At 41.8% G+C, this 288,358-nt stretch overlaps 5 protein-coding genes and 1 pseudogene across 18 annotated transcripts in view; 3 read left to right on the top strand and 3 right to left on the bottom strand.

Annotated features, from left to right (window-relative positions):
- Positions 1–59,354: 59,354 nt before the first annotated feature.
- LOC139546926 (growth factor receptor-bound protein 14-like) lies at positions 59,355–113,601 on the bottom strand. 8 transcript variants are annotated; one of them, XM_071355886.1, is made up of 16 exons: positions 113,462–113,601; positions 113,254–113,307; positions 105,144–105,358; positions 103,663–103,795; positions 82,073–82,229; positions 71,513–71,634; positions 71,289–71,363; positions 70,933–71,070; positions 69,366–69,476; positions 69,107–69,202; positions 68,741–68,803; positions 64,344–64,460; positions 64,044–64,113; positions 62,703–62,790; positions 61,405–61,498; positions 59,355–61,322 (listed from the first exon to the last, which is right to left on the bottom strand). In XM_071355886.1, the coding sequence occupies exons 3-16, from the start codon at positions 105,329–105,331 to the stop codon at positions 61,176–61,178; spliced, it is 1,599 nt and encodes a 532-aa protein (XP_071211987.1). In that variant the 5' UTR covers positions 105,332–105,358; positions 113,254–113,307; positions 113,462–113,601; the 3' UTR covers positions 59,355–61,175. The 8 variants fall into 8 exon arrangements, with proteins under 8 accessions (XP_071211987.1, XP_071211988.1, XP_071211992.1 ...); XM_071355887.1 differs by lacking the exons at positions 113,254–113,307; positions 113,462–113,601 and adding an exon at positions 105,799–106,171; XM_071355891.1 differs by lacking the exons at positions 103,663–103,795; positions 105,144–105,358.
- Positions 113,602–113,946: 345 nt separating this feature from the next.
- Positions 113,947–155,254, bottom strand: LOC139546925 (cordon-bleu protein-like 1). Of its 4 annotated transcripts, XM_071355881.1 has the most exons (14): positions 154,917–155,254; positions 154,600–154,686; positions 129,462–129,659; positions 126,573–126,780; positions 123,552–123,777; positions 123,257–123,322; positions 123,012–123,106; positions 122,556–122,798; positions 122,291–122,405; positions 118,134–118,407; positions 117,714–117,796; positions 115,623–117,061; positions 114,641–114,822; positions 113,947–114,491 (listed from the first exon to the last, which is right to left on the bottom strand). In XM_071355881.1, exons 1-13 carry the CDS (start codon positions 154,955–154,957, stop codon positions 114,670–114,672), a joined length of 3,228 nt encoding a protein of 1,075 aa, XP_071211982.1. In that variant the 5' UTR covers positions 154,958–155,254; the 3' UTR covers positions 113,947–114,491; positions 114,641–114,669. The 4 variants fall into 4 exon arrangements, with proteins under 4 accessions (XP_071211982.1, XP_071211983.1, XP_071211986.1 ...); XM_071355882.1 differs by lacking the exon at positions 123,257–123,322; XM_071355885.1 differs by lacking the exon at positions 154,600–154,686 and having other exon boundaries at positions 154,917–155,253.
- Positions 155,255–155,403: 149 nt separating this feature from the next.
- LOC139546901 (putative sodium-coupled neutral amino acid transporter 11) lies at positions 155,404–161,030 on the bottom strand. The gene is made up of 12 exons (XM_071355828.1): positions 160,219–161,030; positions 159,980–160,103; positions 158,304–158,378; positions 158,066–158,200; positions 157,851–157,916; positions 157,553–157,659; positions 157,380–157,459; positions 157,116–157,186; positions 156,743–156,904; positions 156,517–156,629; positions 156,256–156,387; positions 155,404–156,164 (listed from the first exon to the last, which is right to left on the bottom strand). Exons 1-12 carry the CDS (start codon positions 160,261–160,263, stop codon positions 155,886–155,888), a joined length of 1,389 nt encoding a protein of 462 aa, XP_071211929.1. The 5' UTR covers positions 160,264–161,030; the 3' UTR covers positions 155,404–155,885.
- A 1,312-nt stretch (positions 161,031–162,342) lies between these two features.
- On the top strand, positions 162,343–219,451 carry LOC139546899 (sodium channel protein type 1 subunit alpha-like). Of its 4 annotated transcripts, XM_071355827.1 has the most exons (27): positions 162,343–162,793; positions 176,962–177,275; positions 177,826–177,944; positions 179,528–179,617; positions 179,710–179,838; positions 181,057–181,148; positions 183,445–183,693; positions 184,205–184,268; positions 184,484–184,625; positions 185,282–185,476; positions 186,346–186,624; positions 187,193–187,564; positions 188,083–188,215; positions 188,333–188,571; positions 188,682–188,855; positions 188,981–189,337; positions 189,439–189,936; positions 193,880–194,012; positions 194,212–194,366; positions 194,665–194,838; positions 201,880–202,002; positions 214,426–214,695; positions 214,881–214,934; positions 215,073–215,210; positions 215,363–215,467; positions 215,579–215,849; positions 215,944–219,451. In XM_071355827.1, exons 2-27 carry the CDS (start codon positions 177,012–177,014, stop codon positions 217,143–217,145), a joined length of 6,021 nt encoding a protein of 2,006 aa, XP_071211928.1. In that variant the 5' UTR covers positions 162,343–162,793; positions 176,962–177,011; the 3' UTR covers positions 217,146–219,451. The 4 variants fall into 4 exon arrangements, with proteins under 4 accessions (XP_071211928.1, XP_071211925.1, XP_071211926.1 ...); XM_071355824.1 differs by lacking the exons at positions 162,343–162,793; positions 176,962–177,275; positions 177,826–177,944 and having other exon boundaries at positions 179,533–179,617; XM_071355825.1 differs by lacking the exons at positions 162,343–162,793; positions 176,962–177,275; positions 177,826–177,944; positions 181,057–181,148 and adding an exon at positions 180,851–180,942 and having other exon boundaries at positions 179,533–179,617.
- A 40,455-nt stretch (positions 219,452–259,906) lies between these two features.
- Positions 259,907–268,651, top strand: LOC139547121 (tetratricopeptide repeat protein 21B-like; annotated as a pseudogene).
- A 7,310-nt stretch (positions 268,652–275,961) lies between these two features.
- LOC139546897 (polypeptide N-acetylgalactosaminyltransferase 3-like) overlaps positions 275,962–288,358 on the top strand; it is a 19,578-nt gene continuing 7,181 nt past the window's right edge. Inside the window, exons 1-8 of the mRNA XM_071355820.1 lie at positions 275,962–278,748; positions 279,477–279,751; positions 280,102–280,677; positions 281,405–281,577; positions 283,800–283,949; positions 284,385–284,619; positions 284,774–284,891; positions 285,089–285,289. Coding sequence (XP_071211921.1) covers positions 280,178–280,677; positions 281,405–281,577; positions 283,800–283,949; positions 284,385–284,619; positions 284,774–284,891; positions 285,089–285,289 — 1,377 coding nt within the window. The 5' untranslated portion in view covers positions 275,962–278,748; positions 279,477–279,751; positions 280,102–280,177. The remainder of the gene's footprint in view (positions 278,749–279,476; positions 279,752–280,101; positions 280,678–281,404; positions 281,578–283,799; positions 283,950–284,384; positions 284,620–284,773; positions 284,892–285,088; positions 285,290–288,358) is intronic.

Raw genomic sequence — 288,358 nt, 5'->3', positions numbered from 1 at the left:
TTGCGAGGGCTAAGACGTTTAAATGTTTTACTCACGTTGGCTGCACTGAAAACTGTTGTTCTGATTAAAGAAGCAATAAAACTGAAGAGGCGACTCTGGGATGCTGGCCTTCTAGGCAGAGTTCTTCTGTCCAGAGTGTGTTCTTTTGCCCATCTTAATCTTTTATTTTTATTGGCCAGTCTGAGATATGGCTTTTTCTTTGCATCTCTGCCTAGAAGGCCAGCATCCCTGAGTCGCCTCTTCACTGTTGACGTTGTGACTCGTGTTTTGCGGGTACTATTTAATGAAGCTGCCAGTTTAGGACTTGAGAAACAGGCGTCTGTTTCTCAAACTAGACACTCTAATGGAATAGCCTTCATTTCTCAGAACAAGAATAGACTGACAAGTTTCAGAAGAAAGTTATTTGTTTCTGGCCATTTTGAGCCTGTAATCGAACCCACAAATGCTGATGCTCCAGATACTCAACTAGTCTAAAGAAGGCCAGTTTTATTGCTTCTTTAATGAGAACAACAGTTTTCAGCTGTGCTAACATACTTGCAAAAGGGGTTTCTAATGATCAATTAGCCTTTTAAAATGATAAACTTGGATTAGCTAACACAATGTGCCATTGGAACACAGGAGTGATGGTTGCTGATAATGGTCCTCTGTACGCCTATGTAGATATTCTATAAAAAATCTGCCGTTTCCAGCTACAATAGTCATTTACAACATTAACAATGTTTACCCTCTATTTCTGATCAATTTTATGTTATTTTAATGGACCAACAATGTGCTTTTTTTTTTAAAACAAGGACATTTCTAAGTGTCCCCAAACTTTTGAACAGTAGTGTAAATGGAAAATAAAATCCACAAAAGCTACACTGTATCAAAGTGTGGCAATAATCAGAGGAGAAAGAGGACTTAATGTGAAACAGTGGAGTTAGCTTCTCATTTTGCGAGGCGGCATTGCTTCTCCAAACAATCTCCAGGACTTCCTGATCAGGCCCTAATCCCCAGCTTTCACACACAACTCATTGAGAGCGATGGAGTCCTCTCTGTTTACTCACTCCAAACCAAATGATCTTTCACAAGCAGACCACTTCAGATGTGAAATGTAATTTGCCAGGGTGTTCTATCCTGAGTCTCTTTCTCTGTACGCTTTACCAATTCTCAAATAGAGTTCAGTCGTTCACAGATAATGTCTGTGTGGATTGAGCTGGACTCCTCGGCCATGTGGTGAAGACCCATGGGAGAGGTATTTGAGGGAACTAAAGAAGTGCTGTGAAGCACACACAATGCTCAATTTCATTTTGTTATATTTGCCAAAATGCATTTGTTCATTGGACAGTTGAAGAATGTGTATATCAGGGTTTGAATGACTGAACAATAAAATGGAGTCTGTGTACATTGAATCAATAATTGAGTCCCAAACTAACACCAGCACCCCTATAAATATACAATAAAATAGTTCAACAGAAACACACATAACACACGTAACCATTGTAGGATGAAAAGCCAGGCTCCATATGAAGACTCTGTAGTAGGATGATGCTCATTCACTAGTATGACAAACCCAAAGACAAATGTATTCACAGATCTACTTGATTGTATTGTCTCTCAGTAATATTCCTGTTAGACTGGAAAGATTTGGAACACTGCTGATGGCCTCATCTTAGAAAAAGATTATAGTATTGCTGCTTTGGGATGTAGTGATGATAAATTGTTGTTTTAGGGTGTCTGCATTTACTTTGTAGAGTCATTATGAGATTATTATGGAGCAGACAAACAGCCATTAATATTCATTATAATTGTGAAACACTGAGATGAATGCAGATTGAGTGTCTGTGGTGCCAGCAGAGAGTTGATATTGTTTTTAATGTATTTCTCTCTGCACCTCCAGAACAGCTGTGCTGCTACACGTGAAAGTCTTCAAGGAGGTGACTATTAACATTTTGACAGATTTCGTCTTCAATTTAACCCTCTACAAACTGGCAAGTAGGCCTACTGTACTGATCAATCAATGAGCACATGATGACTTGTGGATATTTTCCTTGATTTCACCCACATGACAAATGCTTTACAATGCAAACGTTCAATTATCAGCTTGGAATGCATACTTCATAATGCTTTACCGTATATATGACATGTTATGTTATTTAGTCCAGACGCTGAGCAATAATCTACTAAGAATTCAAACACCATTTCAACTCATGAGGGTGAGCTAGCTAGCCCCATCTTTGTTTTGTGGCTGGTAATTGGAGGGATGTTGAAGTGAGGAACATTGATATGTTCCCTGGTCTATCTGTGCATGTGGCTGACTGTGGAAAGGAGAAGGTCAAGGCCTGAATTGGCCCCTCTCTCTAGGGCCTTCAGCTGTAGGGACTGGAGAACACCACAAACAATTAAACATGTTGCTTTTCTGGGTAAAGCAGCCAGACTCCTGTTGGTTAAAGGAGTTTTACCTCAGCGGGATGCTGTTGGTCACTCTCCTCAGCAATAATCTGCAGGTTTGGACAATCAATACAGACCCGACAGCTGCAGCTTCTATTACTGCCCGCATCTCTGGAGTGCCTGTGCATGAGGAGGAGAGCACAGAGCAGGAATCAACCCTCTTTCACCCCACCACCACTCTCCTGCCGCGCCTCGGCACTGTCCCTCAGTCACAGACATAAAGATGTTTGTCCATAAAGCAGAGGTTAGAACCAAAATTATTTTCCAATTGTTTAGTTCTGAACAGAACCATTGTTTTTTTCATTCCGTTGGACTGTTCAGACTAGCAAAATGAAGTGCTGAACCGGTTCGAACCCCCCAAGAATACTGGTTTATATGTTCCTTTGTGTACCTTTTTAAACCTCTGAAATATACAGTATCAGCCAAAAGTTTGGACACACCTACTCATTCAAAGGTTTTCTTTATGTTTACTTGTTTCTACATTGTAGAATAAGAGCGAAGACATTAAAACTATGAAATAACACATATGGAATCATGTAGTAACCAAAAAAACGAATCTAAATATATTTAGTATTTTAGATTCTTGACAGCTTTGCACACTCTTGGCATTCTCTCAACAAGCTTCATAAGGAATGCTTTTCCAACAGTCTTGAAGGAGTTCCCACATATGCTGGGCACTTGTTGGCTCCTTTTCCTTCACTCTGCGGTCCAACTCATCCCAAACCATCTCAATTGTGTCGGTTGATTGTGGAGGCCAGATCATCTGATGCAGCACTCCATCACTCTCCTTCTTGGTCAAATAGCCCTTACACAGTCTGAAGGTGTGTTGGGTAATTGTCCTGTTGAAAACAAAATGTAGCCATGCTGGTTAAGTGTGCCTTGATTTCTAAATAAATCACTGACAGTCTCACCAGCAAAACACCTCCACACCATCACACCTCCTCCTCCATGCTTCACGGTGGGAACCACACATGCAGAGATCATCCGTTCACCTACTCTGCGTCTCACAAAACACAGCGGTTGGAACCAAAAATCTAAATTTTGGACTCATCAGATCAAAGGACAGATTTCCACTAGTCTAATGTCTATTGCTCGTGTTTCTTGGCCCAATCAAATCTCTTATTATTATTGGTGTCCTTTAGTAGTCGTTTCTTGGCAGCAATTTGACCATAAAGGCCTGATTCACACTGTCTCCTCTGAACAGTTGATGTTGAGATATGTCTGTTACCTGACCTCTGTGAAGCATTTTTTTGGGCTGCAATCTGAGGTGCAGTTAACTCTGCAGCAGAGGTAACTCTTGGTCTTCCTTTCCTGTGGCGGTCCTCATGAGAGCCAGTTTCATCATAGCGCTTGATGGTTTTTACGACTGCACTTAAAGAAACTTTCCAAGTTCTTGTCATTTGACTGACCTTCATGTCTTAAAGTAATGATAGACTGTCGTTTCTTTGAGCTGTTATTGCCATAATATGGACTTGGTATTTTACGAAATAGGGCTACCTTCTGTATACCACTCCTACCTTGTCACAACACAACTGACTGGCTCAAACGCATTAAGGAAAGAAATTCCACAAATTAACTTTTAACAAGGCACCCCTGTAATTTGAAATGCAGCTGGCTGAGAGAATGACAAGTGTGCAAAGCTGTCATCAAGGCAAAGAGTGGCTACTTTGAAGAATCTAGTGTTAGACCAGGGCAAGCGTTAGCTAGCTGGCTCGCTAAGAAGCTTGTGTGTGCAGAGCAGCACAAGAATTAAAAAACACATCTTACCTTTTTATATTTAGTAAATACAATGTGAAATGTGATAACAATAGTATAACAATAGTATCCTTAACTTGTATTGAAAAAGTAAATCCATTCTTCTTTAGTTAAACATCTCTCTCTAATTTCTGAATTATGCTTGTAACGTTGTCAGTAGGCTAAAGTAACCTATGCTTCAGAGTGAGGAGCAGCTAGCCTGCACACAAGCACACCCACTGGCAAAGATTTCCAGCTGGCAGGCAGACACTGGAATAAGTTTCTGAGTGACGGAGTGAGGGCTTTGCATAAGCGCTTTGTTGTGGTTTTTGTGGGACTGGAAAACAATGCCCCGAATGTAAAATAACATTATTTACTGGTTCCCATGCTTTTAAAATAACGGTTCTGTTCCGGAACAGTATAGATTACTTTTGTTTTCGGTTCAGGTTCTGTTCCTCAAATAATTTTGTTATTCTCTGGTTTTCGGTTCTGTTCCCTGTACCGGTTCCAACCCTTGCCATAAAGTCAAGCTGGCTGAGGTATTATCAACACAGACAAGTCAAACAAGTCCTCAAATTCCTCTTGCTGATGATGAAAAGGACAGCATAAAACCTTTGTCTGTGCAATCATAGGTTGCTGCTAAGAAAAGACCAATACGACCTATAGCTATCTAGTGAGTACAAATAGCTACTGTGAAATTGTGTCACCTTCTCTAAAAGCCTATGCCCATCAAATCCAGCATTAATAAAGTAGAGGACAGGAGACAACGTATCCATTAGTAATAGATGAAAATAAACACTTCTTTCATGTAGGGAATTTAGAATGTATCTAAGCGAATGTATCTTACAAATTCATCCCACGTAGCATATTTTTGTGTAAACACTCATCCTCTTTCATTTCCAGGGCCAGCCCTAGGCATAGGCAACATAAGCGACCACTTGGGACGCCGCTGCCCTTTTTTTTAAGGAACTCAGTCGGGGTCTCAACTTACTGTTGAGAGTTAGAATAGTAGAAAACACAAGGTGCAATTTTGAAATTTGTCTGTGCATCAAATCAAATCAAATTGTACTTGTCACATGCGCCGAATGCAACAGGTGTAGACCTTACAATGAAATGCTTTCTTAGAGGCCCTTAATCAACAATGCAGTTTTAAGAAACCCCCCCCCCCCCAAAAAGTAGGAGATGAGAATAACAAATAATTAAAGAGCAGCAGTAAATAACAATAGTGGGGTGATATACAAGGGGTACCGGTACAGAGTCAATGTGTCAAAGTACAGGGGGCACCGGTGTCGAGGTAATTGAGGTAATTATGTACATGTAGGTATTGTAGGTATGATTGAGTTATTAAAGTGGCTATGCATAGATAATAACAGAGAGTAGCAGCAGCAGTGAGGCGGGGAGGGGGGCAATGCAAATAGTCTGGGGAGCCATTTGATTAGCTGTTCAGGAGTCTTATGGCTTGGGGGTAGAAGCTGTTTAGAAGCATGTTGGACCTAGACTTGGCGCTCCAGTACCGCTTGCCATGTCATAGCAGAGAGAACAGTCTATGACTAGGGTGGCTGGAGTCTTTCACAATTTTTAGAGCCTTCCTCTGACACCGCCTGGTATAGAGGTCCTGGATGGCAGGAAGCTTGGCCCCGGTGATGTACTGGGCCGTACGCACTACCCTCTGTAGTGCCTTGCGGTCGGAGGCCGAGCAGTTGCCATACCAGACAGTGATGCAACCCGTCAGGATGCTCTCGATGGTGCAGCTGTGAACCTTTTGAGAATCTGAGGACCATGCCAAATCTTTTCAGTCTCCTGAGGGGGAATAGGTTTTGTCGTGCCCTCTTCACAACTGTCTTGGTGTGCTTGGACCATGTTCGTTTGTTGGTGATGTGGACGCCAAGGAACTTGAAGCTCTCAACCTGCTCCACTACAGCCCAGGCGATGAGAATGGGGGCGTGCTCGGTCCTCCTTTTCCTGTAGTCCACAATCATCTCCTTTGTCTTGATCACGTTGAGCGAGAGGTTGTTGTCCTTGCACCACATGGTCAGGTCTCTGACCTCCTCCCTATAGGCTGTCTCAGCGCTGTCGGTGATCAGGCCGACCACTGTTGTGTCATCGGCAAACTTAATGATGGTTTTGGCATCGTGCCTGGCCGTGCAGTCTTGAGTGTACAGGGAGTACACTAGGGGACTGAGCACGCACCCCTGACGGGCCCCCTTGTTGAGGATCAGCGTGGCGGATGTTTTGTTACCTACCTTTACCACATGGGGGGCGGCCCCCCAGGAAGTCCAGGATCCAGTTGCAGTTTTACTCTTGTTATGTCAGTCACTGACAGTCACTCATTTAGTCCATGTCAGCAATTTTTGGGGGGATTGGTAAGTTAGTCTAGCCAGCTATCTAAACTTTTAGTAATCATGGTCCTGCCACTGACTGGGCACACAGAGCCAACTACATTTTACGTAGGGCCCCAGAAAGGCTGATGCCGGTCCTGTGTATTTCTCTGATGGAAACACAGGATGTACATTTTTGTGCTTTAGAAATGTAAAGATCATGACAGAATCAAACAAATATCACTGTGGGAAATTTGCCAGTACTCTTTGGTCTGCATGGCAGCCATCTTTGTTATTGAATAGTTAATAACGATGTAGTTCTTATGGTCCTCCAGACATCTCTGAGGGTACAAACGTAATAGACTGAACACGTAAAGCAGAATTGGCACGGATCCAGCAAGTCACACCCCCAGGGAAGGCAGTTCTAAAGTAGTTTCACAATTAAACAAACAAAGAAATATTCAGCTTAATGCTTCCTGGAGGAAAATCATAACATATCCAGAGGGTTTGATTTTTTATTTATTTTTTTCAACTCGCAAAACTAATTGGTTCCCTTGCCTATTGTTTGTCGTCCACAATACTGTGAAAATGCCTTTGACTCTCCGACTGCTCCTCATGAAGAAGAAGGGTGTCTGAACACAAGCAGGTCACATGGATTCTATATAGACTGTCACCTTGCAATAGGTGAAGACTGATGCCATTCGGCTTGACTAACACACCTGTTCTTGTATTTTAACTGTTATTTATTGAAGGCATGACTCTATGGAGTTGCTCCTGGCTCTGAGTTAATGTGCATTGAAACATAGAATCAAATGATCTGATGAGCTTTGATTAGTACATTTAAGGTCAAGGCCACCCGAGCCACAGCCTGTTCACCCTGCTACCATCTAGAAGGCGGAGACAGTACAGGTGCATCAAAGCTGGGACTGAGAAACCAGGGCATCAGACTGTTAAATAGTCACCACTAGCCAACCCCCACCAAGTACCCAGCCCTGAACTTTAGTCACTGTTACTAGCCGGCTACCACCCGGTCCTCTACCCTTCACCCTAGAGACTGCTGCCCAATGTACATAGTCATTGAACACTGGTGACTTTAATAATGTTTATGTACTGTTTTACCCACTTGTATATGCTGTACTCTAGTCAAGGCTCATCCTATATTACTGCTGCTGTACACATCTTTTCTATGCATATACTGTCCATAATGTCTACACACACCATCATATACAGTGGGGAGAACAAGTATTTGATACACTGCCGATTTTGCAGGTTTTCCTACTTACAAAGCATGTAGAGGTCTGTCATTTTTATCATAGGTACACTTCAACTGTGAGAGACGGAATCTAAAACAAAAATCCAGAAAATCACATTGTATGATTTTTAAATAATTAATTTGCATTTTATTGCATGACATAAGTATTTGATCACCTACCAACCAGTAAGAATTCCGGCTCTCACAGACCTGTTAGTTTTTCTTTAAGAAGCCCTCCTGTTCTCCACTCATTACCTGTATTAACTGCACCTGTTTGAACTCGTTACCTGTATAAAAGACACCTGTCCACACACAATCAAACAGATTCCAACCTCTCCACAATGGCCAAGACCAGAGAGCTGTGTAAGGACATCAGGGATAAAATTGTAGACCTGCACAAGGCTGGGATGGGCTACAGGACAATAGGCAAGCAGCTTGGTGAGAAGGAAACAACTGTTGGCGCAATTATTAGAAAATGGAAGAAGTTCAAGATGACGGTCAATCACCCTCGGTCTGGGGCTCCATGCAAGATTTCACCTCGTGGGGCATCAATGATCATGAGGAAGGTGAGGGATCAGCCCAGAACTACACGGCAGGACCTGGTCAATGACCTGAAGAGAGCTGGGACCACAGTCTCAAAGAAAACCATTAGTAACACACTACGCCGTCATGGATTAAATTCCTGCAGCGCACGCAAGGTCCCCCTACTTAAGCCAGTGCATGTCCAGGCCTGTCTGAAGTTTGCCAATGACCATCTGGATGATCCAGAGGAGGAATGGGAGAAGGTCATGTGGTCTGATGAGACAAAAATAGAGCTTTTTGGTCTAACTCCACTCGCCGTATTTGGAGGAAGAAGAAGTATGAGTACAACCCCAAGAACACCATCCCAACCGTGAAGCATGGAGGTGGAAACATCATTCTTTGGGGATGCTTTTCTGCAAAGGGGACAGGACGACTGCACCGTATTGAGGGGAGGATGGATGGGGCCATGTATCGCGAGATCTTGGCCAACAACCTCCTTCCCTCAGTAAGAGCATTGAAGATGGGTCGTGGCTGGGTCTTCCAGCATGACAACGACACGAAGCACACAGCCATGGCAACTAAGGAGTGGCTCCGTAAGAAGCATCTCAAGGTCCTGGAGTGGCCTAGCCAGTCTCCAGACCTGAACCCAATAGAAAATCTTTGGAGGGAGCTGAAAGTCCGTATTGCCCAGCGACAGCCCCGAAACCTGAAGGATCTGGAGAAGATCTGTAGGGAGGAGTGGGCCAAAATCCCTGCTGCAGTGTGTGCAAACCTAGTCAAGAACTACAGGAAACGTATGATCTCTGTAATTGCAAACAAAGGTTTCTGTACCAAATATTAAGTTCTGCTTTTCTGATGTATCAAATACTTATGTCATGCAATAAAATGCAAATTAATTACTTAAAAATCATACAATGTGATTTTCTGGATTTTTGTTTTAGATTCCGTCTCTCATAGTTGAAGTGTACCTATGATAATAATTACAGACCTCTACATGCTTTGTAAGTAGGAAAACCTGCAAAATCGGCAGTGTATCAAATACTTGTTCTCCCCACTGTATATTTATATTCCGGACTCTGACATTGCTCGTTCTAATATTTATATGTTTCTTAATTCCTTTATTTTTATTTTGGGGATTTGCGTGTATTGTTTTGTATTACTGCACGTTTCGCTATACCCGCAATAACATCTGCAAAATATGTGTAAGCAACTAATAACATTTGATTTCATTTGTTTGTGATTTAATTAAGGGCTATAGCACTGAGATGATAAACCACACACTGTGCATGATACTGTACACAACATAGCTGGTCAAATATTGATCGTAAATGTATGACATTTTTTTGAAAGAAAGGAAGCAGAAAAGGGAGAGGGGGGGGGGGGCTAGTTGGGGCTAGTTGGAGTGGGACTTAACACACACAATCAGCTACTACTGTCTCCCATCTCCTGTTTATTGAGATCTTGTGAAAAGTAACATCAGACGGGTGCACAACTCTCATGTAAATAATGCATTTGTAAATGGGAAATGTGGAAGTTTCAGCAATGTCAACATTTGGGATTGACCTTAGAGGGAGGAGGAGGAGCCAAGTGATGTGTCTGATGGATGAATGGAGAGAACAGAGGAGACTTGACTTGATGGATTCTAGCATTACATAATCAATGGCTTGAATAGTTGATTTTCTCTAACTTGAACAGGCTTTTACTGAATTGAGATGCTCCGTCGAGTATGAGTAAGGGCTTGGAGTGTATGGCTCTTGAAAAGCAGGACTTGATGTTGGAAGTATAATTGGCAATAATGGAAAAGAGGCACTTCCCTTGTGTTTTTCTGTAAGTGTGGTGAGTGTGAGCATGTATGTTTAGTATTGGTGGATGAGATGTGGAAATGTCACAATGCGAGATAGAAAGAATTCCTCAACGTGAAGATTGTATGAGCCACTGTTTCTTCTTTTCCCATATGTCATTCTACTTCTCAACAGCATTATGGAGAGCTGGTACAATGTACACAAAACATTGAAGGTTGTTCTTACTGTCACGACTTCCACCGAAGGTGGCTCCTCTCCCTGTTCGGGCGGCGCTCGGCGGTCGTTGTCGCCGGTCTACTAGCTGCCACTGATCCCTTTTTTTCCCGTTTGGTTTTGTCCGTCTTGTTGTTCAACTGTGTCTAGTTTAGGTTAATTGTGGGGTATTTAATCTCGCCCTACCCTCTAGGTTTTGTGCGGGATTGTTTGTGTATCTGTCATTTGTTTGGGTTGCGTTTGGTTTGTCCTGTTGAACAGGTGTTTTTTGTGGACTGCGTTCTTGCTTTTTTTGTGGCTGCTGTTGTGGTCCTGTGCCTGTTCTTGATGGACTTGTAAATAAACACCCTTCTTGCAATTCTTACTCTCCTGCGCCTGACTCCACACCCACCTCTTATAGGGAGAACCTGACACTTACAAATCCTGGTTAGAGAACAAATCCATAGAAATGGAGACATTTCCTTGTTTAAAGTTCTTATCAGTCTTTCATTTTGGATACACAGCTATGTGCCTCTCTCATCGCACTGACAATAAGAACGTTGAATGCCCGTGTGGGGAGGTGAATGCTCTTCTTGATATTCACCACAAAAGTGAAAATGTTTTTTAACATGAATTAATAAAACATTCTGCTTAACGTTTAATCTCAACCCGAAACACTTCATAACATCCATTGTACATGCGAGAGCTGCTTTCGTGGCCTCCGCAGAGACTCGTGTTCAGCAGTCTCTGTTGGACTAATGAAGCATACTTGTCCTTCCTCGTCATTCCGAACAAAAATCAGCTTACCCCAAAAGCCAATACTATCTCTGAGGGATAAACAAGTATTATTTTGTAAGCCAGAGAATAGTGTAATCTTCAGGAAAGTATAACTGATTTAAGCTTTAGCTGGAAGCTTCTCCCTCCCTGATAGTGTATTTTCTTTTTCTCCGTTTGTAAGATATGACTTTTAGCCTTCTTTTATGTTCATGGGGCAGTTTTATGTTGTTGTTGCTGTGTTTATCTGCAAATTGTCTAAGAGTCACACATAGGTGTCGTCACAGCCAATTGGGGAGTTCAATCTGACTTAATTGTTTGGTGTCCTGGGTTACATTCAGTACGACAGAACGGTGTGCAACGTTGAATTCAACGGAAACGGTACTGTACTGAACTACCAGTTGAAAACCGTTGTGATTATGGTGACCCAGAGGGCATTTACCACATGGTGTGGTGCACAAGTTTAGCGGTTTCAGATGGTCACACCCATATTGATCTGGGCAGACCTGGTCATACCCACCAAATGGGAGGAAAAGTACCTCAATAGCTGCTGAAGAACGGTGCGTAGCGTTTTGTGGAAACGGGTTGTTCAGTACAAAGCATCACTCAACGTCACAAATGTTGAAGTGAACTGAATGTAACCCAGGACATATACCCACACCAATTAGTTGATGGGTTTTTCTATGGACTGGGTGAGTGTTATAGGGCTGCAATCAACACAATTCCTTTGAGGCTTTGGAGAACAGGGGCTGATGAGCTATTTAATAACACTTGCTTTTGATTAATTACAATATAATATTTCAATGGCTTTTGATGAAAGACAGCTTTTGCGTTTGAAAATGTACAACTTTTCAAAACGTAACAAATTGTGTTTTTTGAGAATTAAACAATGGTGATGAGTATTCGGTTTCTGATTAAAAAAAATAAAATACACGCTTGCACAGAGATTGCAATGGGTTGGTTGTCATTTCTCCTGCTTGTGACCAACTTGTAATGCAAAAAGACGTGAAAAAATTTATCATATAAACATTACTAGCATTAGTGTGTTAAGACAGTTTTTTAGCAGTCAGTTTAGAGTCTAACATCACACCCAGGTACTTATATCCGGACACAATATAGATTATTTCTGCCTTAATGAACTTCTCTGGGATATGTGGGACGGTAGCGTCCCACCTAACCAACAGCCAGTGAAATTGCAGGGCGCCAAATTCAAAACAACAGAAATCTCATAATTAAAATTCCTCAAACATACAAGTATTATACACCATTTTATTAAAGATAAACTTCTCGTTAATCCAGCCAAAGTGTCTGATTTCAAAAAAAGATTTACGGCGAAAGCACACATTGGATTATGTTAGCTCAGTACATAGCCACAGAAAAACACAGCCATTTTTCCAGTCAAAGAGAGGAGTAACAAAAAGCAGAAATAGAGTTAAAATTAATCACTAACCTTTGATGATCTTCATCAGATGACACTCATAGGACTTCATGTTACACAATACATGTATGTTTTGTTCGATAAAGTTCATATTTATGTCCAAAAATCTGAGTTTAGGCATTAAGATACCAAATTAAAGCTACACTGGTTGTGAATCTAGCCAACATGCCAGAATTCAAATAGGCTTTTCGGTGAAAGCAAACGATGCTATTATCTGAGATAGCACCATTGTAAACAAAGAGAGATAAGCATATTTCAACCCTGCAGGCGCGACACTAAACGCAGAAATAAAAATATAATTCATGCCTTACCTTTGACGAGCTTCTGTTGTTGGCACTCCAATATGTCCCATAAACATCACAAATGGTCCTTTTGTTCGATTAATTCCGTCGATATATATCCAAAATGTCCATTTATTTGGCGCGTTTGATCCAGAAAAGCACCGGTTCCAACTTGTGAAACATGACTACAAAATATCTCAAAAGTTACCTGTAAACTTTGCCAAAACATTTCAAACTACTTTTGTAATACAAAAGGTATTTTTTAACAGAAATAATCGATAAAATTGAAGACGGGATGATCTGTGTTCAATACAGGATTAAAACAATCTGTAGCATGCTTTCTGGTCATGCGCCTCTATCTAACAGTTCACTTCAAGTGACCCTGATTCAAAATGGCCGTACTTCTTCATTACACAAAGGAAAAACCCTCAACTAATTTCTAAAGACTGTTGACATCCAGTGGAAGCGGTAGGAACTGCAAGAAGGTCAATTAGAAATCTGTATTCCCAATGAAAAGCCATTGAAAAGAGAGTGACCTCAAAAAAAAGAAAATCTGAATGGTTTGTCCTCGGGATTTCGCCTGCTAAATACGTTCTGTTATACTCACAGACATGATTCAAACAGTTTTAGAAACTTCAGTGTTTTCTATCCAAATCTACTAACAATATGCATATCATATCTTCTGGTGATGAGTAGCTGGCAGTTGAATTTGGGTATGCTTTTCATCCAAACGTGAAAATGCTGCCCCCTATCCTAGAGATGTTATTAACGACTAAAAAGTTACTTTTTCCTTATGGAGAAATGCATGTCAACAGTTTTGTTCAGATTTAAACTAAGACATGGCTGCTCAAGCCACTGTGATACATGTGTTTGTTTGGTGTTTGCAATAAGAGTGGACCAGCTTAATTCAAAATCTATTGATAACAGATTGCAGATTTCCTTGTGCGGTACTGTCCCCCAGTACTAGATCAGTCACACTATGAGGACATCAGGCTTAGTGGAGAGAGGAAAGTCTACAGTACAGACCATGATGTGGTGTTTGTCAGCCAGTGAAAGAGTCATTGTAGTGTTACCATGGAAAAGCCAAAGTGCCACATTACTTCAGTGAGGGTGTATGTGCTTGCTTGGTCCTTCACACTGTAATGTAACTCTGCCAACTTGAGCATGTGATTGGACTTCTGGCACAGGTTACCACATGAATAAATCGAATACAATTGTATTGGTCACATGCGCCGAATACAACGGGTTTAGACTTTACTTTGAAATTCTTGCTTACGACCCCTTCCCAATGATGCAAAGTAAAAAAATATCAATACAAATAAAAATAGTAACACAAAGGAATAAAATACACAACAATGGATCTATATACAGTACCAGCAACAGATCAATGTGCAGAAAAAGGTATTTGAAGTAGATATGCACATGAAGGCAGGGTAAAGTGACTAGGCAACAGGATACATTATAGGTACTTAGTTTAATTAGTTGTATTAGTAGTTGTAATAGTATTTTTGTATGCTGTTGATGTATGTTTTTTTATTTGTATTATAATTATTTTATTGTTATTATTAGACAGAAGTTACTATTATTATTGTTACTAAGTATTGTTTGTTTGTTTGTTTTTCGATTTTTTTTAAATTTAATCCTAAATTTCGACCAAAAAAGTAATAATTAGAGTAAAATAGATAACAGAGTAGCAGCAGTATGATGCGTGTAGAAGTTTGTGTGTGTCTGTGTGTGAATGTGTATTTGTATTGTATCTGTATGTGTGTGTGTGTGTGAGTGTGTGTTATGTGAATGTGTGTGAGAGTGACAGAGTAGTGTGTGTGAGTGTGTGTACATACAGTATAGTCTTGTGAGTGTGCATAGGGTCAGTGCAGACAGTCCGGGTAACCATTTCATTAACTATTTAGCAGTCGAATGGCTAATTAGCAGTCTCATGGCTTGGGGGTAGAAGCTGTCTCAGAGCCTGTTGGTCCAACAGCCGGTGCTTAGATACCATTTGCCGGATGGTAGCAGAGTGAACAGTCTATGGCTAGGGTGGCCAGGAGTCTTTGGCAATTTTTCAGGCCCCCTGACACCGCCTGAAATAAAGGTCCTGGATGGCAGGGAGCTCAAATCAAGTTACATGCTTCGTAAACAACAAATGTAGACTAACAGCTTACTTACGGGCCCGTCTCAACAATAAGAACAAATAACACGAGGAATAAATAGAAAAATAAATAATACACAATGAGTAACGATAACTTGGCTATATAGACGGGGTACCATTACTGACTAGATGTGCAGGGGAACGAGGTAGTTGAGGTAGATATGTACATATAGATAGGGATAAAGTGACTATGTAACGGGATAGATAATAAACAGTAAAATCAGCGTATGTGATGGGTCAAAAGAGATTAGTGCAAAAAGGATCAATGCAGATACTGTAGCTCCGGGTAATTATGTACTTAACAGACTATTTAGCAGTCTTATAACTTGGGGGTAGAAGCTGTTCAGGGTCCTGTTGGTTCCAGACTTGGAACATTCGCACCTCTGGCCTTGCAGTGGCAGAGAAAACAGTCTATGACTAGGGTGGCTGGAGTCTTTGACAATTTTTAGGGCCTTCCTCTGACACTGCCTGGTATAGAGGTCCTGGATGGCAGGGAGCTCGGCCCCAGTGATGTACTGGGCCATACGCACTACCCTCTATAGCGCATTACGGTTGAATGCCAAACAGTTGCCATACCAAGTGGTGATGCAGCCAAAAAATGTGATGCCCGTTTTGGGCTCTAAAAATTGTTTATTATGATCAAGTTCTATTCCCGTGGTGAATTCTTAAAAAATGTGCTACAAATCGAGGTATTTAATTAAATAGTGATCCATTCTGATTATTACATTTTTCGTCACACAGGACCACGTGCTGACACAGACCAATCACGTGCTGACAGGCTATGCACGCTCTTTGCACAGGTTGACTCTCTCAGGCAGGATGAAAACGGCTACATCGACCATGTCTATGGATGTCTTGGGCTGACCGCACCACCCTCTGTAGTGCTTTGCGATCGAGGGCAGTTCATTTGCCATATTAAAAGCTGTTGCAGCCAGTCAAGATGCTCTCAATGGTGCATCTGTAGAATCTTTTGATGATTTGAGGGCCCATGCCAAATCTTTTCAGCCTCCTGAGGGGGAAGAGGTGCTGTCGTACCCTCTTCACGACTGTGTGTGTGGACCGTGTTATGTCCTTAGTGATGTGGATGCCAAGGAACTTTAAGCACTTAGCCCACTCCACTACAGCTCTGTCCAATGTGGATGGGGGCATGTTCTCCCATCTTAGTCCATGATCAGCCCCTTACTGACATCTTACTGATGTTAAGGGAGAGGTTGTTGTCCTGGCACCACACTGATAAGTCTCTGCCGTTCTCTCTGTAAGCTGTCTCACTGCCGTCTGTGATCAGGCCTACCACTGTCGTGTCATCAGCAAACTTGATGATTGTGTTGGAGTTGTCTATGGCCACGCAGTCATTGGTGAACAGGGATTACAGGAGGGGACAAAGCAAACACCCCTGAAGGATCCCCGTGTTGAGGGTCAGTATGGCGAAGGTGTTGTTGCCTACCCTCCCCACCTGGGGCCGCCCCGTCAGGAAGTCAAGGATCTAGTTCCAGAGGGTGGTGTTCAGTCCCAGGTTCCCCAGCTTGGTGATGAGCTTGGAGGGGACTATGGTGTTGAAGGCTGAGCTGTAGTCTATGAACAGCATACTCACATAGTTATTTCTCCTCTTGTCCAGGTGGGAGAGAGCAGTGTGAAGTGGAAGGAGAGATTGAAAATGTTTGAAAAAACGTGACAGCTGTACTGCGCATGCTTTGAGAACATGCCCTGGTATTCCGTCTGGCTCGGCGGCCTTGCGAGTGTTAACCTGATTAAAATGTGTATTTATATCATCCACGGAGAGTGAAATCACACAGTCATCCTGAACAACAGGGGCTTTCACGCAATGTTTCATGTTGTGTTCCTCAAGGTGAGCATAAAAGGCATGTTATGCATCACATGGCTGGGTTTCCCTTTATAACATGTTATCGTCTGTAAGCTTTGCCACATGCAACAAGCGTTGGAGCCGGTGATATAGGGTTTCACCTTCTTCCTATATTGTCCTTTTGCATGTTTGATGTATCGTTGGAGATCATAGCGGGCTTTCTTGTGTCAGTCCATGTTCTTGTCCCATTCCTTGTAAGCGGTAGCTCTAGCCTGTAGCCCAGCGCGGATATTTCCTGTAATCCATGGTTTTTGACCCCATACAGTTTGTTGAGTGCTAAAGTGGTGGTAGCTTGTGGAGGGATGTAGACAACCGTGATGATTATGGCTGAGAACTGTCTTGGTAGATAAAAGTGTCTGCAGCTTTCCATGAGTTGTTCTATATCAGGTGAGCAAAAGCTCGAGATTTCCTTCACACTGGAAGCAGCGCACCAGTTGTTGCACACCCCTCCCCCTTGGACTTGCCCGAGGACGAATATGGATCGAGTAGAAGGACAAAACCATTGGCTGAACACTGGCATTTTGTTACCCATTTAAGCAATGCAACATTGCCTATGATTTCCACTTGGACGACTCAGAATGGTTAGATACAGTAGGACCAAATTCATGTTGATCATGTCAACATTACACGATGTGATCAACAACGACACACCCACTGTTCCGGCACCTGAGTTGTAATATTCCTTTAAGACTGCAATTATCCAAAGATTAGCAAGTTCAAGCTGCTACGAGAGGATGCTGTGAGAATGGATTTCAGTTCCAAGATTTCTTGGCCCCTTGCCATCTCTGAAGGTGACAGAAATCTTGCCGATCTTGCATGACGGGAAAGTGGGATGGACACAACACAGGGAGAAGGAGCCAGTGGATCTGAAAGTCAACGCTGTTAGGGCTTCCACCACCCTGCCCTTACTGCCCCAGTCTAATAGATCAGCTTTACTCAGCACATTCCTCTAGCCCCCAGTGGGGACGTACAGGAGGATTGGAGAGGAGAGGAGAAAAGAGAAAAGGAGAGGAGGAGGAAGAGGCGGAGAATTAAACCGCTCCCTAACACGGCTCTGTCAAAGCCCCACTGTCCTGACGCTAATTATTGATCGGATGATTAAGGCAGATGAAGAGATTTTTTGAAAGTGAAGGCTCTGATTGTGCATCCCCGATGTGGCTAGAGAGAGCCGACGGAGAGATCAATACTCTCAATCACACTGGAGAGCAGCTCTGTCAGTCACGCTGAGTGAGGTGATTAGAATTGAGTCTTAAGACAATGAATAACTTCACAGGGCTTCCTCCCGGCGCTCGCAACCTCCTCGCGAGAAGCCTAATGAACTCACATCCACTAAGTGGGCAGCCCAACCTTCCAACACACTGGCAGAGAGAGCGGCCCTGCAGAGAATATTACCTACCTCTCACCTGCAAACAGACACACATAAACACACACATAGACACCAGACACCAGCAGAGCTGTAACCTTTTATTATACAACACAGAGAGATTAAAAACCAACAACAGGGATTCCCATCGGAAACTCACAGCAAGCCCTTTCATACATTATCTTTATTGTGAGGAATTTGGAGAGGGAAGCTAGAGGCAGGTCGGATGGGCAGAAGCAGCAGGAGAAGATGGACTGAAAGGTGTTCTCTCCTTCACTTCATACATTTTGGGATTGAATTAAAGGCAATAAACCTTTTAATTACTTTGACCATCTGTAAAAATGCTCCTAGATGTTTTCAAACTCAAGTTATGGCAGTTATGGCAAGGTTGTGTTGTGTGCTTTTGAGATAGAAATATAGTAGAAATATATATTTATTTTTTATTGTGCTAACGCCCAAAGATATCTTAAATGCTAATTGAGATGTTGAGTTTATGAAAATTCCCACTGATAATGTTTGTGGATGTGAGATTGACAGAAAGATCAGAGAGCCCTCTGCGACTGTCTCTTTGTGTAGTGCCTGCCTGTCAGCGAGAGAGGGTGAGGAAAATGTCTGTGCTCCCTCTTCCACCACTTCTGTGTGTCCTTGTCAGCCACTCCTTGCCAAAACTCCCATTGTGAGCAGGTCATTTTTAAGGCAGACACCACAAATATAAGGAAATAAAGAGTGAAATATCCCTTCTAAGCGCTAGCATTGAGTCCACTGAGCGATTGTGCAGGATAAAGCTCTCCCAGCAGTGTAGAAAAGGGATCTAAGGACGGCTTTGTCTTTAACAGGCAGCATGCATCAATGTCCCTCCTTCTCTGGCTGACATCAGGCTTTCAGGGAGCCAGTGACTTGTTAGTACTCTAAGCAACAACAGGAACAGATGTGTCCCTGACAGTGGATGGATGGTCAGGGTCCATCTGGTCAGTGCAGCCCTGGACAGGAATGATGAATACAGCTTCATCAGTGAATGGCTGTCATCAATCCCGCTCCGTGGCTATGGCCGGTGACAGCCACATGCCAGCCCCAGGCCCCAGGTGTGGCCAGGCGGAGGGGGCTGAATCCAGAATGCAGGTCAATCAGCCAAGCCTAAGCCAATATTATCTCCAAATGTATATATAAGTGTATGTATTACAACTGCAGAAGAAGTCCATGTTCTAGCAGCTGGACTGGGGGAGAATTTGAATTTTGATTTGGACACAGACTTGGGCGTACATTTATTTGAGCTCTGGTCGTTCGTTACTGAGCTTTTCTCTAAGGACGAGTGTCAGGTGTCCAGACAAGTCATGGCTCTACATTGGATTCTTCGGCAGTCCCAAATGAAATGTGTTGCATCCTTGCCTGCCTCATGGTACATAGATGTGGAGAGGGATTTGAACACTGACCTTGCTGTGGATCATTTTGAATATGTTATGGGTCTATGTTCCCTTGAACTGTCACAACTTAAAATTGAGCAATTCTAATGCTTTCGTACACAGCGTGAGGATGACAAATACTGTGGCTATATTTCTGCATCACGAGATGACATGTCACCTTATTTTGAATGTGACTTTGAAGACAACGGACTAAAAACGGCGTATCTTTTAAAAACGGTCTCTAAATCTCAAACATTTCTCTAAGTTTCCAATGTACTTGTTGGAGCACTGTCTGCTTGTCCTAACGACCAGGAAAGCCTGGAGAGGGTGTGTTTTAGGACCTTGATGTCGATGAAATGAAGACACCAGTTTGTAAGGGGGCGGTTCAATAACACACGAAAAACAGGTACATTTCTACAATTCTACACATTTTGCCATGGGCAAAGAGAAACAATTGCAGTTGTATAGCTAATCTCAAGCTATTTTACACATTTTTGCCATGAAGCTGAGAAATAATGATGCTCTTTTAAAGCGATTTCATGCAATTCTACACATATTGCCATGGGGCAGAGATAAAAATGTGCAGTTTTATAGCTAATCGTGTGCTATTTTCCACATTCTGCAATGAGGCTGAGATACATTTAAAAAAATGGGGGGGGGGGGTGGTACACCAGTAATTGGTAAGAGGAAATGACAAGCTGGGACTCTGAACTAAACATACCTCGCATCTCAAGATGAAAAAAAACCCGAATCAAAAGCATCCAGCATTTTTTACTTGTGCTAATATACTTACCTAATTTGATCCATTTATTTTTAACATGTCTGTGCATATTTACATATGTTGTGTATCCATTTAAATGAAATAATGTGATTTTTTTAAACATTTCCATCGTCTAAAGGTGTGTGGAAATCCTCTAAGTTACAACAGAACGGATGTTATATCAATTACAGATAAATCCCCATCTTTACACAGCTGGTGCTGATGCCACGTTGGCTTCAGTGTCAGAACTGTCATGTGTAGTAAGTTGTCAAGGAGAGGGCCTAAAAACAAGTGCACATTTGACCTATTAGAGAGCTGGATTTTATAGTCTAATAAATATTTATTGGCACGGCTCACCTCCAGTCTTGCTGACAGCAAACCTGAGCTTCAAATGGCAATCTCAAGTTCACCAGAATGTTAAGCCTGCTCAAGGTTTATGGTAACTAATAACAGCAAATATTCATATGTTTCTGTATGTTAAAGGTGTGAGTTGCCTTTACATGATAATCACTTGCATTTTTTTTTTTCATGATGATGCCCAAGTGCTGTACTTACCATTAACTTGTCTCCCTAATAGGCTATTTTCTACTAACACAGCACAAACACACACAAACACACACACACGCACGTGCGCACGCATGCACATATTGCAGTCTTTCACATTCTTTTGATCTGTTGTAAATCATTCAGCTGCTCTTGTCCACTAGATGTTCATTATAACCGTGTTTTGTTTTTCAGAATTAGAAGATAATGAAGCCCAGTAAACACTACCATGGTTATGTTAAAACAAGCACTGTGATCTTAGCCTCAGTCATGAATGTGGTTTGGCTTTGGTCCAGTATAGAAAACATTTCTCTCCTCATGCTAATTGCAACAACAGCAAAAATAACATATTTGTTGTTGGTATCATTAACCAGACTGGGTGCTCCCTAAAGAATATAAATTCATCTCAATAAATTGTTCAAAGTCGAAATAAACATGCATTAAACCTATTGTAATGACATAGATCTAAAGATAAACATTTGGCAATATTGGAGGATAAGAAACACCCGGACCCATAGACTAAGGTTAATTTAATGCACAATCATGTTTTTCCATGTTATGTGACTCAAAATGATGGCGTGGGAGTCCAAATGGCTCTTCAAATGTCACTTTCCACTAGCTCACACATTTTCTATCTGAGAAGAGAAAGGTAGTGTGAGCCAGGAGAGAGCTGGTTTTGTACATTTTTTTGCTGCCCTGTCGTTTTCTCAGTGGGGTGTCTCTTGGGAAATTCAAGGTGAGGGGGAAGCAATAGGGGGAGGATCTGGCAGAAAATACACACACAGCCATCAAATCTACAAAACACCTCGAGATGCTGGGTCTCTAATGCTGCGCACATGTGATTAAGAGCTAGATTCTTAGAGAGGCTGTGTGACTAAAGATGTACGGTCTTAATTGAAGCCAGTTTGCTACAGCAGGAAAATAATCCTGCAGCAACAGGAAATGTGGATTATAATTCATGGAATTTCTTTTAGGGATTGATGCATTTTTCATGAGGGAAAATCAAGTCTGACATTTCTAAGTGGAAATTACAAACTCAGAAGCCTTTTTAAACAGAAAATACACTACAAGTTTTAAATGTCCTGCATTGCAGGAAAGTCCTCATGCAACAGGGTGTTCACATTCAGATCCTACATTTGTATATGTGACTGTGTTTCATGACCCTGGTGCTGCGTGTGTCCCTGATGTCCCTGAGCCTGTGTAGTGGCAGCACGCTGGGCTCCTCAAATGCTGCGGACGGTGGAGTGCCTTGAGAAGAAACAGCAGCCATGTTCAGAGCTCCGCTCCGCTTTGTGAAGCCTCCCTGAAACTGACAGTAATCCGCTTTTTCTTCACCAGACTGACAAGAGCAAGGAATGGAGGTGTCACACTGCAGACAGTGGAGGGGGCAGCAAGCCTCTGATGCCCTGCTAAAGCATTGCTGCTGCTTGCTACAGTCAGAGCACTGCAAATTGGAAATCCAGAGGAGATCATCTGTGAAGAACAAGTCCACTGGGTGTGAGGGAAACACAGAACGGGGGAGAGGGGGGAGTGAAAAAATCAAGCAAACAGGCTTGTAGAAAATCTAAAAAGTAACAGTTCATAAACAATACTTCACAGGAGCCTTACTCCAAACTGTTTTCCATTGAGACACACTTAAGCCAGCGAATGTAAAGTATGAGTTGAGAGGAAGGTAATGCATTGCGTCGTGTTAAATATGTGTAACATCCAGCCTCTTGTCTAAGGCGTGTGGTTCCCATCCAGGGAGCCTTCAAACAGAAACCTTCAATCCCACTGACATCTGCTTAGATGTTGAGTTTGACCAGAATCCCCCTGTATTTATTCGAACATATGGTGCAAATTGCATGACCTCAAGGAATTTGACCAGGCCACTTTGGCCAGGGTACAAAGATAAACAACTAGTATTAAGTTCAAAAACAGGCCTACCTCGCCTCTTCCCCTCCTTTGTATTTCTATTTAACCCTAAACCCTTGAAAACAAATAATCTTTTGATAACTTATCTACAACAATCTGCCTGATGTTTCCATTAAATGCCTTCAGAAGGTATTCGTACTCCTTGACTTATTCCACATTTTGTTGTGTTGCACCCTACATTACAAATGTATTACATTTTTTCTTCTCACCCATCTACACACAATACCCCATAATATCAAAGTGAAAACATGTTTTTACAAATATTAGATTTTCTTTTGGGAGGGGGTGAAATACAGAAATATCTCATTTACATAAGTATTCACACCCCTGAGTCAATAGATGATCTTTGGCAGCGATTACAGCTGTGAGTCTTTCTGGGTAAGTCTCTAAGAGCTTTACACACCTGGTTTGTAGAATATTTGCCAATTATTCTTCAAGCTCTGTTAAATTGGTTGTTTACAAATTCCTTAAAAAGGGAAAGCAGAAATGTCTTGAGTCAATAAGTATTCAACTCCTTTCTTATGACAAGCCTAAATTAGTTTAGGAGTAGAATTTTCAAGTCTTGCCATAGATTTTGAAGCAGATTTAAGTCAAAACTCTAACTTGGCTACTCAGGAAAATTCACCGTCTTCTTAGTAAGCAACTCCAGTTCAACTCCAGACTTGTGTTTTAGGTTATTGTCCTGCAGAGAGGTGATTTCATCTGCCAGTGTCTGGTGGAAAGCAGACTGAATCAGGTTTTCCTCTAGGATTTTACTTGTGCTTAGCTCCATTCCGTTTCTTTTTTATCCTGAAAAACTCCACAGTCCTTAACGATTACAAGCATACACATAACATGACGCAGCAGCAACTATGCTTGAAAATATAGAGAGTGATAGTCAGTAATGTGTTGTATTGGATTTGACCCAAGCATAACACTTTTCAGGACAAAACTTGAATTTGCTGTTGACACATTTTTTTTTCAGTATTACTTTAGTGCCTTGTCGCAAACAGGAAGCATGCTTTGGAATAGTTTTATTCTGTACAAGCTTCCATCTTTTCACTCTGTCAATTGGGTTAGTATTGTGGAGTAACTACAATGTTGTTGATCCATCCTCCATTTTATATTATCACAGCCATTCTACTCTGTAACTGTTTTAGAGTCACCAATGGCCTCATCGTAAAATCCCTGAGCAGTTTCCTTCCTCTCTGGCAACTGAGTTTGGAAGGATCCTGTATCTTTGTAGTGACTGGGTGTATTGATAGACCATCCAAAGTCTTATTAATAATTTCTCCATGCTCAAAGGGATATTCAATATCTTTTTTACACATATACCAATAGGTGCCCTTCTTTAAGAGGCATTATAAAACCTCCCTGGTCTTTTTGGTTGAATCTGTGTTTGAAATTCACTCCTCGACTGAGGGACCTTACAGATCATTGTATGTGCGGGGTACAGAGATTCTAAAATCATGTTAAACACTTTTATTCCATGTAACTTATTATGTTACTTGTCAAGCAAATTCTACTCCTAAACTAATTTAGGCTTGTCATAAGAAAGGAGTTGAATACTTATTGACTCAAGACATTTCTGCTTTCCCTTTTTAAGGAATTTGTAAACATTTCGAAAAACATAATTCCACTTTGACATTATAGGGTATTTTGTGTCGGCAATTGACAAAAATCTCAATTTAATCCATTTTAAATTCAGGTTATAACACAACAACATGTGGAAAAAGTAAAGGGGTGTGAATACTTTCTGAAGGCACTGTGTGTGTTTACAAACAAGTGTATGTGTACAAATCAATTGGCATGATGTGATAGTAGGCCCATCTTTCATTATAGGATATTCTGCTGTTTAAGGGTTTCTAACATTTCACAGGAACCTTCCTTGGATTGCATCATGTGTGGCATGAGAAATAGCTGTGTTTCTGTAACAAGTGGCTTGGTAAGTAGCCAGTGACAACAACAATCTCTGCTCTAGGTACAAATCTCTCCATTTCATTTGAATGTCTTGCTTATCTAATAGTGTGGTGACAGGAGAAGACTTAGAATTACATTTTAGTAATTTAGCAGACACTCTTTTCCAGAGTGACTTACAGTAGTGAATGTGTACGTTTTCATACAGGTCCCCAGTGGGAATTAAACCCACAACCCTGGCATTGCAAGTGCCATGCTCTACCAACTGAGCCACATGGGACATCACCCTGTGTTAAAGTACATGTAAGCCTGAGAGGTTGAGCGGCCTGGGAGAGAAGCACAAACTAACAATGGCAGCTCCAGTTTTTTAGGTTCGATCTGCAAAAAGGTTCGATCTGCAAAAAGATGATTCTGAGATAATTGGCTTTAAAGTTACGAACCCTCATTGACTTGAATGATGTCAGCAGTTTTTATCTTGTATTCTTTTGAACCTTACTGTATAGGTAGAGGACATTGAACAGAGCAAGGCTATGGTCAGCCACTGCAGTCTCTGTGCTCCCTCCGTCACCCTGTGGCTGCTCTGGTCCCTCCGTCACCCTGTGGCTGCTCTGGTCCCTCCGACACCCTGTGGCTGCTCTGGTCCCTCCGACACCCTGTGGCTGCTCTGGTCCCTCCGACACCCTGTGGCTGCTCTGGTCCCTCCGTCACCCTGTGGCTGCTCTGGTCCCTCCGACACCCTGTGGCTGCTCTGGTCCCTCCGACACCCTGTGGCTGCTCTGGTCCCTCCGACACCCTGTGGCTGCTCTGGTCCCTCCGTCACCCTGTGGCTGCTCTGGTCCCTCCGTCACCCTGTGGCTGCTCTGGTCCCTCCGTCACCCTGTGGCTGCTCTGGTCCCTCCGACACCCTGTGGCTGCTCTGGTCCCTCCGACACCCTGTGGCTGCTCTGGTCCCTCCGACACCCTGTGGCTGCTCTGGTCCCTCCGACACCCTGTGGCTGCTCTGGTCCCTCCGACACCCTGTGGCTGCTCTGGTCCTCCGTGTGAAAGAGAGGCACGGGGGAGGGGGCCAGCTGCCGACTGGGATTAGGTACCTGAATCCAATCTTGAGGAGCTGTGAGCTCCAGTGGCGTTAAAGTGTTTTCTGGAGAATTTCTCATGTTCCCCGCTAGCTGATTACTTCCAGATTTTAGTTCTGCCTCAGCGGAGATGAGCTGCACACAGTTTTGTCAGTCGTGGTTGAGATGTAGTTTGACACACTGGTTGCCCTGCGATGAGGTGTGTAATCACATTGGGAGAGCAAAAAGCCATTCGCAAATCATCTATCTAACATTGGACATGCATGTATTTATCACAATTTGCATGGATTTGATATGAATTAAGACAAAGGCCTCTTCAGATAAATGTTTTAATTTGTATTGTCTTCACAGCTATTTTGATTATGGTCTCAGAAAATATATACACTGAGTTTACAAAATATTAGGAATACCTTCCTAATATTGAGTTGTACCCCCTTTTGGCCTCAAAACAGCCTCAATTCGTCAGGGCATGTACTACACGGTGTTGAAAGCATCCCACAGGGATGCTGGCCCATGTTGACTCCAACGCTTCCTATAGTTGTGTCAAGCTGACTGGATTTCCGTTGGGTGGTGGACCATTCTTCAGACACACGGGAAACCGTTGAGCATGAAAAACCCAGCAGCATTGCAGTTCTTCACACACTCAAACCGGTGTGCCCGGCACCTACCACCATACCCCATTTAAAGGCACTTAATATTTTGTCTTGCCCATTCACCCTCTGATTGGCAAACATACACAATCCACGTCTTAATTACCTCAACTCTTAAAAATCTTCATTAACCTATCTCCTCCCCTGGATTTAGGCAGTGGTGTAAAGTTCTTAAGTAAAAATACTTGAAAGTACGACTTAAGTAGGTTTTTGGGGTATCTGCACTTTACTATTGATATTTTTGACAACTTTTACTTTTACTTCACTACTTTCCTAAAGAAAATGATGTACATTTTTTCCCTGACACCCAAAAGTTCTCGTTACATTTTAAATGCTTAGCAGGACAGGAAAATGGTCCAATTCACCGACTTATTAAGAGAACATCCCTGGTCATCCTTATTACCTGATCTGGCGGATTCACTAAACACAAATGCTTTGTTAGTAAATTAAGTCTGAGTGTTGGAGTGTTCCCCTGGCTATCTGTAAATGATGTCTGAGTGTTGGAGTGTTCCCCTGGCTATCTGTAAATGATGTCTGAGTGTTGGAGTGTTCCCCTGGCTATCTGTAAATTACGTCTGAGTGTTGGAGTGTTCCCCTGGCTATCTGTAAATGATGTCTGAGTGTTGGAGTGTTCCCCTGGCTATCTGTAAATGATGTCTGAGTGTTGGAGTGTTCCCCTGGCTATCTGTAAATGATGTCTGAGTGTTGGACTGTTCCCCTGGCTATCTGTAAATGATGTCTGAGTGTTGGAGTGTTCCCCTGGCTATCTGTAAATGATGTCTGAGTGTTGGAGTGTTCCCCTGGCTATCTGTAAATTAAGTCTGAGTGTTGGAGTGTTCCCCTGGCTATCTGTAAATGATGTCTGAGTGTTGGAGTGTTCCCCTGGCTATCTGTAAATGATGTCTGAGTGTTGGAGTGTTCCCCTGGCTATCTGTAAATGATGTCTGAGTGTTGGAGTGTTCCCCTGGCTATCTGTAAATGATGTCTGGGTGTTGGAGTGTTCCCCTGGCTATCTGTAAATGATGTCTGAGTGTTGGAGTGTTCCCCTGGCTATCTGTAAATTATGTCTGAGTGTTGGAGTGCACCCCTGGCTATCCATCAATAAAAAAAACAAGAGAATTGTGCTGTCTGGTTTGCTAGATATAAGGAATATGAAATGATTTATATACTTTTACTTTTATTTTTGATACTCAAGTACATTTGAGCAATTACATTTACTTTTGATACTTAAGTATTTTTAAAACCAAATACTATTTTTTTTACTCAAGTAGTATTTTACTGGTTGACCTCACTTTTACTTGAGTCATTTTCTATTAAGGTATCTTTATTTTTACTCAAGTATGACACTTGAGTACTTTTTACACTACTGGATTTAGGTGATATCAGTAAGGGATCATAGCTTTCCCCTGTATTCACCTGGTCAGTCTATGTCATGGAAAGAGCAGATGTTCCTAATGTTTTTTCTACACTCAGTGTATGGTATGTACACATATACTGTAAATAGTTAATACATTTGGAATACAAATCTTTTTTCGAAAGATGTCAAAGGACATATACTGTAAACCATTATATTCTAGAAATACACAATTTGAATGGATATTTGGGCGATTTGGCTAAGTAAGGAGACATCAATACAAGACAATCTCTGTTTCAGCTGTATAAAACCAAAGCCAGACCCTTTTCACCCCTCTTGTGTTGGTTTTTTTCACCAATGTCAGCACTGCTCTTTCTACTTTTGCTCATTAACCTTGCTTGTTCTTTCACTTCATAGCTCTACTAATACACCCCATCTAACTCTTAGAAGCGTCCAAATCCCCATGAGTGACTAAAGAGAATGAGGCAGATATAGCCACACCCAAGCTCTGCATGGTAGATGAAAGTGCGGTGTGTCTTGCCAAAGGGTTGGTTGAGCCACCCCTTGTTTCTAGGAAACCATATACAAAATCAATCATGTGATGAAATATTTAGGAAGAGGTCATCATTTCATGGAGTCTGTGAAGGAAGAAACCACATTGAAAAAGTGGTAAGCAAGTTAGATCCAAAAAACAGATTTTCACAAACTCAAATTAGTGTACAGAGTTTTAAGACTTTCTACATCAGTTGGGGTCTCTATAAGCAACAATATGAACCTATCATGAAAGTGTATCCTTGTATCTTTTGGGCTAATATAGTCAAAATTGTTGCTTTGGGGTAAATTGTGCTATTTATCCAGGGGCATGTTGAGCCATTGGCTCAACATACCCCATACAAATGATGATTACATTTGTCAGTTTTATGCATAATATGCATAGTAGTTTTGCTATTTGTCATGCATATGAACTCAATATAGTGCCATTTTATTGTCACAGAGCAGACATCATCATGCCTTGTGTATACAGACGTAAAACAAGCAGGGGTCTAGCCCCCCTTGAGGTTCGTGAAAGAGCAGCCAGGGAAGTAGGAGAAGGGAAGAAGTCTATTTGAGCAGCAGCAAGGGATGAAAAAATAGACCAACGGACACTGAAGAGTTACATTGACAAAAAAACGAATCAGTGTGAAAAAGAGGCTATTATAGAGTACCAGAGGCACACGTAGAGTCTGTGCTTGCTAAACATATCAAGAATCTCATGGACCAGTTTCATGGGCTTAGTAGCGTCAAATTCAGAAAACTTGACTGCGAATAAGGCGGCTCAACTTACCCTAAGTTGTGTGAAGAGACAAGCTAGGTTTTCAAAACTGTTACGTTTACATAATCCCCCCCCCCCCCCCCCCCCCCCACGGATACACAACATCCTGCAATATATGTAGATATATTTGTTAGAAGCAATAGTAAAGTATTCCCTTGACGTAGTGACGCTGAATGTAAAAAATGGTTCAACATGCACCACTGTCCCCTACTCCAGTCCACATTTCTTTCCAGAGGTAATGTTTGTTTATGCATAAGGCCAATACATTTTTTTCTAGGATCACATTTGTCACATAAATTATAGTTTAATAATCAGAGAAAGATGCCGTGGATAGTAGCCGTCTTCCGGGCTCCTGACCAATTCTGCTATTTTGTGTGTTTTTTTTTTACGTTGATCGTAACTTTTTTTGTACATAATGTCTCCGCCATCATTTCCTCCTCCTGACTGAAAACAGCCTCTGGACATCAGAACAGCGATCACTGACCTTGATTAGGAAACATTTGTATTTCAACAAGTCGGCAGCTCTGGATGTTCTGCTTACTCCGGACCAGGCCCTAATCCCTGGGACTCATTTTAGATTTGAGTCATTTAGCAAACGCTCTTATCCAGAGTGACTTACAGGAGCAATTAGGGTTCGGTATCGTGCTCAAGGGTATATCGACAGATTTTTCACTTAGTCGGCTCGGGTATTGGAATCAGTAACTTTTCAGTTACTGGTCCAATGCTCTTAACCGCTAGGCTACCTGCTGCCTCAAAGGAGGAAGCCACGGCGAAAGCGAGGCAGCCTCCTGATGAGACTACGTCGATGAACAAATAGACACCATTGCCCTCTGTTCTGTTGGCGAAACGTGCAGTCACTGGAGAACAAACTGGATGAGCTCTGTTTGAGACTATCCTATCAACGGGACCTGAAAAACTGTAATATCCTATGTTTCTCAGAGTCGTGGCTGAACGAGGACATAAAAATACATCTGCCTGGTTTTCTATGCATCGTCAAAACCAGAGGCAGACTCGGGTAAGACGAAGGGAGGGGGGTCTCTTTGTAAACAACAGCTGGTTGAAGATCTCTATTGTTAAGGAAGTCTCAAGTCTTTGATTGTCTGAGTTAGAATACCTCATGATAAGCTGCAGAAAATACTATTTACCAAGAAAGTTTTCATCTATATTTTTTGTAACTTTCTATTTACCATCACAAACCGATGCTGGCACCAAGACCGCACTCAATGAGCTGCATAGGGCCATAAGCAAATAAGTGATTTTAATGCAAGGAAACTGAAATCCGTTTTGCCTCATTTTTACCAGCATATCAACTGTGCAACTGGGGGTGACAAAACTATCGATCACCTTTACACCACACACAGAAACACATACAGGGCCCTCGCCCTACCTTTGGCACATCAGACTATACCTCTATCCTCCTGCTTCCTGCTTACAAGCAAAAACTCAAACAGGAAGTATCAGTGACAAGCTCAATACGGAAGTGGTTCAGTGAAGCGGTTGCTAAGCTACAGGACTGTTTGCTAGCACCGACTGGAAAATGTTCCGGGATTCATCCGATAACATTGAGGAGTTTACCACCTAAGTCACCGGCTTCATTAATGCAGTGCAATCAGAAAGTATTCACAGGTAGAATAAACCTCTTTAAAATGGCATGGCTGCCAAAGTTTTTGTATATATTTTCAGAAATACCAGTTACCCCACCGAAGAGATTCTATAAAAAAGTATAGTCAGTCATAACAGATTTTACATGGGCAAATAAAATTCAGAGAATAAAAAGGAATGCTTTACATGTGGTGGTAGTACATGTGGTGGTAACCTTCTAGACTTGGAACTGCATCAACTAACTACTCAAGGCTTTTATTTCCGATATACAGTGCGTTTGGAAAGTATTCAGACCCCTTGACTTTTTCCACATTTTGTTACGTTACAGCCTTATTCTAAAATAGATTAAATCGTTTTTCCCCCCTCATCAATCTACACACAATACCCCACAATGACAGAGCAAAAACAGGTTTTTAGAAATGTTTGCAAGTGAACTTAAAATAAAAAACAGAAATCACATTTACATACAGTTGAAGTCGGAAGATCACATACAACTTAGCCAAATACATTTAAATTCAGTTTTTCACAATTCCTGACATTTAATCCGAATAAAAATTCCCTGTCTTAGGTCAGTTAGGATCACCACTTTATTTTAAGAATGTGAAATGTCAGAATAATAGTAGAGAGAATTATTTATTTAAGCTTTTATTTCTTTCATCACATTCCCAGTGGGTCAGAAGCTTACATACACTCAGTTAGTATTTGGCAGCATTGCCTTTAAATTGTTTAACTTGGGTCAAACGTTTCCGGTAGCCTTCCACAAGCTTCCCACAATAAATTGGGTGAATTTTGGCCCATTCCTCCTGACAGAGCTGGTGTAACTGAGTCAGGTTTGTAGGCCTCCTTGCTCGCACATGCTTTTTCAGTTCTGCGCACAAATTGTCTATAGGATTGAGGTCAGGGCTTTGTGATGGCCACTCCAATACCTTGACTTTGTTGTCCTTAAGCCATTTTTTCCACAACTTTGGGTTGGGATGGTACAGAGACTGAACTCTTCTCTCTGTACTGCAACTGGATGCTGGACCTCCTGGCGAGCACGCCTCCATCCACATTGATGGGGCTGTGGTGGAGCGGGTCGAAAGCTTCAAGTTCCCTGGTGTCCACGCACACCCACACAGTTGTGAAGAAGGCACGACAGCACCTCATCCCCCTCAGGAGGCTGAAAAGATTTAGCATGGGCCTTGAGATCTTCCCAAAGAATTACAGCTGCACCATTGAGAGTATCTTGACTGGCTGCATCACCGCTTGGTATGGCAACTGAGAGGTACCCAACCGCAAGGTGCTACAGGTAGCCTAGTGGTTAGAGCATTGGGCCAGTAATTGAAAGGTTGCTGGATCGAATCCTCGAGCTGACAAGGTAAAAAAAATCTGTTGTTCTGCCCCTGAACAAGGCAGTTAACCCACTGTTCCCCGGTAGGCTGTCATTGTAAATGAGAATTTGTTCTTAACTGACTTGCTTAGTTAAATATACAACATTTACAGAGAGTGGTGAGTACAACCCAGTACATCACTGGGGCTGAGTTCCCTGCCAGCTAGGACCTCTATAACAAAACAAATTGTCAAAGACTCCAGCTACCTAAGCCATGGACTGTTCTCTCTGCTACTGCACAGCATACAGTACCAGTGTACCACATTTGGAACCAACAGGACCCTGAACAGCTTCTAACCCATGTCAAAAGACTGCTATATAACTAATCAAATGACTACCTGCATTGACCCTTTATGGCAGTCTCGCTTGCACTGACTCTATGGACACATACTGGACTCTACCCACACATTCAGACATACATACACCCCAACACACACATACACACACACACACACACACACACACTACATACGCCCACACACACAGAACATGCGCACACATGTGACACCACATACACATTCACACTCACACTCACACACTTTCACACTCACCACACACTCTGCTGCTACTGTCTATTATCTATCATGTTGCCTAGTCACTATAACCTACCTATATGGCCATAGCTATCTCAGTTATCTCGTACTCCTGCACATGGGCTCAGTACTTGTCACGCCCTGACCTTAGAGATCCTTTTTATGTCTCTATTTTGGTTTGGTCAGGGCGTGAGTTGGGGTGGGCAGTCTATGTTTTGTGTTCTATGTTTTCTATTTCTGTGTGTTTGGCCGAGTGTGGTTCTCAATCAGAGGCAGCTGTCTATCGTTGTCTCTGATTGAGAACCATACTTAGGTAGCCTTTTCCCACCTGTGTTTTGTGGGTAGTTGTTTTCTGTCTTTGTGTCTGTACCAGACAGAACTGTTTCGTGTTGTTCGATTTGCGTTTATCTCTTTGTTATTTTTGTCATAGTGTTCACTTTTCTAACAAAGGCATGAACACTTACCACGCTGCGTTTTGGTCTCCTCCCTTAGACGATTGTTACAGTACTGGTACTCCTTAGCCGTGTTATTTTTACTCATTATTGTTATTAACTATTCACTGTGTGAATAGTGTCCCTTGTCACTATTTGGGGGAAAAATAAGTTTTATCTTTAACTCTGAAATGTTGGAAAAGGACCCATAAGTAAGCATTTCACTGTTAATCTACACTTATTGTTTACGAAGCATGTTACAAATAAATGTTGACCTTTAAACGTGAATGACAAGATTCTGGACAAAAGCAACTTTTTTATTTATCATCACCAGTCACCTACCCCTCTCACATGTTGACAAATTAGAACTATTTGATACCCAATCATCTTTTTGAACACATGGTTTTGCTGTTGGTGGACAGAACATAAAGACGTTCTATATGAGGATTTCCAGCATTGAAAAAAAAACAGTTTTTTTTAGTAGCTACACGTCTGGATGTCTTTCTGTCAATGATTAACTCATCAGTCCGTTACTATAGTAACTCTATAGCTACACTTGGGTGCTGTCATTATAATTAACCTCTATCAGATTGTCTTTTCTCATTTAACCTAGCTTTTTTCTACTATCAGGGAGAGAAAGAAACTCCTGCGGCTCTGTGATTTTTTTTTTTAGATCAATTAATTCGCTTGATTAATGGATTCACTTGTCCTGAGTTGATAAGAGATCGGATACTTGCGATAACACATTTATGACGGAACTCCTACAGTGTAGAAGACATAGACCAGAGAAACGATTAAAGCCTTGTACTGAGGAGGGCATGTTGGTGTTCTGTTGAGGAATTAGTCTCCTAGAGGAAACAGACAGGGTAATGACAGTATCATGCTCCTTGCTAAAGCTTTGAAATGATATTGTACACTGTACATTATGTTGTAAAATGAGGTGTTGTCTGAATGCATTTGCCGTAAGTAATTGTTTTGACTGCTAAATGTGTCATAATTGGACATGTTTACTCATTTTCCAAGAGCTGTTGGACAATTATAAACTTAACTTTTATGATCTGGTAAGAACATGTCATGTCGGGTCTAATTGAAAATAATGAATTCAACTGACACCAGAATATCCAAGGTTATACAGGGTGTTCATATACAATATACATTATAATGCTCAAAATCAGTTTGACACACTACAGAGAAATGCAATCAAAGCATTGTGTTGTTTTTTCACGGTGTATTTCGGACTAAGCAGGTGCATTTGTGTTGTGTCTGCAGGTGCGTTTCTGTTGTGTCTAGTCACTGGGTATGTCAGACAACATACTGTAGACTCCCTCTGTCTAGCCAACATAGGACTACTCAGTCCAAATCAACTCAACTGGACAGGTATACCGCCCACACCATTTATAGTTTACTCTGTAAAATCCACCAATAAAGTTTGAAACAAAGCTAATGTATAACAATAGGTTAAATCAAACTACTGAAAGATAGTGGGTAATGATGCAAGAATCGAATTAATAAGTACAGATTTGAGTTACAGCGTAAAAAAAGACATTTTACAAAGACGTAGTCTTCTTTCTCAGAGATTAGTATCCGGGGGATCAAGACCATGAGCCTTTGCAGTGCTAAAGCCAGAGGAGAATCAGAGCTCTTTGATGTCACAGTTGAATGTAAAATGATGGCACTTTCACAATGTGGTGAAACCTCAATGTACTTGCTAATGATGACAGAGAAGGCCAATATGGCACCGAGATCCGAGGGAATTTGACAAAATGCTCATTAAAAGGTCTAATAATTAAAATATTGATTCATTAGTCTAACATTGATTTAGAGTCACACTTTATCAAGTCGAGAGGCTCTAATTACTGTGTCATTATGCCACAGGCCGACCTGCTCATTTTTGTCACTTGTAATGAAAAAGGACATTCCTTTAACTGCCTTTTAAATTTCTGACCTGTAAAATTTTAATAGGGAGTACAGTGGGTGTCGGATGTGGATTGGTAGTAAAGTCATGGGTGGCTAATGTCCCTGAGTCTGGTTAAGTGGCTGTACACACAAAGAGCTGCCTGGACCGCCTCTCTGGAGGGATTGGTCAGGGCTGCATTGTTTTAACGACAGGCTCAAACGCTTCCAACAAAGCAAAGCTAAATAGCCAAGCTCTACTAAAGCTGAACTTAGCCAATTGTATAATTGCAACATGTTTTATTACATTCATCAAAATATGCAAAAACATACCTGACAATTCCAAAAATGTAATTGAGATGTAGGGGAATATACAATTATCACTCTTCTTTGATACCATCCCTTTTTTGTGGATAACATTTAGCAGTTAGTTCATGAAAAGGCGTTGAACAGGAAGTGAATCCTATTTTCCACTCCATAGATTCAGAAAATGGTGCTTCAGACACTTGTGAGTGCGGTCAGGAATCCCAATTTGCCTGCCGAAATTGGAAATGTGCAGACATTGAGGTGTGATGCCAATAAAGTCAGTCAGTTTCATATAAGGGACTGGTGGATGGCCTGGTGGCTAGTCCAGTTCACAGACCAGCTAAGATGGGCCATGACACAATAGGCTCCTGTCCATGACCAACATACACTTCCACCAAGTGGAAATTGGACATTTGTGGGCATTCCTTTTCCTCCATGAAATGTCAGTTACATTATTGAGAAGTAGAAGTGTCCATTGCCGTAAAGTACTTTCTTTGTGCTTCATGTGCTTCATTTTTATATTTTCTACATATTGTGTCATCATTTTTTCTTGTATTCTCTTATACGGTCAGATTTTGTATTGTTTTTTCAAACAAAGAAAATGTAAACTGTATCTTGTCTGGTAGAAGTAGTTGTAAAAATCACCACACAATGGCGCTTGATTTACTGTATGCATGAATGACAGAAATAGGCTGAGCTAATGTCAATCCTCAAAGCCAAATTAAAAACAAATTGCAATGAATCCATTAATGAAGGGCTGAGGGAACTGCTGTCTTTCCCATTTTAATGAGCTATGAAGAGTATCACACCCCTGTGATTCTGCTGCATCAGAACTACATCCACCACACCTTTGTTTGCACTTCAAGGAGAGCCCATGGGAACATGCCTTGCATATTTACACCTGATTAGCAACTTTAAATGAACATGTCAAAATCCGCAAAATGTTCATCGGTGACAGTGATAAGACCACACTGATTCAACACTGAGCTTGACGAGAATAAAACTACAAAACAAAGGGGGGTTAATCTAACATGGCATGGACTACACCCCGAGTTTAGTTCATCCAAATGGATTTCATTGAAAAGGGAATATATGATTTTTCAAATGACGTTGACTAAATGGATAAAGACATAACATATGAATGTATGCGTTCAATAACATTACGGTTAACAGAAAGACTTGCTACTGTATGGGGATCTACATTGAGCTGTTTTAATAGGGAAACATGAAGAATGACTGTTCAAGGTTAAACATTAAACAATACTTGCAGAGGAGAGTGACTAGCATGAGGTAAAATATATATATATATTATCCTGCATATCTGAAATGGTGTGTTTGGTGTGCCATCCCAGATGAGCTCCTCACGTACTGTAGAACATTTATTTTCAATAGATGGGTTGGTTGTTTAGCAACAAACATCGATGCGTGCCCAACTACGGGGCAAAACAGACGGGTTTGGCTAAGAATGTTGACAGCATGTAAACAATATTTTTTGAAAATAGAAATACATTTGCAAAATGAGCACTTGTTGTCTTTCAAATGCATCTTTACAGTTGTTGGTTAGCTAGCTAGCAATTATTTTTGCCATGTTAGCATTGACATGAAATCAGGCAAAACACCTCAAAACAAGAAATGTTTTGAGAACAAGATGAAACTAGCTGAAGCGATTCACTTAGGATTCCCCACATGGCAGTTTCTTGTCATTGTTGCTAGCCGTCTGGCCATCCAGAACCAAAAGAACTCACAGACTTCTGCCCCATTGAAGCATGCCCATTGTTTCCGTGACGTTGTCAGCTAACCCATCTATATAGATATATCTTCTTTTTTTTGTAGTGCATTCCTTCACAAAGATGAGATCATTCAAATTTCATGACTATCCCTTAGTGTTCACATTATTATGTATTTTTTTTCACAATCTGTCCAAATTAAAGAATGAAAAGGAGAAGGAGGGAAGGGTCCTCCTAGCCTACCACAGCGTTAACGAACCCAGTATTCCAGCATGCACAGGAGAGGAAAACAGAAAAGTTCAAAATGTTAAGGTAAAGCTTGGGCATGCTAAGAAAAAAATTGACTCTCCATAATTTTCGATGCAAACTTTGTTCCGTTGAGCTCTGTGTAAGGTATGAAATATGAACTAACTATGTGATTATTAATTGGGCCCATTTTAATTTGAGGATTCTGGGCTGCATATTGTTGGCAGCTCTCCACGGGGTCTGTCTGCGCAGGAGCGTGTCGAGGGGGTACCAGGCTGGATGCCTCAGCTATTTAGAGAGCAGCTTGCCACTCGCACATTGGAATACCAATGAGTGAGGTTAAAAAGGCACGGCTCCTCTTGGAGACGGCTCTCCTTCTCCTGCTCGGCTCCAGAGGGTCTCCACGGACTAATTTCCAAAACCACCTCTTAATGTGGGCTTGTGTCAATCACCCGAACAGACAGCTTCATCCCCTGATATAGAATAGTCCTACATTATAACCAAGCACACCAACTGCTCTACAATAGCCACAGAGCATTCACATTCGGAAAAGGATCAGAGGGTCTTTAATGACATTTAGCTCTGAAAAAAATACTTTATAAATTTTTTTGTGCACATTTAAATTACAATCTTAAGGAATATGATCCAAAAGTGTTCTGGAGTCATAGCGATAAAGTGAAGGCAAAATACAGATTTATTTTGAAAACAAAAGAAAGTGTATAGAACAAGAAGTGAAAATCTCAGAGACCAAGACATTTATTTTTATTTTTATGAGTGACCAGTCTGTAAACTTTCATCTTTTCAGGCTGCACATTTACTTTTAAACTCCAACTTATGGCCATGGTGCTGTGAATATAAACTTCAAAAGAATCTCCGGCAGATGAAAATAATACTGAGGGACTTCATTTTACCCTGAAAGCTGTCTGTTGTAATCATTTCATTCCAGACTTTATCATCCACTTTTTCAAAGCCTGGGGGCTTAAGAAAGAACTAGACTGGAGGGACAGCCAAAGTCCTATTTAAGAAGTGCATAATGTTATGTCTTGTAACTTTCCGGCCATATTAGTAATAACAATATTGAGTTGTTACCTTTTTGTGAACGTCATCCATAAATTAACGAATTCTTGGGAAAATGCATAATAGGAACGTCTCGTATCTGTCAGTTAGAGATCTCATTATTTTCCCTCTGACATGGTCTCTCGATACCAAATAATATTTGGTCGGGGAAAGGGGAAAACATTTAAAAGGATCTTGAGCGGGGTGAAAGATGAACGCTCATCAGCATACTTATATGAAAACACAAGGATAGACGTGGAGGTCTCCATTGAAACACACTTGAACATTATGAAATGGACGCTCCAAGGACATGGATTATTTTTGGTGTGTAGAAATAAGAGTTTCGTATTCACCTCAGTTAATGAAAATATTGTTTATTTACTGAGTTGATAAAAACACACTGTGTATGTGATGGAAGTGACAGTATTGTATACACAGATCTAATGTATTAACAGACACTACAACGATCAACATTCCCAGTTCTTGAGTTATCTTACTGAACTCACGTGACCATATATTCTCATTCAGTCACAGCCATAAAATTCTGTTGGTTCATTTAAAAAATGACTGACAAAATGTTGTGACATGTTTTCTCCTGCAAATGGAATGGGATTCTTCCTGAAGTTGAAAGTGTAATCACGGCGATGTTTATTTGGATACGGAAGCAGTAAGGAAACGACCTGTTTGAACGTTTCAGTGCCGTGTGTGATGTGACAGGGGTGAATAGGTTGCAGTAGTTGCGTGGAATTTGACTGTTGAACTGTAGAACTCTTTGGAGTGTCAGCACTAAACGTAACTATTGATTACAATACGATAGTGCTGAGTGGGTTGGAGTCCCCACAGTCCAATCTGACCATCAGCAGATTCTCAACGAAAAAACAGGACACAACAAATGTGTACACTCGCTGGTACACTGCAAACCTAATGACATTGTACCGCGAACGACATGTCCATCTGAATATCAGCCTTCTGATGAGGATTTTACAATGTCTCAAGTTTTATTGTCACATGCACAGGATACAGCAGGTGTGAAACAGTGCAGTGAAATGCTTAACTTGCAAGCTCTTTCCCAATAATACACAACAGGGGTAGTAATATAGATAATTAGTAAAAACAAGTGACGTGCGAGAGAAGGAAATAATCAAATCAAATAAAGACGAGAATGTGGATATCTACAGGTACGATATGTAGGTCACTGTAGAGGTTAGTGCAGTACCAGTGCCGTTATGCCAATGTGCAGGGGTACCGGGGTGATTGAGGAAGGAATGTACATGTAAACCGGGCAAAGGTGTCTGGTAGCGGGATAAATACTAATGGTAGTAATGATCGTTATAAACAATATAGCAGCAACGAATGGCCATATTAATCACTATAATCAATCAATCAATTATGGCAGCAGCGTATGTGATGCATGCATGGTAATAAGTGAGTGTATGTGAGGTGTCAGTAGTGAGTGTGTGAGCATGAGTGTGTGCGTGAGTATGTGTGAATATGAAGTATCAGTGCAGGTGTGTGTGGCTGAGTGGTAGAGACCTGAGGACAGGCATATAGTCTGTGTAGGTAGTCAGTGTGGATAGTCTGTGGGAGTGAGGGAGGGCACAGGTAGTTAACTATTCAACAGTTTTATGCTATTCAACATTCTTATAGCCTGGGGAAAGAAGTTATTTCGTAGCCTATTGGTCCCAGATCCGATGCCGCGGTACTGCCTGCCAGACGGGAGCTTAGAGAACAGTTTATGGCTTGGCTGGATGGAGTCCTTGGACGTTTTTGGGGGTTTTCATTTGATTGGGGAACAGATAGTACATCAGTAGCTCCATAAACACATCGCTTAACTCCTTCAGTGAAACACAACCATTCTTCTACTGAATCAAAATCCCTTTCCTGCTCTAGCTTTTCCCTAACATTAAACTGCACAGAAACCATCCCACATACTGAGTTTTGCTTTTTGTGTCACAATCCGAGATGGCATATGACACGTAAAACGATGAGAAAACTGTGGAGGCTTCCAGTAGATTGATTCTCCCAACGCCTCATTCTTTTCTAGTTAGTATTTTATTGACTACAAAGGGAGAGAGTGAGTGAAGGAATGAGTGAGTGAGTGAGTGACACCTATATAAATGCATTGTGAGTGAGTGAGTGAGTGAGTGAGTGAGTGAGTGAGTGAGTGAGTGAGTGAGTGAGTGAGTGAGTGAGTGAGTGAGTGAGTGAGTGAGTGAGTGAGTGAGTGAGTGAGTGAGTGAGTGAGTGAGGGTCACCTATGTAAATGCATGTGCTTGTATTTACTGAAATGTTGTACCATTTGGCAATATCTACAAATTGCATTTCATGCCAATAAAGCAATCTGAATGTGAGTGAGTGAGTGAGTGAGTGAGTGAGTGAGTGAGTGAGTGAGTGAGTGAGTGAGTGAGTGAGTGAGTGAGTGAGTGAGTGAGTGAGTGAGTGAGTGAGACAGAGAGACAGAGAGAGACAGAGAGAGACAGAGAGAGACAGAGAGAGACAGAGAGAGACAAAGAGAGATTGACTGCCCTGTTTAATCCTTGGGGCATCGGTGTAATGTGATCACTTCTTAAGAACGCTAAGGCCTACAAGGAAATCAGAGCAGCATTTGAGACTCTAAGCTGAGTTGAACAAGATATGGCCCAGGTTGAGCTCCAGTTCTTCAGGGGGAATAAGACCACTCTGTAGAATAACGTTTGGAGGCTTTAGAGGCATACCAGTTCTTGTGGTCACACAAGGAGCAGTTAGTCTGAACGGTAACCCAGTGTCCTACATGGACAAGTAAATAATCCTTGGGGTTCTTTTAGAGAAATATCTTGTATCATTTCAATTCACACGTTTCATCAGTTATAAACAGAGTGGAGAATGGACGCTTTTTTTTCTCCTTCATGCAGAACATTGTAATTGTTTGATAGCAGTGATTAACCTTTTGTGTATGTCAACTTTCTTTTCAAATATCTTCTGCTGGTTGTATCACACACCTCCGATTACTGTACATCAATGTAGCCTGATAGAAAGGGAAGAGATCCTATCAACTCTGGCTATGTAACTAATGCTCTATTCCTCTTCCAGGCAGATGAAGTCGATATTTATTCAACACCAAGAAGAAATGTGTTTCCAATTGTAATGCTCTCATCAACCCAGACCTTAAGAACTAAACCCAGCACATGAAGATGTACCTATCTTCCATCTGTCAACAAAATAAGCAGAAAAGGAAATAGGTTCAGGTTATTTGCCAGTCTTTTGCTGGATATCAAAATACAATGTTCAGCTTTAAAGGGATTACCATTTGACTATATCAACACATCATAATCCCCTGTGTTGTGTGTGTCGACACACTTGATAATCAATATGTGAACTATCAACTTCTTTTCTCTATATCAGGGGTCTGCAGTGGGTTTCTGTACGCCATTCTTTAAAAGAGTTTACATTTAAATTCAGAGTATTTCAACTGCGCAGACATAAACTTTGTGATAAAAGAAATTGTTCACCTAGCTATGCATACACCACTGAAACGGTAAAGCATTCCGATTTACTCTACTCCTACACATAGATAACTGATATGATAGTAGATTGAATAGATAGCATATCACATTTCCTATTCCATTGTGATGGTATTAGAAGAATGTCACCCACGTAGGCGCAATATAAGAAAGAAAAAGGAAACTCAACCTTCCTTTGAAAGGTATGCAATTACAAGTTCACAATTCCAATGGATGTGGCAAGGCTAAAGTTGAAGCACATGAGACCGAAGAAACTTGTGCTATGGTTATGCATTTCCACAGTCCAAGAGACTGACTGTAAAATTAATGAAGGGGGAACTCTGACTTTTAGTCAATGTAAAAATGTCATTAATGTTATTATTCAGTCATCTGAATGGTGTTGAATTTATATCATGGATGCTTCATGCTTAGAATTTTGATGTCTAGTATTTCAATTCTCTCATGATCAAGTATCTGGCCAGGTGTACACCAGGGACCATGCATTGTGAGATGGGTACAGTACGAAGGACATCTGAAAGGAAGAGAGATCTTTCTATGGCCACACTATTGAGTAATGTGGATAATTCAATGTTTTCATTTTAAGGGACTTGTTTTCTGAACTGTAAAACATGCCCGTAAAAAGGGATTGTTTTTATTTAGGAAGATAATGCACCAACAGGCGCGCGCACACGCACACGCACACGCACACACACACACACACACACACACACACACACACACACACACACACACACACACACACACACACACACACACACACACACACACACACACACACACACACACACACACACACACACACACACACACGCACATACAGAGTACTCTCTGGAGACCTTAGAGCCTCTGTATCTCTATAGTGTCTGCATTAGGTTTGAGTTTCCGCTATCACTGGGTTTTCCCCCTCAATTTCTCTTGGAGTGCCGGGACTTGATGAAGATTCTTTAAACAAATCAACAAAGCAAAAAGCCAGTGAAGAGCCATGAATCAATTCTCCATAGAGTTTAGGATGCTGGTGAGGGATGAAGTATGTGCGTGCAATTGGGGAGTAAATGGTTTTCCGTCAATTGTGCTGGAATGCTATCCTTGTCTCGAGTACTGCTTCACATCTCCGAGGAGTGTCCTTTTCGGGTGGGAACGATATCAATGTTTTGTAATTCCATTTCTAATAACAAGGCTCTTCAGTCCTTTTGGAAAACAGGGTGCTCTTGGTAAAGTGTTCCGTACTTACAGGAAGGGGATAAGAGTTAATGCAGCCCATATCTGTTCAAAATTCTGCAACAAGGTCCTTGATCGACCACACAGATTGGTTGTGGAAAATAGAGGCATGGAGTCATTTGGCTAAAGATCTGATTAAAGCTAGCGCTCACTCACACAGTTGGACCATGAAATGTAATGGTATTCAGACGTTGTCTCCTCTACTCTTGGTTTTACGGTAAACTCTGAGACAGAGACATGATACAAACATGCGTGCATGCTTTTGGAAATGATACAAACATGTGCATTCTCTCTCTCTCTCTCTCTCTCTCTCTCTCTCTCTCTCTCTCTCTCTCTCTCTCTCTCTCTCTCTCTCTCTCTCTCTCTCTCTCTCTCTCGCTCTCTTTAATTATGAATACATAAAAGTCCATTCATTCCTATCGTCTTGTCCTTCAAGCAACCGTGCATACGAGGTAGTTTGAGGTACTGTAGTTCTCTTTCATTCCCTGGCCACAGTAAGTCTATTGACCCTCAGGGTTCTCCATTGTAGCGCTAAAGCAGTGTCGTCTTTAATCTTCTGGATCAAAGATTGGTCAATAAAAATCATCTTAGCATTTGGCGTGAAGGGGAAAAGCACATTCTGGTTCAGCACTAATTGGGACACAACATATCTATCCCATGGACTAAACCCATTTAAATCCTAATCAGCTTTCATGAAAAAAATCGGATTAAATTAATTTATTGATAAATGTTAGTTTTATAAACTTTCACGTCAGTTAATATATAAATGTGTGTTTTGTAGAATATCCAAGGAAGCTGGTTTAAATCAAGGAAATCAAGAGTGTAGGGTTTTTATGCAATTTGATAGTGCTCCAAGAATATACCTCTGATAAATGGTGGCCAGAGCAATGCAAAACAAAACAGTTATGTAAAAACATTAACTGACCTCTCACTACACTGGGATCAATATGGTAGAGTGCATTCCTTAATCCCACCATCTCTCATATGTCTGAAATGTTCAAGAATAAAGCACATAGTCTACAGCCCTCTTACAATTCATGCTCGACGGATGAATTATCTCCGGACTGAATGATTCCACTTCAAGCCAAAGGTTGCCTGTGTGAAAATAGCCCATGCACCATAATGTTCATGAAAGTACATTTTGATGAAGTCAAACCCAATGTGAGGCCATTTGACAAAAGTCCTTATCTGCACCACTGTGTGTTGTACGAAGTAGCAGCATAACCTTTTGGCTATGTGGCTATAGATCATTCACAGTGCTTAATTCATGTCAGCGGGCTGCAGCTTTGGAACAGAGTTTATCCATAAACAAAAATGACTATAAAGAAAGCAATCGTACTGATGAATATCGTTTTAAGGGTCATATTTCTGGCAGTATTAGAATTGAGGTTAAACCTCACCTTGATTTTATGATCATATTCTACTATATAAGGGAACTTCAAATTACTATTGGTTATTGGGAATCGAGGTGAAACAAAACTATTTGAAAAAAGGATTCCAAAAGAGTTCTGAGGCTGTCCACATCGAAGAACCCTTTTTGGTTGCAGGTAGAACTGTTTGGGGTTCCATGTAGAACCCTCTGGGGAAAGGGTTCTACATGGAACCCAATAGGGTTCTACCTGGAACCAAATATGATTCTTCAAAGGTTTCTCTTTTGGGGACAGCTGAAGAACCCTTTTAGGTTTTAGATAGCACCTTTTCTTTCTAAGAGTGAATGGTATAAGTCTTGAGATATACTTTGAAGACATTTCATGGCTGGGTATGTAAGCAATTCTGATCCGCTGAAAGTCTCGTTGACAGTAGATGTTTAATACAAGTTGTTTCATGATAAGCATTCAGGGTCTCCCACAATAATGGCTTGGGTACCTCCATGTCCAAAAAAGATACCATGATTTACAAATGCCTTTGCAGAGGACTGTATTACATTGTCCTATTCTCATCTTTAGTGATCAGGAATGTGACAATTACTGTCATGTTGTGAAATTCTCACCCCTGCAAGACACTGCAAACAAATCTGTTGTGACCTCTGTTTAGCACTCTGCTATGGGCCAAGACACATCTCTTTCCTCCTAAAATGCAGTGGATTCTGAGGTCATGGTCATTTTGCCCGTGTCCCCATTAGTAGATAATGTGTGTGTCTGTACCCTACTGTGCTAACACTGTACATGGAGACTGAGGCCTCTCTCTCAGTTATATCAATAGATTGCTATATGTGGGTCAAAGTGGAAGCTTTTGAATGGAGGATGATAGGAATACTTCCCAGTGTGATCAAAATGAAAGGTATTTAAACAAAGCCAAATAAACCCATCTCTCAGATGTCTGACCAGAGAAAACTGATCTTCAATGGAAATAAGTGTTAACACAGCTACACCTGTTCCAGCACTTTTGTGCCTCCTTACAGAGGAGCATCTGGAGGGATGTATTGGACTCAGATTCAATTAACTTGTCAGATAATAAGGGGCAAATTGAGGGAGTTAGCTATACAAGTCTGAGGTCCAAAGGTATGATTGACGTTAGTCTCGATTCAACCCAGCATGAAAGGATGAGCTAAGTAAACAAATAGAATGATCTCTAAATATTCCCTGTCCAAGTAATGGCACCAAGTCCAATACATTTACTTGTGGAATCAATCCCCATATTTTCTGGTATTGTGAAATAATGTGCAAAGGCAACAATTATGAAGTAGTGTCCGAAGGATCAGCCCTGAGATGGGCATATATTGTAGCCGGCTGATTAATTTAATAATTCAGTAAATCTCCTGGATAAAGGACAAACCTGAGCTTGCAAGCCTGTTGGAGGAGAAATGTGTTTGTAGAGAAAGGCTGAAGGGGTGTTGTCAATCAAATACAGCATACTATTTTGGGCTTTGTTTAAGTCAGTGCCTTTTTACGTGATTTTTGGAATAAACATAAAGATTATCTTTGAAGATATTTGGCATACTCTCTATAGTAGCACATTTGTTAGTGGTACGCAAAGAAGTTGCAGGGGGTTTGGTGACGAATTGGTTTTTATCTGTGTGTTGCTGAATGACACAGTGTCAGATGCTGTCTGAAACCTTTCATGTTTCCCTTCAGTGCACATTTCACAATCCTTCCCCTTCCCTAGGCAGCGACAGAATACATTACTGTGGACTTGTTGTTCTGCCACTTGTCGTGTTTTGAAGACGTAGATGTACTGTAAAATGTAGAATGATAACAATAACCAAAATGGAAAAACATATATTTAAAGTTGAGGGTAAGGTTTTTCCGTTATTGTTCTACATTTCATGGTATATAACATCATTCATGTTACATAGAGGACATTGTTTAACCATTTGGTCCATTATATAAAACATGCCTTTATTGCCCACCACTTTAGCCAATCACAGTAACAAAACACCTCTCCACGAGCGCACAATCAACACAGAAAAGCAGCAACAAGCAAAAACACCCTTAACAGCCAGTCAATGGATCAGCCAGTAGATGGCCGTTGTCCAAGACCATGTCATTGGGAAGAAAATAACATCTAATCAATTGGCCAGTGTAATGTATGTGTGTGTATTGCTTTCATCCTCCCATTTTCCTCCAGCACTTGTGGGACCGTATCCACCCCGGTGGACATTGATCATTATTGGGGGTGATCAGTCAGCCCTCAGTCATGCTCTGTAGGAGATGAGCTCTCCTGGCTGGAACTATACTGAGGCTGGATGGCCCAACAGTGGAGGAATGTAGTGCTGCCTCTATACTTAGTTAACACCAGTTTCCTATGTCTAATTGAGCAAACTAACTCACTATAATTTCCTAAATGTATTTTTGATTCAACTAATTGTATGACATTGGGACATTTTTATATGTCCTACCAATTTCCATGAAGCCCTTTGAATGAGATACAGATTAGGAAAAATGGCCAAATCCTCCAATGTTTGATTTTCAAACTCATAGGAAGCATATTTAAAAAAATCTAACCCATTAATTACACATTTCACTTCACACTTCCACAGCAGGTATTTACATGCATTCTCCCTGTGTTGGAGTAATGGTATAGGTACTACTATCACACTTTTATTGGGGTGATTGGTAATGTGTTCTGTATACAGCTGTTTGTTCACATGTAGGATCAGTTGACAACAACCTGTGAAGCAAAAGTCTCTCCATCCCCTTAAGAACAATTAAACGTTGTGAGCCCGTGATCTTGACATCTGTTCCTCCCTAGCAATCTGTTCCAGGGAAAAACCTGTTGAAATAGGCTGCAACCGCCAAGCAGCATGGCAAGATGGGGTCACAAAGTCGTTTATCATATAAAGGGTCAATTGTTTTCGGATCTTTTCCAAAGGAATATTAAACAGTAGGTTTTTGTTTCTTAAACAAGACAAAATGTACAGATGTAGGAGCTTAATTTGAGCCAATTTTCTACAGCAGGAGAATAGTCTTGCAGCGACAGGAAATGTGAATTTATTATGTGGATTACAATTAATGGCCATTTTTGTGGGGTTGATACATTTTTTATATATTTGTATTTTTAGGGTGTAGATCAGCTTTAATATTGCAGATAGATTGTAGCTTTCATCAATGTAATTGTCTGAATCACTTCCAATCCCCCATATATTTTTGGCCAATATATGTATATATATATATACCTCTGTATATATATATATATATATATATATATATATATATATGTGTACACACATATACATACACATACATACTTACATACCTACATACATACACACATAAATACATATACACATACATATAAATACATATACATACATACATACATATATACACACAGATTTTTTTAAATATATTTTCCTTTATTACTTTCTAACCCTACCACCCCTCCCTTAATAGGAGTAAACTAGCGAACAACAACGCTTAGGCTTCTACTTCCAGCTCATACATACTATATATATTTTACAGGAACAGTCTATTTTACAATAGTTATGTTTTGTTTGTTTTTACTCCCGTCCTTCCTCGAACCTCAACCATCGATTTATTTGGCAAAAGTTCTCAACCTATATACATTTTACGGACACAGTATGTTTTACATTAGTTATCTTGTTATTAGTTGTTATTATTCCCAACCTTCAGTTCCATTCAACCTCCCATCTATCTCTTAACACCATCCGTATTGGATTTATATTTGTCATACATTTTTCAACTGTGCTGTGATGTTTCACAAAAGTTCTGAACCTTTCTATTCTCATAATTTCTACAGGTTGTAAATTAAAAATATATTTTTTGTTGCTGAAAGTATTATTATATTATTGATCGATTGACTATGATTTATCAGATCACCCAGTTTTTGGTGGAAATGACAAACTACATGTTTTGGTTTCCTCATTGCAAAGAACGTTCTCCTGCAACAATGTAATGTATTAAATCACTTTCAGTTTCATTACATAGTTCTAAATAGGATTTGAACATTATAGACAAAAAGGGAAAGTATAATATACCATGTATGATATAGTGTAGTGGTATAATATAGTTCAGGGTACAATACAATCTGTAATTACTTGATTTTGTGTTTAGTAATAAAAAGTGTAAGGAGTTGGAGATTGTTCTGATGTGACTGCTTGTTGGGCACTTCCTGCCCTCTAGTGGTGCTCCAACCTTGTGAGGCAGAGACAGGGAGACAGAGAGACAGACAGACAGACGGACGGGCAGACAGACGGACAGATGAGCAGGAGAGTCTTTGTTGTTGAGCTGTTAAACTGTACAGTATGTTCACCAGGATTGATTTGCGGGACAAACGTTCCTAAATGATTTCACAAAATAATAGATTGGCTCTTATCCAAAGGTGAAGACAGGCAGAAAAGAGCAGAAAAGTTCATGGTTAAGCATGTTGTGTCTGCAACCTAATGTCAGATATGAAAACTTCACTAACAAACCTTTAGATACTCCCCAAAGACATAATAATCATTTATCATTATGTGTCAATAAAACATATCTATTTTTATATAGTCTTAAATGTAAGTACAATACTGTATGTAACAACTGTAATTGAGATATTAATATTAAACTCAATATTAAAACACAATAAACCTGGATTCCGGATTCAGTTCAAGTCATTTAGAAAATGATGATGAGATGTCTTGCGAAAGTCATGAATACATGTTTTGTTCTTGACAAAATTCTAGCTAACTGAAACACCAGAAAGAGTATGTGAATATGATTAGGAGAGAATCAGTGTAAATGGTGCTATGATTTCCTCTGCCTCAGAAGCAGGGGAGATGGGGAGAGTGAGCAAGCGGCAAATGCCCAGTGAAAGGTCAGCTCTGTATCGATTTTTTTTAAATATCTCTTAAAATACCTCCTGGCGTTGCAAATATTTTTGACTACCACCTGGTACTTTGTGGAAGGATGACCCCCCCCCTTTCCCCTCCCCCACAAATGCAGAGCACTGTTCTAACCAATCCGTCCAGAAAAACACTGCTTTGGGTTATTCATCGATTGACTATTCAAATCCCAACATATGCTGCTCTGCTTCCACTCCTCAGCGCTCTGAGAAATGGTTCATTTCCTAGCTCTTCCACCAAGCTTCCTGTCTAGCTCAGGAGTCACTCGCACATCATGTAAATGAGAGAAAAAAGTAGGTAGAATTGCAAATAGATTCAATGTGGTGTGTTGGCCGTGTTGCTGTCTATAAACCCCAAGATTGTGTGTGTGTGTGTGTGTGTGTGTGTGTGTGTGTGTGTGTGTGTGTGTGTGTGTGTGTGTGTGTGTGTGTGTGTGTGTGTGTGTGTGTGTGTGTGTGTGTGTGTGTGTGTGTGTGTGTGTGTGTGTGTGTGTGTGTGTGTGTGTGTGTGTGTGTGTGTGTGTGTGTGTGTGTGTGTGTGTGTGTGTGTGTGTGTGTGCACGCGCACTACGTACAATATGCCCTGTTTTCAGTGATACTACAACGATGCTTTGGTTAGAGTGCATGCTGCTTCTTGAAGTATTTCAAAGTAATTATTTTGAAAGTACATGTTGCATAATGTCATATGTGAACTCTTTTTGTTCTTCACACTGAAACATTCCAAATTTGAGCTAGCGGAATATTTCAAGTGTATTATGGATCAAATGTGATTGCTGTACCTGTATAATGTCATGATGCATTAATTTCAGGGCATGTCTCATTTATGATTTTGAATACCAACCAACTGAAAATGTGCAGTTGAATACGAACTATGTGATGTCAATCAGTAGGCCTATGCTGCTGAACAAAATCTCAACTTTGCTTTCAAGTTTTACACTCTTTTACGATTGTAAAAATCCAAATGTTTTCTCTGCAAGACCCCTTCCTGTTTTTCCCCCTGTCATTTTCCATTTCTTGTCCATCCTTTTGATCACCTAAAACATCAGTCCATCTCCTCTATAAGCTGTCAGTTAAATCTCCCTGCTGTCTGTCCACAGCTCTCTCTCTGCCCACCTCCCTGCTTGCCAAACTCACGTGTTACTGTGAGGAGTGAGCAGGTTTTACATGCAGTACTGCCTTAATGTTGCTCAGTCGGTGGTCAGCCAGTCAGCCAGCCAGCCACTGAGCCACACAGCGAGCTCCTGCACTTCTGAAACACTGTTGGTCAACACAGGCCCAAGCTGCTGGAGATGCTGAAGCCTCGCTCAATTTTTTTTTCTCTCTCTCTCTCTCTTTCTGTCTCTATCTCTCTCCATCTCTGTCTCTCTGTCTCTCTCCATCTCTGTCTCTCTCCATCTCTGTCTCTCTCTCTCCCTGTCTCTCTCCATCTCTGTCTCTCTCCATCTATGTCTCTCTCTCTGTCTCTCTCCATCTCTGTTTCTGTCTCTCTCTCTCTCTCTCTCTCTGTCTAACCATCTCTGTCTATGTCTCTCTCTATCTCTCAGTGCACCTATCCAGCTCAGAAAACAGGTAGGGGTTCGAGGATAGCCAATAACTCTCGAAAATATCCGTTCTGATATTATCGATTCATTGTGGGATCTTACTAAGAACCTTATACATATTTACAATATTCCCTTCTTTACTGTATACACACAGGCATTATTTACACATGTCAGTTTTTATCACACAAACACTTGGCTTGCTGTGATTTCTCTATCTCCTTTGAGCAATATAAAGGTATGCCTTTCAACCGGGGATTAGGGAAGGGGGGGGGGGAGCTGCCTCTTGCCAGGCTCCCTCATAGCAGAGCACTCTTTCTAAGGTCAGAAATCCCACTGTAATGTTGTTGCTTTGAAGGTGTTTCTGAGAAGACAATAACAACTGTCCTGCTGGTGGAGAAACCAACACCATGGATTGTTATGAGAACGATCCTGCCACTGGTCTGGGAAAGCTATACTGAGCTTAACATCTAATGACATCAGCCTGGACCTAAAGCTCATTTTATTATGAATATTATTTCTAATTTATTGCCTATAACAATACATTTGATGTACAATAATATTAACCAAGAGTGTTTAACTTCTTACTTTATATTAGTCTTTAGCAATTGCTACCTACATGGAGACAGTATTTAACCAGGGGATGTGTCACTGCCTTGTACTGTCGTGTTCAATTTGAACAGTCCAGGTCTAATTGAGCTACTTTACATTGTAATAAGGGAAGGAAATGCATAGAATTGAAGTAGACGAGAACCTGTTCCCTTATGTATTTAAAAAAAGGGCTTTAGAAAAAGCTACATTACCTATGTCTTCCCTTTTGAGATTTAATGACTCACTTGTGACTCCACAGAGAATTACTCCCAGTAATTGATTATTAAAACTTGAAATTGCAAACCATATCCATTATTTGACGAGTGAATGTGTTATCCTTGTAATTAACAAAGCTGGATACTTAGCGTTCTCCAGCACCAAGACCTCTGGAAAAATATATGTGGGGTTAGCAGGCAAACTAGGAAGCCAACATTGAAAATGTGTAATTAGCTGCGACACGATATATCAGAAAATGACGAGGTGAAAACCACCTTTAGAAAAAGTCTAGTGAAATTAGATCATTTAAACATAAAACACATGCAAATATAGCTGTCCATTATTAATGTTAGAATTACCACCAAACTAGCCTTTCAAACACATGAAGAAATTGATCTTAATTCAGTTGTTCTTCTTACTTTGGAAGTGCAATCTATTATCTAAAAAAGGTAGACACAAACACAAAATCCAACCTTTGCCTCAGTACTGTGTTTGCTCTGGTTGACTCAAGCCGTTTCAGAAATACCACATATTCCCATCATCAATGTGTTTTAACGTTGCATCCTGCAAGCCACTGCCTTTTTAGATATTTCTTTGTCGAGCTAATGCTATTTGTGTGCTACACCTGTTGTTCAACTCAATGTATAATAGCGATTAAATCTCTAAATAAATTGACAGATATGATTGGCCTTCGACAGAAGAAATCAGATGCTCAATCAGGATGCTCATTAATAATGTATCTCTCATTATCCATGTCACTCTGTATCCATGTGTATATCACAGGGTGGATGGAAACACTCTGCCAAAAGGTGTTGCACTGAGGAAATGGGCAGGTTTAGTGGGTAGAGGCATTTGAGAAAGAGTAACAGAATTATAAGTACATGTTTTGAGGTATGATTAATAATGAATTCAATTACCCAAACAATATATAGGCATACACCTTACCTCTATCTAGTTTATTTTGAATTAAATATTCTTTCTTACACACGTATATATTATAAAAACACATTTGATGTTTAGAAAGTAAAAAGACAAAAAGCAAAACAGAGTGAAAAAAAAGAGGACAGTGATCTTTAGATGTTAGGGGCGGCAGGTAGCCTAGTGGTTAGAGTGTAGGGGCGGCAGGTAGCCTAGTGGTTAGAGTGTAGGGGCGGCAGGTAGCCTAGTGGTTAGAGTGTAGAGGCGGCAGGTAGCCTAGTGGTTAGAGTGTAGAGGCGGCAGGTAGCCTAGTGGTTAGAGTGTAGAGGCGGCAGGTAGCCTAGTGGTTAGAGTGTAGAGGCGGCAGGTAGCCTAGTGGTTAGAGTGTAGAGGCGGCAGGTAGCCTAGTGGTTAGAGTGTAGAGGCGGCAGGTAGCCTAGTGGTTAGAGTGTAGAGGCGGCAGGTAGCCTAGTGGTTAGAGTGTAGAGGCGGCAGGTAGCCTAGTGGTTAGAGTGTAGAGGCGGCAGGTAGCCTAGTGGTTAGAGTGTAGAGGCGGCAGGTAGCCTAGTGGTTAGAGTGTAGGGGCGGCAGGTAGCCTAGTGGTTAGAGTGTTGCACTTGTGACCGAAAGGTTGCAAGATCGAATCCCCAAGGTAAAAATGTGTTGTTCTGCCCCTGAACAAGGCAGTTAACACACTGTTCCTAGGCTGTCATTGAAAATAAGAATTTTATCTTAACTGACTTGCCTAGTTAAATAAAGGTTTATTTTTTTTGTTGCCTTTTTCCCTTAGTGACAGTGCTGTTCCTTTGGAGATACAGTTGCATTGGCAGTAGAGCTGCCCTGGCCTCTAGGAACAGCCTGGTGTCATAGACTAAACATAGTAAATGTAAATCCACGACACTCAAATTAGTATAACATTTAAAATTTGGTATGGTTACATAAGACAGATGGTTACTTAAGGCAAAAACAATAGTAGGGTGGGTGGTCTGGGTGGGTGTATAATGCGAACGTCTAGCAACCTCAATGCGGAAGACACATTTCAGTTGAAGGCATTCAGTTGTACAACTGACTAGGTATCCCACTTTCCCTTTCCAAAGGTTGTGAGTTTGAATCTCATCACGGACAACTTTAGAATTTTAGTTAATTAGCAACTTTTCAACTACGTACTACTTCTTAGCTAACCCTAGCCCTAACCTTAACCCTTTTAGCTAACATTAACCCTTTAACATATCTCCTAAACGTAACCCTAACCCCTAGCCTAGCTAACGTTAGCCACCTAGCTAGAATTCTTAACATGTCATACATTTTGACAATTTGTAACATATAGTACGGATTGTAGTTCATAACATATCATAAGAAATGGGTGATGGACATGCACAAATTAATACATACAAAACGTAACATATTATACTAAATGGAGTATCACAGATTTACGTACAGAATAAAACTAAATGCTCTGAGACCAGGCTGCTGGGAGTGGCCTGACTTGCTTGGGGAGCCAGCCTCCTGCTGACACACTCTCGGGTCATGTACAGTACATCTAACGCACAGAACATCTACTCTGTCCCTGTCTATACCTACCCTCACAGACCATCAGTACCTTCTGCTCCTTCTGGTCGGGTAAAGTAGAGAAGAGGAGTTGTTCTTGTTCTCATGTGGGCCCAGATAGCGAGCCCCAGTCTGCCTGGGAGGAGAAGTTATCCATAGGCTGTTTGGGCTGTTGTCTAGCTGGATGAATTCATTAAGGGAAGCAGAGTCTCTCCCAGCTGCCATCTCTCCCTTATCCCTGGCCCTGCAGCCAGACATGGATCAATGGCAGGAATGAATCCAAGAGGAGCATTTAGCTGCAGACCTCAGAAGCAGGGCTGCGTTTAAGACTTCAGTGTGCACATCTCCCCTGGATTTGAGCACAGTTTCAAAGTGAGACATTGAAATAGCCGTGGCCATGAAGTGATGGGGTGATTCGTTTATCTCACTACAGAGACTGTGTTGTTTTACTCGTGTTATGTGCAAGAAACGCCTCAAGTCAAAACGCTCAGCCGTCTGACTGCAATGTACAGAACACTAATCCATTTATCAAGGTTATTCATAATCTATTCACACATACAACAGTCTGATAAAGGTTCAGGTAACACTGAAAGAGCGGATGTTAAATGAAAACAAGTTTGGCTGGGGCATATTCATTCATTGCTTTCTGTAAAATTGATTTTCAATTCAATAGAGAAATATGGATTGTATTTCTCACTGTTGACAAACATGTACTAACTCCAATGTGAACTGCAAGCATATGGTAAAAGAGACCGCTATGACTCTTTACAAACCAAATCAAATTAGGGTATCATTTTTTTAAATCAAATAAAATCTTACTAGATAAATAGTATTAAGATTGATCTATTAGGGATATACTGTACTGTATGCTCGTCATCACCTCATCTCCCCATTCTAAAGTTACTATCTATGTTTAGTAATGACAGACCAGTGGATTATTAGTAGGTCTAGTAGGTCCAGTAAAATGTTGTGAAAGTAAATGACTGATTGCTCTATTCAAACCATTGCAATTATTGGTCTACGCAACAGATGCTGAGAGATCCATTGATTTATATGGAGATTTCATCACTCCCTCCAGAATAGTACAAGAAGCCATCTACTGCCATCTAGTGGCTACTATATGTACAACCGTAGTGGCTCCAGTGTCTATGCCAGGAAGGGCATCTTAAATTTGACCAAGGACGACAATGAGCGAATGATGGACACAAACAAAGCTTTACAGAATACGAAGTACATGTACAGTTGTAGGATCTTAATTTGAACACCCTGTTGCAGGATAACCTTTTGCAGGAAATGTAAAACGTGTAGTGTATTCGAGTTTCAAAAAGGCTTCTGAAGTTTGTCATTTCCACTTTGAAATATCAGACTTGATTTTCCCTTACGAAAAATGTATCAACCCCCAAACATTTTTGATTCATTATAATCCACATAATAATTCAAATGTTCCTGTAGGATTATTTTACCTGCTCTTGCAAACTGGCTCAAATTAAGATCCTACATCTGTTGTACATGGTCATTTCAGATACACTAAGGCTATTTAGGTCAGTATGAAATGGAAGCAGAGCTTGTTATGACCTGGTAAACTACATTTAAGTCATTTAGCAGACGCTCTTATCCAGAGCGACTTACAATTTGGAAAGTTCATACATATTCATCCTGGTCCCCCCGTGGGGAATGAACCCACAACCCTGGCGTTGCAAGCGCCATGCTCTACCAACTGAGCCACACGGGACCACATGCACTAACTAAATGCATGCACTAACAACTTCTCATTAATAACATACCTTAAAGGGATACTTCGGGATTGTGGCAATGAAGTCCTTTATCTACTTCCCCAGAGTCAGATGAACTCATGGATACCCTTTTTATGTCTGCATCCAGTATGAAGGAAGTTATAGGTAGTTTCGCGAGCCAATGCTAACTAGCGTTAGCGCAATGACTGGAAGTCTATGGTACCTACTAGCATGTTAGCTGTAACCATAGACTTCGAGCATGGGCGTCTGGCCATCTGGCAATATATTTCTATGTACATATTCTTATTCCATCCCTTTACATTTGTGTGTATTAGGTAGTTGTTGTGGAATTGTTAGATTACTTGTTAGATGTTACTGCACTGTCGGAACTAGAAGCACAAGCATTTCGCTACACTCGCAATAACATCTGCTAACCATGTGTATGTGACCAATAACATTTGATTTGATTTGAGGGTGGGCTGGTTGAAATTGACAACAAAAACAACAACAACAACAACAACAAATATATATAAAATAATGGACACGGCCGGCGGCCCATGAGCCAGATGTTTTTTTAATAACGTTTGCGCGCTATGTGTCTGTCGTCATAATCGTCTACATTGATCATTTGGCTGACCAGTAGGCAACAGTATTCTGATTGGCTGAGCTGAGGAGCGCATATTCACATTCAAGTCAAACGTGCATCATCATAGTGAGACCCGCTCTGGCGGGTCTCTGGCGGGTCTCAAAAGTTTGGACACACCTACTCATTCAAGGATTTTTCCTTACTTTTACTATTTTCAACATTGTAGAATAATACTGAAGGCATCAAAACTATGAAATAACACATATGGAATCATGTAGTAACCAAAGAAGTGTTAAACAAATCAAAATATATTTAATATTTGAGATTCTTAAAAGTAGCCACCCTTTGCCTTGATGACAGCTTTGCACACACTCTTTACACATTCTCTCAACCAGCTTCATGAGGAATGCTTAGTCTTAAAGGAGTTCCCACATATGCTGAGCACTTGTTGGCTGCTTTTTCTTTACTCTGTGGTCCAACTCATCCCAAACCATCTCAATTGGGTTGAGGTCGGATGATTGAGGAGGCCAGGTCATCTGATGCAGCACTCCATCACTCTCCTTCTTGGTCAAATAGACCTTACACAGCCTGGAGGCGTGTTTTGGATCATTGTCCTGTTGAAAAACAAATGATAGTCCCACTAAGCGCAAACCAGATGAGATGGCGTATCGCTGCAGAATGCTGTGGTAGCCATGCTGGTTAAGTGTGCCTTGAATACTAAATGAATCACTGACAGTGTCACCAGCAAAGTATCCCCACACCATCACACCTCCTCCTCCGTGCTTCATGGTGGGAACCACACACGCGGAGATCATCCGTTCACCTACTCTGCGTCTCACAAAGACACGGTGGTTGGAACCAAAAATCTCAAATTTGGACTCATCAGACCAAGGACAGATTTCCACCATTTTAATGTCCATTGCTCGTGTTTCTTTGCCCAAGCAAGTCTCTCTTCTTATTGGTTTCCTTTAGTAGTGGTTTCTTTGCCGCAATTTGACCATGCAGTTGCTGTTGAGAAGTATGTTACTTGAACTCTGTGAAGCATTTATTTGCGCTGCAATTTCTGAGGTGCAGTTAACTCGAATGAACTTATCCTCTGTAGCAGAGGTAACTCTGGATCTTCCTTTCCTGTGGTGGTCCTCATGAGAGCCATTTTCATCATAGCACTTGATGGTTTTTGCGACTGCACTTGAAGAAACTTTCAAAGTACTTGACATTTTCGAGATTGACTGACTTTCGTGTCTTAAAGTAATGATGGACTGTCGTTTCTCTTTGCTTATTTTAGCTGTTCTTGCCATAAAATGGACTTGGTCTTTTACCAAATAGGGCTATCTTCTGTATACCACCCCTACCTTGTCACAACACAACTGACGCAAACGAATTAAGGAAAGAATTTCCACAAATTAACTTTTAACAAGGTACACCTGTTAAATGAAATGCATTCCAGGTGACTACGTCATGAAGCTGGTTGAGATGTGTTATGTGTTTTGATTTCTTCACTATTATTCTACAATGTAGAAAATAGTACAAATATAGAAAAACCCTGAAATGAGTAGGTGTGTCCAAACTTTTGACTGGTACTGTATGTCAGTCACTCAGTCAAAACAGAAAAAAAACGGAAGGGTGGTGACGAAGGAGTTAGAGACCAAAAAGGGCTCTTGAGGTCGACGCTGCTAAATGTTTGAAATTAACCGATTTCTTTGCTAAAACGTCTGGTTCTGCTGGTCTGAGTGCTCTGTCTGTGTCTGTAAGAAATGACAGATCATCATCTGCATTGGTGCAGTCTAGGTAGGAATAAAACAGAGAAAAACACTCACACACACTGACACAGATCATGTAGCCAGTTAGGCCTAATATGTTCCTGTCTATTTCATACCCTACTATAGTAGGCTAATTAGGGGAGGGGGATTCGGGGGACCATTTAAACACTAGGCTACTAGCAATATAGCCTAACAAGTCAGATTGGCTTTTATAACACATAGGTAAGGCAATAGTCCTCTACTAGACCTTTACACAATGTTCTTTACTAAACACAAGTCACCATGTATATCAATAAAGGTCCATTTGGGGACTGTCTGGGTATTTTCATTGTTTTAACAATGTTTATTAACTTCTGAATCGCAGTCTCTTCAGCTCAGCAAGTGAGTTTATAAGGTGCTGTTAAGTCCTGTCTATCTCTCGCTTATTTCATTCGATGGATGGCTATCACTTGTTGGCAGAAAGATATGCATACGCGCGCGGAACTGTCAAACGAAGCACAACGCTGGAAATCTATCCGCATCTTTGACAAACACAGAAGGTTGTATATTGAATTCAACAGAAGAAAACAAAGGGAGAGAGAGAATATGCCAGTTCCTTAATCTAGCCATGGGCTACAGCCAAAACATTAAGGAACTTGCAGTCTTTCTCTTTCTGTTTTCTTCTGATGAATTATACACCCATATGCTCTTTTGCCTCCAGAACAGCCTGGATTATTCGGGGCGTGGAAACATTGCTCAATTGGTATCACGGGACCTAACGTGTACCAGGAAAACATTCCCCACACCATTACACCACCAGCCTGTACTGTTGACAGCCAGCAGGATTGGGCCATTAACTCATGTTGCTTACGACAAATCCTGACTCTGCCATCAGCATGACGCACCAGGAATCGGGATTCGTCGGACCAGGTAATGTTTTTCCACTCCTCAATTGTCCAGTGATGGTGATCACGTGCCCACTGGATGAGATGCCGTTCTGCACACCACTGTTGTACTGCGCTGTTATTTGCCTGTTTGAGGCCCGCCTGTTAGCTGGAACGATCTCTCATCAACAAGCGGATTTCGCCCACAAGACTGCCGCTGACTGGATGTTTTAATACCACGCTCAAAGTCTCTTTAGGTCACTATTATCAGAAATTAGTGTTACCAGTGTTTCAACTACAGTGCAACTAGCATGTCATCTACAACAATATAAATGCAATATTTTCATGAATGTATATACATTTGTGTTTATCTTGTGGCTAATTCTCAATACGTAACAATTATACAACTGAAATCAGACATTTGTTTGCTTCCTTTATTTAGCTTCCTTTATAAAACATGACAGTTCATGACATGCATTACTATTTAAATGCACTGTTCTCCCTCTATGTTAAAAGAAACATTGTATGAAATGCATTGTTAACATGTCTTGGTTATTTAACTTGTTTCAAAGCACAGTACATCTTGTTTCATTATATCGTACTGGTGAAACCGGTCTGTACAAATTGCTGCATGATTACAGTACCATTTCCAAAACGAAGCAACAAACAGTACATGATGTATGTCATAGTTTTGTTGTTTACATCAATATTCAACCATTCCAGGTGCTGCACATGGTTTACCTGAATCTTAAAAAAGACTATAAAACATTACATGTCAATGTACAACAATTCAGATTTTGATCAATAAAATCACAATATTATACTGTATTTCTATCTTACACTTTGTGGTCTAAATCTAAAATTAGGTCTGGATTCAATCCGTAGTGCCGAAGTTCAGCGCTGCAGTGTGCTTGAAATGTAAAGGTAATTTCCGATTGAGCCGGCATATGCAGCGTTTGCCGTGAATGAAGTCTCCACTAAAACGGGAACATTCCCTTTAAATGTCAATCGGGCAACAAAGTGGAACTTCGGCAATAAGCATTGAATCCGGCCCTTAGTCAAATATATCTTCTGTGGCTCTTGCTACAACAACAGAGAGCAGTTTTACATGTATTGATTCAAATGCAATCAATACAATTCAAAGTAATGTACAGTGCAGGCTAGTGAAGCACGTTGTTGTGCATGCTCTCTCCTTACAGCGGTCACAGTCCAGCTTAAACAACATGCAACCACTTTGCATTCTCCTCTGCTACTCATACCTCTAAAATATATATTTTTTAAATCATAATTTGTTTTAGAAAAATACCTGAATTCCTTGAGATGTGAAAAAAACAACGAGCAACAGCTTAGTTTACCCAGGAGATGACCAAGGCCAGAGGACCACTGTAGCCTACATACTACATTTCCCATCATGCCTTGCCTACAACCTGATAGTAGTGATCCCCTCCTACTGACAAATGACCAGGTTCAGCTTAACTGTGCCAATAATGCACAAATATTATGGCTATACCACACTGGTCATTCTATTCACATGGTGTGAACTGAGTCAAATAGCCACTCTTGCTCTACGGATCCAACAGTTGGCTACGGTAGAAGATGTTCATTCCCATAGAAAGTTGTAATGAGCAAGTAAGCCGATACACATTGCAAACATGATCAGCTCCACATTATATACAGTACATTAACTGAAGTTTGGACTCCACACGAGTCACTGCGGTGTTTGTGATTCGTACCCACACCCGGGCTAACATACAGGGTGAACCAATGGGCTCGCAGTAGAGCCCTCCGGTCACATCAAGTCTACAGTAGATGCACTTTATCCAACACCAGATTTCACTTTTTGCAAATCCAATCAGTATTCCACAATGATTCAACGTCATCTCACAGATTTTTGTTGTTGTTGAAATGACATGGAAACCATGTTGATTCAAACTAGTCTGCCCAGTGGGTTGTGACACAGAATCTTCATCTATTTCACATCCTAACACCTCTAATTCATATTTTATTGAAAAACAAAGTCATTACAAAGACCGATTACCACGTTTGTCTCCAAGAGGATGGGTTCTAGTGGGTGATTATAACAGTGGTTTCAGCTGGCTTATGTCTGGCGGTGTTCTCTGTGTCTCCTGTCCAAGGCACGGTAGGGAGGGAGGGATGCATGGGTGGTTGGTTCTCCGGAGAGGCCCTGGCTGTGATTAAGGTGCCTCTGTATGTATTGGGCCCTGGGAGACCCCTGGCCCCTTAAAGGGTGATCCTGGCACAGTGGTGTTTGAGTTTGCAGGGCAGCACGCCCCGGTTGAGCTGGTAGAACTCCACTAGCTGGATCAGATCAGTGAAGCGTGTGTGACCGTCGTCCAGACTGTAGAACAGATCGCCCTCGTCATCCACCTAACACACACACACACAAGCTTGAGCATGTCATCTAAAAGATAAGAGAAGTGCACATACCAAAACAAGGGGTTATACTCACCGGTAAGATCTGAAAGTGTTTGATTCTCTGTGTGTGGCACAGTGACAGTACAAATGTCTTGGGGTTGCTTTGGCTGTCCCTTAGAAGAAATACTCTGAAAACAAAAGAAAAAATCTCAGTTTCTTCAGGAACACCTTGGGACAATTTTGTAAATGGTATTTCTGTCCGTTTGAAGAAAAAAAAGTGTAGGGAGGAAAATACAAAAGCTACACTGAACAAAAATATAAAACGAAACATGTAAAGTGTTGGTCCCCTGTCTCATGAGCTGAAATATAAAGATCTCCGAAATGTTCCATATGCACAAAAATGTTACGCACACATTTTTGACATTCCAGTTAGTGAGCATTTCTCCTTTGCCAAGACAAGCCATCCGCCTGACAGGTGTGGCATATCGAGAAGCTGATTAAACAGCATGCTCATTACACAGGTGCACCTTGTGCTGGGAACAACAAAAGACCACTCTAAAATGCGCAGTTTTGTCACACAACACAATGCCACAGATGTATCATGTTTTGAGGGAGCGTGCAATTGGCATGCTGACTTCAGGAATGTCCACCAGAGCGCTTGCCAGAAAATGTAATGTACATTTCTCTACCATAAGCAATCCTCAACGTAATTTTAGAGAATTTGGCAGTACGTCCAACTGGCCTCATAACCGCAGACCACATGTATAGTGTTGTGTGGGCAAATGGTTTGCTGATGTCAACGTTGTGACCAGAGATGCGGTGGTGGTTGGGTTAAGGTATGGGCAAGCATAAACTACGGACAACGAACACAATTACATTTTATCGATGGCAATTTGAATGCACAGAGATACCGTGACGAGATCATGAGGCCCATTGTCGTACACAATTCCTGGAAGCTGAAAATGTCCCAATTCATCCATGACCTGCATACTCACCAGACATGTCACCCATTGAGCATGTTTGGAATGCTCTGGATCGACGCGTACGACAGCGTGTTCCAGTTACAGCCAATACCCAGCAACTTCGCACAGCCACTGAAGAGGACTGGGACAACATTCCACAGGCCACAATCAACAGCCTGATCAATACTATGCGAAGGAGATGAGGCAAATGGTGGTCACATCAGATTCAGATTGTTTTTCTGATCAACGCTGCTCCATTTTTTTAAAAAAGGTGTCTGTGGCCAACATGTGAAATCCATAGATTAGGGCCTAATTCATTTAAATTGACTGATTTCCTTTGAAATCGTTGCATGTTGCGTTGATATTTTTGTTCAGTATATTTAGAGTTCTTTGCGACAAAACACACAGAAAAGTGCCTGATGCTGCTCACCCATCAATCAGACCTTGTTGAGTGATCAAGCGGTGTGCCTCATCTCTGGACAGTTTGCTGTGGAACCAGGGCTGGGCCATATGGAGGGCTGCAAAACACACAGGGCGACCATGGTGAATTTCATTAGGCACCAAATGGAGGAAAACATACACACTCTTAGAAAAAAAAGGTGCTATCTAAAACCTAAAAGGGTTCTTCAGCTTTCCCCATAAGAGAAACCTTTGAAGACCCCTTTTTAGTTCCAGGTAGAACCCTTTACACAAACGATTCTACATGGAATCAAACACGGTTCTCCAATGGGGACAGCCGAAGAAACCCTTTTGGAACCTTTTTTTCTAAGTGTGCAGAAACTGGGAGGGGCTGTCCTGAAATTGTCCAATAAGAAATTATTGTTTTCAGTTGTAAAATGGATGAATACCACCCATGAATATGACCCCACCCCATTCTGCACGGTTGGTTAATGACTTGTAAGTAAGCATTTCACGGTATGTTGTATTCGGCGCATGTGACAGATAAAATTTGATTTGACGCCGGAAGGGAGTAGACACTGGTGGCGGAGTCATTAAATTAGCTACTTGTATAATCTTTGCATTGTAATTTCAGAAAATGTCCATAATATATCTGCAGTTATAGTGGAATGATAGTGATTCACAATATTTTTTCACCCCAAAATTATTTTGGCCCAATTCAAAATCGTATTCTAAAATACAGACTTTCTATTTGACAACAAAAGCCAGACCGGCTTCTGGGAAAACTGCACCCTCCCTCTCATCGGCGTCACTAAGAGGCATGGTCATCTCCTCCTCGATCACGGTCATCTCCTCCTCGATCACATTGAACAAAAGCAGACTTGGGAAAGCGGGCAATGTAGAAGTCGCGCTATTATTTCGTGGTTGCTAAAATTCTACACTCGTCGCTGAAGTTCAGTTTATGTGAGAAAACAATCCCTGAATGGTGTAGGGAATCATTGTACCATCTAAATGGCTGTGAAATATCTTTTCAATAACAAAATAATATTGTTTTTACGGCTGTTTGGTCCATGCTATCCGTAACCCCATTGAAATTGACACTTTAAATCATTAGGGTTAAGGTTAGGGTTTAGGATAGGGACATCCCAAGGATTCTGGACTGCACTAACCTCTTCACCATGTTAACAGGAAAATGGGATGCGGGGGAGGGGGGTTGTTTGGAATACAGCATAGGTGTTGTTACAATTCACCTAGATTCCACATGGTTGATACATTCTACATGTAGCACCTTTAAGTGTATTTGGTCAGGAGGGATGTGACTGCATTCCTGGGAGTTGCTGCCTGCATGGTAAAAAAATGGCCTTCTACTAACCTATGTTTGACATGGGACTCTGGGAGGTGGATGGGCTTCCATGGGAGCTCAGACGGTGGCAGCTTTTCCTCTGAAGGGAAGGAGAGGAGGAGTTCCAGTATCACACGCTTGGACTATTTTCACATGGGTGCATCATCATTTCACACCTTATACACATTTTGGGCATTGACAAAGCATCTGTTGTCAGGTATTCAGTCATGGTAAAATAATCCTTTAAGCACTATTGCAGGACCAGTGTGTCACTAGTGTGTCATGCTGAGTAGAGAGACATGATGTCAGAGAGAGAACCAAATGGCCTACCCTCCATGAGAGCCCCTCCTCCACGGCTACGGACAGCGCCTCCGATGGGTTCTCGATCACCCGGCTCTTGTGTCCTGAGAAGTCCATGGCCACCAAGGAGTTCTCGGAGATACTTCTCTGGAAATGTACATCATGTTTGAGGTAGTATATATTATTACGAGTATACAGGGTAACAGTGTTTGAAATGTAGAAAATATGTGTACAGATGGTGAGTGAAAGGTTATAGGAGAAGCACATTCATGCTTTCTGTGTGTGGTATTGTGCTGCCATCTAGTGTCTGAGAAGTGTGACTTGAGTATAATTTCTAGATGATTCCGAGCAGAATGTGCTCAAGTGACTGGTGATTAGAGCGGTTTGGAATAGAATGACACATAGCATTGACGGTAGTCCCTTAAACTCTCACAGCCACTGGTTCAAAATAATCACACACAAAATAAAATATTTCTTATCAGGATTAGGATTGTTATATTGTTGCTGCCTTGCTATGTTGTTGTCTTAGGTCTATCTTTATGTAGTGTTGTCTCTCTTGTTGTGAAGTGTGTTTTGTCCTATATTTATATTGTATTTATTTATTTATTTTTAATCCCAGGCCCCCGTCCCCGCAGGAGGCCTTTTGCCTTTTGGTAGGCCGTCATTGTAAATAAGAATTTGTTCTTAACTGACTTACCTAGTTAAATAAAAAAATGAAAACCTAACCTCAGGAAAGGGGGATACCTAGTCAGTTGTACAACTGAATGCATTCAACTGAAATGTATCTGAATCAGAGAGGTGCGGGGGGGGGGGCTGCCATAATCGACATCCACATTTTCGGCACCCGGAGAACAGTGGGTTAGTTGTAACAAAGTGACTAGTGTTGACTTTAAGGTAGAAACATGTGAATCCTTCTTAGACTCTTCTCCGGTCCATTCAGATGATGTAAATATAATTCTGGCGTTCCCAGACATCAGTGTGCAAACAAACTGATTGCTCCTTTCCTTGACATGTCTCAATTTTCAGTTTGGTTTCGTTAAGATCTAATTCTTTGTCCGGCGGTCTAGTCTAGCGGCGTGCTGTGCTCTAGGCCAGGGGTACTCAACTACTATAATATACAGTCATTATTGCTCATCAATCATTTTGGACCAGTCTATATGTCAGTGCTGGGGGTTGGTCTAGCGCAGGGGTACTCAACTACTATAATATACAGTCATTATTGCTCATCAATCATTTTGGACCAGTCTATATGTCAGTGCTGGGGGTTGGTCTAGCGCAGGGGTACTCAACTACTATTTGAGAAGGTTCCTAGGTGGCAAAGGTCAGGATGGATATCGTCCTTTATCAGCGTTGTGGTACAGCCGCAGTAACAAACATAGTCGTCTACGACTTAGGAAACATGTTGTTATATAAAATGTACATTAAACATGTGCAACATTGCTGAAGAACAAAAGTGGTTGCATAATTGTCTATGCAAAAAGTGCACTGTGAACCATTGTACATGGGCGTTGAATCAAACAAATAAAGTGCATGTTTTCTGGAGAACAAAGGAGAGTTGAACAAAAACAATAATCTGAAAGCACATAATGTCTCTGTGGGCCGTGCAATATTCATGGAGAAGTCACTCTGGGCCTTGCATCAATGAGAGAAATGACACTTTCTGTCTCCTGACAATGTTTTGAACTTTGGCACAAATGGTGTGAGAGCAACTTGAGACACTGGTGCCGTTGTTCATTGCTGAACATAGAGCGGTATTTGTTTTAATAAAGTTCATTGTGGAGAAAGCTGATTCACAGCTGTATGTGGAGCCAAACATGGTCAAGATGTATAGTGCCAGTTTCTTGAGAACAGGGACATCAGCTGCAGGCACCATCTTTCCCCAGAAAGTAACAGGGTCACAGTCACCAGTCTGCTCCTTCAAAGACACATTTTCTTGCAGCTCAATCAACTCCATTTGCAGTGAGGCAACATCTACCCATCTGAAGATCTGTTTTGCTTCTTCTGACAACTTTGTCACATTTGTGACCGAGAAGGGGTTCTGGATGAGCAGCAGCAGTTCTCTTCCAACCGTGCAGTCATCAAAGCGAGCCTTGAAGTTTTCCATCAGCTTCTGGATGAAATCAACATGGTTTGGGAACATCTTTGTCTCCCTGCATTTGCACCAGAAGATTGGGGAAGTGGACAAGTTCTCCCTGGAGATCATTCTTGAAAAGCTCCAATTTCTTCTGGAAAGCCCGGACTGCTGTTATCATATCACACACTGTGTTGTGCCATCCCTGCAGCTTAACATTCAGTTGATTAAGGTGTGATGTAATGTCTGTCAAAAATGCAACTGTTCCCATCTTCTCCTCATCTTCCAAAAACTCCAAAAACTAAGTTGCCTTGTCACTCTTTTGCTATGATAAGAAAGCTTTGATTTCTTCCCGAATGGCCCAAAAGCGTTCCCAAACTCGGCCTTTGCTGAGTCATCTGACATTGTTGTGCAGTAGTAAGTGAGCAGAATTGGCGTTGGCCTCTGTCAGAATGCTTCGTAGAAGGCGGTGTTGTAAGGATGATGTGGCTCTCAAAAAATGGATAAGTTTCATCATCGTTGCCATGACCTCAGAATACTCTTTTCCCAGACTGGCACACAGAACAGATTGATGGATGATGCAGTGGTATGACGTCAGGTCAGGGTGGTCCTCTTTTAAACGTGCAACCAGTCCCCTCCCTCTTCCTAACATGGCTGGAGCGCCATCTGTGAAGGAGACCACAGACTTCAGATCTATCCTGCTTTTTGTCAGCATCCCTTTGATGGCCTCATGGGATATCCTCTCCCCGTGTGTGTGCTTCTAGATTTGTTAAGCCCAACAGCTCCCCACAGAATTATAAAATCTGACAAACACCAGAAGCTGGGCATTATCAGTGTCATCTGTTGATTCATCCACAGCTAATGGAATGCGTGGTGCATTCTGAATGGCCTCATCAAGTTGTGAAGTCAAATCTTCAGCTAATATTTCAGTTCCCCTCATTGCTGTGGAATCTGACAGTGGGATCGGTTTGATCTTTTCTCTGAGCTCATCTTTTTGTTGACCTTCAAGCAAGGTGTCAGCGACTTCACACATGCATTATTTTACCATCTCAGCGTCTGAAAAGGTTTTGGTTGTGTTTTCCCAAAACCCAGGCTATCCTCAGTGAACACTCCATTGTACGTTGTTGGGCTGTCAGGGAATCGACAAGGACTTCTGGTGGACCTCTCATATTGGAATTTTAGTTGGTTCATCTGGTTTGTTCTCACCTCCGTGTTCAGAGGATACGTTTGATCTAAATTACTATGCCTGGTGTCATAATGGCGCTTAACATGGGCACTTTTCACGAGGGCTACGGACTCACTGCATATCAACCACATTGGTTTTGTGCAAGTTGCGGGTAGAATAAATACATACTGTTCCGTCCACTTGTCTTTGATTATTTGGTTTTCAGCGCCAGCTTTTCATTTTGTTTTAACAAGCCATATTAACAAAGATACTGGTAACTAAGCTCCCATCTGTGATATTAACAGTTGAACAGCGGTCAAATCTTTCTGCCTGCTTGTCCCAAGGTTCCGCAGAGGATATTTGGATTGATGTTATTGGGTAAGACGCGGCCTCTTGTATTTGCATATAACCACGCGATTGGATTAGACAGGGCACTAGTTGAGGTGGGCGTTGTTTTTGAGAGAAAGACAGGTTGCTGAGTTAGAGGCCGATGCGCCCGGTAGATTTTTTAAAAAGCTGTCAAAAATAATTGATTAACTTTATATAACAAAATGCGACGTTGTCCGGTCCGTATTGACCCTTCTCTGGGTCCGGACCCAGACTGCGATCCGCCAGTTGAGTTTGGCTGCTCTAGGCTGTAGCGGCTGTACGGCAGGGTAAAGGAGATTAAGCAGCGCCATGACCCCTCTACAGTATATCCTGTACCCTAACCTAATATACTCCCCAAGCATGTTCCCAGAAGCTGGGTTAGTCTAGGAGTGCATCCCAAATGGCACCCTTTCCCCAGTTATAGTACACTACTTTTGACCACAAGTGCACTACTGTACATAGAGAATCGGGTGCCATTTGAGATGCATCCTAGCCCTTCCCTTTGCAGCGCTGAGCTCAGGGTCCCAGACCCATGCCTGGACACTCTGTGCATTCCTCTGACAGCAAAGTAGAAGTGACGAGGTGTTAAGTCTGAGAGCAGCTGATCTCTGGTTATTTTTAGAGGAGCCAGGCTCCTCGAACATGTTCCAGTGCCCAAAATAGAACATGTGTTTACTCATAAAGAATACTGGAATTTGAGGGGGAAACGCTTTCATTTTAGACTATTCTAGAAGATCACTCCGGTATGACTACTAGACTGTGTGTTCTGGGTCATGTGCTTTAAACAGTGTACCGGCACATTGGTATTTACACACCACTTACCATAGGTGAAGCTTTCTGTTTCTGGTGTGGTTGAATGAAGTTTTGGTACAGCTGCAACCCATACTGCAACACAAAACAGTAGGTGATAACGTTGTTCAGTAGGCACCGATCAGACATGATGAGGCATGGATGGATGGCATACAGTAGTCAGTTGGGGGTCAGGAAAGACCACACTACTAGAGTTGTGCTGACTTTGGAGATCTGGAGACACTTGACAGAGGTCGCATCCCCAATGGCACCCTGTTCCCCACATAGTGCACCACTATGACCCCTGGTCAAAGGTGGTGCACTATATAGGGAATAGGGTGTACATTTGGGACGCACACAGACAGAGGATGTGATAAGGGGGCAGCATGGTGACTGTACCTTAAAGAGGCGCATGGCAGTGACCCAGCAGGTTCTGGTTTGCTCATCATCTGCACACAACAGCTTGAGGTCTCGGGGAGAGCCACGCTTAGTCGACTGGAGGATCATCATGAAGAGAAAGCATGAGTTTATCAAACAGAACACGGAAATGACTTTCCTTTCCTTAATTGTGCCTGATGGGATAAATACAGTTCCATTGAATAACTTAACATTGTAAAACACCAAAGTATAGGTTTATAGATAGAAAATGCAAAAGTACCTTGACACAGAAGCCATAGTCCGTCGGCGCTCCGTGTATCTTCTTCGCCGATAGTAACGTGTAGACGTCGCCGTCACTGAACTCGGCAATAAACTGGAGATGCCTTGGTTCCTGTGAATAGAGAACAAGAAACGTCTCAAATCTCCACATGCCTTTCAGTGTTCATTATTGTGTTTATGTCACATCACCCCCCAACACACGATGCTACATTGCAACCAGGGGTTCTTCTTGCATGCCACTGTGGAGTAGCCTCAAGTTCCATTACAAATCCAACTATGTGAGGGATCGGGGTAGAAATGTGAACAATGCAGGGGTGCCCAGTGTGAGGACAGATGCTAAGCAAGTGCCCTGGTCGATTGTGATCACAGACTAAAAGTGATCGTTGTTTTAGCTGCAGACTCCTTCGAGCTGAGAGGTGGGACAAGGTTGGCACACTTCAACATAGTCAAGCAAATAGTATTGCCCTATCCATTACACTGTAGGTGTGGCTAGTATGTATATTTAGTGTTAAAGATAGGACCAAATATGTGACAAAGTGATAGGAGCTTTATTAATACTATAAGCATACTGTCAGGGAGCCAAAGCAAAGGAGCACAAAGCAAACCATTGTTGAAACTATGTGACTGCGACACAACATTCTCACTTCCCTGTTGCACAGTGTCAAGCACAGGTACAGTCAGGTGCATAATTATTGGCACCCTTGATAAAGATTAGCAAAAAATACTGTATCAAATAAATACAAATCTATTTCTCTGAGCAATTGTATTATTATAAAAAAATATCATTTCAACCCAAAATGTTTTTGCATACAATTTAGCTCAGTATTTGAATTATTTATTTTATAGAGTATTTTTTGCCCATCTTTATCAAGGTTAGAATAATTATGGACTTGACTGTAGGTATAGTTGTCTGGGTATGTGTTGACTGACTGGCAATGTGTATGACACCAACCAAAATTGTAGCCAAAACCAATGTACTCATGAGCATAAATCACATCATATCAAACAAAAATAATTAAATCAAATCTAACTTCTGTTACTAATTGGATTGCCTATATTGGAGATTGCAAACCCGGGTCATTTTGTGCTCTAGTCTAAAGAACAGCTCTTCTGTAGTTGGGAGAGGGGGAAGTGGTTGGTTTGGCACAGTGCTGTGCAGGTCTAAGATTCACCTGTCATCCACGGGTGTTGAGGGCTCAGTCCTTGGCAGTGGCATGCCATCTGACCTGAGGGAAAGCTAGCTCAACCAGTTCCACAGAGCAGCCAGGGAACAATAGAGCTAGCTACTCCCCTACTGTACACCACACCACTCTGGCAAATTGACACAGGCTTCTCACATGAACCCATAAAGCAGCAGGTAAAACAAGTTCAGTTCTCTCCTTAAACCTACTTGCTTTTTTGCAAAAACACTACTTTTTAACACTTTTTTTGAAGGAAATCTTTGTAATTCATATTGTAATCCATTAAAGGCCATGTTTCATTGAAATCTGGAAAAACGTGACAACAGTTACTTTAATATTGAAACATTTATAGACTACACACTTATATAACACATGCTATTGACTGACCTTTGATGTCCCCTTGTTTGAGAAGTAGAGACCTGACCTCCTCAAGACAAAGTAGAACTTCTTCCAAGACTTCCTGCCTTGTTCTTTGGCATGGAGGTGCCCATGGATCTCTGGACAAGTGCTTGAGTTGAGAAATGTCTGTCGGACAGAAAAATAGTCCTTAAATACTGTAGCAGCAACACTGAGGGGCGGTTTCCCGGACACAGATTAAGCCTGGTCTTGGAGAACAGAGAATCTGGATCGAGTCTCTTCGAAAGTGCTTTTTTTTACCCTTTGCTTAATCTGTGTCCAGGAAACTGGCCCTAACTCTGTAACTTTAAAGTGAAGCAACATGTAGAATGTTGCTTAATAGATACCTGTATTAGCTGAGAATGGTCCATAATCCCATTGGTTTCACTTGATAAGGACACCATGTCATCTGGGAAAAAATCCTATCAATATGAAAAACAACATCAGTCATAACACACAGGCTCTTTACATCAGCTATCCATTACTGGTCCAGCTGAGTGCATTTAGAAAACAGGCGGTATAATGTACTAATTAGTTCACAATTGTTTTGCTAATCACACCCTGGTCTTACCAGCGGTTTATTGAAGAATTCATATTTGGCATAGTTCTTCCGGAAATATAGGCGACTCTCTGTGTCCATGCCCCACCCGGACAGCACCTCCATCACATATTCATGGTCTTCTATGGTTCTTTCTGGTCAAAACAAGAGAAAGAAATGTCAACGTAGAGACCACAAAAGACAAAAGAAAGAGAGGGAGAGGAAAGTGAGATGAATAAAGTTAGTAAAATCTACAGTATCCAACCATGTTCCTCATCACAATACCATATAGTCAAACATTAAAGGTTTAGAATAAAGTTCTCAGAAGTTCAAACACATAATCAGGATCATACAGTACACATTACAGTGGTTATAACTGTTCAGAATCATAACAGTAATATAAACTGGTTTAGTGCCCACGGCCCACATACAGTACAATAAGGCCTGTGTCAGAGCAGGGCATGTGCTTTGCTACCTCTAAAACCGTGCAGATTGATTATTAACCCTTTAAGTAGAGATAGATGAATACATAGCTTAAGGTGGGAGTTACAGTACGAGTCCTGGCTCTGTGGGTATTATTATTTAGATGTATTACCGAACATTACTCAAATGAATATTAACTGTTACAATGGAAAGTAGTCATTTGGAGGCAGTCGTCTGGACACTGGAACACTGCACAGCCGTTTGAGGCCAAGTCATTCCCATAGTATGACCAAAGTCGAGGCAAGGTGGTGGTTATGCTGGTCAGGATGGTTTGTGCTGTTTGTACTGTTTCCAAACTTTGCATCTGCACTGTTCAAGTAAATGTGATTTTGTCAAATAAATGGAGGAAATGGTTAAAAGTCGTCCTTGTGCATAGAGTTGTATGGTTTAACTTTGCAATCATTGTTTTTTGTTTGGCACAATATACGTCTCAGCAGCATTGTTACCGTGGAATTGCCCTGCAATGTCTCTCTAGTATCTTTAGTGGCCTATTTTTACAAATGTATTCATTAGGAATCCCATTTCATGTCTGAAAAGCAGCTTTTCATCTCAACACGAGCACCGCATTAAGTGCTGAGAGGCTTTACGCAAAATATTACATCTACAGTACCAGTCAAAAGTTTGGACACACCTTTTTTTTAAACAATTTTCTACATTGTAGAATAATAGTGAAGACATCAAAACTATGAAATAACACATATGGAATCATGTAGTAATCAAAAAAAAGTGTTAAATCAAAATATATTTTATATTTGTGATTCATCAAAGTAGGTGTGTCCAAACGTTTGACTGATGTTGTAATTTGAGCAGCACTTCATTACAAACTCAGTGAAAGCAGATGCACTTCAACTAATTGTACAAGAAGAGCACAAGCTTAATTTGGCTTGACCAAGATTATGAGTGAATCAGGCCACATATCGTTATAGGAGGTTCTAAGGGCTCTAAAAGATTAAGAGGAACTGATGTGTGGGTGTCCCAAATGGCAACCTATTCCCTATATAGTACACTACCTTTAACCAGAGCCCTATGGGCCTTAGTCAAAAGTAGTGCACTATAAAGAGAATATGGTGCCATTTGGAACACAACCTGTATACGTCCTGTGTAGCTCAGCTGGTAGAGCATGACGCTTGCCAGGATTGTGGGTTCAATTCCACGGGGGAAAAGTACAGAGAAGGGGGGAAAAAAGTATGAAAATGTATTCAGTCACTGCTTACTGTAAATTGCTCTGGAATAGAGTCTGCTAAAGGACTAAAATGTATCTGCACAGAAGCACTGGAAAACAGTATTTTGTGTCAGTATGATAACATGACAAAACAGATGCTGAGGGTTGTAGAATACTACCTTTGGCAGCGATTACAGCCTCGAGTCTTCTTGGGTATGACGCTACAAGCTTGGCACACCTGTATTTTGGGAATTTCCCTGAATTTTTCTCAGCAGATCCTCTCAAGCTCGGTCAGGTTGGATGGGGAGCATCGCTGCACAGCTATTTTTAGGTCTCGCCAGAGATGTTCGACCGGTTTCAAGTCCGGGCTCTGGCTGGGCCACTCAAGAACATTCAGAGACGACCCGAAGCCAGGCCTGCGTTGTCTTGGCTGTGTGCTTAGGGTTGTTTTCCTGTTGGAAGGTGAACCTTCACCCCAGTCTGAGGTCCTGAGCGCTCTGGAGCAGGTTTTCATCAAGGACCTCTCCGTTAATCTTTCCCTCGATCCTGACTAGTCTCCCAGTCCCTGCTGCTGAAAAACATCCACACAGCATGATGCTGCCACCACCATGCTTCACCATAGGGATGGTGCCAGGTTTCATCAGACCAGATAATCTTGTTTATCATGGTCTGAGAGTCCTTTAGGTGACTTTTTGGCAAACTCCAAGCGGGCTGTCATGTGCCTTTTAGTGAGGAGTGACAACCGTCTGGCAACTCTACCATTAAGGCGTGATTGGTGGAGTGCTGCAGAGATGGTTGTCCTTCTGGAAGGTTCTCCCATCTCGACAGAGGAACTCTGGAGCTCGGTCAGAGTGACCATTGAATTCTTGGTCACCTCCCTGACCAAGGCCTTTCTCCCCTGATTGCTCAGTTTGGCTGGGCGGCCAGCTCTAGGAAAAGACTTAGTGGTTCCAAACTTCTTCAATTTAAGAATGATGGAGGCCACTGTATTCTTGGGGACCTTCAAATGCTGCAGAATTTTTTTGGTACCCTTCCCCAGATCTGTGCCTCAACAGAATCCTGTCTCGGAGTTCTATGGACAATTCCTTTGACCTCATGGCTTGGTTGTTGCTCTGACATGCAGTGTCTGTGGGACCTTATATACACAGGTGTGTGCCTTTTCAATTGAATTTACGACAGGTGGACTCCAGTTGTAGAAACATCTCAAGAATGATCCATGGAGACAGGGTGCACCTGAGCTCAGTTGAGTCTCATAGCAAAGGGTCTGAGTACCTATGTAAATAAGATTATTTTTTAATTTTATACATTTGCAAAAAATTCTAAACACCTGTTTTCGCTTTGTTATTATGGGGTATTGTGTGTAGATTGATGAGGATTTAAATGTAATCCATTTTAGAATAAGGCTGTAATGTAACAAAATGTATAAAAAGGGAAGGAGTCTGAATACTTTCTGAATGCAATGATTCATCATCAGGAAACAATTGACTCTACTAGAAGAGAAGCCACGTTTAGCTGACATTTTGACACATTTAATTTCTGGTTTTCATTCATCTAAAATTACCAAATGTTCCCGTAACAACATATACTGGGTGGTGAAATTATTAATTTCTCAATTATCATTCATCTCAAAAAAATAAATGTGTATTGAAAATTAAAAGCAGGAGACTCAGAGGAACACAGGAAACTTTGAGACACATTTTACTAAACTGGTTGAATGAGAACAGCACATTTCCAGCTAAATCAATGCTTAAAGACTCCGTTAAATAATGAACAGAACAGATGGGTAAGTTATGCAATCTAAGTGTGAAGAATGCTGCTGAGAAATGGTTAGAAGATAGAAGACAAGAGTCACTTTTGCTGCACAATTCAGTGTTTGCTGACCAACTTGTGGTACCAAAGAGCAGAATCACACTGGTGTGCCACAGAAAGAGTAACTGTTATTTTTTTTGTCAACAATCTACACATGTGTCTCTGCAATATCGAAGTGTTTAAAAAATAAAATAAATATTAGAAATTAAATAACTTAAAAATAGTCGTGGCATAAGTACTTAGCTCCATGAGTCAACAAATGTTAGAAACACATCGGACATCAATTACAGCTGTACGTCTTCTTGGTTAAATCTATAAAGATCTTTGCACACCTGGACTGTACAATATTTGCCAATTATTATTTTCTGAATTCTTCAAGCTCTGTCAAGATGTTGGGGATTATGGCTAGACAGCCATAGATTTTCCAGCAGATTTAAGTCAAAACTGGGTATCACTTTATTTTAAGGTATACATATTAGTCACTAATTAGTAGTTTATAAGTGTGTATATAAGCAGCTAAGAAGGTATTTATTCCGTGTTATTAGTCATGTATTAGGCCTTAAGTATTTTCTTATTCAAACATAAGTCATATTACTGGTCAATCATTGATAACTTCATTGTTAGCCATAATAAATACACATTAGTCGTTAATTAAGAGAAAGTTACACTTAAAATGAGTTCCCTGCTCTGAATTGTGGCCACATTTTTACTTGAAAAATCATCTTTACAGAAATGACCTCATTGGACAGAAAGGGGCACACAGAAAACATGCCACACAGAAAACATGCCAGTCAACATTTGATGTAAACACAACAAAACATCCATATACAGTATTTGAATGTTGGCTCTATGGCGTATATTATGTATTATGAAATGCAAAGGAGCACACCTCCCCACACCCATGAGCAACACCATATATTGTTTGCCTGAAACTGAGAATTTGTGTAGTTTCATTAGATAAGAGATTGATTCATATTAATGCCACACATTCAAGGTCGGGATTCAATCTGATCGCACAATGTTGACAATGCACCTTTTAAAGGGATAGTTAGAGATTTTGGCAATGAAACCCTTTATCTACTCCCCCAGTCAGATGAACACAGGGGTTGGAACCAAAATAGTTTTCCAATCATTTCGTTCTGAACAGAACCATTTTTTTTGTTCCGTTCCACTGTTTCGACCAGCAAAACAAAGTTCTGAACCGGTTCGAACTCCAAAAAAGTTAAGGTTTATATTGTTTCTTTTTTAACCTGTGAAATCAACTTTAAAATTGTTTTTACATTGAGCTCATTAAATGACTTCACCAATCAGTGCAGCTGGAGCAGGCAAGCTAGTTGTTTAAAAGCATAATGGGCAGACAAGTGTAGCCTATGGCACAAGATGCGACTGACATTTTGCTGGTGGGGAGAGAGCGAGAGAGGGTTGAGGAGAAGGCTTGAAGCGCTGGGCATCTTGCTATGACATGCATTATTTGAATTAGGTCCACATAATTACACCTAGGAGGAGTGGCTTCTACGGAGGAACTTTGAATTTCCTTTAAGCTAGCTAGCTAAAAAAAACTTGAGCTAGCTAGATAACAAGCTTGTGTGTGCAGAGCGGCACCAGAATTGAAAACACCTCTTACCTTTTTGTAGTTAATAAATCCAACGTGAAACTTGATAACTAGGACTATATTATCCTTAACTAGCTAATAGACCCAGTGTGCCTTGCAACGGGTGTACAGAGATGACCAGTTTACAGAGGAGTATAGAGTGCAGTGATGTGTCTATAAGGAACAGTGGTGGCAAATCTGATGGCTGAATGGTAAAGACCATCTAGCCGCTCGAGAGCACCCTTACCTGACAATCTATAAATTACATCTCCGTAGTCTTTATGTAGGCCGTAATTGTAAATAAGAATTTGTTCTTAACTGACTTGCCTAGTTAAATAAAGGTTAAATCAAATAAATAAAAGTCTAGCATGGGTAGGATGGTCATCTGAATCAGGGTTAGTTAGGCAGCTGGGGATGAAAAAGGAGCGATTATGATAGAGGAAACCAAGTCCAGATTTTACTTTAGCCTGCAGCTTTGGTAAGTGCTGAGAGAAGGACAGTGTACCATCTAGCCATACTCCCAAGTACCTGTAAGCTCTAAACCCTCAGATGTAGTAATCACACTGGTGGGGAGAGGGGCATTCTTCTTACCAAACCACATTACCTTTGTTTTGGAGGTGTTCAGAACAAGGTTAAGGGCAGAGAAAGTTTGTTGGACACTAAGAAAGCTTTGTTGTAGAGCGTTTAACACAAAATCCGGGGAGGGGCCAGCTGAGTATAAGACTATCATCTGCATATAAATGGATGAGAGAGCTTCCTACTGCTTGAGCTATGTTGTTGATGTAAATTGAGAAGAGCGTGGGGCCTAGGATCAAGCCTTGGGGTACTCCCTCGGTGACAGGCAATGGCTGAGACAGCAGATGTTCTGACTTTATACACTGCACTCTTTGAGAGAGGTAGTAAGCAACCAGGCCAAAGACCCCTCAGAGACACCAATACACCTTAGCCGGCCCACAAGAAAGGAATGGTCTACCGTATCAAAGGCTTTGGCCAAGTCAATAAAAATAGCAGCACAACATTGCTTAGAATCAAGGGCAATGGTGACATAATTTAGGACTTTTAAGGTTGCAGTGACACATCCATAACCTGAGCCAAAACCAGATTGCGTACCCAAGAGAATACTATAGACGTCAAGAAAGCCAGTCAGTTGATTATTGACAAGTTATTCCAACACATTTGATAAACAGGGCAAAATAGAAATTGGCCTATTAACAGTTAGGATCAGCTTGATCTCCCCCTTTAAATAAAGGACATACCGTGGCTGCCTTCCAAGCAATGGGAACCTCCCCAGAGAGGAGAGACATCCTATCATCTCTTCCCTCTGCTCAAACCTTCTCCAACCTATCTCCTGATTCTGCCTCCTCAACCCTCCTCTCCTCCCTTTCTGCATCCTTTGACTCTCTATGTCCCCTATCCTCCAGGCCGGCTCGGTCCTCCCCTCCTGCTCCGTGGCTCGACGACTCATTGCGAGCTCACAGAACAGGGCTCCGGGCAGCCGAGCGGAAATGAAGGAAAACTCGCCTCCCTGCGGACCTGGCATCCTTTCACTCCCTCCTCTCTACATTCTCCTCTTCTGTCTCTGCTGCTAAAGCCACTTTCTACCACTCTAAATTCCAAGCATCTGCCTCTAACCCTAGGAAGCTCTTTGCCACCTTCTCCTCCCTCCTGAATCCTCCTCCCCCCTCCTCCCTCTCTGCGGATGACTTCGTCAACCATTTTGAAAAGAAGGTCGACGACATCCGATCCTCGTTTGCTAAGTCAAACGACACCGCTGGTTCTGCTCACACTGCCCTACCCTGTGCTTTGACCTCTTTCTCCCCTCTCTCTCCAGATGAAATCTCGCGTCTTGTGACGGCCGGCCGCCCAACAACCTGCCCGCTTGACCCTATCCCCTCCTCTCTTCTCCAGACCATTTCCGGAGACCTTCTCCCTTACCTCACCTCGCTCATCAACTCATCCTTGACCGCTGGCTACGTCCCTTCCGTCTTCAAGAGAGCGAGAGTTGCACCCCTTCTGAAAAAACCTACACTCGATCCCTCCGATGTCAACAACTACAGACCAGTATCCCTTCTTTCTTTTCTCTCCAAAACTCTTGAACGTGCCGTCCTTTGCCAGCTCTCCTGCTATCTCTCTCAGAATGACCTTCTTGATCCAAATCAGTCAGGTTTCAAGACTAGTCATTCAACTGAGACTGCTCTTCTCTGTGTCACGGAGGCGCGCCGCACTGCTAAAGCTAACTCTCTCTCCTCTGCTCTCATCCTTCTAGACCTATCGGCTGCCTTTGATACTGTGAACCATCAGATCCTCCTCTCCACCCTCTCCGAGTTGGGCATCTCCGGCGCGGCCCACGCTTGGATTGCGTCCTACCTGACAGGTCGCTCCTACCAGGTGGCGTGGCGAGAATCTGTCTCCGCACCACGTGCTCTCACCACTGGTGTCCCCCAGGGCTCTGTTCTAGGCCCTCTCCTATTCTCGCTATACACCAAGTCACTTGGCTCTGTCATATCCTCACATGGTCTCTCCTATCATTGCTATGCAGACGACACACAATTAATCTTCCCCCTTCTGATAACCAGGTGGCGAATCGCATCTCTGCATGTCTGGCAGACATATCAGTGTGGATGACGGATCACCACCTCAAGCTGAACCTCGGCAAGACGGAGCTGCTCTTCCTCCCGGGGAAGGACTGCCCGTTCCATGATCTCGCCATCACGGTTGACAACTCCATTGTGTCCTCCTCCCAGAGTGCTAAGAACCTTGGCGTGATCCTGGACAACACCCTGTCGTTCTCAACTAACATCAAGGCGGTGACCCGTTCCTGTAGGTTCATGCTCTACAACATTCGCAGAGTACGACCCTGCCTCACACAGGAAGCGGCGCAGGTCCTAATCCAGGCACTTGTCATCTCCCGTCTGGATTACTGCAACTCGCTGTTGGGTGGGCTCCCTGCCTGTGCCATTAAACCCCTACAACTCATCCAGAACGCCGCAGCCCGTCTGGTGTTCAACCTTCCCAAGTTCTCTCACGTCACCCCGCTCCTCCGCTCTCTCCACTGGCTTCCAGTTGAAGCTCGCATCCGCTACAAGACCATGGTGCTTGCCTACGGAGCTGTGAGGGGAACGGCACCTCCGTACCTTCAGGCTCTGATCAGGCCCTACACCCAAACAAGGGCACTGCGTTCATCCACCTCTGGCCTGCTCGCCTCCCTACCTCTGAGGAAGTACAGTTCCCGCTCAGCCCAGTCAAAACTGTTCGCTGCTCTGGCACCCCAATGGTGGAACAAACTCCCTCACGACGCCAGGTCAGCGGAGTCAATCACCACCTTCCGGAGACACCTGAAACCCCACCTCTTTAAGGAATACCTAGGATAGGATAAAGTAATCCTTCTAACCCCCCCCCTTAAAAGAGTTAGATGCACTATTGTAAAGTGGTTGTTCCACTGGATATCATAAGGTGAATGCACCAATTTGTAAGTCGCTCTGGATAAGAGCGTCTGCTAAATGACTTAAATGTTAATGTAAAAAGGTCAGAGATAGGTCAGATGATAGGGGCAGCAACCTTAAAGAAGGGTCTAAACCATCTGACCCCTAAGCAGCCTCCACTGCCCTGTCCAGTATGAAGGAAGTTAGCTTTAGTAACTAGCATTAGCACAATGACTGGAAGTCTACAGGAACTGCTAGCATTAAATTACCTGTAAAAGTCAAGCATGCTGTAACACACGATCAGATTGAATCCCAGCACAAGTCAACATTTTACGTAAATAATTAGCCACCATTTTACGTAAATACTTGCCACGAGTGCTAATATTATGGTAAATCTGATTCAAAAGACACACTATGGAAGTTTAGATGCCAATTGTTTATGTGAAATGTTTCACTTGATTTGTTGGCTATATGACATCATTTATGTGGGGAGGTGTGCCTCTTCTGTCCAATGAGGTAATTTCTGTAAAAACAAAATATGCAACTAAAAATGTGGCCTCACTTCAGAATAGGGAACACATTGTAAGGTACTATGTCCTTATTAGTCCCATATTGAGACAGCTTACTAAGAGTATGTTTCTGGTGTAACGTGCAATTAACAACTAATATGTCTTTATTATGGCTAACAATTAAGTTATTAATGATTGACCAGTAATATATGACTTGCTTGAATAAGAAAATACTTAATTAAGGTATAATACATGAGTAATAACAATACCTTATTAGTTGCTTATATACACAATTATAAACTACTAGTGTCACATATGTGTAACTTAAAATAAAGTGTTACCTAAAATGGTAACTTGGCCTCTTAGGAACAGTCACTGTCTTCTTGGTAAGCAACTTCAGTGTTGATTTGGCCTTGTGTTGTAGATTATTGTCCTGCTGAAAGGGGAACTCCTCTTCCAGTCTCTGGTGTAAAGCAGACAAGCAGGTTTTCCTCTAAGATTTTGCATGTGCTTAGCTCCATCCTGTTTCTTTTTATCCTGAAAAACTCCCCAGTATTTGCTGATGTCAAGCATACCCATAGCATGATGCAGCCACAACCATGCTTGAAAATCAGGAGGCAGTTACTCAGTGATGTGTTGTGTTGGATTTGCCCCAAACATTCAGCTCTGCATTTAGGCAAAAAGTGTATTCCTTTGCTGTACTTTTCGTCTTCTTCAGTAAGAAGTGCCTTTTTAAGTGCCTTTTTGAATACAAGATGCATGTTCTGTATATTTGTATTCTTCTTTTCACTCTGTCATTTAGGTCACTACAATGTTGTTAATCCATCCTCAGTTATCTACCAGCACAGACATTGAACTCTGTAGCTGTTTTAAAATCACCAATGGCCTCATGGTAACATCCCTGAGCAGTTTCATTCCTGTCCTGCAGCTCAGTTCAGAAGGACGACTGTATCTGTGATGTGTCTGGGTGGTTTAATTTATAAAAATCGACAGCATAATTATTAACTTAACCATGCTTAAAGAGATATTCAATGTCTGATTTGTTCTTGTTAGCCATGTACCTATCACTGCCCTCCTTTATGAGGATTTCAAAAAGCTCCCTGGTCTTTGTAGTTGAATCTGTGCTTGCAATTCAATACTTGACGGAGGGACCTTACAGATGTTGTATAAATGGGGGACAGAGGAAGGGATGGTCATTAAAAAAAATCACGTCAACCCCTATTATTTCACACAGAGTGAGTCCATGTAATTTATGTGATTTTTTAAGGCCACATTTTCCTCCGGAACTAATGTAGGTTTGCCTAAATACTTATGCAATGACAATATTTTAGTCGTTGCACAAACAAACTTCCACCTTGACATTACAGAGTATTTTGTGTAGATTGTTGACAAAACATGACCATTACATCCATTTTAATCCCACTTTGTAACACAATAAAATGTCAGGAAATCCAAGGGGTCTGAATACTTTTGCAAGGCACTGCAATCACTGTAATCAGCTATTCTGTATTTTTATATGTGAAGGATTTTGTGTCGATTAGATAGTTGGAAAACCGACTTGACTTTCTTAATTGCCTCTGATGGGATAAATAAAGATGTATTGCATTGAAATTTTACCTATGCCTAGATGAGAGAGATGCTCAAACAGAGTCCAGCTGTGGTCGTCAATGCAATGATTCTTCATGACAAACAACTGGCAGATGTCCCGGGCTGTGATGTCAGTGGGAACCTCTACTGCTCGACTGGTATTGTCCTCATTATACACTTTGATTACCTGCAGTGGGAAAAAAACACATTGACATGAACTACATCTGTATGATATAAAATATATACATTAAATATATACATACATAACATTTACATATATCAAATGCACATCAAAACATTACAAATAACCAACAAGGCAAGAAATAGGGGTGGGGAGGCATAATTTCAAATGCATAGGATTTTCTAAATGTTCTCCAAGCCTTATAAGATATGAGGTAGGTCAAATCCCATCATTAACAAAGCCCATGATAATTCTACCCCATAATCATTCAACCCACACACAACAGCACCAAATTCTCCCAAAAGTTGGGGAATGTGTCCATAACAAAGTACTGTACTATTGCTCCAATTCTGTTTTTTTTCTCCCATTCACAACAGTTATGTTACAGTTCTGCATTACAAATAGCACAAAGAAACTCAACAAAACAGCAAATAAGTGACTAACAAATCCATCTAGCATCACAACTTACCCCTCTTTTGGGAGACAAGCAAACGTGTGAATTTGAGCCAACTCTGCAGCCTATGTAGGGCTGAGTGCACAGCATTGTAAACCAGGCTTTTAGTGAGGAACATGGAAACATGCACCAGACAGGCAGACAGCGCAGAGCTGAGCAGAACAAAAAAAGCAGAGCAGCGAGTCAGTGTCAGCTGGGAAGCGAAAAGCAGAGCCCCCCCTCTCTCTCTCTCTCTCTCTCTCTTTACTGCAGTGGAGCTGAACTGAGCTAATTACAAAGAGCTGCCTCTGATCACAGCGTTTTCCTGACTCCACAGATATATGTCACCGAGGCTCTGGCCCAATCACCTGCCACCTTTTCCTCAAGTAAAAAGAGACCAGGATCAGCCTGCTCTGCTCCACACACCCAGGAGGAGGAGGAGGAGGAAGAGGAGGAGAAAAGAGTCACAAGGCTCGCTCCCCCCTCCCTATTCACACAACCATGGCAAGTCGAGTTCTTAGCATAAAGCCCTGCATGAGCTCAAAAGCAATTACAAAAGGTGCTAGTTAAATGTAATGCTAGTTGGGTCAACTCTGTCTAAAGTTGACAGGGGTGGGCGGGGAGAGGGGGAGGGAGAGAGGCACAGTAAAGATCAGCTGGCTGCCTCTGTGTGCTTGGGTCTTGGTTTAAGGCGGATCGGTTGGGCAGGACGCTCCAGCCCTCTTTTGTGGAGAGAAAGGAGGTCACAGTGCTCCAGCAGGGCTGGGGTTAGTGCCCTTAAGGAGCCTGCAGCGAATCACAACCTTCAGCTATGACATCACCCCACAATGAAGTAGACGATCTAGTGATTAAATCAGTCAGTGCCAAGATTTACAACACAAAAAAAAAAAAAAAAAAAAAAGGATTTCCCTTTGTAGGTACCCAACAAAAGCAAAAGGGACTGCATTACTGGGATTACTTTAACAGCCAATGTCCCCTTGGTGGGTTGCCTGTACAGTACAGACAGACAAGCTAATGATAATGAGACACTGTAATCATCTTGTACATTGCAGCAACTCTTAGGTCACTCGCATAGAAAGCGGAGGACAGTAATAATCTAAAAGCCCAGTGCATTTACTGTACTGTATACACCATTACAATGCGTGTAATGCATTTCCAGTGGTAGAAATGACAACAGGAAAAATAGATGAAAAGAGTGTGAAGGAGCCTCTAAATCAGGCTGTGGAAATAGCATCTAGGCAGGATTCCAGTTGTGTCCCTCTGTGAAAGTCACTTCCTTAGAATTTGCCAAATCAAATCTCTAAAAAGATCATGTTTCATGAGTAACAGGGCAGGGTTTGTCAGGGTTTGTCAGGGGGTGGTGAAGCTTTAAGTGCATTACTCCTGAAGGTGACAGGTTGACGTTAGTTCGTCAACTAGGGCTGTGACGGTCATGCAATTTTGGATGGCGGTTATTGGTCAGCCAAATGCCCGCAGTCACCGTTATAAACATTAGAATATAAAAAAAAAATAATAACAACATAAATATCCTCTCCTCCACTCCTGACTGCATATGCTGCCATAGAAATAGCCTAGGCAACCAACGGCTCGTTTTCTACACCTTGCTCATTTCAGCGAAGAGCGACAAAGTTTCATCGCGTTGTTAAGAGTCCAGGTTACCGCAGAAACTGACTTAACCGCACAAATGCCGTTATGGAGGTTATTTTACTTTCATGACAGTCTTCATCCATAACTGTCGGTTACACGGTAATTGTGCCAGCCCTATCCTCAACACAAATACACTGGAATGAACGCTCTTACACACTAGGTTTAACATTTTGGTGCCAAGAGGATCATTTAATACATTGAAGCCCTTTATAGATTAACTGTGCTGACAGAACATTTTGTGTTCATCAATATCAATGTCTACCATCCTTTAGAGAGCGTTCGACAAATATTTGATGAGGTACTTAAAAATTCAACACTCCGCAACAAAATCTTCTGGTTCTGTCCTCATTTGGTGAACTACTCTCTTAATTGGAGATACAAGGTCACAGACAGCAAAAGTTCACAACTCGCTAACAGCAACAATAAAGTGCTTAGTTCAATCTAATGAATCCGTCAACAGTCTGAACCCACACTAGTCTAAGACTGCTCCTATCTGGGTTTGACCATCGCATGTTGGATGTTTCAACTAGGGTTGAAGTGACTGGCTACAGTATCCATGATAAATCACTTGTTCCAGGGAGTAAAATGAACGCCGAGGCCAGAAAAATGCTGCTGTGAACGGCTGCTTTCTGTGTCAACGAGCACAAAGAGGTGCATTCATCAGGTAGCCATGCTGCTCCATGTGCAGACCTACACTTGTTTTTATGTCGACAGACCACAACTCCAACTCCCAAACTCACTTCTCTAAAGTGTCATACTACTAATATACAGGTAGTTATTGCGATTGCTTTACCTTCCCTAGAACGATTGATAAAGTCCGCTATTTTCTACACCGACTTTATGACGACTTAAGTCCTTCATATGCTCTTCCTTATATCCAAAAGATAACACCTAAATGTTACAACAAAGAGGATTCGACTATATAAGGACTGCTTAATGCCTCAGTTTAAGTGGAAAATAGTGCCGAGTGCAATCACAGTGATTCTGGAACTGTGCAACTAAATACCAAAGTGCATTTCGGTCCAAAGTAAATGTGAAGTGTGCTCATGATTAACTTCAGATAATTACAGTCGTTCTGGAACCGAGGAAACTTAAAACAATGACATACCCTGTGCAGGGGCTGACAGGGAAAGGGCTGAGGGAAATAAGATAGGAGTTGGGCAACAGTGATAACGATAATGGTGATGACAGAGCTAAGCAGTGCTACGAGCTATGAAGTAGTACTATATGCAACCCAAATTCTACTCCCGTCCTTCCACCGTCGACGGCCGCGTTGTTGGACATCCAAAATGTACAGAACTCCGGGAAGAAAGGAACATGATGTGCTGAGTCTCAATGGTCTTCTATTGAGAGAGGAAAGACATTTGCGCAGGCCTAAATATAGTGTCGTTAAGCAAAGCATAGACAGTTCTATAAGTTCTCTTTATCTCAAGCACAAGATTGCAGACACCGGTTTACCAATTAGTGTGTACTGGTTTTACCTTGAACTCCACTCCCACAGCTCGATTCAGTGTGTATCCACTGCACATCCACAGTGCCCTTCACTATGGCAAAGCACTGGATGAGCTCAGTTAACCAGGTCAAGCTGCTACTCAAGGACCTCTTTGCCCTACTGCTCTTATTTTGAGGCATTTTAGTTCAACATTGTGCAGCTGTATGTTCCGTTTCTGCCACGTAATGTCAACCCTTTCATTTCATGGGTCTGATTAATGCTTAACTTATTTGAACAATAAATCCTCCGGTACTCGGGACACCAAACCAAGAATATGTTGAAAGACCATAAATAATGCTAGGGCAAACCTTTTACACATTTAACAGTGGTGCTTCTCAAGAGTGGTTCAACAGGCAACAGGCTCACATAGAACCTTGAAATGGCTCACTCTAGTGTCATTTTTGTCACACAGGTTTATAGACAATTATAGACACATATCTCAAGCTGTCAGATGTTTTGCATTCCAAATCACTTCTTGGTTCATTCATCGTTAGAGTGATATCATTAAATTTGTTAGTCTGAGTTCATTGTGTCTTTTGAAATACGTGGACACAATTGTGTTTTAATGTCAACCATTGTTTTGGAATAAGTGCTACTATAAACCCGCTAGATCTATGGAAGCTTCTGGTGCAAAATGTAGGCCAGCTAGTAACACACAAAACCCACAACAGAGGAGGCTACTGTAGCTAACCTCAGAAGACGCTTGGGCCCTCTAGTGACTGCCATATACTGTACTTCAGCAATAAAGGGGAATATGTACTGAAGACAAATACATGAATTGAATGTAAAGAAAATGTGATGACTGATAGGAAAGTGATATAAAAGACTGAAGCACATTCCAAAGGATCAAGCGAAACTACCGCATATCTGGATTTGAGGTACGTTTTTTTTCTCCAAGTCAAACTGGTTCAGCAATGTCGATGAATTAACAGATTTCCCACACACAGTTTTTCACTTCTATGTTTAGTTGAATCCAAATGTTACTATTTAACACTGACACAGTTAGGATAGTTCAAGAAAGCAGAAGTCATGCACACGGCAGCAAAGAGAGGAAGGTACAGGCTCATTTCCTACCCGCTTCTGAAGACAAAGTGGAGTAATGGCAGGCAAGGTGACTCTTCTCGTATTGAAATTCATGTTTCGTTCTTCAGTACACAACAACTAAGGTGAAATATATCCATATATCTTAATTGTAAATACTGGTATTCTATCAATTATTTTTGGAAAACCAAACAAAATCACAATGTTAATATCTAAATATTCAGAAGCCTATACTGAAAGTGATTCTACTGTATGCTATAGAATGCACTTTGCACAGTATATCTCTACAGTGAGATTGTGCACACTGAGTGTGTGAGACAGAGACAGAAGTAATCTCTGGACAATAAACTCCTCCTTTGTCCTTGGAAAACTAAAACGTTTTTTTTTTCCCCCTTCTCTCTCTCTCTTAAAGAAAGCCACTTTATCAAGCCACAAACAACTCTTGATAAAAATAGTTCCAAGGAGGACTATAGTCACAATGCAGAAGGTCAGAGAAAGCCAGACAGCAAAAAATACTTTATATCAAGATTAAAAATGGTACACAAAAGTTAATAGGTGTACTGTATTATCTGTAGCAATGTAGTCGCTCATTTCTAGCAGCTCAGGGAGTGCATTTCCATTGGTACAAATGCAACATGAGGTTTCTTTTTTTGTTGTTGCTGAAAATGAAAACGTTGAGGGTAATCAATGGCCAGTTCTTTAGTAGCATTGACACCTCTTCCTTCTTTACCGTAACAATATATAGATGATCATGTTGGTATGTTCAATGATATCATTGTACTACAAATGGTGTAGAAATGTTGTCAACTTTAGAATAATGTAATTTGCAAATACGTCCACAATATTACCCATCAAATCACATTTGAAACGCATTTCCATATTTCATTTCTCCGAATTTCGTATCGTAAAAAAATAGTAGGTTCAGTGCAAATATAGGGAATGGATAATAGCACATGGCTGATTTAATATCTATACAACACTACAGCAAGGAAAACATGTGCATGAAACAAATCTCAGCAGGCAAATAGAGAGGATTGGGGGAGAGGAGGTGGTTGGCAGGCTGTGAATTGGGGGTTCAAAATAGATCTGCACCAAGATGTTCCCACAGCCACAATTGCCACAATTCATTATCCACATCTGTTTTACTGTAAGGATGAACAAAGAAGTCTTTATGAAGTAGGAGCAGGCTGCTACAGTATGCATTAGAGTTAATGATGTAATAATTAAAGTCACTCTCAACGGTCTGATAAAGAGGAGTTACACAGTGTCAGTAATGCTGACAAAGTTTTATAAATGTTTCCACTTAATATTACATGACGCAATCCCAAATGTGATCAGCTGTATTTAAGAATGTAACTGTAATCCAAATTACACATTTTTAAAAGAAAAAGTAATCCAGATTGATTACAGTTACTTCATATTTGTAATCGGATTACGTAATCCCCGCTACATGTCATCCATTACTAACCAACCCTGGTTACACATTAAATAAATATATCTTCAATTAAATCTTCGAAGGAGAAAAGGGAATTTGGCCCTGACAAAATATCCATTTTAATTCCTACATTGCTAAACAATTATACGAGCTCCCTTAACTATTCTGCCAAATGCTAACTGCTGATAAACATTTTAAAAGTTTGAGGTAAAAGGGGAATTTGATAATGATGATAATAGTTATGGTTTTGCTGGAAAAGTTCAAGCGTTTCTTAAGTCTTATTAAAAGGACAGCAGAAACATGTCCTCGAACACAGGACACTAGAAACATCCAAGAGTGCTAAATCTCTTTTCATAAAACCCAGTAATGCATTTAGCTAGGACCTATAATGGGTCACAGCCGAAAAGTGCCCAGAAATGCATTGTTAGGTACGGACCACACATGCACAGGCCAGTTCGGCTCTGCTACATATTTCTGTCTGCAGGGCAAAGCTCAGCGTTCGAGCCAAAACTTCTCTATCAATCTTAAAATGTCAAGCAGAGAAGGCAACTTCAGTGAGAAGATAATACACTGACTATATTATGAGAAACAAAAGACTAGAAAAATAATGTTTGTATTATTTTAAAGGGCTGATCAATTATTTAATCAACCACATTCTATAGGCAAACGGAAATAATTTCACATTTTAGTCATTTAGCAGACACTCTTACAGTAGTTAGTGCACTTGTCCCCCGTAGGAATCGAACCCACAACCCTGTCATTGCTAGCGCCATGCTCTACCAACTGAGCCACACAGGGCCCCATTGGTATACATTTGAATAAATTCAACAATAAAAAAACTTTAAAAACTTGTGTTTAATTTTCAATACATTATCCGGCTTCATGTACTAATTGAAAGAGCGTGAAATGTACAACACAGTAAACAGGTCAGAATCAGACCATGCACCATAGTTTAGACTAAATCTGGACACATTGTAGAAGTGGGAGGATTCCTTGCACACTCCTTCCTTCCTCCCAGACCAGACAGGGGTGGGGTGTTGGCAGGCAGGCAGGCAGCACAGCAGTGAATTTCATACATTTCCTCTCATGAGAACGGACGAGGAGTCCTTCCCAAGCTCACAGGCTCACTGTTTATCTGGAACCGCAGCACATCGTCTTGAGAGCACAGACAAGCAGACGCTGCTAGTTATCCTAGAGTGCAAAAATGAATCTGAATTAATGGAGCCAGATAGATAACGGCGTCTCCGCAGCTCTCATAACAAAGCCGGCTCCAGACACCCTGTTCTTGACCAGGGCTTGATTCAAACAAGAACCCTCCACAGGCCCTCCCAGAGCTGAGCAGCAGGCCTGAGTCTTGCCAGTCTGCAGCGATCACACACACACACACACAGCAGGGCTGGATGTGAAGGAGGAACTGTATCTGACCCCACATGACTGCCTGCAAATAAAACCAACTCTCTAGAAAATGCAGGTCAATAATTACGCACAAATACCTTTATTGCGAGGTATCGCAACAGAGACACTGCTATCCTACTTTCTTTCTTTTCAACTGTACATTCAGTCAACTGTTCTTTCAAATTGATATTTTCATCCATATTACAGCATGATTTCTTATGTGCTCTTAATATTATTTTACAACACAAAAACAATGGTCATTCTTATATCGTCCTATCCTGTTTGACTTGACTGTGCCGGACCTGAAATCATAAGAGCATAAATCGTCCACCTAGACATGTGTACACAAGGTATAGGTTCCTTGTGATATGACACAGTGATAGCGCCAGACTGGTAGCAGACATTCTCATTGAGTCAGAAGGCAGAACTGAACACCAACACTGTCTGGAAGCAGAGGGGGGGGCATGTCTGCCTGTCTGTCTGTCTGGTGAGGGGCCAAGCAGAGTGTCTTTCCACTCTACCAGTTCTGCACACCTAAAAGTCTCTCACCAGAATACATGTGGACATATGCCCTTGTTGTATGACATCTATGACGCCTCTGAGAAGTACTGACATCAATATTATGCACCTTCTACTATGGATGTCTATGAAATGATGTGGATGTTATTAAAATCTTTATGCAATTATAATAATGAACAATTGGATTGCAATGTAACCACCAATACCGTACAAATAAAGGTGTTACAAATGACAAAATATGACAGGTACGCAAGTAGCTGTGTGGTGGAACAATTTGCTTTACGTAAAGAGTTTTATTTACCAATAGGACGCTCTTCACAACCACGTTCCCTACCACACAAACATAGGGTCTACCTTGCACACTTTGCCAAGCATGGTATGGATTGAAGGGCTTTGTGCTAGCCTTTTGAGGGCCCTTGGTGCTGCAAAGACATGGTAGGAGCCATGTCCCCCGGCATTGCCAATGGGATCTGACTTGAGGTCACGCTCCAAAGTGCATAAGTATTCTATTTCACAAGGTAGTCACAGAAGTGGCTGTGATATGGCTGAGGGAGCAGGAGTACTATAGGACCGATACTGATCAAACTTACTCCCCTTATCACCACATCTGGCCTCTTAAATCACTGGCTGCCGTTAGCCCATGTACCACTCTCTTTCTTTATAAGTGACAACATTTTGCACATTCCATGCACAGAGCGATTCAACATTAAATATTATATTCCGCGTTAGCCACTACACGGTGTGTAACATACCGAAACATCAAATAGTGTTGGAGATTGTAATGATCAGTGGTGAAAGTGTCTACACCACAATAACACAACTGGATGTAAAATTGCAATTATTTTTAAACAACTTCACATCCCCAAAGACATTCGGTATTTGAATAATATTCTATACAACATGAATGAATTTGCTTGAAGAGCATAGTTGAATAGTTTAACACTTAAACTGGTTCCGCCCATACAACATATGATCGAGAACTAAAAATGGACAAGGGCAAATGATAAACACAATAGAAACGGATAACAAATTAACTCAACCATGTGTTAGAGATGCACAACAGAGCATGGGGCTTTTCTTGGAGAGTGCTGGTTGAAGTGGATGTGAGAGTCGACTTGTCCATAGCAGTCACGACTTGCCGCTTGGTTATGCAAATGCACCATGACACTGCAAATGCACGGTGGACAGTAGCTCAGGCAAACTGCTTTCTCACGACTGGAATAGCTTTTAAAACCCATGTTAAAACAATGGCATGTCAAGCAAAGGGCCTCAGTACAATTCCGAATGGGCATTCAGTCCAATCACAGTAAACTAAAACCTGGTCAATCACGTACAAGCACACTGGGTACTCTGATTGTCACGGCAACTAGCACCATTGCACACACCACCGATACTAGTCCAATCCCTATATCTTTAATAATTTAACACACTACTGTCTCCTTTTTGTGGGACAATGTGTTTTAAAAAAAAAATAGGGAAGTAAAGCAATCCCATTTGTTATTCATGACTTTATCATTAATCTGCTGATATATAGACACTATAATTCACGACAAAGTGTAAATAGGATAATAAAACAGAGATTTGAGAGATAAAATTGTATATCACGGAATGAAGGGTAGCGTAACGTTTTCCTTGGGATAGGTTTATTTCAGCCCTCAGCTGGCAGCACCCAAGTAATCGTTCATTCGGAGAGCAGCTACACGCACCCCGATCGTAATTCCCATTCCATGGTCAATTGGTTTGACAATCGATATCTCTATGGGGCTAGATAGGGACAATCAGTTATTTACACAATGTACACGAGACATGTCAATAGTAGAGCCCGACCGATTTATCAGTGAACTTTCTACGGATTTTTTTTCTTCTTCCGGCGCCGAAAAGAGATGGCCGCCTCGCTTCGCGTTCCTTGGAAAATATGCAGTATTTTGTTTTTTTATGTGTTATTTCTTACATCCGTACCCCAGGTAATATTAGGTTTCATTACATACAGTCGGGAGGAACTACTGAATATACGATTAACGTCAACTCATCATCGTTCCTACCAGGAATATGACTTTCCCGAAACGGATCCAGTGTTTTGCCTTCCACCCAATACAATGGATCTGATCCCAGCCGGCGACCCTGTGCGACGCCGTAAAAGGGGCAAACGAGGCGGTCTCGTGGTCAGGCTTCGGAGACGGGCACATCGCGCTCCACTCCCTAGCATACTACTCGCCAATGTCCAGTCTCTTGACAATAAGGTTGATGAAATCCGAGCACGGGTAGCATTCCAGAGAGACATCAGGGATTGCAACGTGCTCTGCTTCACGGAAACATGGCTAACTCAAGAGACGCTAACGGAGTCGGTGCAGCCAGCTGGTTTCTTCATGCATCGCGCCGACAGAAACAAACATCTTTCCGGTAAGAAGAGGGGCGGGGGGGTATGCCTTATGATTAACGAGACGTGGTGTGATCATCATAACAACACACAGGAACTCAAGTCATTCTGTTCACCTGATCTAGAACTCCTCACAATCAAATGTCGACCGCATTATCTACCAAGGGAATTCTCTTCAATCATAATCACAGCCGTATATATTCCCCCCCAAGCAGACACATCGATGGCCCTGAACGAACTTTATCTGACTCTTTGTAAACTGGAAACCACACACCCTGAGGCTGCATTCATCGTAGCTGGGGATTTTAACAAGGCTAATCTAAAAACAAAACTCCCTAAATTCTATCAGCATATCGATTGTGCTACCAGGGCTGGAAAAACCCTAGATCATTGTTATACTAATTTCCGCGACGCATATAAGGCCCTCCCCCGCCCCCCTTTCGGAAAAGCTGACCACGACTCCATTTTGTTGATTCCAGCCTACAAACAGAAACTAAAACAACAAGCTCCCGCGCTCAGGTCTGTTCAACGCTGGTCCGACCAATCTGAATCCACGCTTCAAGACTGCTTCGATCACGCGGATTGGAATATGTTCCGCATTGCGTCCAACAACAATATTGACGAATATGCTGATTCGGTGAGCGAGTTCATTAGGAAGTGCATTGACGATGTCGTACCCACAGCAACGATTAAAACATTCCCAAACCAGAAACTGTGGATTGACGGCAGCATTCGCGTGAAACTGAAAGCGCGAACCACTGCTTTTAACCAGGGCAAGGTGACCGGAAGCATGACCGAATACAAACAGTGTAGTTATTCTCTCCGCAAGGCAATCAAACAGGCTAAGTCCCAGTACAGAGACAAAATCGAGTCGCAATTCAACAGCTCAGACACAAGAGGTATGTGGCAGGGTCTACAGTCAATCACGGATTACAAAAAGAAAACCAGCCCCGTCGCGGACCAGGATGTCTTGCTCCCAGACAGGCTAAACAACCTTTTTGCCCGCTTTGAGGACAATACAGTGCCACTGACACGGCCCCCTACCAAAACCTGCGGGCTCTCCTTCACTGCAGCCGAGGTGAGTAAAACATTTAAACGTGTTAACCCTCGCAAGGCTGCAGGCCCAGACGGCATTCCCAGCCGCGTCCTCAGAGCATGCGCAGACCAGCTGGCTGGTGTGTTTACGGACATATTCAATCAATCCTTATCCCAGTCTGCTGTTCCCACATGCTTCAAGAGGGCCACCATTGTTCCTGTTCCCAAGAAAGCTAAGGTAACTGAGCTAAACGACTACCGCCCCGTAGCACTCACTTCCGTCATCATGAAGTGCTTTGAGAGACTAGTCAAGGACCATATCACCTCCACCCTACCGGACACCCTAGACCCACTCCAATTTGCTTACCGACCCAATAGGTCCACAGACGACGCAATCGCAACCACACTGCACACTGCCCTAACCCATCTGGACAAGAGGAATACCCATGTGAGAATGCTGTTCATCGATTACAGCTCAGCATTTAACACCATAGTACCCTCCAAACTCGTCATCAAGCTCGAGACCCTGGGTCTCGACCCCGCCCTGTGCAACTGGGTCCTGGACTTCCTGACGGGCCGCCCCCAGGTGGTGAGGGTAGGTAACAACATCTCCACCCCGCTGATCCTCAACACTGGGGCCCCACAAGGGTGCGTTCTGGGCCCTCTCCTGTACTCCCTGTTCACCCACGACTGCGTGGCCATGCACGCCTCCAACTCAATCATCAAGTTTGCGGATGACACTACAGTGGTAGGCTTGATTACCAACAACGACGAGACGGCCTACAGGGAGGAGGTGAGGGCCCTCGGAGTGTGGTGTCAGGAAAATAACCTCACACTCAACGTCAACAAAACAAAGGAGATGATTGTGGACTTCAGGAAACAGCAGAGGGAGCACCCCCCTATCCACATCGACGGGTCAGTAGTGGAGAAGGTGGAAAGTTTTAAGTTCCTCGGTGTACACATCACGGACAAACTGAATTGGTCCACCCACACAGACAGCGTCGTGAAGAAGGCGCAGCAGCGCCTCTTCAACCTCAGGAGGCTGAAGAAATTCGGCTTGTCACCAAAAGCACTCACAAACTTCTACAGATGCACAATCGAGAGCATCCTGTCGGGCTGTATCACCGCCTGGTACGGCAACTGCTCCGCCCACAACCGTAAGGCTCTCCAGAGGGTAGTGAGGTCTGCAGAACGCATCACCGGGGGCAAACTACCTGCCCTCCAGGACACCTACACCACCCGATGTCACAGGAAGGCCATAAAGATCATCAAGGACAACAACCACCCAAGCCACTGCCTGTTCACCCCGCTATCATCCAGAAGGCGAGGTCAGTACAGGTGCATCAAAGCAGGGACCGAGAGACTGAAAAACAGCTTCTATCTCAAGGCCATCAGACTGTTAAACAGCCACCACTAACATTTAGCGGCCGCTGCCAACATACTGACTCAACTCCAGCCACTTTAAAAATGGGAATTGATGGAAATTATGTAAAAATGTACCACTAGCCACTTTAAACAATGCCACTTAATATAATGTTTACATACCCTACATTACCCATCTCATATGTATATACTGTACTCTATATCATCTACTGCATCTTGCCATCTTTATGTAATACATGTACCACTAGCCACTTTAAACTATGCCACTTTATGTTTACATACCCTACAGTACTCATCTCATATGTATATACCGTACTCTATACCATCTACTGCATCTTGCCATGCCGTTCTGTACCACCACTCATTCATATATCTTTATGTACATATTCTTTATCCCTTTACACTTGTGTGTGTGTATAAGGTAGTAGTTGTGGAATTGTTAGGTTAGATTACTTGTTGGTTATTACTGCATTGTCGGAACTAGAAGCACAAGCATTTCGCTACACTCGCATTAACATCTGCTAACCATGTGTATGTGACTAATAAAATTTGATTTGATTTGGATGTATTTGTATCAGCGTTTAATCCACCAAAAACGACCGATATACACTGCATTCGGGAAAGTATCCAGACCCCTGGACTTTTTCCACATTTTGTTACGTTACAGCCTTATTTTCCTCAATCTACACACAATACCCCATAACGACAAAGCAAAAACAGGTTTTCATAAATGTTAGCAAATGTATAAAAAAAATGATATTCACATAAGTATTCAGACCCTTTACTCAGTACTTTGTTGATGCACATTTGGCAGCGATTACAGCCTTGAGACTACTTGGGTATGACACTAAAAGCTAGGCACACCTGTATTTGGGGAGTTTCTCCCATTCTTCTCTGCATGTCCTCTCAAGCTCGGTCAGGTTGGATGGGGAGCGTCGTTGCACAGCTATTTTCAGGTCTCTCCAGAGATGTTTGATCGGGTTCTAGTCCGTGCTCTGGCTTGGCTACTCAAGGATAATGAGAGACTTGTCCCGAAGCCACTCCTGCATTGTCTTGGCTGTGTGCTTAGGGTCATTGTCCTGTTGGAAGGTGAACCTTTGTCCCAGTCTGAGGTCCTGAGCTCTCTGGAGAAGGTTTTCATAAAGGATCTCTGCACTTTGCTCCGTTCATCTTTCCCTAGATCTTGATTAGTCTCCTAGTCCCTGCCGCTGAAAAACATCCCCACAGCATGATGCTGCCACCACCATGCTTCACCATAGGGATGGTGCCTGGTTTCCTCCAGACGTGACACTTTGCATTCAGGCCAAAATGTTCAATCTAGGTTTCATCAGTTCAGAGAATCTTGTTTCTCATGGTCTGAGAGTCCTTCAGGTGCCTTTTTGACAAACTCCAAGCGGACTGTCATGTGCCTTTTACTGAGGAGAGGCTTCCGTCTGGCCACTCTACCATAAAGGCCTGATTGATGTAGAGATGGTTGGCCTTCTGGTAGGTTCTCCCATCTCCACAGAGGAACTCTGGAGCTCTGTCAGAGTGACCATCGAGTTCTTGGTCACCTCCCTGACAAAGGCCATTCTCCCCCGATTGCTCTTCTCCCCCGATTGGCCTTCTCCGCCGATTGCCCTTCTCCCCCGATTGCCCTTCTCCCCCGATTGCCCTTCTCCCCCATTGCCCTTCTCCCCCGATTGCTCAAGGATGACCAATAGAAACAGGATGCACTGGAGGTCAATTTCAAGTCTCATAGCAAAGGGTCTAAAAACTTATGTAAATAAGGTATTTCTGTTTTTTTTGTACCTGTTTTTCGCTTTGTCATTATGGGGTATCATTATGGGGTATTGTGTGTAGATGGATAAAAAAAAAATTGTCCTCATCAATTGTATCCAAAGGCAAACCAACTTTGGCCGCACACCGGCCAGCTGGCCGCACACCGGCCAGCTGAAGATAATTAGCGAAAGAAGTTGGCTAGCTTGCTAGCTAGTCTAGGCTACTTCCAGAGCCCTATACTACACTGCTGTTAGAAAGGTATTCATACTCCTTGACGTGTTACACATTTTGTTGTTACAGTCTGAATTCAAAATAGATTAAATATTTTCTCTCACCCATTTACATACAATACCCCATAATGACAAAGTGAAAACATGTTTTTAGAAATTGTAGCAAATGTACTGAAAATTACATACAGAAGTATGTAATTTACATAAGTATTCACACCCCTAAGTTAACATGTTAGAATCACCCTTGGCAGCAATTACAGCTGTGAGTCTTTCTTGGTAAATCTCTTAAAGAACTTTGTACAATATTTGCACATTATTATTTTTTTTATTCTTCAAGCTCTGACAAGATGGTTTTCAAGTCTTGCCATAGATTTTCAAGCCAATTTAAGTCAAAACTGTAACTTGGCCACTCAGGAACATTCAAGGTTGTTTTGGTATGCAACTCCTGTGTATATTTAGCCTTGTGTTTTAGGTTATTGTCCTGCTGAATATTGAATTAATCTCCCAGTGTCTGGTGGAAAGCAGACTGAACCAGGTTTTCCATTAGTATTTTGCCTGTGCTTAGCTCCATTCCGTTTCTTTTTTATCCTGAAAAACTCCCCAGTACTTAACGATTACAAGCACACCCGTAACATGATGCAGCCACATATATGCTTGCAAATATGGAGAGTGGACTCAATAATATGTTGTATTGCCACATTTTCTGCAGTATTACTTTAGTGCCTTGTTGCAAACATGATTCATGTTTTGGAATAGTTGTATTATCTACAGACCTCCTTTTCACCCTGTCATTTAGGTTAGTATTGTGGACTAACTACAATGTTGTGGATCCATCCTCAGTTTTCTCCTATCACAGCCATTAAACTCTAACAGTTGTAGTCACAATTGGCCTCATGTTGAAATCCCTGAGTGGTTTCCACCCTCCAGCAACTGAGTTAGGAAGGACGCCTATAACTTTGTAGTGACTAGGTGTAGTAATACGCCATCCAAAGTGTAATTAATAACTTCATCATGCTCAAAGGAATATTCAATGTCAGATTTTTTTTTTTAACCTTATCTACCAATAGGTGCCCTTCTTTGCAAGGCATTGGAAAACCTCCTTTGTCTTTGTGGTTGAATCTGTGTTTGAAATGCACTGCTCGACTAAAGGACCTTACAGATAATTGTATGTGTGAGGTACAGAGATGAGGTAGTCATTCAAAAATTATTTTAAACACTATTATTGCACACAGAGTGAATCCATGCAACTTATTATGTGATTTGTTAAGCAAATGTTTACTCCTGAACTTATTTAGGATAGCCATAACAAAGGGATTGAATACTTATTGACTCAAACTATTTCAGCTTTCATTTTTTATTAATTTCAATAAAATTCTAAAAAAATAATTCCACTTTCACATTATGGAATATTTAAATTCAGGCTGTAACAACAAAATTTGGAAAAAGTCAAAGGGGGTGTGAATACTTTCTGATGGTCAACTCAGTTCAACTCGGGATAACCAGTACTACGATAGCGGCTCAGCTTTTAGCTAGGAAAATCTATATTGCAAAGAACCCTTTAGTACTAATCTGTCCCGGGCAGGCTAACTCAGGGCAGGCTAACTCAGGGGTGAAGACCAATGAAATCAGGTACCTTCCCTCTCGCAAAGATTGAGTCATCATCCCTTTCATTTGAGTTAGAAGACTGATTACATATTTTATTAACCTTTTACTGCAGTGGGCTAAATCAGGGTGATACAGAGTGTTTCTTGGTAGTCAAACAAATCTATGAAACAAAAGTATACATGTCACACACATGGTTATTGTTTGTGTGTTAAAAAATTATAATGCTAAAATACCTATCACATGACACATTTAGTAATGACAGAATGCATTAGAAACTTCACGCACAGTAAAACTTGTATATGACTAAATACAACTATTTTATCGATAGGAGTGAGAAAAAAGTTGCTTGTGCATTGATAAGCACACCAAAGACGACATTAACGATAAGTAATAAATGAAAAACGACACTTCAACAAGCCTATTTCACACCATAGCCTGCTGAATTTGCAAGATAACTTTTCTGACATTTTGATTTCGGCACAAATGAAAATGTGGCACCGACTCGCCCATGGGTCATTCCACCTCATAAAGCACAAGAAACACCCACCATCTCAGATTGTTCTGAAATAGTTTCTGTTAGAAAACGATAGGATTAGCATTGATGCAACATTATTTTGTTGAAATATAATTTGATCTCTGAGAAATTAATCTAGCTGATTGTACCCTAATTGGCCATTTTAATTTATAGGATTAATATAATATTCAATAAATATAAACTCAGCAAAAAAAGAAACGTCCCTTTTTCAGGACCCTGTCTTTCAAAGATAATTCGTAAAAATCCAAATAACTTCACAGATCTTCATTGTAAAGGGTTTAAACACTGTCTCCCATGCTTGTTCAATGAACCATAAACAATTAATGAACATGCACCCGTGGAAAGGTAGTTAAGACACTAACAGGTTAAGGAGACGGTAGGCAATTAAGGTCACAGTTATGAAAACTTAGGACACTAAAGAGGCCTTTCTACTGACTGAAAAACACCAAAAGAAAGATGCCCAGGTTCCCTGCTCATCTGCGTGAACGTGCATTAGGCATGCTGCAAGGAGGCATGAGGACTGCAGATGTGGCCAGGGCAATAAATTGCAATGTCCGTACTGTGAGATGCCTAAGACAGCGCTACAGGGAGACAACGGACAGCTGATCGTCCTCGCAGTGGCAGACCACGTGTAACAACACCTGCACAGGATCGGTACATCTGAACTTCACATCTGCGGGACAGGTACAGGATGGCAACAACAACTGCCCAAGTTACGCCAGGAACGCAGAATCCTTCCATCAGTGCTCAGGCTGTCCGCAATAGGCTGAGAGAGGCTGGAATAAGGATTTGTAGGCCTATTGTAAGCCAGGTCCTCACCAGACATCACCGGCAACAACGTCGCCTATGGGCACAAACCCACCATCGCTGGACCAGACAGGACTAGCAAAAAGTGCTCTTCACTGATGAGTCGCGGTTTTGTCTCACCAGGGGTGATAGTGGGATTCACATTTATTGTCGAAGGAATGAACGTTACACCGAGAACCTGTACACTAGGGCGGGATCGATTGGGAGGTGGAGGGTCCGTCATGGTCTGGGGCGGTGTGTCACGGCATCATCGAACTGAGCTTGTTGTCATTGCAGGCAATCTCAATGCTGTGCATTACAGGGAAGACATCCTCCTCCCTCATGTGCTACCCTTCCTGCAGGCTCATCCTGACATGACCCTCCAGCATGACAATGCAACCAGCCATACTGCTCGTTCTGTGCGTGATTTCCTGCAAGACAGGAATGTCAGTGTTCTGCCATGGCCAACGAAGAGCCCGGATAACAATCCCATTGAGCACGTCTGGGACCTGTTGGATTGGAGAGTGAGGGCTAGGGCCATTCCCCCCAGAAATGTCCGGGAACTTGCAGGTGCCTTGGTGGAAGAGTGGGGTAACATCTCACAGCAAGAACTGGCAAATCTGCTGCAGTCCATGAGGAGGAGATGCACTGCAGTACTTAATGCAGCTGGTGGCCACACCAGATCCTGACTGTTACTTTTGATTTTGACCCCCTTTTGTTCAGGGACACATTATTCCATTTCTGTTAGTCACATGTCTGTGGAACTTGTTCAGTTTATGTCTATTGTTGAATCTTGTTATGTTCATACAAATCTTTACACGTTAAGTTTCCTGAAAATAAACTCAGTTGACAGTGAGAGGACGTTTCTTTTTTTGCTGAGTTTAGTACCTAACATCCGATTTGGACCACATTTGTTTCTAACAATGAGTTAGAGATGAAGAATGCAAATACATTTTCAAAATCCACCCACGGACCCCCCACACCCCACGTCAATCACACCCCAATAACTAATATAAGTCCTCTATGTCAGATGGTGGGTGGCATGGTTTGCTGAAATGACATCGAACGACCCCCATGGATTGATGTTTTCTCAATGAAGAGTTCGGCGTTCGACTAGCAACGTACGACATGCACGCGCAGTTACAAGCCCGTTGGAGTTGGCAGCAAGCGGATGAGCAATATCCACCATCGTAGTACGGATGAAGTCTGTCTGGAATGTGAAGCTAACTGAAGCTGGCTAGCTTTAGAAAACCCTGAATAGATCTAGCTTCAAATCATAGTATACCCCTCTGATTTGACTTTCAAGTTATCTAGAAGGTTGACTGTAACTATGTACTGTTTTGGCAGAGTGAGAGTACAAACGCTTCCCCCATTCAAACACACTCCAAAGCCTCCAAGACCCAGATCTCATTCTCAGTCACATTACCTAATGAGGAGAATTGAAACCAAGGCTAAATCAGGAAGTTCAGCCCCACTTTAAAATGTTGAGAGTAAATAATTTTGCCTAGAGACCGACTACCCTCAAAGACAGCCTGGGGGATTCAATAGACAGACTTGTCACACCCATTTATGGGGCTAGGGCAGTGATTTCACTGGTTTCTCAAGTGCTGCTGAGGATGGGTCGTGACCCTGCGACTGGGGGATTGTGACACATAAACAGCTGGTCAGTCTGACATATTCCCTTTGTCTCGACAATGGAACAGCTCAAAGGCTGAGTGAAAGCCTGTCAGCCTAATCAGGTGAGAATGCAGCTCTCATCATTGTGTTACATAAGGAGCACATTGAGACAGGCTAACAAGGAGCCACACTGTTCCAGCCCGAGGTCACCAAGGTGTCATTCTGCATACTTCTTCAATGCTGAGAAATCCAAGTATTTCACTCTTGACAATCAAAAGAGAAAGCCAAATCCATGCTAATCCTTTGGACTTTTTTTTAAACAATAGAGCGAGGGGATCATTAGAGAAATGCAACCACTCTAATTTTTCAATGTGAATCCTGGGTCAAGTGGAAAGGGGATCGGGTATAAAGGGCTCATTTGAGACTACTGTATCAAGTGAAGACTGACACTTTCGTTTCTTTGGGAAGATAATCGAGCTCTACAATCATCTTATCAGACTGTATACAGAAGAACAAACAACAATCTGATCACCTCCCTTGAGCAAATCACAAAGTATTCTAAATCGCATGGGCGCCGGAGACAACTGGAGAATGACAAATACATTCTGAAAGCAACTCATTATTAAAAGCTGAGGAGCGAGGTCTAATGCTGCTGATTTTCTTTGGTTAGCACTGAGCTCTGTAATTTCAGGCTTTACCATGACTCAGAGGCCTGAGTTGGGCTAACCCCCCTTGCCTCATCCCCTCCCCTCCCTCAGCCAGAGATACCCAGTGAGTGTAATTAACACCTGCAGGGAACCAATCGCCTCCAGGGAATGGGTGGTGTGGTCATCGAACGAGCCACAGCCAGCCTGACTTGACAGTCTTGGGGATAATATATAGCAGGCTTTCCGTTTTGACGTTCAGTCATTTCTTAAAGCATAACCATAATTGTTAGCTTGGAACATAATGAATGTGCTCCCAGTTTAGTAAATGGCACCGAGCATGGGTTCTGTAAAAGCACATACATCATACAGTACAGATTCAACATTGGCACAAATCGAATCAAATCCGTGCAGTATAAAAAAAAAAAACATTGCTCCTGACCTACAATGAGAAAATGCTAATGTTTTCACACAAATTAAAATTAGATTTTTTTTTTTTTTTTACTTCACTAATTACATAATTTAAAATGATTTTCTGTAGACCAGGAACAGCAAGAGCAGTTGTGTGACCATGTTGTATGGTTTTCCGTAGCGCAGGCTGAATCGAATCCCCTATCAAAAAAGTATAAAACATTTTTTAAATCTTACTTTAAGTTAAAGTAATGTACAATAACTAGTGTATACCATGCATCTGCTGTAAGGTGAATTAATAAACCTAACCCCCAAAACCTAAACGTTAATTCTCTCTTCTCCGTTCTAGGCGGGAGACAGCCGCGTGTACACAAATAACCTATACCGATAAACTCTCCCAGCGTAATTGCGTCGCAGTTTCTATATACGTAACTACAATGTTGTCACTACAGTTATTACATAGGTATAGGGACAAGTTAAGGTACTGAAGAGTTATCCATTTAAGCACAGGAATTCCATGTGATGAGATCAAGCAGAAACAAAACAGAGCCAGGGATCTAGTAAGGAGTGAACGCTGACCTAGTGCCAGGTCTCCTCTCCCCCCACATTCACCTCCTTCAGTCACCACTCTCTCCAACTTTCTATGGCTTCGTCCCAAATGTCACCCTAATCCGGATGTACTGCATTCATTTTGACATTAGCCATTAGACCAGGTGTGCTGTTCATTGTAACACTAGTGCTGATACAGAACCTAGGTAAAGACCGGATCTCACAATCACACGTAGTGTGGATTCCCTGTAGAGTGTGCTGACACGGCATTCTCAACCCCTCATTTTCATACTTGCACAACTGGTTCTGCGTCCTCACGCCCTGCAGTATCAGATGCTTAGCGCAAGCCAAACATGACCGAGCTATGGGTGAATTTAAATTGACACGTGTCTTGCGGCTAGTTTTTTGTTTTCTGTCAGTACCATGCTATTTAGAATCACATGTAATGCCTGAGGTTTTCAACTGGAAAACATAAGAGGGGGAGTTGGTGTTTTCTATAATATAATATACAGAGAACGCAGACTGGAATAAAATGTCTGCTCACTTGAGTTGCGCCGCTTTTGGTCCAGGGTAATAAACAATCAGAGACAAGGGATGAGACGGTTGAGGGAATAAGTTCTGGGAAAGGGTTTGGAAATGGGTCAGTCAGCACAGTCTCCTCTCCCTCTTCACTCTTCCTGGAGAAAGGGAAAGAAGAAGTATATTAAACAGAGGCAGCCATGGTAATGTCATTGGGACTGTATATCAGATTGCTGGAGGACTATCGGTCTGGAGCCTACAGAGAGTCATAGGGATCTCCTTAGCTTCTATCTGAGACATCAGATTTTACAGTCCATACCCAAACTAAAGCTTGCGTATGGCCAACTTGTGTTCTATACCTCCTCTCTATTGTCGGGGCCTTTGATGAGGACAATGTGTCTTCTGTACATTCGAAGGGATTCAGTATGACTGAACAGGTGATCCTCCCAGACAGACATGGCTGACGGCCAGTCACTGTGTCTGCGACTGTGTTGCCCCCCCCCCACACACTCTCAGCCAGTCAGACGACACACCCAGCAGAGGGACAAACCGATATTTGATAAAACAATAGATAACAATGTACCCTCCACCTCAGAGGCCGCTTAGAAATAGCACTTTGGAGCCTAGTTCTCTCCAAGTTAGCATTAATCCCATTAAATGCGACATTAATCAAGATAGAGTTTGGTGATACACCCTCTCTATACATTCTGTATAGGCTACAATCTGTATACCCATGTCGCCCCATTCATGCATAGTGAATCCACAACTGAAATACAGTGTATAATCCTTCTGTTTATCTGATATGGATTTCTGATAGTGTCATGTACGAGGGTGCGGCCTTGACGGCCGTTCTGTTGTTTACTTCTCAAAGCGTGTCCGTTTAATCCGTTCACATCTAAATCGATGTCCGTGTGGGAATGACCAGGCTGACAAAAGCGTCACCACATTCTCCGGTAGTAGCATGAGAAGATAGGAAACAGAGTTTACAAGTGAAGGCCTTGAATGGTAAAAAAGGTGGCTCACGTTGACATTTCCTTACTGCTCTGTAAACACACAGCAGTTACTAAGTTACTAATTACAAGCAGAAAAGTAACAGGTGCTTGATTCGAGTCCAGTTCTTTCAGTGTACTATTCAAATTGGCTAAAACTATCCTCTCGTTGACAGTTGTGTGTTCACCACAAGTGTTTACAGGTACAAAGTCTACAGCTATTTTTCAACTGAGACTTCTGTGCCCTACCGCTGCAAACACAAAGTGTGTACTATTCCTCTGTAGGAGAGCATATTGTATGAGCTCACTAATCACATATGTTAAAGATTAACTTCAAGTAGTGAGTTACAGTATAAAGTAAGATAGATATGCTGAGGCTCTTGGAGGAAATGCTGGGATTTATATTACTAACACATTTATGAGGTTTGTGTTTTAGACAGTTTTAAAAATAAGTTTAAAAAATACAGTAAATCACACTCATTCACAGCAGCCATTCCAAAGGAGAAATAAACCATACCTATTTCCTTTGCAGACAGCAGTCTTGGAGGGCTGGGCATTTGGTGGTTGTAAAGAAGCATGCAAAGGGATGAGGGACGGGCTGGAAGAGCCACTCACATTACCCTTCCCACTCCCAAAAATCTCTGCTTTCTCTCCGAGGCAGCCAGAGGTGTGTATGTCTTCCAGTGTGTTATTCATATCACTCATGGGGGCCGGCTATTTCCAAGGCATCATCTGGAGCAGAGAAAAGAGACGAGCTGTTGGATTGGCGTGTAGAGTGTGCAGGGCAGTAGCAGAGCAGAGCAAAGTGAGAGCGGGAGCGAGAGCTGGCTGGGCTCCTCTGTCTGATCACAGCACACAGCAGACACAAGCTTCTCCGCAAGGCTCATCTGCTGCCCATGAGGCTGGCCCAGTGGGGCAAAATGAACCCTCCTACCAAAACATGATCCACCACAATAAAGTTATTTTTAACGCAATGACTCCCAAATGAGCCCTCTTCGCTTTGACACAGTGACGTATTCAAATCCACAAATGTGTCTCTCTCCCTGTCTGGCTTTTCCCCCTGGTTTTAGTTGTTAATTTACCCTCTTTTTTTTCACTTCTTGTATTTCTTTAATTAAACGATTTATTTTTTTACTACCTGGTAAGCAGACCTGCACACAAAGCACACTTACACAAAGGGTTGTTCGTTGTTGGTATGCAACTTATCTCTGTAATGAGTCCTGGAGGTTTGCCAGACTGTAAGACCAACTGTTCCTTTGTCACAGACTTCACACTGAGGTCCCGACTCCACTTTAAACTGAGCCCTGTGCTGGACTAGATGCATGTGGAGAATATCCCAGACAGAGTGACTCAGCTGTGGTGTGGTGGGCTGTGGCGTGGTAGTCTATGTCATTCTGTGATAGCCAGCCAGGCATTATGTGTGGGGGGATGGTTGATGCGATAACATCTATCTGAAAGGTAATGTGTAACAGAGACTGGGCTGGGGTTGAGAGGCTACTGTAGATAATGACTGCCTGCATGTGATTAAGGTAACATCTGGTCGCAGTACCAGTTTACTTAGCTTGCTGAAATCTAGATGACTTCGGTCAATACAAAACGTAGCAAATGTTTTTAACTGGGTATTTCCATGTAAAAAGCCTCATTAGCACCAAAGTCAAGTCAAGTTTTGGGGAAATTAAAGCACATGTAAATTTTTCTACCATTTTACATCCTAAAAATTTGGAATAACCAAAGGCTTTGATTGCTGGTCAAACAAAACATTTATTAAAAAATGTATTATACAGTGCATTCAGAAAGTATTCAGACCCCTTGACTTTGTTCAAATTTTGTTACATTACAGCCTTATTGATGAAATAGTTTTTTCGCCCCCTCAATCTACACACAATAGCCAATAATGACAAAGCAAAAACTGCTTTGTATGTGCAAATTTATAAAAATAAAAACTCAGTACATTGTTGAAGAATCTTTGGCAGCGATTACAGCCTTCTTGGGTATGATGCTATAAGATTGGCACACCTGTATTTGGAGAGTTTCTCCCATTCTTCTCTGTAGATCCTCTCAAGCTCTGTAAGGTTGGATGGGGAGCATCGCTGCACAACTATTTTCAGGTCTCTCCAGAGATGTTCGATCGGGTTCAAGTCCGGGCTCTGGCTGGACCACTCAAGGACATTCAAAGACTTGTCCCGAAGACACTCCTGCATTGTCTTGGCCTTTGTGCTTAGGGTCGTTTTCCTGTTGGAAGGTGAACCTTCGCCCCAATCTGAGGTCCTGAGCGCTCTGGAGAAGGTTTTCATGAAGGATCTCTCTGCACTTTGCTCCGTTCAGCTTTCCCTCGATCTTGACTAGTCTCCCAGTCCCTGCTGCTGAAAAACATCACCACAGCCAGCATGATGCTGTCAACATCATGCTTCACCGGAGGGATGGTGCCAGGTTTCCTCCAGACGTGACACTTGGCATTCAGGCCAAAGAGTTCAATCTTGGTTTCATCAGACCAGAGAATCTTGTTTTTCAAGCCTGATTGGTAGAGTGCTGCATAGATGGTTGTCCATCTGTAAGGTTCTCTCATCTCCACAGAGGAACTCTGGAGCTCTGTCAGAGTGACCATCGGGTTTTTGGTCACCTCCCTGAACAAGGCCTTTCTCCCCTGATTGCTCAGTTTGGCCGGGCGGCCAGCTCTAGGAAGAGTCTTGGTGGTTCCAAACCTGTTCTATTGAAAAATGATGGAGGCCATTGTGTTCTAGGGGACCTTCAACGCTGCAGACATTGTTTTGTACCCTTCCCCAAATCTGTGCCTTGACACAATCCTGTCTCGGAGCTCTATTGACAATTCCTTTGATCTTATGGCTTGGTTTTTGCTCTGACATGCACTGTCAACTGTGGGACCTTATATAGACAGGTGTGTGACTTTCCAAATCATATCCAATCAATTGAATTTATCACAGGTGGACTCCATTCAAGTTGTAGAAACATCAAGGATGATCAATGGAAACAGGATGCACCTGAGCTCAATTTCTTGTCTCATAGCAAAGGGTCTGAATACTTATGTAAATAAGGTATCCTTAAAAAATAATAATACATTTGCAAAAAAAAAAAAAAACTTTGTTTCGCTTTGTCATTATGTGTGTAGATTGATGAGGGGGGAAAATTATTGAATCAATTTTAGAATAAGGTTGTAACGCAATAAAATGTGGAAAGGTCAAGGGGTCTGAATACCTTCCGAATGCACTGTAAATACTTCAAAACACAATAATGTTTAAGTAAAGACCCCTGCCAACTAATATCAACATTTAGTTTCACAGAAATGATTTTCCTTCTGTAAGTTTAAGAAATATTGCCTAGTGTCTTGTCATTCTGTTACCAAAACCCCACATATCTTTAAGATATTTTCAGATTTCTCTCCCTCATGAGGGAGGATAATGAAAGTTCAAAGTAACAAGTAAAGTTACACCTACCAATTAGTTTGTGTTTTTACTGATAACAATTGTGTATAATTTATTAAAACGCATCATTCTGTTACCAAATCGATAACAGAATGTCTGCAATAGAATTGAATTCATAGAAGTCATAAACCACAGTTGAGGGGGGGTAATCCAACCCCACCCCCCCCCCCCCGAAATTCAATGTGTAATATCATTCAATGTGTAATATCATAGCTTGATACCCCATTCTTTCTCCAGACATCCTTGAATCTTAATTCGGAGTAGGTATTTAACTTAATAAGGAATAAGTGGTCACATAAAAAACTGAGGGAGATTTTACTGTCATTCTGTTACCAAACTTTACATCTGCGCTGTTCTTCAAGTACATGTGTTTCTGTAAAAATGTATGTGGAAATTGTTCAAAGTAGTCCTTGTGCATAGATTGTATGGTTTAACTTTCCAATCAATGGTTTTTGTTTTGCATACTTCTAAAGAGTATCAGCATCATTCTGCTTCCGTGGAATTGCCCTACTCCAATGATGACTACTTCCACTTTATTAGTAAGTAGACATTCATTGAACATTAATTTGCTCTTGGCTGTTTGCGTGTGATAATTATTGTTATGTGCTTCAAATCTGAAAAGTGGCCAATATCTGTACAGGAGCAACTTTTCAAAGTGCTACTTAAATTGCAAAAACAAAATCTATGGCAAATGCCATTAAAAGTCCCACTCTACCTGAATATCACTTGTTCTGAGTAAAGTTCTTATTACTCAATTATTGGATTCTTAAGTCAACGCAAGAGCCATCAGATAAATCTCTGAAAAGAGTAAAAATGGTACAATCTATGTTTAGTCACATGTCCATCATCATTGTGTCTTTTCACGGTTTACAACAAAACAGGCTCTAAAGGGTTTACTTGACAAGGACACTGAGCATCTATTCCCAGAACAGTCTCACACTGAAGAGGCTTCTGTGTCTCTCAGAGTCCGTCCCAAACGGCACCCTATCCCCTACATAGTGCACTACTTTCGACCAGAGCCCTATGGCCCCTGGTCAAAAGTAGTGCACTATAAAAGAACTTGGGTGCCATTTGGGACGCACCCTCAGTTGTTTAAGCAGCAGCTAGCAATTAAATGGAAATCAGACAGATCTGTATGACTGGGAGCTGTGAGCCTCCAGTAATGCACTCCCAGTGTAAAGGAGCCTGAGCTAACAGCACTGTCACAATAACACAGCTCCACCTGGCTTAGGTTACCTTTTCACTTAGACACACCATCATATGAAAAGGCCCCCCTCTCTGGAGAGCACCACTGACAAAGCATGACACCAACAAAACAGGAAACCATCAAATAAAAAGGACAGAAGTGACATGCAACTGCTTAAGTCTTTGTAAAGGTGAATGTGAATAGTCCCATGCTTATTCAACAGATGCATTAAGCAGCGCAATAGTGATTTAGTGTAGTGCATGTGTGCGCCTGTGTGCGTGTGAGAGAGATGACACATACAGAGAGAAAAAGAAAGAGAACGACAGCGTAAGAGAGAGAGACTACTCAAACAATTGAACTGGGGGTCCTCCAGTGGCAAAGTCCGAGACAAGGACACTTAGGCCGAGCAGCATGAGCTGTCCAAAAATAACCCTGGACTGATACACATTCTTCCGCTATCAGTCAATGCAAATGCTTTCTAATTACATTAGTAGAAGATGTGAGCCAAAGCTATTTTAGTAGTCAGTGCCACCTCTCCCAGTCTTGCCACCATGACAGTCCCAAAATAAGACAATAGCCGGTGAAAGCTGAGGTAAATTCTCTCTGTGTGCATTATGGATGAGGAGTAATGGTTGAGTAAGAGATGTTGAGCACTTATGAGTTCATGTAAAGCGAACGGCCAATCATGCAGTAGCTTCGGCACCCGTTTTGCGTTCCTTAACTGTGACCTAGGTCGTTCCTCTCATTGCACATACATGCACTGAAACAAAGCCATATTAGTGCTCTTTCTCCGAGGTCATATTGCATTCTCATGCCTTCAGCAGCCCCACTGAAAGTGATCCCCTCTCAGTTCTCGATCCGACACGAAGACAGTCCACAGCACTAGACTGACCTTGTCGGAAAACAGTCTGCCTTGTCAAGCCTACATCCAGGGTAAGAAGTACAGTTACGTGTCATCAGTATGTATTTGGAGCTAAGGAGTTTAGAGTAGCTAGATCAACATTGCCATGTACTGTCGTCACAAACCTGTTGTATGCGCTTCTCGTTCCCCAGTTCATTGTTCTTACTGAATATCCTAGTCCCACTCACCTCACGTTCATGAGTGACGTGGGGAGTACAGGTGAGCTCCAACCAATGTTCCAGCAGGTTAGCTGCTCCTACAGAGAGGAGTTGGGCAGGTACAGTAACAGTGTTTACGGTGGCACAGCTGGATTCGTAAGGAAAAGAGAATTTATGACAGAAGCTCGTAAAGACAAAACAAAGCGTAGGTGTCTTTCGTCAAGGTTGTGTGGTTATCGTTGTAGCTGAAAAACCAGGAACAGGTGTGGGCTCGTACAGTGTGACTGACATCAATATATGATCTAGCCCCCTAGACTATGTTCTAGCTAGAATAGGAAGTAATTGAGCAAACACTATCCTCATCATCATCATAAATTATTTTGTCTTCGGAGCAGCATACTCCCCACATCTATTTCCAGCCACACATGCAAGGGGCACTGCACTTATGGAAAGTGCAGAAACAGTTATTCTTAGATGGTCACGTAGAAACATAATTGAGCATTACAAACACAGCACACATCACACACCAACTCACTCATTTGACCTTTACAGCACAACTTACAACATCAGCTGCTCTAATGGGGGACATCACAGAATGGAAATAGCAAACTGGCTTTCTTTTCTAATCCTTCATCCTCTGTTGACGCAGAAAAGAGGACAGCTATAACACCGCAATCTATCATTCCTTGGAGTCCCGGTTTGAACAAAATGCTCTGATTCACAAAAACCAAGACAATTTAGTTGATTGGAGAGAAATGTTGTATGAGCCATTACGTGCATGACTGAGCAGCCAAAACACCTCATGCTGCTGGATTAACAATAGACAAAACCCTGTGACAAAACAGTTTTATGTAACTTGGTTGTTTTGCCCCAACTCAAGATGTGCCGAAGCTAAACGCAGAAGAATCCAATGCTAGGTGCAACAGGCAGATTACAGTTAGGTCTAATTTAATGTGAAATATAATATTAATGTGATATAATGTTACCTACCTCCAAATCAGTCATGTCTAGGTAGGCTGCATTAAAGTAAAGTAACTACGGGGGTGGAAGGGTAGGATTGGGGACACAAAGAGAGAGGGGGGGGGGGGGGGTAGCGAGATCATTAGAATCTGTACACATTGTCTGCAATTTACATATCACATTACACCACTGTAGCACTTTGAGACTGTTTTTAAACGAAAGGCGCCTCACAAATCCAAATGTATTATTATTCATTACCAAGACTTTTGATGGATTTTCCACCGCTTGTGTCTACCTCAGTTGAATTCTGTCCCGAGTCATGTCAGATGAAGAATGGAAAAAAAATACATCTGGCACCAGACATTCAGTACCAATGATGTCATGAGTATTGTCATGCCTCTAAATACAGAACCACTGTGATCTGTTAGATCTCACTAATGATTTGGCAAGTTGACCATTACTACTGAACAAGTCAGTTATATGTTATAGTTTGCAGGAAGTTCTGAAAATATATCCCAATTAGTAGATGAAAGGCCTGAAAGTATTTTCTTAGTATATGATTATTATTACCTTGAAAAGTGAAACTTAAAAGTGAAGAATACACAATAATCACTGATAATGATGAATTCCTAAGTCTAGCAGCAATGTGTATAAGCAACTTAATTGCTGTACAAATCACTTCTAAAAGCAGGGAAAGGCTGCTAGCTTCAGTGATCCCAGATTTACTGACCTGCATGGATAACAGAATTGCCAAATGAGGCAAAAAAACAATGTAAACTATTCTTTCTTTAAATACTGTAGTAATCTTACTTTTCTAATCCATGTAGAATTTACTTGAATAGCAAAAAAAGTACAAATACTGTGTTTTAAAGGAATAATACCTAAACAGTATATTTAGCGATACAGTCGCTGTTAAATTAGCATTCTTTTATTTTACAAAATCTATCAGTTAGGCAAACTAGCATCTGTAAAGTTCTCAGTTAATACCAGGTTCACATGCCCTTGTATTAAACTGCATGAACTCGGGCGTACAAAAGATAGAGATATCGCATAATGTAACATTAACATGCACCCGTCGAGCAAACACACTTCGTAACTCTAGGAGAAAATACTTAAAACATGTAGACAAAAGGAGCTATATCTGTACAGCATAGCCTGCTACCAGAGTATGTACTAAAGCTCTAGGAATGAAGAGGTTTTAGCCTCTGACTGTAGTGCAGGAGATAAGTGGATATTTTAGAGGTCTCCTTATCAACTACAAAAAATACACACCCTTTCTTGCTGAATATTACATGAGGCAATAACCAGCAATGAATTTCTAACCTACCCTGGGTTTGGAAGTGGTTTTTTTCCTCTCCAAATGATTTCATTCCTACTGGCTATGCACCAAGTGTATCATGCTTCTTTCAAACATTCAAAATTGGCTATATTGTAAAAATGTATGAAAACAAATTGTAGATTTTGGGTTTAGGCATTAGGGTTAGCAATGTGGTTAAGGTTTAAAAAATAATAATAATAATATGACTGTCTTTGCCAGCTGGACCACTTTGCATAGCTGCCTCCAGAACAAGATTCACGACGAAAAACGCTGACCTGCTGTAGCTAATATGGATTTCAATGTCAAGCCACGACTCAGTCACTTCCTTCGACTGACGCCAGACGGCAGTAGCGTAAGTGTTGAAGTGACGTTTTTTTCTATGCATTTTACGGAACAGTAGACCTACTGACATTTTACAGAATTGTGAAATAAAGCGCTATAGTAGCCTATGTGTAATGTCCATAATGCCACAAAGTAAACAAAACAAAATTAGATGAAAAGGATTACAAAGGGAAATAGTTTGAATTATGAATGTATAATGGGGGGTTACAGCCCTACAGGCTTTAGTTATCATTTTGCATAACTTTCAAATTTGAAGATGCAACAGGGTAGGCTACATCACTTCAATGACATAGACAAGACATGTAGACTACACGTGTCTTACCTTTGCTGGCATATTGCACCGGAACATGCGCCACTGACCACAGATATTGACAGTCTGAAAATAAGATCCAGTCAACATAAGAAATCTCATGACTAAAAACGCAATGTATGTCGAGGACAAAAAAGTAATCATATAGACAGTAGGCTAGCTATCTGTCCAAATCCTACATCAGTGTTCCCTAAAAACGGTTTATTGTAACATAGCCTACCTGCTACTCGCTGAAATAACGTTACTGCATATTGATTCCTCACTCGTCTTCATCGCTGTCTTGGAGGTCGGTGTGGCGGGCTCATCTAGTCCACGCGATGTCCCTAGACAGGTGTTGATATTTACTCCCGCGTTGCGTCATGCACAACCCTCACGTTTTACCTGAAAGAGGACTCGCTGAGATCTTGCCTGAAAAAGTTTCAAGTACGCAGAGAAGTATCAAGTTACTTTTTTTTGTGTGTGTGCAACCTGGCCTGCAAGGCAATTCGTATAATCCGGGACGTTTCTTTGGTGTCACTATTTAATATATGTTACATTATGTTGTTTTGTCCTGTTTAATTGTGATGGGATTGTGAGTTGTATGCTATGAACTGCACTTCAATTACTGAAATGTTTTACTGCTAATAACATTGTCTTCTGTATCGGATTTCTTTGCAATTCAGTGTTTAACTTACATTCAAAAATGTTCAGTGGGAAACACTCATGGATTGTCAATATAATACTTTAATATACACGACAGTAACCTTTATTCATAACATAATTATATGTTCAGAGAAATACTCTACATACCAGTGTATGTCTGGGCACAGCTTTATCAAAATCAAATGAGTAACACAAAATACAAAATGGACTGAGGGATTTATAAGTACCACTTTCAGGTCCATCAAATTGACCTCTTCAAAATGAAAGACAGTATTAAAATAGGCTCCTGTATTTTCTCGATGATAATTACAACTGAGTATGGAAACTAATAATATACTTTTTTGGGACAAAATAACACACGTGAAAAGTAGAATATGCATCAAATTTGAAATAGAAATCGTGAATAATAATACAAACAATTATTTCATAACTATAATAATAATCTACTTAGTTATTTTTGTCATAACAGAACAGAAAAGTAGTCTTTTCTACAGTTTGTAGGTTGTTAAGACTAGCAACAGAGGTCGTAAAAAACGAATCAAACAACGTTTATATTCCTCTTTCCTCAGCTCATGTTCGAACAGACTCCAGGGCAGGACATCAGGCTCCTAAAAAGACAAAAGAGGGAACTTGAAACCTAACTCAACGTAATTATACATACATTATATAGGCACTCGGACTACATGAATGTAACACTGTCGCAGCCCCACTTGACATTGTGCTGTACCACCATGTTATTGTACAGTCTAGTGCTTACCGTAGATGTCTCCGTTGATCCATTACTTCTCAGCTCCTCTCCACACACACACCGAGCCACTGCTCAGGGTCACTCTGGCCTGCCATCTGAACAGTCATGTCACTGGCTGGGCCACCGCTCAGGTCCCCCCTTTCCTGGAGCTCCAAGCTTTTGTTCTCTTCCCCCTCTCCATTGTCACTTCTCTATGCTCAGCAGAGAAGACACAATGCACACCATCATTCAAGACTCAGGACTGAGAGTGCCAGTCAACTGAGGAAACTGGAAAGACACCTGTACAACACGAGTATAGGCCTAGTACAGAGAGTCCTTCAGGAATAAATATGGTAAAAGACGTGTGCTCAGACTATTAACAAGGAGATAAAAAGTGTTCCCCACTGGATCACAGGGACCAGCACATCAATGACACGCAGGCACACTGGCCCAGTCTCTTAGGGAGGCGACCGTGTCACAGGTCAATGTACAGTACTAAGAGGTAGGATACGCAGCTAGGATTGTTTACCAGGCCACAAACTCGGAACAAACGCTTATGGTAGACTGTTCCAATTTCATTGCGAGAAAATTGTATATACATTCTCAGAGAGGAGTACATCTCCCATTTCCTGTGTTATTCAACAGTCTCAAAGCTGACCCTAAAGGACATGGGAAAACAGCAGACTGGAGACTTCATCTGAGAGTAGTCTAATGGTTAAAGAGATAGCACTGACAATGAAACATCGATCACTTTTAATCGGCTAGAAACAGATTCTGCTGCAAATAATTTTTTTAAGTAGGCATATGCTTTGAACTTTACAACAAGTATCAAAGAAATTAACATTTAAGCCTAACCTTTTGTGGGAAAAGCAACTCTTTGGGTTTTATGTCATTTCAGAGTCTAGAGAACTGTGAATATAAATATCCAGATTCCTACTGTATGTTCTAATATTGAAAATACAGAGTCTCATATGGAGAAAGCACATAACACAAAACATCCGCAACAACTCACCATAGCCCTACATGGTCCTTTAGGATCATTGACTAAAAAGCGGCTTGTGATTGGGTAGAATGGTGGCAAGCGAGGAGAGGGTGAGGTGGAGTCAGTGGATAAGGACTGGGACCTTTTGACCGCCGAGGAGACAGCCTGGGCAAAACGGGACGGGGTCGTAGGAGAGTAGGGTTTGGGAGCAGCAAAACTCCTCAGCTTCTCCAGGCTCAGCCCTGGGGATGGGGGCACCCTGACAAAACTGGGCCGTGGAGATGGCACACTCGGCTCCATGTCAACTACATCAGCGCCCTCTGATGTCTCCTCGTCCCACTGCACCGGAGGAGGGAATCTGTCCTCCTCCACTAGCTGCAGGGCCTGGGCTGCTGCTGCTGCCACTAGACAGCCTGGAGCCTCCCTCTGGCCAGCGCCAGGACTGGCATTCAAACTTTTCACTGCCGCCGAGGTTACATAATACCCAGGTGTTCTTTTGTGCTGTGGCAAGCGGAAAGAGCCAGGCTTGGGTTTAGTTGCGGGTGGAATTTTCATCTCCGTGACCTCTGTTATTGAGCCTGCTTGGTCTCCCCCACTAGAGGGGGATGGAATCTTGTCATCTCCTGCAGGAAGTATTCTTGTTGGTGTTGAGGGGGAGTGAATAGGCTCAACCACATTGCTATTTACAGTGCTCTTACTACTACTAGTAGTAGTAGTAGTAGTGGTGCTGTTGACTTGCTGAGATTGGGAGTCTTCCCTAGGTACAATAGGCTGCAGCTCGGTCTGTTCTGCTGTGACCTGTAACTGCTCAGCCTGTATAGTGCGGTCTTTGAGTTCAAGTGAACCTACTTCCTTCTCGAGAGCCACGTTGGGGGATTCCAACATCGGCTCCAGCTCAAAGTTTCTCAGTTTCTCCAAAGTCTTGTGAGGCACGATAGTGTACGTAGTCATCCCCACCTTGGGGATGTAGTCCCTGGTCAGCTCATTGGATGGCTTCGGAGGGGCCGGGCCACTTTGAGTGGACGTTTGGTACTGAGGGGCTGCTGAGGCAGGAGATAAGGCAGGTGTGATGGGGTCAGCAGGGATCAGCAGCTCCTCTGTAGATGTGGCCATGTCCTTCTTCAGCCCCACCGTTCCAGAGGTAGAAGCTTTAGAAGGGGGAGGCACTTCCTGTTGTCGGGATGGTGACACAGGACATGGCGGTGTGAGATCGGTCTGGACCTGGGCATCCTCAGCAGGGGGACAGGGGGTGCTTGTGGCCACTGGCCGTTCACGATAGGAGGGGTCAGTGTCCAGCTGATCTGAGGCCTGTGTTCCTGTACTCTGTGTCATAGGCTGGGCTGCTGGTGGGCTGATAGTAAGAGAGCTCTCAGTACTACATTCACCTTTGACCCCATCTTGTGTTGTGTAATCTTTACATGGCAAGTCTGTCTGACCACCTATTTCCTCAACTTGGCAAGGAGGGCTTTCTGGAGAACATAAAAAACACGATTTAGTACAAAGTAGACAATGATCTTGCCAACATTTCTACTAAAGCTTTAGCATTTCATCCATAGTTAACACATTAATGTACATTGGAAAAAAATATAAACACAACATGTAAAGTGTTGGTCCCATGTTTCATGAGCTGAAATTCAAAAATCCCAGACATGTTCCATAATGCACAGAAAGCTTATTGCTCTCAAATGTTGTGCACAAATTTGTTTACATCCCGATTGGCGAGCATTTATCATTTTCAAGATAATCCATCCACATGACAGGTGTGGCATATCAAGAAGCTGATTAAACAGCATGATCATTACACAGGTGCACCTTGTGCTGGGGACAACAAAAGGCCACTCCAAAAATGTGCAGTTTGTCACACAACACAATGCCACAGATGCTTCAGGTTTTGAGGTAGCATGCAATTGGCATGCTGACTGCAGGAATGTCCACCAGAGCTGTTGCCAGAGAATTGAAAGTTCATTTCTACACCATAAGCTGCCTCCAATGTGGTTTTAGAGAATTTGGCAGTACGTCCAACCGGCCTCACAACCGCAGACCACGTGTAACCACGCCAGCCCAGGACCTCTTTATATTTTTGTTCAGTATATTTTAATTCATCGCTACTTGCAAACATACCATCTGCAGCTTCAGATGTGTCCATCTCAGCAATCAGCATGGGATCCGTGTGCTCAGTGTTGTTCACCATGCTGTGCACTAGTCTGTCAAAAACAGAAGTTATGAAAAGCAATGCAAAAACCCAAGTCAAAGAGAAACGACTTAATTCATACTGCACACTCTTAGAAAAAAAAGGTGCTATCTAGAACCTAAAAGGGTTCTTTGGCTGTCCCCATAGGATAACCCTTTGAAGAACCCTTTTTGGTTCCAGGTAGAATTCTACCTGGAACCCAAAAAGGTTCTATAGTACGTGGAACCCAAAAAGGTTCTGCAGTACCTGGAACCCAAAAAGGATTTTACCTGGAACCAAAAAGGGTTCTCCTATGAGGACAGCAGAAGAGCCCTTTTGGAAAGCGTAGGACTCTCTGCTAGAGTTCGTACTTGCCATCTGAGGACAGATCACAAGCCTGATCTTCCCCTGCTGGGCCCTCGCTCTCGGGTGGTGAAGAGGTCTCCATCTCAGCATATGGTGTGTCTGGGGCCTCCAGTGGTGGAGAGGGGGCCTCTGTTTTCTCAGCGTCCACGGAGATGTCTGCTGTTGACAGGTTGAGGCTTCTGTCGTCCTCCTGGACATCACTCATAGAGTCTAAGACCACGGAGGCAGTTGTCTCCTCCTGCTCCATGATCTCTTCCAGTGTATTAGGAAGTTGGCCACCTGCAGCACAACAGGATGGAGAAGATTGCAGAGGACATTTTCAATTATCAAGAAAAATTGAGATAAAATCTGCAATGTCTCATCTAAGTTGGGATGAAGAACTGCAGTGTGATGAGTAATGTGTGTTGTGATGGGGATGAGAATGTCAGACGTTCAATTTAAACGAGACTCATTTAGAGAATAAGTTAATTCGGCTAATAAGAAAATAAGTACTCCTTTACTTCAGAATGAAGCAGCATATTATAAAAACTGATAGAAAGATGATTTAGTATTACTAACATCACTTTCACAGTCACACAACTGCAGATATAACATTTTTTGTGTGTTAGGGAAATTTCAGACAAGTTAACTGGGCTTAATGAAGACATGTAGCATCTCATATTCCCCTCTAGTTCTTCACTCTGCATTTCAAGGCCGTCACAGAGGAATAGAGAGCAGAAGGAATATTCAGCAGTCTGGTTATACAAAACTGGGACTCCTCACTGTGCAGTCTGTGATGTCTAACTGAAGTGAACAGCCGTGGGACGTCAGGGAGGGACACAGAGAGAGACATCCAGGTCTGATCTTTCTCTGTGAAGTTGATTATGTGAAGCCAGCGAGGGAGGGAGGGCAGATAGAAAATGGAGCAATACAAGCATGGAGAAGTCAAATCTTTATGAGGACACTTTTATTCATACAATCTGGGATGAATGGCTAGTGTGGTATTCAAATACTGAACTTACAAATGACGTTTCTATGAAATACACTCACTTAGGCCGTCATTGTAAATAAAAATGTGTTCTTAACTGACTTGCCAGGTTAAATAAAATAAAATAAGTCTGACAACATGAAAGATATTACAAAAGAGAGGAACAGAACACAAACAAGTAGCAAAGAGGCAGAAAAAAAAGATGCCTAGATGGATAGATCCTACACTAAGTCTCTCTGGGCTGTGTGTATAGAACCTACACTACTGTTCAAATGTTTGGGGTCACCTAGAACTGTCCTTGTTTTTGAAAGAAAAGCACATTTTTTTGTCCATTAAAATAACATCAAATTGATCAGAAGTACAGTGTAGACATTCTTAATGTTGTAAATGACTATTGTAGCTGGAAACAGCTGATGTTTTATGGAATATCTACATAGGCGTACAGAGGCCCATTATCAGCAACCATCACTCCTGTGTTCCAATGGCACATTGTGTTAGCTAATCCAAGTTTATCATTTTAAAAAGGCTAATTATTCATTGGAAAACCCTTTTGCAATTATGTTAGCACAGCTGAAAACTGTTGTTCTAAAGAAGCACTGAAACTGGCCTTCTTTAGACTAGTTGAGTATCTGGAGCATCAGCATTTGTGGGTTCGATTACAGGCTCAAAATGGCCAGAAACAAAGCCCTTCCTTCTGAAACTCATCAGTCTATTCTTGTTCTGAGAAATGAATGCTATCGCCAAGAAACTGAAGATCTCGTACTACGCTGTGTACTACTCCCTTCACAGAACAACGCAAGCTGGCTCTAACCAGAATAGAAAGAGGAGTGGGTTGCCCCGGTGCACAACTGAGCAAGAGGACAAGTACATTAGAGTGTCTAGTTTGAGAAACAGACACCTCACAAGTCCTCAACTGGCAGCTTCATTAAATAGTACCCGCAAAACACCAGTCCCAACGTCATCAGTGAAGAGGCGATTCCAGGATGCTGGCCTTCTAGGCAGAGTTGCAAAGAAAAAGCCATATCTCAGACTGGCCAATAAAAATAAAAGATTAAGATGGGAAAAAGAACAGACACTGGACAGAGGAACTCTGCCTAGAAGGTTTTTGTTGCCTCTGATTAATGCACTCCTTGCCTGGTCCGTGAGTTTTGGTGGGCGGCCCGCTCTTGGCAGGTTTGTTGTGGTGCAATATTCTTTCCATTTATTTAAATAATGGATTTAATGGTACTCCCTGGATGTTTAAAGTTTTGGATATTTTTATTACCCAACCCTGATCTGTACTTCTCCACAACTTTGTCCCTGACCTGTTTGGAGAGCTCCTTGGTCTTCATAGTGGTGTTGCAGATTCTGGGGCCTTACAGAACAGGTGTGTGTATATATATATATACTGAGATCATGTGACAGATCATGTGACACTTAAATAAAGTCCACCTGTGTGCAATCTAACAAATTATGTGACTTCTGAAGGTAATTGGTTGCACCAGATCTTATTCATGGACTTCATAGCAAAGGGAGTGAATACATATGCACACACCACTTTTCCATTTTTATTTTGTGTAATTTTTTAAATTTCACTTCACCAATTTGGACTATTTGTGTATGTCCATTACATGAAATCCAAATAAAAATACATTTAAATTACAGGTTGTAATGCAACAAAATAGGAAAAACGCCAAGAGGATGAATACTTTTGCAAGGCACTGTACTACTGTAGGTGAACGACTGGGAGTGTATGTCTGTAGATTTAATTATCAGGTTAGATTAGAATGTACTTACTGTCATGATAGCTCATTAAAGATCACCCCTCTCTCACAGAAAACATACAATCCAATCTAAGCTAGTCAGTAACAAATATAACCAAAGGCCGGTATTCAATCAATAGCAGATAGTCTTTATTTGATTATATTGAAGTACACTGAAAGATAAGCCAATGAAAACTCATGTAGGAAGGTGTAAACATGCAGCAAGAAAAACAGAATAGAACATGTTAATCTAACAGACAGAAAACATGAGGAAAAGCAACAGGTCAGCGCAGAGAGAAGTGGACATGCTTGAGGAGGAGCTGAAAGAGCCAGCAGAGGGCAGAGCGGGTAGTGACAGGAGGAAGATGCAGCAGAGGGCAGAGCGGGTAGTGACAGGAGGAAGAGGCAGCAGCACAGACTCTGTCAGACACTCTCCTCTGGTGACCTGCAGGCTGCAAGTTTAGAGAGAGGAAGTACTTATAGAACATGGTCTTTACTCTTAATATGAAGAAACATAAGAATGCAATGACTATATCACAGTACATGTCCCATTGGATCACAACAGTGTTGACCTTATCCCTCAGACTTGTAGCTACCAAGCATACAATTAAACTTCAGAATAAGCAAACAAAGATATGGCACTAAAAACACAACTATGTTTACCATCATATTTATTATTAAGATCTATTAAAATTGTACTGTAGTCACAACTGTAGCTAGGTGTTCATTGTGAATGAAATTCAATCACGAGAACAGAAGCAGTAACTAACTCAATGTGTCTCGACCACTAGGAGGCATCAGAGCCAAATAAAATGAGTGCAACTTCCACTGACCAACCATTGGTCTTACTTACTACTATCAATGGTTGACTTTAGAGACCAAAGTACAATTGTCCAAATCTCTGCCAAATTGTCCAGAAATGCAATAATAGTAATGTCTCATGAACCAGGAGAAGAATGTGTACTAAATTACAGTTGAAAGAGCCTATAGACCAGGGTTCTCCATCTGGCCCCCCATGTTTTCTGAGCCAATAAAAACATAAAAATAAATGAATGGATTGTTGGATATAAAAGACTGTAAGAACACCAGCAAATGAGTTCCAAGTGATTTTAATTTCCAAAGTATTCCCATGCATAATAGATAGATGTATGTGATTGTATCCAAATGCAAGCAAGTTTTGAAATTATATGTCTTAGTCAAATATTATATCTGTTTGGGCTTCTTGCAGTCAATTTGCATTCCACAAATGATTTGTAATTATGTTCCGGGCCCCTGACCATCCACTCAAGATTTTTTCTTGAGAGGATGAATCTAGTTGATGATCCCTGCTATAGACTCAAGTGACCTCCTCATGTAACAAATTGTATCTGAAAACGTTGAAACCTATATACAGGAGGTTGAGCACAAGCCAATTCAATACTGCAGGATTAAATCCATTTAAAAACTTTCATACCTCCATCTAGAGAAGCTGCATCATGGACAACCACACTGGGAGATGCAGGGGGTAGAGGAGCCTTGCGCTTCGTCCTCTTCAGGGAAGACTCCGTGCTGCGACTCAGACCAGCCATCTCCACAACAGAAGGGACAAAATAATCATTCAAATTCATCAAGAGCTCTGGACATAAAGTCCTAATTTTGAGGAAATTCAGACTCAGTATTTTACAGACAGACCTGGCATTAACAAAGAACACAGATCTAGTCAGGTTAGACCCACTCACCTGGTCACTGTCCTTTTGGGCTTCGGGCTCTGAGTCGGAGATGGACCTCTGGCGATGGCTGAGGTTAGAGGGGCATCTCTGGGACAACAACATGGGGGGCAGGGGAGCCCGTCTCTTCTTTGGCATGTCAGAAGCCATGGAGTTGCAGTTGAATGTGGAGGAGTGGGCACTGAGCGAACTCATGCTAAGAGGTCGAGGCTTGCTGGGAAAGACTGGGGACGCCGGGGCACTGGCAGTCATTCCCTTTAAAGAGCAAACAAACATCCAATCAGATCCTGATCAGGGGCCTGTTCTCTGCAGTAAGCAAAGAGAAAACTAGCCAATCACATGACTGTGACAATATTCCCCCCTCCCCAACACATACCCTTTCAAATCCTCCTAATCAGCCAAAATTGACTTGCAAATGACTGAGCTGAGAAATGTTGGTGATTGCATGTGAACAGATAAAGAACACACCTGCTCAGGTTTCTTCTTACTCCTCCTGAATAAACTGAACAATCCCTTGTTTTCTTTCTCCTTCTGCATTTTATCTTTACTGGGTGGAATGGTATCTGTCAGGAATATATAGATCTTATTGAAGACATTTCTGAAATTCCTGACAAAGATTTGATGAACTTGACTTCAAATGCATAATGTCAGTAGTAAATTAAAATAAGGTTAAAAAAAACATGTAAAAACATAATACAATTGAGTTGCATTACCTAGATGACCTCGATGAGTTGGGGTAGTAGGGGTAGGAGAGGCAGGTACGTCCTCTGAGTACATAGCTATGAAAGAGAAGATGGAAATGATATGTGGTAGTAAATGCAGCATTTACATGAGTATACCTACGTAGTTGTAAAATGAATGAATGGTGAATAGTGTTCATACAGAATAAGTATCTTGTTGGCAGACAACAAGATTTGGTTCTGGGTGCCGAGATTAGTTCAGAATGATTGGTAATTATTCAGATTAATGAACGTTGAAGGCTGTTGTTTTTATCAGAGAAGCCCTTACCTTTTGTGTCCGTTGCATAAACCTCCCTTATTGCAAAATCATTGAGAGAACAGGTCAAATCCAAAGGATCCTTAGATTGGGCATCTCTCAATAAAAATGTGCTCTGTCGGTCAAATTCACATTTGTCACAAATAGATGGTAAGAGGTCTTCAAGGGGGACTCGAGGGCTGACTCTTAGTATAGTCTTCTGGGTAGTTTTATAGTTTATTACCAGACGGACGGTTGCCTGGAGAATCAAATAAATGTGATTATTAGACTGTTTGAAAAAGTCATATATATATATATATATATAGTACCAGTCAAAAGTTTGAACACACCTAAATATTTTCTACATTGCAGAATAATAGTGAAGACATCGAAACTATGAAATAACACATATGGAATCATGTAGTAACCAAAAAAGTGTTAAACAAATCAAAATATATTTTATATTTGAGATTCTTCAAAGTAGCCACCCTTTGCCTTGATGACAGCTTTGCACACTCTTGGCATTCTCTCAACCACCTTCATGGAGGTAGTCACCTGGAATGCATTTCAATTAACAGGTATGCCTTGTTAAAAGTTAAATAGTGGAATTTCAACCCTTCTTAATTCGTTTGAGCCAATCAGTTGTGTTGTGACAAGGTAGGGGTGGTATATAAAATATAACTCTATTTGGTAAAAGACCAAGTCCATATTATAGAAAGAACAGCTCAAATAAGCAAAGAGATGACAGTCCATCATTATTTTAAGACATGAAGGTCAGTCAATGCGGAAAATTTCATGAACTGCAGTCGCAGTTGCAAAAACCATCAAGCGATATGATGAAACTGGCTCTCATGAGGACCGCCACATGATAGGAAGACGCAGAGTTACCTCTGTTGCAGAGGACAAGTTCATTAGAGTTAACTGCACCTCTGAAATTGCAGCCCAAATAAATGCTTCACAGAGTTCAGGTAACAGACATCTCAACATCAACTGTTCAGAGGAGACTGTGTGAATCAGGCCTTTATGGTCGAATTGCTGCAAAGAAACCACTACTAAAAGGACACCAATAAGAAGAAGAGACTTGCTTGGGCCAGCATATGTGGGAACTCCTTCCAGACTGTTGGAAAAGCATTCCAGGTGAAGCTGGTTGAGAGAATACCAAGTGTGTGCAAAGCTGTCATCAAGGCAGTGGCTACTTTGAAGAATCTAAAATGTTAAACATATTTTGACTTGTTTAACACTTTTTTGGATACTACATGATTCCATGTGTTATTTCATAGTTTTGATGTCTCCACTATTATTCTACAATGTAGAAAATAGTAAAAATACATTTTTGAATGAGTAGGTGTCCAAATGACTGGTACTGTGTGTGTGTGTGTGTGTGTGTGTGTGTGTGTGTGTGTGTGTGTGTGTGTGTGTGTGTGTGTGTGTGTGTGTGTGTGTGTGTGTGTGTGTGTGTGTGTGTGTGTATATAAACTCAGCAAAAAAAGAAACGTCCCTTTTTCAGGACCCTGTCTTTCAAAGATAATTCTTAAAAATCCAAATAACTTCACAGATCTTCATTGTAAAGGGTTTAAACACTGTCTCCCATGCTTGTTCAATGAACTATAAACAATTAATGAACATACACCTCTGGAACGGTCGTTAAGACACTAACAGCTTACAGACGGTAGGCAATTAAGGTCACAGTTATAAAAACGTAGGACACTAAAGAGGCCTTTCTACTGACTGAAAAACACCAAAAGAAAGATGCCCAAGGTCCCTGCTCATCTGCGTGAACGTGCCTTAGGCATGCTGCAAGGAGGCATGAGACTGCAGATGAGGCCAGGGCAATAAATTGCAATGTCTATACTGTGAGACGCTTAAGACAGTGCTACAGGAAGACAACGGACAGCTGATTGTCCTCGCAGTGACAGACCACGTGTAACAACACCTGCACAGGATCGGTACATCCGAACATCACACCTGCGTGACAGGTACAGGATGGCAACAACAACTGCCCAAGTTACACCAGGAACGCACAACGCAGAATCCTTCCATCAGTGCTCAGGCTGTCCGCAATAGGCTGAGAGAGGCTGGACTGAGGGCTTGTAGGCCTGTTGTAAGGCAGGTCCTCACCAGACATCACCGGCAACGCCGCCTATGGGCACAAACCCACCATCGCTGGACCAGACAGGACAGGCAAAAAGTGCTCTTCACTGACGAGTTGCGGTTTTGTCTCACCAGGGGTGATGGTTAGATTCGCGTTTATTGTCAAAGGATTGAGCGTTACACGCCTGTACTCTGGAGCGGGATCAATTTGGAGGTCGAGGGTGCGTCATGGTCTGGGGCGGTGTGTCACAGCATCATCGGACTGAGCTTGTTGTCATTGCAGGCAATCTCAACGCTGTGCGTTACTGGGAAGAACTCCTCCTCCCTCATGTGCTACCCTTCCTGCAGGCTCATCCTGACATGACCCTCCAGCATGACAATGCCACCAGCCATACTGCTCGTTCTGTGCGTGATTTCCTGCAAGACAGGAATGTCAGTGTTCTGCCATGGCCAGCGAAGAGCCTTGATATCAATCCCATTGAGCACGTCTGGGACCTGTTGGATCGGAGGGTGAGGGCTTGCAGGTGCCTTGGTGGAAGAGTGGGGTAACATCTCACAGCAAGAACTGTCAAATCCACTGCAGTACTTAATGCAGCTGGTGGCCACACCAGATACTGACTGTTACTTTTGATTTTGACCCACCCGCCATTTGTTCCGGGACACATTATTCCATTTCTGTTAGTCACATGTCTGTGGAACTTGTTCAGTTTATGTCTGTTGTTGAATCTTGTTATGTTCATACAAATATTTACACGTACATTTTTCTGAAAATAAACGCAGTTGACAGTGAGAGGACGTTTCTTTTTTTGCTGAGTATATATATATGATCTATACTCACAGAAAAAAATATACTACAAGATACAGCCATTATTAATTACAGTAAATACCCAAGTTGAGGGAACAACTCTCAGATAAATCTTTTATAACTAGTACATTTCTACGACTGAGATTTCTCACGTGTACCTCTGGCATCTGAGGAATTGGCTTCTTAATCTTGTCCTCCATTCCTTTGGGCTTGAGCAGAACCTTCTCTGCCTCCAGGGCCCCGATCAGAGTGTTGGGTTTGAACTTGATTGGGTTTCTGTTGGTGGTGACGAGCTCTATAATATAGCCTGATGGATTCAGGTGGTACTTGGCACAAAGCATCACTAACAAATCCATCATGGGCTTGCTGAAAAACAGAGACACAAGTTAGAAGTAATAAATCAACCGAGCTAAGGATAAAAGGTTGTGTGTTTTATATCCACAGAGAACACACAGAACTGTTGGTGTGTGGAAATTGCAAATGCCAAGGAGAAACTACTATCACGAAAGTAGATGCCATCACAGAATACGTTTTACACTCTACATTATAGTAATGCATTATCACAACTTTTTCACAGTGATAAAATGTAGCATGAGGAGCCATCAGTTTTTGCTTCATACACAACTGTTGGTGGTCTGGAAAACTCTTTAGCAACAATATCTGCGCAAGGCTATCCAGCATTTTCCAAATTCTAGGCCTTGGGAGGGTTTCTGCAAATATAATGCCAAAAGTTAAATTATTATCATAATTAGTTCACTGTACTCTGTCAATGAAAAGAGGTTGAAGAATTAGATGCTTAATCCTTTTATATTAAAGTTGGTCTCGATTATAGCTTGAGAGGGCAGAGGGCAAAATATACCAACGGAGTGCGTTTGAGTCTTGCAAAACTAGAATAATAATATCTTGAGTAAACTTGATGGAGAGTGAACAGTGTGGGTCTGTAGTTTCATAGCAGGACACAAAGTCCTTGTTCTGAAAAACAACGAAGCCCTTTTGACCGTGAGATATTCATCTCATGTTTGTCTGATTAGGCGTTTTGGTCTCAGCTGAATTGGTGTGGATGAAAGCTCCACAGACCAGACTTCATAAGACTAACTTTCACGAGATGTATGTGCAGTGGGCTTGTATCAAAACGTAATCTAAGTTCTACCATAATAACTGTGCTGAAAACACAAATAACATTATTCTACCTTAGCAAGTGAAAAGGAACCAGCCACATTATGCAACTTTTTAGTGCATTTAATGGTGCAAGTATTGTTAACCAAAACCAAAGCTTTTACTGCACCAACTACAATATCTGACTCAAAGAAATGCTACATTCAATTAGAGCCTTGGAAAGATCACGTTATGGTAGAAGGATGTGTAATCGTATACCAAAAATTCATATGAATCAAATATTTGTTTTGGAATATATGACTCGCATAAGAATTGGTCAAAATGCATTTAGATCATGCTTCATCTTGGAATCATGGGATGTCCTGGAGGTCTTACCAAGGAGGGAACGTTGGGAGCAGTGTGTTGGTGTTTAGTCACCATGAGACACTTCCTTTATTTATTTACTGCACTTCTTTTGACCAAGGCCCATAGGCAAGTCATTCCACAAAATTAGTGACTTTTGAGATTTTAAGTAGAAATTGTGCACAAATATACAATTATAAAAGTCTTACACTAAATGAAGTGACCTTAAATTTAGACCACATGGAAAATTCAATAAATCCGATTTTTTATATGAATAAAGACTTGCTCAAGTGCCAAAATTCAGCAACATCCTCTGTGACTTCATTTAAAATGTTAACCCACTTAACCCCAACATGTCTCCAAGTTTTCCCCATCATTGTGAAGCCGTAGTTATTTTTGTTTCTTTGACAAAGTAATTTCTGAAGCTTGTTTTAAGATGGTGGAACTATTCCTTGTAAAATATTTGAATAGTCAAATCATAGTGTAAAAGCAGGTGAGCTGGTTCTACTCTTTTGGGCTATTTTCTGGGGTTTTGGGTTGGAAAACAGAAAACTGAGTGGTTCGAGCATAATATGTCAACCCTGTTACCGATAGACAAACAGGCTGGACATTTTTTTACAAAAATAACGTTGTGAAGCTTGCATTCAATTGCCCCTCCCTGTTTCACACAACAAGCTTCAATCCCCCTGTCACAAGGGGATTTCTAACAGATTTAAGATGATGTCAACCCTGTTACTTTATTTGGCACTTAGTGGGCAATTGAGATGGGAAAACTTGTTTTTATGAAGTTGAACATGTGACAGAATGTAAACATTAGGTGAAAACAAAACAGTTTTTTTTTCACCAAGTTACACTACTCAAAAGGCAACGAATTAGTCTGTCTAAACTACTGGCACACAGCTTGGACACCCATGCATACCCCACAAGATCCTAGATCTGTGTTAAGGAGCAGCTTCTAGCAGTAGTGGTTCTACTTGAACCAGCACAAACACTTATGGCCTATGCACTCCTCTGCTACTGACTCTCACTCTGCCAAGTGTGCTTGTTGTAAACTCAACCCAGGCCAATGTTTGTTGAAACTATATTTATTTCATTACAGATAGTCTTTAACTCCACAGACACGGTCCCCAAGTCCAGACACACAGTACTACATAGAGCCATGACTACATGAAACTCTATTCCACATCAAGTAACTGATGCAAGCCATAAAATTAGATTTAAAAAAAAGAACTGATTAAAAAAAATACCTTATGGAACAGAGGGGATTGTGAATCAACACAAACATAGGCACTGACACATGCATACACACATGATAACATACGCACTATACACACACATGGATTTAGTACTGTAGATATGTGGTAGTGGTGGAGTAGGGGCCTGAGGGCACACAGTGTGTTGTGAAATCTGTGAATGTATTGTAATGTTTTTTACATTTTATAAACTGCCTTAAATTTAGCTGGACCCCAGGAAGAGTAGCTGCTGCCTTGGCAACAGCTAATGGGGGATCCATAATAAATACAACATTGGTGGAATGACTCAGGCACTAAGTAGGGAATAGGGTGCCATTTGAGAAGACCTAGTCTCACCTGCCATGGACAGTGGCTGTCTTCTCCACTCCGCCTGGCAGAACCACAACCAGAGTCAGGTCCTGTTCAAGTAGGTTCTCCTTCTGGTCCATGGTCATCAGAGGAAATGCTGATACAGAGTGTCTCTGGGAGAGGCCTGCACAATCCAGTCCCTTCACTGATACTGGGGGAGACGGGGCCTTGCTTTTGGTTGACACTCTGCCGGTAGGAAAAGCAAAGGGACAAGATGAGCCTCACACAATCATTTCAACTCTTAATATTATATTACCAGCCTGTTGCGGTCAGAAACAATACGACGTAAAAACACGTTTCCCTGATGGCACCCATATGTAGGTAACATTTAACTGGTAGAAAAATATGGTGCAGGGGCTCTGGGTAATATTTGTCAGGATTTTTTTTTTAACCATCCACAATAGATCAAAAAATGAAATTCCATCGGACATGATTATGTTATGGCACTGCATGAAATAGCATGAACGGAACAATTCCTTCCCAACTTAAAGTAAGCAGCTATTAGATGAAAGAGCTTCGGTTCCATTTGCAAACAAGTCACAAGACACTCAAGTGTGATTGATTGATTATCCATTCGGCTTGAGGACAGTGCAACATAGGCAAGGATAACACATTTGAAACAGAAAATTAAAGGTGGAGCATTGTGAGCTAAGGCTGTCTTTACACAAAGAGCCGATCGGATTGGTCAAATGACCAATTAGTGGGAAAATAATCAGAATTGAGCTGCCTGTGTAAACGCTGCCCATGTCTCTGTTCGCTTTACTGTTGTCTTTTAAAACCAACATAATCTCCCCTCTAATCACTGAATGAGCTATTATTATTATTATTATTAGGATATGTGGCAGTGCAGACAAAAACTAGATTTTCCTGTGTTTTATATAAACGTCCCTTTTTCAGGACCCTGTCTTTCAAAGATAATTCTTAAAAATCCAAATAACTTCACAGATCTTCATTGTAAAGGCTTTAAACACCGTCTCCCATGCTTGTTCAATGAACCATAAACAATTAATGAACATGCACCTGTGGAACGGTCGATAACACACTAACAGCTTACAGACGGTAGGCAATTAATGTCAGTGTTCTGCCATGTCCAGCGAAGAGCCCGGATCTCAATCCCATTGAGTACGTCTGAGACCTGTTGGATCGGAGGGTGAGGCCTAGGGCCATTCCACCCAGAAATGTACGGGAACTTGCAGGTGCCTTGGTGGAAGAGTGGGGTATCATCTCATAGCAAGAACTGTCAAATCTTCTGCAGTCCATGAGGAGGAGATGCACTGCAGTACTTAATGCAGCTGGTGGCCACACCAGATACTGACTGTTACTTTTGATTTTGATACTTTTCCCTTTGTTCAGGGACACATTATTCAATTTCTGTTAGTCACATGTCTGTGGAACTTGTTCAGTTTATGTCTCAGTTGTTGAATCTTGTTATGTTCATACAAATATTTCCACATGTTAAGTTTGCTGAAAATAAACACAGTTGACAGTGAGAGGACGTTTCTTTTTTTGCTGAGTTTATACACACACACCACACTATGAGGTTGGAATAATACTGTAAAATTGTGTACGAGCTGTTTGAAGACAGCTTTTTTGGTGGGATGAAGTTTTGGCCTTCCATGGTGACATCACCGTGTAGTAAATTAGTTAAATCGACCAATAAGAAAGATAGTTCCAAACCTCTCTGCCAATAACAACTAATTTTCCGTTTTCCCCTCCCCACTCAGACCACTCTAGCAAAACTCAGACCAGTCCTAGCAAAATTCTTGCTTGAGAAATTGCCCTTTGCTAAGACCATTTTAATGAAAACAAATCACAGTAAGTTACTTAATTGTTACCCAGAAATTATTTGATACTAAGAAAAAAAAGGCTGCATTGGACCCTTAAGATTCTGTGGCGAGAAAAGTCTGACCATCTGTCCACAGAAATGTGTAGCCAATCCCAATCAATTTAATGATGATGTAATTTGGATACATTATTTATCCAAATTACATCATCATTAAACTGACTGGGTTCCCTGGGGAGAGTGTAAACCATTTTTGTCTAAACCATTTTTTCTTTAGGTTGGATTGGAAATGTGCATCACTGTACAGCCAGATTAATTCCAACCTGACCACAACTGCTAACACAGTCAGCCAAAGAACACATGCATGTATTTTAAAAGGAAGACATTTCTTGATAAAAGGTCACACACTTTGTCCTTCAAAGAGGGATACTTTACACTACAGTATGAGAAATGCAAATCATGCTTAACTAAAATAATCTATACATTTAACACATTTAGAGACATTAGGCTATGGCATCCTACTGGTGCATTGTCTCAGACAATAACGTAAGGAACATGCACGGACAACAAATGCCTTTTTTGATGGCATTTCCCTTGATGCTAATCAAGCAGCAGGATAATGAAAATATAATATTCCTTATTGTGTGTTGTCTGGTTATGTTTAGTTCTTACCTTCTTTGGGTAGACCATATGCAGACCCTCCTGCAGCTGTACAGTACCAGATGTTAGCAGAGGGAGATTCCACTCAACATCTGTTTTCATATTTCGCACTGTAGATGTATCTAAATAAATATCACTAGAAAACAGCTTAAGCAAACGCAAATGCAGCTACTGTTATTCTGGCTGCACTGTTTGACGTGACTGTAAGTTAGCCGTAGTTGGCTAGCTAGCAAGCAAGGGATAAGAACGTTGCCAGCCAGTATTGCAATGGAACATTTAGAACAAACGACAGAACAAATAGACTTAACGACTGGGTCGCGTCTCTTGCAACTGAACCGAAAGAACGACCAGCCGGCTTGGGTAGCAACCTTGGATCTGTGCCGGGACTATATCTTGTGGAAGGACGAAACGGTATGAATAAATGCATCAAAATAATGTTTCTGAAAATATGTCCACCATTATGTGAATATGTTGGTAACCCCTTGTATATAGTGATAATGTCCTCGAAGGTGGTGTTTGGAGGACATGGTTTGCCGGCCCGGGACAGACAACCGTGCTAATATATCCTCCAAACACCGGCTTCTTGGGCATTATCACTTAAATAGAACTCCCCCAAAGAAACTAATCAAGTCAGGGTTTAGTGGGCCTGGGCCCATCAAGTTAAGAAATTGCAAAAATTCCTATTTTCAGAGTAAGTGGTGCCCTCTGAAGAAATTCCATAGGCTACAGGTTAGGCAGCTTTGTCGACTGTGTTACTCCCCACTGAACATCCCCTTGAATGATTAAAGAGAAATAACTTAGCTCAACCGTCCCGCGGGGGATGAGGTTGTAAGTAACAAGAACATTTCCTAGGACATAGACATATCTGATATTGGTACAAAGCTTACATTCTTGTTAATCTAACTGCACTGTCCAATTTACAGTAGCTATTACAGTGAAATAATACCATGCTATTGTTTGAGGAGAGTGCACAGTTATGAACTTAAAGTTATTAATACACCAATTAGGCACATTTGGGCAGTCTTGATACAACATTTTGAACAGAAATGCAATAGTTCATTGGATCAGTCTATAACTGTGCACATACACTGCTGCCATCTAGGGGCCAAAATCTAAATTGCAGCCGGGCTGGAATAATACATGATGGCCTTTCTCTTGCATTTCAAAGATGGTACAAAAAAATACAAAAGAACGGAAGGTTTTTTTCTTTGTATTATCTTTTACCAGATCTATTGTGTTATATTTTCCTACATTCCTTTCACATTTCCACAAACTTCCAAGTGTTTCCTTTCAAATGGTACCAAGAATATGCATATCCTTGCTTCAGGGCCTGAGTTACAGGCAGTTAGATTTGGGTATGTCATTTTAGGCGAATAATTATTAAAAGGGTCCGATCCTGTTAACAGATGCCCCCAGCTAAAAGAGACACAGACACTACAGTGGTCCAACCCCAGGCTAGGCTACAAAGTCCAGATTTCATGTCTCAAAGTTTTATGGCAACGTGATTATGGGAATGAGACACAATCTCCTCACCAAAATGATGTCAAGATTTAGTTTCTTTCCACACAAAGGAAACAACATTTAAGAGACATTTTAACTACAAGTTAAAACAGTGTTACTGTTATAGGCTCTGAAAACAAAAAGCAGGTGCCAATATAGCATTAATTAATAGTCAAAAGTGCTTAAAGACAAACATAATATTGTTCAGTTTATGAAACAGTCCTGCTTTTCTCAGTAGCCATATTCAGACACTTCTGAGAACATGTGTATGTACAGTTGAAGTCGAAGTTTACATACACTTAGGTTGGAGTCATTAAAACTTCTTCTTCAACCACTCCACAAATTTCTTGTTAACAAACTATAGTTTTGGCAAGTCGGTTAGGACATCTATTTAGGACAAGTAATTTTTCCAACAACTGTTTACAGACAGATTATTTCACTATAATTCAATGCATCACAATTCCAGTGGCTCAAATGTTTACATACACTAAGTTGACTGTGCCTTTAAACAGCTTGGAAAATTCCAGAAAATTATGTCATGGATTTAGAAGCTTCTGATAGGCTAATTGACATCATTTGAGTCAATTGGAGGTGTACCTGTGGATGTATTTCAAGGCCTACCTTCAAACTCAGTGCCTCTTCGCTTGACATCATGGGAAAATCAAAAGAAATCCGCCAAGACCTCAGAAAGACAATTGTCGACCTCCACAAGTCTGGTTCATCCTTGGGAGCAATTTCCAAACGCCTGAAGGTACCACGTTCATCTGTACAAACAATAGTACGCAAGTATAAACACCATGGGACCACGCAGCCATCATACCGCTTAGGAAGAAGACACGATCTGTCTCCTAGAGATGAACGTACTTTGTGAAGATGCTGGAGGAAACCGGTACAAAAGTATCTATATCCACAGTAAAACAAGTCCTATATCGACAACCTGAAAGGCCGCTCAGCACGGAAGAAGCCACTGCTCCAAAACTGCCATAAAAAAGCCAGACTACGGTTTGCAACTGCACATGGGGACAAAGATCATACTTTTTGGAGAAATGTCCTCTGGTCTCAATCCCATAGAAAATTAGTGGACAGAACTGAAAAAGTGTGTGCAAGCAAGGATGCCTACAAACCTGACTCCGTTACACCAGCTCTGAGGAATGGGACAAAATTCCCCCAACTTATTCTGGGAAGCTTGTGGAAGGCTACCCAAAACGTTTGACCCAAGTTAAACAATTTAAAGGCAATGCTACCAATTACTAATTGAGTGTATGTAAACTTCTGACCCACTGGGAATGTGATGAAAGAAATAAAAGCTGAAATAAATCATTCTCTCTACTATTATTCTGACATTTCACATTCTTAATATAAAGTGGTGATACTAATTGACCTAAAACAGGGAATTTTTACTCGGATTAAATGTCAGGAATTGTGAAAAACTGAGTTTAAATGTATTTGGCTAAGGTGTATGTAAACTTCTGACTTCAACTCTATATAGAGTTATACAGCCAATACATTGATCCATTACCATTACGTTACCTTGGTAGATAAGTACTTTTACTATACTTAAGTACTTGCCAGTTGCCAGTGTATCAGATAACACACAGTAGTGGCATGAACTCACAGGGTACCGTTGCCAACCATCAGTTGCTGTCTGTCTGGGGCCAACAATTGATTTACAGTGTGAAATATGAAAACAGATGCTGAGTGGAATCTCCCTCTGCTAACACCTGGTACTGTACAGCTGCAGGAGGGTCTGCATACGGTCTACCCAAAGAAGGTAAGAACTAAACATAACCAGACAACACACAAGGCGGCATATTGTATTTCCATTATCCTGCTGCTTGATTAGCATCAAGGGAAATGCCATCAAAAAAAGCATTTGTTGCCCGTGCATGTTCCTTACATTATTGTCTGAGACAATGCACAAATAGAACGGCAGTTCAAAAGGCATAATATCCAGGTACTGCTACCGATTTTCAAATACCTGAGATGCCTTTGTGTGTGTGCGCATGTGAGAGTTAGAGAGAGAGAGAGAGACCACAGCCCATAGGAATTCAACAGTAATGACTATGTGACTCCAAATCATTCCACAGAAGTTGACGTTATAGTGTTGTACCGTTGATGATTAGGCTACTTCCTAGTCTTTGCTTGGGCATCATTTACAAAACAGAGGAGCCATTACTAACTGGCTGCTACTCACTCCTCTAAATGGATCCACTGAAGGGACTGGGCAGCAGCAGGCAACCAACTCGTGACTACTCACACAGTGAAGTACAGTATGATTACTGGCCTGTATTAAATACACTCTCCAGCGATTGTTATCATTTTGAAAACAAGTTATATCCTGATATGCCATTCTTATATTTGTTTTGAAGCAATAAAAGGCGGCACAATAACATCACCATAAGAGCTGTCTAAAATCTTTACATTCCAACATGCATTATTGTAGCTGGAACATAGGAATGTTCCCGTGAAATACCTTTTCAGCCTCTTTCATGAAATGTTTCCATAATCAATCGGAAACCCTGAGGGAAAAATAGTTAATACTTGATGGGGAAAACAACAGATTGTTTATGCTTGTGACCGACAAGAGTCAGTCTTGCCCAGCTGAAGTTACGGTCAGTAAATACACGGGATTCGTTAACTCAGGTTTGTTGCATGAAGATTAGCAAGCATTCCCGCTGTTGTAGTCAGTTAACGGTTGGTGTGTAGCCTAAAGGTCCCTTGGGAAAGGTGGATTGAAGTACAAAGCACAAAACAAAGTGGCTATGCAAAACAGGCTTCCCTGCCCTCTTCCGGACAACACCCTGTGTATTTTAAGAAACCACCAACAACATTCATTGTTGACTCTACTGTACGGGCTCACACATGCCACTGCAGGGTTAACAGAAACTCTACTGTACGCTCCCCACTTCAGCAAAACTATTGAATCAATGGCAAACTACAACCAGTAACTATCCACTCAAACCAATGTATCGTACAACATTCTTGTATGACAGTACAAATAACATGGGCCACATTGTGTCTTTGAAGAAATTATTACCTAGGCAGATGCACTTTCAAGAATCGTAGTAGTAATACCCTAAGACTGAAGGCACATCTACCCATTACGTTCCTCTTCAACAGTGTATTCGTTAATAAACAATGCAACAAAAGTAAGACAGGGTGCTATAAGAAGATCTAGACAGACCTAGAGTGCCTCAAGTGAACCTTGTACTCTCTTTTTCCAATGCTGGATACATGTTTGAACATGACACATTCATCCTAAAAACAGATCCTCTCCACCAATCATTATCGGAGTAACGCCTTCTTACCTCTTGGCCTCAGTGTTGAGTTATCCCCGCTTAAATACCTGCCATCTCCCCTGGGTTCAAAGACAGACTCTGCTACGATATGCCTGTTGGAGCCACTGAGGTATAATAAAAAACGGCTGGAGCAGAATAGACCGGGTCTACCTTAAAGCCACGCCCAGGCCATGATATTAGAAAATCTGTAGTCTCCTTTATTTTAAATCGCCTCACAGTGGGCCCCCTCCGTCTGTCAGCCGCAGAAAGCTCTTAAGCATGGTGTGTCGGTGGAGATTCAGTTCCGTTCAAACACACACAGAGAGAGAGAGAGAGAGAGAGAGAGAGAGAGAGAGAGAGAGAGAGAGAGAGAGAGAGAGAGAGAGAGAGAGAGAGAGAGAGAGAGAGAGAGAGAGAGAGAGAGAGAGAGAGAGAGAGAGAGAGAGAGAGAGAGAGAGAGAGAGAGAGAGAGAGAGAGAGAGAGAGAGAGAAGGAGAGAGAGAGGAGAGAGAGAGGAGAGAGAGCTCCCCCACAGCTAGTAATAAGCACAGGGCTAATCAGCTTTACTTGACCTCCCTGCGCACTGCGTTGCAGCCGTGAACCTGCGGGCATGGCGGTGAAACACAGCCCTGCCATCCATCACATTCACAGCATGTTGATCAACTTCCTCTCATATCCTCCAGTTCACACCACCGTGTCCGCTAGCTGTCTGTCCGCCTTATAGAGCCTGTCCAAAAGCATGCCTGGGATGCTTTCCAAATGCTTAATCAGGTGTTCATTTGTATGCATTTGCTTTTCATTATCCGAAAGACACAGACCACCATGCCCTGCTTCTTTGAAGTGACTCATTCTGAAGTCACATCAGCAAGTGCGTGTGGATTTAACTCCCATAAACCAGCCTGCCAACGAATGAGATCACATGCACACCTGCACAGATATGTTTCACCTAGGGTGCTGTAGTTGCTGAGACAAGAGTTTGGAATGGATTCCTTGTAGGCTAATCTTATAATGATGTCTAGATGATTGCTTTCTGATGACGTCTGATAAACATATCCTTAGATGACAAGACTTAAGCTTTAAGCCTCTGACTTGTACTCATTTGCATAGGGTTGTTGAGATGAGGCCGATTTAATTATGTAACTACTGTCATTACCTTAGCATTATTGATCTGATGGATCCACAAGTCTCAATTCTAATAAACTTTCTTTTGTTTTCGACATCTGATCCACATTTGTATTTAATCAAACCTTTGTCTGGTTTTGGTTAATCGGTCAAATGTGAAATAGTAAACAGTATTAGAAAACTCATTGGAAAAACAGAAATGATTAAGTACATGCAGTGTGCATGGGTAGGTTTTAATGATATGATCTAAGTGATGTTGTTAGTTACAGTAGTGGTTACTAGGTAGCTGAGCATTCCACCTGATTGGGTCTACTGTACAGCAGTGTTCATTTCATCAACAAAAATAGTGACTAAAATATCCGTCCAACACCTATTTTTCAGTGGCAATTGACGAGACTATAACTGACTAAATAGACCCAGAATAAACTATAACAAAAGGCTAATGTTTTATTTCAGTTCACTAAAACAAGACGAGATTAAATTCACTGTGACTAAAATCGGACTACTAATTAGACTGAACAATCGTTTTTGGAGAGATTGAGAGCTTTTCAGTGATAAGCACAATTCATATTAGCAGCACAGATGCACAGCGCAGACGTGTTCAGCAGTGGGAAGGACACGCCACACCCGGCACACACTTCCTACTTCAGCTGGTGAGCTGCGGGGGGGGGGCTTAACCCTCTCACTTTCCCCACTGCATTTCATAGCCAAGTTATGTTGCCAAAGTATCCAAGTCTCCCTCTTTTCCTCAGAGAAAACGACTTGAATCTAGCCCTTACTGTTCAAAAGATATGACCCATATTACCGCCACTACATTTTTACAAATTTCTATCGTGCATTGGTCATTCTAAAACCATTTGTTTATGCTACACCTTGTTCAGTCATGTTACCTCATCAGCTACAGTGCATTCAGAAATTATTCAGACCCCTTCCCTTTTTCCTCATTTTGTTATGGTACAGCCTTATTATAAAATGTATTAAATAAATGTTTTCCTCATCAATCTACACCCAATACCCGATAATGTCAAAGGAAATGTCCGTAGAGCTCCGAGACAGGACTGTGTCGGGGCACAGATCTGGGGAAGGGTACCAAAAAATGTCTGCAGCACTGAACAAGAACACAGTGGCCTCCATCATTCTTAAATGGAAGACGTTTGGAACCACCAAGACTCTTCTTAGAGCTGGCTGCCCGGCCAAACTAAGCAATCGGATGGTCACTCTGACAGAACTCTAGAGTTCCTCTGTGGAGATGGTAGAAACTTTCAGAAGGACAGCCATCTCTGCAGCACTCCACCAATCAGGCCTTTATGGTAGAGTGGCCAGATGGAAGCCACTCCTCAGTAAAAGACACATGAAATCCCGCATTGAGTTTGCCAAATGGCACCTAAAAACTCTCAGATTATGATAAATAAGATTCTCTGGTCTGATGAAACCAAGATTGAACTCTTTAGCCTTAATGCCAAGCTTCACGCCTGGAGGAAACCTGGCACCATCCCTACGGTGAAGCATGGTGGTGGCAGCATCATGCTGTGGGGATGTTTTTCAGTGACAGGGACTGAGAGACTAGTCAGGACCAAGGGAAAGATGAACTGAGCAAAGTACAGAGAGATCCTTGATGGAAACCTGCTCCAGAGAACTCAGGACCTCAGAATAGGGTAAAGGTGCACCTTCCAACAGGACCACAACCCTAAGCACACAGCCAAGACAACGCAGCAGGGGCTTCAAGACAAGTCTCTAAATGTCCTTGAGTGTCCCAGCCAGAGCCCGGACCCGATCGAACATCTCTGGAGAGATCCGAATATAGTTGTGCAACCTGACAGAGCTTGAAAGAATCTGCAGAGAACAATGGGAGAAACTCACCAAAAACAGATGTGCCAAGCTTGTAGCGTCATACCCAAGAAGACTCAAGGCTTTAATCACTGCCAAAGGTGATTCAACAAAGTACTGAGTAATACATAAGTAAATGTGATTTCAGTTTTGTATTTTTTTTATACATTTGCAAAAATGTCTAAATATCTGTTTTTGCTTTGTAATTGAGGTATTGTGTTTAGATTGATGAGGGGAAAAAAACAATTTAATTGATTTTAGAATAAGGCTGTAACGTAACAAAATGTGGAAAAGGTCAATGGGTCTGAATATTTTCCAAATGCACTGTAGTTCTAGCTAACAACCTGGGGCGCATTCAGCAGGACGCAACGTTTTGGAATGTTCAGATGTAGAACAAACATGCCTCTCTGACATGTTGAATAAGGAATAACGTTGGCTCCATTAATGGAATTTCTATCTGGAACGTTTGAGAAGATTTTGCATTTAGTGACACAGAAAGAAAGGAAAAGGGATAGCAAACAATTTATTGACTAAATTCATCTTGGCACTACACTATATCTGACTGGGTAAATAACTTTATTTTTGGTTAATGTGGACCCAGTTACTCAGACTTGAGCACTTGGACTAGGACTCGAGCACTGGGACTCGGACTTCAGCCATAAAGACTCGTGACTCGACTATTGGTGACTTGGACTCGAGCACAGGGGACTTGAGACTCAATTTTGAAGTGAGGTTTGGTGACCGACTACATTACTGCCTGGGAGAAACAGTCATTAGCTCCCGTTCAAAGTCATGAACCCCCGTTCTATTTTTGGACATCAATGTGGCTGCGGTGTCTGTGGAATTTTGATAACAATGGCAATACCGCGACCGAGTGATGGAGGTGCAACCCATACTATTTTGCCAATGCTTTGCAACAGCATCTGGTGATATTGTGCTAGTCTCTCCCTCTCTCTGCGCTTGTGTGAATCTTTGTTTTATATGTATAGTGCAATATCTATGTAGGCTTAAATAGGAATTTACATGGCCAGATAATTCTTAGATATTAGTATACATGTTTGTCATATTTCCGCTGTTGGGAAGAGAATAAGATGGTCTGCAGAAAAATATGTTTGTAGGACAAGGCTATGCATGTTTGTGCACGTGGAATTCAGTGATTTATGTTTAATACAGGATAAATGAGGCAATACAAGTGTGATGTGACAACAAAAAAAAGGGGCATTTAGTTGACTAAAATGACCCACTGTTTTCGTATAACTAGACTAATCATTATTCAAATGGAAAAAATGTGACTAAGATTTAATGACATTCTGGTCCAAACGACTAAGACCAGACAATATCTAAAAAAAGAGTGCCAAAATGAACACTGCTGCCCAGGCTGGTGATGTAACAATAAGTGTTAATTATGGAGCCTGTCAGCACTTATTACTCTCCCCAGCAGCTTGCATATGAGAAAATGTAATAATAATAATAGGCAAGCTAAACTCAGAACCATATATTCATATTTAAAGCACCAATATCTCAGTATGTTGGTGTCAGATTTCACAAACAGAGTGACATCTATATCAACTTTTTTTCAGTTCCCATAATACTTAATAATGCCAGGAATGGCATACAGGTTGAAACATGACCTGAAACGCATTGAAAAGCAGGGCACAGATGCTGCTTGTTACGGTCTATTACAGAGTACTTGAAGTGTCCAGTGCTGTATTTTGTTGTCTAAATTAGAAAAATATATGCAAGCGGTCCCCATCTGCCTATTAAATATATTTGTGACCAAAAGCAGGAAGCTACAGTTTGACCTTGGGTAGTAAGCGTACAATGGCTCATTTAAATGTCCTACATTTTACAATGAAAGCGCAAGATCAAAGCTCCTGTAAATTTCCTACGTCTTACAATGAGAGCGCCAGATCAAGAGAGATTTAACAACATCAGGTCTTTTCCTGCACCCTCTGCCCTACTTTGTACTGTACATGTCACTTTCACAGGTTCGTTCGCTTAAAATAACAGAACTAAGTGCTTGATACAGTACAATGATCAAGTGCCACTCAGTTCATGCTCCAAGTGTAAGGGCAACAAATAGGTTGTTGTCTACTCAAATAGATTGTTTGGTATACTTCCTCTGTAAATAGTATTTTGTCTTTTGAGTTTGTCCTTCATTTAACAGAAATGCCATATCAGATGATAAGGGGACAACTTGTGGTTGGAGGTAGTAGTGGGTGGGAATTCGCGTGACAGGATGGGGGTGGGGTTGCAGAGAATGGGGTAAATCCCTGTGGAAAGACAAAACACAGGGCCAGGGCTACAGCTGGTAATTTGGTAAGAGGTCACTCACAGTAAACACAAGCTGTTTAGAGAAGGTCTGGAAAGGCCAATACTCCAGGAGCTGTGTGGGACGGATGGAGAGAGATAAGAAAAAAGAGCAACTCTATGAAAACTCCCCACTTCCTGTGTGTATCCTTTATTGTTTTAGGCAAAACAAAACCATTTTCCCATAACATGTTCCTATGCAGGCTTCAAACTTGCTTGGCAAATTTCACACCCTTATTTAGACAACTGATAAGTATCTCGGGGGTATTAATAACTTCAGGTTGGCTAAGCGTTAATATACAGTATGTACTGTAATAACCCTCTCTTATGAATCACCTTATTTCACTTCAGTAACATTGGACCATCCCAAATGGCAACTTATTCCCTTTAGTACACCACTTTTGGCCATAGCCCTGGTCAAAAGTAGTGCACTATAAAGGGAATAGCTAGGTCCCATTTGAGACGCACACATAATTTTTTTATAGCACTTTCTTTCCTTCTTACTACCACTGAGACTCCAGCTGATAGTAAGTTAGTCAGCCAGTCAGTCAATCAATGTAATTTGAAAACATTCTGGGTGATCCTTGAATTCCATGTACTGTACATGAAAATCACCCAGCGCAGGTCACAGAAGAGATCAACCTAGTCTGACTGGTTCTCTCCCCACTTTTCCCCACACGCCGAATTTCAGAGGTCAAATTTGCTTCTGTAGAACATTCTCAGTACAGGCAAGATCCACAAAGTTCTACAGCTCACCATCGAGAACATTCTGACCGCTTGCATCGCCGCCTGGTATGGCAACTGCTCAGCATGCGACCGTACGGTGCTACAGAGGGTAGTGTATACGGCCCAGTACATCACTGAGGCCAAGCTTCCTGCCATCCAGGTCCTCTATACTAGGCGGTGTCAGAGGAAGGCCTCAAAAATGGTCAAAGACTCCAGCCACCCAAGTCATAGACTGTTCTCTCTACTACCGCACGGCAAGCGGTACCAGAGCGCCAAGTCTAGGTCCAAAGGGCTCCTGAACATCTTCTATCCCCAAGCCATAAGACTCCTAAACAATTAATCAAATGGCCACCTGGACTATTTGCACTTTTTACACTGCTGCTACTCACTGTTTATCATCTATGCATAGTCATTTTACTCCTTCCAACATGTACATATTACCTCCATTATTTAGACTAACCCGTACCCCCTGTATATCGCCTCGTTATTGTTATTTTATTGTGTTACTTTATTTAGTCAAATATTTTATTAAAACTGCATTGGTGGTTAAGGGCTTGTAAGTAAGCATTTCATGGTAAGATCTACACCTTGGCACAGTCAAGACAGGGTAAACATCTGCCAAGCATTACGATACGAGAACAACAAGTAATGTGTTCCAGTCCAAGTGTATGTTTAAATCCATTGCTTTTGGCTTGATAAGGAGGTGGAATTAGGAGCTTTTTAAGGGTATTTAAATCCATCAGATAGTCAGCTGATGCTTATGTTGTGTAGGTAATAATATGTGTACGGCACTGAGAGGAACAAGTTTGTCCTTTCTGTGAGGACATAAAAATCGAATCAAACTGTATTCGTCACAAGCTTCATAATCAACAGGTGTAGACCAATAGTGAAATGCTTACTTAGAGAAATAATAGAAAAGTAATAACACGAGGAATAAATATAAAATGAATAATGATAACTTGGCTATAGACACGGAGTACCAGTACCGAGTCGATGTGCAGGGGTACCAGGTAATTGAGGTAGATATGCAAATATAGATATGCATTCTATGACGGTGCCACATTGAAAGTCACGGAGGTCTTCAGTACGGGCCAATCTACTGCCAATGTTTGTCTATGGAGATTGCATGGCTGTGTGCTCGATTTTATACATCCGTCAGCAACGGGTGTGGCTGATATAGCCAAATCCACTAATTCGAAGGGTGTCCACATACTTTTGTATATATAGTGTATATGATGTAAGCTACTCCACATTATGCACAACAGAAAATGATAAAAGCCAATAGATGTTGCTAGCTATAAGAGACCTTAGGTAAATAAATTAATCAAGCTCCAGTAGGCTAATCTTTTGAGTGTGAACTGTATTACTGTACTGTATTATATTGACTGGAATTACTCACGTCGTTCAATTAAAAACAGCAGGGAGAGAACATGCGATTCAGGTACAGCACATGCGTATAGGCTAGTGAATTTGATTTTAATTTGAAAAAAGGGCCTATTTGAATAATTAGTAAGCTGACGCATATATTCACACCTTTCATATTTCCCCTAATATTAGCCTACCTCTTCTCTCTATTGTTGCATCATTCTTTCCTCGCTTTCAACAGTTACATAAAATACGTTTTGTTGTCCTTATCTTCATCATTCCAATGACATCCTTGAATAATATAGGACTATAATGAGATGCAGAAGGCTTTCACGTCTCTTCACGAAGATTGAATGGTTACGAGTCTAAATAAATAACTGCTATAGCCTACCGCCGTAGCGGGTTCGCTCTTCTTTCAAACTGCGCGTGAGCTCTATTGGCTGCTGTATTTAACATTCAGCAAACAAGAGCTTGTGTCCCTCTTCAAAGTCTATCGCTATAAGAAATACAAAAAAAATAATGTCCTGCAACCTATTCTAGCTTTTCCTGCATGGGACTCCAAGAGCTAAGGAGTGTTTAAGGAGAGAGGCTACCAGAGCACAGGTGTGTGCATATTGCGCAAGAGACAGCAGCTGTAAGTTAGAAGCTTATTATGCATAACCCATCATTAAATTAGCTAAATACAAAGGCTAATACTGCATTGAATGTATTACCTGAAAGAGGTAAGCTAGGACATCTATATATAGGCCTATATACAGTTGAAGTTGGAAGTTTACATACACCTTTGCCAAATACATTTAAACTCAGTTTTTCACAATTCCTGACATTTAATCCTAGTAAAAATTCCCTGTTTTAGGTCAGTTAGGATCACCACTTTATTTTAAGAATGTGAAATGTCAGAATAATAGTAGAGAGAATGATTTATTTCAGCTTTTATTTCTTTCATCACATTCCCAGTGGGTCAGTAAGTTTACATACACTCAATTAGTATTTGGTAGCATTTCCTTTAAAATTGCTTAACTTCCACCTGACCTGGGTAGCCTTCCACAAGCTTCCCACAATAAGTTGGGGGAATTTTGGCCCATTCCTCATGACAGAGCTGGTGTAACTGAGTCAGGTTTGTAGGCCTCCTTGCTCGCACATGCTTTTTCAGTTCTGCCCACAAATTTTCTATAGGATTGAGGTCAGGGCTTTGTGATGGCCACTCCAATACCTTGACTTTGTTGTCCTTAAGCCATTTTGCCACAACTTTGGAAGTATGCTTGGGGTCATTGTCCATTTGGAAGACCCATTTGCGACCAAGCTTTAACTTCCTGACTGATGTCTTGAAATGTTGCTTCAATATATCCACATAATTTTCCTGCCTCATGATGCCATCTATTTTGTGAAGGTCACCAGTCCCTCCTGCAGCAAACCACCCACACAACATGATGCTGCCGCCACCCCCGTGCGTCACGGTTTGGATGGTGTTCTTCGGCTAGAAGCCTCCCCCTTTTTCCTCCAAACATAACGATGGCCATTATGGCCAAACAGTTCTATTTTTGTTTCATCAGACCAGAGGACATTTCTCCAAAAAGTATGATCTTTGTCCCCATGTGCAAACCGTAGTCTGGCTTTTTTATGGCGGTTTTGGAGCAGTGGCTTCTTCCTTGCTGAGCGGCCTTTCAGGTTGTCGATATAGGACTCGTTTTACTGTGGATATAGATACTTTTGTACCTGTTTCCTCCAACATCTTCACAGGGTCCTTTGCTGCTGTTCTGGGATTGATTTGCACTTTTCGCACCAAAGTACGTTCATCTCTAGGAGACAGAACGCGTCTCCTTCCTCAGCGGCATGATGGCTGCATGGTCCCATGGTGTTTATACTCGCGTACTATTGTTTGTATAGAGGAACGTGGTACCTTCAGGCGTTTGAAAATTGCTCCCAAGGATGAACCAAACTTGTGGAGGTCTAACAATTTTTAACAAAAAAGGTCTTAGCTGATTTCTTTTGATTTTCCCATGATGTCAAGCAAAGAGGCACTGAGTTTGAAAGTAGGCCTTGAAATACATCCACAGGTACACCTCCAATTGACTCAAATGATGTCAATTAGCCTATCAGAAGCTTCTAAAGCCATGACATTTCCTGGAATTTCCCAGCTGTTTAAAGGCACAGTCAACTTAGTGTATGTAAACATCTGACCCACTGGAATTGTGATACAGTGAATTATAAGTGAAATAATCTGTCTGTAAACAATTGTTGGAAAAATTACTTGTGTCATGCACAAAGTAGATGTCCTAACTGACTTGCCAACCTAAGTGTATGTAAACTTCCAACTTCACCTGTATAAATCTAGAACAGGATTATCTATTTTGGATGTTGAGACAGTTGAGACAGAGAGAAAGACAGAGAGTGCTCGCGCATGCACTGATTTAAAGCAACCATATTCAAGTGATAGGCTGTTTGCGGCAATAAATACAAACATCTTTACAACTAAAAAAATAAGGTGACCCCCGAAAGCCAGATGGCGATGGGTAAATTAGACACGCATTCTGTCTTTATATTACTGTAGCATAGACTATGCTGTAGCAAATGTAGGTCTACCTGTCACAAGAAAAAAAATGACCATGATGAGATGAAAGGTCTACATTGCATTGTGAAGTGCGCTCCATACTGAGATGGGCTGTCTGTCCCCATCCTGAGGCGTTGATGATTCATCATCCAGAGGCCATAGACAAGCCAGATCGCATATCATTTAACACTTCCACTTCATGATATGCTGTTCATGTAAATAATTGATTGTAATTGCCAGTTTCACTCAGTTATTTATCTCGGGGGAAAAGGGAGTGGTAAATCCCGGTAAATCTCGGTAACCGGGTTCCCGCCATTCACCCCTAGTCCGGGATGAGCAGTGCTGGAGAAGAGAGTATTTCCCCTTGAGTCATACTTATATCTATCACACTGTACTCATTCTTTTGAGACAATGCTGCATTGTCTACACTGAAGTGTTTATCAAAGAAGCAGCAGACTGTTGCTCTGCGGTCCCCCCTGATGCTCATCACATGCACTGGTGCTTCCAAAAAGTCATCAAGGGACCAAGAGCTTCATACTTTATATGGAAACATAACTATGATCTTGTTTTGTGATTACAGTTTTCCAAGTAAAAGACACAGATGAAATATGAAAAAAATATGAAATTTGCCACAGTGCAATAAGATAATGTACGAATAGGCTATTCCTTATGAAGAATATATATTCTTACAAAAATGTTTGAACTATTAGGCTATCTGGCTGCTAAATGCATGCTGCTGTGACCTATTCAATATATGGCATGGAAAACAAGGAAATGATCTAGAGATTTGCTTCACATACTCTTTTTCAGACCTTCTTAACAGAAAAACGCTCTGTTATGGGGGTGGAAGGTAGGTGGCTTCCAACTGTTATGTGTCAGAAGAGTGCACAACAGAAAACAAAGCACGGGCCAAGACTTCATACACAGTCTTGACTATTTGCGATCTAGCAGTGTACATACATTCTAGAGACATTTATAATAACCCCATTTGCACAGAGCGTTATTGTGATGAGTGTCGATTTAGTGCTCTATCTGACAATAAAACTGAGCACATAAAATCCTATAATAGCCTACCAATTAATTTGGGGCAATTTGAGCATAATGTTGACTGGTTGTGTATACAACCCAGTACAACTCCAGTAATAAGAATTCAGTGGTATTTACGGTCAGTGCGTTGGCTTCAACCGCACAAAGACGACCCATTATTCCTCGCTCTCTGGATGACGGCCACTGTCTGTTTTAGGCCTCTGAGGCATAAAGCATACCGTCCACCAGACATAAAAAAACCTTTGTATTCCCAAGAACTGACGAGGTTAGTAAATACAAGCTTGTCTTAAGGTCTCAATTACATTTTTCCACCAAGTTTTCATACTGACCAAATTCAGTGATTCCACCTCTCCATTACGTTTAATGTGGTGGTTGCTAAGAGTGGTGTGTGTCCCCGTTGGAATACCACTGACCTCTTCACAGAAACTACAACAAGGCCTGAGAGATCGGTGACAAGTCACTCAACACTGTGCGATATCTTTATCTGCTGTATTGAATCTATCAAACAGCATTGTCGGTAATGCGACATTGCACAAACGTATAATCATCATTGCACAAACGTACTGTATAATCATTGCACAAACATATCATTAAATACTGAAAAGGTGTGCATTGAAAATGTATTAAGAAATGTGTTCATTTTCATATTAGTTTGTCACATTTGTGAGTGAATGATATAAATGTCATCCTCTATTGGCTTTCAGAGTTTAGTGAAGCGTTTGGTGGTAAAGGTGTAAGCTAGTTCCTGGTCCAATTGGGAAGTCTATTCCTGGCTGTACAGAGAGCCTTTTATCCCTCAGGAAAGTTTCAAGGGGAAAGAATACTAGAACTCTGCGGGTTCTCTCTCTGCTGAATCATCATCTTACCTTACATAAGTAGCTTTTTCCCCCTTTAACTGCACCCAGTGAGGAAATCACAAGCCTAGACCCTGACAAATGAGAACACTCTGTCACACATTGTAGAGGCCCAACTATTTCCATAATAGTTCTTCTGTTCGGAGTTGAAACTTTGCAGGAGGATTAGGTCTCCGATAATATTTTTACAATTAATTAACGTCACAGTAGTTGAAATGGCAAACTTGGATTTTAAATTGTGGTATTAGTTTCACAAGGTCCTCTCCACAAGGAACAAGTTTGCCTCAAAGAACTATAACTTTTACCATGGAAAAACATGGGTGTTCAGTAGATCATATTAGAGTTGTACGGCTGCCAGTATGCTACATTTTGGCACTATAACACATAAAATAAGGTTATAGGGCAGTGTTTTGACTTGGACCCCAATGATTTCAACTTGCAGCTATATTTTCCTCATATCTATCGGTTGTAGAATTTGGCCCATCCCTCTCACCATAGCTTTCATCATTAAATTCAAAAGTGCAGCTGTGCCCTTGGACTGCCAAAATGTCTGGAAACAGCTGTCGCGAGTCACAATACCTTAACCAATTCCATACTCGGCTCCACCCCAAGAGAAGCCTGCCATGTGAGATCATGGTTAAAGGTGTGTCCCATTATCAGCGCAGGCTTTACATAGCTGTGAGCATAGATCAACTCGGTCCTCGGGACCCCAAGGGGTGTACGTTCTGCCCTAACACTACATAGCGGATTCAAATAATCAGCACGATTTGATCATTTGAATCAGCTGTGTAGTGTTAAGTCAGAAACCAAAACGTTCACCCCTTGGGGTCTTGAGAACCAAGTTTGAGAAATGCTCATTTGGAGCGAGGAATGTCACCTATAAAATACAAAACTGTCAGAAAATCTAGACATCCTCCTCCTACATTCCTTTACTGTATACTGTAGGCCTGTATGTGCAGCTCTATTCATATAAATGCAAAGTTGCCAAGTGAAGAATTTCAAAATGAGACCAGATGTCATTTCAAACAGATGCTGCGGTGACAAAAATGATGTTCTTTTAGTAGATATTAAAAGGGAAACTTCACTGCTAGACACTATATAGACCAGCTGGACTAAGAGGGCAAATGGCAAACAAGTAAGTTGTTTTGCTGTCGGTAGCTAGCTAGTAATATCAGCTCTCTTTTTACACAAGGCAGTGTTGTTCAGTACAGTACAATTGTATGATCAAGTCGGCCATGACGGGGATTGCTAGTAGCACTACAAGACAAACTAGCCATGTTAAGCTATTTTTCTTTGTTTGCTATACCCAAAACGCACTGTAGCCTAACGTTATAGCTAGCTAGACGCAGTGTTTTTCACTAGGAGCAAAACTGGAGAAATGTTTTGATGATGAAGAGTAAAGGAATGACTTTGGCTTTATGACTCATATTAGTCTTTGAGTAACTACACCTGTGTGTTGTAGCTAGCTAGCGTGTGTCTGTGAAACATTCAATATTCTGCATTGTGCTGTTACATTAGAAAGACAGTAAACAACGATTACCCATGAAAGTCAAATAGTGCTTTTGTCATTCTCTTACAGACAAAACTGCTTGATGGTCTACAGATTATTTTTTGGAGTTTGTTCTACGTGGGATGAGAAGCTAGGCAGAGGACATCAAATCCCCTTGCCTGCTTGTGCTGTTGGGGCCATTCAAGCAATTTATCCCTCACACAATGAATACAAAGAAGTTGATGACTCAAGAAGAGATATGAAAGGTCCCATAACAACAATCTCCCCTTGTGTCAAAGTGAACTCACTGCTATCCCCCAAAACACCATATGCAAGTATTCCCTTTGTAGAACTGTAGTATTTCTTATAGGTGTTATGTTATATATGTCATACATTGCCATAACTGTTCCTGCATACAGCTGAGCTGTGTAAACTCACCTAGGTCTCCAGCGCAAATAAACGTTCTTGTGAATTCAAGCAATGTCTACTTATTTGCTACATTGACAGACTAATCTGTTTTATTGAAACATATTTACGTACCAACAAATGAAAGTTGAAATGATACACCAACTCCCTGCATCATTTGCTTTAGCAGTAAGAGTGTGGCAAGTTACTTCCAAATACGTTTCATGAATACCACAATGAATTGATCCATGGTTTCTGATGCAGCTGGAATGTTCCAGGCAAGATCCTGAATGTTCTTCAGCTGGTGAACCTTGTCTCGTGTTGAACTTCATGAGCTCCATGAAATTAGACTACACAATTTGGCTCTTGCCAGTCACATGCAGTCTTTTCCTCTTCTGAGTCAGATGACGTTGAGCTTGAGGTTGTTCTCGGCTGAAAGCTTTCATCCAATAGGTCTACAGCAGGGGTGTCAAACTCATTCCACGGAGGGCCTAGTGTCTGCAGGTTTTTGGTTTTTCCTTTCAATAAAGCCCTAGACAACCAGGTGTGGGGAGTTCCTAACTAATTAGTGATGTTAATTCATCAATCAAGTACAAGGGAGGAGCGAAAACCCGCAGACACTCGGCCCCCCGTGGAATGAGTTTGACACCTGTGGTCTACAGGATCTGTACTACTGAAGCTGGTGTCAGAGTAATCAGCAGCAGCAGTTGGACTAGTTTGTACGACACACACTAGTCAGTGACTTCCCAACATTTGACTACTTTGTCCCCATCAATACACACTCAAACAAGGTACAGTACTATATCCACCCATCCCCCTTGTGTCAATAGATAATGTATACTAACCTTCACACACACGTCAGTCATCCACACCATCCCCTCTTTACTAATAACTCAGCTTTTCTTAAATTTAGACTTCCAAGCTTTACATCAACAAATCAACTAGCCCTCCATAATACAGAGAAAACTACAGTAGAAGTTGAAACCTACTTATAAACACACCAACTATGACAAGAAGACACAGACCATGTTTATGCCTAGCTCCAGTATATTTAATTGCTTATGGAGTCAAGGTGACTTAAACTAGTTATTTGACAAGTCATATAGTGTTATTTGACGTGTATCTTTATTGACATGCTGTCACATTCTGACCATAATTCTTTTGTATTTTCTTTGTTTTAGTGTAGTCAGGGCGTGAGTTGGGTGGGTAATCTATGTTTTCTATATCTGTGTTGGTTTTCTGTGTTTGGCCTGATATGGTTCTCAATCAGAGGCAGCTGTCAATCATTGTCCCTGATTGGGCCCCACTGGACTGAGGGGCGCCTCTGGACTGAGCCCAGTACCACCAGTGCCAACACCACGCACCAGGCTTCCTGTGCGTCTCCAGAGCCCTGTACGCCCTGTTCCTCCTCCCCGCACTCGCCCTGAGGTGCGTGTCCCCAGCCCGGTACCACCAGTGCCGGTACCACGCACCAGGCATCCAGTGCGTCTCCAGGGTCCAGTACTCCCTGTTCCTGCTCCCCGCACTCGCCCAGAGGTGCGTGTCTCCAGCCCGGTACCACCAGTTCCGGCACCACGCACCAGGCCTACTGTGCGCCTCAGCAGGCCAGAGTCTGCCGTCTGTTCAGCACCGCCGGAGCCGCCCGTCTGTCCAGCGCCGCCTGAGCCGCCCGTCTGTCCAGCGCCGCCTGAGCCGCCCGCCTGTCCAGCGCCGCCTGAGCCGCCCGCCTGTCCGGAGCCGCCAGAGCCGCCCGCCAGTCGGGAGCCGCCAGAGCCGCCCGCCAGTCGGGAGCCGCCCGCCAGTCGGGAGCCGCCCGCCAGTCGGGAGCCGCCAGAGCCGTCCGCCAGTCGGGAGTTGCCAGAGCCGTCCCTCAGTCCGGAGCTGTCCCTCAGTCCGGAGCTGCCCCTCAGTCCGGAGCTGCCCCTCAGTCCTGCCCCTCAGTCCGGAGCTGCCCCTCAGTCCAGTGGGGCTCTTTAGTTGGGTTTCCAGGCCAAGGTCGGCGGCGAGGGTCGCCGTTCCTAGGAGGCCACTAAAGCGGACAAAGACTATGGTGGAGTGGGGTCCACGTCCAGCGCCAGAGCAGCCACCGCGGACAGATGCCCACCCAGACCCTCCCCTATAGGTTCAGGTTTTGCACCTTGGGGGGGGGGGGGGGACTGTCACGTTCTGACCATAGTTCTTTTGTATTTTCTTTGTTTTAGTGTGGTCAGGGCGTTAGTTGGGTGGGTAATCTATGTTTTCTATTTCTGTGTTGGTTTTCTGTGTTTGGCCTGATATGGTTCTCAGAGGCAGCTGTCAATCGTTGTCCCTGATTGGGAACCATATTTAGGTAGCCTGTTTTCTGTTGGGTTTTGTGGGTGGTTGTTTTCAGTCTTTGTGTGTCTGCACCAGATAGAACTGTTTCGGTTTTCACTTTGTTGTTTTTGTATTTTGAGTTGTTCACTTTCATTAAATAAGATGAACAATTGCGCATTGGTCCTCCGATCCTTCAAACTTCTCCTCCTCAGACGAGGAGGAAGACGACAGCCGTTACACATGCAAAGACCCAAACGGCGTTCCATATAAATCATGGTTGAGAAGGAAACGACTGAACAAATGAACAACAAAACAGCACAGCACAGCTGTTATGGCAGTAAAGGGGGGGTCCAACTCCATATTATTTCCCATGGTTTTGGACGAGGGCCTGTGTTTTGGCAGTGTCAGTAGTAGGATAACAAATGTAGCATGGCGTGGAGGGCCAAGTGATATCTCTACAAGTCATTGCACTTGAAAAGTGGGATGAATTTTCAGAAGCATTTGTCTAATGGCTTCAAGTATGAGAAGCCACAAATAACGCAACAGCTCATGGAGAGAGTGGTTTTAATTTACAAATTGTTTATATTATAAATGAAACTTATGACATGGATGCATGAATGTATTTCAGTCTCAATATGGGAAAGTCAGCAACTGGAGAAACGGAAACTTTACATTAATTGTTATCAAGCCTTCAAATTCTCCATATCACTTCTAATTAAAATCACATTAAGTCTGTATCCCTCCCTTGCATGCCAAAGGAGTGAGCAGTGACTCTAAAAGATCGCAAAGAACTTTGGAAACTCACTCCTCCCAGTTTAAGAGCCAACGCCTCCAACCAAATGGAATACTGTCAGCTGACATCATCTCCAAGCAACCGTTCCTGAACCAAATAAATGGGACATTAAAAGTGTTATGACTGTGACATATTGTAAAGAGATGATCTTTGACTCTTATTTGATATTCAATATTAGGAAAGACAAACATATTCTCATGGATCATTTTGTTTCACCACCAGTGGAATTTTTGGGATAGGTGATTATTACACACTACACACTACACACAGTGGTCTATCGGACCATCTACACTACATGATATATCTATGCAATCATCCATACAAACAATTATTTTGAACTGTATTGACAAAAATTAAATAGCCAGTCGTTGATTATAATGCACATGAGATGCACACTGGTTTGCCTCCAAAACACTTCCCATCACCTCAACATGTGGTCAAGGAAATTTCTCAGAACAACTCTGAATGCAGGAAATTAGTGGAGTTCAAAAATTACTTAAATGTCTGCAACAACTGTTACTTTAGTTACTACACGTACTCAGTATGAGGTGGAAGAATATAGGTTAGAGTTGATTGAAAAATGCACATCTCAAGAACCTCTGGTTGTGGGCTACTAAATTAGTCAAACCCTTTGCCTTAGACATGCAATTATGTCACTAAATTGCAATTTGCTTGCAACATGTGTCCAAAAATGTGTTGCAACAGTTAACTTTTTGGGGGTATAGAATGGTATAGATTAATGAATTTAACAAATCCCAGTTAAGTCGGGGAAAGGTTTGAACTGAAAAGGGTTTGGAATGACATAAGACTCCATGGGTTACAAAAGTCTCATATTTTCCAACTGATGTCATCTCAAGATGATCTCACATGTTTAAAAATTCCACAGTAATGATCTAATATACACGTTTTTTGTCACTTCCTCATCAATCTTTAGAAGCATTTCGGAACACCTCCAAATAATAGTGACTAATGTTACTTCTAAACGTGAAGTGAACAATAATGTCATGTAGACTAGAGTTGAGAAGAAAAGCTGTTGGCTGACAGCTGACAGAATGAATCCAAATACGTTCTCACACAGAAGCCTCTTAATTAGTAAATACACCCAGAATGAATCCACATACCTAGAGCCAGAGAGCCGTCGTCGTGGACTTCGTTGGGACACATTATCATCCATGTCTAGCTGCACAGGTTTAACAAAGTCCCTCGGACTACCGAAAGTGAAGCAAAGCACACAATTATTCATATTTCATAACTAAAATTGCACAGGTTTTCATCTAGAGCTGTCCCATCCGAATGCTTGCTGTGGATGGTCGAAACCCTATTGACAATCAGGACAGCGTTTCGGATGGTAACTTGCCCTTTGTTGCCCGGCATGCAAAGTGGGACACAGGACAATTATGATTTAATTAAGCTCATTATGTTACTCGTCATCTCTTACCATGAATGCCCCTGGCCCTCCGCGCTGCTGTCAACTTTCATCAGTATTTATTAGGAAGAAGAAAATAAATTATACCGTACAAAATATATCGTGGCGTTGATTCGTTCAGTGATACATTAGGCTACTGTGCGTTCAAAATGAATTCTAGAACTCCCACTTCTATCTTGATCCACACAACAGTCGCTCCTCTGTTCCAATACGCCACCAGCACAACCCAGTCTTTCCATCGTTTAGCCAGCAGTCTACATTTCAAAGTTGTGACACGATGCCTGCTACAAGCACTGATAAGTTCTCTGCCAAAAGCATACCAACTACAAAAAAAATCGACGTCAAAACGTATGAGTAGAGATTCAAATAACCACTCTTCTCCCGTTTTTACTCCCAGCGGTAATTTCACCTATCCATCCCAGAGGGAATACACATACTTTGCCTGATTTTTAAATGAATTCAACAGTGAAAATGTATGTAAAAAAATTGTGCTGCAGGAGACAATTCATATTACTTTTATTTTTAGTATTGTGAACAATTCGGGTTTACATTGATAATATTGAAAGACTAAATATTATAATCATGAAATTTCCCAAATAGTAAATGTATAACATATTCCCTCTAACCAGCAGTGGAAAATGCACTACCGTTGGACAAACTTCTATAACTACATTCATCTTCGAAGGGCGTGCAATCAAGGCAAGAGGGCAAAAGGTTACCTTCGAGAAACCTTTTTATAAAAGTTTTATATAGTCTGATTATGTTACAGCGACATCGTGTGGTAGGTTTCTCGAAGGTAACTACTCGCGAAATTCAGTGGAACTTTGTCCCAGTCTGATATACAAATTGATTAATGTATTGCATTATGGCACTTTCACAAATAGTAGCATAAATTATGACACACACATTCATTGCAGAGGTAATAGATACAATGGGCATACAAAGTCATATCACAAAACCCCAGTGTGTAACAACAACGTTTCATCTAGAATTCTGAGTTGAATTCTGAAAGAGTAGCTCAGTGGGTGGTGTCGGGGATATGGAGAGGTTGGAAGTTGCGCAGTAAAACATCTCGGCACCATGGGAGCAGTCTTGGGGGAACATAACCGCCATGATCAAACCAGTTGTCATGACAAAGACACCAGCTATGAGGATGAGACAGGGGATGCGGTTTTCACCTTGGAACCAGCGCTCTGTGGAAAGCTTGAGGTAGCAAGCTGATGGAATGATGAAAATTAAAGGTGTGGCACTTACAACACCCTGGAAGACAAAAAACATTTGTTAAAAAGATAACCATTGCAATTTTAGTAGAGAAATAAGTTACAACAATTCAAAAGGTCATCCGGCTTACATTTAACACCAGAACAATACCCAGACAGTCGTAGGCCAAGGATAATGCTGTGCACGCTGCAACTATGAGCAAGGTGACCGCCACATGGGCATGGTTGTTGAGAGACCCTTTAAAAAAAACATTGGATACTACCTGCAAACATAAAAGAGAGAACAAGGAATTGATTTTTACAGGGTGATGTGCACTAAAATCTATGAACACTGCGCCACAACATACTGTCCTGTGCCATATGAAGTGGCATGTGCATAAATAACGTCATACCTCTCGAGTCACAAAACACTCCAGAGGAAAAGTTGTTATTATACTGATGCCAAAACAGAAGCGACCAAAAGTAGCCAGGTCATCGTTCCCACAGTAGTTTTCAAAGATATCACCTGAAAATATAAAGAGGCGATCAGAAAAATGTACTCCTTAGGCAGTGTGTATATGGATGCACTTGGGTCTAACGCCACAAGATGGTTCTAGAATTCTATGTGCTGTGTTTTACCTTGCGTGTACCCAGTGAAGGTAGCATAGCCAGTCGCAGCAAACAGAATACTGACAATCATAGCCGAACCAACAGACATGTGGGTGACACGAGACCAGTTACTTAGGCTCTGTTCCGTCAGAGAGCCGTAGATCATAAAGCTGTTGTGATGGCAGATAAAGGCTATGGAACAAAGGGATATGGCAAAGTATTACAACCTATGAACAGTCCAAATTACATGTTTGTGTGGTCGTTTTGTGTGGAGTTCCTTGATTATGAAACTTGATAGCCAATACCATACAATATGAAGATGTACACATGTATGGGTCGTTTTGTCTCGAGCAAGTATTACTTGTACTTTACAAATATACAGTTGATGTAGACGAGAACTGACCAAAAGACATAACACCAACGGCCTGAATCGCATTCCACCTTGCAAACACCCACGCATTCTCTGTAGGGGGACTAAGGGCACAAAGTAATTGGATAAACATGTTGTTATCCATTTTAAGTTTTTCTAATTCCAGAGTAAGTGGTTTCAATAGTCGTTTAGTTGACTGAAATATAAAATAAAAACTGAATGTGTTTCAGATTGGATTAGAATATGATATAGCATGTGAGTGAATAGGTTATGACAGTGTTAAGTAATATAATGTACATATGTGGTCCCAGGGTAGCTGCTCTGATGATAACAGTGATGAGGATGAAAACAGTCAACACCATGGACAGTAAGGACACCTGGAATCACATAGATAGATGCTTTAGCTCACAAATGATAAAGTGAGTCAATGACTACTTAAATAAATGTGACAATATGTGATTAAGTCTTACCTTTCCCAGCTTTGATATATTCCGGAAAAGAGACAGGGGTAATGTGAATAGAATAGTGGATACTGCGATGACAAAATGTCTCTCTGTAAGTATGTGGCCCGGTCCAACTGCAAATAGCATGTATGAAAAATATGAATTTGCAACATGCAATTAACAAACGTGGCCTTGGTGTTTGCACTTAATTCAGAAAAACTGTGACCTATTTTTTACTGTCACAGTATTAGCATATCAATGCACACAAGTTGTGGCTTGAATTTGTTCAGATATATTACATTAAAGTACAACTGTACAACTGTACCTCCAGGTAGTCTCTGAAACACTTTGGTCAATGTGTCACCAGTTATGATGTTGTAGCTGATCATAGCTGGGGAAGACACACATTGTGGTTATGTTACAATCCAAGTCCCAACCAGTACCTGTATATCAGTTTGTATGAGACTGCTCAATCTCATAAAATCTTGGTTGTAAGTAGTTCTGATTTACTTTAAAATGGCACCTCCGTTCAAGACTTACCAATGAAAGGGTATAGAAACTGCAATAAAGACAGAACCAGAAATCCAGTGATACCAAAAGTGCTACGTACAAGTGACTGGTAACTATTTGTCCCTGAAAGATTCCCTCCTTTAATCAACAAGATGATAGAGTAGTCTGCAAGGAAGAAACAGGACAACGCCACAATGTTAGCTGTTGAGTTAAATACATTTTATCGTAAAAGGGAGTTCATCAAAGTTGTCACCATTACAGAACCTACCTGTAATAAATGCTACCAAAACCAGGAGAAAAAGGCCAAGGGGAAGGCCAGCCTGGTTTAAGGAGTATGGCAAACCTGAAAAACAAATTAAATAACAGATCATGTTATCACAACATATTCAAAAATATATATTTTTTAAGAGTTTATATTTTCATTGTACTGACAGAAAAAGTTGAGTCATACAATTTAGAAAGAATTTTGGAAGCACAAAGGAAGTATTATGATGTCAGTGGTCATATGATGCAGGGGCCAACCACCCAGGGGCTGATCAATGTGGCTGAGGTACACTACCGTTCAAAAGTTTGGGGTCATTTAGAAAGGTCCTTGTTTTTGAAAGAAAAGCAAAACATTTTGTCCATTAAAATAACATCAAATTGATCAGAAGTACAGTGTAGACATTGCTAATGTTGTAAATGACTATTGTAGCTGGAAATGGCAGATTTAAAAAAATATAATATCTACATAGGCATACAGAGGCCCATTATCAGCAACCATCACTCCTCTGTTTCAATGGCACATTGTGTTAGCTAATCCAAGTTTATCATTTTAAAAGGCTAATTGATCATTAGAAAACCCTTTTGAAATGATGTTGAAGAGTTCTCTGTCCAGTGTTCTTTTTCCCATCTTAATGTTTTATTTTTATTGGCCAGTCTGAGAAATGGCTTTTTCTTTGCAACTCTGCCTAGAAGGCCAGCATCCCGGAGTCGCCTCTTCACTGTTGACATTGAGACTGGTGTTTTGCGGGTACTATTTAATGAAGCTGCCAGTTGAGGACTTGTGAGGCGTCTGTTTCTCAAACTAGACACTCTAATGTACTTGTCCTCTTGCTCAGTTGTGCACCGGGGCCTCCCACTCCTCTTTCTATTCTGGTTAGAGCCAATTTGTGCTGTTCTGTGAAGGGAGTAGTACACAGCATTGTACGAGATCTTCAGTTTCTTGGCAATTTCTCACATGGAATAGCCTTAATTTCTCAGAACAAGAATAGACTGACGAGTTTCAGAAGAAAGTGCTTTGTTTCTGGCAATTTTGTGCCTGTAATCGAACCCACAAATGCTAATGCTCCAGATGCTCAACTAGTCTAAAGAAGGCCAGTTTTATTGCCTCTTTAATTAGAACAACAGTTTTCAGCTATGCTAACATAATTACAAAAAGGTTTTCTAATGATCAATTAGCCTTTTAAAATGATAAACTTGGATTAGCTAACACAACATGCCATTGGAACACAGGAGTGATGGTAGCTTATAATGGGCCTCTGTACACCTATGTAGATATTCCATTACAAATCTGCTGTTTCCATCTACAATAGTAATTTACAACATTAACAATGTCTACACTGTATTTTTGATAAATTTGATGTTATTTTAATGGACAAAAAAAAGCTCTCCTTTCAAAAACAAGGACATTTCTAAGTGACCCCAAACTTTTGAACGGTAGTGTAGGTCCTATGATGTTTTCTATTCCCAGGAAATCATGTGATCCTGCATGTTCAACATATATAACTTGCTTATCTTATTGGGTAACATGATTGATCAACTTATTAGACAGTAACTAGCAACAGGTGCTCCCCTCTCAAGAAGGGTGTCATTGCAGCTATTGCCACCAGTAGGTCTATTCTGCTGTGCTACTGAAATACAAACATGATGATCCCACAATTGAATGTATAAACACTAATTTACCTATTATTCCAGATCCTATTATCGAATTTATGAAATTAAAAGAGGCTGATATCATCGAACTTTTGACTTTTCCTCCAACCACCTTTTGTGAAGCAAGCAGCGGTTTGCCTTCGCCATTCTCAATCTAGGGTCAAATTAACACATTTGAACACAATTAACACATCATGTTGTAGAATGGTGGTAATCGTGAGGAACAATAAAAGTAAACCTATTCGTATCATAGTAAGTCGGCAGCCTACCTGTTGAGCTTCCCGGCCTCCACTTTCCTGTATTGATGTACTCATTTTTATGCCACCAGGTGTTTCTAACTGTTTCCGTCAATTTATAAACGTTCTATCCGCATCTCTGCCATGAAATTGATTAACTGGGCAGAATGTTCAAAACTTTCCTGATCGGAGTTGTTTAAGTTCGCCCATGAAAAACGATGGCAACAACGCCCCTAAATGGCTTAGTACAACACTGGGTGCGTTCCTGATAGGTCTAGACAATTTCTGCATTGGGTTGCGCTGATTACAACATCATTATAATACTCATGTGGTTCCTGAGACGTGAACTATAGACCTGCGCAGAATTGTGTATCTGGAAAGCGTCCAACCTGTAAGCTGCATTCGACACACATACCCAGTCGAGTGAAATGAGCTTTAAAAGATTAGTATCCAAAGTATTTATTTGTTCAACTGAAGGAGTGAATATGCAAAAACGAACAAATTCTACACCAAATGGATAATAAAAATAGGCATATACGTCCTTTGCAATTAGGGACAATGGAATAAATAATATGTTGGGTTCTATTCAACATTTGTGAGGGTTTCAAAGAGTTCATAGAGTTTTGGTCATGTGTTAATATCAATTGTTCCATTATGAAAGAATTGTAGCCTACTGTACATACCCCAGTGTGATCAAGTCAGCTGACATGAGAAGGCCTAAAAGGCTAGAGTCAATTTAGGTCAGACATGTTTTTCCTTTTCTCAGAAAGATAGTCACATGTAGAAAAACAAAGCAGAACACAAAATTAAACTCAACAAAAACGATTTGACTTCTGAAATAAAATCGTGTCTGTCTGTGGTATCAACAATACAAATGTGTTATGAATGAAGACTTTAAATAATATCAAAAGTAGTACAATGTGTTGTTAGGCTTCACTACTGTATGTGTGATGAGCTGTTCTTCAATTTATAAGAGTGTATAACATGACACCACCATCCAATGTTGGTATAGAAAAACATTAAAGTCTCAATCAGTTATTAAAGTATTTGGAACATTTAAAGCAGTTGAGATCACACTCATCACTGCACATTTCAAAGTTTCCCATCACACTCTTGCTTTCCCATAATGCATGCTGTCCTACCCAGGATTGCATTCGCTCAGTCCGGGCCACATCATCTGGCTGGCACTCAGACAAACGCTTGCTCTTTAGAGCACCACCCATCAGAGTCCCTGTCTCTGAGCATTGATGTCCTAGAAATGACTGAACGTGTCTGTGTAGTTGCTGATGATTCAGAGAAGTGGGTCATGGTGGAAACTCACACACTGGTCAACCGTGCTATAGCAACATGAACCCAGCAATGTCCCCTGAATGGAAAAAAAAGTATCCTGGGAAAAACATTTAACAGGGAAGTCTGTAAATGTCACAGAGCGGTTTGTTAGTCATACATCAGCGTGGGCCCCTTTGGCAACGAAAGGAACTTACCCAGAAACCAAAACCTTTAGAGATTCATGATGTAATTAATATAATTGCATATAATTAAAAAGTAGTGTTAGTGTAATTTACCCAAATTAGAGTTTAACCAACACATTTTACCCAATTGGCGACACAAATCTATATGTGCTTCCTTCATTAACTATTTCACTCACACTCACACATCTCCAGTCAGGATCAGACTTAACCGATCCTCTGATGTTGAATGGAAAACTATCAAGAAGTTCAATAACACTGTCTTCTCTGAAAATACAGAGTTGATGGTTGCTGCACGTCAGTAATTGGACGAATGACACAAAACAGCATTTCATTCCGTTTGATCCCTGAACAATGCTGCCTGCAGCCCCTTAGGTGCCCTCAGAAAACTTGAAGATCTTGGGTGTATTTCAGAGGTAGAATGACAGAGGGCAATATTCACACGTTTTAATACGTGCCTTCTTATTTATCAGTCTCTTATCAAACATCTAATAAAAGAGTAATAGATGCATCAAAGTGGGTATTTTATGTTTTCTTAGATTAGGCTATACAAAATCATGATAACAAGAGTAGGCTACTAAAGGGTAGAAAAACGAAATGGATTCACACACGGTAGTGACAACGCACACATGGTAGTGACAGTGTGTAGCGAAGCCTTTAGCTGTATCATAATGAGAAAAAACACCCCTACCTCACCCATCACTAGATGACGATCTGACACTTTTGTTATGTTTTTTACGGTGTTACAGGTACATGTAATCTCCAGTTCAGTGATACCAAACTGTAGGCTGGCTCTCTATTATCTCTTCCCGACATCCACGACCACAGCAGACATTATTTATGATCACGCACACAACCCTGCATCTCTGCAGTCATTTGTACCCGGCAACAACCGGAAGCGCAACAGAATGCTCTGAACAAGGCGACAGTGCTGCCAGCAATTTCATGACGCTCTCCTGTGAGATTTTATTGGGGGGTCCATCGCTGGGAAATACTACATTATAGAGAGGAAAACCTTTTGACTTAATCAAGTATCCACATGTGTCCTCGAATCACGTTTTTACTGGGGAGAAAGCAACATCAAGGCGTGCCTGGCGATTATTGGCGGATTCTTCCCCTTCTTGGATGACAAACTAATGGTGGGTGCAGGGGATGAGAATGGATGCGATGGGGCTGCCCAAAGGTGGGAAATTTAGTCTGCGTAATTTAGATAATTCCTAAAAAAGTATTTATTTCTACAGTAATTTAATTTCTCAGTAGAAAACGGAGAGGGAGCTGTCCCTTTTTTCCCAAAAGTGATGCGTCAAAGCTGATGGAAAAATAGGGGGAAAGAAGATGCCTGGAAGGCTCTTAAACAATAAAGATCAATTATTGGTAACTGAATGTTCCATGATGCGTAGGCCTAACCTATATATGTCCTATTCAAATAATTTTGATAGACCTTGGTATATCTACTGAAATAATTGAGTTTAGGGTAATCTTTATTATGGGCATCTTGTCATTTTGACAGGGTATTACCAGAGTTTACAGATCTTTTATTCATTTAAAAAGAACAACTGTGGCGTAGGTTTTAAAGGGAATTTGTCTTGTTGGGTAAAATAAGCTCTTTAGAAGATAATACTATGATCCTGCTAGTTATGACAGCTTTGTGATCAAACCTCATTCTTATGTCAATGGATCAAACACTGGATCAGGCGTGAAGTATAGCCTCTGACAACATTGTTCTTTCGGCATTTTTGATCTCCCAGAGAAAATATAGTTCACCACAAATTATACTTGTTCCCTACTGTAGCCTAATTTAACTTGTTAGAGCGGATATCAATCGAATGTTGTCGATCACTGTGATCATAATATTGTCCCTTCTAATGCTGTTTCTGTATCAGGTTTATTAAACAGATTGTTCCAGCTGACCCACCTAGAGAGGGTGTCACTTCCTGGTATTCCAACCTGTTAGATTCATATCAACAGTGGCAAAAAAGGCTACAGACGATGGAACAGCCAGACAACGATAACCTACTGTAGCCGACACTTCGGCCCCTGGGACTAGATAGGCCGTAATATGATTATTGCCGAAGAAAGACTATGAGAATTGAACACATATCAGTCAATACATCATTTCGACTTTATCCCACTGGGAAAATATGTTTTTATTTATTAATCTTGCGACATAGGCCTGTCATAACACATCAATATACATATATCTGTAGGCTATAAATCATAATCAGTCTGTTCGAACTCATCATAATGTATAGGCCTGCATTATTTATAGTGTCGCCGACGACCTAAATGTATCATGCGTCCCCAATCACTCGACAAAGTAGCCAATTTTTTCTTAAAAATTGAGGAGGGATGCAAGCAGTGTTTGCGGGCGCTTGGCTATAGTACTGCCGTGTATGTGAATGGGAAGGGTGGATTGAGGGTGTTGGCTCTGGGTAGGGCTGAGATTTTGCTATGAGCCCTCTCTAGGGAAATAACTAAAGCCTCAAGTATAGCGATAGCAGCTGCCCCCCCCCCCCCCCCCCCCCTTCGTATTGAAAATCTGCCATTGATAAAATAACCTGTTTGATTCCCTCATGTAACATCTCATGCGGTCATATAAACAAATCTGAGATTAGCCGAAATCTAGACATTCATTTTCGGGTGTGTACACGCACCCTTTTTCATTTTCTGTTGTTGTGTCCACTTATTTAGCCGATATTTACCTTCCCTCCGCAGCCTTCCAGGGAGCACCTTCTGGATGAGACATAGGCTATAGCCTACCATACAGAAGAAACAGTGTGTCAGGCTGCATGTCAACTTTGATTTAACAGTTTATGGTAACAGTCAATCAGATGTCATGAATGTGTTGCCATAGGCTGCTGATAATGGTTTGAATATGATAATGGTCCTTCATACATTCTCATCTGTTGTTTGACTGGTTGGCCAGATAGCATATCTTTAGGCTATGTATTTCACCTCTGTAATTTGCGTTTGCTTGCTGTTGACAGCTTAGAACGTTGATTTTGTACCATTTTGTTTGAAGCATAAGAAAAAATAGCAATTCCTAGTGCTATTGTTAATTGAAATTCCTATCTCAACTTTCCATAATCGTATAATGTGTTTGCATGCATGTGTAAACTAAATCAACACGCATATTTAGTCATGAAATGTAACATCATATACAAAAAGGGATGGACGAGTATGATTTTAATCGTTACATCATTCTAGACTTTTATGTGGGTAATGCCATAACTCTTTAATCTCTCCTACTTGGGCATATCTCTTGTGAAATAATGGATAATAAATCGTTGACATTCACCCAACCAGCAGCCACTGTAAAGGGGATATCAGGCATTTTTGCTAGACCTACCGGCATTTCTGCACTTAGCCTAGTGCGGTTAAACTTGCAGCACCATAGACAGCAGCAAATGCGCGAAAATAACCCGCTCAAATCCCTCAACCAACAGCTCCCATCCACGAGAGAAAGTAGCCTAGTAGTTGCTTTGTTGACAAAGTGATTTGTGTTTATTTTAATAATAGACTAAACAACTTACGTCCCACTGGGCAGACAGTGGTTCAACGTTTTTCCACATCATTTCAATACAATTACATTGAACCAACGTGGAATAGACGTTGCATTGACGTCTGTGTCCAGTAGGGTTGGACTTTCAATGTGGTTTATGGTCGGCTATAGTAGGCAATATGGCACTTAAATGCCAAAATGCTTTCGCACAAATAAGAAGCTGATAAAACGTCTGCTGATGCATGGCAATTACCGTGCATTTGGGAAAGTATTCAGCCCTTAACTTTTTCCACATTTTGTTACTTTACAGCCTTATTCTAAAATTGATAAAATATTTTTTTCCCCTCATCAATCTACACACAATACCCCATAATGACAAAGCAAAAACTGTTTTTTAGAAATGTTTGCAAATGTATTACAAATAAAAACTGAAATACCTTATTTACATAAGTATTCAGACCCTTTGCTATGAGACTCTGAAATTGAGCTCAGGTGCATCCTGTTTCCATTGATCATCCTTGAGATGTTTCTACAACTTGATTGGAGTCCACCTGTGGTAAATTCAATTGATTTTACATGATATGGAAAGGCACACATATGTCTATATAAGGTCCCACAGTTGACAATGCATGTCAGAGCAAAAACCAAGCCATGAGGTCGAAGGAATTGTACGTAGAGCTCCAAGACAGGATTGTGTCGAGGCACAGATCTGCAGCATTGAAGGTCCTCAAGAACACAGTGGCCTCCATCCTTCTTAAATGGAAGAAGTTTGGAACCAGTAAGACTCTTCCTAGAGCTGGCCGCCCTGCCAAACTGAGCAATCAGGGGAGAATGGCCTTGGTCAGGGACGTGACCAAGAACCCAATGGTCACTCTGACAGAGCTCAATAGTTCCTTGTGGAGAGGGGAGAACCTTCCAGAAGGACAACCATCTCTGCAGCACTCCACCAATCAGGCCTTTATGGTAGTGTGGCCAGACAGAAGCCACCCCTCAGTAAAAGGCACATGACAGCCCGCTAGGAGTTTGCCAAAAGGCACCTAAAGGACTCTCAGACCATGAGAAACAAGAATCTCTGGTCTGATGAAACCAAGATTGAACTCTTTGGCCTGAATGCCAAGCATCACGTCTGGAAGAAACCTTGCACCATCCCTACAGTGAAGCATGGTGGTGGCAGTATCATGCTGTGGGGATGTTTTTCAGCAGCAGGGACTAGGAGAATAGTCAGGATCGAGGGAAAGATGAACGGAGCAAAGTACAGATAGATCCTTGATGAAAACCTGCTCTAGAGTGCTCAGAATCTCAGACTGGGGCGAAGGTTCACCTTCCAACAGGACAACGACCCTAAGCACACAGCCAAGACAACGCAGGCGTGGCTATATGTCCTTGAGTGGCCCAGCCAGAGCCCGGACTTGAACCCGATCGTCTCTGAACATCTCTGGAGAGACCTGAAAATAGCTGTGCAGCGACGCTCCCCATCCAACCTGACAGAGCTTGAGAGGATCTGAAGAGAAGAACGGGATAAACTCCACAAATACAGGTGTGCCAAGCTTGTAGTGTCATACCCAAGAAGAATCAAGGCTGTAATCGCTACCAGAGGTGCTTCAACAAAGTACTGAATAAAGGGTCTGAATACTTATGTAAATGTCATATTTCAGTTTTTTATTTTTATACATTTGTTAAAATTTCTACAAATCTGTTTTTGCTGTGTCATTATGGGGTATTGTGTGTTGATGATTGATGAGGGAAATAAACAATTGTATATATATTTTTTTAAAAGGCTGTAACATAAGAAAATGTGGAAAGAGTCAAGGGGTCTGAATTCTTTCCGAATGCATTGCATATCAAGTCAATAGACGTAGCCTACTTTTCGCACAGACTTTTTCATTTTGCCTGAGAAGACTAAAAAGCTTCACTACATTGAGACTAATTTCTGTTTGAGACCACTCGACCCAACTTAATGTGGGTCCATGTGAAAGCGGGGAGCCTGTTAGAATTAGTGAAACATGGAAGGGGAAGGCTGGGGTTGTCAGCCACTGAGGTCAAGGCCCCTGGTCAGGTTTTGTTATGAACAGGACAGGGCTATGTATGGTGAAATACAGAGAAAACAAATGTGCTGTCATTTGGGGTCAGTAATGACAGAGGAGACAAATGACTCGGCCTGATGAGACCACATAGACTGGTCGTAATATAGTAAATGTAAATCCGGCACACTGAAATTAGTATGATATGTTATGTTTGGTATAGTTACATAAGAAAGAAGGTTACTTAAGGCAGAAACTAAAGTATACCGCATACGTCTTGTAACCCAAAGGTTGCGTGTTTGATTCTCATCATTGACAACGTTAGCATTTTAGCTAATTAGCAACTACTTAGCATGTTAACTAACCCTTCCATTAACCCCAACCTTAAACCTTTAACCCTAACCCCTAGCCTAGCTAATGTTATCCACCTTAATGTTATCATTAGCCACCTAGCTTACGTCTAGCAACCCGAAGGTTGAATGTTCGTATCTCACGATGGACAACTTTAGCATTTTAGCATGTTAGCAACTTTGCAACTACTTAATCCTTTTTAGCTACTTTGCAACTACTTAGCATGTTAGCTAATCCTTCCTAACCCTAACCTTAACCCTTTAACCTAACTCCTAACCTTAACCTTTACCACCTTTTACCCTAACACCCAGCCTGGCTAACCTTAGTCACCTATCTAACATTAGTGTTTGCCACCAAGCCACTTAGCTAACATCTAGCAACCTAAAGGTTGCATTTTTGATTCTCATCACAGACAACTTTAGCATTTTAGCTAATTAGCAACTTTGCAACTACTTACTGCTTTTTAGCTACTTTGCAACTACTTAGCATATTAGCTAACCCTTCCCCTAACCCTAACCTTAACCCGTTAGCCTAACTCCTAACCTTAAGTTAAACCCTAACCTTAACCCATAACTCTAATGTTAGTGTTAGCAACCTAGCTAACATTATCCACAACAAATATAAATTCGTAACATTTCATACATTTTGCAAATTCGTAACAATCTATAACTTACATATCATACTAATTGGAATGTCCCTATTTACTGTACCATTATATCTATGTTTTTGATTGTAGAGCAAGGTACCTACTGGGCACAAACTGGTTGAATCAAAATTGTCTCCATGTCATTTCAACAAAACAATTCAATGTGATGATTTTGAATCAATGTGGAAAACTGATTGGATTTGCAAAAAGTCATCAACGTAAAGGAATTTTTGGAATATTTTTATTTTTTCAACTTTTCACCTTTAAACTAAATACAATGGCATGGTTAACATTTTTGATGATCTGAAATCAAATCCAATTGTATTTGTCAAACACTTCGTAAACAGCAGATGTAGACTAAGTGAAATGCTTACTTATGGGCCCTTCCCAACAATGCAGAGAAAAAAAGAGAAATGAAAGAAAAATAATAACACTAGGAATACATGCACAATGAGTAACGATAACGTGGCTACTGTATATACAAGGGGTACCAGTACCGAGTTGATGTGCAGTTGTACAAGGTAATTGAGATAGATATGTACATATAGGTAGGGATGAATTTACTAGGCAACAGGATAAGATAATAAACAGTAGCAGATGTGTATGTGATGTCAAAAGAGTTAATGCAGATAGTTAAATAGTTAACCAATAGCTACCCGGACGAACTATTTAGCAGTCTTATGGCTTGGGGCTAGACACTTTTCAGGGTCCTGTTGGTTCCAAACTTGGTGCATCCGTACCGCTTACTGTGCGGTAGCAGAGAGAACAGTCTATGACTTGAGTGGCAATTTTTAGGGGCTTCCTCTGACATCCCCTGGTATAGAGGTCCTGGATGGCAGGGAGCTCAGCCCCAGTGTTGTACTGGGCCTTATGCACTACCCTCTGTAGTGTCTTGTTGAAACGGAGTTTGGTACTCTCTAATGTGTGGATAGGCCACTGGGAGTAAACAGATACCGGACTGCACTCTGGTCAAAGAGTGATGACAGACACAGAAGCCCAGTCTAGGAGTAATGATGAAACAGAGTATTCATGTGGTCTGTGTACAGAGGGAAACAGGATTAAAGAAAGAGAAAATTACTACAATGTAAATCCAATAAACATTAATGTCAGCAATCTCCATACACAATTTACATTAAGAGAAAAATAACACACCATAATTCCTCTTAGGAGAATTAACATTGAAATTAATCGCATAATTGTACAAAATGGTAAGACAACTGGTGAAGAAAGTTGCCCCTTTACATACACATTTCTTGTATTTACATTGAACAATAGCAACAGGAATATTATAAAAATGAAATAAGTATTTGTTCTGACTTACATTTGGTCAAAAACTGATAAATATCCTTGCAAAAATTAGAATGGTCTGATCTCCACAAAGCCAACTCTCAGTTCCATTTGTATACTAACAATTGGTTGCCATGGTGAATAATCCAATAATAATTGGTAGGACACATGAAAGGAAACATCAAATACTGGCAGAGCAATAAAATGTCCTTTTTAGATCTAAATTCAAATCTAACTGGCTTTAATACACTTATGGTCAGATGCCAAGCAGTTGCCACACCAAGCGATGATGCAGCCAGTGAAGATGCTCTCAATGGTGCATCTGTGGAATTGTTTGAGGATCCATTCCAAATCTTTTCAGCCTCCTGAGGGGAAAGAGGCATTGTTGTGCCCTCTTCACATCATTCCTTAGTGATGTGGACACCAAGGGACTTGAAGCTCTCGACCCGCTCCACCACAGCCCCATCAATGTGAATGGGGCCGTGCTCGGCCTTCCACTGTTTCCTGTAGTCCATGATCAGCTCCTTTGTCTTGCTGAGGTTAAGGGAGAGGTTATTGTCCTGGCACCACACAGCCAGGTCACTGACCTCCTCCCTATAGGAAACTAAGCACGCACCTCTGACGGGCCCCTGTGCTGAGGGTCAGCATGGTGGATGTGTTGTCGCCTACCCTCCACCTGGGGGTGGCTCATCAGGAAGTCCGGGATCCAGTTTCAGAGGGAGGTGTTCAGTCATAGGGTCCTGAGCTTAGTGATGAGCTTGGAGGGCACTATGCTGTTGAACACTGAGCTATTGTCAATGAACAGCATTCTCATGCAAATGTTCCTCTTGTCCATGTTGGAGAGGGCAGTGTGGAGTGCAATAGAGATTGCGTCATCTGTGGATGTGTTGGGGTGCTGTGCAAATTGGAGTGTGTCCAGGGTGTCTGAGAAGATGGTGTTGATGTGAGCCATGACCAGCCTTTCAAAGCATTTCATGGCAACAGGGCGATAGTCATTTAGAAAGGTTATCTTGGCGTTCTTGGGCACAGGGACTATGGTGGTCTGATTGAACATTTTACGTATTACAGACTGGGTCAGGCGGAGGTTGAAAATATTAGTAAAGACACTTGCCAGCTGGTCAGCGAATGCTCTGATTACACCTCCTGGTAATCCGTCTGGCCTGCGGCCTTGTGAATATTAACCTGAAGAGCGAGATCACACAGTCATTCGGAACAGCTGGGGCTCTCATGCATGGTTCAGTGTTGCTTTTCTCGAAAGAGCGCATAGAAGGAATTTGTCTCATCAAATAGGCTCAGGTCACTGTGCAGCTCACGGCTGGTTTCCCTTTGTAATCAGTAATAGAGCTGCCACATCCGACGAGTGTCTGAGCTGACTTAGTAGGATTTGATCTTAGTCCAGTAATTTATGTTTTGACTGTTTGCTGGCTCGTCGGAGGTAATAGCGGAATTTCTGATAAGCGTTGGGATTAGTTTCCCTCTCCTTGAAAGCGGCAGCTCTAGCCTTTAGCTCAGTGCGGATGTTGCCTATAATCCATGGCTTCTGGTTGGGATATGTATGTACGGTCACTGTGGGGACGTCGCTTTGATGCACTTATTAATGAAGCTGTTTACTGATGTGGTAAACTCCTCAATGTTATCGGATGAATCCCGGAACATATTCCAGTGAAACGGTCCTGTAGCTTAGAAAAATGGCGCCAGAGGAGATGGCCGCCGTTTTATGGTCTCCTAACCAATTGTGCTATTATGTGTTTTGTTTCGCGATATTTGTAAATTATTTTGTACATAATGTTTCTGCAACCGTATCTTACGGAAGAAAAGAGCTTCTGGATATCAGGACAGCGATCACTCACCTCGGATTAGACGAAGATTTCTTCAACAACAACAACAAGCAAGACTCACACGATATTCTCCAAACACCCCACAGGGCAGACTGTGGGGAGACTAATCCCAATTATTCGCAAAAGGAAGCGACGCAGAGGACGAAGAGCCGGATGCCTCGTCCGGACCCGCAGAAGGCAACTAGGAAAGCTGCCGTTACCGTCAATATTACTCGCCAACGTGCAATCATTGGACGAGGTACGATCACGAATATCCTACCAATGGGACATCAAAAACTGTAATATCCTATGCTTCACGGAATCGTGGCTGAATGATGACATGGATATTCAGCTAGCGGGATACACGCTGCATCGGCAGGATAGAACAGCACACTCCGGTAAGACGAGGGGGGGCGGTCTGTGCATATTTGTAAACAACAGCTAGGGCACGAAATCTAAGGAAGTCTCTAGATTTTGCTCGCCTGAAGTAGAGTATATTGTGATAAATTGCAGGCCACACTACTTGCCTAGAGAGTTCTCAGTTATACTTTCCGTGGCTGTTTATTTACCACCACAGACAGATGCTGGCACTAAGACCGCACTCACTCAGCTGTATAAGGAAATAAGCAAACAGGAAACCACTCACCCAGAGGTGGCGCTCCTAGTGGCCGGAGACTTTAATGCAGGGAAACTTAAATCAGTTCTACCAAATCTCTATCAACATGTTAAATGTGCAACCAGAGGGAAAAAAATTCTAGATCACCTGTACTCCACACACAGAGGCGTACAAAGCTCTCCCTCGCCCTCCATTTGGTAAATCCGACCACAACTCTATCCTCCTGATTTCTGCCTACAAGCTAAAATTAAAGCAGGAAGCACCAGTGACTTGGTCTATAAAAAAATGGTCAGATGAAGCAGATGCTAAACTACAGGACTGCTTTGCTATCACAGACTGGAACATGTTCCGGGATTCTTCCGATGACATTGAGGAATACACCACATCAGTCACTGGCTTTATCAATAAGTGCATTGAGGACGTCGTCCCCACAGTGACTGTACGTACATACCCCAACCAGAAGCCATGGATTACAGGCAACATTCGCACTGAGCTAAAGGGTAGAGCTGCCGCTTTCAAGGTGCGGGACTCTAACCCGGAAGCCTACAAGAAATCCCACTATGCCCTGCGACGAACCATCAAACAGGCAAAGCGTCAATACAGGGCTAAGATTGAATCATTCTACACCGGCTCCGATGCTCGTCGGATGTGGCAGGGCTTGCAAACTATCACAGACTACAAAGGGAAGCACAGCCGCGAGCTGCCCAGTTACATGAGCCTACCAGACGAGCTAAATCACTTCTATGCTCGCTTCGAGGCAAGCAACACTGAGGCATGCATGAGAGCATCAGCTGTTCCGGACGACTGTGTGATCACGCTCTCCGTAGCCGACGTGAGTAAGACCTTTAAACAGGTCAACCTACACAAGGCTGCGGGGCCAGACGGATTACCAGGACGTGTGCTCCGGGCAAGTGCTGACCAACTGGCAGGTGTCTTCACTGACATTTTCAACATGTCCCTGATTGAGTCTGTAATACCAACATACTTCAAGCAGACCACCATAGTCCCTGTGCCCAAGAACACAAAGGCAACCTGCCTAAATGACTACAGACCCGTAGCACTCACGTCCGTAGCCATGAAGTGCTTTGAAAGGCTGGTAATGGCTCACATCAACACCATTATCCCAGAAACTCTAGACCCACTCAAATTTGCATACCGCCCAAACAGATCCACAGATGATACAATCTCTATTGCACTCCACACTGCCTTTTCCCACCTGGACAAAAGGAACACCTATGTGATAATGCTGTTCATTGACTACAGCTCAGCGTTCAACACCATAGTACCCTCAAAGCTCATCACAAGCTAAGGAACCTGGGACTAAACACCTCCCTCTGCAACTGGATCCTGGACTTCCTGACAGGCCGCCCCCAGGTGGTGAGGGTAGGTAACAACACATCTGCCACGCTGATCCTCAACACTGGAGCTCCCCAGGGGTGCGTGCTCAGACCCCTCCTGTACTCCCTGTTCACCCACGACTGCATGGCCAGGCACGACTCCAACACCATCATTAACTTTGCTGACGACACAACAGTGGTAGGTAGGCCTGATCACCGACAACGACGAGACAGCCTATAGGGAGGAGGTCAGAGACCTGGCCGGTTGGTGCCAGAATAACAACCTATCCCTCAACATAACCAAGACTAAGGAGATGATTGTGGACTACAGGAAAAGGAGCACCGAGCACGTCCCCATTCTCATCGACGGGGCTGTAGTGGAGCAGGTTGAGAGCTTCAAATTCCTTGGTGTCCACATCAACAACAAACTAGATTGGTCCAAACACACCAAGACAGTCGTGAAGAGGGCACGACAAAGCCTATTCCCCCTCAGGAAACTAAAAGGATTTGGCATGGGTCCTGAGATCCTCAAAAGGTTCTACAGCTGCAACATCGAGAGCATCCTGACCAGTTGCATCACTGCCTGGTACGGCAATTGCTCGGCCTCCGACCGCAAGGCACTTCAGAGGGTAGTGCGTACGGCCTAGTACATCACTGGGGCAAAGCTGCCTGCCATCAGGGATCTCTACACCAGGCGGTGTCAGAGGAAGGCCCTAAAAATTGTCAAAGACCCCAGCCACCCCAGTCATAGACTGTTCTCTCTACTACCGCATGGCAAGCGGTACCGGAGTGCCAAGTCTATGACAAAAAGGCTTCTCAATAGTTTTTACCCCCAAGCCATAAGACTCCTGAACAGGTAACCAAATGGTTACCCGGACTATTTGCATTGTGTGCCCCCCCCAACCCCTCTTTTATGCTGCTGCTACTCTCTGTTTATCTTATATGCATAGTCACTTTAACTATGCATTCATGTACATACTACCTAAATTGGCCCGACCAACCAGTGCTCCCACACATTGGCTAACCGGGCTATCTGCATTGTGTCCCACCACCCGCCAACCCCTCTTTTTACGCTTCTGCTACTCTCTGTTCATCATATATGCATAGTCATTTTAACGACACCTACATGTACATACTACCTCAATAAGCCTGACTAACAGGTGTCTGTATATAGCCTTGCTACTCTTTTCTCAAATGTCTTTTTCCTGTTGTTTTATTTCTTTACTTACCTACACACACACACACACACACACACACACACACACACACACACACACACACACACACACACACACACACACACACACACACACACACACACACACACACACACACACACACACACACACACACACACACACACACACATACACACACACACCTTTTTTTTCCGCACTATTGGTAAGTAAGCATTTCTGCTCATTGAGTGCAGCCGGATTGTTGTGCTAAATAGATAGCTACGATATAGATGAAAACTCTCTTTGTAAATAGTATGGTCTGCAGTTTATCATGAGGTATTCTAACTCAGGCAAACAAAACCTTGAGACTTCCTTAACATTAGAGATCACACACTAGCTATTGTTAGCAAAGAGACACACACCTCCCCCCTTAACCTTACCTGAAGCTGCCGTTCACTCTTGACAAAGCACTCTTGACAAAGTCCTTGTTCTTCAGGTCCCGTTGATAGGATAGTGATTGTACGTTCACCAATAGAACAGAGGGTAGAGGCATTTCATTTAGTCACCGACGTAGTCTCATCAGGGAGCCCACTCTTTTGCCTCTCTTGCGCCGTCTCTTTCTCTTTTGAGTCCCGGGGATTAGGGACTGGTCCGGAATGAGCAGGTACATCCACAGCCAAATCTTATGCCCAGAAGCTGTTTTCGGGTCATAGAAAATGAAAATCTTGGCTATATTAGATAGACTTGTCACCCCTCAAGGCTTGAATATGATATCTATGTTTTATTTAATTTTACAATATAAAATATTTAATTCTGAATAATTGGTTCTATTATTCAGGAAGCAGGTGTCAGCTGTTCATTGCACTATTTTCATAACTGCTGCTACTTATGCATGTGCTCTGCCCCTTCAGTGCATGCACTCAGATGTCTAACCACAAGCAATATAAATGCCATGACTATGTCCTAATGAAACTGTTGTGAAACTCTTTATTCAACTGTTGCGAATATATATATTTCCTATCCCATTTGGAAGATGTACTGTACAGAATAGAGTAGTCTGAATGTTTTCAAAATTTATTTTTGTCCTTTTGGTAACTATAGTATAAAGGTTGGCTTTGGCTTTGGCTTTGAGGTCAATTTGTCATATGCAGTAAGGCCAACAATAGGATGAATTTTAAATAAGCTACTGTGGCTGAATTTCGTACACAGTTACAACTGGCAAATTCTGTACAGAAAAACTTTTACTGGAAAGCCATTTCTTGATGACTTCTTCCATTTAATGGAGGAAAATGATATGCGGCTACTAGCCATTAAATTGATTAGAAGATGCGTGAGTAGTATACAGTACTAATGCCGATCATAGACACTTATGAGTTCATTCCAAATTCAGGGTCAATTTGTGCACAGCTGGCTAAAGAGTCAAACTAGTCCATCACAGCTGTGATAATAAAGATATTTCTAGTATAACGTATTTAATGTATTTATTTGCTTTTCTGTTTTAACAAATCATTAATATTCACAACCCACAAGAACACCACTCACATGAAGAATATGGGGAGATATGATAATCTGCCATAACAGAGCACAAAGACACCTCACACAGAGGTTACAACAACTGCTTTCGTTTCACTAAATCCCTTGATGGGTTTTACTATGTTGACATATTGATGTGATTTATGTTAAATCCAATCCAGCATTGACCAGTGTGTTAGTGATTGATTTCTTGGACCCCGACAAGACAAACAATGTATTTTATTGCACTGTAAAGCCAATGACAAAGTGATAAAGCAGATGTGACAGATGCAGAAGAAGCAGTAGTAAAGGGATTATTGATATTACCATCGCAGTGTCCCTGTGCATCATGTTACTACTCTCTGAGTATATTTGGAAACTCAGCCTCTCCCTCTGTCTCGTCCCTATTCTTTACACTGAGACATTTTATAGTGGAAACGTTGGGCTCTGAACGAGATCATGCCTCCTAGCTGTTGTCTGTGTGATTGGCTCTGGAACAGAGAGTAATGGGTTAAACTAGAATTCGCATCTGATGCAAAATCCCTCTGTTTAATCCCATGTATTATAATGTCACATCTGATTGAATTTTTCCCAGGTCGTTGCTGTGGATTTAAGAGCATGGCCAGGTCTCTCTAGACTTTTTAGGACCAGCTACTTGTCCTCTGTGGGATCTGTCCACAGCCAGATCTCTCCTCCACTCATTGGGTTGTTTTCTTTAGAAAAAGTGAAGTGATAGGTGTGAAGAATAGACTGTGAAGTACCTCATATTGATGGTTTGGCCGCCAAAGAGTGGCATGGAAAGCATTTTTGTTTTCCTTCTCACTGGTACCTGTGTGATATTGGATGATTGTAAGTGTACGATTATAATGGAATCATATTGTCCAAGTCAGTGTGTTAGGCACTTATAAAGGTTGCACATTTCCTGCAACAGAAATATTTTTTCAGGTTGAATGTCGTTTTTAGGATATCATTGCCTCAGTAGTCGACGCTCAGTCACTACACTTGCCTCTTACTGGAGTTTCTCCCTCTTGTTTCTTCAGCCCTTTCTAATGTAGGAGGCTAGCCATTCACTCTGAAAGTGCAGGATGAAATGATGGCACAGCTGCTTGTACCGCCAGGACCAGACAGCTTCCACCCGTTTTGTCGTGAGTCCCTCGATGCCATCGAGAGGCGGATCGCTGACGAGAACGCCAAGAAGTCCAAGGCGAAGCCCAACAACGATGACGACAACGGGCCTAAGCCCAGCAGTGACCTGGAGGCTGGCAAATCACTGCCACTCATATATGGGGACATTCCCAAAGGATTGGTGTCCACACCACTGGAGGACTTGGACACCTTCTACAGCAATCAGAAAGTGAGTGGGATTGGTCATCCCAAAGAGCTGGGCTTTGAAACCAAGGAGAGGATGTTTGGATGAGTTGTGAAGGGTTAAGGCAGTATTGGAAAGCATTTGGATCCATGTCATATTTTGAGCAGAGAGTTTATGTTTATGCAAACTAGTACTGTCTATCCTGTCATGTGTATGCTGTGCAGTGAGAGATCTCTATGTGTCAGGCACTGTGATTACCCAGAGTTGCAGTAACACAGGCTTTCTCTGTTGTCAGATCCAAGTTCAGTTGTTATCGTGTAGGACAAAGTGATGAAGCACACTGTCATCCATCCAGAGCCTTTGTATCCAGGGTGACAGAAAAGCTATGATTGATAGGGCTCCCGTCTGACAATTTCAACGGAGACATATCACGACACCACAGAGTACCACTGTGCTCTACAATGTGTGCTATAGCAATAACAGAAGCTGGTGTTGTGTTGTCCTTCTTTTTGTGAATAATTTCCATCACTCCTAAGTGACCAGGAATATGTGTTGACAGTCTCTCTCTCGCTCTCTCTCTCTCTCTCTCTCACAGACCTTTATAGTGTTGAACCGAGGGAAGGCCATCTTCCGCTTCAACGCCACTCCTGCATTGTATGTCTTAAACCCCTTCAACCCTCTTAGAAGAATATCAATTAAGGTTTTGGTACACTCATATCCTTCGATTAAAAAAAGATTAACCACATTTAATGTTTTTGAGGTCAAATAAATATGTGTCCTATATCGTATGTCTGTATCTTGTTTGTACAGATAATGACTAAAGCATTAAGGCCCGAGGGGGTGTGGTATATTGGCCATATACCACAAACCCCTGAGCTGCCTTAATGCTATGATAAACTGGTTACCAACGTAATTAGAGCAGTTAAAATATACCCGTGTTATATGATCTTATATACCATGGCTGTCAGTCAATCAGCATTCAGGGCTCGAACCACCCAGTTTATAATGCACTTTATACAACGCGTGGGTCTAATCCTGAATGCTGATTGGTTGAAACCGTATTCCAGCCGGTGTCTATTCCACAACTTACCACCGGCTAAATCTATGACGTTAAAATGCCTGTTAACTGTGCAATTCACTGTCTCATCAGCCCAGCCAAGCAATTTATAAACTTGATCTCCACTATAAAAAGCATCTAGACATTATCTCACATTTCTTTTAGACTAACATTTCATTTTCAACAACGGAGATTTGTATAAACCTTGCTGTCTGTCTCTCCAACATTTGTAACATTGTTTCAATATGCAAATTCGATCTCTAGCTGTCCCAAAGTAATGAACGTGTCAAAGAAATGTCAATAGAAAACAGCTAAAACAAAACGAAGTGCAGCTAATTTGCTGTCTTTCCAGCTTCAGTTTGAAGTGATTGTGTTAGCTGTGTTGTTGGCTAGCTCCTCTGAACAACAGTGTCCTGACGAGTGAGCACATTTTCTATGCCAGGCGAAATTGTGCCTCATTAGCTCATTGATATGGATGTATCCAAATAAATGTATCCAGACAACAGCTTAAACAAACGTAAATGCAGCTACTTTGCTGTTATTCTGGCTGCACTTTTTGATGTGACTGTAAGTTAGCCGTAGTTGGCTAGCTAGCAAGCAAGGGATAAGAATGTTGCCAGCCAGTATTTGTAATAGCACATTTAGAACGAACGACTGAACAACTGGGTCGCGTCTCTAGATACAGAACAAAAAGACTGACCGACTGGGTAGCGTCCATAGATACAGAACAAAAAGACTGAACGACTGGGTCGCGTCTCTAGATACAGTACAAAAAGACTGACCGACTGGGTAGCGTCCATAAATACAGAACAAAAAGACTGAACGACTGGGTAGCGTCCTTAGATACAGAACAAAAAGACTGAACGACTGGGTCGAGTCTCTGGCAACCGAACCGATAGAAAAAACGACCAGCCGGCTTGGGAAGCAGCCTTAGATTTGTATCGGGACTATATCTTGTGGAAGGATGAAACCGTATGAATAAATGCATCAAAATAACATTTCCAACAAAAATATGTCAATCATTATTTGAATATGTTGGTAACCCGTTGTATAAAAGTGATAAGGCCCTCGAAGGCGGTGGCACAATATATCCTCCAAACACAGGCTCCTCGGGCATTATCACCTAGTTGTGAGAGGTGTACGTTCTATGCCAGGGTCAAGTGTTGTATTGCATGATATGTGTAATGAATATTGAATCAATAGGTCTGGACAGTTCAGTTTCCTTGACAACTGCCTCCACATTGTTCAGCATGGTAATCATGTTGACAATCCTTACCAACTGTGCGTTTATGACCCTGAGTCAGCCCCCGGAATGGACAAAGAATGTAGAGTAAGTCATCGTCTTACCCCTAAATCGACACGCTTCCACAATACACACACAGTAATCTATGTAGACTAACCAGTCCTCTTTGTTTCCAACAGGTACACATTCACTGGAATCTATACATTTGAATCTCTTATAAAAATTCTGGCAAGGGGCTTCTGTGTAGGGAAGTTCACCTTTCTCCGAGACCCATGGAACTGGTTGGATTTCTGTGTTATTGTCATGGCGTAAGTATTCTCTCATTTTCCTGTTATGATCAGTAACAGGAGTTTGTAGCTTTAATAAGGACTATTATTAGCTTCTGATATTATTACTTACCTACAGTGTGTAACTATTGGCAACACTGTACACCGGGGTTCCCCAATAGGCAGCCCACGATCCAAATTCAGCACGCGGGTTATTTTATTTGGCCCCCAAAGTATATATTTTTTGTTTATAATTTTCGTTGTTGGACATAAAAGACTGTAAAATCACCAGAAAATCAACCCGAAAGTGATTTAAATTTAGGAAATCTGTTCCCAAGTATTCCCAAGCATAAATAGAGAGGCATATGTAATTGTGTCCCAATGTAATCAAGGTTTGAAATTATTCTGTTTTTGTCAAATACTAAATCTGTTTGGAATTCTTGCGGTCAATTTGCAGTATACAAATTATTTATAACTTTGTCCTGGCCATCCGACCATCCGCTCAAGGAAAAATTGGCCCAGGCTGAATGTAATTGGGGACCCCTGCTGTACAGTCACTGCTGTACAGCTAGTAATTTTGCCTACATGTATTTCTACTAACACCTACCAGACTTCACTACTGTTTGTTTTTGCTGCTAGAGGCAGATGAGTTACAACAAGTACAGGGTAAATGTCGATTTAGATTACAACATCGATTTTGTTTGTTGTTCAGGAGCAACATGCCAACTTGGTTTATTATTTGTGTTGTTAGTGCAATCATTGTTGGTGGCTTACACAAGAGAACAGACGTATTGCAATACTGCGTTAGGATGGTTGCAAGACCCTGTTATTACAATACCATGTAGACATGATGAATATTGAGGCACTCATACTGCTCAGACTAACCTGAACTTTGATAGTGTTAATCCTTGTTTAATGTCCTCAGAATCCTCACACCTATTGTCTATCCCACTATGTAATAGTGTTTGAGGGGTTTAAGGCCCTTGCCATGTAACATGAATGTATTCTTTCCTGAACTACACAAGCTCTATTGTAATTGTGAATTTTCCTGCAGGTATGTAACAGAGTTTGTAAACCTAGGCAATGTTTCAGCTCTTCGCACTTTCAGAGTACTAAGAGCTTTGAAAACTATTTCAGTTATCCCAGGTAAGGAGTGCCTGCTGCCAGTTGTCAGCCAGCCCCTTCCTTGTGTCATGTTTCCTCCGACTGCTCTTTGTTGTCCTGTCATGGCGTCTGTTTGTGACCTACCCCTTATTACAGATATGTCACAGAGTTTGTGGACCTGGGCAATGTCTCAGCACTGAGAACGTTCAGGGTTCTCCGAGCTTTGAAAACTATATCGGTCATCCCAGGTGAGAGCAAGGTTAAGGGTTAAGGTTTAGGGGCCAAAGGGTGGTAATGTACTACTCACTCCATCAAAGTTTAAGGGTCACTTCACCTTTACGTTTTTATTTAGGTCTGATGGTTTGCCTCTCATGCTGTAACATGGCCAGTGAAAGCAGTAATCTGAAGCAGTTCCTTGAAATGGAAAGGATTGCTTGCTTTTAGACCTACTATTTTATTTCTTAATTTGTTTATTTCTCCAGAACAGACTTGGGGGGTCTAGTCGATTTTGTTTGCATGAGACTGTTTACATCCAGCTTGTGTAATTGCGTTTGTGGTGCTGTCCAGCTCTCCTCTCCTTCCTTTGTTGTTTGGGATGGTTGCTTGTCATTGTCCTCCCTGACTTGGGTGTCTGCCTTCATTCAACTGCTCCTGACTGTGCTGTTGGTCTAGTAAGGGTGTGTCATATGTCAGAGCTAATCGTGATGCATGTCCACCCTCACAGACATGCATGCTTTTGTTATTGTACTCTGAGACATATTTTCTGATCCAAGCTCTTAGTAAGGTTTATAGCACACTGGTATATCTACAGTACAGCACACATACAGTGCATTTGGAAAGTATTCAGACCCCTTGACTTTTCCCTCATTTTGTTACATTACAGCCTTCTAAAATGGATTCAATTGTTTTTTTTCGATCAGGTTCAAGTCCAGGCTCTGGCTGGGCCACTCAAGGACATTCAGAGACTAGTCTTGGCTGTGTGCTGAGGGTCGTTGTCCTGTTGCACCCCAGTCTGAGTGCTCAGGAGCAGGTTTTCATCAAGGATCTCTCTGTTTTTTTCTCTGTTCATCTTTCCCTCGATCATGATTAGTCTCCCAGTCCCTGCCACTAAAAAACATCCCCACAGCATGATGCTGCCACCACCATGCTTCACCGTAGGGATGGTGCCAGGTTTCCTCCAGACATGATGCTTGGCATTCACGCCAAAGAGTTCAATCTTGGTTACATCAGACTAAAGAATATTGTTTCTCATAGTCTGAGAGACCCTTATGTGCCTTTTGGCAAACTACAAGTGAGCTGTCGTGTGCCTTTTACTGAAGAGTGACTTACATCTGGCCACTCTACCATAAAGGCCTGATTGGTGGAGTGCTGCGATTGTAGTCCTTCTGGAAGGTTCTCCCATCTCCACAAGGAACTCTGGACCTCTGTCAGAGTGACCATCAGGTACTTGGTCACCTCCCTGACCAGGATCCTTCTCCCCCGATTGCTTGGCCAGCTTTAAGAAGTCTTGGTGGTTACAAACTTCATCCATTTAAGAATGTTGGAGGCTGCTGTGATCTTGGAGACTTTCATTGTTGCAGAATTGTATAGGTACCCTTCCCCAGATCTTTGCTTCGACACAATCTTATTCTCAGAGCTCTACGGAAATCTCTTTTGACCTCATGGCTTGGTTTTTGCTCTGACCTGCGCTGTCAACTGTGGGACCTTATATAAACAGGTGTGTGCCTTTCCAAATCATGTCTAATCAATTGAATTTACCTCAGGTGCTCCAGTCAAGTTGTAGAAACATCTCAAGGATGATCAATGAAAGCAGGATGCACCTGAGCTCAATTTCGAGTCTCATAGCAAAGCTTCTGAATACTTATGTAAATGTTATATTTCAGTTTTAAATTTAATACATTTGCTAAAATAAAAGTTAAACTGTTTTTGCTTTGCCATTATGGGGTATTGTGCGTAGATTGATGAGTTTTTTATTTGTATTTAATCCATTTTAGAATAAGGCTGCAACGTAACAACATGTGAAAAAAGGAAAGGGTTCTGACTACTCTCCGAATGCACAGTATGTCAATTGTGGCGAGAACTGCCTGGACATTATAACAACTATGAGTAGGCATATTGGTGTTTATAATCACCTGTAGAGCAATAAATAACTTTATTTTAAGCTACATTGTCATTTATGGATGTGTGCTATAAACATATTACTGGGATTTGGATCTTAGACAGAAAAGATGATGTGCTTATAATGGCTCATATAATTCTAGTGGAGAAAAGAACACGGGGTAACAGATGAAACATTCTCATGGTGTAAGACCCATTGAGACAGTAGAATGGGACTGCATTGCCAGCGTTCCAATCTCTAACAATTATATGAGCAGCTTCTTTGGGACACATCCACACATTATTTATTTTTTTAAACATATGACGCAACAGACATGCTGTTTCATGCTGTGATGTTTACATTGTGTACAAATTAAGGCGTCTTCTTTGCATACACTGTATAAGACTCCTATGCGAATAACAGTGAGGTTCTGTCGTGTCCTGCAGGCCTGAAGACCATTGTGGGAGCGCTGATCCAGTCAGTGAAGAAACTGTCAGACGTGCTGATCCTCACTGTATTCTGCCTAAGTGTCTTTGCCCTAGTAGGGCTGCAGCTGTTCATGGGCAATTTAAGAAACAAATGTTTAAGGATCCCTCGTAACTCAACCAACGTCTCTGATGATTCATTCGACTTTAATGGGACGGACCTTAACAAGACCAGCTCGTTCAACTGGACCTATTACATGAATGATCCCAGTAAGCATGTTTCTTTGGCTTCAGACAGTCAATGGAGGGTTAGTGAAGGCCATGCTACTAGCCTCAGACTACAGTGTGTGAGTCACAGCTCATTGCTACTAGCCACACGAGCAGACCCCGGCTAAAGAGCGTAATGTAAAATGACAGGAATGGCTGAGAGGGGTTTGTAAGAGCTTCCGGTGGGAAGTAGTGTGGCGGTTCATCATAACACTGCTTGTTGATGGATGATACTAGTGGAACGTTTAGCTTGTCAACACGGAGGGTATTGAGTCACCACCCAAGTGGGGAAAATGGCAGTGGCACCCTGATGGCCATAACACTAGGACCTGGGCAACCATGGGGTAAGAGGGGAGAAAATAGATTGAGCATTTTTAACGACCAGAGAAAGTGATTTTTGTGAATAAACCTTTGAACTGTTCTCTAGTTACAATGCTGTGAAGGTATTGAGGACGGAAATCATTTATCCTTTTTGCAGTTGGCGAAAGATTGACTTTGTCTCTTTTTCCTGTAGAAAATTATTACTACCTCCCAGGTAAAAAAGATGCTTTGCTTTGTGGAAATGGCAGTGGTGCCGGGTAAGATCGAGCCCACATTACTATCTTTGTGTCTGATCGTCAGGATGCACTATTAATTGTGTGCGTGTGCGTGTTTGCGTATGCTTGCGGGTGTGTGCGTGTGTGCTTGTCCTCGTGCATGTCTTTGTGCTTTAAAATCAAAATAGATTTATTGTGAAAACCAGATATTGTGAATGCAGAGATAGGGATTATGATTGGCTTGTTGTTTATTGTAGGCTGTGCCCAGAGGGATTCTGGTGCATCAAAGCGGGCCGGAACCCAGATTATGGCTACACCAGCTTTGACACGTTCAGCTGGGCCTTCCTGTCTCTGTTCAGACTGATGACTCAGGACTACTGGGAGAACCTCTACCAGCAGGTCTGTCTCATAGAGATGTACTAGAGAGCTCATCTCCTGTCTTTGCAATGGCCACTTTTGTGACAGCATGGGCAGCACCATTGAGGAATATCTACATTTTAAAGTTGTCCAGTTCTGTCTCTTCTACTTCTTTGAGTGTACTGGCAGTTTTTAAATAGACTGATAAGGTGCATACCACCCCCTACTTTGCTGGAGTGTATAATCTAATCAGGAACAGTATAAAACCAAGGTTGGTGATTAACTTCCACCTGCAGTTATGGAATGTTTGCCACCAAATTGACTACTTCAAAATGTTGAAAGCCCTCAATGGTAGCCTGGTGGAACCAGCCTGATTGCCATTCTATTTACAGAATGGTGAACACAGCGATCAGGCTGGTTCCACAAGGCTACCTCAATGGCGCTGCCCTGGCTAAAACAGGCTTTGGGCCCAGGCTTTGGGCCCTCTATGAAACTCTATGGTTTGTCTGCTTCATGCCATGTGATACTGGAGGCTTTTTTATTTTTAACATGTGGAAGGAACTCCTTGTGTTGTCATTGGACAGACCTATTTGTGCCAGCTTCTGTGCTCTGACAGTATATGCAGCGAATCTCTTGGGTATCACTGAGAGATAGAGATGTGTTATAAGCTGTGTTGTTCCACGCTGTCTCTCTTCCAGACCCTGAGGGCTGCTGGGAAGCCATACATGATCTTCTTTGTGTTGGTCATCTTCCTGGGCTCCTTCTACCTTATCAACCTAATCCTGGCTGTGGTTGCCATGGCCTACGACGAGCAGAACCAGGCCACCATTGAGGAGGCTCAGCAGAAGGAGGAGGAGTTTCAGAAGCTGAAGAGACAGCAGGAGGACGCACAGGTACAAGATGTCTGTCACGCCCTGACCATAGAGAGCCATTGTTTCTCTATGGTGAAGTAGGTCTGGGCGTGACTGGGGGTGATCTAGTTTATTTATTTTCTATGTTGGGGATTTGTATGATTCCCAATTAGAGGCAGCTGGTAATCGTTGTCTCTAATTGGGGATCATATTTAAGTAGCTGTTTTTCCCACCTGTGTTTGTGGGATATTATTTTGTGTTGTGTGCATGTGCACCACTTAGTCACGTTTCGTTGTTTCTTTATTGTTTTGTTTTGCTTAAGTTTCACTTAGAAATAAAGATGTGGAACTCAACCTCCGCTGCGGCTTGGTCCGATAATTATTCCAGCGAACGTGACAATGTCACCGATATAAATCCCATTTTAAATTGGGTGGTTAGAGCCCTGAATGCTGATTGGCTGAAAGCCGTGGTATATCAGATTCTATACCACAGGTGTGACAAACATTTTATTTTGACTCTTCTAATTACGTTGGTAACCAGCTTATAATAGCAATAAGGCACCTTGGGTTTGTCATATATGGCCAATATACCACGGCTAAGGGCTATATCAAGGCACTCTGCGTTGCGTCGTGCAGAAGAACAGCCCTATAGCCATAGTATATTGGCCATATACCACACCCCCTCTGGCCTTATTGCTTAATTATAGCACACTTATTTCAACAACCCTGGAATGTCTTTAACAATAAAATGTTTTAAATCATTGATACTGTTAGTGTTATCCTATTTTTACCATGACCTGAAAATGCCCTGCATAAGCTTCCAATATTTTTCTATGTCATTTCTGATGTGCTGCTGCTGAGTCTTGTGTTGCCCTTGACAACAGTGGTTTCTGTGTGTTGATTGGCTTACAGGCGGCGGCAGCGGTGACAGCGGCTGAGAGTGGGGAGTTCAGTGAGAGAGGGGAGCTCACTGACACCTCCTCAGAGGCCTCCAAACTCAGTTCCAAGAGTGCTAAAGAGAGACGCAACAGGCGCAAGAAGAAAAAGCAGAGAGAGGAGGAGGAGAGAGGGGACAATGACAAGTTTCACAGGTCTGAGTCTGAGGGCAGTATGCAAAAGAGTCATTTCCGCTTCTCCATAGATGCCTCCAACCTGCTCAACTACGACATGAGATGTTCCACACCACACCAGGTCAGGCTCCTCTTCTTTTTTAACCTGCTCCGTTCCCCTATCTTTACCTTTCGCAATCAAAACTTTGTGTTCGCTGTATTGCTGTAATGTTGTGCATGCTGCACACTCCTTAGTGAGTCTACCCCTGATTGTTGTACGGATTACTTGCATCATCATCAACATTAAGTTCTATTTGTTTTCTTTTTGATACATTTTATCCTCTTCATAATCATCATCATTATTTTCATCATCATTATCAATATCATTCATTGTACGCTATCCTCTCCATTTTCAGCAGCACCATCATCTTTCAATTACACATTTTCCTTATCATCGTAATCCCTATCATCATCAGCAGAAGCAGCAGCATTGTGCTTATCATCATAATCATCATTATCCTCTTCATCATGCTCTTGCACATTCCTTTGATATTATCCCTGAGGTCATCCTCGAGATAACCAACATCATTGCGTCATCTTCATCACAATCATCATCATCTGCAGGACCCGCTCTTCCATCTTAAATTACTGCACTTCTCAACCCATGCTTATACCAGTGATAGGCACTGAGGAATGTCTTTCTCTCCCAGTCCTTCCTGAGTATCCGTGGACCCCTGTTCTCATCCAGACGAAACAGCCAGGCAAGCCTCTTCAGCTTCCGGGACCGAGCGCAAGACATGGGCTCGGAGAACGACTTTGCCGACGACGAGAACAGTACTTTCGAGGACAACGACAGTCGCCGGGGATCTCTGTTTGTCCCCCGGCGGAGCGACCGGCGCTCCAGCAACCTCAGCCAGAACAGCATGCCGTCACATGTCCTGTTGCCGGCCAATGGGAAGAAGCACAGCTCCGTGGACTGCAATGGGGTGGTGTCCCTGGTGGGCGGGGCTTCACTTCCCACATCACCTGAGGGACTCCTTCTGCCAGACGTGACAGTAGATAAAGCCTCTACCGATGACAACGTAAGGAAGTTTGGTTTAGCCTGGATGACCTAGACCAGCTCTGTGCGGTCTCCACCTGCCGAGCCTCTACTGTAGTTCTGCTGTGGTGTTCTAGTGTGTCTATTGTTGCATTCCCTTCTCTCTTTCCCTTCTCTCCCTTTCTGACTGCACGTGTTTTCCTTGGTCTTGTACGGTATACACGACATGTACACACTGAAAGATAACATGTGTTTAAACAAATGAAATAGAAGGCAGTATAAACAGATCTAGTTTTCATATAGATTGTCATATATTCTATATACAGTATGTACGAACCTATTTCAATATTTCTATTGATGTGATTGCAAATACAGTATTTTGGGGTTTAACAGATAATAACATCCCGGTTAAGGGATTATTAAGCCTCTTGAACATGGCCATCTCTGGTGGTAACTTTGTGTTAACTGCTGATGCAGTTGGTTTGTGTTGACTTGTCAATCCATGGAAGATGCATCCAAATGATGTAACTTCATGTAACAGATTCATCTATGTACGTCCAGGGCAACACTACGGAGCCAGAGTACAGAAAGGCCCGATGTGAATCGTACCAGGCCTCTATGAACTTCCTGGAGGACCCAGGGGCCAGGCAGAGGGCCTTCAGTGTAGCTAGTGTTATAACTAATACTATGGAAGGTGTGTACGACTATACCATACCCTAGACACCCCCTAAAACAAAAAGCATGAATAGACTAAATGAGGACACATTCATAAAACAAATATTTTCTGTTATTTCTCCTCTATGTGTATCAGAACTTGAAGAGTCGAGACAGGAGTGCCCTCCTTGCTGGTACAAGTTCTCCAACACCTTCCTCATCTGGGACTGTTGTCCGGCATGGCTGAGGATCAAGAAGACAGTCAAGATGATCGTGATGGACCCGTTTGTAGACCTGACTATTACCATATGTATTGTTCTGAACACAGTGTTCATGGCTATGGAGCACCACTCAATGTCTGGGAATTTCAAAAGAATGCTTTCTGTGGGAAACCTGGTACGCAGTCACGTCAATAGTTTTTTCCATATCACTTTGAATCGGCCATTTTGGAATCGCCATGACATGTTAATTACTGTTGTCACTGTTTTGTGTGTTGTTTTACTCAGGTGTTCACAGGTATCTTCACAGCTGAGATGTGTTTCAAGATTATTGCTTTGGATCCGTACTGTTATTTTAAGGAAGGCTGGAATATATTTGATGGTATCATTGTCAGTTTGAGCTTGATGGAGATTGGCTTGGCCAACGTGTCTGGAATGTCTGTCCTCAGATCATTCCGATTGGTAAGAGCATCGGCACTACAGCACAGCATCCAATATGCTGCAGGTTCAGTCAATAATCACTGGTAAAAAGTAAAAGGTATTGGAATAGCAATGAATATTAATCCTATTGTTATCTTTGTATGCAGCTGAGAGTATTCAAACTGGCCAAGTCTTGGCCCACACTGAACATGCTGATCAAGATCATTGGTAACTCAGTGGGGGCTCTGGGTAACCTCACCCTGGTCCTGGCCATCATCGTCTTCATCTTCGCCGTGGTGGGCATGCAGCTGTTTGGGAAGAACTACAGAGACTATGTGTGTAAGATCTCTACAGACTGCACACTGCCCCGGTGGCACATGCATGACTTCTTCCACTCCTTCCTGATTGTGTTCCGGGTGCTGTGTGGGGAGTGGATCGAGACCATGTGGGACTGTATGGAGGTGGCTGACCAGAGCATGTGTCTCATCGTCTTCATGATGGTCATGGTCATCGGGAACCTGGTGGTAGGTTTATAGCTCTATACTGTATCTGTATTACTGTTAATCCATTGTACGTTTTTATCAATTACAGTAACTTTGAAACATTATGTGTGTGTGTGTGGCAGGTCCTGAATCTGTTCCTGGCCCTGCTGCTGAGCTCGTTCAGTGCTGATAACCTGGCGGCCACGGACGATGACAGCGAGATGAACAATCTGACAGTGGCCATAGGCCGCATCCACCAGGGCATCGCCTTTGTCAAGGCCTTGGTGTGCCACTCCTTCCACAGCATCTGTCTGAGGAAAAAGAAGGGGAGCATGAATGAGGACAAGCCCCTGGATGACCTCCACAGAAGCAACTACAACTCCAACCACACCACTGTGGAGATCATGAAAGACCCTGAATACGTGAAGGATGACAATGGCACCACCGGTGGGGTAGGCATGGGAATGGGTAGCAATGCAGCAGGGAAGTACATAGTCAACGACAACACTGACTACATGCAGTTCATCCACAACCCCAGTCTGACCGTCACGGTGCCCATCGCTGTGGGGGAGTCGGACTTTGAAAACCTCAACACTGAGGACTTCAGCAGCGATTCCTCGGACATAGAGGGAAGCAAAGAGGTGAGCATGTTCGCTTCGTTTGGACTGGCAGGATTCTAGGTGGAAGTAGTACACAGTCTGAGATTCTTGTACCTAGTTTGAAATCAACTGTTGATCTAGGTTTACGATTTGGAAAAAAAGACAGTGACTTTATGAGCTTAAAAAAGACAGTGATATTATGCAAATATCTGCTTGTTTGCTCTTGTTTGTCCACATTGTCTAACATAATTACATTAGAATGACTCATTAGAGATGATTTCACTTTTTCCAAGTGATGCAGTGTCTGAAAATGGTGACAGCCAGAGCCAGGTGGTGCTCAAATATTATCATGTAATATTGTGTGTTTGGCACATTAGAGCTTAGAAAGAGGGAATTGCTGGCCTTTCACTCGCTGTTCACTGGGGGTGTTAATCAGTTGCAAGTTATGGACGTAGAACAGCTGCATATGTCAGAGAGTTCCCCAAAATGATGCACAATGATGAAAATACTGTCATTATATTTTATCCAGGGAACAATAACATTTAGTCCCTCCAGTTCCCTTATCACAGTTTTAGATCATGTACTGTATTGACGTCAATGAGAGATATGCAAGTCGGGGGTAATTTCGCAGATCTCATGTTAAGCTTGGACCACTACTATGGCTTCTGATTTTATGGGCTGACAAAATAGAGCGAGAGGCAAATAGAATAGGAACGATGGATGAAGACCGATAATGATATTGGCTTTGGTGTGGTCCACTGCGGATGCATTTGTTGCTTAAGATAAGTAGGATCTTCCATTGCAGTGGTCATGCTGGTGCACTTAACCCACGGTACATGGCAAGCAAAGCATGAGCATGTGACATTATGGATCCTCTGGAGTCCCTGTATACCATGACCCTTTAACGAGGAGAAGCTAGAGAGACAGGAAAATACTAGTCTTCAAATTACATTATGTGCCATTTAAGTCTAAGTGCTCTGCAGCTACATCCTCCTCTTTAGGGAGCTTTAATGCCTTGTGTTGTAGTAGATAGGCCCATTCATCTCTCTCTCTCTCTCTCTCTCTCTCTCTCTCTCTCTCTCTCTCTCTCTCTCTCTCTCTCTCTCTCTCTCTCTCTCTCTCTCTCTCTCTCTCTCTCTCTCTCTCTCTCTCTCTCTCTCTCTCTCTCTCTCTCTCTCAGAATATGGTATAAACTGAGGGCCTACTGTGAATTAGTATCTATGGTGACATTGTAGTCAGACAATCATAAAATGTCACTGTTACGTTGTTGTACTCTGCTGTTCATGTTGTTATGGTGCTGTAATTACTATTTATCATTCAACAATAATGACTTTTGTAAATTTGGTGAGACTGTATTTTCTACACAAAGTGTATTTTCTGAGAGGTTAATATGTGACTAACATGCTTTGCTCCCAGACAAGTTAGCATGTGGTACAGTAACTTACCACACTTAACCCCATTTGTTATTGCAGCTGTTTCACAGACGCTCTCAAGGTTTTCAATGAGAGGAGACTTGTAAGACCACTTTATTGTACATAACACTAACCATGGAGGTTGCCTATTCCATTTACCAAAAAAAGAACAACCTTTGTATTGGATTGCTCATCTATGTTTGTTTCTGCTTGATCATACTTTCCTCCCTACTTCATTTATATTCGTTCAGCAGCCGTTCTGATGCTGCCAGCCCTGATCATTTTTTTATTTCATTTTTGATATAAGGCTTCTTTGCAATACTTTTTTAAATGAATGATCAACACCACCGTTTCCATCAATAATTCAGCCCATGGTTATTATTTTGTTTTGTTCCTTTGGTTTGGTTTGGTTTTGGGGGGCTGGATTGCTCAGCAGCCAGAGAACCCGGAGCTTTACAAATCTGACTGATATGCTGTAGAGTAATGGATTTTGAAGATCAAAATCCATTGGAGGAATGGTTCACAGCCCAAACATGTATTATGGCATTTTCATTTGACGAATATGATCCATAATGGAATGATGAAAGCAGATGATTACAAATGCTTGTTTTTAAGAGGACCATCATTATTTCAATCAGCTGAGTTTCCAAAATGAATATTGTTGTTAGTAGGCATACCGTTATTAATGATGTGCAAGTAAGAATACAGAGTATAAATACTACTTATATGGTAATGACTAATTATATTTTACTTAATTAGCTGAATAAGCTCAAGTCCAAAAGAGGTGCAACGTCTTGAGTTACTACTAAAAACAGATAGTAGAGTATACTGTACAGTATGTGGTAATGAGAAGACATCGTAGTGCCTACAACAGTACCTAAATTGAAGGTCAAACATCTCTATGATTCCGGTAGCTTAGTCAAATGGAGTATTCAGCGCATATATCATCGTAGCATGCACATCATTCCCCATTCTGCATTAGCTGGGTCCCATGACAGCTCAGGGCTGTTGCACTCCAGAAAGGCATTAAGGCTGCTCTCAGTTCAAGGCTGCTGGAAGACACACCCAGTAGAAAGACACCAAGTGCTCGAGGATAGACGGTGAATAAGCTTTATTGACATACCTCATACAATTGGCCCATGTTTGAATATTGTCAAGAGTATTAGATGGTGCGTGGTGAAGTTGATACATTTTGTAATCCGGCACACCTCTTCGAAAAGCAGCCTTTCTCTAGTTATTACACTGTATTTAAGACATTTTCTAAGGAATATTTTCTATTGTTAAATATTGGAGGCATTTTTTTACCCTTATTTTACCAGGTAAGTTGACTGAGACCACATACATTTACATCAATGACCTGGAGAATAGTTACAGGGGAGAGGAGAGGGGCTAATTGAGCCAATTCGAAGCTGGGGATGATTAGGTGGCCATGATGGTATGAGGTCCAGATTGGACATTTAGCCAGGACAACGGGGTTAACACCCCTACACTTCCGATAAGTGCCACGGGATCTTTTAGTGAATGCAGAGTCAGGACACCCATTTAACGTCCCGTCCCGAAAGACAGCACCCTACACCGGGCAATGTCCCCAATCACTGCCCTGGAGCATTGTGATCTTTTTTTTGGGGTGGGTGGGGGTGAGGAAAAAGTGCATCCTACTGGCCCTCCAAAACCACTTCAAGGAGCATCTAGTCTACCATCCAGCGAACGACCAGTACCAACCCTACTACGCTTTTAGAGGCAAGCCAGCAGGGGGATACAGGGTGGTATGCTGCTGGTTTATTGTGTGATCCACATGGGTCCAAAAATCACAAAGGCCTTTGTAAAACCATATAGGATCAAAAACTACATTATTTCCCCAGTAAGATCACACTACTCTGTCAACTTATCTCGTCCTGGGCGTTTAATGCCCTGTCTCCAGGGAAGGTTTGAGTGATTAGGGGGGTCCTAATCTGACACTAGCCTGGAATGCAGACTCCTTAGTGCCTGTCTTGGTTAAAGTGCACAACACTGTTGTATCTGCTGTTAAGCTAATGCAGGCGACCCTCTTTTTAAAATGAATGAGGCTTGTCTACTGATTAGCAACTGGACATATGTGTTTTCATGTCAATGAGGGAAATGTAAAGGGGGGGGGACTGGTTTGTTTGGGTCAAAAAGTCCTGGACATGAAAATACCGGAGCACACATGTTCTATCATTAAGATCACAAGCTTGGTTCAAACACGCACTTTTAGAGAACGCATGCCATATGACTAAAGTTAAATCATTTTTACCTACAGCCTTTATCGAGATACAAATATATTTTCTAACAGTGCTCATATACCAGCATCTCTTAACCTACAATTGGACTTTCCAAACTATACATGTCTCATCTCCTAAGTCTGTAGGTACTTTTGATTGATTCTGCATGAAATGATACAACTCTAAAGAAAGGCCCTGTGAGCTTACATATGGCAAGCACCCTTGCATCACTGGGTGATCCATTGTAATGAGGCTCCCGGGCAAATGCTAGTGTCCCAGGCCCTGTCACGGGTGTGCTATGCTAATGTTGCCGTGGCTTCGCTCCACTTGCAGCAGCTAGCTAAAGACCGTCCGCTGAGCTCATCAGAGGGCAGTACAGTGGACATCAGGCCCCCAGGAGAGAGAGAGGGCTCGGTGGACATGGAGCCTGAGGAGTCCATGGAAGCTGAAGGATGCTTCACTGATGGTGAGAGATACAATAGGCTACGTCTCAGGATGTGGGTACTGTTTTTTTGCGAATGGCTTCAGGCATAACAAGCTGGAACCCAGAAACAGAATGGGTCTGATCAGAACATAGTTAGACATTCGTCATGGGCATTTCTCTGGGAATGAGGTGATCTTTATAGCAGAAGTGTAATCTGTTTAGCTATGCTGTCTGCTTTCAGGCTGTGTCCGTAGATTCCAATGCTGCCAAGTGAACGTTGAGGAGGGCAAGTGGAAGATGTGGTGGACATTGAGGAAGACCTGCTTCAGAATAGTGGAGCACAACTGGTTTGAGAGCTTTATCATCTTCATGATCCTGCTCAGCAGTGGAGCACTGGTGAGTGGGGAAGTAATGATTTAGGGAAGGATCTGAGGCTATGAGAGATAGGGCAGGCAGATTCTCTTCCATTGTCTGACTTACAGTAGTACCCTTATGAGAAACAATGGAGTAGAAATGCTGTGAGGGCTGTTCTATTTTTCAAAGCGCTTAGTACTGTGTAATTGACCATTCTGTGATCCCTTGACACAGAATTAACTGGTAACAGATCTGATGAGGCAGCAGCAGCTGCTCTGGTGTATGAGATTAGTGTGGGTTATAGGAAGTGATAATCGGATTGTCTTGTGTTTACACCAAGGCATTTGAGGACATCTACATCGAACAGAGGAAGACCATTAAAACGGTGTTGGAGTTTGCGGACAAAGTCTTCACCTACATCTTCATCCTGGAGATGTTGCTGAAATGGGTGGCCTATGGATTCGCCAAATACTTCACCAACGCCTGGTGCTGGTTGGACTTTCTTATTGTTGACGTAGGTATTTTTTTTAACTACCTCTTCACTTGCGAAAAAAAAAATATATATATACAGTGCATTCGGAAAGTATTAGTACCCCTTGACTTTTTCCACATTTTGTTACGTTATAGCCTTATTCTAAAATGGATATCAAAAGAAAAATCCTCATCAATCTACTCACAGTACCCCATAATGACAAAGCAAAAATAGGATTTTAGAAATGTTAGCAAATATATAAAAAATGTAAAACAGAAATACCTCATTTACGTAAGTATTCAGACCCTTTGCTATGAGACTCGAAATTGAGCTCAGGTGCATCCTGTTTCCATTGATCATCCTTGAGATGTTTCTACAACTGGATTGGACTCCACCTATGGTAAATTCAATTGATTGGACATGATTTCGAAAGGCACACATCTGTCTATATAAGGTCTCACAGTTGACAGCGCATGTCAGAGCAAAATACAAGCCATGAGGTCGAAGGAATTGTCCATAGAGCTCTGAGACAGGATTGTGTCAGGCACAGATCTGGGGAAGGGTACCAAAACATGTATTTAGCATTAAAGGTCCCCAAGAACACAGTGGTCTCCATTATTCTTAAATGGAAGAAGACTCTTCCTAGCGCTGGCCGCCCGGCCAAACTGAGCAATCGGGGGAGAAAGGCCTTGGTCAGGCTGGTGACCAACAACCCGATGGTCACTCTGACAGAGCTCCAGAGTTCCTCTCTGGAGATGAGAGAAACTTCCAGAAGGACAACCATCTCTGCAGCACTCCACCAATCAGGCTTTTATGGTAGAGTGGCCAGACGGAAGCCACTCTTCAGTAAAAGGCACATGACAGCTTGGAGTTTGCAAAAAGGCACGTAAAGACTTTCAGACGATGAGAAACAAGATTCTCTGGTCTGATGAAACCAAGATTGAACTCTTCGGCCTGAATACCAATGTCACATCTGAAGGAAACCTGGCAGCATCCCTACGATGAAGCATGGTGGTGACAGCATCATGCTGTGGCAATGTTTTTCAGCGGCAGGGACTGGGAGACTAATCAGGATCGAGGGAATGATGAACGGAGCAAAGTACAGAGAGATCCTTGATGAAAACCTGTTTACGTTTTATTCTTAATACATTTCCAAACATTTCTAAAAAACAGTTTTTCCTTTGTCATTATGAGGTATTGTGTGTAGATTGATGAGGAAAAATAATATTTAATGCATTTTCGCATAAGGCTGTAACGTAACAAAATGTGGAAAAAGTCAAGGGGTCTGAATACTTTCCGAATGCACTGTATATATACAGTACTAGTCAAAAGTCCTGACACACCTACTCATTCAAGGGTTTTTCTTTATTTGGACTATTTTCTACTTTGTAGAAGACATCAAAACTATGAAATAACACATATGGAATCATGTAGTACCCAAAAAAGTGTAAAACAAATGCTGGGAACCACACATGCGGAGATCATCCGTTCACCTACTCTGCGTCACACAAAGACATGGAACCAAAAATCTAAAATTTGGACTGAGACCAAAGGACAGATTTCCACCAGTCTAAGGTCCATTGCTCATGTTTCGTGGCACAAGGAAATCTCTTATTATTATTGGTGTCCTTTAGTAGTGGTTTCTTTGCAGCAATTCGACCATGAAGGCCTGATTCACGCAGTCTCCTCTGAACAGCTGATGTTGAGATTTGTCTGTTACTTGAACTCTGTGAAGCGTTTATTTGGGCTGCAATCTGAGGTGCAGTTAACTCTAATGAACTTATCCTCTGCAGAGGTAACGCTGGATCTTCCTTTCCTGTGGCAGTCCTCATGAGAGCCAGTTTCATCCTAGAGCTTGATGGTTTTTGCGACTGCACTTGAAGGAACGTTCAATGTTCTTGAAATTTTCCAGATTGACTGACCTTCATGTCTTGTGACAACCCTCCCACTCTCTTGCCGAATTCGTTCTCTTTGCTCTTGTTTTCCTTAATAGGATGTCAATGGGTGGAGCCGGGAGTGTCGTCAGCGAAATGGGACACCTGGGCCCCGGTGTAACCCAGGGATAAATACACATTTCCCCCATACATTGAGGAGACTCTCTCCACACAGACACACTGTTATTTTTGGTTGTGGCATTTTGTGGCTTGTTTTGGCACCTCTCAACACCCCTCATTATTACATTTTACATTTACATTTACATTTAAGTCATTTAGCAGACGCTCTTATCCAGAGCGACTTACAAATTGGTGCATTCACCTTATGATATCCAGTGGAACAACCACTTTACAATAGTGCATCTAACTCTTTTAAGGGGGGGGGGGTTAGAAGGATTACTTTATCCTATCCTAGGTATTCCTTAAAGAGGTGGGGTTTCAGGTGTCTCCGGAAGGTGGTGATTGACTCCGCTGACCTGGCGTCGTGAGGGAGTTTGTTCCACCATTGGGGTGCCAGAGCAGCGAACAGTTTTGACTGGGCTGAGCGGGAACTGTACTTCCTCAGAGGTAGGGAGGCGAGCAGGCCAGAGGTGGATGAACGCAGTGCCCTTGTTTGGGTGTAGGGCCTGATCAGAGCCTGAAGGTACGGAGGTGCCGTTCCCCTCACAGCTCCGTAGGCAAGCACCATGGTCTTGTAGCGGATGCGAGCTTCAACTGGAAGCCAGTGGAGAGAGCGGAGGAGCGGGGTGACGTGAGAGAACTTGGGAAAGTTGAACACCAGACGGGCTGCGGTGTTCTGGATGAGTTGTAGGGGTTTAATGGCACAGGCAGGGAGCCCAGCCAACAGCGAGTTGCAGTAATCCAGACGGGAGATGACAAGTGCCTGGATTAGGACCTGCGCCGCTTCCTGCGTGAGGCAGGGTCGTACTCTGCGAATGTTGTAGAGCATGAACCTACAGGAACGGGTCACCGCCTTGATGTTAGTTGAGAACGACAGGGTGTTGTCCAGGATCACGCCAAGGTTCTTAGCACTCTGGGAGGAGGACACAATGGAGTTGTCAACCGTGATGGCGAGATCATGGAACGGGCAGTCCTTCCCCGGGAGGAAGAGCAGCTCCGTCTTGCCGAGGTTCAGCTTGAGGTGGTGATCCGTCATCCACACTGATATGTCTGCCAGACATGCAGAGATGCGATTCACCACCTGGTTATCAGAGGGGGGAAAGGAGAAGATTAATTGTGTGTCGTCTGCATAGCAATGATAGGAGAGACCATGTGAGGATATGACAGAGCCAAGTGACTTGGTGTATAGCGAGAATAGGAGAGGGCCTAGAACAGAGCCCTGGGGGACACCAGTGGTGAGAGCACGTGGTGCGGAGACAGATTCTCGCCACGCCACCTGGTAGGAGCGACCTGTCAGGTAGGACGCAATCCAAGCGTGGGCCGCGCCGGAGATGCCCAGCTCGGAGAGGGTGGAGAGGAGGATCTGATGGTTCACAGTATCAAAGGCAGCCGATAGGTCTAGAAGGATGAGAGCAGAGGAGAGAGAGTTAGCTTTAGCAGTGCGGAGCGCCTCCGTGACACAGAGAAGAGCAGTCTCAGTTGAATGACTAGTCTTGAAACCTGACTGATTTGGATCAAGAAGGTCATTCTGAGAGAGATAGCAGGAGAGCTGGCCAAGGACGGCACGTTCAAGAGTTTTGGAGAGAAAAGAAAGAAGGGATACTGGTCTGTAGTTGTTGACATCGGAGGGATCGAGTGTAGGTTTTTTCAGAAGGGGTGCAACTCTCGCTCTCTTGAAGACGGAAGGGACGTAGCCAGCGGTCAAGGATGAGTTGATGAGCGAGGTGAGGTAAGGGAGAAGGTCTCCGGAAATGGTCTGGAGAAGAGAGGAGGGGATAGGGTCAAGCAGGCAGGTTGTTGGGCGGCCGGCCGTCACAAGACGCGAGATTTCATCTGGAGAGAGAGGGGAGAAAGAGGTCAAAGCACAGGGTAGGGCAGTGTGAGCAGAACCAGCGGTGTCGTTTGACTTAGCAAACGAGGATCGGATGTCGTCGACCTTCTTTTCAAAATGGTTGACGAAGTCATCAGCAGAGAGGGAGGAGGGGGGAGGAGGGGGAGGAGGATTCAGGAGGGAGGAGAAGGTGGCAAAGAGCTTCCTAGGGTTAGAGGCAGATGCTTGGAATTTAGAGTGGTAGAAATTGGCTTTAGCAGCAGAGACAGAAGAGGAGAATGTAGAGAGGAGGGAGTGAAAGGATGCCAGGTCCGCAGGGAGGCGAGTTTTCCTCCATTTCCGCTCGGCTGCCCGGAGCCCTGTTCTGTGAGCTCGCAATGAGTCGTCGAGCCACGGAGCAGGAGGGGAGGACCGAGCCGGCCTGGAGGATAGGGGACATAGAGAGTCAAAGGATGCAGAAAGGGAGGAGAGGAGGGTTGAGGAGGCAGAATCAGGAGATAGGTTGGAGAAGGTTTGAGCAGAGGGAAGAGATGATAGGATGGAAGAGGAGAGAGTAGCGGGGGAGAGAGAGCGAAGGTTGGGACGGCGCGATACCATCCGAGTAGGGGCAGTGTGGGAAGTGTTGGATGAGAGCGAGAGGGAAAAGGATACAAGGTAGTGGTCGGAGACTTGGAGGGGAGTTGCAATGAGATTAGTGGAAGAACAGCATCTAGTAAAGATGAGGTCAAGCGTATTGCCTGCCTTGTGAGTAGGGGGGGAAGGTGAGAGGGTGAGGTCAAAAGAGGAGAGGAGTGGAAAGAAGGAGGCAGAGAGGAATGAGTCAAAGGTAGACGTGGGGAGGTTAAAGTCACCCAGAACTGTGAGAGGTGAGCCATCCTCAGGAAAGGAACTTATCAGGGCGTCAAGCTCATTGATGAACTCTCCAAGGGAACCTGGAGGGCGATAAATGATAAGGATGTTAAGCTTGAAAGGGCTGGTAACTGTGACAGCATGGAATTCAAAGGAGGCGATAGACAGATGGGTCAGGGGAGAAAGAGAGAATGTCCACTTGGGAGAGATGAGGATCCCAGTGCCACCACCCCGCTGACCAGAAGCTCTCGGGGTGTGCGAGAACACGTGGGCAGACGAGGAGAGAGCAGTAGGAGTAGCAGTGTTATCAGTGGTAATCCATGTTTCCGTCAGTGCCAAGAAGTCGAGGGACTGGAGGGAAGCATAGGCTGAGATGAACTCTGCCTTGTTGGCCGCAGATCGGCAGTTCCAGAGGCTGCCTGAGACCTGGAACTCCACGTGGGTCGTGCGCGCTGGGACCACCAGGTTAGAGTAGCAGCGGCCACGCGGTGTGAAGCGTTTGTATGGTCTGTGCAGAGAGGAGAGAACAGGGATAGACAGACACATAGTTGACAGGCTACAGAAGAGGCTACGCTAATGCAAAGGAGATTGGAATGACAAGTGGACTACACGTCTCGAATGTTCAGAAAGTTAAGCTTACGTTGCAAAAAATCTTATTGACTAAAATGATATAGTACTGCTGGCTGGTGAAATAGGCTAGCTAGCAGTGGCTGCGTTGTTGACTTTGTTTGAAAGTGTAGCTGGCTAGGTAACCTCTAACTGGCTAGGTAACCTCGACAATTACTCTAGACTACACAATTATCTTGGATACAAAGACGGCTATGTAGCCAGCTAAGATCAAACAAATCAAACTGTTGTACTGTAATGAAATGAAATGTAATACTACCTGTAATACTACCTGTGGAGCAAAGCGGAATGCAACTACTCGCTCCAAACCAAACCGGAAGTGCGTATCGTAGAGGGAGAGGCAATAGAAGTGTTGTTTCTTGTATTATTGTCTTTTGTGTCTTTAGAGGACTGCTTCACCTTAATTTCCCCTTTCCCTTTTCTTCTGTCCTTATTTTGTCCCACTTTGTCCCTTCTTTGTCCCTTCTTCTCTTCTGCCAACTAGACACTCCTTGTTAGCTAGCTAGCTTCTTTCAGGAATGTCCCTAGCAACTGCCTAGCAACAGGTAAACAACTTAGCTAGCTAAGAAAACGGTATAATTTTATGAAAAATTTTTACTTTTTCAAAAGCCTTTCTTCTTTGTTTGCTGCTTGTTTGGTCTCCTATTCAGTTTGCAGTTTTCTTTTGATTTTTTTCGATGTACTTTACTCTAAAAAAACATTTAAATTTCAATATTTGTAGGAGGTCATCTTTTCAGCTGCTGCTGCTTAATTTGGAACTCCGGAACATTATCATTATCACCATATATGCACGCAACCACTCACTTACACTACTGCACACACCATCGTTAATTGTATATAGTTTACTTTAGTTAATAAATATATTTTTGTTATTACTCGATCTCTGTGTTGTCTCCCTTTTTGTTAAGGGCTACGAGCTGGTTCGTGACAAAGTTTTGATGGACTGTCATTTCTCTTTGCTTATTTGAGCTGTTCTTGCCATAATATGGACTTTTACCAAATAGGGCTATCTTCTGTATACCACCCCTACCTTGTCACAACACCACTGATTGGCTCAAATGCATTAAGAAGGAAAATAATTCCACAAACTTTTAACAAGGCACATCTGTTAATTGAAATGCATTCCAGGTGACTACCTCATGAAGCTGGTTGAGAGAATGCCAAGAGTGTGCAAAGCTGTCATCAAGGCAAAGGGTGGCTACTTTGAAGAATCTCAAATATAAAATATATTTTGATTTGTTTAACACTTTTTTGGTTACTACAGGATTCCAGATGTGTTATTTCATAGTTTTGATGTCTTCACTATTATTCTACAATGTAGAAAATAGTAAAAATAAAGAAACCTTTGAATGAGTGTCCAAACTTTTGACTGGTACTGTATGGGAAAATATTATAGTGTCTTTTTCACCTCAACCGAAGTAGACTCTGGCTTTAGGACCACTTCAATATATTTTATGAACTGAGAAAAATAGACAGTTTATTTGAGAGCGCCACAGGGTTTTTCTGCTTAAGCTAAGTTCTTAGTGTCCAATACAATATCAAAATCAGCTTGTAATTGCAAAGACATTGTATTGTTGTTGCATTGTTGAAATGATACTGTAATGTAGTCAAGGCGAGACAGTGACCCATTTCCTGGTTTATATCTTTGAGACAGAGGCTCTGCCTCCGCTGAGTGTCAATCAGCTAGTCACGTGTCTCATGATGACATCATTCTGTTTACAGGTCTCTTTGGTCAGCCTTGTGGCCAACGCCCTGGGCTACGCTGAGCTGAGTGCCATCAAGTCCCTGAGGACGCTGCGAGCGCTGAGGCCCCTGAGAGCGCTGTCCCGCTTCGAGGGCATGAGGGTAAGAGTCACCAGACCTGGGGCCTCATTTATAACCATTGTGTAAATTTAACACTAAATATCTGTGTGCGCCATTTCTGAAAAGACTGCACTCACACAAAAATATTGAGATTTAGAAACATACATACGCAAGTTTCCTGTTATAAATCAGACCTGTCGTGAAACTGTGAACGTGTGAACAAGCATAACTCCGCCTGAAAAAATGCCCATATATCACCTTTTATGGTGACATTTTTTGTGTGTATTTGTTATATACATTGGAAGTATTGGAATTTGTCCAAGACAGTATCTACCAAAATAGCAATGCATGGCAACCTTGATCAAATGTTTTTGGAGGGGTTGGCAGAATATTTAGCTGTATCTCAAATCAAATCAAATTTTATTTGTCACATGCGTCGAATTCAACTTGTGTAGACCTTAATGCTTACATTCTAGACTTTAACCAACAATGCAGTTTTAAGAAAAATTTATGTTAAAAATACATAAATAAAAAATAAATAATTAAAGAGCAGCAGTAAAATAAAAGTAGCGAGGCTATATACAGGGGGCACCGGTACAGAGTCAATGTGCGGGAGCACAGGTTAGTCGAGGTAATATGTACATGTAGGTAGAGTTAAAGTGACTATGCATAGATAATAAACAGAGAGTAGCAGCAGCGTAAAAGAGGGGGGACGACGACAATTTAAATAGTCTGGGTAGCCATTTGATTAGCTGTTCAGGAGTCTTATGGCTTGGGGGTAGAAGCTGTTGAGAAGCCTTTTGGACCTAGACTTGGCCCTCTGGTACCGCTTTCCGTGCGGTCTATGACTAGGGTGGCTGGAGTCTTTCACAATTTTTTGGGCCTTCCTCTGACACCGCCTGGTATAGAGGTCCTGAAAGGCAGGAAGCTTGGCCCCAGTGATGTACTGGGCCATACGATCTACCCTCTGTAGTGCCTTGCGGTCAGAGGCCGAGCAGTTGCCATACCAGGCAGTGATGCAACCAGTCAGGATGCTCTCGATGGTGCAGCTGTAGAACTTTTTCAGGATCTCAGGACCCATGCCAAATCTTTTCAGCCTCCTGAGAAGGAATAGGCTTTGTCGTGCTCTCTTTGCGACTGTCTTGGTGTGTTTGGACCATAATAGTTTGTTGGTTATGTGGACACCAAGGAACTTCAAGCTCTCAACCTGATCCACTAAAGCCCAGGCGATGAGAATGGGGGCGTGCTCGGTCCTTCTTTTCCTGTAGTCCACAATCATCTCCTTTTTATTTTTTTATTTTTTATTTTTTTATTTTTTTTCTTCTTTTTTTTCATCCTTTGTCTTGATCACAGTGAGGGAGAGGTTGTTATCCTGGCATCACACGGCCAGGTCACTGACCTCCTCCCTATAGGCTGTTTCATCATTGTCGGTGATCACGCCTACCACTGTTGTGTCATTGGCAAACTTGATGATGGTGTTGAGTCGTGCCTGGCCATGCAGTCATGAGTGAACAGGGAGTACAGGAGGGGACTGAGGACGCACCCCTGAGGGGCCCCCGTGTTGAGGATCAGCATAGCGGATGTGTTGTTATCTACTCTTACCACCTGGGGGTGGCCCTTCAGGAAGTCCAGGATGCAGTTGCAGAGGGAAGTGTTTAGTCCCAGGGTCCTTAGCTTAGTGATGAGCTTTGAGGGCACTATGGTGTTGAACGCTGAGCTGTAGTCAATGAATAGCATTCTCACATAGGTGTTCCTTTTGTCCAGGTGGGAAAGGGCAGTGTGGAGTGCAATATAAATTGGGTCATCTGTGGATCTGTTGGGGCAGTATGCAAATTGGAGTGGTTTCAGGGTTTCTGGGATAATGGTGTTGATGTGAGACATGACCATTCTTTCAAAGCACTTCATGGCTACAGACGTGAGTGCTACGGGTCGGTAGTCATTTAGGCGGGTTACCTTAGTGTTCTTGGGCACAGGGTCTGCTTGAAACATGTTGGTATTACAGACTCAGTCAGGGACAGGTTGAAAATGTCAGTGAAGACACTTGCCAGTTGGTCTGCACATGCTCAGACTACACGTCCTGTTAATCCATCTGGCCCTTTGGCCTTGTAAATGTTGACCTGTTTTAAAGGTCTTACTCACATTGGCTATGGAGAGTGTGATCACACAGTCGTCCGGAACAGCTGATGCTCTCATGCATGCTTCAGTGTTGCTTGCCTTGAAGCGAGCATAGAAGTAATTTTGCTTGTCTGGTAGGCTCGTGTCACTGGGCAGATCGTCGGCTGTGCTTACCTTTGTAGTCTGTAATAGTTTGCAAGCCCTTCCACATCCGACAAGCGTCGGAGCCGGTGTAGTACAATTCAATCTTTGTCCTGTATTGATGCTTTACCTGTTTGATGGTTCGTCGAAGGTTATAGCAGGATTTCTTATAAGTTTCCGGGTTAGAGTCCCACTCTTTGAAAGCAGCAGCTCTACCCTTTAGCTCTGTACGGATGCCTGTAATCCATGGCTTCTGGTTGGGGTATGCACGTACAGTCACTGTGGGGACGACGTCATCGATGCACCTATTGATGAAGCTAGTGACTGATGTGGTGTACTCCTCAATGCCATCGGAAGAATCCCGGAACATATTCCTGTCTGTGCTAGCAAAACAGTCCTGTAACTTAGCATCTGCATCATCTGACCACTTCTTTATTGACCGAGTCACTGGTGCTTCCTGCTTTAGTTTTAGCTTGTAAGCAGGAATCAGGAGGATAGAATTATGGTCAGATTTGCCAAATGTAGGGTGAGGGAGAGCTTTGTATGCGTCTCTGTGTGTGGAGTAGAGTTTTTTCCCCCTGGTTGCACATATAACATGCTGGTAAAATGGATGTAAGTTTCCCTGCATTAATGTCCCCGGCCACTAGGAGCGCTGCCTCTGGATGAGCGTTTTCCTGTTTGCTTATGGCCGTATACAGCTCATGGAGTGGGGTCTTAGTGCAAGCATCGGTTTGTGGTGGTAAATAGACAGCTACGAAGAATATAGATTAAAAGTCCCTTGCTAAATAGTGTGGTCTACAGCTTATGAGATACTCTACCTCAGGTGAGTAAAACCTCAATACTTCCTTACTATTAGATTTCGTGCACCAGCTGTTGTTTACAAATATACACAGACCGCCACCCCTTGTCTTACCTGAGGCAGCTGTTCTATCTTGCTGATGCAACGTAAAACCCACCAGCTGTATGTTATTCACGTCGTCGTTCAGCCACGACTCGGTGAAACATAAGATATTACAGTTTTTAATGTCCCGTTGTTAGGACATACGTGTTCGTAGTTCGTCTATTTTGTTATCCAATGATTGTACGTTGGCTAATAGGACTGATAGTAAAGGCAGATTACCCACTCGCTGTCGGATCCTTACAAGGCACCCCGACCTACGTCCCCGATATCTCTGTCTCTTTCTCCTGCGAATGCTGAGGGCCTTGTCTGGTGTCTGAAGGAAATTCTTCGCGTCCGTGACACGGCCGTCAAAAGAAGTGGACCAAAGTGCAGCGTGGTTAGCGTACATTTTCCGTTTTTTTTGAGTAAATGTCGCCAACAAAACAACAAACGAAAAAACAACCGTGAAGCTTACAGGGCTTAGTGCCACTAACAAAAGTTAACTACCCACACTGAAAGGAGGGAAAAAGGGCTACCTAAGTCTGATTCCCAATCAGAGACAACGATAGACAGCTGTCCCTGATTGAGAACCATACCCGGCCAAAACATAGAAATAAAGAAACATAGAAAACAAAGCATAGAATGCCCACCCCAAATCACACCCTGACCAAACCAAAATAGAGACATAAAAAGGCTCTCTAAGGTCAGGGCGTGACAGTCTGACTTGTTAAAGAAAATGTTTTTCCAGTACGTGGTGAGTAATCACTGGCCTGATATCTAGATGCTCTTTTCGGTCATAAGAGACAGTGGCAGAAACATTATGTACAAAATAAGTTACAAATAACACAGAAAAAACAAACACAATAGCACAATTGGTTAGGAGACCGTAAAACAGCAGCTATCTCCTCCGGCGCCATTGTATCTAAAGTTGTTATCAAGGCACAAGGTGAGACCCAAATGCAGAAACAGGAGTCAGATGGTTGGAGTCTTACAATGTTTATTAATCCAAAGGGGTAGGCAAGAGAATGGTCGTGGACAGGCAAAACGGTCAAAACCAGATCAGAGTCCAGGAGGTACAGAGTGGCAGACAGGCTCGTGGTCAAGGCAGGCAGAATGGTCAGGCAGGCGGGTACAAAGTCCAGAAACAGGCAAGGGTCAAAACCGGGAGGACTCGAAAAAGGAGAATGCAAAAAGCAGGAGAATGGGAAAACTGCTGGTTGACTTGGAAACATACAAAACGAACTGGCACAGAGAGACAGGAAACACAGGGATAAATACACTGGGAAAAATAAGCGACACCTGGAGGGGGTGTAGACAATCACAAGGACAGGTAAAACAGATCAGGGCGTGATACTTGTCTGAAAAACAAAAATATTGCACATTGTTGTGTACTTGCAAACAGATAGTTTGAATTCAATAATGTTTGGCATTTACTTTTTCCCAAACCTAAATAGGCTATGCCGGCGAATTCTGAAACATTGTTTACTCTGAAAAAATGAAAACTACAGTAGGCCTACTTACGTTGGTAGCTACACACTTCAATGCAAAAGATCAACTGTCTTATCACCTGTAAAATTCTACTGTATGTAATAAACCGCTCTCCCTTTCAGATGCAAAAACTTGAAATTATAGTAGTCTATCTACTAGGCACATTCCTGCACAAAGATACTACTAGGCTACTTTTGCCTTCTTGCGGTGCGTACACATGGTTTAAAGTTTGCGGGAGGATAAGCACATTCTCACCTCAAGTTCAGTTTTAATAAATTCCAACTTTTGACTGAAAACTGGTGCACGCATGTTTTGGGGCATATTTTGTGCGTACTCAATGTTTATAAAATTAGGCCCCAGAGCCCTCACTGTAAAAAAAAATCACCAACAAATCTAGTCGTTTCAAATAAATATTATCAAGTAACTGGTTCCAAAGCATTTTTTATTTTATTTAGTAAACTTTTCGGTCAAAGTGTTACCTGAACTTAACAGTTTTAGTTGGCCCAAACGTAGCTCCAACGTGATAAAAACGCAAACATTCAGTCAACTTAAAATGATGTGTGTGCTCAATTTGTCTCATATCTTCATTCAACTAGAAATTATTATTTTTGGCATTTTAACAAAAAAATGGCTGTGGAACTATTTACACATGCAATGCTTTGAACAAACTTACATTGCACCTGTTCATTTACACAGTGATTAGTACTTAACATATCCTCACCTGGGATTTGAACTCACAACCTCTTGGTTGATGACATTGCAATCATCCTGCTACGCCACCATGACTTTGTCAATTAGCAGTTAATTTGACTATTCTCATCATCATTGATTTGATTTACTTATTTAAGCAATTTGAGTTTTTTCCATATACTTGTCTAACGTTGGTGGGGCATATTACTCTGTTTTAATGTTACTCCTTAATCACTATGATAAATGTAATAGTTTTTCTTGAGTGTACTTTTAACAGAGCTGAGATTTACTTTGAAGTGCAAAGAATAACAATACGGGTTAAATCAGTTACTGACACAGACATGGTGGAATAGCAGGAAGATTTGCATGCTGTGACTCAAGAGGTTGTGTGTTCAAATCCCAGGTGAGGGCATGTTGAACACGAATTACTGTATAAATGAACATACACAATGTGATAATGTGTGACAAGTATGTAATTCGGAAACATTGTATGTTATAATAATAAGAAACATTTGTGAAGCGCTTTTCATTATAAACTCAGCGAAAACAGAAACGTCCCTTTTTCAGGACCCTGTCTTTCAAAGATAATTCGTAAAAATCCAAATAACTTCACAGATCTTCATTGTAAAGGTTTTAAACACTGTTTCCCATGCTTGTTCAATGAACCATGAACATGCAACTGTGGAACGGTCGTTAAGACACTAACAGCTTACAGACGGTAGGCAATTAAGATCACAGTTATGCAAACTTAGGACACTAAAGAGGCCTTTCTACTGACTCTGAAAAACACCAAACGAAAGATGCCCAGGGTCCCTGCTCATCTGCGTGAACGTGCCTTAGGCATGCTGTAAGGAGGCATGATGACTGCAGATGTGGACAGGGCAATACATTGCAATATCCGTACTGTGAGATGCCTAAGACAGTGCTACAGGGAGACAGAACGGAGAGCTGATTGTCCTAACAGTGGCAGACCGTGTATAACAACATCAGCACAAGATCGGTACATCCGATCATTACACATGCAGGATAGGTACAGGATGGCAACAACAACTGCCAGAGTTACATCAGGAACGCACAATCCCTCCATCAGTGCTCAGAATGTCCGCAATAGGCTGAGAGAGGCTGGACTGAGGGCTTGTAGGCCTTTGTAAGGCAGGTCCTCAGCAGACATCACCGGCAATAACGTCGCCTATGGGCACACACCCACCATCGCTGGACCAGACAGGACTGGCGAAAAGTGCTCTTCACTGACGAGTCGTGGTTTTGTCTCACCAGAGGTGATGGTCGGATTTGCATTTATTGTCAAAGGAATGAGCGTTACACCAAGGCCTGTACTCTGGAGCGGGATCGATTTGGAGGTGGAAGGTTCATCATGGTCTGTGGCAGTGTGTCACAGCATCATCGGACTGAGCTTGTCATTGCAGGCAATCTCAATGCTGTGCGTTACAGGGAAGATATCCTCCTCCCTCATGTGGTACCCTTCCTGCAGGCTCATCCTGACATGACTCTCCAGCATGACAATGCCACCAGCCATACTGCTCGTGCTGTGTGGGATTTCCTACAAGACAGGAATGTCAGTGTTCTGGCATGGCCAGCGAAGAACCCGGATCTCAATTCCTTTGATCACGTCTGTGACCTGTTGGATCGGAGGGTGAGGGCTAGGGCCATTTCTCCCAGAAAAGTCTTGCTGGTGCCTTGGTGAAAGAGTGGGGTAACATCTCACAGCAAGACCTGGCAAATCTCGTGCAGTCCATGATGCACTGCAGTACTTAATGCAGCTGGTGGTCACACTAGATGCTGACTGTTACTTTTGATTTTGATCCCCCCTTTGTTCAGGGACACATTATTCAATTTCTGTTAGTCACATGTCTGTGGAACTTGTTCAGTTTATGTCTCAGTTGTTGAATCTTGTTATATTCACACAAACATTTACACATGTTAAGTTTGCTGAAAATAAACACAGTTGACAGTGAGAGGACGTTTATTTTTGCTGAGTTTACAAGAATTATCTCAAAGTCCATAGAATAAAAGTAAAAAAGTAAAAAAATAAAAAATAAAAGTAAAAAAAGCAATTATACAGTACCAGTCAAAAGTATGGACACACCTACTAATTCTAGAGTTTTTCTTTATTTTGACTATTTTCTACATTGTAGAATAATAGCAGACTTCATAACTATGAAATAGCACATATGGAAACAGGTAGTAACCAAAAAAGTGTTAAACAATATATTTGAGTTTCTTCAAAGTAGCCTCCCTTTGCCTTGATGACAGCTTTGCATTCACTATTGTCACCTGGGATGCATTTCAATTAACAGGTGTGCCTTGTTAAAAGTTAATTGGTGGAATTTATTTAGTTCTTAATGCGTTTGAGCAAATCAGTTGTGTTGTGACAAGGTAGGGGTGGTATACAGAAGATAGCCCTATTTGGTAAAAGACCAAGTCCATATTATGGCAAGAACAGCTCAAATAAGCAAAGCGAAATGACAGTCCATCATTACTTGAAGACATGAAGGTCAGTCAATCTGGAACATTTCAAGAAGTGCAGTCACAAAAACCATCAAGCGCTATGATGAAACTGGCTCTCATGAGGACCGCCAGAGTTACCTCTGATGATGAGGATAAGTTTGTTAGAATTAACTGCACCTCAGATTGCAGCCCAAATAGATGCTTCCCAGAGTTCAAGTAACAAACACATTTCAACATCAACTGTTCAGAGGAGACTGTGTGAATCAGGCCATGGTTGAATTGCTGCAAAGAAACCACTACTACAGTAAAGGACACCAATAAGAAGAAGAGACTTGTTTGAGCCAAGAAAAACGAGCAATGAACATTAGACCGAGTCCAAATTTGAGATTTTTGGTTCCAACAGCTGTGTCTTTGTGAGATGCAGAGTACGTGAACGGATGATCTACACATGTGTGGTTCCCACCGTGAAGCATGGAGGATGAGGTGTGATGGTGTGGTGGTGCTTTGCAGGTGACATTGTCAGTGATTTATTTAGAATCCAAGGCACACTTAATCAGCACGGCTACCACAGCATTCTGCAGCGATACGCCATCCCATCTGGTTTGCGCTTAGTGGGACTATAATTTGTTTTTCAACATGACACCTCCAGGCTGTCACCTCTATTTGACCAAGGAGAGTGATTGATTGCTGCATCAGATGACCTGGCCTCCACAATCACCTGACCTCAACCCAATTGAGATGGTTTGGGATGAGTTGGATCTCAGAGTGAAGGAAAAGCAGCCAACAAGTGCTCAGCATATGTGGGAACTCCTTCAAGACTGTTGGAAAAGCATTCCTCATGAAGCTGGTTGAGAGAATGCCAAGAGTGTGCAAAGCTGTCATCAAGGCAAAGGGTGGCTACTTTGAAGACTATAAAATATATTTTGATTTGTTTAACACTTTTTTGGTTACTACATGATTCTATATGTATTATTTCATAGTGTTGATGTGTTCACTATTATTCTACAATGTAGAAAATAGTAAAAGTAAAGAAAAACCCTTGAATGAGTAGGTGTGTCCAAACTTTTGACTGGTACTGTATATAACCATATCATAAAAGCAACAATCAAAGTCTAGGAGGAAGGGTAGGCCAGCCGATAAAGATTAGTCTTGAGGCCTGCTTCAAAAGCCTCAACAGTCTGAACAGCCCTGAGATTTTCAGAAAGTTCCAAAGGCGTGGTATGTGGGAGGAAAAGGCATGAGCCTCCGTTGTTCCTAGCCGGGTCCTGGGTGCATGAAGCAGTTTAGCGTGGCTTGAACGTAGGGTGCATGGAGGTTCATATGGGGAGAGTAGATCTGACAGGTAGGCAGGTCCGATGCCATTTAGGGCTTTGTAGACCAGGAGGAGAATTTTAAAGTCAATTCTTTGAGGGACAGATAGCCAATGGAGGTCAGCAAGTATGGGGTGCCATAATCTTTGCTGCACTGTTTTGAATGAGTTGTAATTTATTAATCGAGTTTGCAGGCAGGCCCCCAAGTACTGCATTCCCATAATCAGTTCTGGAGAAAACTAATTCATGGATAAGCTTTTCTGCTTCAGAAGTGGTGAGAGAGGGTGTTAGGTGGGAGATGTTCGAAAGAATGATGTTTTACAGACGTGACTAATGTTTGTATTGAAGGAGAGCGCAGGGTCAAATTTCACTCCCAGGTTGGTGATGACAGACACTGTGCTTTCTGAAGATCTGGCCGTGTGTGTGTGTGTGTGTGTGTGTGTGTGTGTGTGTGTGTGTGTGTGTGTGTGTGTGTGTGTGTGTGTGTGTGTGTGTGTGTGTGTGTGTGTGTGTGTGTGTGTGTGTGTGTGTGTGTGTGTGCGTGTGTGTGTGTGTGTGTGTGTGTGACTAGTTCCACAGCCTTTTTTGTGGTAAAATAATCATTTCTGGTTGAATGAACATATGAGACAAATTGATCAAACGCGTTTTCTCATGTTGGAGCTAAGTTTGGGCCAACTAAAAATGTTAAATTCAGGTAATACTTTGACCAAAAAGTTTAGTGAACAAAAAAAAGGCTGTAAAACTAGCTACATAATAATAATTAGTTGAAACAACTAGATTATTTTTACAGTGCTGTTGCCTCATAGTGCATATCATCACAGCCAGAGCCACATATTTAGAGAGTTACGCCAACTTTTAGAATTTAGATTTGTTTTCTAATTCTAGACATTCAGTTACATAGTATTGTTTAAATATTCCCCATGAAACATTAATGGGTAACTAACAGGTTTTGGCTAGATGGGATACAGCTTTTGTCAGAATTGACTTTTTGTAGCATTGGCCCGCATTGGCACAATTCTCTAAGTACTCTACATGGCTCTAATGACAGCCTCTTATCAACGTGACATCAGCTCCCTGCAAGGATACAGAGCTCTGTAGTCAAACTAAGGCCCACAGCAACCCAATAGCTGAACAGAAATATAAACACAACATGGAAAAATGTCAAAGATTTTACCGAGTTACAGTTTATATAAGGAATCAGTCTATTGAAATACATTTATGCGGCCCTAATCTATGGATTTCACATGACTGGAAATACAGATATGCCTCTGTTGGTCACAGATAACTTTTTTTTTTTAAAGGTAGGGACGTGGATCAGAAAACCAGTCAGTATCTGGTGTGACCACCATTTTCCTCATGCAGCACGACACATCTCCTTCGCATAGTATTGATCAGGCTGTTGATTGGGGTCTGTGGAATGTTCTCCCACTCCTCTTTAACGGCTGTGCAAAGTTGCTGGATATTGGCGGGAACTGGAACACGCCGTTGTACACGTCGATCCAGAGCATCCCAAACGTGCTCAATGGGTGACATGTCTGGTGAGTATGCAGGCCACGGAAGAACTGGGATATTTTCAGCTTCCAGGAATTGTGTATAGATCCTTGTGACATGGGGCTGTGCATTATCATACTGAAACATGAGGTGATGGAGGCAAATAAATGGCACGACAATGGGCCTCAGGACCTTGTCAAGGTATCTTTGTGCATTCAAATTGTCATCGATCAAATGCAATTGTGTTTGTTGTCCGTTGCTTATGCCTGAACATACCATAACCCCACCGCCACCAATGGGGACTCTGTTCACAATGTCAGCAAACTGCTCTCCCACATAACACCATACACGCTGTCTGCCATCTGTGAAGAGTACACTTCTACAATTTGCAAGTGGCCATCGAAGGTGAGCATCTGCCCACTGAAGTCGGTTACGATGTCGAACTGCAGTCAGGTTAAGACCCTGGTGAGGACGACGAACACGCAGATGAGCTTCCCTGAGACGGTTTCTGACAGTTTGTGCAGAAATTTTCCAGTTGTGCAAACCCACAATTTCACCAGCTGTCCGGGTGGCTGGTCTCAGACAATCCAGCAGGTGAAGAAGCATTTCTGGAATATTTTATTTCAGCTCATGAAACATGGGACCAACACTTTAAATGTTGCATTTATATATTTGTTCAGTGTATATTTAGAGATACCTCTCCTCTTCTATTCCTCCTTTTCCACCTACATGTGTTTTCAGGATGTTATAACACAAGAGTGTGCATCAGTCCCACCGGCAGGTCACATGCACTCGTCAGAGGATGTCAGCCTAACTGGAAACGAATCAATAAGACATGTGGAAATGGCATTAACTGGACTTCAGTTAATTAAACTACATGAAAACATTCTTAAGTCTTGGAGGTTACTGCACTTAACCATCATAAACTTGTACAGTACTCTCACAGCAACCGACTCTAGCCAGGGTTTTGGATGTCATATGTGCGGGAAGGGTGTCGACTGGTATAACCAACGTAGTTCTTATCGATCAAATGCCAGTGCTGTGACGACGGTCTCTCCTCGCGTGGTTGTCACTGAATTATCCCATCTGCATGACTGACTTCTCATTGCTTCACTGGCTCTCTATTTATGCACTTTGAAACTGTACTGTGTTTGGATGTTGCTTGCTGCTGGGTACTGCCTTTAACATGAACAATTTCTTCATTTTTGTGTTTGTGCTTTTCATTTACAGTAAACAAATTATGTGACTTCATCCTGCCTCTACAAGGTTTTTTCTGTTTCGTTTTTTCACACTGTAGCCTAATTGCAAATCACTATAACAAGTAAACATACCATCACAGTCTCTCCTTTACAAATACATTTCACCCTTGTCCTTTCCTTTCCTTTTTTCCTTGTTGTTGTCATGGTCGTTGATTAGCTGTGGTGTTAGTGATACTTGTGTTGAGCTTTACACTGGCATTTAAACACTTTACTCTTGTGTTTTCCTATTTTCACCATCACCAATCAAAGTCAACATGTAGCCTACAGTACAGATGTAGGATCTTAATTTGAGCCAGTTTGCTACGGCAGTAAAATAATCATGCATCAACTTGAAATGGGAATTATTATTCTGATTAAAATGAATAGACTTTTTTGTAGGGATGGATACATTTTTCGTAAGGGAAAATCAGGTCTGAAATTTCAAAGTGGAAATTACAAACTTCAGAAGCCTTTTAAAAACCTTAAATACTCCACAAGTTTTGGAAAGTTATCCTGCAAAGTTATCCTGCAACAGGGTGATTAAGATCCTACATTTGTATATATTGTCAGTGCTGAAAATTATAATTATCCAATGCAATATTGTCTATGGTTCTATATCTGAGACTGTCTGTGTGAATCCTTGCAGGTGGTCATCAACGCTCTGCTTGGAGCCATCCCCTCCATCTTCAATGTGCTGCTGGTGTGCCTCATCTTCTGGCTCATCTTCAGCATCATGGGTGTCAACCTGTTTGCAGGGAAATACTACCATTGTATCAACATGACCACGAGGGAGCGCTTCGAAGTCAGAGACGTGGCTAACAAGACAGAATGTTTGGCTTTGAAAGGTACCCACTGGAAGAATGTCAAGATCAACTTTGATAACGTGGGAGCAGGCTATCTGGCACTGTTACAAGTGGTGAGCGGCTCTCTCCATTCACCTTTCACCAGAAATATTTTATTGACATTTTCGAAAGAGAATGGACCCATGTCAAAGGTTTTGTAGCAATTTCGTGTGGGCAGGCAAATTGTGCGAGGGCAATGTCCTTCTGAACTAGTGTCTTAACTATTAGGTAGTAAAATGTTCCTTAATTTCTCTCTAAGGCTACATTCAAAGGCTGGATGGACATCATGTATGCAGCTGTGGACTCTCGCAATGTAAGTATTTTCAGTAATTCCTTTCACAAGGTATTTTAGACTAATGGTTGATTGTGTTTGCACATTGTCTATTTATATATGATAATATTTTAGTTTTATGATGTTCATGTATGGTAATACTACGCTATTCTATTACAGTTGGATGATCAACCCGACTACGAAGTGAATCTGTACATGTATCTGTACTTTGTGGTATTCATCATATTTGGATCCTTCTTCACACTCAACCTCTTCATTGGTGTCATTATAGACAACTTCAATCAGCAAAAGAAAAAGATAAGTCTTTTTTAAAGTTGTAGTTATCATGCAATGATACATGCATCCATTTTCTCTGATTTAACGTAATGAGGATTTTTCCCTCCAATAATGGGCAATTAAATGTGTGTAAGAGCTGCAGGAATTTAACTAGGCTTGTCTTGCCTCTTTACTTTGGAGGTCAAGACATCTTCATGACAGAGGAACAGAAGAAATACTACAATGCTATGAAGAAGCTTGGCTCAAAGAAACCCCAAAAGCCTATCCCTAGGCCAGTGGTAAGGTCATACTGTACCACTATGTTTCTCAACAAAGACATTCCTCAATTCATGAACCTCTATTTCTACATCCTGGTGTCTCAAAATGCTTCTTTCTTATGTTTCCTCCAGAACAAGTTTCAAGGATTTGTTTTTGATTTCATTACAAAGCAAGCCTTCGACATTGTCATCATGATTCTTATATGCCTTAATATGGTCACCATGATGGTGGAGACGTATGACCAGACAGACGACATTCGTAAAATTCTCTACAATATCAACCTGGTGTTTATTGTCATGTTCACCGGAGAGTGTATTCTGAAGATGATCTCACTCCGACAATACTACTTTACCATTGGTTGGAATGTATTTGACTTTATTGTTGTTATCCTGTCGATAATTGGTAAGATTTTTCACCTATTGTTCATAATTGTAATACTGCAAAGTGATATTATGCTTTGGAGATTATTATGTGTAATTATTTTCTGTCCTTTCAGGTATGTTTCTCTCAGAACTGATAGAGAAGTACTTGGTTTCACCAACCTTATTCCGAGTCATTCGACTGGCCCGAATTGGCCGTATCCTTCGCCTCATCAAGAGTGCCAAGGGAATCCGTACACTCTTGTTTGCGTTGATGATGTCACTTCCTGCATTGTTCAACATTGGTCTTCTGCTCTTCTTAGTGATGTTTATCTATGCAATCTTTGGCATGTCAAACTTTGCATACGTCAAGAAGGAGTCTGGGATTGACGACATGTTCAACTTTGAGACGTTCGGCAACAGCATGATCTGCCTGTTCCAGATCACCACGTCAGGGGGCTGGGACGGCCTGCTGGCCCCTATCCTCAACAAGGGAGAGCCAGACTGCGACAGCCGGAAAGAGCACCCAGGAAGCACGTACAACGGGGGAGACTGTGGAAACCCCACTGTGGCCATTATCTTCTTTGTGAGCTACATAATCATATGTTTCCTTGTTGTGGTCAACATGTACATTGCTGTCATCCTGGAGAACTTCAGTGTGGCCACTGAGGAGAGCGCTGAGCCCCTGAGTGAGGATGACTTTGAGATGTTCTACGAGGTCTGGGAGAAGTTTGATGCGCGGGCCACCCAGTTCATGGAGTATGACAAGCTGTCAGACTTTGCTGATGCGCTAGACCCCCCGCTCCGCATCTCTAAGCCCAACAAGATCCAGTTGATCTCAATGGATTTACCCATGGTGAGTGGGGAGCGCATCCACTGCCTGGACATCCTGTTTGCCTTCACCAAACGTGTCCTGGGCGAGGGCGAAGGCTTGGACATCCTCCGGGGTCAAATGGAGGAGCGCTTTATGGCCTCCAACCCCTCCAAGGTGTCCTATGAACCAATCACCACCACACTGCGCCGCAAGCTAGAGGACATGTCTGCCCTGGTCATCCAGAGAGCTTTCAGACGATATCTTCTCAAGCGTATTGTTAAGCGGGCCTCTGCCATGTACAAGGAGAAGATACAAAGTGGAGGCACGCTCCTTGATAAAGAGGTTCTCGTCATAGACACATTTAACGAGATCTCTACTTCAGACAGAACTGACATGACACCCTCCACAGCTTCTCCCCCATCATATGACAGTGTCACAAAACCTGATAAAAACAAATATGAAAAAGACAAGAGAAAGAAGGAGGTGAAGGAGAAAAAAAAGTACATGGATGTCGGGAAGATTTAGCATAGATTTCATTCTACTACAAATTGTTTACAGCCTTTGAAGGTGACCAATGCGTCAAGTGAACCCCTTCTTTGGTGTGAATATCTATGCCAAACGGACAATGCTTACTTGAGTCTAAATGTAAGGTTGGTGCCTAACATGAGGTAGTAACTCAACTTCTTAGGCTGTTAGGTGACCAGTTGTTTGGATGTTCATTTCTGTGGGGACTAAAACAAATGTTTGCCGGCTTTATAGGGACAGGTAAAACATTTTGTGTGTTGTTACAATCAGAAACATTTAGTTAGTAACTTCTCTTGCAGCTAGTACTTCCAGGGTTGCGTTCAGTGTCTTGCATTATAACTGCCGTATGATTTACGAACTTATTTTTATTACAGAATCTTGTTTTTAAAACTCATAGGTTGATTGTGTGACTATTTTTGTAAACATATGTTTTACTGTAAAACGAGGGGTTTCATGTATTGCTTTAAAGGTAGTCTTGTTCACTTTAAATGTTCATACAACTTGACTAGTCAAGTGTGATCAAACACACATCCTTGTGGGGTGCATTGCCGAAAAAAGTTGGTATAAAAGAAATTGGGCCCGCACACTCATAAACCGTTTTTAAATGAAGGTACATGGTGGAGCTTATGCATGTGCGGGCTCTGTTTCGAGCATAAGACATGACTACTCATGACAACCATTATTGCTGCAGTGCAGTTAGGGGGATTGCTGCAGTTCAATCGACATGTAGACTTGCATGAATGCTTACCCATGATTACAGTGTTGCGTTACGCACCATCACCAAAATGAGCTTGCTTTCTCCGTGATGTCTGAGAGGCTCATACTTTGATGAATCTGTAACATTATGTTACTCTCACTATTACAAATCTACAGGAAAGATTTCTCCTGAGCATACAGTCCAAATACCATTACCATCAAATGTTGTCTATAATCTGTTTCCAAATAATAACACGCTCTAGAAAAACATCGTTTTCCTCCTTTCATTCATCAGAAACTACAGTACAATGCAGAATACATTCATCTTTAGTGCTGGTTCACAGAGTTGATACGCATAGTATTCGTAGTCCAGCTCTTCTGTCCAGCTTGAACCTCAATGGCCTCAAAGACATGTCTATACTGTCTTTTCTCTTCCCAGGGGTGAATGATAAAATTAGCCAATTTCCTCTGCACGGTATAGTTGTGACCATCAGGTGTAAATCGCCTCAAATAATCTTCAAGCCTTGTCTGACAGGTGAAACACTGTATTCTGTGTGATATATGCTCACTTAAGAGGCATTCCAAAAGCATGTATCTTGTGTACTCTGCGGTTCTGGTACTGCAACATCATTAGTAAGTGCTATAAAACGTGTAATTTACCAAATCTAAATTGCTTTGAGTTTACCTTTCCTACCCTCTTCCCAAATCATTTTCCATTGTTATTGATATATCTGTATGTACATATTCTATAATATATGAAATATACAAATATATTTGATATATTATGTGATGTTTCATGTATAATGGAATATATGAAGTTGTTAATGTTATTTAATACATATATCTATTATATTCTGCATTCTCTGCTCTATATGGCAGACAGACCAGAGTATGAAGCATCCAGTTGAGGCTGTGGGAAGATTTTGTAGTTAGATTACACTCAATGTCTATATAAATATTGTAATATAATCATTTTTCTTTGTACTGTACAACTGTTTTGTAAATAGTTTGCTATACAATATGGCAGCACTGTCTGCGATATAGCCACTTTAGTTATTTAAGCTTCACTACACCCTTTCTTTTGGAAACGCCTCATGTGATCTAGTGAAGGGGAAGTGGACTTCTCATTTTGATTCTTGCATCTTTTACTTTGTGTCATTTATGAACTGTGGTCACAGTTTACCTCACAATGCTTTATCATAATAAATATCTAAGATGGAACATCAGGTTCAGCGAATTCTGAATATGATTGTCTCAAGGCTAGTGTGACAGCACAAGTCTTCAGTTGTTTCCTACATTTGTTTACATAGTTATCCAATTCCTCAGGATGTTACTTTTGTCAGCTGTTCCCTTTGTATAAAGTGTCACAAGTATCTGTAATTAAAATGTTATAAAGTATGTTATGAAGAGCATATGTTGCATGTAATAAAAACATTCATAATATGTATATACTATACATGTATACACAATGAATGTTTTGATTACGTAACATTTAATAGATCACATCTTTATATGCATTATGCTTGTAGTGTATGAGTAAACTGCATGCAAGATATTGCTATAACCCATCTCATTGAAAAGCCAAAAGAATAAAGAATACATGTACCTCAGGTATGTCTGTAAAATATTAATTTATTCCATCACACGTGTTTGACTATTTATTTGCGACATTGCAATCCATACAGTACATCAACATACTCTATAAATACATTGTTATTCAAGTTTTGCATGCTTAACAAATGTTTGCAAAGCAGTGGCCAGTGAGTTAAATGGTCCTGGAGTTTTTTTCCATGTCAGTGAACACTTTTTACTGACCAGTAAAAATGTGTGTCCCCAATTCTAAGATGTTTTAATGGACTAAATGTGGATTATTAATTTAATACATAAACCACTATAAATCAATCATGTTACAATGTAGTTGCCCATGGAGTTCCAGAATTATAGCCTCACATGTCATTGAACGGAAGTCTTACATGATTTTTAAGCATTTATTTGTAGATATGTACTGTATAGAGTAAATCCTGACCATTACACTGCATTTCACACCACTAAATACTTCAGAATACATTAACCGTTACTCTCTCGCGGGAATTCCACTAACGGTCCGTATGTAGCCAAACGTAGCTGCTGCTCATGTTGGTATCTGTACTGATGGCGCAAAAGTCATGACAGGGAGACATGATGGAGTGGTAACGCACCTGCAAGCTGTTGCTCCCAACGCCACTTGGGTACACCGCAGCATCCACCGAGAGGCTCTTGCTGCCAAGGGAATGTCTGACAGCTTGAAAGACGTTTGAAAATGGTTAACTTTGTTAAAGCAAGGCCCCTGAACTCTTTTGTATTTTCTGCGCTATGCAATGATATTGGCAGCGACCATGTAATGCTTTTACAACACAGAGAAGTGCGCTGGTTATCAAGGGGTAAAGTATTGACACTTTTTAAATTGAGAGACGAGCTTAAATGTTTCTTTACTGACCATAATTTTCACTTGTCTGACCGCTTGCATGATGATGAGTTTCTCACACGACTGGCCTAACTGGGTGATGTTTTTTCTCGCCTGAATGATCTGAATCTAGGATTACAGGGACTATCCGCAACTATATTCAATGTGTGGGACAAAGTTGAGGCTATGATTAAGAAGTTGGAGCTCTTCTCTGTCCTCATTAACAAGGACAACACACAGGTCTTTCCATCATTGTATGATTTTTTGTGTGCAAATGAACTCAAGCTTACGGACAATGTCAAATGTGATGTAGCGAAGCACCTGAGTGAGTTGGGTGCGCAATTACGCAGGTGCTTTCCCAAACGGATGACACAAACAACTGGATTCGTTATCCCTTTCCATGCCCTGCCTCCAGTCCCACTTACCGATATCTGAACAAGAGAGCCTCATCGAAATTGTAACAAGCGGTTCTGTGAAAATTGAATTTAATCAAAAGCCACTGCCATATTTCTGGATAGGGCTGCGCTCAGAGTATCCTGCCTTGGCAATTCGTGCTGTTAAGACATTGATGCCCTTTGCAACCACGTACATATCTGCGAGTGTGTTCTCAGCCCTCACTAGCATGAAAACTAAATACAGGCACACCCTTCTCATTAACCTGTGACCTGAGTTATTCACCATTTTCGATGAACAAATAAGGTTTTATATGTAAGACGGTTAAATAAAGAGCAAAATGATTGATTATATTATATTACTATTTGTGCCCTGGTCCTATGAGAGCTCTTTGTCACTTCCCACAAACCGGGTTGTGACAAAAACTCACACTCATTCTTATGTTTAATAAATGTATTGTGTGTGTGTTGCAGGCTTACAATGATGGCAAAAAACAACATTTGAGAGTGCACTGACCATGGTGCTAGAGGGGGTACGCAGCTAGAGGTTGTATGTTTGAAGGGGTACGGGACAATAAAAAGTTTGGGAACCACTGCTTTACAGCATACTGTTTCATTTCAAATCTATTCCAAACAAAATATGAACACAACAGTATTCAGCTGCAATACATGTTCATGTTTAATGGTTTGCTGACCTGTGAATACCTTATACCTGTCTGTCTTTGTGCAATGCAGTCTCAGATTTCATTGAACAAAATGCTGGATATGAATTGGTATTAGTCTATGCTAAGTTTCATTATGGTCTTTTACTGTTATGGGTATCAAGTAGTATGATTCACTTTATTTGCATATCGTAACTCTTCCTGAACTCTATGATGTACTATTCATGAAAGGAACATTATACAGTTATTTCATACAAGATTCCATTTCTTTTATACGTTGTCTGTCTTTTTGCTCTGAGTGGTATAAACGTCTGGAATGCACTCGTGTTTCAAGATACAATAGGAAGAATTGCTTTAGGCCCATAGCAACTGCTACTTAAATCAGAGCTATATTTCAACGCCTGTGTGTTTGACACAGTTCATCAGAGATGCAGTAGCAGCTGACGTCTATGCTGAGGGGTCAGGGCTGCCAGTCCCTGTTTATTAACTTGAGGCTTCTGGGTGAATGAATGAATGAATGAATGGTGGAGGCAGGTACAATGCTAGGAGTGGCAGCTGCGCTTCTGTCTCTTGAGCCAGTCAATGCCAGCTCATGTTTTCTACTCAGCTCAGCCTTAGTCACTGCTTTGCATGGCCCTACTGGGTGTATACAGTAGCTACTAGCTAACGACAGGGCAGAGTGAAACCTGCATCATCTACATTCTAGCATGGCTGGAAATGTGGACAAATTAACATGAATTTGAATGATGCAATAGATTCACTCAATTCCATAGTGACTCAGACAGGGTTTTCAATTAACATCTCCATTGAAAAATACTTAACTGGCCGCTATTTTACAAAACAGGTGGTATTGTCTGGTGACTAACAGTACAACAGACTTCTGTCTACAAGGGAACGATATGTTGCTGTCAAATCAAGTCTGAAAAACATCTGCTACAACAAGTCCTCCTCTCTGTGCCTTTTAAAGGTTTAATCCGTGTCTGAATCCTGATCAAGTCACGGGGGATTTGTCACTGTGCCCAAATCCTTGTCAGTGAAGCTACATTTTTCCAATTATGTCTCATAAAGACAGACTGCCATTAGCACACTATCATCTGTAAGAAGTTCCTGCATTGTGTGTTTTATTGTATTACTGTTTCGAACAGGAAACGGAGCAGGATATTGTAGACACACATTTAAGCACTGTGTTCATCATCCTAAATAATATAATTTTTTCTTGGAAAGAGAGGACCACTAATCGGACTGGACCTGTCTCAAGTAACTAACCACATAATTACAAAAGCATTAGACATAAAGCTTTTCCAGTCACCCAATTTAAGACTTTGACCACCATTATTGCACCAACACCGCAATCAGCATTAGTCCCACTTAAGATCCAGACAGGATCTTAAAGGGTTAATTTATCATGTGCCAAATTGTAATGAGCACTTTACAGTGAATTATCTGTTTGATAGGAGAAAACTCACTGTTTCTCTCTTCTGGTTGCAGTGAGGAAATGTTGCAGACAAATGTCTCTTCTCTCCACAAAATGTGCATTAACTACAAAGACCTAATGGTACAGTATGTGATTGGATTGTTTGAGAGATGTTTGGTCATCATGAATTTAGTAAAAACCAAGAGGTGACGCACACCCACATTTATTGTAGAGGACCATGCTGACTAACAGAAGGCTAACTGTATAAAAATAAAGAAAGACACTAAATATGCTCCCAATCATTTTATGTACAACCAGCGTTTTGGCACTCAGTGCCATCCACAGGCTTACATAGTAAAATCATCATAAATTGACACAGAATTATAACGTCTGCATCTGAGAGGGTTATCGAGAGGGTATATAGGAACAAAAGAAACAAACAAATTTAACTGATATTGAAGTCTTGTGTAAACTAACAATGGATGTTTGTCACAATGAAATAATGTTGTTTCTGAGTGGTTCAGCAGTGGCTGCTGTTGGAGTCCATTAACATCTTGAGTGGGTCAAATATTTGATAAATAATTAATCATAGTCCAAACACTGCATGGCTTTTACCTGGGGCAACTCTTGTGCTACTCAGTCTGGAGCACAATGAACAGGAGGAGGACAAATGGTACTGGGCTGAGTATTACGATCAATCCTTTTCACATTGAAATGATTATAAGCATGCCCCACACCCAATCCTAGTGATTGTGCTGTGCTGTATTACTCTGACCGGCTTTGTCATAAAAGCAAAAATGATGCTTGTATCTCTATCCAGTGGCATTCTGTAGTTTAATGTTAGGCGCGCAACTTTGCTTTTAGAAGTGTGGGGGACATAACCTGGTGAGGGGTCTGGGGGTCCTCCCCCTGAAATTTTTGGGGCATCTAAAGCTCATTTTCTGCATTTCTACACAATTTAATATGACCCATGGCAATTCTAGCTGTCTCTATTTAGAACAACAAAAAGTAAGCAAAATGCCCATGAACAGTCATCAAGCTAGGTAAGAGTCCATTATTAAATATGTTTAAGTGATTGATAAGACAGAACTAGAGCAAAGGTAATTCAAAAATCAATATTGTGTTGCACCTTTAACCAATAGCCTAACAAATTAACAACTCTTGAACATTTTTAGTATACAGACAAGGAATTTTAATGTGTGAAGAAACAGTCTTGAAAATGTTAATCTTGTCTTTGGTGTCATAAACAATCCTTGGTTCCTGCATGTGCCTGGTTAAGATATGGGGGGGGGGGATAATCATGATCTCCTCTTTAAGAACATCTGGCAGAACGCCCAGAATATGATCTTTAAGTTAAGATAGGAGACGGTGCCAGACACATGCCGGAACCAACCCTATGACCTATGCCTATGTAACGTGTCCGTAACCAGTATATAAGGGAACTAACGGACGTTTGGAACCTCTCCAACACACTGACAATATAGAAGGATTAATTTAAGACTTCGAGTGTCCCTGTGTAAACATTTCCACAACAATTTGGCGTCAACGAAGAGGATGATTGATTCTGCCTGCGGAGCTTTCCAGTGGGGGTCTGCAAGGAAAACCGGTGGCGCATTTTATGAAGCGTGAGGGAAATTCCCGTCTGACCAAAAGACAGCAGACTCACGCAGACCAGACCCTTACTGTGGGCTGCCCAGGAGGAGAAACATAATCTGCGAACAGTTAAAAACCTTTTCTCAATATAGGGGGTGCTGTTTCAACTTTGTCATTTATCGTTCCCAAATTAACTTCTAGTTCCTCCCAAACCCGGATCCGGGAGCACCACCCACAGTAAAAAAGCTGACTAGCATAGCCTAGCATAGCGTCACAAGTAAATACTAGCATCTAAATATCATTAAATCACAAGTCCAAGACACCAGATGAAAGATACACTTCTTGTGAATCCAGCCATCATTTCTGATTTTTAAAATGTTTTACAGGGAAGACACAATATGTAAATCTATTAGCTAACCACGTTAGCAAAAGACACCACTTTTTTTACTCCACCAGTTTTTTACTCCATCAGTAGCTATCACTAATTCGACTAAATAAAGATATATATAGCCACTAACCAAGAAACAACTTCATAAGATGACAGTCTGATAACATATTTATGGTATAGCATATGTTTTTTTAGAAAAATGTGCATTTTTCAGGTATAAATCATAGTTTACCATTGCAGCCACTATCACAAAACTCACCAAAGCGACTAGAATAACTACAGAGAGCAACGTGTATTACCTAATTACTCATCATAAAACATTTCTTAAAAATACACAGCGTACAGCAATTGAAAGACACAGATCTTGTGAATCCAGACAATATTTCAGATTTTCAAAGTGTTTTACAGCGAAAACACGATATATCGTTATATTAGCATACCACATGAGCTAACATCACCCCAGCATTGATTCAAGGCAAAAAGAGCGATAACGTTATCACCACCAAAATAGATACATTTTTTCACTAACCTTCTCAGAATTCTTCAGATGACAGTCCTGTAACATCATATTACACAATGCATATAGAGTTTGTTCGAAAATGTGCATATTTAGCATCACAAATCGTGGTTATGCAATGTAATCAGTCAAAACATGGCATGCATTCTGGCCGGCGCCATCTTGGAAAGGCACCTAAGTTTACGATTATTTATCGATTAGATTGACAAAAAAATACAGGTTGGACAGCTAATGAAAGATGCATTAGTTATTAATGCAACCGCTGAGTTAGATTTTTAAAATTAACGTTACTAGACATACAGTGTGCGTTACAGCCAGACTAGTGCCGCAACAATGGCCGACAAATGCGTTTACATTTTTCCACATAAATACGGAATAAAATCATAAATAGCTCTTACTTTTGGACGAGCTTCCATCAGTATCTTGGGCAAGGTGTCCTTTGTCCAAAAGAATCGTTGCTTTGTTGTAAAACGTCCTCTTCAACTTCGGAACTAGCAGCTAACAATAGCTACGTGGCACACACATGTCCAAATCCTCAAAGCGCAATACTACGAAAATTCCGAAAATAGCAATATACTCGCATAAACTGATATAAATCGGTTTAAAATAACTTCGTTATGATGTTTCTAACACCTATATCGAATTAAATCACAGACGGATATATCTTAGCCCGATAACGAGAGCTTTTGAGCATGCCATTCTGATGTCCTCTCTTGCGTCTTGAGGAGCGTCCAAAAGAACGGACATGTCACTCCATGGCCTTTTATAAACTCTGAGAAATACGTAGAGACTCCATTCCACTTCTCATTGGTTACTAACATCCAGGGGAAGGCGGGTGCAGTTCATTTCGACCCATAGGTACTGCAAAATCTGAAAATGTAGACTCTGTTCTAGGATCAGTTTAAAACTCTGTATGTATCCTATGGGTCGACATGAACTGCACGCGCCTTCCCCTGGATGTCAGTAACCAATGAGAATTGGATTGGAGTTTCTAGGCAGATCCCATGGAATGGGGGGTGCACTCTTTTCAACCTTCGTCATGGCGCAAAGCAGGACCTCAGCATGGCGTTCTGAAAAGCTCAAGTTATCGGCCTTAGATATATCCTGCTCTGATTTAATTCGATATAGGTGTTAGAAACATCATAACGAAGTTATTTTAAACCGAGTTATATCAGTTTATGTGAGTATATTGGGATTTTCGGAATTTCCTTTGTATTGCGTTTTGAAGATTTGGGCATGTCTGCGCCACATAACTAATGTTTGCTGCTATTTCCAAAGTTGAAGAGGACGTTCTACAACCGTGCAACGATTCTTTTGGACAAAGGACAACTTGCCCAAGATTCTGATGGAAGCTCATCCAAAAGTAAGAGCTATTTATGATGTTAATTCGTATTTCTGTGGAAAAATGTAAAATGATTTGTCCGCCATTAATTTCGGCACTGGTCTGGCTGTAACGCACACTGTATGTCTAGTAACGTTAATTTTAAAAATCTAACACAGCGGTTGCATTAATTACTAATGCATCTTTCATTTGCTGTCCAACCTGTATTTTTTAGTCAAGTTTACGATTAGTTATCGATTAGATTAGGTGCCTCTCCAAGATGGCGCCGGCCAGAATGCCTGAAATGTTGCTACTGATCACATTGTATAACCACGATTTGTGCTGCTAAATATGCACATTTTCGAACAAAACCTATATGCATTGTGTAATATGATGTTACAGGACTGTCATCTGATGAAGTTTATCAAGGTTAGTCAAACATTATATATCTTTTGCTGGATTGTTACGATCGCTAACCTTTGCTGCTGGTAAATTGCTTGTGTTTCTGGCTATTGTGGTAAGCTAATATAATGCTATATTGTGTTTTCGCTGTAAAACACTTAAAAAATCTGACATATTGGCTGGATTCACAAGATGTTGGGTTTTCATTTGCTGTACGCTGTGTATTTTTCAGAAATGTTTTATGATGCGTATTTAGGTATTTGACGTTGGTCTCTGTAATTATTCTGGCTGCATCGACGCTATTTCAGATTGCAGCTGCATTTTTCGAACAAAACATATGCTATACAATAAATATGTTATCAGACTGTCATCTGATGAAGTTTTTTCTTGGTTAGTGACTATTTATATCTTTATTTGGTCGAATTTGTGAACGCTACCTATGCAGTAAGAAAATGGTGGGAGAGAGTCTTTTGCTATCGTGGTTAGCTAATAGAAATACATATTGTGTCTTCCCTGTAAAACATTTTAAAAATCAGAAATGATGGCTGGATTCACAAGATGTGTATCTTTCATCTGGTGTCTTGGACTTGTGATTTCATGATATTTAGATGCTAGTATTTACTTGTAGCGCTATGCTAGGCTATGCTAGTCAGCTTTTTTACTGATGAGGGTGCTCCCGGATCCGGGATGAGTACCAAGTAAAAGTTAAGGGACGGCAACTGTCAATTTAAATGAATCAGTATAAAAATACAAATAAATTATACAAAATGTAATTAACGCGAGTAATGTATAAAAATAGGTACCCATATTCTTATAAGAGAGAAGGCTAGTATTATGTGAAAACTAAAGCGAGGGCATAGCAGTACCAAGGAAAGCCCCACTGACAGCTGTCTGTAGATATTTATAAGAGAAGTGTCTACGTGGTCTGCAGCCACTACAAATAGCACAAGGTGTTTTTGAATACAGGGTGTTATTTATATGTATAGTGTCACGACTTCTGCCGAAGTCGATGCCTCTCCTTGTTCGGGCGGTGCTCGGCGATCGACGTCACCGGTCTTCTAGCCATCATTGATCTATGTTTCATTTTCCATTGGTTTTGTCTGGTCTTCTTACACACCTGGTTCCAATCCCATTCATTAATTGCTGTGTATTTAACCCTCTGTTTCCCCTCATGTCCTTGTCAGAGATTGTTTATTGTTATGTTCATGTTCTATGGATTGGTGTGCGACGGGTTCTTGTACCCACATTTATTTTATTTTGAACATTGGTTTTGGGGTTTATGTTTTAAGTTATTAAAATACTCCATTTATACCAAGTTTAATTATCCTGCGCTTGACTTCCCTGCTACCAGCATACACGACGTGACAGAATCTCTGACCAAATATGAAGTCAGCAGGAGAAAATACCCCGGACATGGAGGTGGAGGAACGCGTCCAGGAGCATACGGAGAAGCTTTACCATCTGAGCGTCGCCATGGATCGCGTTGTCCAGAATATGGACCGCTGGGAGAGACAGGGAGTTTTTCCAGTTCCTCCACCAGCACAACCGGGGTCTATCATGCACGCCCCTTTACCACCTGAACCCAGTGGGATCCGTCTACCCATGCCACGGGGTACGACGGAAGTGCTGCCAACTGCCAGGGTGTTCTCCTCCAATTAAACCTTTATCTGGCCACGGTCCAACCAGCTCCATCGGACCATGAGAAGGTTTTCGCCCTCGTCTCGTGCCTCACTGGGAAAGCACTGGAGTGGGCCAGCGCTGTGTGTAGAGGGGAAGATGCAGCGTTGGACCATTTTGAGGAGTTCACCCGCCGTTTCCGGGCAGTTTTCGACCACCCACCCGAGGACAGAGCGGCGGGTGAGCGTCTCTATCATCTGAGGCAGGAGACGAGGAGCGCGCAGGAGTTTGCTCTGGAGTTTAGGACCCTGGCTGCCGGCGCAGGATGGAACAACAGGGCCATGATCGACCATTACCACTGCAGTCTACGCGAGGACGTCCGTCAGGAGCAGGCCTGCAGAGACACCACCCTTACCTTCGACCAGCTGGTGGACCTGTCCATCCGGCTGGACAACATGCTGGCTACTCGTGGGCGTCCAGATCGGGGTATAGTGGTTCCATCCTCCCGCACCCCCTCTCCGATACCCATGGAGCTGGGAGGGACGGTGTGCAGGGAGACCGGAGGGGGTTCCCGCTCGTGCACCATCTGTGGCTGCAGAGGGCACACTGCTGGTCGGTGCCGGGTTGGTTCCTCTGGGAATCGAGACGGCAGGCAGGGCGCTCTTGCGTCACCCCAGGTGAGTCGGCACCATTCTCACCCAGAGTGCTCTGTCGCACATATATTTGTGTCTGTCACTTTTGCTGATTTTTCCCCTCGTTCTCAGCATAAGGCGCTAGTAGATTCAGGCGCGGCTGGGAATTTCATTGATAAAGTGTTAGCTCATAGTTTAGGGACTCCTATTGTTCCCGTGGATGTACCTTTCCCCATTCACGCCTTAGATAGTCGACCATTAGGGTCAGGGCTTATCAGGGAGACCACCGCTCCTTTGAGTATGGTGATGTGGGGGGGTCACACGGAAAAGATTAGTCTTTTCCTTATTGACTCTCCTGCGTATTCAGTGGTGCTAAGCCTACCCTGGTTAGCTTATCATAACCCCGCTATTTCTTGGCCACAGAGGGCTCTCACGGGGTGGTCGCAAGAGTGCTTAGGTAGGTGTTTAGGGGTTTCCGTTCGTGCTACTACGGTGGAAAGTCCAGACCAGGTCTCCACCGTGTGCATCCCCCCAGAATATGCCGATTTGGCTCTCGACTTCTGTAAAAAGAAGGCGACTCAATTACCATGTGCGACGGGTTCTTGTACCCACATTTATTTTATTTTGGACTTTGGTTTTGGAGTTTGTTTTAAGTTATTAAAATACTCCATTTATACCAAGTTTAATTCTCCTGCGCTTGACTTCCCTGCCACTTACATACACGATGTGACATATAGGAAGTAGCGAAAAGAGAACTGTTGAAGATACATATGGTGCATAGCAAGTAACTACAAGAGAATCGTTGAAGATACACATGGGGTAATAAGGGAGACTACCGAGTGTGTTTGGGAATAGTACTAAGTGAATGTGGATGTGAAAGTTGTGTATGGTGGTGTGAGTGTGGAAGGACGTGTTAAAGGAAAATGGAAACACGTAAAGAGATATATTCATTACATTAACATGAAAACATCTCTATATTTAGTATTTTGATCGTCGACAAGGTTTATTTGAGCTACTGTATGGTCAGCGCCATTTTAAATTGCCAATGTAATGACTGACGCCAGTGCTTCACTGACAGCAATCATCAAATTATCTGTGGTATTGAGTTTTTGTGCGAAGTGTGACTCAAAGAGAGAGGTTAGGTGCGGACAACGAAGATGGAAACAACAAGTAGTAATTCAAACATGAACTGTATAGCGTCAGGCAGTATGAATTGGCTTTTAAAAAATCCCTTGGTAAGCTACCATCGGATGCCCAAGGACCCACAACTTTTGAAGAAGTGGCTCCGTGTCCTGAAGAGGAAGGACGTGCCAGCTCGAACTAGTAGGATCTGCAGACAACACTTCACAGTGGCAGACATCGCGATGAAGGGCACTTTTGACCAACCAAGAGTTTTCAAAGGGAAAGGAGTCATAGGCCTACGTTGAAGCCCTCTGCTTGTGCTGCTATTTACAATTTCGAGGGTAATGGTGTAGAGGTTACCGACCGACCATTATCAAACATCGCTGACTTCGGAGTCAACCTAAAGCGACTGAATGGAGGAGTCTACACGAGTCAATGCAATGGAGCCTGAGGTAATGTTAACCGGTCATGACTGCTGTTGACTAGGCTAGCGTTAGACACTGGACAACTTTGTTGCAACTCTAGTTGAAGGTAACTAGCTAATTGCATCTGAATTGTTTTGTGTAACACCCCCCAGCAAATAACATTACCAAGCAACTCAATTGCAACTAAAATTGCAACACAGATTCTCCATGTGCCACTGTTATTAGGTAGTTACTGTAGCTAGCTTCCACCTCAGATAGTCAAGTACTGTAATACATTTGGTTGACAGATTTGTATTTGTAATTTCTTGTTAGCTCCACCTCATTTAGCTAGACTGAAGTTGACATAGCTAATGTTTTCTGAAAAATAAATGTCCCTGTATTTGCTGTGTGTGTGTGTGTGTGTGTGTGTGTGTGTGTGTGTGTGTGTGTGTGTGTGTGTGTGTGTGTGTGTGTGTGTGTGTGTGTGTGTGTGTGTGTGTGTGTGTGTGTGTGTGTGTGTGTGTGTGTGTGTGTGTGTGTGTGTGTGTGTGTGTGTGTGTGTGTGTGTGTGTGTGTGTGTGTGTGTGTGTGTGTGTGTGTGTGTGTGTGTGTGTGTGTGTGTGTGTGTGTGTGTGTTGACAAAGCATACAAGACAGATATATTTGGGTTGAGTTGTCTTAACAAAATGTTTGTTTTTTCTTCACAATGACATCTTCCCTGAAAAGGTTTTCATCCTGGAGGAGACTGTGCAGGAGGCAGAGGAGGTACAAGCAAATCCATGTAATTTCTAAGGCTAATGTTTATTTCAAGACACAATCTGTCACCCCTGATGCCATTTTGGATATAAAATGGACAATATACAGTATATGCGTTGATTCTTGAGTATAACTATAGCCTATAGATGCTTTAATTGTTTTCCACCAACAGGAAAGAACGGTTAGTACAGCATGCCAAACTGACCCCTGGGTGCCAGAGTGTTCCTGTGCTGCGGTGGAGAAGAGGTCCACCGGGACCATCACTAAAGAGCTCAGGGCCCAGCTAGATTGCACTCACAACCATCAGTATACAACCGAGTCCTGCCCCTATACACCACAGATGGAGCTGATGGAGAGTGAGATCAGTGAAGCCCATAACTCGCTGTATGAACCTGAGAGCTCAGAATCACAATCATCACCTCATCCTGAGGTGTTGAACTGTTGCACCCTCTATAACCACTCTGGTTATTATTTCGATGTAAAAAGGACTTTTGTAAAATGCATTTGATTTGATTGTTTGCTGTGCTGGATGCTGTGTATTCACTAACTCTCTGAGTGATGGGACATTTTTATAGTATCTGTAACATATTTAGGTGTGTATTTAATCTCCATCTTATCATCTTAAAGTGGCAATCAGCAGTAGAAACAATAAGAAAGTGTCTCCCTGCTCCTCTTTCGGTGAAAAGCTGAGGGATGGGGCTGGAGACATTTAACCACTCTTAAATTCATAGACAGAGCTATAGATGCAAGGACTGACCATCCATTGACTGTATGTTTTGTTTATTCCATGTGTAACTCTGTGTTGTTGTATGTGTCAAATTGCTATGCCTTATCTTGGCCAGGTCGCAGTTGCAAATGAGAACTTGTTCTCAACTAGCCTACCTGGTTAAATAAAGGTGAAATAAAAAATAAAAATAAAATCCATGATATCAAAATTGTAATCCTGTTTCAATGATCTGTTTCCACTACCATGTACCCAGTTTGCTTTGGATAAAGGTGTCTACTAAATGGCATATATTATTAAAGTTTACTTTGACTCTGCCAACTAGCTGCTCAGTGTAGTTACCATTCCTTTCCAATAAATGGCAGCCAAAGCTATTTGAAGTCATAACTCTAGCGACAGGGACACAGGATTAGTGCGCGTTGAAAGCAGTTTTATCTTTAAAGCACGTTTATCTTGTTACGCTTGAACCTGTTATAGTGGACAAGCTAACTAATACTATTTTAACATAAGGTGCAGGCATTAGCTCTATGTCTTGAAAATAATTACAGCAGGCTAGATTTACTAAATGAACTGGTTTTATTCAAACTCAAACCCTATTTGAAAAATGCCTTTGCTTCTGGTATGCGCACCTTATGGAGGATCTAAGTCCTAGTGTTTCCATTCCCCTGATTGAAATTTGGATAATAAATTGATTTACATGATTAATATTAACATTAGAATTTGGATAATATGATTGAAATGTGGATATTAAATTGATTGAAATTTGGAGAAAAAGATTGATTCAAATTTGGACATTAAGCTGATTGACATTTGGATATTAAGATATTGAAATTTAGCTATAACGTACTGAGTGAATGAGAGCTGTCAGGGGACTAGCTCCAGTGTGAATGTGGAGTGAACGTGAGCTGAGTTTCCCAGTTCTGTGTGAGTCTTTTGGTCTAAAATGTTATTTGATGTAAATACCTAAGTCGACCACCGCCCGTCAGATCTACAGGTAGAGGATAACATGTCTCAGAAATCTCATTTGAAATCTAATTTGAGGGTAACATGTCTCATTAGAGGATAAAAGGATTACACGTCTCATTAGTAATGAGGATAACATGTCTCTGAGTGGAACGTGACTCATTTTTGGATTACATGACTCATCAGTGGAGTTTGATGGTATAACGTTGTTATGTATGTGGAGATATGAAAGGAGAAAGTACTTTTCCCGAAAATGCTGTTAAATCGAACACAAGTGAATGTTTAAACCCCTGTATGAATAGAACACTGGTGTAGAGGAGGACTTTGTGATGGAACACACATGTATAATGGGTTACTTGAGATAAAGATGAAGTAACAATGTAAAAATTTAAAAAAAATATATACAACTTGCACATCCACACGTAGATGTATGTAAGTGGTGTAAAAAGTATTCAGAGAAATGCTCAGAGTGGTCCCTTTATGGATAATTTGATAAAGATAAGGTTACACCATTGTACGGGACATGCCTTACCCCTAACCAATAAAACTATAAACGCTTATGAGATTTCCTCCACCCTGGAAATACATTTTGAAATAAACCCCATACCCTGTTAAATAGAACCAATGGTTTTCTGTTAACTAAAGTTAAGGCTACAATGTATTGTACTCCCGATGGCGTTTTTGTTGATATCCCAAATGATGACGATTTAAACCAATTTGTGAATAGGCCAAATGGGAACTGCATCTGTTTCTCTGTCTATGCTGTCTCAGGTGTCAGACTTATTATGGACTGAGCGCGCCCTCTACAGGGGACTGACAGACATTGCCAAGCCAGTTAATACATATTGATCCCTCCAAAGCGTTACATGTTAATCTTAAAATAATAGACATTTAATAAGTAGAAGCAGAAAGTGAATATCCAACAGAAATTTCAAATAAATATATAGAGTAACATTGTTATGGTAGACTAAAAAGAAATCAATTCTTTCCAAAATGAAGAAAGTTATCATGTTTGTTTTGTTTTGTTTTAAACCTTGCAATACAGGGAAAAGCAGTACTTTGTGTCAGAGTGATCTGTGTGTATTAGTAGTAATAGATTGGGAAGGTTTTCCTATTGGGAAGAAGGGAGTTCTAGTTGAAGGAAACATATATGGAGACTAGTGAAAGTAACAAAGTGAATGGTAATTGGCTTTCAGATAGCACTCCATTAAGGCAATATTTTAGTAATTTGAAGAAGTAAGACAAAGGGATTGAGCATTGGGACTGATATTAAATTAGAGGCTGCTCACTCTTCAAGGCCTGGTCCACTGCTCTCGTGTTTAAGTCATCTGGTGTTTGGGTTAGAGATAAGCTTCCGGTGGAAAAATAGATAGCCACCAGTACACACTGAACTCAAAAAGGGACACAGTGGGGAAATTTGGAACAGAGGTATTAATAGTTGAATATGTTTTTGACATTTTCCAATTATTATTAATCAATTCAATAGTTTGGGTAGCACCAGTGATTTAAGTAAGTAATATCATCAAAAACAGTAATCTGTTTCCATTACATGGAACTGTGTCGAGAATGAAGTAAATCCAAGTAAATGCTTTTAGTGCCTAGTATTGAGCTGATAAACCAGCACCAACTTTTTGAAGGTCCTAGCAGATTTGTTAAACAACAAGTTTCATATTTTGACTAGTTTATGTTCCAGGGACAGTTTGTACAGAATGTATGTCAATGCAACAGGTCAAAATGACAATGACTACAAGAGAGGGGCTCTGGGATTGTTTACTTTAGAAGGTGCCTATTCAGCTTGACGGGACACTGTATCATCTGATGTCCTGAAGTATAATTCTGTATACGACTGATGGAATGTCCGCTACCAAGTTTTTTTCATGTTTATCAGTGATTCTGTATCCCTCCCTTTGAAAGGCTTCCTAAGGCAAGTGCCTTAGGAGAGCAGTTAAAGGTACCTGGATTCAGCTGTCAAGGGAGCTCCCAAATTAAATAAGGCCTGGCGATTTTGTTTGTTTTTACCCTACGATTTCTACTACACACACGCCAGCACCCACACACAACCCACCCATTAAGGAATACTTGTTTGTGTTTAATAATCTGTTTATTTGTTGTTTGGGGTCTTAAAACATTTTTTTTTCACAGATTAGAACAGATTTCTATTGTAAATTTCTATTGTAAATTCTCTTGATAAGAAATGTTGTTTAAAAATCCAATGTAAACCTGATTTGTAAACCCCCTATCCCGGACCAACATCTCACCTTCACCCAAATCCAGACAGCTGATGTTCTGAAAGAGCTGCAAAATCTGGATCCCTACAAATCAGCTGGGCTAAACAATCTGAACCCTCCCTTTCTAAAATGATCTGCCGAAATTGTTGCAACCCCTATTACTATTTTCAATTCAAGTTTATTTTATATAGCCCTTCGTACATCAGCTGATATCTCAAAGTGCTGTACAGAAACCCAGCCTAAAACCCCAAACAGCAAGCAATGCAGGTGTAGAAGCACGGTGGCTAGGAAAAACTCCCTAGAAAGGCCAAAACCTAGGAAGAAACCTAGAGAGGAACCAGGCTATGAGGGGTGGCCAGTCCTCTTCTGGCTGTGCCGGGTGGAGATTATAACAGAACTATGCCAAGATGTTCAAAATATTCATAAGTGACAAGCATGGTCAAATAATAATCATGAATAATTTTCAGTTGGCTTTTCATAGCCGATCATTAAGAGTTGAAAATAGCAGGTCTGGGACAGGTGGCGGTTCCATAACCGCAGGCAGAACAGTTGAAACTGGAATAGCAGCAAGGCCAGGTGGACTGGGGACAGCAAGGAGTCATCATGCCTGGTAGTCCTGACGTATGGTCCTAGGGCTCAGGTCCTCCGAGAGAGAGAAAGAAAGAGAGAATTAGAGAGAGCCAAGATTTTCAAAATGTTCATAAATGACAAGCATGGTCAAATAATAATCAGAAATAAATATCAGTTGGCTTTTCATAGCCGATCATTAAGAGTTGAAAACAGCAGGTCTGGGACAGGTAGGGGTTCCATAACCGCAGGCAGAACAGCTGAAACTGGAATAGCAGCAAGGCCAGGCGGACTGGGGACAGCAAGGAGTCGTCATGCCCGGTTTGCCGTGATGTATGGTCCTAGGGCTCAGGTCCTCCGAGAGAGAGAAAGAAAGAGAGAAGGAGAGAATTAGAGAGAGCCAAGATTTTCAAAATGTTCATAAATGACAAGCATGGTCAAATAATAATCAGGAATAAATATCAGTTGGCTTTTCATAGCCGATCATTAAGAGTTGAAAACAGCAGGTCTGGGACAGGTAGGGGTTCCATAACCGCAGGCAGAACAGCTGAAACTGGAATAGCAGCAAGGCCAGGCGGACTGGGGACAGCAAGGAGTCATCATGCCCGGTTTGCCGTGACGTATGGTCCTAGGACTCAGGTTCTCCGAGAGAGAGAAAGAAAGAGAGAACGAGAGAATTAGAGAGCATACTTAAATTCACACAGGACACTGGATAAGATAGGAGAAGTACTCCAGGTATAACCAACTGACCCTAGCCCCCCGACACATAAACTACTGCAGCATAAATACTGGAGGCTGAGACAGGAGGGGTCAGGAGACACTGTGGCCCCATCAGAAGAAACCCCCGGACAGGGCCAAACAGGAAGGATATAACCCCACCCACTTTGCCAAAGCACAGCCCCCACACCACTAGAGGGATATCTGGAACGAATTACAAAAATCACTGACGCTGGAGTCTTATATCTCCCTCTCTAACTTTAAGTATCAGCTGTCAGAGCAGCTTACCGATCACTGTACCTGTACACAGCCAATCTGTAAATAGCACACCAATTACCTCATCCCCAAATTATTACTTATCCTCTTGCTCTTCAGCACCCCAGTATTTCTACTTTGACATCATCATCTGCACATCTATCACTCCAGTGTTAATGCTAAATTGTAATTATTTTGCATATATGGCCTATTTATTGCCTACCTCTCTACTCTTCTACATTTGCACACACTGTACATATATTTTTCATTTGTGTTATTGACTGTACGTTTGTCTATGTGTAACTCTGTGTTGTTGTTTTTGTCGCACTGCTTTGCTTTATCTTGGCCAGGTCGCAGTTGTAAATGAGAACTTGTTCTCAACTGGGCTACCTGGTTAAATAAAGGTAAACATTTTTTTTTTTTTATAAAACACAAAATGTTTGAAATGTTTGAAATATCTTGAAATAATGTCTGAGGTACAGGGAAACAAATTGACGTCTGACTGACCTGTGACCTAATTTCTGACTTCCTGGTGAGGCCTTATCACCCTTACTAGAAAGACAGGAGACATTGGGTGAGATTTAATTGGGCTATGTAAACACTAATAATTATAAGAAGTTTGTCATTGATCAATAATCCTATGTGTGATTCGGACCACGAGAAGGACAGAGAGAGAGACCTGTCTCTACTCTATTTTACCATTACCTTATGGGATACAATTAAAGTTAAAATGGAGTCACCAAGAGTTACAATTTTAATTTAATTTGTTATTTTGATTTGCCAGGCAGTGTTGTTATTTTTTGGGATGCATGAATCATGATGTGAGTCATGTTTCCAAAGAGGGAAATACCAGTGCCGTACCGGTCCCCTGGGCCTTTGGTAAATATGCAAAATTGGTCTCCTGGGCCTTTGGTAGATCTTCACATGCCTGCCAGTAAAAGGAAAAATATGTTGGTAATGGTTGACAGTTACTCCAAATGGATTTGAAGTTTTCCCCACCTCGAGTGATATATGTGTATTGCGGTTGTTGTTTTGTTTTCTTTGTTTTTGTCTTGCTTCAATAAAAAATCTCACCAGATTGGGTCTGCTGGATGGTCGGGATTTCTCCCTAAGTACTAGCCCTCTAACTCCCTGACCCTGTAGCTCTGCGGTGAGATTGCCAAGATGATAGGGGAGTATAAGCCAATTTGTAAAGAAAAAGTAGTTTTAACTGTGTGTTGCTATTCTCTTCGACATTTGTCTTAGACATTAGTATTAAGAATATTGGTAGCAGTAATAATTTGTCATACAGTAGATCATTTGTCATTTGTCATACAGTAAATAATTTGTCTGGATTTCCTGAATCAGAAATGCCTTAAACTAAACTGTTGTTCTGGTCTGTCCTCTTTGTCCTGGTCTGGTGAAAGTGACCACAGATTGTGTCTAGATGCATGGAAGGGATAATTTGACCAAGAACAGTGAGAACCTCAATCCCCCCTTACCGGCTGAAGTAATGGCGACAATTGCGTTCAGTATGGTCCTTCACCACTTCTACCGTGAGACCTGAGTCCGAGCCAGCAACCTGTACACAGCATCCAGTCGAGGCTATCAACTGCCTTTTCTCGAATGCCTTTTCTCTCATGCCTTTTCTCTCAGGATTGCGACATGAGTCCACGTGGAGTGAGCATGGAGAGAGATCCCATCCAAACTTGCTGATGTACTGGTTGGAAAATGGACAAGACGTACTGGACTGTAAAGGACAGTGAGAGACATTATCAAGGCCCATCCACTTTGAACATGTGCCATTGGAGGACGAACTGAAACACTATCTGAAGAAGAACATGAAGAAACCCCAGAAGGATGAGTGCCGGGAGGGACAGGGGTGGTCAACCGTGTCGTAATTGATTTAGGATTATCCAAAATTGTTTATTTGGGGTATCAGGTTAATTGTGGAGGTCTGCACACTGTGAAATGTATAGTAAGTTAGACTAAGCATGCATTGAGATACCAATCTGGCATAGTTAATGCTAGAAATATAGGATGAATATACTGTATGTCAATGTAAATGTACATTCTGCCAGTATCAGTGTGTGCTAAATTGAGGTTCTTAAATTAAAGTGATAATACCCATAGACTTATATGTGCCCAAATAATTTCTTAAAATTAAGCACATTAATCCACTTTACAAGGGGTGTAGAGCCTAACTGGCATACATAAGCAGCGTGAGTTTCAGTTTGGGGAAGATAATTTTCAGCATAAAAATTCACCATTGCTGCGCTTATAATGTGAAGAAATAGGCAAACAATTATTCAGCATTTTAAGCTAAATGTTCTGATCTGTTGCATCAGCCACATTGCGTAAAAAAAGTTTTTTTGATGCTAGTGGTTATATTAAATTGGAATCTATCGCATCCCACAGAATAGGGTGACTTTTGTACAGTGGTTCTTCCTTTAATAGTTTTGAGTTTATGCCACAACCGTTTCTGGTAGATGGTAGAATTTTGTGTTAAATTGCGTCATTCTGGCAACAATGGCTGACACTTAAATAACGTGCCATAGAATTCTGCGGCACCCCGCTGTCACGACTTCCGCCCAAGGTTGGTCCCTCTCCTTGTTCGGGCTGCGTTTGGTGGTCGACGTCTCCGGTTTTCTTGTCGCTACCGATCCACGTTTCATTTTCCATTTGTTTTGTCTTCATTGTACACACCTGGTTTCCATTCCCATAATTATTGTTCCCTATTTTACCCTCTGTTTCCCTCATGGTGTTGTGCGTGTTTGTTCTGTGTTAAGCTGTCGCTTATATTTGTGAGCTGGATTATTTTTCCCTGCGTGGAATATTTTGTTGTTTTGTTGAGTAGTCCTTTATTACTCATTCTCTGTGTCCTGCGCCTGACTCCGTCCCACCTGCTGCACATTGACTCTTAACACCCGCAAGCTGTGCTGCAGTACGCCGCAACTTTTAAAGGAAGAACCACTGTACTATGGGGGACAGTAGATTGACATGGGCTAGTGCTTTTGCTGTTCGTTAGGACTACTCATCTTGTTGGCAGACAAAAAGTAAATGTGGACAGTTCTTCCAATATCTTCAATATGCACCTTGGAATTGGATAAGGACGCATGCAGTTGTGTCCCTGATGTGGTTTCCACACATCTCCTGGCTTCCACAGATAGCCTACAAGCCACTGATGCAGACCCTTAGAACATATGCATTTCAAAAAGTCTAATAAATCCATGTAATACAGCCTATATCTTCACAATAAATCCACTATTTATTTTAGACAGGTCTAAAGAAGCATGATATAAAGAAAATGTAGTCAATTTCAAAAGAACGGAATAGCATACTCTGAGTTGTCCTTATGTTAGCCAAGCGATTTGAGGTCGCACATGCGTCTATTCTGTGTTTAGCGGTTAACAAAGAAATAGGTATTCCTACATGCTTAATTTAGAGTTATTATTAATGTAACTTTAGTTGTTCTACAAACGTTGGGCTATATGTTTAGATTTTTAATAACAATACGAGGTGGATATTATTACAGCATAATCTGACAGATGGCTAGAGGCTAGAGCTGACCTGGCTAAATTCATACATCTCAGTTGAGAGGGGATGAAACATTAGCTAACATCAGTCAACTAAGGAGTAGCTAGTATCTGCACTGCTTGATTTTGCAACTCGGAGAAAGAGTGCATCACATCCACACCGTCAACAGCTGCCTCTGTTCAACTCTCCCTTGCCAGTTCTAAACCAGCCTTTCAGACACAGACTGTCCGATCGCTCTGCTCTGAGGCGTCCGCATGGTCCTAACGCACACTGATGCCACTTTTTCGTATCACAGTACAATGATAAAACTGGGGGGGGGGGGGGCAAAAGTGCCATTTCAGAATGTGTGGGGGACATGACCCCCCTGTACTCAGTGAAAGTTATGCCCTGTTTAATGTAATTGATGTTCTCCAAATAACTGCTGGGTCAACCCAACACCTACTGTAGTTATGGCATCACTATAGTGGATAGGATGAACAATTTAGGAATTGTTCAAATTCAAGTGCATTGCTGTGACCCATGTCCTCAGTTAAAACTGCATTGTCCAAAGTTAATGAGAGAGCAACATGGGGTTACTGTGTTACTAAATATGTTCCGTGACTGAGAAGAGCAGATAACCCCCTTGATGGAAACAGTGTCAGGTCTGGGGGACCTCTTATTGGAGTCAATTAAATTAGGAGTTATGCTGCAGATTCTCCTCGCCTGTTGCCTGGCAACCTGACATCCCAGCTACTCTGTGTGACTGATCAGCTGGTTCCTCATTTCTCAGACCTTTACTGCCTGCCTTCCAGAATGCTCTGTACAAACGGGAAATCTGCCCTGGCTGTCCTCCCCTCCCCCACTCTTCCCCTTCATTTACATGTGCGTAAATGTCCATCTATCTGGAGGGCAAATGCAACTATGGAGTTTGCTGTGATCCTGGCCATATGATGGGTGTACAAAAATAATAAAACTGTGGAAAAGAGAAACATAAGAACAGATTTTTGCTTTATATAGATGGACTGGTCTTCTTGACAGGAAAGGGATTCCCATTAGCTATAGATAGTGAGGACCCCACCTCCCGCAGCACACGTACACTCACACAGCACAAACAGGCATGGACACCTGAGCTAATAGCAAATATTTCCGCCAGTGGTTAGCTGGGATACCCAAGGTAATGAGCCAGAAAGGTTGATGCCTAACCTATTTACTCTCAATAAACATGGTTAGTAATCTGATATTATGCTTTTATGCAAAGAGCAGTCCTGTTTATGCTGCTACAGATTACCATCATGGAGATTTATGCATTACTCTCACCCTTAACACAATCACTAACCATCCAAATTGACCCACTGTAAAGCTATATTAATTAATAGGATCATACAGTAAGCTACTGTATACTGTATATGTATTTGAAGTATCACATTTTTATTAAATGGTCTTATAACAACATGGAAAAAATGTAAGTGTACAACAGCCAAAAGAGAAGTGTGTGTTATGGAGTGGGACACTTGGATCAACAAGTAGCCTATTACAGAGAGAAGCCACAATGGAAGAGGCCAGTAATATATTGCAGGATACAGCCCAGGGACACATTTAACAGGTTTTTGTAATGTGTTCTTGTTACCAGCTACTGTACAATATTCTACTGTCCCTCACAGTGCTATTCCTTCAAACGACAACACTACAGTTCCACAATAACATGTACACACATTTTGTTCATGTGTGTTTATGGGGTTGTTTCTACAACTATTAAAAAAAATAACATTCAAACCTCACTTGACATGTACTGGTTTGTTAATTTATCCTTTATGATCAATGGCTGTTGAGCAGCAGCTCTGTGAGATCACAACAAGGTGTGTACTACAGTACATGTTAAAGGGGATGATGTATGGCCCACAGTTGCCCATGCTCAGAGCTCGACAGCAACCTGATTTACTCATCCATTAATGTGTGCTGCAGAAAGTAATGATTATGTGCCAGTGTTTGTGTTAAATAGTGTCTGACAAGGCATGGAAAGGTCTCCCATGGGACAGCTGTTCTGTGCCCATGCACACTGGACATTGGATGTTCTAACCATGAAGTCCCATATTTCCATCGCACGTGAGAGGAACCGGTGTGTGGGAAGTGGGACTTCAGACAACATGCTATGACTAACAGCAATAGTCATAATTATTTCATTTAACCTATCTATGGTTGTATATTTTTCCGGTTGTTTACAAATGTTCCATCCCAAGAATAAGTCACTATTCTTCCACGTAACCGCCAAAACCGAAAGTGTCATTCAAAAGCATTATAAAACATATACTGTAAATGTCTGGATTTGATTAGAGCTTTGATCAGCATGAAATGCTACGTGTGCCTAATGAGCCGTGTATTAAACACATTTTATGAGCCCTACAATAATGGCATTTAATGAGTCCAAGCCCATAAAGGCCCAAATGATTGTGTTGTTATCTAATTGGCTACATACTGTAGGTACATTAAGCACTACAGAAAAACATAAGAACCCATAGATGTAATTAGCTATATGCTCACTTTGGGTAAATAAATTGATCTAGCTAAAGTAGGCTAATATTTTTGAGTGTGAATTATATTACTGTACTGTATTATACTGTATTATATGGACTGGAATTACGCACATCATTCAAACCATGATAAAGCAGAAGAGACCATGCGATTCTGGTGCAGCACATGCGGCCTACACAATTACAAATATCGGCTAGCAAATTTGATTTTGAAATATAATAGGGCCTATTTGTATAATTAGCAGGCTACGCATACAGTACAGTGCATTTGGGCAAGTATTCCATCCTCATCAATCTACACACAATACCCCATATTGACAAAGCGAAAACAGGTTTTAGAAATGTTTGCAAATGTATTAAAAATTAAAAACAGAAATATCTTATTTAAATAAGTGTTCAGACCCTTTGCTATGAGACTAAATTGAGCTCAGGTGCATCCTGTTTGCATTGATCATGTTTCTACAACTTGATTGGAGTCCGCCTGTGGTAAATTCAATTGATTGGACATGATTTGGAAAGGCACACACCTGTCTATTTAAGGTCCAACAGTTGACAGTGCATGTCAGAGCAATAACAAGGCTATGAGGCCATTTGGCCCGAGACAGGATTGTTTCGAGGCACAGATCTGTGAAAGGGTACCAAAAAATGTCTGCAGCATTGAAGGTCCCCAAGAACACAGTGGCCTTCATCATTCTTAAATGGAAGAAATTTGGCACCACCAAGACTCTTCCTAGAGCTGGCCACCCAGCCAAACTGAAAAATCCGGGGAGAAGGGAATAGGTCAGGGAGGTGGCCATGAACCTGATGGTCACTCTGACAGAGCTCCAGGGTTCCTCTGTGGAGATGGGAGTGGCCAGACAGACGTAAGCCACTCCTCAGTAAAAGGCACATGACAGCCTGCTTGGAGTTTGAAAAAAAAGAAATGTAAAGGACTCAGACCATGAGAAACAAGATTCTCTGGTCTGATGAAACCAAGATTGAACTCTTTGGCCTGAATGCCAAGCGTCTGGAGGAAACCTGGCACCATCCCTACGGTGAAGGATGGTGGTGGCAGCGTCGTGCTGTGGGGATGTTTTTCAGCGGCAGGTACTGGGAGACTAGTCAGGATCTAAGTAAAGATGAACGGAGCAAAGTACAGAGAGATCCTTGATGAAAACCTGCTCCAGAGAGCTCAGGACCTCAGACTGTGGCCAAGATTCACCTTCCAACAGGACAACGACCCTAAGCACACAGCCAAGACAACACAGGTGTGGCTTCGGGACAAGTCTCTGAATGTCCTTGAGTGGCCCAGCCAAAGCACGGACTTGAACCCGATCGAACATATCTGGAGAGACCTGAAAATAGCTGTGAAGTGACGCTTCCCATCCAACCTGACAGAGGTTGAGAGGATCTGTTGAGAAGAATGGGAGAAACTCCCCAAATACATATGTGCCAAGCTTGTAGCATCATGCCCAAGAAGACTCAAGGCTGTAATCACTGAAGAAGGTGCTTAAACAGCAGGGGCGGCAGGTAGCCTAGTGGTTCGAGCATTGGACTAGTAACCGAAAGGTTGCAAGATCAAATACCCGAGCTGACAAGGTAAGAATCTGTTGTTCTGCCCCTGAACAAGGCAGTTAACCCACTGTTCCTAGGCTATCATTGAAAATAAAAATGTGTTCTTAACTGACTTGCCTAGTTAAATAAAAGTTTTAAAAAACTGAGGAAAGGGTTTGAATACTTATGTAATTATTTCTTTTTTTATTTGCGAAAATGTATAAAACCTGTTTTTGCTTTGTCATTCTGGGGTATTTTGTGTAGATTGATGAGGGGGAAAAAACGATTTAATACATTTTAAAATGAGGCTGTAACGTAACAAAATATGGAAAAAGAAGGTCTGAATACTTTCTGAAGGCACTGTACATACACTATATATACAAAAGTCGTAAAATCGTGCACACAGCCATGCAATCTCCATAGACAAACATTGTCAGTAAAATTGCCTTACTGAAGAGCCCAGTGGCATTCAACATGGCAACGTCATAGGATGCCACCTTTCCAACAAGTCAGTTTGTCAAATTTCTGCCCTGCAAGAGCTGCCCCGGTCATCTGTAAGTGCTGGTAGTGTGAAGTGTACATTTCTAGGAGCAGCAACGGCTCAGCCGCGTAGTGGTAGGCCACACAAGCTCACATAACGTGACCGCCGAGTGCTGAAGCGCATAGCCCGTAAAAAATAGTCTGCCCTCGGTTGCAACACTCACTACCGAGTTCTAAACTGCCTCTGGAAGCAATTTCAGCACAATAACTGTTCATCGGGAGTTTCATGAAATGGGTTTCCATGGCTGAGAAGCCGTGCACAAGGCTAAAGTCACCATGCGCAATGCCAAGCGTCGGCTGGAGTGGTGTAAAGCTTGCCATCTGGCAGTCCGATGGACGAATCTGGGTTTGGCGGCTGCCAAGAAAACGCTACCTGCCCAAATGCATAGTGCCAACTGTAACGGTTGGTGGAGGAGGAATAATGGTCTAGGGCTGTTTTTCATGGTTTGGGCTAGGCCGCTTAGTTCCAGTGAAGATGAATCTTATTGCTACAGCATACAATGACGTTCTCAACGACTCTTTTCTGTTTCAGCATGACAATGCCCCCATGCACAAAGCGAGGTCCATACAGAAATGGTTTGTCGAGATCGGTGTGGAAGAACTTGACTGGCCTGCACAGAGCCCTGACCTCAACACCATCGAACACCTTTGGGATGAATTGGAACACCGACTGCGAGCCAGGCCTAATCGCCCAACATCAGCACCCGACCTCACTAATGCTCTTATGGCTGAATGGAAGCAGGTTCCAGCAGCAATGTTCCTTCATCTAGTGGAAAGCCTTCCCAGAAGAGTGGAGGCTGTTTTAGCAGCGAAGGGGGGACCAACTCCATATTAATGCCCATGATTTTGGAATGAGATGTTCGACCAGCAGGTGTCCACATACGTTTGGTCATGTTGTGTATCTTTCATAATTTCCCCCCTAATGTTATTAGACTACCTCCTCTTTCTCTCTCTATTGTTACTTCATTCCTTCCTCGCTTTCAACAGTTAAATGAAATACGTTTCTTGTCCTTATCTTTACAATTCTAATGACATCCTTGATGTTATGCCTCTGAATAAATAACATCCTTGATGTTATGCCTCTGAATAAATAACATCCTTGATGTTATGCCTCTGAATAAATAACATCCTTGATGTTATGCCTCTGAATAAATAACATCCTTGATGTTATGCCTCTGAATAAATAACATAATTGATGTTATGCCTCTGAATAAATAACATCCTTGATGTTATGCCTCTGAATAAATAACATCCTTGATGTTATGCCTCTGAATAAATAACATAATTGATGTTATGCCTCTGAATAAATAACATAATTGATGTTATGCCTCTGAATAAATAACATCCTTGATGTTATGCCTCTGAATAAATAACTGCTATATCCTACTGCCATCGCACGGTCGCTCTTCTTTCAAACTACACGTACGTTTTTTAAGGAGAGGCCAGTGGAGGACAGGTGCTTGTGTATTGCGAAAGAACCAGAGGCTATAAGTTCGAAGCTTATTATGCATTACCCATCTTTAATTAGCAAGACATAAGGCCAATACTGCATTGAATCTATTACCTGAAATGAGGTAGGCTAAGACATCTATATATAGGACTATATATAGAACAGGATTATGCAATTTGAATGGCGATGGAGATAGAGTGCTCGCACGTGCACTGATTTAAAGCTATGATATTTGAGTAAAAGGATGTTTTAAAACTCTGTAGCTGCATTAAAAAAAGATCAGTGCAATTAATTAACAAGGTGACCACCGAAAGCCAGATGGAGATGAATAAATTAGATGCGCATTCAGTCTTTATATTACTGTAGCATAGACTATGTTGCAGCAAATGTAGGTCTACCTGTCACAAGAGAAAAAGTTACCATGATGAGATGATAGGTCCACACATGCATTGTGAAGTGTGCTCCATACTGAAATGGGCTGTCTGTCCCCATCCTGAGTGTTGATGATTCATCATGCAGAGGCTGTAGAGCAGCCAGATTGAGACATTTTATATAATTTAACAGTTCCATTTAACGCCATGTTGTTCATAGAAATAATTTATTATAATTTACCGGTTTCTCACAGTTATTTATCCTGAGAAAAGGGAGTGGTTTTGGGCAGTAAATCTCGGTAACCGGGTTCCCGCCATTCAACCTTAAATCTATACTACTTTATGCCTATATTTGGTGTCTGACCTGCAATTCCCAAGCCAGAAACCTCATAGCGCTGCTCTTTTCCATATGTTCTGGTTTTATTTCCATGTGTCTGCATATTTGACTGGAAAACCCCTAGCAACGCTTTGCTGCTGGAAGTGTGCACATCTGAAAAACAGATGGCCTATACACACACACTACAATTGTGTGACCACACAGATTCGACCTCTGTGGATGGGAGCAATTGGCAAATCAGAAATGAAATCATTGACATATACTCAAAGAGACAACCTTGTTTTTACATGCAGAGTGTCTGTGTGCTCTGTTTGAAATGTGCCATTGTTTGTTTTTGACCTCATAGTGACCTACCTTCTCAGGTTGTTTGTGAATGCATACAGTATGTAAAGCCTGTACATTTACATTTTGTAACTAAATATCAATACCAATCACATCAGATCTTTTCACATCAATTTTTTCCAGAGCTGATTTGATTGGTCAAAATACCTGTTAGTGAAACAAATATTAGAATTGGGCTGCCTGTCTAACTGCAGCCTTGGTAGGTTAGGCTCATAGCCTAACAGTTGTGGGGTGAAACTACTTGTTTGCTTGTGTCATGGTGTGTTAGTCCGACAGTGTCCAAAAAGACAGCATTTTCCTGAAAACATTCATGACTTTCAAGGATGAAATAAAATATTTCTTACCTGATGCGAAATCGTTCCCGTCCATGACCTTGATCTTGATTTAGGCCAGTGGGTTGGTCAGGATGGAGGTGCTGGCCGAGCGCAACCTCTTCCTCCATCTCCTTCGGGACCCTTTCGATCCCATAGAGATGGAACGGCCTACTAACCCTACCTGTAAAATGTCATGGATTTTTTGGTCTGTTCCCTACATACTGTCTACAATAGGCTTAAGCAGAGCCATATTATATTGGCCTAAATGTGACCAACTGGCTCGATTCAGTCTTATGTAGAACATTTTTAAATCAAGTTTTTTTTACATTGGATAAAAGTTGAGACTCAAAGTTAGAAAATTGTATATCATACACTACAGTTGAGGAACAATGGGAAAGTAATTCTGCTTCGAAAGTTGATAAACTTGTAATGCCACGTTCGAGAAAATGAATGTTTTGGTACACCTCCTGGAGAGCTCTTCTTTGCCTACACCCATTCAGCATCATTCACACCCTCTTAATTAAGCCTTAGCCCCACCCATCTCATTAAGGATTCACATGTGAGGTCATGTGCTAAACAGAGTGAGTACAGTAGTGTACTAAACAACCAAAGATTTCAAGACTAAAGGCTGGTAGACATTTGTCGCAGTGATATCATGAACATTCTATTGTCACCTGACATCAAACTTGTCATTGTTGTTATGAAAAAATATAAACACAAAAAAAAACGACAGCCTGGTGGTCCAAAATAGCATAACAGGTGTATTTTAACACCAATAAACCCATCAGTTTAAATATGAATTTAGTATATGTCCGTTTAGCAAACCAGGCAACGAAAAGCAACTTTCTAAACAATGTTATAGTTCGTTTCTAGCTTGTTAGCTAGCTAGCTCATTTTAAGTTAGCTGGCTAGCCTGTTCAAATAATTACCATATCATATAGCTGACAACATCTTAACTTTAGCTAATTTGTATGAATTATTACAGGAAAATAAACTCACAACAAGATCCTGATTTACAAGTTAATGGCGAGCTAATTACAGAAAATGACTTATGGTTGTGAGTGTGAAGAAATAAAGAAGGGCATTCTACCAGAGAATTTTAGAACTTAGACACTGTTTCGTTGGCCTAACGTTATATCCTAATTTGACTTTTGTGCAGGTCCTGTTGTTCTTCACATTTCCCTCTCTGGTAAACACACACTTTATAAAATAAAATATATGTTTATTTCTCACATGCACAGGATCTAGAAGGTGTAAACGGTACAGTAAAATGGTTACTTGCATAGTGGAGTCTTGTGTTTAGACATGTAGCTAGCTAAACTCATGTTTGCATCTCAATGTGAAAAAAACTGTTTGCATGTTCTTCACAAAGAGTGCAACAGATGCTACTGAGCCAGATGTCTATGTGTCAGTGGAGAAGCTCCAGGTGGTATCTGATTTTAAGTACCTTGGCATCATACTTGATTCCAACCTCTCTTTTAAAAAGCATGTGAAAAAGGTAATTCAGATAACCAAATTCAACCTAGCTAATTTCCGTTTTATACGAAATTGTTTGACTACAGAGGTAGCAAAACTGTACTTCAAATCTATGATACTCCCACACTTAACATACTGCTTGACTAGTTGGGCCCAAGCTTGCTGTACAACATTAAAACCTATTCAGTCTGTCTACAAAACAGGCTGTCTACAAAGTGCTTGATAGGAAGCCCAATAGCCATCATCACTGTTACATCCTCAGAAAGCATGAGCTCCTGAGTTGGGAAAATCTTGTGCAATACACCGACGCATGTCTTGTATTTAAGATCCTAAATGGCCTGGCTCCCCCTCCACTCAGTATTTTTGTTAAACAGAAAACCTAAACATATGGCAGCAGATCCACAAGGTCTGCCATGAGAGGTGACTGTATAGTTCCCTTAAGGAAAAGCACCTTTAGTAAATTTGCTTTCTCTGTGAGAGCTTCCCATGTCTGGAATAGACTGCCATCAGACTGCCACACTGCCATCAAATGCATGAAGACATGGCTAAAGGTCAATCAGATTTGTTTACATAATCCCTAGCTGTGTATTGTCGCTTTCCATGTTGTCTGTTGTCTGTAGCTTGTGAGGTGTGGAAACACTTTGTTGCTTTTATGAATTTTGTCTTTCCGGCTTTTTGTTCTATGTTGCTCTGTCTGTATGCTACGTCTTGCTTGTCCTATGTTGCTCTGTCTGTATGCTATGTCTTGCTTGTCCTATGTTGCTCTGCGTGTGCTCACTGCTCAATGATTGTCTATATTGTAATTGTTTTTAATAACCTGCCCAGGGACTGCGGTTGAAAATTAGCCGGCTGGCTAAAACCGGCACTTTTACTGAAACGTTGATTAATGTGCACTGTCCCTGTAAAAATAAAATAAACTCAAATAAACTCAAACAATGAACCATAATCGCAACACATAATGTTACTACCCTGCATGAATCTGTAGCTAAAGCTAGCCAACTAGGTTCAGTGTTAGCTAGCGAGCTAACATTGGGCTATTCATAGTAATGCAAATGGCTCTGAGATACGAATACTATTACTGCACAGATCATACTCGTAACGTTAGCTAGCGAGCCAGTCAGCTAAAGTTAGCTAGCTAGCTAACAGTACACGTTAACTTGCAATGAAAACAACTTTCTGACAAAATTACACATGTAAACTATCTGAAAATGTAGCTAGCTAGACTGTTGTATATGTGGATGAACGCTTCTCCATCTATTTAACAGATGCCATGGTTGCCCTTAGTTTGAAGATGTAATCCGGAGACAGATGTTTCAAACCTGTTCTCTTTTTGACTGCCTCCGCATATTCGCAATCAAACACCTTTGCATATCTTCGCGATATCTTTCAAAAAAGCTGTCTCAGAAAGGACTACCTACACACACTGGGACGCTCATGTTATATACAGAAGCGTGCTACATTTCAGACCAATCAGAACTAATTTCTAGGCATGCCCAGCCCACCCATTATCTCAGCCAATCATGGCTAGTGGGAAGGTCCCTGACTTTTTCCATGGCTATACCAACTATGCTCGTAATTTAACAATTGTATTCGTATTTACACATGGCATATACGTTTGTTATTAAGGAACATGTTCCAGAAGGCATTTCTGCCATTTCTTGATAAAAATGATCAAATGTTTACATTTAAATGCCTCTCCTGTGAAGTAGTGATACACCACATACGCCTAGTTTCCTGAAATGAGTCAGAAATAGGCCTCATTCTGAGAACTTTGCAAAGGGAAGGGAACTATGCCAAGACCTTGCTCTTCAACTAAGCACCATGAATTAAGAGCGATCTGAAGTGATAAGTAAATTTGTCAACCCTTGGTGGACTGTGGGAGTTTTAAAGCCAGTGCTGCTGCTGCTGCTACTTCTGCTTCTGCTTCTGCTTCTGCTTCTGCTTCTTCTTCTTCTTCTTCTTCTTCTTCTTCTTTATTGTTAATTCCCATCTGCCGATAGGGTTTCAGAGATTGATTGACAAATGAGGCTTTATATAGTTCAAAATGGCCTTGTGGGTTCAGGGACCTATCACAACGTGAATAAAAAACAAAACATGATGTGACTGGTAAATGAGTTGTACAAAATATGACCAATAGAAGCCCTAGGGGGCCATTTTGAAAAAGATTAAAGCCTCATTTGTTTCTTAATCTGTAAAACCTCTTAGGGTTTTAGAAGGAGATTGATGGAGATTGAGATTGTATGTGCTTTCATCAACTTCCAATGTCTTCTAAGAGCTGCTAATCTCTCTAGACCAGGGTTCCCCATAAGGCAATAATTTAATAGGGTTCTCAAATAGGTGATTTTATTTGGTCCCCCAAGTCTTCTTAGTTTATTGTTATTTAATTTTTTTTAATCAGTTTTGTCGTTGGACATAAAAGACAGTAAAATCATCAGGAAATCAGCTCAAGTGATTTTAATTTATGGAATATGTTCCCAAGTATTCCCAAGCATAAAAATAGAGGCATATGTGATTGTTTCCCAAATCAACGTTTGAAATAATTATTGCTGTCAATTTGTAGTGTTCCCCGACCATCCGCTCAATAAATTCTTTCCCCCACGGCTGAATGTGATTGAGGACCCTGCTCTAAATTGATAGAGTTACATATCTCAATATTATTTCGGACGATATTATATCGATACTTTGACTTCAAGTTTTGACTGCATTATCTAGTGCTAGTCGGCTGTACCTTCGCCAAAACTAAGGTATTTTTCATCCTATAGACCTAGCTTATTCTACATCTTCTTTTAAAATAGTGAGGTAACGTGTTTTCAGCATTTTTATTTTCATGATTGATCAAAACAAATGTTCTCATGCGCTCTCTTGTCGCTCTGCAGCAGACATAGTGAGCAATGTGCAGTGGTGTAAAGTACTCAAGTAAAAAATACTTTCAAGTACTACTTATTTTTTACCACTGTTTACTTTTACTTCACTACATTCCTAAAGAAAATTATCAACTTTTTACTCCATACATTTTCCCTGACACCCAAAAGTATTTCTTACATTTTTAATGCTTTGCAAGACAGAAAATGGTCCAATTCAATCACACATCAAGAGATCATCCCTGGTCTACCCTACTGCCTCTGATCTGTCAGACTCACGAAACACAAATGCTATGTTTGTAAATTATGTCTGAGTGTTGGAGTGTGCCCCTGGCTATCCGTCAATAAATAAAAACAAGGAAAGTGTGAGTCTGGTTTGCTTAATTTAAGCAATTTCAAGTTATGTATACTTTTACTTTTGATACTTAAGTATATGTTTTGCAATAACATTTACTTTTGATACTTAAGTATATTTTAAACCAAATACTTTAGACTTTTACTTAAGTAGGATTTTACTGGGTGACTTATTTTCTATTAAGATATCTTTACTTTTACTCAAATATGACAATTAGGTACTTTTTCCACCACTGGCAATATGTTTGGAACATCAAATCAAAATAAAATCACAGTTTGAATCGCAATACATATAGAATCGTGAGAGTGGCAAAACATATCATATTGCCACCTAAGTATCGAGATAATATCAAATATTGAGATCCCTGGCAATTCCCAGCCCTACCAGACAGACGGGTTGCCTGGGATCACAGGCACCGTGCTAAACCACCACAAGCACAAGCATGCGGGTGGTTCAGTATTTTACATTTAGCTTGCTTGGTGCGCCACCTTGTGAAACATTAGTGTTAAATCTCATTTTCAACTTCCTTTACCATTTGAAAATGGCGGCGGTGGTTGTCAAGTAAACGAAAGACGCTAACTAGTTTTTGTAAAATGGCGAAAATGTAGCTAGAATTGGTTGTATCTAGCTTTTTGATTGTTAAGGTGGTTGCGGTATTCAGTGTAGACTTTTACCATCTACTTCATTGCTGCTGTTTTAAGTGAAACATTGTCATGGCAGAAACAGAGGATGAAGAGTCAACGCTGGTAAATTTACGTTTTTCACTGTAGCTAATTCTCTATTCACTGATTGAGATATGTCACAAAAGTAACCGAGGTAAAAAACAGTTTCAAGTTGGATATTCGACGGATATTCGCGCTTTCAAACCACTTGAACCACAGACTCCAAATAAGATTTTGAAAAATTGCGCACAACATTGCGCAGGTATTATTTTCATGATTTGGACATTAATTTGCTTTCCAAAATTAATAAACGTGGAAATGTGAGCAGCATTTTGTATTCTGAGTTGAATTAGTTAGGGAGTGTAAACAAAGTACAAACGTTTTCACATTCGAATTTCAATAGCTTCTTGGTCATGTGACCTACTTGACTCAAACAAGGTTCCGAATGTCCACTGACTACCCTTCTATATTGCACACACTTTGGTTTGTTCATTTTCATCTCACACGTTTTACATGCATTTTCAAACTTTCTAATTTCAATAGCTCCTTGGTCATGTGACCTACTGACTTCAAACAACGTTCAGAATGTACACTCAGTGGGCCTACACATTGCACACCCTTTAGTTTGTCCATTTTCATCTCACTCGATTTTACATACATTTTTCTAACTTGAAAATGTCAATAGCTCCTTGGTCGTGTGACCTGACTTCAAACAAGGTTTATAATGTACACTCAGTGGGCCTACACGTCGTACAACCTTTAGCTTGTCCATTTTCATCTCACACGTTTTTACAGGAATTTTTTTACATTTAAAATTTCAATAGCTCCTTGGTCATGTCAGTTACACACCTAAGAAGCGTGCAGTGGATATACACCCACATTGCATAACCTCTAGTCATGTATCTTCTATATTGTTGTACATTAATATTAGTTTGACAATTAGGGGGTTCAGTGTTGTGTTAACCCTTTTCTTGAATATTTATCTATAATAACTGTATTTAACAGCAGTACACAATAGGCGAGAGACAGATAATATCTCCTTTCGTTGTTAATATCAACCATAAAGTTAAAGGGCAAAGTTCGAGAGTCATGCTATTAATTGTCCAAAGCAGGGATGCAGAGTGAGCTAGTGAGGTAGGCTGCAGTGGGTTAGCTGGTCAATACATATACTGAACATGTAACCACAGTAATGGTGGCCAGAAAATCAATGAATAAAAATTGAAATTTGACAAATTAAACAGAAATTGTAGACCTTTAATCTTTTCCAACATGTCAACAGACACTTACCTTCAAATAAGTACAAAACATGTCACAGTGTTATCTTTCTCTTTATCCCTGATTGATGTACATTCAGAGCCTCTTCAGTGTGGATGGGGTATAGCATACATTTTCAACAACAAAGACAGCACTTCCAGTTTGTGTTCTTCACTCTGAACTCTTGTCTTCATTCCTAGCCACAGCACATGGAACCCCCGTTGGCATGCAAAGCATAACACGTTATAAATAATATCAAATATCAATGCAGTATGACGAATTAGCCATCCATTGTGTTATATCATAAATTGTCTTACATGCCGTCACTGTTGTCAAAAGATAATAAACATGTTAAATAAAGTTACTAACCCAGTCAGTCTTTGGGCCACATCCAGGTTCTTCATCAGTGGCACACATGAAACAGTTGTTGGCTTTGTTGAACTCTAAAATCATAGGCATGAACTGAACATATGGCTGTCCCACACAACTACATAAAAATAAAGAATTTACATTTACTTTGAAGTAAATTTCATTACATACCAGACATTTTTAGTATATCCTCAGCCATTTCTTTTCGCAGTTGCTCCATGTGTTTTTGTGAAGGTTCTATGTCAATTTGGGAGGGGATGTTGGTCGAAGTTCTGTGCAACTTCCTTGGCCATCTACACACAAAACAAATTGACCTAATTGTCACATAACAGCTAACCAACCATTCATTATTGAAAATATAACTATCAAACCTGCATTACAAAGACCCCGCAGCTGAAGGTGTTCTGCTGCATGGTGTGAGTTATTTCCCCTCCTTTCTACTTTATATCCACCCAGTCATCTTTTCCATGGCAGGATCTTCTCATTTTGAAGTATCCAATTTTTTATGTAAACATAATGGAATTCTGATTAGTTTTAGGCAAATTAATTCACAGGCCAAAACTGTATGCTGATTTCCTTATCACTATGATCTAGTAGAGGTAATTTCCTTTATGCCCCATTCTACACACAGCCTAAATTATAGGCACTGAACCATTTACAGTTGAATAATAAAAGTAGCATATAGGATCCAACCCTATCACAGAGTGAATAAATGTAGAGCGTTTGTAGACTTTAAGAAAAAAATATGAAGTGACAGTTTCATCAGTACGTGCTTAAAGAAAGTCACATCACAAAGATCACAGATGACAGTGCCCATCAAGTCTATGACAATAGAGAATGAATTGTAAGCACCAAAGTGTGTTAAAGTGTGTTTGTCAAAATAATATCTGAAAATGTCAGTTGTTGAACATAATACTTCTATTTGCAATAGCGATTTATGATATATGCAGTTGAGGAATATTCCATGTATCAACACTACATGTAGGACGGACATAAGCAATTCCCACAACAGTATACACATAGAGGCATTTTTCAGCTATGATTTTACCACTCAGAATCCAGAATGGATATGACAATGATTCCAGCCAGCACAGGATGTAGTACACCCTTACAACAATTTACTTTTTGATCTTCTTGACTTCTTATCTGGTAAACTGTTACTGTGTGTCAAGAAAAGAGCCCCAATCAGGGGTTAGTGTACTACAGTAAAAAAGGGCTGGTTTAGATTAAAAGCTATTGCCCTGTGTCCCCGTTCATAGGGGCATGAGAGACTAGTCAGTGGTAGAATTGAGTTGGCACTTTATTGGCCCAAACACCCACAGACCCACAAGGTTGAGGTTACTCATGGACAGTAAATAGTATTTTTTTTATTTGCATTAATGCATTGTCTCTTCTAACTGTCCAAGAATAGGATCCAAAATGTTAGGAAATATTTGTTCCCATAAATACAAAGGAGGATGTCTCTCATACCTCTGGCATTTTAGTCAGACTGCCAGACTGTGTAAAGACTTTATGATGGGGCCGGCAATGGAGTTCCCATTGACTAAGCACCACAGAGACCAATAAGGAGAGAATACATACAGGTCAAGGGTGCCAATTGAAAGTCAAGGGGTGTGTCTGTGGCTTTTGGATTACTCTTTCTTTGCAGAGAACCCCTGTGGTTCAAGTCAAGAGCTACCCTTCCCCTTTCAGTCTGCTCTGTGCATGTCTGAAAGTGGGTGTAGGCCAGCAGCCAAGAGAGTTTTTCACAGTATGTCATAAAGAATTATTACACTTATGAATGTATGTAAAATGCTAATATGTATTATATCCAGTACAATGGAATAACTATAGTCCACAGACTATATAAGGGTAGTCAGTGGACATTCTGAACCTTCTTTGAGTCTAGTAGGTGACATGACCAAGGAGCTATTGAAATTTGAAAGTTTACAAATTTAATGTAAAAACGTGTGAGATGAAAATGGACAAACTTAAAGGTGTGCAATGTGTAGGCCCACTGAGTGTACATTCCGAACCTTGTTTGAAGTCAGTAGGTCACATGAACAAAGAGCTATTGAAATTCAAAAAGGTAAATTAATTATTTAAAATTGTGCGAAATGTAAATCGACAAAAACAAGTGTGTGCAGTGTGTGTCTATGCCATCCGGTTAGCTACAACCAGTTTTGAAAGTTTTAGAAGTAATGGTTAAAGAGCTATTGAAATTTGAAAAATTTGATTTGTCACTATGTTGACGGTCCCTAACTGCTTTTGGTTTATGTAAGGAAAACTACAGGCGAATATCCGTGGAATATCCAATCTGAAACTGTCTTTACCTCAGTCACAAAGTACTGTTATCCAATTCAGTAACATCACTGTACCGTGTAGCCTGTATAGCTTATTTGGAATGTAGAAGCTGCAGTGTAGCCTACTTGGTTAAGCTATTTCTTTCAAAGGTTCTGAAAGAAAGAACGCACAGCATATCTGCCAGAATGTTTTCGATAACATGCATGTTCAAATTCTCGTAAAAGCATGTAGGATAACGTGTATGTAGGCAATTTATCATCTTAGAATAAGGGGCAAAACATTCAGGATGAAACTCCTATAATGTATACATGTTCTGAATGGTCTTTTTGATTAGCATATTGGTTACGTTGTTGAATTTGTAAACATCCGTAACACCGGCCAATTTGCAATGGAACTTTCCAGGAAGGATATTACAGGCACAAGTATCTTCATGCTGACCACTTGCATTCCACAAGAGTTATTTATTTATCAGCACAATGTTGTGTTACACAGCCTACTTTGATTTATTCGTATTTTATTAAGTGTTTTCTTAAGCTATTTCCTATCACAGCTCTACATTTCATGTTTTTTGTTTTTGTTCCCAGGCCTTGATCAACTACTATTGCCACGAGAAGTATTTCAACAGTGGTGTAAAAAGTACCCAGTTTTCATACTTGAGTAAAAGTAAAGATACCTTAAAAGATAATGACTCAAGTAAAAGTGAAAGTCACCCAGTAAAATACTACTTGAGTAAAAGTGTAAAAGTATTTGGTATGAAATTAAAAGTATAAATCATTTAACATTTCTGATATTAAGCAAAACAGACGACACAATTATTTTTATTTATTTATTTACGGATAGCCAGAGGCACAGTTCAACACTCAGAAATAATTTACAGACGAAGCATTTGTGTTTAGTGAGTCATCCAGATCAGAGGCAGTAGGGATGACCAGGGATGTTCTCTTGATAAGTACGTGAATTAGACATTTCTCCTGTCCTGCTAAGCATTCAAAATGTAACGAGTACTTTTGCGTGTCAGGGAAAATGTAAGGAGTAAAAAGTACATTATTTTCTTTCGGAATATAGTGGAGTAAAAGTAAAAGTAGTCAAAAATATGAATAGTAAAGTACAGATACCCCCAAAAAACTACTTAAGTAGTACTTTAAAGTATTTTACTTAAGTACTTCACTCCACTGTATTTCAATCATGTATTAAATGCTGCAGCTGTGGCCCAGAAGAAAATTGAGCAATTATCCAATCTTCAGCTTTTTCCATGCCTACAGTAACCTGATACAAGATAAAGTAGGACTCCACTACTTTGCTTGAAACAAACTAATAAAGCAGCTACAGTGAGGTCAAAAACTATTGGGACAGTGACACATTTTTCTTGTTGTTTTGGCTCTGTACTCCAGCACTTTTGATTTTAAATGATACAATCATCATTAAAGTGCATCCAACAAGTTTATAGATTCAGAAGATTGATTTAGTCATTGCATGCTAGGAATATGGGACCAAATATATTAAAGTATACCAAATACTTTTGGTTCCCTAAAACGGGAAGACTATGTACAAAAAGTGCTGTATTTCTAAACAGTTCACCCAATATGGATGAAAATACCCTCAAATTAAAGCTGACAGTCTGTTCCTTAACCCCATCGTCATTGTATTATTTCAACCAAAAATGTGTCACTGTCCAAATACTTTTGGACCTCACTGTATATCTGTGTCTTGTAATATCAATGATTCATATGTTTCGTTTTAGATCAAATGCAGGAAGCCATCCATGAGTTGGAGAAAATAAATGACAGACAAGATGTGTCTCTCAGCACATTCATGGCTCTTGCTTATGCTGAAAAGAAAAGGCAAAACCCAGGTAAATCCATATTTGTCTTGATCCATGTTTATGTCTTTTTCTGTAGCTGAATGTCACGATCGTCGTAATGAGCGGACCAAGGCGCAGCGGGAGTATAGTTCCACATATTTTTAATCTCCGTGAAACAAACAAAACAATAAAGAAACAACGAAATGTAAAGTCATGATGTGCACGCACACAGGCACCTACACACAAACAATATCCCACAAAACACAGGTGGGGAAAGGGCTACCTAAATATGATCCCCAATCAGAGGCAACGATAAACAGCTGCCTCTAATTGGGAACCACATTAGCACCAACATAGAAATAGACATACTAGAACACCCCCTATTCACACCCTGACCTACTACACCATAGAGAACCAAGGGCTCTCTATGGTCAGGGCGTGACAGTACCCCCCCCCCCTCCCCCCCCCTCAAAGGTGCGGACACCGGCCGCAAAACCTGAAACCAAATGGAGGGGTTAGGGGGGGTGACTAGTGTCGGTGGCGGCTCCGGTGCAGGTCGTAGCCCGCGCCCAGACCCCGGGTCCGGCCATGGCGCCGGGCTGAATGCCGTGCCTGGACTGGGCATCGGCGCAAAGGAGGGCTCCGGCCATGGAGCTGGGTTGGACACCGTGCCTGGACTGGGCACCGGCGCAGAGGAAGGTGCCGGCCATGGAGCTGGGCTGGACGCCGTGCCTGGACTGGGCACCGGCGCAGAGGAAGGCTCCGGCCATGGAGCTGGACTGGACGTCGTGCCTGGACTGAGCACCGGCGCAGAGGAAGGCTCCTGCCCTGGAGCGGGACTGGGCACCGACGCAGAGGAAGGCTCCTGCCCTGGAGCGGGACTGGACACCGTGCCTGGACTGGGCATCAGCGTAGAGGAAGGCTCCTGCCCCCCCCCCCCTCAAAGGTGCGGACTCCGGCCGCAAAACCTGAAACCAAATGGAGGGGTTAGGGGGGGTGACTAGTGTCGGTGGCGGCTCCGGTGCAGGTCGTAGCCCGCGCCCAGACCCCGGGTCCGGCCATGGCGCCGGGCTGAATGCCGTGCCTGGACTGGGCATCGGCGCAAAGGAGGGCTCCGGCCATGGAGCTGGGTTGGACACCGTGCCTGGACTGGGCACCGGCACAGAGGAAGGTGCCGGCCATGGAGCTGGGCTGGACGCCGTGCCTGGACTGGGCACCGGCGCAGAGGAAGGCTCCGGCCATGGAGCTGGACTGGACGTCGTGCCTGGACTGAGCACCGGCGCAGAGGAAGGCTCCTGCCCTGGAGCGGGACTGGGCACCGACGCAGAGGAAGGCTCCTGCCCTGGAGCGGGACTGGACACCGTGCCTGGACTGGGCATCAGCGTAGAGGAAGGCTCCTGCCCTGGAGCGGGACTGGACACCGTGCCTGGACTGGGCACCGGCGCAGAGGAAGACTTCCGGCCTTGGAGCTGGCACCGGAAGTACCGGGCTGGGGAGACGCACTGGAGGCCTGGTGCGTGGAGCTGGCACAGGTGGCACTGGACTGGTGACACGCACTTCGGGGAGAGTGCGGGGAGCTGGAACATGACGTACCGGACTGGGGAGGCGCAACGATAAACAGCTGCCTCTAATTGGGAACCATATTAGCACCAACATAGAAATAGACATACTAGAACACCCCCTAGTCACGCCCTGACCTACTACACCATAGAGAACCAAGGGCTCTCTATGATCAGGGCGTGACACTGAATCTATACACTTATCTGTTTGTGTTGACTACAGATCGAGATGTCTTTCAGGAACTGGATGCCAAGGTGAAAGAGGACCGTAATAGTGCTACTCCTAATGGGCTCTACTATGCTGGGATATTCCTCTGGCTTCTGGGACGTAATGACTAAGCAAGAGAATACATCGAGAGGATGATAAAAATCTCTAATGGTTCCAGAGAAGTTAGTTTTGTCATATGTGTTTCTCTCAAATTGTTGTAACAATGAATTTTGTATTTTGAATATGCATTTATTTACAGCATGTAAAAAATGTACAAAGTATACAGGTGTCACCGTACACAGAACTCAAACAGTTAAATAGATAAGATTATGCTCATGCTATGGCAGTACAGGCTTGCCAATAACTTTTTGAGTGGAATGACTAGAAATCACAATATACTTCTTTCTACCTGGTTTCCTTTTTGTCTACCCTTTTATAATGTTTTTAATTTATGTCTGTTGTTCAGGAACTTATCCTAAAAGGCTGGACAGATCTGACCACTGGTAAGGATGCATAGAGAAGAAGGCTGGGAAATACTTTGACAAAGGCTTGAAAGAGAAAGCAGACATTTTCGCTCTGATGGGAAAGGTACGAAGGGCACCTGTGTTAAGAAATGTTTCACCGCAAAATGCAGAATAAAGAGGATTTTGAAACCTACAATCTCAGATTGTTCTGAAATCGTTTCTGTAGTTAGTTACAGATACGATTAGCTTTCCTGAAACATTATTTTGTTGAAATACAATTTGATCTCTGAGAAATTAAGCTAATTGATTGGCCCCAAATTGTACATTTACATTTTCAGGATTCAGATAATATTCAATAAATATAGTATCCAACATCCATTTTGAAGCAAACTTCTTCCTGCCAATGGGTAATATTTTTTGTTGTTGTTAAAAGCCACCCACGGAACCCCCCACACATCATGCGGCTTGGAGTATTGTTCCTCCGTACTATGTAATGTATTCCCTGTGTATCTGGTGATGTTTTTTTCCCCTGTTCAGAGAAATTAGTCATTGAAGTTGCTTGCATTATTTACCATAAAGTAGTGTGAAAGTACCAGGATCTGACCACTAGATGCAGTTGTTGCTGCTATAACAACACACTCTTTTATCAATTTTTCTGGTCTCTTGTGTTTATTATACAGTTGAAGTCGGAAGTTTACATACACTTAGGTTGGAGTCATTAAAACTCGTTTTTCAACCACTCCACAAATTTCTTGTTAACAAACTATAGTTTTGGCAAGTCAGTTAGGACATCTACTTTGTGCATTACACAAGTAATTTTTCCAACAACTGTTTACAGACAGATTATTTCACTTATAATTCACTGTGTCACAATTCCAGTGGATCAGAAGTTTACATATACTAAGTTGACTGTGCCTTTAAACAGCTTTGAAAATTCCCGAAAATTATGTCATGGCTTTTGAAGCTTCTGATGTCCTCTGGTCTGATGAAACAAAAATAGAACTGTTTGGCCATAATGACCATCATTATGTTTGGAGGAAAAAGAGGGGAGGCTTGCAAGCCGAAGAACACCATCCCAACCGTGAGGCATGGGGGTGGCAGCATCATTTTGTGGGGGTGCTTTGCTGCATGAGGGACTGGTGCACTTTACAAAATGGCATCATGAGGAGAGGAAAATTATGTGGATATATTGAAGCAACATCTCAAGACATCTGTCAGGAAGTTAAAGCTTGGTTGCAAATGGGTCTTCCAAATGGACAATCACCCCAAGCATACTTCCAAAGTTGTAGCAAAATGGCTTAATGATAATGAAGTCAAGTTATTGGAGTGGCCATCACAAAGCCCTGACCTCAATCCCATAGAAAATTTGTGGGCAGAACTGAAAATGCGTGTGCGAGCAAGGAGGCCTACAAACCTGACTCAGTTACACCAGCTTTGTCAGGAGGAATGGACCAAAATTCACCCAACTTATTGTGGGAAGCTTGTGGAAGGCTACCCGAAACGTTTGACCCAAGTTAAACAATTTTAAGGCAATGCTACCAAATACTAATTGAGTGTATGTACACTTCTAACCCACTGGGAATGTGATGAAAGAAATAAAAGCTGAAATAAATAAATCTCTCTGCTATTATTCTGACATTTCACATTCTTAAAATTAAGTGGTGATCCTAACTGACCTAAGACAGGGAATTTTTACTAGGATTAAATGTCAGGAATTGTGAAAAACTGAGTTTAAATCTATTGGCTAAGGTGTATGTTAACTTCCGACTTCAACTGTATATATCACAACATTTCCTTTGCAACTTTGGGTAGAAAACCAATATTATGAAATTAAATTTGTGTGGTCGTCCCCCATGAAAGCAATTCAGTTTGTCCTTCTCTTAGCTACCTAATGCTTCAACCCAACTCTCCTTGAATAGTCCAACAAGTGGCCGCTCTCTGAGAGGGCTTTCCCTATGCAATTGTAATTTGAAACTTTTCCCATGCTCTAAACTTTGATGGAGAAATAGTCTAGTTACTAAAATAATTAATTGCATGGCAGTCAGATGTTTTTGAAAATATGTATTGTGATTAGTGACATTCACCATTAAACCCAACACAAACCAATACCCTTACAATTGCAAAATATTGCACAGTGTGTGTTTGGGACTTTTACCATTGAAGACCACTAGAGACCTTAACATTTAAACCATTAGAACTGCTGTAGCCTAATGGTTTGCTTGTTCACCAGGAATGGTCTAACAGTAACTAATCCCTTTTTTGAAGCAAATAAACCACACGCAAAGGGACCATTTCCTGGACACAGATTAAGCATATAAGAAGGACAAACTCCTTTGCTTTTATAGAGGACTGGCTTGACTTGTGAGGATGACCACACAAAGGATTGTCATCATGAGCAAATCTATTGGTTTGTTTACCCAAAGTTGCAAAGGAAATGTTGTGATCTGTTTAATAATTAGGGATAGACCCTTTAAAAAAAAATGTTTGCCTAAAATGTCATACCCAAATCTAACTGCCTGTAGCTCAGGCCCTGAAGCAAGTATATGCATGTTCTTGGTACCATTTGAAAGGAAACACTTTGAAGTTTGTGGAATGTAGGAGAATATAACACAATAGATCTGGTAGAAGAAAATACAAAGAATAAACCAACCGTTTTGTTTTTTTCTACCACCATCTTTGAAATGCAACAGAAAGGTCCCAAATCTAGCCATCACTCTGGTTGTTTCACACTACTTCACTCACTCCGATGGTGTCCACAAGATGACAGCAGTGTATGTGCATAGTTTCAGACGGATAACTTGAAGTATGAGCAAACTACATGACTTTTAGTGTGAAGTCCCCAGGTACATTTGGGCAAATCGTGAAGGAGACATTCGCATTCATATTCAATTTTTCTGTAAGAATATCATCAAATCTGTATACTTGGACTTTGATTTAGCTTTGCAAGTATTAGTAGCCATATTATAAGTTCAACATTTGCAACACACCCAGTTTTCATAACTTCATAACTCTCCATATTCTTAGAATTTTTGTACAAAAGGAAAAGGCTTGCTGTCGCACAAGGTCAGCAGCTACATTTTGCGACGGATACGTAAAGCCCAGCTCATAGGCTATCTAGCTAGCTTTGTTTGACCCCGATTGGTGCTTATTTGACAAAGTTACAGTCGATCAAGTGAAGACCGCCCGCATCATCGGCGTGCCATGAAAGCATCGCTCTCAAATATGGTGGCCTATAGGATATACTACACCCCTAATGATATAGTGAAGTCTGGTTACGTTCTAGGATCTCTGAGGAATAAGTATGAATGTGATTTGACTGGTTGAAACAATGTTCAGGGTTAGATTTTCACAGATTCCTTTCTTTGCAAATTGAACGAGTGGAAATGCAAAATTGATCTTGCATGCTATATGGACCTTTTTAGGATATGAAAAAGGATTTTATCTACCAAACGGCACTTCCTGTTATCTCTGGGACCCTTTGGATGATAAATCAGAGCAAGATTTCAGAATGAAAGTACACATTTCACCTTTAGAGGTGAATTTATCAAACCTATCTTGGTGAAAAAAGTGTTTTGTTGTTAGGAGCTCTCCTCAAACAATAGCATGGCAATTTTTCGCAGTAATAGCTACTGTAAATTGGACAGTGGAGCTATATTAACAAGAATTTAAGCTTTCAGCCGATATAAGACACTTATATGTACCAACATTTGTTGTTTCTCTAAAATCCCGTTGACGGGACTGTTATCCCTAAGAGTAAACACAAGAGACCAGCAAAATGGATAGTGTGGCGGTATGGAAGAAACAGTGACATTTAGTGGTCAAACTATGGTACTGTCACACTACTTCATGGTAAATAATGCAAGCAAATTGAATTACTAATTTCTCTGAACAGGGGGGGGAAAAATCACCAAATTCACAGGGAATACATGACATAGTATGGAGATGCAATACTCCAAGTCAGCCTCATACTACTTGTCAAACATATAGAAATTATACTGTACTGGTTGTTGGGGTGGGATGGGTGTGGGGGATCTGTGGGTGGCTTTTGTGGCTTCTGTGGGTGGCTTTTCACAGTTTTGGGGTATTCCTTATGTGTTACTCATTGGTAGGAAAAAGTTTGGTCCAAATCGAATGTTGGGTACTATATTTATTCAATGTTATCTGAATCCTATAAATTTAAATTGCCAATTTGGGTTTAATCAATGAATTTCTCAGAGATAAAATGACATTTCAACAAATAATGCTTCAGGAATGCCAATCTTACCTGTTTCTAACTACAGAAACAATTTCAGAACAATCTGAGATGGTGGGTGTCATGGCTTGCTGAAATGACATGGGACAACTCATTGGAGACATTGTTGAGTTTTCTGTCACTTCTCATAATTTAATGTGGCGCTTAGTTACTGTAATTCAATGTGCTAGATTTTCTGTGTCCCACATCCTTACTAGGATGACTGAGTTTATTATTCACTAACATAATCTGCGTCTCAATTTGTACCATATCTAACCATATATTGAATGGATCGTTTTGCCTTATCTGTGGTAATACAGTGAGACCTAATGCTAGCTTGCTACCTTTTGCTCTTTTTGTAGAGTAATTTTCTGTTGAAACAGATGTACAACAATGCGTTTGACTTTCCCTCGACATGTCCATAAATTATGTGATATTTTGTCTGTTTCAGGCACATTACTATGAGTATCAACAGAATTATTCCGGAGCTTTGGAGACAGTCAACCAAGTGACTGTTAGTTTCCCTGGGTTTCTCCCTGCCTTTATTAAGAATATGAAGCTTCTATTGACCCTGCAGGACTGTGAGAAAACTGTAGGCGCAGCACAGAGGTAAAGTATCCCATGTTATAGGTGTTTTTGCTCTAGAAATTGTGTTTTCTTGTTAACTTAAATTAATGATACTGGAAATATTAGCTGGCTTAAATTGTAGTTTATAAAGATTTGTTTGGATCAAATAAACACTTTCATTGCTGGATTTGGTCAATCAATAGCAGCCATATAAAGAACGAGCCAGTCAGCCTTTGCAAGTGGGTCCGTATTCAAGTGCAAATGAAAATGGAGCGTGATGCCTGGAACCAGTGCATAATGACTGAACCATTGTTCCTGACTGCTCGCCCGCTGGACACTGGCCAGAGCCAGAGAATATAAAAAGGCCTTTGAGTTGAAGCGCTAGAGCTACACGTTTCCCAGGATGCACTCCTCCAGGTTCTATGAACTGCAGGAAGGAGGATCACTCAGGTGGAGCCTGTTTCTAAGGGAATTAAGCCCAAGACCAGAGCCACTGGTTTAGCCCTGCTGAGCCGTAGCTCTGTGAACAGGGATGGACACATGCAGTGCACAGTCCTGCTCTTTTTTTCTCTTTGTCTAACTCTGTGTTCTTCCTTAGATTGTATTCTCTACTTTTCCTCCAGCCTTGTCTGTCACATAAGCCATCCTGGGAAAAAGTAATATAAAACCCTGACAGCACCACGTTTTCATTAGGATCAAACAAACAGTGTTGGTCATTAAATTAATGTGATGTTTCCTACCCATTCCAGACTCTTGCAGAAGGATAAAAACAACCTGGAAGCCCTGAGAATGCTCACTTTTCACTCCTTATGCAGAGAGGGAGACATCACAGAGGTAATGTTCAAAGAGTACGAGCTAACATGAGAAACAGATTACACTATAACCCGTTGCCACACAACTAATTGTGAAGGGTGAATGTTTTCATGATGTGTACATGGCCAAACGGGATACCCTTTTTCCTTTTTAGCAGTCAGTTAACCAGCTCTCAAATCTCATCAGCAGCTTGGACACCCAAGAGCCTCACAGCCCAGAGCTTTTCTACAGGATGTCCTTCGCTTTCACACGGGTGGTAAGACGTGTTTAATGGTTTGCAATAAACATATTTTACATAAAAGACACTGGTTTCACCTCTGAAGAGATGTCGAACCCCTTCACTTCACCCTTGTAACATTGCAACAGTCTCTGAACCAGTACATGCCATGTGTGACATGAGATATACACAAAGAAATACTCTAATATTATAATTTACTAGTGTGGAAGAAATTCGACAGTGATTCAGCAGAACCACATCATGGTGGACAAAGCCTTCTCCCAAGCCCAAGGGGATGCGTATCTGGCCACAGAGCTGCGCTACCAGTTGGTTCTGCAGGGAAGAATCAAATAGGCTATGAAGTGATACAAGACTGCCATGACTCTGGATGAAACAAGTGTCTCAGCTTTGACAGGTTACGCTGATTGTTCAGCATATTTTTTATTTTTAGCAATAATGTAGCAATGTATGTCATCAGGGTGGCAGGGTAGCCTAGTGGTTAGAGCGTTGGACTGGTAACCGAAAGGTTGCAAGTTCAAATCCCCCAGCTGACAAATCCCCCAGGTACAAATCTGTCGTTCTGCCCCTGAACAGGCAGTTAAGCCACTGTTCCTAGGCCAGCATTGAAAATAAGAATTTGTTCTTAACTGACTTGCCTAGTTAAATAAAGGTAAAATATATACCTATACAAAATTGGGTAATATTTACTGCTTAGTTGAGAATTGTAAGCAATCTATTAACTAATATTTAACCGTTAATTTAAATGACTTACACATTATCTGTATTTCCAGGTATTATCAGGTGCCAGCTGATCGAGGGACACTTAGAGGATGCAGAGCAACAGCTGGAGTTTCTCATAGAGATCCAGCAGTCTATCGGGAAATCAGGGTTAAGGCTGATAGAGGAAAGATATTACTCTGTTTAATCCAGTTCAAAGGCCTAGCCAAAGTAACCCTATTACACTCTTGACATTCATATCCACTATTTGGAAATAAAGTAAAGCCCAGTAGCCTTTAGCACAACTTTTTGTTGAGTAATTCTTGGTATTTTTTGTGTTTGTTAAGCCCTTTACAGTGACATCAGCCTGGATGAGTAACCTTTGAGTAACAGCTGGTTCTGTGAGTCTTTAGTTTTATGGCCTCTGCTGGCCCAGAGGATACTCTCTGGTTGTGTCCCAAATTTCACTCGATTCCCTTTATAGTGCACTGCTTTTGTAGTACACTATGAAGGGAATAGGATGCCATTTGGGATGCACATTCTGCTGTACGATTGTGGTATAAACAATGCTGTCTTAGGGCTACCCTAGTCCTACTGAGCTGAATACTGTGGAGACCCTGTGACACCCTTGGCTTGCTCTCTCCTCTCCTTCAGGAGCTGCTGTACCTGCACGCTGTGCTAGCTGTGAAGAAACACAGGCTACAGGATGATGTCACCAACCCGCTGAACGATGCAGTGGACACCCACACTGCAGGGCCTGCCGCTGGTGGTGGACTCTTGAGAAGCTCAACCCTGACTTCCTGCTGGAGATTGTCAAGGAGTACATAGAACTCTGTCCTGCTAAGGTCAGTCTGGAGGGGGATGTGTGTGGATACATTTGTTCAATATATAATTTCACGCTTTATTCAGACAGAGTAGAAATTGTAAGGGGATATACAGTAGATGAGGGGATAAAGTTGGAGAAGGGGCTCTGCACATCTATGGATCCATTTACAGAGATGACTGTCCGTAATTATTGACACCACATTTACTGGGATTCATAAACAAATCAAAGAAGTCGTCACAGGTCTTAAATGGACTTTTAGCCCCTGTCATGGCATTCATCATAGTCTTGGTCTAAGCCCATAGAGATTAACATTGGCATCATCTACATCCCAGAGCCAGCCTCCTGCCCCTCAGCTCCAGCATTAAACCTCTGTTTTGGACACTGTGGTCAAGATAGTACCTGGACTCCTTCAGGGTGGCTTGCTATTGGCCAAAGTCAGGTTTCAGTCAGGTGAGTTTCAACTGTATTGCATGTGACAAAATTCTGCTCTGTTTTCATGCCAAGGGGTTCTCAACATGGATGACAACAATAGGTTTGATGGCAATGCTGATGTCCTTTAGGTGACATTGACACTGCACAGAGCAGCCTCCAATATTGCCTGGACCAGTGTCCCTCCCATGCTGAGGCCTACCTGCTCATGGAACATATCCACCTCTAACAAGGCAATTACAAGCTCTCCTCCTAGTCTCTAGAGTTCTGCCTCAGCCACAACTTTGAGGTAAGAACAGTATTCCAGATGAATGAGATATTAGATCAAACAGAACTGTTATGGGAACACCCCTTCTCGAATAACTCTGTGTGCCGCTCCCTGCCAGGTCCGTGATCATCCTGTGCATCACCTAATAAAGGCCCAGGCACAGAATGAGAGAAACTGAAATAACTGATATATATTATTATGATCATCCGTCTAGGTCTCCCCCAAGATATGCGCATAATTCACAACATTGCTATTGCTTAGCTCTACGTGAACCCAGCCTTGTGCTGACCTTTAGGCCTGGGATGTGCAGGCCAAGGTGTTGGAGCAGCCAGACGCTGTCCCCATGCAGAAGCAGCTCGCTGCACAGATCTGTGCCGAGACCGCTAAACACTACACGAGTCTTAGAGGCTATGAGAGCGCAGTGAAATTCTACAAGGAAGCGCTTGTCTATTGTGAGAGGGATAGCAAGTTCGGTGCAGCTGGATCAAACCTTCAAGTGTGTGCTCTCTGCAGCTGTAATTGTGAATCCCTAGGATCTCTTTCTGTCGCCTTTCTGTGCTGTTTTTGTATAGTTTGCTCATTTGCTTATTATGATAGTTTATCCGCTAAATTATAATATAAATAAGTTACATTTTTGGGGGTGAATGTATGTTTCACACCCAGCCAGTTATATTACTACATGTGCTCATAGGAAAGGATATTATTATTACGATGTTAGAAGATAATCGGTTAAGAAAGCTTAATTTTGAATGCTTTCATTGTTACCAGGTGATGTTGGAGCTGGCTCAGTTGTACCTTACTCTAGATTATGTGAATGGCTGCCAACAGCAATGCAGTGTCATTCTGAAGAGTGACCAGGTCAATGAAGATGCAACACTGGTTAGTTCTATTTATATGCCATCTCTGTCGAGTCCCATTTGAAAATCGTGTTGTAAAACTTGATTAATCAAATCAAATTGTATTTGTCACATGCGCCGAATACAACAGATGTAGACCTTACCGTGAAATGCTTACTTACAAGCCCTTAACCAACAATGCAGTTCAAGAAATAGAGTTGAGAAAATATTTTCTAAATGAACTAAAGTTAAGGAATCTCATCCCGCTCCACTTCAGCCCTGTCAATGTTAATGGGGGCCTGTTCAGCCCTCCTTTTCCACGAGCAGCTCCTTTGTCTTGCTCACATTGAGGGAGAGGTTGTTGTCCTATCGCTGACCTCCTCCCCATAGGCTGTCTCATCGTTGTCGGTGATCAGGCCTACCACTTTTGTGTCATCAGCAAACTTAATGATGGTGTTGGAGTCATACTTGGCCACGCAGTTGTGGGTGAACAGTGAGTACAGGAGGGGACTAAGCATGCACCCCTGAGGGGCCCCAGTGTTGAGGATCAGTGTGGCATATGTGTTGTTGCCTACCCTTACCACCTGGGGGCGGCCCGTCAGGAAGTCCAGGATCCAGTTGCAGAGGGAGGTGTTTAGTCCCAGGGTCCTTAGCTTAGTGATGAGATTTGTGGGCACTGTGGTGTTAAATGCTGAGCTGTAGTCAATGAACAGCATTCTCGCATAATGTCGGTGTTCCTGTTGTCCAGGTGGGACAGGGCAGTGTGGCGTGCGATTGAGATTGCGTCATCAATGGATCTGTTGGGGTGGTTTGCGAATTGGAGTGTGTCTAGTGTTTCCGGCATTATGGTGTTGATGTGAGCCATGACCAGCCTTTCAAAGCACTTCATGGCTACCAACGTGAGTGCTACGGGGCGGTAATCATTTAGGCAGGTTACCTTCGCTTTCTTGGTCATGGGTTCTATGGTGGTCTGTTTGAAACATGTAGGTATTACAGAGTCGGCCAGGGAGAGGTTGAAAATGTCAGTGAAGACACTTGCCAATTGTTCTGCGCATGTCCTGAGTACACGTCCTGGTAACCCATCTGGCCCTGTGGCTTTGTGAATATTGACCTGTTTAACGGTCTTGCTCATATCGGCTATGGAGAGCGTGATCATACAGTTGTCCGGAACTGCTGGTGCTCTCAGGCTTGCTTCAGTGTTGCTTGCCTCGAAGCAAGCATAAAAGGCATTTAGCTCGTCTGGTAGGCCCGCGTCACTGGGCAGCTCGCGGCTGGTTTTCCCTTTGTAGTCCGTAATATTTTTCAAGGCCTGCCACATCCGACAAGCATCAGAGCCGGTGTAGTAGGATTCAATCTTAGTCCTGTATTGACACTTTGCCTGTTTGATGGTTTCGTTTGAGGGCATAGCGGGATTTCTTATAAGCGTCCGGCTTAATGTTCCGCTTCTTGAAAGCGGCAGTTCTAGCCTTTAGCTCAGTGCCGATGTTGCGGGTTATCCATGGCTTCAGGTTGGGAAATGTTTATACGGTCACTGTGGGGACGACATCGTCAATGCCGGTGACTGAGGTGGTATACTCCTCAATGCCATTGGATGAATCCCGGAACATATTCCAGTCTGTGCTAGCAAAACAGTCCTGTAGTGTAGCATCCGTGTCATCTGACCTCTTCCGTATTTAGCGAGTCACTGGTACTTCCTGCTTTAGTTTTTGGTTGTAAGCAGGAATCAGGAGGATATGGAGAGCTTTGTATGCGTCTCTGTGTGTGTAGTAAAGGTGGTCAAGAGTTTTTTATCCTCTGGTTGCACATGTAACATGCTGGTAGAAATGAGGTAAAACAGATTTAAGTTTGCCTGCATTAAAGTCCCCGGCCACTAGGAGCGCCGCTTCTGGATGAGCATTTTCTTGTTTGCTTATGGCCTTATACAGCCCTTTGAGTGTCGTCTTAGTCCCTGCATTGGTTTGTGGTGGTAAATAGACGGCTACGAGTAATATTTATGTGAACTCTCTGCGTAGATAGTGTGGTCTACAGCTTATCATGAATATTCTACCTCAGGGGAGCAATACCTCGAGACTTACCTCGAGAGTTATTGACAAATAGACACACACCCCCGCCCCTCGTGTTTACCAGACGTAGCTGCTCTGTCCTGCCGATGCACAGAGAAGCCAGCAAGCTCTATATTATCCGTGTCGTCGTTCAGCCACGTCTCGGTGAAACACAAGATATTACCGTTTTTAATGTCCCGTTTGTAGGATAGTCTTAATCGGAGATCGTCCAGTTTGTTTTCCAATGATTGCATGTTGGCCAATAATACGGAGGGAAGTGGTGGTTTACCTACTCGTCGGCAAATTCTTACAAGGCACCTCGCCCTCCTCCCCCTTTTCCTCCGTCTTTTCTATTCGCTGATGATGGGGATTTGGGCCTTGTCTTGACAAAGCAGTATATCCTTCGCATCGGACTCATTAAAGAAAAAATCTTTGTCCAGTTCGAGGTGAGTCATCGCTGTTCTGATGTCCATAAGCTCTTTTCGGTCATAAGAGGCGGTAGCAGCAACATTATGTACATATGCGAAAAAACAAACAAAATAGCATGGTTGGTTAGGAGCCCGTAAAACGGCAGCCATCCCCTCCGACGCCATAGAATCCCCTCCGGCGCCATAGAATCCCCTCCGGCGCCATAGAATCCCCTCCGGCGCCATAGAATCCCCTCCGGCGCCATAGAACCTCTCTTTCCTCGTATATGATGGCTGACCTGACTTTCAGGAAGCAGCACTATGAGCAAGTTGTTTTCCACTTTCAGCAGCTACTGGAGCGCAAACCAGGTGTGACAGGGCTCTGTTACTCCTGGATCTGAATACACAACTTCCCCACTGAAATAGAATTTAAATGGAGATTTGCAAATCTTTCAAAGGAAACTTAAGAACCTCAATGTAAATATACACTGCTGAGTTGACCACCCCTGGACGGGAAGTAATGTATTTTCCATATGTTCCTGCTAGACAACTACCCAACACTGGCACGTCTAATCGACCTGCTGAGGAGATCTGGGAAGTTAGAGGAAGTTCCTACGTTTCTGGAGATGGCTGAAAAACATTCCTTTAGGGCCAAGTGTTGACACTGGGTTTAACTATTGCAAAGGACTTTATCTGTGATAAGTATATGAATAACATTTATTGAATCCATGTACATTTATTTAGAATGGTATATTTTTAATAATGAGGTTGTATTTGGTGCCCAGGTACACAGGTGAACCCAATGATGGGTTGCGACACTTCAACAAGGCCCGGAAAGATAACGACTGTCTTAACCCAGACAATGATACTATGGGAGAAGTCTTTGAGAACTGACATGGTGAGTGTCATTTTGGAGTCACTTTTATTGTAAATAAGAATAGAATATGTTTCTAAACACATCTACATGAATGTGGATGTTATCATGATTATGGATAAACCTGAATGAATTGGTAATAATGATGAGTGAGAAAGTTACAGAGGAATAAATATCATACCCCCCAAAAAATGCTAACCTCCCCTGTTACTGTAATGGTGAGAGGTTAGCATGTCTTGGGTGTATGATATTTGTGCATCTGTAACTTTCTCACTCATCATTATTCATGAATCATTCAGGATTATCCGTAATCATGGTAGCATCCACATTAATATAGAAGTGTTTCGAAACATATTCTATTCTTATTTACAATAAAAGTGACTCCAAAATGACACAATACATTGTTTATCATTCATTTCTATTGGGCACAAAATATTCTGAAACACAACCAAAACAAATAGCAAATGCATTCAACAAGTTTGTAGAGTTACAAGTAGGAATATGGGACCAAATACTAAATACTGACTGCTTTAATACACATATAACAGTAAATTTGCCCCAATACTTTTGGTTTCCTAAAATGGGGGGGGGTCCTTATGTACAAAAAGTGCATTTTTTTGTGTGTATTTCTAAACAGTTCACCCGATATGGATGAAAATACCCTCAAATTTAAGATGACAGTCTGCACTTTAGCCTCATAGTCATTGTATCATCTCACACCCAAAGAGCTGGAGTACAGAGCCAAAACAACAAAAAATGTGTCACTGTCCCAATACTTTTGGAGCTCAATGTAAAAATGTTTAAAAAAACATTAGCTAAAACACATCTGTAAATGAATGTTATCCTTGCTCATTTATCTGGCTGTCAAGTTGTCATCGATGTAATTGCTCTTCATTTTCCATTTTCATCTATGCTCAGGAACGCCACTGAAAAGCAGCAGTCGGAGCAGCTCGCCGTGAGGACAGCAGAGAATCTCCTGAAGGAGTTAAAGCCCCAACCAGCCAGTGGACACGTCCAACTACGGATCCTAGAGAACTACTGCTTTCTGGCCACCAAGCAGAAAACCAATGTTGAGAAAGGCCTGAATGTTTTCACAGAGATTGCAAACAATGAGGTAAGTCATCTCCAGATGGTGTACATGAGTGGGCATACACACACTTAGAGCAACTCTAACCTCACTGGATGCATTATCTCAGGCTTTCTCTTTGCTTAACACTTTATTGAGGTTGACTTTGGAGGTTTTCTTAACAGCTTATCTATTGAGCAACATTCCTTTTTTATGGTAAGTAGTTTTTACCATAGTTAGAGAAGTTGTGTAAGAATGCAGGAGAAATTGCTGTTGCACAAATGTAATTCTCCTTATTGCTGACAAGGAAACATTCCAATTTACATTTTTGCATGCCCTTGTCTACATCAAAAGGCATGTTAGATGTGATTGACTGTAAAACAACACTCAACTAACCAGAGCTCCCTGTTTTAACTTAGAAGAATCATGTGCCTGCACTGCTAGCCATGGCGACGGCCTACATGATTCTCAAACAAACCCCTCGAGCCAGGAACCAGCTCAAACGCATAGCTAAGATGAACTGGAGCAATGTTGACACTGACGAGCTTGAGAAGAGCTGGCTGCTTCTGGCCGACATTTACATCCAGTCAGGGAAATATGACATGGGCGGGGACCTCTTGAAAAGATGTCTTCGCCATAATAAAGTCAATGTTGGGGGGGGAAGTAAAATGGTATTTATTACACTATCTGGCTGCATAGCAAAGAGGCATACTGTAAAACCCTTGATCAAAACGAATCAGAATGAATTTTTGTCAATCACAGTAACAGTTATTGTTCATTTTCATGCTCTAAAGCTTATGAATACATGGGCTACATTATGGAGAAGGAGCAGGCATTCCAGGATGCAGCGCTGAACTATGAACCCCACTAAAGGTATGTTTAAGGAAATGTTTTATATGCTCATGTTTTCTTTAGGTTTTTGGAGGCTCATCCCAGTTATCCAAGGATGAGGAAGGACATCTTTGACAAAGCTCTGGCAGCTTTGCGGTCTTGGCACACACACACACAGAGAGAGAGAGAGAGAGAGAGACAGTGTTTGATTGTTTGATGTTTTTTGTTGACATGTATTATTATTCTTAAGTATTTGGAAGTTATTATGAAGGATATTTTTCTCATCATGTATCAAGGGAATTTTGGAGAGATGAGAAACGGTGCTTTTAATAATCATGTGACAACAGTACAAAACACGTATTGTTATAGACTTATTTTTACCATGTGTTTTTCTTGCAATACAATGAAAACAGTGACTCTGTTGCAACACTCAATAAAGAAAGATATATTGTTGTGCAATAAATGTCACTGAGGCCAGGCACCACTGGCTGAAATGACATTTTAGCATCTACCAATCAATTTGAGATTTGTTGGTATTTTGGTCCATTAATATTAGTATTTTCAAAAAAGTAAACATAAAAATGTCAGTCTTGATGGAAATGTATATTTTCTTTAGTTTATCATACTGCCATCATAAAAATGTCAGGAATTTTAACCACTTTAAAATGAACATACAGTACATCCATCATTTCAAAGCTCACTACATTGAATTGCACCTCATTTAAAAGTAAATATTATTGAGTATATGTAGTAACTTACTTTGAAGAGATGGTAATTGGGTCTAAGTAGGTGTATGGCATTTGGTAGTCTAAATTCAATGTATTTGTCTTTACTGCCATTTCCCGGAAGTAAGACCCTTCCCACACACCAACTCACTTTCCTCACCTTCAGAAGCATCTACATTCACCAAATATTGTGTGGTTATCCTTAGATATAGGGTGCGTTCGTAAATTCACACTGGAGTGCCAGAGTGCTCTCAGAGTGTGCTCTGGGCATTCGTAAATTCAGAGCGTTTCGCTCTCGGAGCGTTCAGGGTGCACACTGGATGCTTCTGGCCGAGGAGTAGGGTTGATCAGACACAATTACAGTCAAGCACTCAAGCTAGATGGCTAAAGGTCCAGTGTTGGACCCTGAACATAAATGAGAGAACATCTCACTCTATTTGTATCGCCCTAGCAGAGCTGGTTAGGCTGTTTTCATGCTGCTGGCAACAATTGAATTACGCATTTTTGCTGACGTTTACTGACACCGGCCATATTCAACGGGTGTTGAGCGTTTGTAAAATTCATCAATCATTCTGCGCGTGTTGAACGTTCGTAAAATCCATCAGTTATTCTGTGCACTGGCACATGCAGACGAGAGTGCTCTGAAATCGGCGTAAATAGCCAGAGTGAATATATGAACGCACCCATATTCTCGAGACTTGCCCAGAGGGAATTGTTGATATGTTGTCAATTATTTATTCTAGATAACGTTTTCTTCAGAAACATTTGCCAAAAATGCATTTTACATACATGTCTTTAGTATTTTACAGATAGACAAATTGTAAAATAATTTATCCACAATCAGCTCTGATTAAGTTCACTTCTGGAGTGTCATAACAAAATAGAACCAAAATATTAACGCTGACTTAATCCAGTGTCCTGAAAAATGTATTTGTTGGATATGCAAATATGTGTATATTTAATGAGGCTTGGCATATTTTAATACAATATTTCATTTTTTAATTTTTATATAAAAATAAGTATTATATTGTTATCTACATTCAACTGGTAAAAGTGTATTGTGATTTGATTAAGGGGGGGAGGGGATCCTCTATTAGAGTGTGGTACCTGGCCTTACATTTATGAACTTTAAATGCATCTAAATTGTTTTTAAATCGTTGAACTCCTTATTAAGGCATAGTCATTACATAGCAAATAAGACATGGGTTACATCCCAAATGGCCCTGGTCAAAAGTAGTGCACTTCATTGGGAGGGTGCCATTTGGGATGGAGACATGCAGTTATTTCCAAGTTAGGAATGATGTGTGCATCTAACTCAGTGCCAGTCAGTTACATTAGACTTGATCTAGATTTTATGGTGTCATCCACTCTGTTGATAATGTTGTTTTGCTGTTGTTTGTTATACATGTAAGGTTGTTATTTTTTAATGAAGGGAAATACCACTCTGGGAGTGGACAGAACCCTCCCATAGGGAAGTTAAGGGTACTATATTGAATGTTGACTCCCACTGCCAAGACACACACCCAAACTCTTAAGTATTGTACCAGTAGCCTAATGACTATTGAGCTTTGTTAATGACCCATAACATGTCTTTCAAATGGTTTTCTTTCCAACAGTATTTGAAAAGTAATCTATGAAGTTTAAGTTATAAGAACAGCACGTACATTATGCCAATTACCAGTGTATCGAGAAATAATATTGAAAAGTTCACATACACACCGTAATGGGGAGTAGTGAACTACATGTAGTTCAATTAGTAATTGAATTAGCTTGGTGGTAGTTGAACTAAATTCAAATCTTGGTAGTGTTTTCACTAGTTAATTCCTTTTTGCCATGTAACTAGTGGAACTACACGCTACTATTTTTTGCAAAAATAGTTGAAAAAATATGGGTAGGCAAGATTTCCTCAGACCTGCCTAATTTTCACAATTTTTGTGTTTAATCGGCTAAATTACGCATTATGTAAACATCTGACTCCAGAGTGACGTGTTCTTGCAATTTGTAGTCTATGACATTTCACATTTGATCATTTTTCATGAAGTAGTTTGGATGAAGTGAACTACTTTTTCAAAGTAACTTTAGTTCAGTCAACTATATGTTTCTTAAGGGTAGCTTTAGTTCAGTCAACTATATATTTCTAAAGGGTAGCTTTAGTTCAGTCAACTATATGTTTCTAAAGGGTAGCTTTAGTGTAGATTAGAATATTCCAGTGGGAAGTAATTGGTAGCTTGGTAAACTATATCTCCAGAGTAGCTCCCCCAACACTGCATGCACACACACTAATGGAAATTGTATGCAGTGACTTTATGTTTTGTAAAGAGTGGATATTAAGAATATAGAATGAATATTCCAACAGTAACTGTTTAGTTATTACTTTTTCAGTGATGGACATATAAGAGACTGGCTGTTCTACTATTCATATATGCCTATTTCAACTAGAAGATGTAATAGAGACCATTCCTGTATTAATGCAAAAAGTCACTTCCACAACTCTGAGCATGTGCTGTAGGCTAAGTACCAAGAAGGAGAGGAGAACAGACATGGTGAATTGTGTCACTTGTTGATCCTACTTGACAAGACTCCTAACTGGGCACCGGAGTATTCCTTCTCCGAATGGCTACCGCGTCCACGTCTTTTCTTTACCCCCTCAAGCATCGAACACTTTATGAATACCATCTGCCAGGGTGATTTGGCAAACAGGAATATGTTGGGATATGTCTCAGAGGGTCCAAAATGTTCGGTGAGTGGCACATTTCCAGTCATTACTTTTCTTCAGGCTAGAGGATAAAAACTCAAGCTTGGACTTTGATTCTAGTGTAAACCGTAACGTTAAACGTATGAGCCAGTCGTGTAATGCTCTTTACTGAGCCATCTGATAAGTTATTCTGTAGCTACCGGTTGTGCTTGAATATTTGACAATTCTGATCAACAGTTCGCTCTCTTATTGTATGACTATACATAACATTCACACGCTACATAATCTAGCATAGCTCAAATTAATATACATTTATGCTCATTTATTTCTGAAGGGTAGACCTATACCGCGTCTTATGTAGGCGACCTCCTATTATTCTTCTAAGTAGCCTGATTGGATGCGGTGCTTATGAGAGGGGTATAGGATACGTTCCTCTGCTATTTGTAACCCAGCAACAGTCTCAATGAATGGCTGGCTGAACAAATCCTATTATTTTAAGAATTGACACCATTATTAGATCAGACCTATCCCGCAGAGTCGACTATTTCCAATATTGCCTGAGACAAAGTGACTGCAAGCTAACACTTTTTAATTTGGGGCACACGGAGAGGTCTAGCTTTGTAGCTGGAGTAAATCAAAGTGATTTTTGCAACTGCCACAAATAGACGCATAGTTTATGTGCCAAATGACAAATTCATAATTTGTTCTCAGAATGCCTGCTGCTTTGCGATGTTTCACTCATGTAATAATTGCATGGCTTTGGGGTTTGACAGAAAGATCCGCTCTACGTACGCGTGCCAACTAAAAACGGTTCCACCCTCTACCTGAAAGGAGCGCACCTGGATCCAACGAGACGGAAGTAGTTTGCAGAGATTGAGAAACGCTCCACAACTGTACTGACTCTATTCATTTTGGGCAACAATTTATCTGGAAATCCGCATATTTTGAAGAGGATTTTCTTTTAGTGATATGCTTGACATAAATGAATGGACTTTTTTTTCATCAAGGGTTTGGATTTCAGTTCCCATCCTTATTATGTAATGTCCAGGTAAGTCACATCATTTTCCCGAAAATAATGTTAAACTGCAGTGCTATGACAAGTACATTTTATAGTAGCCTGATCTATCCTGTCATTTAGGAGACTACTGTACAGTAAAACGTTTCTCCAGCTCTTTTAAAGGACAAAGTACTGGAGCCAAACAATCACATATCTTGTTACTTTCCTGCTTTCATGTGTGGAAGTTCATAATTCAAATAGCATGTAACAGTTCATTCTGTTCTCAGCTTTGAAGAAAACGTTTTTTTCCCCATGCATGTGAGACTGAGTTATATGATCTTGCTTATTGCCTCTGTTTATTTGGCACATTTGTCACATTTCTTTCTAACTTACTTTTTAAGGTTACCTCCTTGCAACTGACAGTGTGTTTGGTGAAGTGCAGTGTCAAGGAAATCTACCCCACCCATCTCCAGAAGAATGAGTGGTCTCCGCAGAGTTCTCAGAAGGCGATTACACCCCTTGAAACTGGTGATTGTGGCCCTTATCTTTGTCACATTTCTCTTCCTTATACAACGTGAGGTGGTAAGCCAAAGTCCCACACAAGAAGAGCCCTGGATGAAGGAGATGGCTGTCAAGCGGGATGCTGTGTTGGGCATGGTGATGGGGGCCGTCAATAACTTCAGGGACGCCATGCCAAAGATGCAGATCAAAGCCCCAGTGCGTCAGCAGGAGACTGCAGGGGACTTCTCCTGTTTGTCAGGGACCTACACGGCTGCTGAGCTGAGGCCAGTCCTAGAGCGTCCACCTCAGGACCCCAATGACCCCGGAGCCTCTGGGAAGCCCTTTCACACAGACAAACTGAGCCCTGCTGAACAGAAGGAGAAGGATCGGGGAGAGGAGAAACACTGCTTTAACCTCTACGCCAGCGACCACATCTCTCTCAGCCGTGACCTGGGCCCTGACACCAGACCACCAGAGTATGTTATTTCTCAATAATTAACTAGCCATTTTTGTGCTGTTATGGTAGCTTTCACAGTTGTTTCCATATACATGCTCTAAAATATGTTGCCACAGTGCCATATGCTTCAGTTCAAACCAACATGGCCATGTAAAAATGTCTAGTAAATCTTGGGGTCAGTGGCCCTGTTTATGATGGAAATTGTATCATTATAGGTTCTGTTGTAAAACATTCTAATATGAAGTGAACATCTCGAAGGAAGTTTCTCCTCATCACATAGCAGCTCCACCGTGTGGTGTTCAATAGAACCATTCCTCTGTAGAGGGATTCAGTTTCCATATATTTGTATGTCTTGTCTCAGTGGCTCAGTATGAAACCGAATTCACATACCTAATGACCACAGAAGGGAGGAGAAAACAACATTATATAATGTGTCTCCAACGGACATGATGGTTTTAACCCAAACATGTCTTTGATATTTTCTTTTAGTTATTGAGGAAGATTTCACTCCAGAGTTTTTCTGTCTGAAACATTGTTTCAGCATGTGTGCCCAGTTAATGTGACTGGGAGACTGTGTCTGATTTTGTTGGCATTTTCAAGGGAGTCCCATATCCCAATGACACAACTGAGACATACATCCCTTTAAGGGAGGACTTCAGATGTTTCAGCCATAGTCCGGCTCTGAAAGCTCTCTCAGGGACCATAAAAGACACCACCTAATTTTATTTAATTTTTTTCTTTTGCAGATGTATTGAGCAAACATTCAAGCGTTGTCCCCCCTTGCTGACCACCAGCGTGATCATTGTGTTTCACAACGAAGGCTGGAGCACTCTGCTGAGGACGGTGTACAGCGTCCTTCACACCTCCCCTGCCATCTTCCTCAAGGAGATCATCCTGGTGGACGATGCCAGTGTGGACGGTAAGGAACTAACCAGCCGGCCAGGCAGATGGTAGGACTACCGTGTTCTCACTTTAATTTTAGTCAGGCAGCCTGCTTGGCGGCCCGCTGGTGTGCCATGAAATGTGCAGGCTGGCGCCCTGACTTCTTGTGAAGGGGGTTATGGCAGGAAGCAGCACTGCTAGTGAATGCCTTCCTAAGAGGGGCTAGCTAGTCTGTGGAGAATTGAGTCAGAGTTTGCTCTTGTAAACAGGCGTCAGGCTGATGGAAACAAGGCCGAGGGAAAATAGGATGGTCATTCCACCTCCAAAAAGCATAAGAAAGATGATTTTGACACCACCATCTTAGATTGTTCTGAAATCGTTTCTGTAATTAGAAACCGATAGGATTAGCATTTATGCAACATTATTTTGTTGAAATATAATTTGATCTCTGAGAAATTAAGCTAATTGATGACACCCAAATTTGCCATTTTAATTTATAGGATCCATATATAGTACCTAACATCCGATTTGGACCAAACCTTTTTCTAACAATGAGTTAGAAATTAAGCGGGCCTCCCAAATGACGCAGCGTTTAAGGCACTGCATTGCAGTGCTTGAGTTGTCACTACAGCCCCGGGTTCGATCCCAGGCTGTGTCACAGCCGGCCGTGCCCGAGAGACCCATGAGGCGGCGCACAATTGACCCAGAATCGTCCGGGTTAGGGGAGGGTTTGGCTGGCCGGGATTTCCTTGTCCTATCGCACTCTAGCGACTCCTTGTGGCGGGCCGGGCGCCTGCAAGCTGACTTTGGTTGCCAGCTGGATGGTTGGCTTCTGGGTTAAGCGAGCAGTGTGTCAAGAAGCAGTGCAGCTTGGCAGGGTTGTGTTTCGGAGGACACGTGGCTCTTGACCTTCGCCTCTACCGAGTCCGTAGGGGAGTTGCAGCGATGGGACAAAACTGTAACTACGAGTTGGATACCATGAAATTGGGGAGATAAGGGGTAAAAGTATAGTTTATTAAAAATGTTATGAAGAATCTAAAGACATTTTCAAAAGCCACCCCCCCCCACTCCATGCCAATCCCACCCCAACAACAACTATATAGTATCACTTCTCTGTGTCTGACAAGTACTATGGAGCTGCAGCTCAGAGTATTGCTTTTTCATCCTATGTAATGTATTCTCAGTGAATTTGGTGACAGTTTCTTTCCCCTGTTTAGTGAAAGTAGTCATTGAAGTTGTTTGGTTTATGTCCCATCCTACATCCTGATATTGCCAGGTTCTGACCACTAGATGGTGCTGTTCCTGCTATTAGGTGATTTATTTTTAAAGAATTATAGTACCTAACATCCGATTTGGACCAAAAATGAGAAAGACATGACATGAGTATTCCAAAGAAATGGTCTATAATTATTGACCATTATGTGAATCCTGTACATTTAAAATGGCAAATTTGTGTGCAATCAATTAGCTAAATTCTCAGATATCAAATTCTAGTTTAATAAAATGATGTTTCCAAAATGCTTATCTTGTCTGTTTCTAACTACAGAAACGATTTCAGAATAATCTGAGATGGTGGGTGTCATGGCTTGCTGATATGACATGGAACGACCCAGGATGTTTTGCTAAAGGAAATAGTAAAATGTTAGTGAACTGAGAGAGATGGGTTAGTATGGGGACAACTGATGGTTGTAAATAAGATTAGAGAGTACTGTATATGTGAGTGAAGATAGCTGTGAATAGCAGTAGAAGGTGTATTGTTGGCAGTTAGGGGTGATAGGTTTGAAATAAAATCAAATAAAAATGGAGGGATTAGAAATTCTGCAAACCATTATTTTGATATAACCCCAAATCTATCTGCAATATTATACCTGTGATTCCCCGCAGGCAATGCAACCCCACTGAGTGACACTCAAAACTCTCTGTCATTTGTTGGGAATAGCCTGCTATTAGATGAAAGCCAGGCATCTCACTCACTCTTTCATTCACTCCGTTGAAGTGTAAGCTTCCACACTGGGGGGCCAAGTTGAGGTAGAGGCCTACTCCCCCGGAAACAGTCACTGCACTGAGGTAGGAATTTTAGCAGAAGATGAAATGACCTGATCATTTCATTGTATTTTGCTTATTGGTTTATTTTTACATTTTAAAGCTTTTTCCTGTAGGTTGCTCTAGTAAGTCCTCTCGTATTGAACCTGATTGGCACTGTCCATTTATAGATCGGCAGTTCCACAGCTAATGCAGTTGGCTAATTTCCTTACACAGATGCACTGAAGGAGGAGCTGGATGAGTATTTGAAGCGGCTACACATTGTGCGCGTGGTACGTCAGCGGGAGAGAAAGGGCCTGATCACTGCTCGGCTGCTGGGAGCCTCTGTGGCCACTGGAGACATCCTCACCTTCCTTGACGCTCACTGTTAGTCCACACACGCACACACCACAGCACTGACGTCAAACAGCTGAGTCATCAGACTGGAACAACCAGAACAGCTCAGCCTTTTAGACATTTGTTAATCCACCTACACACTAATATTCAGAATACTAGCAATATTCACATGCTGTTTAGGGCATGGCAGTAATGCCACAACATATTATTGTTATTGGAATGCAACAAATCTTCTATTTTTGCGGTGGCTGCTTCTAGGTGGTCTAGTAAAATATCAAATGAGTGTTCCATTTATTTGTTCAGCTCACAGGTGATTTCATTTGTGGTATTTTAGGTATATTCTCAAAGTCATTGCTTTTATACCACAGGCTTCCATGTTCTTTGTCGATAAAGTGTTTCACATTTAAAAAGCAATGCTTTATAGTGGTTGTATTGTTCGGCTGATGGTGAATGCCTATCCAACAGGTGAATGCTTCAATGGCTGGCTGGAGCCTCTTCTGGCCAGGATAGCAGAGAATTACACTGCGGTAGTGAGTCCTGACATCACAACCATTGACCTCAACACCTTTGAGTTTATGAAGCCCTCGCCATACGGACAGAACCACAACCGTGGTAACTTTGATTGGGGCCTGTCCTTTGGCTGGGAGAGTCTACCGGACCACGAAAAACAACGGAGAAAGGATGAGACATATCCTATCAAGTGAGAAGAACTATGTGAATGACTACTTTCAGGCATGTCAAACACCTCTGTCTATGTGTATTCCTTGATAGGTAGTTGTGAATTGTCTATTCCTCAGCTGAGTGTAAAAAAATGATCTGGACCCTCTATTCAGTGGATAACTTTTACTTCACAGGACACCGACTTTTGCTGGGGGACTCTTCTCTATCTCCAAGGACTACTTCTATCTTATCGGAAGCTATGATGAACAAATGGAAATCTGGGGAGGGGAGAATATCGAAATGTCTTTCAGAGTAAGAGAGGGATCATTTGCCTTTCTACATAGATAGATAGACAACAGCGTGTATTAGGGTGTCATCAGTGCTATTGTAAGTGATTCATCCTGTCTTTATATTATGCAACAGTACCGGTTTCAGTATAGTCATCATGCCAAGTATTTCTAACAGTGTGTTACCTCTGTCTGTCTGTCTGCTTGCCTGCCTGTCTGTAGGTGTGGCAGTGTGGGGGTCAGCTAGAAATAATCCCTTGCTCCATCGTGGGTCATGTGTTCCGCACCAAGAGTCCGCACACCTTCCCCAAGGGCACCCAGGTGATCGCACGCAACCAGGTGCGGCTGGCCGAGGTCTGGATGGACGACTACAAGGAAATCTTCTACCGACGCAACCAACAAGCTGCACAGCTGGCCAAAGACGTATGTGGTATTTCTGAGTGACATTGTTATATTTTTGTACATTTAAACCCAGATAGGCAGGCTGATAACCCCAGAAATAGGACAGGCGTTATAAAACCGTTAATCCATCCCCTACAGCAGGGATGGGTAGCTTGCGTCCGGTCCCCCTTTTGAAGGCGCTTGGGTGTGTGTGTGTGTGTGTATATATATATATATATATATATATATATATATATATATATATATATATATAATGGATTTTTTAATATTTTTTATTTACAGTACACCAAACATTAAGAATGAATATTGAGTTGCACCACCTCTGCTGTAGGGGTTGAGGTCAGGGCTCTGTGCAGGCCAGTCAACTTCTTCCACACTGATCTCGACAAACCATTTCTGTATGGACCTCGCTTGGTGCACAGGGGCATTGTCATGCTGAAACAGGAAAGGGCCTTCCCCAAACTGTTGCCACAAAGTTGGAAGCACAGAATTGTCTAGAATGGCATTGTAGGCTGTACTGTTAAGGGGCCTAGCCTGAACCATGGAAAACAGCCACAGACTTATTATTCCTCCTCCACCAAACTTTACAGTTGGCACTAAGCATTCGGGCAGGTAACTTTCTCCTGGCATCCGCCAAACCCAGATTAGTCCGTCTGACTGCCAGATGGTGAAGCGTGATTCATCACTCCAGAGAGCAAGAGCTTTACACCACTCAAGCCAACGTTTGACATTGCGCATGGTGATCTTAGGCTGCGGCTGCTCAGCCATGGAAACCCATTTCATGAAGCTCCCGATGAACAGTTGCTGATGTTGCTTCCAGAGGCAGTTTGGAAGTCGGTAGTGAGTGTTGCAACTGAGGACAAAATATTTATATGCACTTCGGCACTTGGCGGTCCCATTCTGTGAACTTGTGTGGCCTACCACTTTGCCGCTGAGCCGTTGTTGCTCCTAGACGTTTCCACTTCACAATAACAGCACTTACAGTTGAACGGGGCAAATCTAGGAGGGCAGAATTTGACAAACTGATATTTTGGAAAGGTGGCATCCTATGATTGTAAGACCATTCTACTGCCAGGGTTTGTCTATGGAGATTGCATGGTTTTGTGCTTGATTTTATACACCTGTCAGCAACGGGTGTGGCTGAAATAGTCAAATCCACTCATTTGAAGAGGTGTCCACATACTTTTGTACATATAGTGTGTGATATATGTATGTGTGTGTGTGTGTGTATATATATAAATGACTGAACAACTTACTGTTACAATTTTCGAAATTTGGTTGTGCATCAGCAATTTGTTTGTTGTTATATCAGTCTCTGATAGTCTGTCAATTAGTCCATGTCAGCAAACATTTTGTAGATTGGAAGGTCAGTTTAGTGGACAGCTATCTAAACTTGTTTACATGGTCGAATTACGGCCAGATGGCCCCCATTGATTTTGTTAGTCAGTCTCACTCAGATATCATATTAAACACTGCTAACATTTCTCTCCCCCCTATGGGAAAATGTATAGAATTGCAGCAAACTTGCTTTAAAACTGCAACATTTTCTCTACACTCCATGGCAAAGAATTGCACGAAATCATTTACATTTTTATCTCAGTTTAGATTTTTGTTGTGGGCCCCACCCACACAAAGTTGCCCACCCCTGCCCAACAGTAATGTTTTAACAGTAGCAGTTTGCTTTAGACATACTAATGTTCTCATTCTGACTGCAGATTAGTTATTATCCCATTTGTAAGGGAACATTATTATAAGCCTTCCTCCCCTCGGCAGCCTCCTGTGCCACACTCTGGGCCTAGGCCGTCTGTTGGTTATGTATAGTCTGGACAAAGTCACATATGCAAACACATTCTCCAGAGGGGAACATACATTTTGATGTCCATGGTACAGTATGTACAATACTAAAATGAGCACAGTATGAGATGTGAAATAAGAAGAATTGACTAGTATCCTTTGTGACTGAGAGAAATCCATTTGAGGAAAATCTTCTGTGCTCAAGGCTATTAGTAGTTTATAGTTGTTAATAGGCAGGATGTCTCTAATAGCTTCATGGAGCACAGCTACAGCAGTTTTCAGCACACACAATGCTCTCATTACTGTCTGGAGAAGCTTTCCCAGTTCCTTGAAATACTCTGCGTTTGTACTGTGGGTGAATCAATAACCGAGTAATGTCTGCTCTGCGCTCTTTTCAAACGTAGAACTCTGGGTTGATTCCATGAATGAATTTAAATGAAGCAAAGAGAGGGGAAAAAAGCTGACATTTCTGGACTAGAGGGTTCATAATTTGCAATGGTATTTCAGCTAAGTTGTCTTATGTACAGATGTAGGATCTTAATTTGAGCCAGTTTTCTACAGCAGGAAAATAATTCTACAGCAACAGGAAATGTGATTGATGTGGATTATAATTCATAGACATTTTTGAAGGGGTTGATACATTTTTCGTGAGGGAAAATCAAGTCTGAAATTTCAAAGTGGAAATTACGAAGTTCAGAAGCCTTTTTAATATTCAAATACACTATAAGCATTGCAGGAAAGGTCTCCTGCAAAGGGAGGATCAAATTAAGATTCTACATCTGTATGTGTACAAAATATTTTTGGTGCGTGCCAATTACTTGAAACGGGATTGGGTAGACTGAAACTCTGCCATACATGGTGCTGTCTTTCGAGCCGTCACCCATCAAATCAATCAATCAAACTTTATTTTTCACATATTTTTCACAAGAAATAACTACTTCCTGAATGGATTATCTCAGGTTTTTGCCCGCCAAATCAGTTCTGTTATACTCACAGACACTATTTTAACAGTTTTGGAAAGTTTAGAGTGTTTTCTATCCACATCTACCAGTTATATGCATATCATATCTTCTGGGCCTGAGAAGCAGGCAGTTTAATTTGGGCATGCATTTCATCCAAAATTCCAAATGCTGCCCCCTACCCTAGAGAAGTTAACAAACTATAGTTTTGGCAAGTCAGTTAGGACATCTACTGTGTGCATGACACAAGTAATTTTTCCAGCAATTGTTTACAGACATATTATTTCACTTATAATTCACTGTATCACAATTCCAGTGGGTCAGAAGTTTATATACA

Source organism: Salvelinus alpinus, chromosome 20 (genome assembly GCF_045679555.1).
Source record: "Salvelinus alpinus chromosome 20, SLU_Salpinus.1, whole genome shotgun sequence".
Taxonomy (NCBI): Eukaryota; Metazoa; Chordata; class Actinopteri; order Salmoniformes; family Salmonidae; genus Salvelinus; species Salvelinus alpinus.
This window is presented reverse-complemented; position numbering and strand designations above follow the sequence as displayed.

Excerpts from the sequence above, each read along its gene's own strand:
- LOC139546901 (XM_071355828.1), bottom strand. The coding sequence starts at position 160,263 with ATGAGTACATCAATACAGGAAAGTGGAGGCCGGGAAGCTCAACAG. Across the intron at positions 157,660-157,850 it reads GTTTCAGAGACTACCTGGAG|TTGGACCGGGCCACATACTT; the intron begins GTACAGTTGTAC and ends TGCTATTTGCAG. Across the intron at positions 156,388-156,516 it reads AGTGTTTTGTGACTCGAGAG|GTAGTATCCAATGTTTTTTT; the intron begins GTATGACGTTAT and ends TTATGTTTGCAG.
- LOC139546926 (XM_071355886.1), bottom strand. The coding sequence starts at position 105,331 with ATGAGTGATATGAATAACACACTGGAAGACATACACACCTCTGGCTGC. Across the intron at positions 68,804-69,106 it reads CTGCCATGCGCCTCTTTAAG|TATGGGTTGCAGCTGTACCA; the intron begins GTACAGTCACCA and ends TTTGTGTTGCAG. Across the intron at positions 64,461-68,740 it reads AACAGAAAGCTTCACCTATG|AGAAGTATCTCCGAGAACTC; the intron begins GTAAGTGGTGTG and ends GTACATTTCCAG.
- LOC139546925 (XM_071355881.1), bottom strand. The coding sequence starts at position 154,957 with ATGAAAGTTGACAGCAGCGCGGAGGGCCAGGGGCATTCATG. Across the intron at positions 154,687-154,916 it reads GAGGGCCAGGGGCATTCATG|TCCGAGGGACTTTGTTAAAC; the intron begins GTAAGAGATGAC and ends CACTTTCGGTAG. Across the intron at positions 117,797-118,133 it reads GATCTGTCCTCAGATGGCAA|ACTAGTGCACAGCATGGTGA; the intron begins GTACGAACTCTA and ends TGTTTTTGACAG.
- LOC139546899 (XM_071355827.1), top strand. The coding sequence starts at position 177,012 with ATGATGGCACAGCTGCTTGTACCGCCAGGACCAGACAGCTTCCACCCG. Across the intron at positions 179,618-179,709 it reads GAATGGACAAAGAATGTAGA|GTACACATTCACTGGAATCT; the intron begins GTAAGTCATCGT and ends TGTTTCCAACAG. Across the intron at positions 186,625-187,192 it reads GATGTTCCACACCACACCAG|TCCTTCCTGAGTATCCGTGG; the intron begins GTCAGGCTCCTC and ends TTTCTCTCCCAG.